The sequence below is a fragment of the Rhinolophus ferrumequinum genome, chromosome 10 (assembly GCF_004115265.2).
Source record: "Rhinolophus ferrumequinum isolate MPI-CBG mRhiFer1 chromosome 10, mRhiFer1_v1.p, whole genome shotgun sequence".
Classification (NCBI taxonomy): domain Eukaryota; kingdom Metazoa; phylum Chordata; class Mammalia; order Chiroptera; family Rhinolophidae; genus Rhinolophus; species Rhinolophus ferrumequinum.
The window spans coordinates 53254714-53541972 of record NC_046293.1 but is presented as its reverse complement, the minus strand read 5'-3'; the positions used below and the strand labels follow the sequence as shown (position 1 = coordinate 53541972).

At 42.3% G+C, this 287259-nt stretch overlaps 10 protein-coding genes across 39 annotated transcripts; 5 read left to right on the top strand and 5 right to left on the bottom strand.

Annotated features, from left to right (window-relative positions):
- The first annotated feature begins 6026 nt into the window (after positions 1-6026).
- Positions 6027-20789, top strand: CALCOCO1 (calcium binding and coiled-coil domain 1). Of its 2 annotated transcripts, none has more exons than XM_033117600.1 (15): positions 6027-6160; positions 8640-8822; positions 9161-9263; positions 10032-10222; positions 11692-11850; positions 12219-12367; positions 14043-14133; positions 15759-15914; positions 16115-16369; positions 16689-16814; positions 17278-17373; positions 17725-17833; positions 18056-18255; positions 18646-18752; positions 19763-20789. In XM_033117600.1, exons 2-15 carry the CDS (start codon positions 8664-8666, stop codon positions 19938-19940), a joined length of 2079 nt encoding a protein of 692 aa, XP_032973491.1. In that variant the 5' UTR covers positions 6027-6160; positions 8640-8663; the 3' UTR covers positions 19941-20789. The 2 variants fall into 2 exon arrangements, with proteins under 2 accessions (XP_032973491.1, XP_032973492.1); XM_033117601.1 differs by having other exon boundaries at positions 18649-18752; positions 19763-20124.
- A 26121-nt stretch (positions 20790-46910) lies between these two features.
- ATP5MC2 (ATP synthase membrane subunit c locus 2) lies at positions 46911-53660 on the top strand. 2 transcript variants are annotated; one of them, XM_033118530.1, is made up of 5 exons: positions 46911-47055; positions 49327-49396; positions 51086-51163; positions 51725-51918; positions 53394-53660. In XM_033118530.1, exons 2-5 carry the CDS (start codon positions 49358-49360, stop codon positions 53506-53508), a joined length of 426 nt encoding a protein of 141 aa, XP_032974421.1. In that variant the 5' UTR covers positions 46911-47055; positions 49327-49357; the 3' UTR covers positions 53509-53660. The 2 variants fall into 2 exon arrangements, with proteins under 2 accessions (XP_032974421.1, XP_032974422.1); XM_033118531.1 differs by lacking the exon at positions 46911-47055 and adding an exon at positions 47519-47668.
- Positions 53661-85764: 32104 nt separating this feature from the next.
- Positions 85765-165300, top strand: ATF7 (activating transcription factor 7). Of its 4 annotated transcripts, XR_004424094.1 has the most exons (13): positions 85926-86222; positions 102016-102084; positions 138301-138397; positions 142356-142474; positions 145932-146069; positions 148279-148436; positions 149481-149580; positions 150110-150223; positions 150857-151009; positions 153123-153320; positions 154516-154624; positions 158237-158574; positions 160438-165278. XR_004424094.1 is itself a non-coding variant. In XM_033116423.1 (12 exons), exons 2-12 carry the CDS (start codon positions 102037-102039, stop codon positions 158452-158454), a joined length of 1452 nt encoding a protein of 483 aa, XP_032972314.1. In that variant the 5' UTR covers positions 85765-85891; positions 102016-102036; the 3' UTR covers positions 158455-165278. The 4 variants fall into 4 exon arrangements, 3 of the variants coding, with proteins under 3 accessions (XP_032972314.1, XP_032972313.1, XP_032972315.1); XM_033116423.1 differs by lacking the exon at positions 85926-86222 and adding an exon at positions 85765-85891 and having other exon boundaries at positions 158237-165278; XM_033116422.1 differs by having other exon boundaries at positions 158237-165278.
- Positions 165301-165916: 616 nt separating this feature from the next.
- Positions 165917-167364, top strand: NPFF (neuropeptide FF-amide peptide precursor). The gene is made up of 3 exons (XM_033116426.1): positions 165917-166720; positions 166948-167069; positions 167173-167364. Exons 1-3 carry the CDS (start codon positions 166616-166618, stop codon positions 167288-167290), a joined length of 345 nt encoding a protein of 114 aa, XP_032972317.1. The 5' UTR covers positions 165917-166615; the 3' UTR covers positions 167291-167364.
- A 240-nt stretch (positions 167365-167604) lies between these two features.
- TARBP2 (TARBP2 subunit of RISC loading complex) lies at positions 167605-172914 on the bottom strand. The gene is made up of 9 exons (XM_033118605.1): positions 172509-172914; positions 171781-171950; positions 170896-170998; positions 170223-170318; positions 169581-169653; positions 169247-169364; positions 168807-168934; positions 168204-168405; positions 167605-168044 (listed from the first exon to the last, which is right to left on the bottom strand). Exons 1-9 carry the CDS (start codon positions 172559-172561, stop codon positions 167887-167889), a joined length of 1101 nt encoding a protein of 366 aa, XP_032974496.1. The 5' UTR covers positions 172562-172914; the 3' UTR covers positions 167605-167886.
- A 1490-nt stretch (positions 172915-174404) lies between these two features.
- Positions 174405-190146, top strand: MAP3K12 (mitogen-activated protein kinase kinase kinase 12). Of its 2 annotated transcripts, XM_033116022.1 has the most exons (15): positions 174405-174516; positions 183194-183364; positions 183464-183672; positions 184009-184192; positions 184364-184555; positions 184831-184989; positions 185149-185307; positions 186028-186136; positions 186404-186513; positions 186642-186758; positions 186881-187018; positions 187202-187814; positions 188006-188076; positions 188164-188437; positions 188857-190146. In XM_033116022.1, exons 2-15 carry the CDS (start codon positions 183228-183230, stop codon positions 188953-188955), a joined length of 2571 nt encoding a protein of 856 aa, XP_032971913.1. In that variant the 5' UTR covers positions 174405-174516; positions 183194-183227; the 3' UTR covers positions 188956-190146. The 2 variants fall into 2 exon arrangements, with proteins under 2 accessions (XP_032971913.1, XP_032971912.1); XM_033116021.1 differs by having other exon boundaries at positions 183194-183672.
- Positions 190147-190304: 158 nt separating this feature from the next.
- PCBP2 (poly(rC) binding protein 2) lies at positions 190305-211560 on the bottom strand. Of its 24 annotated transcripts, none has more exons than XM_033116039.1 (15): positions 211291-211418; positions 208883-209025; positions 208279-208302; positions 208155-208187; positions 207649-207765; positions 206099-206230; positions 204902-205030; positions 203793-203879; positions 201857-201949; positions 200786-200827; positions 199468-199540; positions 198916-198954; positions 197912-197967; positions 196876-197045; positions 190305-190756 (listed from the first exon to the last, which is right to left on the bottom strand). In XM_033116039.1, the coding sequence occupies exons 2-15, from the start codon at positions 208949-208951 to the stop codon at positions 190720-190722; spliced, it is 1101 nt and encodes a 366-aa protein (XP_032971930.1). In that variant the 5' UTR covers positions 208952-209025; positions 211291-211418; the 3' UTR covers positions 190305-190719. The 24 variants fall into 24 exon arrangements, with proteins under 24 accessions (XP_032971930.1, XP_032971931.1, XP_032971932.1 ...); XM_033116040.1 differs by having other exon boundaries at positions 197912-197964; XM_033116041.1 differs by having other exon boundaries at positions 203793-203867.
- Positions 211561-217368: 5808 nt separating this feature from the next.
- On the bottom strand, positions 217369-220818 carry PRR13 (proline rich 13). Its single transcript, XM_033118447.1, has 4 exons — positions 220707-220818; positions 220074-220112; positions 219366-219718; positions 217369-218031 (listed from the first exon to the last, which is right to left on the bottom strand). Exons 2-4 carry the CDS (start codon positions 220090-220092, stop codon positions 217993-217995), a joined length of 411 nt encoding a protein of 136 aa, XP_032974338.1. The 5' UTR covers positions 220093-220112; positions 220707-220818; the 3' UTR covers positions 217369-217992.
- Positions 220819-231139: 10321 nt separating this feature from the next.
- On the bottom strand, positions 231140-238697 carry AMHR2 (anti-Mullerian hormone receptor type 2). The gene is made up of 10 exons (XM_033116261.1): positions 238388-238697; positions 237959-238150; positions 237616-237690; positions 237306-237430; positions 236963-237193; positions 235505-235619; positions 235193-235365; positions 234838-234985; positions 234529-234665; positions 231140-233620 (listed from the first exon to the last, which is right to left on the bottom strand). Exons 1-10 carry the CDS (start codon positions 238689-238691, stop codon positions 233411-233413), a joined length of 1710 nt encoding a protein of 569 aa, XP_032972152.1. The 5' UTR covers positions 238692-238697; the 3' UTR covers positions 231140-233410.
- A 10760-nt stretch (positions 238698-249457) lies between these two features.
- SP1 (Sp1 transcription factor) lies at positions 249458-286481 on the bottom strand. The gene is made up of 6 exons (XM_033116794.1): positions 286377-286481; positions 285164-285318; positions 283353-284865; positions 252756-252924; positions 250934-251133; positions 249458-250169 (listed from the first exon to the last, which is right to left on the bottom strand). Exons 1-6 carry the CDS (start codon positions 286381-286383, stop codon positions 249856-249858), a joined length of 2358 nt encoding a protein of 785 aa, XP_032972685.1. The 5' UTR covers positions 286384-286481; the 3' UTR covers positions 249458-249855.
- Between the last annotated feature and the right edge of the window lie 778 nt (positions 286482-287259).

Here is a 287259-nt window from a genome sequence, read left to right as displayed (position 1 = left end):
CAGCACAGCTTTGTGATAGTGTAAAATTTTTCAAACTTTTCGATACAATATAAACTATAGGAATAACACGCTCTTTGAGGGAAAAAGACTGCTGGCATCATCAATCAGCCTGTGGCCTGATGACCTACCAACATTTTAGTTGTGTGGGCTCTAATCTGTTCTTCAGCCAGGAGATCTTTGACTATGAGTGGTTCACAAAGTTGGTGCTCTATGAATTCCAGTGGAATGAATGAGAAACAAATAGAGGTATGAATATGTGGGCAGATTAGAATCATTCTCTCCAGAGGCATCTTTTCTCCCAAGATAGCTCTATTAACGCTATTAACAACATTGACCCAATGCCACGTTGATAGAAAGTGGCAGGCATGGGCACACAGCTAAACATGATCTCCAGCTCCTTAGCAATGAGATGAAATCATATACCTTGTTCTCACCACTGGAGTATTAGCAGAAGTGATGAGTTACTTCCAGGCTGAGGAAGTTAAGAGTGGTTGTGCCTTCTCCACATGTTTGCACTTCCTCTCTCCTGGCGGGATGATATCTGGGCAACCTGAAGCCACATATTTAAGGCAGCAAATACACAGCATGTACAGATCTGGGTTCCTGTTTTACCTGACCACAAATATCCACATTGGACTATGTAATACATAAATCTTTACCTTGTTAAGACACAGATCTGGGGGTTGTCTGTGGCAGCTATTATACCTACCCTAACTAATACATGAATCAAGGTAACGAGGCCAAAATTGCAAGAAACCAGGCTTGAGGCACTGTAGAATTTGTACTGTGATGGACAGAGGGCAGAGGGGAGCACATGGGAATCAGAAATTTTTTTTTTAATTTTTTTTAAATTGGGGAATATATTGTGGAACAGTGTGTTTTTCCAGGGCCCATTAGCTCCAAGTCAAGTCATTGTCCTTCAATCTAGTTGTGGAGGGCGCAGTTCAGCTCCAAGTCCAGTCGCCATTTTCAATCTTAGTAGTTGCAGGGGGCGCAGCCCACCATCCCATGCAGGAATTGAACCAGCAACCTTGTTAAGAGCTCATGCTCTAACCAACTGAGCCATCCAGCCACCCCACTGGCAGCTCAGCAGCAGCTCTAACTAGGTGGAATACTAACTAGGTGGAAGTTGTCTTCCACCTAGTTGTGGAGGACACAGGTCACTGGCCCACCTGGGAATCAAACTGGCAACCCTGTTGTTCAGAGCTCTCGCTCTAACCAACTGAGCCATCTGGCCGCCCCAAGAGTCAGAAATTCTTGATTTGAATCCCATACTTGCTGTGTGACTCTAGTCAAGTTATTTAATATTTCTTAGCCTTGGTTTTTACACTGATAAAAATTACATAATAATAATATGACACACTTCACAGTGTTGGTTGTGAGGATTGAGTCCAAGAATGTAAAAGGCCTTTGAAACCAGAAAACTACAAGTATCATTGGCTATTATTTCAGCAGCTGACACATAATGCTTATTTAAAATCTTTTGAATCAATAAACATGAATGAATGAATGAATGAATGAATATGAATAAATGGGTGGGTGAGTTCTCAGAGCTGCATCTTGCTTTGCAGTGATAAAAGAAGGACTAAGGTAATCTGAACACTTTGAGATTAGAGTAAGTTTGTGGGTCTATGGCATAAAGCAAGAGCTGCAGGACCTGAGTGTTATTGAGAACTCTAAACCACCCTTCCACCCAGCCCAAGGACATTAGAACCAAAGAACTAAGAGGACAAAAGAAAATGGGATGGGGCCCTAAAGTGAAGTCCAAAAGAATCAGACTTTGCCCTAAAATTATGTTAATGTTTTTCCTCTTCTTCGGAATGAAAGTCTGTGTCCACCCAAATTTCTTATGTTGAAGCTCTAAACCATCGAATCAATGTGATGGTATTTGGAGATGGGGCCTTTGGGAGGTAATTAGGGTTAGATGAGGTCATGAGGGTAAGGCTCTCGTGATAGAATCAGTGCCCTATAAGAAGAGACCACAGATGTTGTTTTTTGTCACTCTCCTCCATGTGAGAGGACACAGAGAGAAGTCAGCTGTCTACAAGCCAGGAAGAGAGTCCTCATCAAGGAATTTAATCAGTCAGCACCTTGATCTTGAACTTCCCAGCCTCCAGAAATGTGAGAAATAAATTCCTGTTGTTTGTGCCACCCAGCCTATGGTATTTTATTAGGGCACCCAGCAGACTATGACACTTCCCACAGAGTCTGTGACTTGGAAACACTAATAACAGCCTACAATAACTGATACATTAGCAGCTTCTGTATGTTTGTAAAGCACCCAGCAGAGCACCTGGCACATGGCAGGCACTCAGTAAATACTAGCCATTATGATTTTCGGAGAAAGTATCTTACACTGGAAAAGATAGGGGTTTCAGAATAGGATTGCTCTGAGAGATCTTGGGTAAGTTACTCTTAGAATTTCAGTTTCTTCATCTGTGAAATATGATAGCACTATGTGTGGTTATTGTGATGATTTGATAGGTGAAAGAGCCCTCTCACATAGTAGGCACTCAACTAGTGGTAGCTCCTCAATGCATTCTAAGAGTCCAGGACCAGCTTTCACTCAATGTTTATTATGTATCAGGCACTGGGCTAGATGAAGAAATACCAGAGTTAGGACTTGTACAAAAGAGAAAAGAGACTTTAAACTTCAGGAAATAGGATTCATTTTGCAGCAGCTCCTTTCACAGCCTCTAGAGAGCCTTCCAAAGACCATGTCAATCTTACCCCAGCCCCAGTCAGGAGTTAGCCTGTATTCTGAAAACTCCAACAGGCTGAGATCTCTCAACCCCACTCAGAAGTATTTTTGATCCCTATAACTGTCACTCCACATTCTTCACAGTATTATTCCCCTTGTTAAAAAAAAAAAATATCATCAGTGACTAACTTCCCATTCCTGATGGGAATCAAGTCCAAACTTTTTAACCTGATGTATTTGTTAAGAAAACACTAGCTACTATAAAACACAAAGCCCAAAATTTTAGTAGTGTAACAAAGAGAAATTGATTTACTGGTCAAGTGAAATCCAAAACACATGTTCTTTATTAGCTGGCAGTTCTCTGTCAAGTGAGCCAGGTTCCTTCCAACCTGTGGCCCCACCATTTTTAACATTTGGCCTTCAAGGTCACTGTGCTTAAGGTCATATGCATCAAGCCAGAAAGGAAAGAGCATGAAGGATCTCCCTTGAAAGGTTTCATGAACAAAGCCTGGAAGTGGAACAAATCACTTAAAGGGAAACTGAAAAATGTGGTCCAGCTGTGTGTCTAAGAAAAGGAAGGAAAGAGATCTGATAAACACATACACATGGCAGGCTCTGCCTCACCTGGCCTTCAAGATTCTCCACACTCCGGCTTACACTTACCTTTCAAAGTTCATCTTTCAAGGTTACCTTTTCAAACCATTTACCTTTCAAACTTGATATCATTATCCGGGTGTGGTTATTAGTCAACTTTGTTGCAGTAACAACCAATCCCAAAATCTCAGTGGCTTGTAGCAGCAAAGGTTTATTTCTGACTTATGTATACATAGGCTGTGGGCAGGCTGCAGCTCTGCTCCATGAGTCTTCTGATTCCAGAACCCAGGTAGAAAGAACAACTCTCCTGTGGGTTATGCCCATTCTAGTGGCAGAGAAGAACAAGAAAATGAAAACTCAAATGCTCAAACATGGCATGAATCACATCTACGCACATCCCATTGGCCAAAATATGAAACACGATCAAGTTCAAAGTCAGTGAAATGAGACATATACTCCTTCTACAGGAAATACTGCAAGTCACATGGCAATGGGCAGGAAAGTAAATAATTTCAAACAATAAGTCAATCTATTACAACTGCCATCTTCCATCTGAAGTATATGACAGATATTACTAATTAATCCCAGAACTCTTTCCTCCCAACCCCTCTCAACACAACATTCTAAGCAGTCATTACCAACTTTCTGAGTTTGAAAAAAAAAGTTAAAATTGATGTGCTTTTCTTAAATGACTTCCTAGATTCCAGTAAACATTACACATTCCCACTTCTGTCTGAATCTTTGCCTTCAGCCTAGAATAAGCTTATCCTTCCTAGATCTTGTCCTTCCAAACAATCCAAATCCAATCCATCCTTCAAATATCTATATTTTATATTCATTCTTTCAACAAAATTTAATGAATACCTAATAAAATTCCAGACACACACATTTGTTGAATGAATCTGTTTCACATCACTTCATGCCTTGCACACGAGTATAAATGCTCAGTGAACATTGGTTCTCTGATTAATTAACAGTACTGTTCCTTAGAACAAGGAGAATTAATGGTATCACATACCAGGAGTTTCTGGTGTGACGGTACGGTGTACAGACTACTGACTACTATGGTGTACTGACTACTTGTGCTTCAATTCTGATTTCTGCCACTTACTAGTTGGGTGACTAGGAAGGTAAATCACTTAATTATCTGTGCCTCAGTCTTCATCATATGTAAAATAGTGATAATAATAGGGCCTACTATATAAGGCTGTTGTATGAAACAGAAAACTTTTTTGTTTAGTTTAAACACATCGTTAGAACCCACTAAATGCAAGTTATTATTTTTAGCTCCAGCTGAGACTGAGTTTTCCTCCAAGCCTTTATTCTGGGTGCTAAGACAAAAACCAAGAACACTTGAGACTTGGGTCCCTGAACAGGCCTCACTCTTTTTGTTTTGTTTTGTTTAGGGTTGGCCTCACTCTTAACTTACCCCAGGACCTTGAGCTCATCAAGCAGCTTGTTCCCTAACTCATAAATCCTGACTAATTTCACAGACATGTCACCTAATACTTGTGAAGCCCAGTGACTTATTGTTAAGTGCTTGGAGATCTTTCAGGTGTAAGGTACCCAAGGGCAGGCACCAAACACCCTATTCAGTCACAAAAGCAAAATACTACCAAAAAAACTTGGAAAAGGCAGAGACTCCATAACTTAGTGCAGCAGAGAATTAAAGCAGGCACCCAGGAAGAGCAAATCCATGCTTAGACTGTAATCCCCTAATGTAGAGACAGGGAAATAGATCATTTAAAATGCCTCAGACTATAGGGGACGGTGTGTGGGGGGGGGGGGCAGGATGCCCAAGGCTTTAATATAACTTGGGCTGTGGGAGGAGTGTGACTCTTTCACCTCTCCTAAATAAAAATAGGAGCAACAACATGTATTGTTATTCTAATTAAGCCAATTAAAAGGCTGGGGCAAACTGGCCCCTGTAAATGGCTTGTTTGTGAGTGGAGACTGGTCCTGAATTCTGCCATGCTTCCCTTCCAAATTCATTCTTCCACTTCATTTCCTCCCACCCTTCCCACCCCAACCTCAGGCAATGGATCCTCTTCCTAAACCTAGAGGTCACTCTAGGAGAGCCCAGTAGAAGAGTGTGAATATTGGCAGGGCCCTGTCACTGAAACCTGTTGGAAAAAAATAGTCAGCCGTGTACAACGCATAGTTTTCACAGGGGCTGTCCCTGAGGTTGAGGCAAAGAAGAAACTGCTAGCACAGCTATTCGTTTCCCATCCCCTAAATGGTAAATAGTTGTGATGTATTTGGAGTACTGCATTTGGAGTCGTGCAAACCTGGTGTTTTACCATCTCATAGCTTTGATCCTTTAAAATCGGCTCTTTAACCGTTCTGGGCTTTAGTTTCTTCCTCTGTAAATTACAGTGTGGATAACAATACCACCTAACTCACAGCTTGCTGTTGTTAAAAGTAAACGAGAGAGTATATCTGAACTCGTTCGGATCACTGTAAAGTATACACAGAGGGCGTTAAAACCGTAACTCCTCCCCACCCCCCAACCACGCACGTTACAAACTAGCAGCACTACTAACACAGCCTGCCCCCTCCTAAGGAATCATGGGCAGTGAAGTCCTTTGAAGGCCACACCCTCGTTTGCTGCCATGGAAGTGAGAACTACGCCTCCCAAGCTGCAGTGGTGAGGCCGCCGCCACGACCTCCGTCTACTCCGCCCTCCTTGAGCACAGCCTCCTGAGATATGTAGTCCCGTATCCGAGGAGGCCGGCCGACAAAAGGACGCGGAGGAACCACAAACCCCAGAAGCCCTCGCGCTCACTCTTCTCCCTCCCCTCTCCGTGTCGGAGTGCTGTTTTTGTTGTTGGTGAAAGGTGAGGGAACAGCTGATCCGTCTGTGGGGTAAGAAACTTGGCCTAATTTGGGGGCGATCTTATGGGGAGTCACCCCACTTTCCAGTCTGTGAAGGGATAAGCTTAGGGAACTGTAGGAGGGGGATGCAGGAGCGTTTGGGTTTTAACACTTTCCGTACCGGAGAAGCCACCCCCACAGTTTGGGCAGTTCTTGGTCTCAAGTGGGCCCTGATCGAGGGGGTGCTCACCACACTGTTCTCACCCTTCCTCTCAGGCCTTCTCTATAAAGTTTGATACGCTTAAGGGAGTTGGGGAGAGGCTGAAATCTTTGCTCATTCTCTCCTATGCAAGACTTGGCCCCCACAAACCTTCCTTTTCCCCTTATCACCCCCTCCCCCCTACCCCACCCCCGCCAATCCAAAGGCCTTTACTATGCTGACTCCCTGGGGATAAAACCTCCACGGTGTAGAATGTCAAGGAACTCTAGACCCTTATACAGTGGGGGGATGGGACCCTCCGCCTCCCCCCAGTACAAACATGTGTCTGGCTACACACACACACACCTTAGGTGCCCAGAGCTCTCTTTTGGGCCTGGGGAATGTTTCCAACTGTTGAGGATTTTATTTGTGGCGAGTATTTTGGATTCCCCAGGCTTAGATCTTTGGGACAATTCATCCCCCCCCCCCCCCCCAGAAAACCAGAGAACTGTATTTGGAGAAAACATGGACTAGTTTTAACTAAGGATTTTTCAAAGATGAAAATCCAAAGAAACCTCTTTTCCTCAATTCAGTCTGTTTTGGAGGTAAAAATTGCTCCCTTTTGTAGAACTGGCCCTTTCCTTCTCTTCTGAGTTTTTTGTCTGTTAAAGTTCCTACCCCCCTGACTTCAGATGGGTATGGGTTTGTGATATTTGGGATGTGCACATGACTAGTGGCTATGGCTGATTGGATGCCGTCAGCTGCGGCTGACACAGGATGAAGATTAGTGAGCTAGAAAGGAGAGATGACGATCTCGTGGCCACCTCGCAGCCTGGGCCGAGTTCTCTTGATTGTTATTGTTATCGTTCCTCACCCCACCCCCATATTTTCCAATTAACTCTCCCCACCTAACTTGGAACACCTCTTCCTCTCAATCTCATCCTATAGTATGTCTCCATCTACCAATCCAAACAGCTGGAGGGATGCAGGCACTTAGAATCAAGGCTGAGGAGAGCAGAGAGAAAAAGGAAAGGGAAATACTGGAGCTAGGTTAACATGTACCATGTTTTCTCGAAAATAAGACCTAGCCATACAATCAGCTCTAATGCATCTTTTGGAGCAAAAATTAATATAAGACCTGGTCTTATTTTACTATAATATAAAACTGGGTCTTATAATAATCATATAATATAATATAATACCAGGTCTTATATTAATTTTTGCTCCAAAAGACACATTAGAGCTGATTGTCTGGCTAGGTCTTATTTTTGGGGAAACAGGGTAGTCAAACCAGTAGGTTTCTAGTCCTGCTCCAGGCAAGACCTGAAGAGAAGAATGTTAGATTCTTTTGAACTATCTCTTCTTTCTGTCAACATTATATATACATTTTCCTTTCTTAGGACCCCTTACTTCCCACCTTCCAGTCTGTCCCTTGCCCAGGGGTGGGGCTTTCCTGACTCCAGTCCCCCACATTCCATCTCCCCACACCACCACGTTCCTGCTGAGTGTTTCACTCCACCCTTGTAACAGCCGCCTCCAGAATTCTTGACTTCCTGGAGTAATGGAGCTGAGGACAGAACCTGCCTTTCTTTATATCCTTCCTTTCCTTTTGTCTCTTGGATGAGAGTGGAAGTTTGTGTTTTTTTTTAATTCATGGGGGTAGATAGCTCAGAGAAGGGGAGAGAACTGAGGACTTGGGCCTGAGGATTGGCCTGTTGCCTCTCCCCCAGCCATAGTCCAGCTCTGAAGATACAATCATTACTTTCAGAAACTCGTTGCTGTTTTCAGGTGTCATAAGTCATTCCTATGTACAGTTGGATCAACAAGCTCAAGGGTGAACAAGGAGACATGCTCAGAATGAATGGGCCTTATGCTTCAGTTGGATTTTTGAATTCAAGAGCCAAAATATGTGGGGGGTGGGATGTGGCGATAGAGGCTGAAGAATTTGTCATACTCAAAAATGTTAAGAGGTGGAAAAGAAGGGACTGAGGGTGGCAGAGCCTAGGGTACTGAGACTTGACCAGTGGGGCAGTGAAAAGGGAGCAGAAATTAGAGAGACCTTAACTCTAAAAAGAGTCCGTGACTCAGAGTGGGTGCAGTGTGAGACAGGACAAGGTGGATTTGGAAGGCCAGACTTATGTCCTATACACTAAGATGACGCGTCGGAAAGGTTCCTATAACCCTAGGTTATAGGAATATAATATGTTCCTATAACCTATGGATATACCTTCATCTCCAGGTGTTGCGGCTGGGGCTGTGGGGAGGTGAGGAGGGAGTTGGGCGGGGTGGGATGGAGTAGAGACTCGAGGATATTAACCCTTTATTTCATAGGAGAGCAGATATCTCGAGGACAGGATGGATGAATCATCCTCAGTAAACCGGGCACCATCTCGGGGTGGAGTCAGCTTTCTGAATGTCGCCCGGACCTACATCCCCAACACCAAGGTGGAATGTCACTATACCCTTCCCCCAGGCACCGTGCCCAGTGCTAGTGACTGGATTGGCATCTTCAAGGTATCCCGGGAACCCGCTTTGGCTCAGGCTTATGGGCCATGGGTTGGTTGGAATAAGAGGAATGACTAGGTTCCTGGATTCTCAGGAACAGAGAAGGGAAAAAGATGTCACAGATGACAGAGGCTATCTGTATAAGCAAACCTCATCTCCCCGTCTTAGCCTTGCTGTCTCCAGACACATTAGTGTCCCTCCGCTTTCCCTGTCTCTCATCATCCTCGCCACTGTAACACCATCCTACCTGCCGCCCTCCCCCGCACTGTTTAATCTCTCAGCCTTTTCTCCCATCCATAGCTGGTAGTTCCATCACCGTACTCCTCTCCCATCCTGGGCTTTCACAGGTGGAGGCGGCCTGTGTTCGGGATTATCACACGTTTGTGTGGTCTTCGGTGCCTGAAAGTACAACTGATGGTTCCCTCATCCACGCCAGTGTCCAGTTCCAAGGTATAAGGGAAGATGGAAAACTGGGAGGGAGGAGCCAGAGGGATAGAGGTTTGGAAGAAGGACGTGGGCTCAGAAACATAAAAGTTAGGCAAGGCACAGAGAACAAGGAAAAATAAGTGTAAATAAATAAAATAAGAAATATATCCAACAGAGCTCAGCAGATATAGAATCATGGGATTATCATAGAATCAGTGACTTAGAGATGGAAGGAACTGCAGAGGACTGCTAATCCTGCCTCCTACCAAAAGAAGGAGGAACTAGGGGATAGGGAAGAGGGAAAGGTGGCATCATATGTTGAGAAGAAGGTGGTCATGAGATTCTAAAGACCTGGGTTCAAATCTCAGCTCTAATACAAGCTGTTTGACCTTGGGCAAATTACTTAACCTCTCTGTGGTTATCTTAACAGTAAAAGGGGATGACTAGCTTACAGGGACATTATAAGGATTTTAAATGATATATAGGTAAAACTGTTAGCACAGTGCCTGGTACATAGTGGGCACTCATTAAATAGTACTAACTAGTATTATGATTATTATTATTAAGGAGAGTAGGTTTGGGCAAGAGAGGAAAGAAAGGACTAGGCAGAATTGAGGGAGAAGATTATCCCAGGGAAGATTATCCCAGGGAAATAGCCTGTGGGAGATGGAGAGGAGAGAAAACAATACGGAACCGGGAGCAAGGGGCCAGAGCCAAAGACAGTGAATAATAAGATACACCAAGGGGACCTGGGATCATATTGGGGACCTGGGACCATTCTTTTTCCCACAGCCAGCTACCTGCCCAAACCAGGAGCCCAGCTCTACCAGTTCCGATATGTGAACCGCCAGGGCCGGGTGTGTGGGCAGAGCCCCCCTTTCCAGTTCCGAGAGCCAAGGCCCATGGATGAACTGGTGACTCTGGAAGAGACTGACAGTGGCTCTGACATCCTGCTGGTTGTCCCCAAGGCAACTGTGCTGCAGGTGAGAACAGAGCTGCTCCTGGGCAAAAGAATGGGAGGATAGCATTGCAAGGGGTCCCTTCACACTGTACCCTCCCCTCTACTTAGCTTCAGCTGGGGACCTCGTTGGGAGTGACACGAAGTCTTGCCTTCAAGAAAGTCTCAATCTAACATAGACAGTCCAAACATGTAGGGCAGGAAAGCAAGCCACCCACAGGCCAACGTCACTCAAGATTTCGTAAGAACTTTTGGAGCTTCTACAAGTGCTATATCCTGTCTTAGGCCCTAGAGGAAGATGCAGAGGATGGCGTGAGGCCACTCCAGAGAAGGACTGACCAGAGGAAGGGAAGGATAAGCCCCACTTCCAGGATAGTTGAGAGTGAGAGCAGATAGGTAGAGTCCCAGACCTGCTGTGTCCAATACCGGAGGTGCTACCCCCGTGTGGCTTGTAAGCACCTGAAACTGACTAGTCCAAATTGAGATGTGCTATATGAGTAAAATACATACTGGATTTCGAAGACTTAGTACTAAAAAAAAAGAGTGTGAACGATCTCCATAATTTTTTATATTGATTACATGTTGAAATGATAATATTTTGGATAGACTGGGTAAGTAAAATGGTGTTAAAATTTCACCTGTTTCTTATTAGTACTTTATTCAAGTGTCTACTAGAAAATTTTAATTACATATGTGGTGTATAGTATTTTTCTATTGGACCAAATAGAGAAGAATTCTGGAGTGGAGATAGATGCTAGCAAGGAAGTCTTCCGAAAGACGATGAGGGCCAGGGCTAAGTGGGGGAGAACTTCCCAGACAAGAGGACAGGCCTGATGAAGGCTCAAAGGGGTGGGATTAGCAGCTTGTCTGTGATTTAGACAAACTCCTACCCTCGAGAACCCTCTATACACATGGAATCAACACAAGAATCGCACGATGTTTATATCTTCTATGAGTCAAGAGGTATATGAGCTTCTACCCTATGTTCTGTTTTCACCTTTCTTATTCTCATTACAATTATCTTACAACAGCCAGGCTAAGGGATCGCTTTACAGATGAGGACACAGAGACTCAGAGAAGTTAAGTCACTTGTTCAGAGTCACATAGCTAATAAAAATTATATTGGCGATTTAAACCCACATCTGTCTGACTCCAGAACAGATAGGGTGAAATTAGGGGTGCCATGCCTTTTGTCTGTGTGGATTAAGAAAGACTTCTGCCAGATGAGGGTTTCCTGCAATTACTGAGCAAAAGGAGGGCCCAGGCGTTGAGTGGGAAGAGGTAAGACGGGGTGGGCGGTTACGAGTGCTGGGAGCTGGTGTGCCTGCTGGGTGGCAAGCAGGCTTCAGTAGCACACCAAGCCTTCCTTACTTGCCTCTTTCTAGCCTGTACTGATGGAACTTCCCAACCCTGAAATGCATCTGCAGAGTAACTGGGAAGGGACCTTGGAATGTCCGTTTTACAAGCAGTCCCCTTCTCATCCGGCCCCTGTAGAACCAGCTGGATGAGAGCCAGCAAGAGAGGAATGATCTGATGCAGCTCAAGCTACAGCTGGAGGGGCAGATCACAGAGCTGAAGAGCCGAGGACAGGAGCTCGAGATGGCTCTTGTAACCGCCAGGCAGGAGCATGCAGAGCTGCTGGAGCAGTACAAGGTGGGAGCTGGGCCAGGTGGGGGATGGGCGTGCCTGCTCACACAGGGTCCAAGATCTGAACACAGTGAAGATGGTAAAAGGGAGACGTTGGTGGGCTATTTCTGGCATCAAAAAAAATAGGTTCAAGTGGGATTAAACTTGATATGACAGGAGACACATCCCGAATTTGTAATTAGACTCAGTTCTTTGAACACAGGAATGCTGAGGTAGGGTGGAAGTGCCTTACCGTATTCACTGGTAAGGGAATCTTCCCTTACAGTTTCTTTTTCAAAGGTGACTGGGTAGGGATGTGGGAACAGTCAAACTCTAGTATGCTCCACTCTTTGAGATGAATCTCAACTTTCCTTGTGGGGGAACCTTAATTCCAGGGGCTTTCTCGGTCCCACGGGGAGCTCACAGAAGAGAGGGATATCCTGAGCCGACAACAGGGAGACCATGTGGCACGCATCCTGGAACTGGAAGATGACATCCAAACCATCAGTGAGAAAGTGCTGACAAAGGAGGTGGAACTGGACAGGTGAGGGAACCTCTTCTATTCCCTATATTTCCTGTCATTTCTTATGACCCCAGAACTCCATCCAGCTTTCTGTTTCAGGCAGGCAAGCCTATGCTCTGTCTCACATGGTTTCTCTTTCCCATGTCAACTTCACTCAGGGTAATCCATTTACTGGGGATCTTTTTCTGCCTAGCTGTTCTCCATCTTTCCCAACTTATTCTGTATTCCTCACCTTCAGAGGTAATTGTAGTTACCATTTATTGTGAAGCAAAGGCTAAGCAGGAGCTAGGAGTAGAGGATTTGGAAAAAGAGAATGGACAGAAGAGTCAACGCAAGATAAGAGAGGATGGACTTCAGATTTTACCACAGCAGAGAATAAGATTAGATTCTGTTCTCACTGTTAGGGAATGTTAGAACTGGTGATCCGTGAATATTATGGAATCTCTCCCCTGAAAAAAAGGTATAAATCATAGAATCTTGGCACTGGGAGCAATGTAAGGTATTTAAGGGGCATATAAGAGAAGATCACTACCTCAGAAGGCAGCCTCTTTCACTATCGGACAGGTGTCATTTTTATGTCTCTTGTATTGAGTCAAACTCTACCGTCCTATATCTTTCACCCATTGGTTCTGGTTTAGACGTCCGGAGCCATACAGAATAAATTTCTTTCTTCTGCCAGACAACATATAGCACAAACATTGACCACCTCCCCTGCCTGTTCGTCAGAGTTTCACCAAATGTCTTCAAATTTTCACCAAATTGTCACTCTAGTTCTTTCTTTCATCAAATGACATAATTAAGTTTCTTTCATTTAGTACTGGTAGATTTGAAAATTTTTAAAACTCTAAAGGAAAGGCATTCTGTCCAAGGCCCAGAGCGAAAAATGAGTTGATCCCTAAGTCTTCTCCAGTCCAGAATACATTAGCCTTGCCCTAGGGAGATACTAAATGTCTAGGTTCTAAATCATGGAACAGAAAAACTGGCATCAGACTGAGCACCTGGAAAACATTAGGGACTGTCTAGACTGGGGGTCAGCAAACTATGGCCCATGTGCCAAATCTCACCTGCTACCAGTTTTTATATAGCCCACAAGATAGAAATGCTTTTGGCGGTTTTTAGTGGTTGAAGTAGTATTTTTGACATGGAGAAAATATGTGAAATTCAAATTTCAGTGTTACAAATAAAGTTTTATTGGAACAGCCAGGCTCATTCATTTACTTATTGACTGTGGCTGCTTCTGCACTACAATGGCAGAGTTGAGTAGTTGCCACAGAAACCACATGGCCTGCCAAAAAACACTATTAGGCCTTTTACAGAAAAAGTCTGCCAACTTCTAACCTAGACCAAAAGTTTATAATTCATAATAACTGCCTCTTGTCTGGAGAAGTCTGGATTCTGGTCTCTTGACTGAGTGAAAACAGCCAGGGAGCCATCAACAGAACATTCCTTAAGTGATACATAAAGAGAAAGGAAAAGCTATTTATAGATTGTGCTCTAGAATCAGGAATCTCGGGTGCTCGGGGCTTAGAACGGGATTGTCTTGGTTTGGGGATTTGAGCATCCCAAAGAGAAGTAGAGGTCTGGGCCTAGAGGAGCACCAGTAGAAAAGCTCAAGACAGAAGTGCGAGTCCTTCATTCCTTCTCTGGTGACCAGTTGCTTATCTGACATTCCACCCGCTACCCCCCACACTCACAGGGTTAGAGACACAGTGAAGGCCCTGACTCGGGAACAGGAGAAGCTCCTTGGGCAACTGAAGGAGGTGCATGCAGACAAGGAGCAAAGCGAGGTAAGGGCTCAGGGTTGGTTTGCCTTCTCGGTTGTTCATCTACTTTTATTGAGTCCCTTCTGAGTGCTGGGCACCAAAGGGGATAAAAATGTAAAGAAAACATTGTGTACACTCTCCTAGGGAACATATATACACAAATCAGATGTAGTCAAAGGGGAATGTTAATATAGTAAGCGTCACAAGGCACATCTTGTTAGGGGCATTAGAAAGGACTTTTAAAAGAGGGGCATAAACTAGCCTAGTATTTCTAAACTTTTTTAGTAGCAGAACCCTTTCTGCCTCACCTTCCAATGAAGTTTACATCTTAAACCTCACTGAATAAATAAAAGCAATATTTTATGACTATAAATTTATTTTTATAAATTCAAATGTATAACATTTATTTATAAGGTAATTAAAACAATTAGGTAATTTTGATGGGTACCAAACTTTGAAATTGGAGGTTATGGATGACTGTTGTATCAGCCTCAGCAGCTAATGTATTTTTGTATTTTGTTTCGGTTACACAATATTGAGAACACCTTGAGTCACACACAGGTGGGTACAAATTGATAACAACTTTTAAAGTGTCTACTTGCAATCTCAGTTTGCTCTTCACTTCAATAGAAAATATAACCAAAACTTTATTCTGAGTTTTGCACAGAAATAAATTAACCTGGAAGCACATGTCAATGTATTGGTGTTCTCTAATATATTAACTTCTGAGTTTGTGCATTGTTTTTTTAATATAGTTTTTAATAATTTAGAAGAAGTTTAAGTCACATATTTTCAGAATCTCTAAATGGCTTCCTCAGAATCCGAGTCTTCTGTGGAAGATTGTTTGAAAACTGCTTGCTGAGCAGTGAAGAATAGGTAGAATTTGCGTAGACAGAGATGAAGGGAGGCAGAGATGAACAGAGGAAAACAGGAGCAAAGGCTTAGCATCCAGAATACTCAGGGCAGTTGAATATGTGGGTAAAAAGTTTGAAATAAGGCCTAGGTCAGACTGTAGATAATCTTTATTCTATAAGCAGTGAGCGGAATTGATGATTCTCAAGTGGGTGGCATGTACTTAAGGAACAGTCTTAAAGAAGATTAATCTGATTGCCTTGTGGAAAATGAACTCGTTACGAGGTTAGTAATCCAAGCAAGAAATGACCAGAGCCTGAGCTAATGTGGTCATGGCCGTAAGTAGAAAAGAGAAAGGATGGAGAAGCAATAGCCTTTCCTGTGGGTCACTAGGGAGAGAACAGCCAAGCAGGTATCCAGCCTGAGTGCCTTGAGAAGTAATTAGTACCATGGACAGAAATAAGAGTGTCAAAGCCTGGGGTGGAATGGGAGGTCGAATAGGCTGAGTTTTTATTTAAAAGGAAGAGTGGGGGAAACAGAAATGGGACATGGGATACCTAGATTCATGTAAGTCCCTCAGCTGTGACGCTGGATACCTCATTTCGGGAGCTGTAGACTAGATATTCGGGATTAAGTCACTTTCAGCTGAGAACCCAAGAAGGGCTGACAAGGGCTGAATGCTGGAGTTCATGTTAAATCTGAAAGGAGAAACCTTGACCTGTCATCACAGTGGTTCACCTCCCTGGCCACCCCAAACACATATACCCCTTTCCTTACCTACGCTACACCTCCATCAGGTGGAGCTCCAAATGGCACAACAGGAGAATCGTCGCTTGAATTTGGAGCTGCAAGAGGCCAAGAGCCGGCAGGAGGAGCAGGGTGCTCAGGCCCAACGACTGAAGGACAAGGTGGCCCAGATGAAGGACACCCTAAGCCAGGCCCAGCAGCGTGTGGTGAGTGAAGCCCCTCGGCACCAAAGAGTAGAGAAAGTTCCAAGGGCTAGTTGTAGGAAAGTCTGGGGAAGACATGGCTAAAGACTAAACAACCCAGTCCGGCGTCCTGATGCAGTGGGGGAAGGAGGGAGTCTAGTTACCTTCTTGGTTCACGATGACTCACTGGGAACCCTGATCTCCATCTCCTCCTTTCTTCTGAGGCTGAGCTGGAGCCCCTAAAGGAGCAGCTTCGAGGGGCCCAGGAGCTTGCAGCCTCAAGCCAGCAGAAAGCCGCCCTTCTTGGGGAGGAGTTGGCCAGCGCAGCCGGAGCCAGGGACCGCACCATAGCCGAGCTACACCGCAGCCGTCTGGAAGTGGCTGGAGTCAACGGCAGGCTGGCTGAACTCAGTCTGCACTTAAAGGAGGAAAAAAGCCAGTGGAGCAAGGAGCGGGCGGGGATGCTACAGAGTGTGGAGGTAGAGGGCTGGGGGGACCTGGCAGGTTCTCCTTAATGTGGTCAGATCTCCTGGGAGGAGAAAAGGGGGGGGGTACTTCAGAGGCCTTTGGGTGAGGCGGTGCTGTTAGGGGGGAACACCTCACTGCCCAGGTGTGACCCATCCCTAAACAGAGTGTCACAGCCCTTCATTCAGGGGGTAGAAGGAATGAGGAAGACTAGAAGGGGAAATTGCCCCCAAAAGATTCAATTAAATGAAGGGACACGGTGAGGGACGGTGCGATTGCCAGTGGCGTCCCTGTTCCTTCACCCTCCCATTTTCCTTTCTGGCTATCTCCCAGGCAGAGAAGGACAAGATCCTGAAACTGAGTGCAGAGATACTTCGGCTGGAAAAGGCAGTTCAGGAGGAGAGGACCCAGAACCAAGTGCTCAGAACTGAACTGACACGGGAAAAGGATTCTAGCCTGGTGAGGCACCCAGCCACCCAAGTCCTGGTCCTGTGGCGTCCTGAGGCCAGTGGCCCTCCTTCTGTCTTAGGTGTGGGCTCAGAAGTGCCATGTGCTCACTTATATATTGGGCAGCGTCTCACTTGCACACACCCCAGCCCTCATTGGTTTGAGACATGCAATGGCCCTTTCTGCTCTGAGGGCCCACATTCTGGGCCTAGTAGTGATGACTTAGAAGAATTATAGAGTGCCCCTGCTAAGACCATGGCTTCTGCACCCAGCCCAGAGGCAGAGACTAGGATTCTGGTGACTGAATCTCCCATGGCCAAGACAAGGGACTTGTGGAAAAAGTGTTGGGGCTTCCCCTGCATGTGTTGGGGCGAGAGAGGAACGAAGGCACGGAGAGACATGGTTCTAGATTGTTAATCCAGGTCCCAGAGCCCAGATTCTTGGAGGTACATTCTACCTGGCCTTTTTCCTGTAGGTGCAGTTGTCAGAGAGTAAGCGGGAGCTGACAGAGCTGCGGTCAGCGCTGCGTGTGCTCCAGAAGGAGAAGGAGCAGTTGCAGGAGGAGAAGCAGGTGAGAGAGGACCCATAACTCGGGCCTCTTGGATGCCAGAATTGAGGACTTGCAGGCTAGAAACTTGGTTTCTTCTTGGCTTAGAAACTGGTGTCTATATGAGGGCCCAGAGATTGAAATGGGACCATGGCTCCTCTTATTAGCTGTCTTGGCATGACAGGGGACGATTGCTGGGGGAAGGGAGGGATCCAGGGGGTGAAGGAGGGCTCTTGAGGGGGTGGGCGTGAGGATCTACCTTAAGCTGCCCCATCCTTGGAGGAGCTCCGAGTTCATGAACACAAAGAGGCCTCTGCAGGGCAGCAAGGGTGGCATCTTGCCAGCCTCTTGCACCGCTTTCTTCCCCAATTCCAGGAACTGCTCGAGTACATGAGAAAGCTGGAGGCCCGCCTGGAGAAGGTGGCAGATGAGAAGTGGAATGAGGACGCTGCCACAGAGGATGAAGAGGCAGCTGCAGGGCTGAGTGTGTACACCCCCAGTCTTGTGACAGCTCTCCCCTGCTCCACTTTTTCCTGTTGGGGAAACCCCTCTGGGAGCTGCCTCTGCCTTCTATGTTTTGCCTTTTTCCTTCCCAGACCCTGGCCCCTATCTAATTTAACTATATCCCTTATCCTAAGGAGCAGAGCTGATCCTACCCTCTAACCATGCATTCTTCTTTCTTCTCCACCTGCTCACTCACCTACAGGCTGCCCAGCGGCTCTGACAGACTCAGAGGATGAGTCTCCAGAAGACATGAGGCTCCCACCCTATGGCCTGTGTGAGCGTGGAGACCCAGGCTCATCTCCTGCTGGGCCACGAGAGGCTTCTCCCCTCGTTGTCATCAGCCAGCCAGCTCCCATTGCTCCCCACCTCTCCGGGCCAGCTGATGACAGTAGCTCTGACTCGGTGAGCAATGAGGAGAGATGGTGCAGGGGCAGGGAGGAGGGGTTAGGGCCAAACCCAAGTGCCCAGCCTCCAGAGCAGGAAGTCGTAGCCATACAAGGCTCTTATTTTTTCTGGGGGGGAGAGGAGGCAGGCCCAGCCTCTCTTCAAGGCCACCCAATGGACACCACCCCAAAACCCAGTCTGACCCAATAGCCTCACGACTACTAACCCGTGCTCCCCACATTCGTTCTCTTCTTATCCACCAGCCCCCATCAAAACACCTTTCCTACCCCACTCTTACTGTAGTCCTCTGTTCTCTGGCCTGGACTGCTCTTCCCTTACCTGTCCCAGTGTCTTGCTCCCCCATCCTGGGACACTACCCCAAAACCAACCTATCTCCTTGGTGCCCAGGAGGCTGAAGATGAGAAGTCAGTCCTGATGGCAGCTGTGCAGAGTGGGGGTGAGGAGGCCAACCTGCTGCTTCCTGAACTGGGCAGTGCCTTCTATGACATGGCCAGGTGAGCGCAAAAGGGAAGGACAGGATGGAGGAGGGAGGATGCAAGTGGAAAGGGCATCCAGGTGAACAATCCCCCTGCCTTTCCCCCAACCTCCCTCTTCTTGGCCCTAGCCAAGAAAAGGAGACATAGATGTGGTTACCGAGAAAGCTACCCACCACTCCCAATCCCTGGTGCCTTCAGGTAATCCCTCCCCTCAGCTTATCAACGAGCATGTACCCTCAGAGGCCGTGCCTTTAACTGGCTTCTATGTTATTCTAGTACCATCTTCCGTGGAGTCCAAATTGCCCTGCATCCCCTCTGTCCTGCCCCTATCCCTTCCCCTACCACCAGGTAGGTACCTGGCTCCATCGGGGGAGGACAGGAGGTAACCAAGCCCCACAGGTGCAGGAGCAGAGAGAAGACGGGGATCCAGCATCCATCTGGCCACCCCTGAGATGCTGTCCCTCTTCCCTGACCTCCCAGGGGTAACCTTTTGGGTGGTAAAGCTGCAGGGGTGTAAAGCTGCAGAGATTCAGGTATCAGATTGCCCCCTCTGCCTTCCTTTTCTTCCGCAGCTTAAGAGGGGAAGGCAGGGGAGAGAGATTTTATCACCTAGCCCCCAGCTTTGCCTGGATGTGAGAGGGGCTCAGGGCGGGGTGGGGGTGATGCTGTCATCCTTCTTGGCTAGAGCAGGAAGATGAAGGACGATGTCAGACTCATTTTCAGCCTCATTAGGCAACAGACGGAGATGGAGGGAGGAGAGCAGGAGCTGGGGGATGGGCTCTGTACTACAGGAACCATCATGGACTAAAGAAGGAGGGCATGGAGGCTCGGGTTGCCGGGTAAACTAAGACTTCCAGTATTGTGGGGAGAAAGATACTGTGGGAGAGGCTAGGAGAGAACCACCAGGCTGCTGCCTTAGGAACAGGAATCCGGGAGCCGAGGCGAATGGGTCTCTCTCCCTGAGGTCTGCAAGTCAAGAAAGCAACAGAGCACACTGACCCTCTCCTTTCCCCTCTGTCTCTCTTTAGTGGCTTTGCAGGGGGTCCCTTGTCGGAGGCCAGCACTGGGGGCCCTGCCACCCCCCCGTGGAAGGAGTGCCCTATTTGTAAGGAGCGCTTCCCGGCTGAGAGTGATAAAGATGCCCTGGAATACCACATGGATGGACACTTCTTTTTCAGCGCCCAGGATCCCTTCACCTTTGAGTGACCTCCCCCTTCCCTAACACAAGCACAGACACACACTTGCACACATACACACACTCATGCACAGACACACACTTAGGTCTCATGCCTCTTTTCCAACACAGTGGGCTCTACAATCTTCTGTTCACTAAGAGCCACTCCCGTGTGCTGTTTCCATCGCAAGCTCTCCAACTTCATCTGCTGCCTGGCTCTTTTGTCCAGGCAGGGGTCCTTCTTGCAAACAGTGGCTGCATTTACCCGCTGAAAGCGGTTTTGGAGGAACCAGGATGGAGGAGGCCTTCCCCAGAGGGAATAGAATCAGCCACTCCTAGCGCTGGTTGCTTCTGTTACTCACACCAGCCACCATACCACCACCACCACACACACTCGTACACACTCACACATACTCTCTGAGGCCCCAACGCCAATCTCGGGGGCACCCCACCTTCTCTTACTTGGGCTCTATGTTCCCTGAACTTCCCCGGGGGCCTGCATTGAGGCAGCAGCGTGGACACCATGACCTCTTCAGGTCTGGGTTCTGAGATTCATTGGTTCCTCTTACTGTACCCCTTTCATCGCCTTCCAGTCCCCACCCCAGCCTTTTCCATACCATTAGCTATTACGTTTGGAGGTTTTTTTGTATTTTGAGGTTCTCTGTACTCTGTCTCCAGCTCCTCGCCACACTCCTCAGTGTCCTCACAGGGAAAGAAATAATGCATTTGTGCCTTCTGTGAGGGATGGAGGAACAAATGGTCCCAGCTGCCCCCATTTCCCAGCCCTTCCTCCCTCTCCAGGTTTCCCCACAGCAATAAGAGCTTCCCCTCCAGTATCCCCCCGACCTGTAGTTTTGACAAATATATTTATATGGTATGTATAACTCTTCTAATAAAATGTGTTCTTATCATGAGGTGTGACTGGAGCAGAGAAGGTCCGGACAGTGGCTCTTAGACCTTGGTGAATGGACAAGGGAGGGAGGGGATTCCAGGTGGTTTTCTCCCATTGCGTCCCCTGCTGTGCTGGCCACCAATGGGAAGAGGGGGGAGGAACCTTTGTCTCGGGTGGGGGTCTGAGTTGGGGAATACTGCAGTCGGGGAGCGAGCACACTGGGTCTGAATTGGCTATGCTCAGGGTTTTGTCCCAGAGTGAGGCAGGTTGGGACCCAGGTTACCGGGCTAAGGTGCATCCCTCAGAAGTCGGGAGGTTTCCACTGCTCAGACCTTCATCCCCATAGCAGCCATCACTGTTAACTTGGGCCAAAGGACAGGCATTACTCCTGTCAAGAGTGCATACCTTTGAGTATCCACTTAATCAAAAATACCCAAAACCCCATACCTCTGAAGACTATTTGATATTCCTCCCATCCCTGCTTCCCTCTCCTCCTCTGTTGCCATCCTCACACAGCCACGCGCACACTCTGACTCCACAGTCATAAAAACAAATTCATCCACTAACCAGCTTCACAGGCCAGAAGACACACAGCGTGATAAAGCATTTATTAAGGACCTGTGTGCTCACCAAGGTTCTCAGCAGTACCCGCGTAAGCCATGCCTACGTACCCCCTTGTTCACTGTCCTAGATGCTCCCTTATCAGCCTCCCTCCATTCCCTTCAGGGCCCCTCGGTGGGCTGCTGCCACCCCACCATTCCCTCTCTCCATCCACCTGAAACCCTCCGGTCCACCCCCCTTCCAGCCCCACCTGGATGACATCTTACATCCTTCCTTCCTCCCTCACATGATTGTCTCCTAGCAACCCCATCTCGTTCCCTGAATCCCTTCCAAGGAAATTAGAGATAATGGATCTCTCCTCTCTCCATCTCAACTCCTCTTTATTGATCCTCCTTTAATGAAAGTTAATTATAACAATGATTTAATTAATAGAATCCCTCTCTTCCTTTATTGCTTCCCGTATTAAGACTATTAATAAATACGAGCTGGGCTGACAGAGGCATCCATCACCCGCATGGGATTCCCCCCAGCCCTCCTTTCCCTCCTTTCCCTCTACCCCTTCCCCCGCCCACTCTTGGCCTATAAACTTGCCGGGCTAGTGGGGGTTAATCAGAGAGGAATTATGAGCCAACATCCCCAGCAGGAGGTGCATTTAATGAAATCACTTGTGATTTATGTCTGGGGGAGGTTGGGGAGGGAAGAATCTGGAACCCAAATATTCTGGCTTCCAGAAGAGTGGCCCCCTAGTGCAAAAGAAGAGGAAGGGAGACAGAAATGGGGTCCCAGAGCCTGTGCTCCCACCCCACAGCCCCTGCCAAGCCACATAGCTCCCAGGAGCCATGGGGGTGGTTGCACAAGGCCATTGACACAGGCTGCCAGACTACAAGTGCTTATGGGGACTGCAGCATAGGGTTTGTTCTTTCCCGCCTCCAAAATCTGACGTGGGTCATCCTCACCCCCTCTGTTCTCTCCAGCCCAGTTCTGCTTCACCTCCCCAAAACTGCTCCATGCTCCCCTCCATGAAGCCCCTGAGTCCTTCATTAGATCCCTCCACCCGGATATATAGAGTCCCCAGCTGCTACTTTCTCTGCCCTTGGTATGTCTTCAGGTGTGTGATCTGCACCTTCAGGCTGCGAGTTCCCCAGAACTTTTGCCTACCGCAGGATCCAGCGCCTGGCCCTTGAGATCCATCACAGGGAGCTCAGGGAAGGGTAATTGACTGCATGGGCGGGGTGGGAAGACACCTGGGTTCCAATTCGAGTTCTTTATCTTACTTACTATGTGGCAAGCAGCAAATAGGAACTTGGTTGTCAGTATTTGGTGGAAGATGAATGAATCTAACCACTCCCCACTTACAGAACCACAGTGGCCACCTCTTACCTACGGGAGCATGAAGTGCAGGCCACTGAGTGTGCCAGTCAGTGACTGTGCCATCTGGTCCCACTTGCCTTTCATTTCCCCTCCTACCCTAAGGAGCCCTGGACTCTGGTTTTGCAGAACCGCTCCCCAGAAATAAGCACTACTTTTGCCTACCTCTGAGCACATGCTTTCCCTTCAGCGCAAAGGGCACCTCCTCCACGAAACCTAACTTGACTTCCGTCAGTTATCCTCTGAGATACCACATATAGCACTTTGTAAAAACACATTATGTCATGTTTACAAGTTTTTCTTTTCTCTTGACTACAAGCAGCTTGAGGGTAGGTTCTGTGTTTTTACATCACAGGTTCCTAAAGTCCAGTACAGAGACTGGCATATAGGGTCAGTCCTCCAAAAATAATTTTTTAAATTATTTTAATGAAACATTTTGTACATAAAAAAGAATATACGTGTCCGTATATAAGGGATAAAGAATAATAAAATACACATCATTAGACTTGCTAACTAGCTTAAAAAAATCACCAATACTGCTGAAGCGTCCTGTGTGGCCTGAAGAGACAAAATGTGATGTCAGTAGGATACAAATATTTCATGCATTAATTCAAAAAACTATATGAAGTGCTCTTTGTGGGTCAATTGTTGGGAACAGAGATGAAACAACGAAAAACCCTGCCTTTGAAAAGCTCACAGTCAATGTCAATCAGCAAATACAGGAAAGCAAGATAAGTGCTTTTTTTGAGTGTGTACTTCAGAGGTACACACAGAATGCTACGGAACCACAGAGAAGGGGGACTTAACCAAGACTGGAAGAGAGAAAGTTTCCCCTGGGTGACAATGTGGGGGCTAAGTCTTAGCAAATGAGCAGATGAGCCAAGCATGTGCAGGCAGAAAGAACAAAATGTGCAAAGACATAACTCACTCAGAAGTCTAAACACTAAAAGCTGCCAAGTGAGGATCATACATGGTGTGTGAAGTAAGGCTGGAAAGATGGACGGACTAAGAGACATTTACAACATTCACTCGACAAATATTCATTGAGTGCCCACTATGTGCCAGGTGCTGTTCTAGGCACTGGGAAACAGATAGGAATGACTGCCCTCATGAAGCTTACACTCTTTTGCCAGATCATGAAAGTCCAGAGAAACCAGTTAGGAACCCACTGTAATAACCCAGGAAAAATGATGAGCACCAAACTTAAGCGGTGTCAAAATGCAAAGAGGCAGAATTCTTTAGGATGCAGAATTAATGGGAGTCGGTGATAATTAGATGTCAGAAGTGAACAGAAGGGGTCAAGTTGATCTCAGGTTTCTGGTTTCAGTGACCAGATAAGTAGTGATGCCATTCACCAAAAAAATAATAATACAAATGGAGAAATACATTGAGGGAAAAGACGATTGGTATAATTCTGTCTTGTTGAATTCTCAATGTCTTTGGGAATCTTCCAAAGGAGAAAGAGATACAGTAGGCAGTTGGATACATATTTAAGTCCAGAGCTCAAGAGCATTTGGAACTGGAGATAGAGACTTAACACACTTGAAAGTAAAGGTGATGAGAGTGAAGAAAGATTACCCAGGTCTCTCTGTATCTAAAGTAAGAGGGTAAGAGGGCCAAGGGCAGCGCCCAGGAGACTGTCAACATGGAAGAATGCAGAGTCACGAAGAAGACAGAAGGATCAGAGAGGTAGGAAACAACTCAGGAGAGATGAGTCAAGGAGAGAGGCCAGCAGCAGCTGGTGCTGCAGAGAGGCCAGGAAAATGACACCCGGAACCCGCTGGATTAGCAGTCAGGGCGTCACTGGTGGCTTGGCAAGAGGAGCTTAAGGAGAATGTTGCAGGTGGAAGTTATTGTGCAGCTGGACTTCACAGAGCCTGCGATAGAAACGCAATTCTTCTGATCTGTGGGATTGGGAATATGTCTCCAGGCTCACATAAAAACAAGGACCCCTAAGTCAAGGTGTAAGAACAATCAAGGGCAGGAGTCAAGATGTATGGGTCCAACATCAAAGATCCTGCTGCCTCTGACAAGCCAGGTGTGAGGCACACTCTAAGCCTGCACTGTCCACTGTAGTAGCCGCCAGCCTCATGCGACTATCAAACACTTGAAATGTGACTGGAACAAAGTGAAATATTGTTAAGTGCAAATTGCATACCAGATTTCAAAGATTTAGTACTAAAACAAGATTTTTAAAATAATTTTATATTGATTGCATGTTGAAATGATAATATTTTGGATATATTAGGTTAAATAAAGTATATTACTAAGGCTAGTTTCACCTGGTCCTTTTTACTTTTTTAAATGTGGCTACTAGAAAATTGTAAATTACATATGTGACACGTGTTAAATTTCTACTGCACAGCACTAGCCTAAGTCCTGACACTGAATAGGACCCCCACAGGCTAGACATCCCTACGCTCCCAATGTCCCTTCTAGCAGGAAGATAAATGCCTGGAATTTCCGTGACTGCATTCTAGATACACCTCTATGCCCCGTGCTCCCAACGCCATAACCTATGGCAAGAGATTCCAGTGCTTTTTTCCCTTCATATTTTTTCTTTCTCTAGGTCTGTTGATAATCAGGCGAGAGCAGAAATGTCCTGTTCTGACTCTCACAAAAAGTGGATTTTTTTCCCCCAGCTTGGAGTCCAGAATCTCTCTCCCAACTCTAAATTTAGAAGCCATGTCTTCTCCCTACTCCCCATTCCTCCACTCCTTCTTTGCCTTTCTGAAACTGTGGAAATCTCCCAAATTGGTAGAAACATGATGTTGTGCAATCACACAGGCTTTAGTGTCTAGGCTTAATTTGTCATACTTCCTAACTACGTGACCTGGAGCAAAACACCTCATATCTCTAAGCCAGGGGTGTACAAAACTGTGGCCCGCGGGCCAACTGCGGCCCATGATCCATTGTTAATTGGCCCGCAGCAAATTCCAAAATATATTAGTTTACTTAAATAAACCAGGTGAGGCAATACGTACTTCACCTCGAGTGAGTGGCCCGGCTGTTTGTGTATTTTACCGCATATGGCCCTTGATAAAAAACGTTGAAAAATGTTTGGACACCCCTGCTCTAAGCCCTCATCTGAAAAATGTGGATAACTCCTTCCTGAAAAAGTGGTTGTGATGATTATATGAGCTCAGATGTATTAAATGCCTTGTACAGAGCCTGGCACACAGTAGGTACTTTGTTATTTGGGGGTTCCCATTTTTCATTTTACCCCTGCATATTTGGAGAACTAAGAAAAGAAACAACAAACACAGGTTCCTATATATGGACTGACAGAGAACCTCAAAACCAAAAGTGTGCTTAAAGCTATATTTCCAACTTCTCTTTCAGTGCAGCAATTCCCTGGACTACATCCCTCATTGGTAGTCATCCAACGTCTGCTTACACATCTCCAGAGGCCATTCATTGGTTCACTCAATAAACAAGGCACTGTGGGAGCTACAAAGAAGGGCAGACACAAATCTTGCTGTTAAGGAGCTGATATATTAGCAAAAAGGTAAACGTGGTATGTGCCAAATAGGTGCCACGACAGAGAGCCAACAACTTTACAAGTTAATTCATGTTCAACAAGAGATAGCTCTAACATGAAAATCCCTCCCAAATCTCAGGCCTCAGTTTTCCCATTCATTTCATGGAAAATGGAAGGAGATCCTTCTACATTACGTCATGGGTCATCCTTAAGGAGGACATTTCTGTAATAACTTTAAAATTCCAGGAGAGTGTGGACATGTAAAAGGCTAGAATGGTTGAATGAAAGCAGAAGGGTGGAGAGAGACTGAATTAGCTGCAAGGTCTTCCTGCCTCTTCTGTACTACGGAATTTGGGGGAGTCCCCTAGATGTCTACCCCACCCTCTACATACTACCAGCAATTCCTGCCCCTCTCCAAAGCCCTGCATATCTCATGATTTATCCAAATGTTTCTGTCTGTGCTTTTTCTCTCTCCTTTCTCCTCATTTCCTATCATTTTCCTTCATCTTTTATCAGCATCTCTATAATTTTCTTTGTGTCCATCTCTGCCTCAGTCTGTTCCTCTCATTGTTTAGATTTTGGTACCCGTTATTTTTGAGGTCTTTCTGCCTCTGTCTTGGTTTCCCTCTCTTTTATCCTTTCATTTTCTCCATTTCTTGGTCTGTTTCCATTTTTCTGTCTCTGGGCCTGGCTTTCTCCCCAGCTGCCGCAAGCCATAAACCCAGCCGGCCCTGCAGCAGGCAGCCGCCAATCACTGGGCTCCAGGAGTTGAGGGAGGGGAGGGGGCTGCAGAGAGATGGGGGCATGAAAAAGCTGGGGAGCTGTTGCTACAGCAGGGGAGGGAGAGAGGCAGAAAAGAGCAGAGAGATGTCACTCCTAGAAGGCGGCCACAGCTACCTCCACAGCCCAGGTCTGGAGTCTGGACCCCTTTCCTGCAGGGAGCAGACACCTGTCCTCTCTGTTGTGTTGCATGCCACCTGGGTCTCTCCCCTACACCCCCCTAACCATGATTTCTATTCAAAACCACTGGCCACAAATCACTCCGTGAGAGATTTGCCTCCCCCTTCATTCTTAGACCTCCCAAGATGAGGGAGCTAAAGGACCCTGGGGGTCTGAGGATGTCTGGGACAAATGCTTATGTGAACATTGGGACAATAAAAGGAAGGTCAGGACAGGGCAGAGTGAAGGATCCTGAGAAGCAATAGGTGTTAGAGAAGCAACAGGTAAGAGGAGGGAGAGCCCTAATAGGCCACGGGTGAACCAGAGTTTGGGCACTCCAGGCTTCTTACCAGCTCCTTGGTCATTCCCACAGCAGGGCTGACATCCAGAATCTAGGTTAGGATTGTGTAGTTTAGGGTGTTGTACAATGGGCAACTATCCACCTCATCGTCAGAAACCTCCAGGGTCTGGGGGGTGGAAGTGGGGGCTAGGAGGGAAAGCAAAGAAGGGGAGGGATTAGCTAGAGATTTTAGGAGAAGAGCAGAGGAAGAGGAACATTTTTCCCTCTGGTAGGGCCGGAGACAGGCCCCGCAAGTGGTAATTCCTGGTGTGCTGGCGACCCCCTGCTGGCTGTGCACACCCACTGCCTGGAGAAGAGAAGGTACAGCCAGCCTATGTGAGTCCTGGTGTGGGTTGCATGTGCGTGTGTCACTGTACCTGTAACGGTGCTGTAGCGCTGCCCATGATTATGTGTTGGCACCCCTGAGTGAAGGCAATAATGTGACCGAGCAAAAAGCTGCAAAGATCAGGCTCTGAAGTCTTGGTGCCCCTGTGGGGAGAGTAGGTATCTGGGGTGAGGTCTCTGAGCGCCGCATATCTCACCAGTGTGACGTCAGTAGTATAAATCCGCTTGGTGAGGCACTGCTGGCATCAAAGTAAAATTAAGCAATCCAGATTTAGGGGAGAAAGTGCAGGCTTTGGAATCAGACTTCCCTGTGTTAAATTCCTGATCGCCCTGTTACTAGCTGTACGGCCTCAGGCAAGTTGCTTCTTTGAGCCCAATTTCCTCACCTTAAGGGCATAATAATACCTAATTCACAGCGTTATTGTGTTTAGCACAGTGCCTGGCAATACTAAGCATTTAATAGATGTTCATTTTCTGCCTCCCTCTTCCTTTATTTACTCCCACCCCCAAGGTCAGACAGTGATTTCAAAAGGCAAATAAATGGAGAATGATGTTGACAACGATGATGGTGGTAGTTTATATTTACATCACTCGTGCAAATAATTTTAAACATATTTTTAATACATGGCTTTTCCCTTTTTATTAGCCAAGCACATCATGATCATGTTTTATTAGGATAGAAATATCCTGGTGTTATGGCAGATATCTAGAAGGATGGCCTTATGAAGTGATAACAAGGCATGACAAATCTTTCTTTATTGTGATACATTTCATACGCAGGTTAATCAGGAATTACCCATTAGAACAAGGGCTTAAGATAAGTACATGACAGTCATCTGTGGAGATCAGAATCTCCTGATTTTCCAATGAGTATCTAATTGTTATTGCTGTTGTGGGGGGACGATTAATGCTTTGATTGAACTGGTCTTAAAACATTAGAATAACTCAAGGCAATACGATGGTAGTTAGAAATCGTATATTCTGAAATTTCAAAGAAGACAGATTTCAGTTCCACGGAAGAATACGAGTGTTCTAACCCTACAATGGTCCAGTGACAGGGGCAAACCGCTTATAAAGAGCTCCGTTTCAGCGGAAGGATTGAAGCAGAAGCTGGCTGACTCCCGGGCAGGCTGACTGTGAAAGAAATTTGGGCCTGCAGGGGGAGATGGGATGAGAGACCCTCCCGAGGTCCCTCCACAGATACACTCCAGGGCATAATGAATGCTAAGCTAGGTAGAAGTGTTGTTCCGGACGGCATTACTACCATGTGCATAGTTGTTATCACCATAGAGTGGAGTGGGGAACAGATAGTAATAATAACTGCATTTTTGTCCTCTCTGAAACTTTGTTCTCCCCAAGAAAAGCAAGATTCCAGAATCTTTCCCTCTGTAATCATCTCCACATTCCTTTTGATTTCTTCTGCAATTCTTTTTTTTTCCCCTTGGCTTAATAGGATCATCTTCAAGTATCTTAAAGAAAATCTTAAAGGAAGGGCTTTTCTTATTCTTTCGTTTTCTGACTTAAGAGGTGGACTGGCAATGGGTAGGGGCAGAGGAGGGAACAAACATTTGTGGAAGTTATGTGTAGAGCAGATGTTGTAATTTTTGTATTTGATTAAGAGAAGTGTGTGTCTCCTTTCATGTAGATAAATGCGTATGTATATATGGTTTTTTAAATGTGATGTAAATGCAATGGGTCCGCAGGAATTCTCTGCCGTTCAGGCCTCTCGGAAGGATTCTGCTATCTACTTGCCTGTGGCGGAAATCTATTTGCAGCTCCTCCAAGGATTTCAATGCCTTCCATGTGTACTCAGACTAGCCAGGAGTTATTCTTCTAGATTTAGGATCTTTCTACATGATACCAGGTTTGTCTGTACCTGTCTTGGGCATAAGGGTGTTGTCACATCAGGACACATCTGCCTCCTAGCCTTCCATGTGTGCATCATTGTATTTCCCATCTCTATCACAGTACATGCAGATCCATGTGCCCAACCCGTCCCACGTGAAGCCATGTGTGTCCCCCAGCCCCTCCTCCCACCTCTGTGAAGAGTCCTTGGCACCCTCCCCTCCTGGCCACCCCCACTCCCCCACTTTCCATGCCAGGAGAGATCTAATTACACAGAAATTAGTACAGAGAAGGATCGTTTGCTTTTATGGCATCAGCGCCAGGGCAGCTATAAATCTGGGGCCGCTGCTGCAACCGCCTCTGGGCACTATGCGGCTATAGCGGGGCTCTCACCTCCACACCCCCCTTTGCTCCATCTCTGCCCAGATGCCTGGGCCTCTACCCCTGCTAGGACTGCAGAGACCTATTAGGTGCCCCATCTCAATGGATGGGTGAGCAGAAGCCTGGGCAAAGGGAGGATATGGTCAATCAAAAGATGACACATAATAGGTGCTCAGTAAATTTTCCCTGAATGATTAGAGAAGGGTTAATCCCAGCAAGGCTAACTACTACCCAACTACCCAGACCAGTGGCCAAGGGATAAATATCCTAGTAAGCACTTACTGGATAGTTCATTTTCTTATGAACCAGGTGAAGTATATGGGGCAATCATTCATCCTGGCTTCCACTTTAGAGACCCTGAACTCCTTCTCGTTAGAAATGAAGACAACTCAGGGTTCACATCTTGATTTTTCTGTTTACTAGCTAAGTGACCTTGGGTACCCACACATCTTCACCTGATCCTTGGTTTCCTCATCTGTGAAATAGTGGTCATGAAACATAGCTTTCAGATTGCTGTGAGATATGGATGAGAAAGTGGTTCAAGAGGAAAGTGGTCCACTAATCTGTGTTATTATCACTATTAATGTCTTGCTAGCTAACACTTCCATTTCCCCATTATTCCTTACTAGTCTTTATCCCAACCAACTCCCATTCAAGTGCTACCATACAATTTGGGGCAATATGATATGCAAGCAGCTTATACCCAACCAAGAATAAATGTTTCTTTAAGAATCTCCTCAGAAGCAAGGGTGAGCACAGATGATTCCAACAATCCTTGGACACGTGGAGACACTGTTTCACCCATAGCCAACTTTCTCCAAGCACCTACGTTGGCAGTGATTATTTTGATCTCCAATTGTCATGCAGAGACTCTGGTCCCGCTCCCCACACAAGAACGCAGGATATGGTGAGGCCGAAATAGGAACACCAATGGAGCCATGGATAGGGGGGTTCATACCACTATATTCTCGCTGGCGGCTGGGTTGGAGATACAAGAAGCAGGAGCTACGTGATCTGCAATCCGCTGTCTGCTTCTCCGCTAACCAACCAAACCAACCTGTCTGTCCATGTAGTCATGGCAATTATATTAGTGGCTAATGGCTAACCAGTAACAGCTGATGGCCAACTAGTCACAGCTGATGGCCATTTACTACCTGAGCCAGCACCTTTCCACGTGAGGCTGAGAGCCTGGAAACTGCTCTCTGGGACTCTGTCCCCACACCATTCTTTTCATGGAGAGTACCAATTTTTTTTCTTGGGATACTGGACAGTGTTGTATATGATTGGGTAAAACAATCAAGACTTAGGGAATTAGAGGGAGCAGGAACTGGGGAAACTGAAGTGGAGACAGGAGAATTAAACCCATCCGAGAGCAAGGTCAAAGCCCTTTAGGGAGTAGCAGAGACAGAAGCCAAAAGTCCAGGATCCCAACTTGAGGCCAACGCAGTCTCCAAATCAAGGGACTAGGGGTCTCTTCTTGTCCTCTCCTACTCTGATGTCTCCAGACCAGGGCACTCAGCCAGGATTTACGCTTATGTGGACAACTGTGGAGAGCTCTAAGTGGTGTGTGTAAGCCAGGAAGGCAAGAGCCAAAGAAAAGGAAGGGGTACTTCCCCTTTCCCAACCCCAGTCTTCCCAGATCTCCAAGAGGAGCCAGCAGGAGAAAGCTGAAGTATGTCTGTGTCTGGCTTCTCACCCCCTGATCTGAGTCCCAGGGAGGGTGAGGATTTGGCGTGAAGGGCAGAGCGACTGGGGGATCTCTGGCCCCCGCCTCCCCCCACCCCCAACCCAACTCAGGCTGCAGTCTCTCCTCGTTGTAGCCAGAGCGAGAGCAAAGGGACGGGCAGTAAAGATGAGTGATGGCACGGAGACAAGCAGAAATACACCATCATGAAAATGCTTAATGACTCCTTGCTCTCTTTCTTTTATGGTTGGAGTAATACAGACTTCAATCATAAAAACAATCTCCCAACATTTTAATGGGCTCCATCATGCCCGCACTTGTCGGTATATTTGAAGAATAAATCACCCTCCCCGCTCGGAATGAATTCGCTGTCAAACTCGGCTCCCTCGGAGAAATGGATGGGGAGAGAGGAGGGAGGGATTTTTTTTTTGGGGGGGGGTCCTCTTCCTCTCTAACTCCCTCCTAAACCGGGCTTTAGATTGTTGTGCGAGACGCCGGCATCCTGAGTGGGAGGAGGTGAGACCGAAGGGTTTGTGGCAACAAGGGGCAGGGACTGAGGGACTCCACACTCCGTTGGATGGATGTGGAAGAGAGAAAGGGGCAGGAAGTGTGGCGGCAACGGACGGAAGGGGCAAAATCTTGACACTGAACCGAGAGAATGCAAAGATGCAAAAAACATACAAATCCGCATCATTTCTGTTATTTAGCCGAGTTTCTTTCAGACTAGGCCTCAGGCAGAGGCGCCAGGGAGAAGGGGAAAGTTAGAGAGATCTCTTTGAGGGAAGAGGAGGCTGAGAGGGCAAGAAACAAGCCCAGGAGTTCCAGCTTTGAGCTTGCAGGTTTCAGCGCAAGAAGCCACAGGTCCACCACCGCTGAGAACCGGCTGACAGTCCCATGTAATTCTTATTTCCGTACAGGTGGCAGTAAGCCAATGAAAACTTGCGATGCGCATAACCGCGAGCAGCCAATCCCAGTTAAGGATGAGCCGAGTGGCCTGGCCTAGTTGCATCTTGATTGGTTGTGATGTTGCTAGGCAGAAATGGAGACCTGGAGATTGATACGGGCAAGATTGAAGGGACAGGTGGATATGAAAATATCTGGAAACCCAGGCTTCTGGATTGACATTTTTCTTCCCGAACTCCTTCATTCTTAAAGGATTAATGGAGTCAGCGGAATGACTCTCCCTTTTCTCCTCCACTTTAGTGGGATTGAGCCAAATCGTTATAACTTTCCCCCTAAACGCCTTCAGAGAAATCTAGCTACTTAAAGGGTCTTCTAATCCGAAAAATCCTGCCCCCACCCCGGGGGGGAGTGGTGGTATTTCAACCTCACGCTCGGTCTTCCCACTAAGGAAGTCCTTCTGAGGCCTATCTTCGCGCCTTCCGGCTGTGGTTTAGTGCCAACTTTCTCTAATATGCCCAGGAAACGAAGAAATCTTGCCTCACGTTCTTCCCTCAGAGAGCATGGTTCAAAGAGCAAGAGATTTCCCTACCTCCTGGCCACTCCACCACCAAGGGTGCCCCGCAGAGCCCTGGGAGGGTCAAGGCAGCCATAATCTTCCCCCAAAAGGCAGTGTAGTGGCATTCCCAAACTCGCCACTGCTGCGCCTTTATTTGCGTTCGTTTGCATAATCACGTTCCCCGCCCCCGGCAAACTCACCTACCTCTCCCTAACTGGGGCCCTTGTCCCCGCCACCCACTTCTGCAGTTCGTCTCCCTCACACCCTACCCCTCTCACCAGCCCGCTCGCCCCCACCCCGGCGCATCCACCGCCTGCAGCCTCCCCTGCTGGAGACAGGGCGTCGGATCCTCCCGCGGCTCCTCAGTCCCAACCTCCAGGAAGGCCGGAGGAGGGCAGGGGCGGTGGGGAGGGGAGAGGCGGGGGCTGTCGCCCGGAGCTACGAACTCGCTGTTTGTAACTAGATGGTCCGCGAACAATATGCCACCATTTAAATCTGAACGCGGGCCAGCCGCCGATTGTGATGTTAATTCGGGGATGATTTAGGGGGGCGGGACGGGGGGGTGCTGGCCGCCTCTCTGTCAAAGTGCTGTCCAGGGGTTTAATATTTGTAATTGAAGCTGATGAGGACTCCGTCTCTGTTTCCACTGATAAAAAAAAAAAAAGGCAGGGAGGGAAAAAGACCAACTAAATTATGGGGCCGGGAGAAAAAACATGATTAATCAAAGGTTTGAACTGTCGCCGTATTCAAGGCCCAGTAAATCTCTCCTGGTCGGGTCCTGTGGAGGCCGGGGGATAAATCTGAGCGGCCTGGTGTTTGCCGCCCTTTCTGTTTGCTTCTCGGTTAGCACGTCAATTAATTCGATAATTGGATTTGAAGAAATGTCAGGAGATTATCGAGGGGGGAGCCGGGAGGAGTGAGAATGGAGGAAGGGGCTCGCGGATGGCAAGGAAGAGGCCAAAGCCGGTGGAGGAACCCTGAGAGCCGGGCTGCTGCTCCTGGGAGCACCTCACCCAGCGGCCTCCGCCAGCGGCTTGCGGGGAGGAGACCCGGGGGAAAGTGGCTGGGCTGCGCTTTATCCTCAGCTACGATTCCCAGCCCACCTCTCCACACACGGCTCCCTCCAGGAAGCTTTCCAAAATTTTCTCTAAAATCTGCTGTTGTACTGTAGCCTCCTTTCCCAGGTCTGTTCTCGATTTGAAGCTGATGGATGTCCCTTCCTGAATTCATTTGCAATTGTTTCTATGTCGGTCTGTAAACAAATATTAACTGTTCCCTGGTCCCCTCCTCTGGTTCACCCCATCTGACCAGAGTTCTCCTCCCCCAAAGATTCCCAGAAAGACAGGGACCAAAACTTCTTTTTAAATCCCTACCCCTAGTGATCAGAACAGGACTTTTGTCCTCACTCTCCACCCCACTTCCTCTCCCACACACACTTAGAATTCTAACCTACAATCAAAGGTACCTTCTGCTTAAGAAAATACCTTTACAGATTACAAACACATGAAAACTGACCGAAAAACTGCCCTCAGCTGCAGCATGACACTGAAATAGATGCTTCAGAAATTCAGCTCTTCAGTAATCTCAGGTGGATCCCCCCAAAAGGTGAACTCATCTCCTAGAAGGGGAGTCATTTTTTTTTTTTAGTTTTTTTTCTTTCTTTTTTTTTGTTTTGTTTTGGAAGTGATCTTGACTTGATGTTTGGGATCATGGTCAAGTCAGAGGACAGATGAAGTTTGCCTGCCAGTGTGTGTGTGTGTGTGTGTGTGTGTGTGTGTGTGGTGTGTCAGAAGAGAGAGAGAGAGAGAGAGAGAGAGAGAGGGAGGAAGAGAGGAGAGGAGAGAGAGAGGGGAGAGAGAGAGAGGAGGTGAGAGAGAGAGAGAGAGAGAGAGAGAGAGACAGATTCCTCTTTGGTGGATTTTTTTGCCCTGGTCTCTGTATAATTTTATGGAGGAATGGAGAGGAAGGTTTGAAAAAAAGGCATACAGGAGAACCATGCAAATGATTCTACAAAATGAGAAGATGAATTGAAGGCTGGAGAAGGTGTTGAGGACATGGACATAAATGCCATCTGCAGTTTCCTGATGTTTAAAGAAGCCTTGGAAAGGACACTAGCAGTCACCCCAGCCAGAGGCAACCCTGGTGAGAACAGAACAACACAACTACCCCTGAAACACAGGCAAGGGAGGACTAAGGAGGGAGAGAAACTAAGGCCAAATAACATGAGGGGTACAGCCAAACCAATTTATTTATGCATATCAATTTAAACCACTGATGCCAGCCAACCGTGCACACTTGTTCAGATAATTATCATCCTTTGTCTGCATATGTGGGAGGCAAAATCCCATCAATGAAGGGACAAAATGGAGGATTGGGCAGCTTACAGTTTCTGTGTGGAGGCTTCTAAGAGAAGTCAAACTTTGCCTGCTCTTTCATGTTACCTAGGCTCAGTCTCTTGCCCGTGTTAATCAAGCTCCACACTCAAACATGAATTGGACCCATCACCCACCTGCCCTTTTGATCATAGCCTGGTTTTAGCTTTGTGCTCTCTGAATGAGCCTTTAATAATAAACATCCTGTATACTGAGAAATATTTTCATTTAAACCTAGGAATTGAAGGATGGGGGGTCATAGGAAGAAATCAGGTTCAGGGGTCCTTCTACAGCTTTATCTATACTCCCCATCAGCCAATCCTTTCATGAAGCCATCAAGGTCTTCATATATAACTCTCAAAAAAAAGGATATCCATCTTATGAATGACAATACCACAAGCTGCCCCTGAGACCACGAAAAGATGAAAGATAAGATTTAGGAGATCACTACCAGATTTAGGCAGCTGAGCCTGGTAGAAATAACACAGGACTTGAATTCAAAAGAATAGGCTTTATGACTGGCACTGTCATCCTTTAGTTATGTGATCACCAGGGGTTGAGACCAGAGAGGTTAAAATGACTTCTGCAGGTCAAACAGCAAGCAAATGGCAGAGTCGGCTCAAGAACTCAGTTCTCCACTATCCCATTGCGTACACAGCATAGTGTGGAATCATACTTCCTGGATTCAAGTTCCACCTTTTCTGCTTACTAGCCGTATCTGTTTCCTCTTCTGTAAAATGGGGATAACCGTACCTACTTCATAGAGTTGTTGTTAGGATTTAGATAACTCATGTAAAGAAATCAGCACAACATCTAGCACATAATAAGTATTCAATAATAGCTGTTTTTATTATGGTGATAAACATAGTTCTCATAACTCACCAACCTGAATGACACATTGGCAAAAGGTATTCACCAATGCTTTGTGATTTAATCACTAGGCCTTAAGGGAAGGAGTGAACAGTGCCTTGAAATTGCCTTAAAAAAACAGCAGCCCCTCTGTTTTGATGACTCTAAAGACCACTTCTCCCCTCAGACCAGACAATTTTAAGTCTTCTAGAACTAGGTTTATATAGGAGGGGTACACCTGAAACAATTGTATCAGGCTTATTCAGTTGTTTCATTCATTCATTCATTCATTGAATACCTAGTTGAAAAGCAGCATGGTTCATCAATCAATCAAACCTACATGGAAGGCCCATTATGTGTGCAACACTTTTATAGGCTTTTATCAAACCATGAGCCCATATTATTAGCTTCTCTGGTGAAGAGGAGATACAGATATATAAATATATGCATATCATGCATTTTTGTATCCACAGCACCTAACACAGTTCAGGCACATGGCACTCAATAAATGTATATTGAATGAATACATAGACATCATGAGAAATAGAAGAGAAGTAGAAACATAGCAAGCTTAAACTCTGTTTGGGAAAAGAAGACTTGTATATGTGAAAGAGTAAGAGAACAATACAAAACAGTAAACACATGAAGACCAGGAATAAATTCAAGGTGATATAGACGAGAAAGAGCTCAAGGGAAGTGTGGGGAGGTGGTGGGTCGGCTAGCTTAACTGGAGGGAGTGGACCTGAAGTAAAGAGTAGAATTTGGAATGGCAGAGGAGGAGGAGGAATGCATTCCAGGTGCAGAAATAGCAAAAGTGACAGCATGTGGTGACAATCTATACATGTTCAGGAACAAAACAAGATTAACTTAATAAGAGGGTCAGTCTCTGTGTTTGAAAGATAGAATCCATGTTTGCAACCATTGTGTTTCTCTAACAGTGTTTCTGGTCATAAAAAATGATGTTTGGATTTTCTATTGTTTTAGATTATTCATACCTTCTTCCCCTATTTTAACCTGAATACCAAGAACCAAAACAGTAACCAGCTGCAACTGTCAGCAAAACAAACAGATTGTAAAAGCAATTACTCCATTACCATTTCTCATTTATCTGCATACAAGACAACTTACTCTTCTTCTTTCTCCCACATGGTCCCAGACTGAGCTGGGATTATTACTGCCTAGATTATTACTGTCTGTCTTATAAACTCCTTTTTCCCAGATAGTCTTGCTTGATAAAAACTTAATATTCCACCCCCCACCCCTGCCTCCATAGTTACTGTGAGTGAAGCATGGTGGTGAATAGAAAGGAAAATAATGTGAATGAGTGGTGGTTATAAAATAGGAGGTGCTTTGCACATATTAGCTTATTTAATTCTCACGATAACCCTGTGAGGTACATATTATTTTGCAATTAAGAAAACAGGCTCAGAGAGTTTGGCCAGGTTCAAGGAAGAGTAAATGAATGTAACAGGGATTCAAACCCAGTCTATATGATTTCAGAGTCCATGCCCTTAGACCTGGCAAGAGGGACCTCTACCCCGGATGCCTGTTTTAGAGGCATCCTCAGTATCCTTCCAGAGTGAGGAAACATAAGGCCCAAGGGATGTGCCTACCCAGAGCTCACGCCTCCCTTCTCCCATACTATAATCCAGTGGCCAGAATCCCCTGTCAAGCAGCCGTAAGCCCACTTCCAGGGCCTCTTCCTGGAGCCCAGTCTCCTGAGAGCACAGAGGAGCTGCTGGAGGGCACACCACCGGCCTGGAGCATGGATGGAGTTTAGATGTGTGGCTGCCCTGAGCACACACTTTTGTGTGAGGCCCTCAGTAGTGGGAGAGCCAGGAATGGAAAGAGAACCTGAGGGTCAGAGTAGGGGTTGCAGGAGTCCCAGGACTCTAACTATAAATCTCCCAGTTGATATTACTATTTGTCAAAATAAGAGGGTAGAATATGTTTTATTTAACAGTTCGTTAGTTTTGATCTGTAACTTTTACATATTTAGATATTTGGTATGTAGGCCTATATTTTATCTTGCCCTGGGCTCCACAAATACTAGGAGTGGGCCCACTCATCTCACTATAATATGCTGACTCTTTTCCTCCTGTTCTTCTGTCCTTTCTGCCTAGAAAGCCCCCATACTAGCGTGCTAAGCAATTCACCCCTCTTCATTCTCACAGCTTCCTAAATCCACATTTCAACGGAAACGTTTTCAGCTTATTGCAAAAGGAGTTACTGATTTCCTCTCCCCTTGCCCTTTCAGAGCTGCCAAGACTTCTGCTATTCCTAGACTGAAGATGCCATAACTAACGTACAGTGCATACCTGTAGTCATTGTATTGTCGATCCTGCCATTCTTCTGTCTTTTATGTCTGGGAGTCTTCAGGCTGCATATAGCACTCATCAGTGCCTCCCAAGAGCGACAACCCTGTCTTAGCCTCTGTGGAATGATACTGGGGAAGATCCAATCTAATACACAAGGCAGGGGCTAATGACTTAGGCAGGAGGATCTATGGTGGTTTCAGTTTCATTTAGTAGGGAGAAAATGGAGGGAGTAGAGCCTAGAAAACAGGTTAGATTGAGGTTCATCAGGTACAGGACCAGGGCCGGCCTGGTGGCTCAGGCGGTTGGAGCTCCATGCTCCTAACTCCGAAGGCTGCCGTTTCGATTCCCACATGGGCCAGTGGGCTCTCAACCACAAGGTTGCCAGTTCAACTCCTCGAGTCCCACAAGGGATTGTGGGCTCCAGCCCCTGCAACTAAGATTGAACACAGCACCTTGAGTTGAGCTGCCACTGAGCTCCCAGATGGCTCAGTTGGTTGAAGTGTGGGCTCTCAACCACAAGGTTGCCAGTTCAACTCCCGCAAGGGATGGTGGGCTGCACCCCCTGCAACTAGCAACGGCAACTGGACCTGGAGCTGAGTTGCGCCCTCCACAACTAAGACTGAAAGGACAACAACTTGACTTGGAAAAAAGTCCTGGAAGTACACACTGTTCCCAATAAAGTCCTGGGGAACCTTAAAAAAAAAAAAAATACAGGACCAAGTTTAGAGGAAGATCAGCCTAGGGGGTAGGGCTAGGTTGTGTAGCCTATAGGGTGGTTCATAAGATGTGGAGTTGCCAAAGGACTGGGCTTGGGAGAGAGTCAGGGAATGGCATCACTCAGTGACCCAAGCCAGAACACTGAGCACAATCTTTATCTCTCCCCTCTTCATCTCCCACAACAATTGATCACTGAAGCCTATCACTTTTTTTTTTTAAGGAGGGCGCAGCTCACAGTGGCCCATGTGGGGATTGAACCGGCAACCTTGGTGTTATCAGCACCACGCTCTAACCAACTGAGCTAACCGGCCACCTCTTATCATTTCTTTATAAACCTCTTGAGCTCTGCTTACTTCTCTCTATCTGCACTATCACTTCAGAGTTCAGGCAACCACCATCTCCCACCTGGATTATGACAACAGCTCCCTATTGCACTTCATGCCCCAGTACCACCAGTTCTGCCCCTCCTCATCCATTCTTCACACTGCAGCTGTAATAATCTTTCTAAAATGCAAATCTGAGCTTCTCAACTCTTCTGTTGAAATGACTCGTTGCTGCTTTCTTGATAAAATCCAACTGCCTTAGTTTGATGCTGGAATCCTTCAGGTCTAGCCTCTAACAAGTCTCACTTCTCTGTACCCTGCTGCACCCCCAACTGTGCATTCAGCCTCACTGAATTACTTACCCTTTGTGGAAGAGACCACATAATCCTTCATTTCGAAGCCTTGGTACGTCCTGCTTCTTCTCTGTGTAACATCCTTCTATTACTACCCTATACAGGTCTTTCAAGTGTCTCGTAAACGGAAGTCTCCCTTGGCTACCACTTCTCAGGACTGGATGCTGTCGTTCCTATGTGCTCCCATAGCATCCAGTGCTTACCCCTCTTCAACACTACCACACCGTGTTGAAGCGATTTGCCTTTTAATTCTCTGTATTCCCTGCTTGACTATAAACATTTTAAGGGCAAGGACTCTGTCTTATTTACTGTTCAATCATTCATGAAATTTCTGTTGAGTGCCTAGTATGTGCTGTTTTAAATGCTGAGGATACAGTGGTGAACAAGTTCCCTGCCATAGTGGAGCTTATCTTCTAGTGGGAGGAGGGGGGGCAATAAAAAGTAAAAATAAAAATATGACAAATGCTACAAAGAAAAATAAAGGAGAATAAGTGGATAAAGAAGGGAAGGTGGCGGCTATTTAGATTAGATGGTCAGGAAAGACTTCTCTAAGGAGGTGATATTTGAGATGAGACCTAAATGACATGAGAGAATGAACTTGATTTGGGAGAAGAATGTTCCAGGCAGAGGAAATAGCAAAGGGCCTGAGTGGGAGCAAGTTTGGTATGTTTGAGTATCAGTAAAAGTCTACTGTAGCTGAATTTTTTCTGTGAGTACTGGAAAACTATTGGGAAGTTTTAAGTTGAATTATCTGATTTACATTTTACTTTTTTCATTATTATTAGTTTCAGGTGTCTGATCTACATTTTAAAAGATCAATTTAGCTACTTAGAACAGACTGTGGCAAAACCAGATAGGAATCAGGGAGACCAGTTAAGAGGCACTTGTAATGGTCCAGCAAGAGATGTCAGTGGCTTGGACCCAACTAGGTTTTGGAAGTGGTAAGGGGTAAACAAATGTGGGATTGTATTCTCAGCGTCTAGCATGATGTCTGGCTAGACATTCAATAAATATTTGATGAATTAATTAAGAATTAATTAATCCAACGAAATGAGGACTCTGAGCTGGAACTGAATCATCCATCCTTTAAGTCTCTACTAAAATCCCAACCCCTCTACAAACTGGAAGTAGATAGCTGCCACTAACAAAGGATCAGTACCAGGCAATATAGATATATTTGGTAATTTCTAAAAAAAAAAAAAATCAATAGGGAGATGACAAATAACCCAATAGGAAAATGGGCAAAGATATACACAAATAGGCATTTCACAGAAGAGGAAACATGAGTGGCCAATAAATACATGAAAGGATGCTAACCTCATTAATAATCAGGCAAATACAAATTCAAACTACTATGAAATACCATTTTATATTCAACAGATTGACTAAATACCAAAGTTGGTAAGGACGGGGTAGCAACTGAAACTCTTATATACTTTGATAGGCATAAATATTGGAAAACAATTTGACATTATCTAGAAAAGTTGAAGATATTCATATCCTACAATTGAGCCATTCCCTTTTATATATATCCTGAAGAAACTATTGCCCATGTATACCAGGAGACACGTGCAAAAATGTTCTCAGCAGCATTGTTTGTAATGGCAAAAAGCTGGAAACAAACCTAAATATTCGTCAACAGTGGAATTAATGAACATATTGGTGGACTATTAGATATCAATGAAAATGAATAAACTACAGCTACCTACATCAACATGGATGAATCTTAGAAACACGACGTTAAATGAAAGGAGCAAAGCAAAGAAGTTTACAAACAATATTATATCATTCTTAGAATGGTTTTAAAAAGGGGGAAAAGAGGGAAGGGGACCCAAAATAAACGATATATGGCAAAAATATCAAGAAAAACCTTGAAATGATAAAATTCAGGGACTGCTATAGGAGAGAAGCCCTGTGGGCCCCTCAGTGGTATTGGTAGTGTTTTCTTCTTTTCCTAAATTAGGGGTGGTTTAATGCTGCCCATTTTATTATTATGCTTCATGATTTATATAAAATGTCAGTTCTGGGAAGGAAAGGATTTTTGTCTTATTTTGTTCACATCTGTGTTTCCAGCACCTAGGACAGTGCCTGGCATGTAGGATCTCAATAAATATCTGTTAAACAAATAACATATATTATTTACATTATTTTATATGATTCAAATATTGCATTTTTTAAAAAGATTTTATTGGGGAAGGGGAACAGGACTTTATTGGGGAACAGTGTGTACTTCCAGGGCTTTTTTCCAAGTCAAGTTGTTGTCCTTTCAGTCTTAGTTGTGGAGGGCGCAGCTCAGCTCCAGGTCCAGCTCAGCTCCAGGTCCAGTTGCCATTGCTAGTTGCAGGGGGCGCAGCCCACCATCCCTTGCGGACTCGAAGAATTGAACTGGCAACCTTGTGGTTGAGAACCCACTGGCCCATGTGGGAATCGAACCAGCAGCCTTCGGAGTTAGGAGCACGGAGCTCTAACCGCCTGAGCCACCAGGCCGGCCCCTGCATATTTTCTTAAAAGAGAAAAAAACTACTTTAACCATAGTCCCCTTTGATTATTCTAGCTGGAAATCATACTGACTCCTCAACTCTTATTACCCATACAACCTATTAAATCCTGCTGCATAGTATAGTTATATATGTACATGTTTTTCTTACTGATTATAAATTTATGAAGAGAAGGGATTATGCTTCCCCCTTCTTTATTCCCACTCACAATTTGTAGCATAATACCTTGCACATAGTAGATGTTTAATAAATATTGGCTGATCACTTGAAGTCACAGGAGATAAGGGCAAACCAGGAAGAACAGATCTTTTGCTATTTATATTTAAAATTGAAAGAGGACTTAATAATCATCTAGTGTTTTCCTGTATTTTGCAGGTGAGAAAACTGAAGTCCAGAGAGGGGAAGTGATTTTCTCAAAGTCACATAATTAATTAGTAGTATTCTAAAATCTAGATTCAGATCTCTAGTTTGCTATCCTTAGCTCTTCACAGTATGTCACAATGACTTTTACTTTTATTTTCTGTTTTGTCTGTGTGTGTTCCTTGCTTGGGAGCCACCAAATGGCAGGGACCGAATTTGTTCACATACATATTTAATCATGGCCTCTAAATATGTAGGACCTGTACAAATCAGAGCACCTTAAGTTCTTCCCCAGCAAAAATTTTTTCTGCCACCAATTCTCCCACTAATCCCTCCTTTAGAAGCCTGGATACTAATGACCTTTTCCCTCCCTTCACTACCTATTTTCTTTCTCCCTAAGCAGGGAGGTTTGCTGATAGCTCACAGTCCTGCTAACCTGGGGAACTGATTTAGCAAGAGAAAGTAGAAAATCCGTAAGTCAGTGCCCACCAGGCCCAGGAGCTTGAAATCAACAATTACAAATAAAGGAGTTCAATGCCTAAGAATAGTCTTTATTAGTAGTGCAAAGATACTACTTCAACTTGTACAAAATTGCCTGTTTAGCAGAAAGAGAATCCTAGAAAGTTAACACTGGATGAAACCTTAGAGATCATCTACTTCTCTTCCCGATTTTTCCAAATGAGGAAACTGGAGCTTTGAGAGATGAAGTAACTTGCAGAGTTACTTAGCGAGTTACTAATAAGGCTGGGACTAGATTCCCAGTCTCCTGTCACCAGGACAGCTATTCTTTTCACACCACGTGCTGGCAACATGTGCATCTAGCAAAATGCATCATAAAGTAGCCTTATCTTAGACCATCAGGAGTGAAAAACATATTATTCAAACCCTTCCTCTTCTCTCTGGTAATTTTTTTGTGCATGTGTTTCCTTGTGTCTCTTTTTATCCCTCTTATGTTTCTCTCTGGTAAACCCCTCTCTCTGTTTGGTGTTTCAAATTGAACTGTGTGGCATACCTGCATGATTCTCTTGATTCTTCTTCACTAAGCTATTGTATTTCCCTCTAAAAGCAAACATGCATAAGCCAATCAAGACTCTTCCTTGGTGACCTTTGTGGAAAAGAACGCTCAGTATTTCTATATGAGAGGTGCTGGACCTCCCTCCTAGCCTATCCAGTCAATTAAAATGAGTCTCTGGCTCCCCTGAGAGTTGTTAACCAATCCTAAGGAAGAAAAGAGCAATCTCATTGCTTCGTCACCACTGTGCAGGGAGGCTGCTAACCAATCAGAATCTGCCACTAACAGTCATTAGAAAAGCTGGCCAATCAGGCCAACCTTGTTACATGGTCTGGTAGGAAAAGAAAGGAATTGATTGGAAAGGATAGGTCTGGCTCCACACCCTTTCCTTCCCGGACGGTTTTCCCTCAGTGAAGGAAGGACACTTTCCCAAGCTCTGGGTAAAGAAAATCCCTAGACTCTGTGCCACTGTTCTCTTGGATCATCTTTTGTTGTTCTCAAATTCCTCCCCCACATACCCACATCCTCTTTCTGTAGTCTCATTGTTCGTTCCCCTACTGATTTAATTTCTGGCTTCCAACCTAATAGCAATAGCCCACAGGATTCTCAGATCTCCACCCACCAACCTGTCAAACAACTTGTTTTGCATGATTTATATAGGTGAAAAAGTTCAGTAAGTGATAGTTGAGTCTCTTTCAAGAGATATCATTGAAAGGACCTTGTAATAATGTCTCTAGAGGTCAGTGCAGAATTGAGTTGCAATACCCCTAACTATAATGAGTTCAAGGAACCTTGCTAAAAGCTTCACCTATATTATCCCAATGTTTGTTGTGGGGTCAGCACTATCATTATTCCCAATTTACATGCGAGGAAATCGATTTAGGGAGGTTAAACAGCTTGTCCGAGGTCACACAGCAATTTGGAAACCCAGGTTGGTCTGAATCCAGTGAATCGGGGAGTGAAGGAGAATTATACATTGCAGGCTGTAACAACTTTTGGGAGGAGCCAGCTTTAGCTTCCTCATGCGCCCTTTCTCCAAATCTCGTTTGGGAGATTATCGTTATCGATACCGGAGAGGGGTCTAAATTGTCGCAACAAACAGCTGCAACAACCGTTTGGTGGTAGCAGAATTGTGGACTTTTTGACTCGGAGGACGTGAAGCTGAGAGTTAAAAGGAATTCAGTATGGGCGGGGTGGGGTGTCTGGAGACTTCAGAGGATATCCTTCCTTGCTAGTCTGTCTTCCCTTGCCCCTCACAGCATCTGACACAGTGCCTGGCACTGCTTGGTCCTTGGTAAATACCTGTTGATTGATTCGCAAGGATCCCAGCTCCATTCCTCACCTAACCTCCTCCCCCCAGACAACCACTGGAACTGAAGGGAGATTGGGAATTTCAGGGGAACCAGGGAGAGAATCCTCATCGAGCTGGAATCGTGAATTTAGGAAGGGTGGGAAGTCCCCCACCCTTTTCTCCTCGCCCGCTACTCCGGTTTCTCCCATTTCTCCGCACTGCTTCCCCTCCCTTTCAGGAGGAGCTCAGGGCCATAAAAATGCAGATGGAGGATCGGTGTGAAATAACGGGCCCATATAAATCCCTCTGCCGCCCGCCTGCAAGATGGATTGGCCGCATTGAAATTCCTCCGCGAGGATAATTAAACTCGGGGCCTCATCCGGGCAAAATTACATTCCTGTAATGGCGTCGCTCGGGGTCCCGGGAAATTGCTCCGTGGGCTTTCAGCGGCGGTTTTTATCGCCGGCCGGGGTGTGCCTGGCTGCGGCTCGCCTCTCCTCCGGGACCGTAAAGCTGCTGCTGTGATTTATCCTCCCCTTCTCCCAAATCCGATTAAATGGAGGAGCTCGGGGCCGGGGCGCCGCGGGGCCCGGGAACCGGAGGGGGCGGCGGGAAGGACGGGGCCAAGGAGGGGAGGACAAACGGCCCCTCAGAGGGTGGCGGATTTGGCTTTATTTACAGCCGCGGCTTTATTTTTATTTATTTTGATTTTTTTATGGGGGTTTGGTGAGCTTTCCCCGTCTTTCTCGTGCTGCTTTCAAGCACGATCCCTGGACGGCTGAAGTTTGGACATGAGGGGAACTAGGTAGGCCAGCCCTCAAAGTGGCTGGTCAAACCCTGTCTGGGAGACAAAGGCCTAGAAGAAGCGATGAAGGGCGGGAAGTCCCACACTTCCGTACATGGGGGAAGGATGAGTGAAAGGGCACGAGGGAGAAGCCTAGGGATTTCCATGGGACCACCTCAGAGGAGAGGGTCGGCTTATCTCAACTCGAGTAGATGAAGCTTGGGCAGAGGCACTAGCATGCCCGGGGTGACCTCGCAACCTCACGGCAGGTCAGTGGTGCCGTATTCCTTGGTAGTCTCAGGACTTAAGGTCAGTGTGCTTGAGTGCCAATCATCTTTAGCCCCCATCTTCTGGTTCACTGATGTTGGATTCCTCATGGCTGGTCACTGGAATGAATAAAGAGGGAGAGGGAAATAAAGGCCAAGCCACCAGAGGCAGCTGGAGCGTTTTGCTAACTATTGGCCCATTGAACGGGTTTCCCATCTATAAAGCCAGAGTTTCTGGGGGAACAGAAGGCAGGAATTCCATGTCTTAATTTCCCTCCTGCTACATTTCGGGCAATGAACCCCAATCCCAATTGTATGCTATTTAAAACTGACTTTCTGGGTAAATTTTTTTTTCCCAATGTGAGTGCGCATGCTCGGAAAGGGGTAGCTAGCCCAAGATCCCAAACGCTGTGCAAACCAAACAGCAGGCCAAGTTACGCGTTATGGATCGGCTTACACTGCGGAACTGTCCTCATTTCTGCACACGGTCGGCTCCGCCGGCAGTTTCTCCTCTTAAACGCCAGGTGGAGCGACTGGCCAGATGACGCCAGAGAGGTGGCAGGCGGCGCTGTGGCGCCTGGGCGGCCTCAACATTGCAAACACTCTATCCTTGGCGGAGCGACTCGTTGGTCCGGGCCGCGCATGCGCTGAGCCTTCCTTTCGCTATTTCCACCCCCCTCCCTCTCCGTCTTCTCTGCCCTGAGAGCAGGTAAGGCTTTGGGCCCTCGCGCCCGCTTTGCGCCGCGCAGGCGCGCGGGATACCCTACTTTGCGCGGATCCTTTGAGGCCCTTGCTTTGCATGCTCCCACCCGGGTCTTCACGTCCTCCCTCGCTCCGGGTATCCCCGCGCCTTAGATCGGCCCGTTGTGTGTGCCGGTGACCTCCAACCGCGCGGGCTTGGCGCCATCTTGGATGTCTCGTGTGGGGAGGGCGCCTGGGAGCTGGCGCAAGCCAAATCCCAGCGTGCTCATTTCACCTGTTCCGACCCAGCCCTTACACACGCTCCTTTTTTACCTTCTTGCCCTTTCAGAATTGTCACAACCCCCAGACTCTCCCCTCCTATCACCGCTTTTTCCTCTCATTCTGACTCCGTGCCTTCATTATCCTGAAACCTCCAGACTTCAGGACATCAGGTGCTGAGCAATGGAGATAGTGGATCATTTAAAGCCACCAACTCCTCTACTCAGCACCCCTCAATTTAAAAAAGTAAACTGTGAACGTGGTAGAAGAGCCGCCAAAACACCCTCTCCCTTCAGGCTGTGATCTACGAGAGCTATAGCAGAAAATAAGCCGGTTTCTTTGGAACTTTTGGTTGTCTCCCGGTACTGTTCTCTTCCTTCCACGCCTGTGAAGTTAGGAAAAACGCAAGTGGTGGGCTAATAGTGAGGTTTTCCGTTAGAGGCAGCTGCCCCAAAAGGGTGGGGTGGGACGTGCAGGGGATAGTCTGCACTCGCCAGGTCTACTGTCAAGGGTTTAGTTTACGGAGAGTCCCCAGACAATGCCCTCAAGAGGAAAAAGAAGGTTTAAGGAACAGAATGGGTAAGTCATCAGTCCTGTAACTGGCGGATCTATACCGAGGAAGAAACCCATGATGATTTAGGCCCTCTGATTCTGGATGGTGCCAGTTGCCAGGGATGTAAGCTAACAATTGCAGACTTAACCAAGGTTAAGTGACCACTTCTCTGCAGGCTCCTTTAATTGCCACCCTTTGTTTTGGGCTTATTATGTGCCAGTACCACATTAAGCTCTTTACATATGTTATTTTGATTAATCCCCCTAAGTACATTTTACAAATTATTTTGAGGTTGAATTCCTTGGAGAAAAAGTCCTCCCTTTTATAAAGCGATTTTGGATTTTGACCCAAGAAAACCTGACTAGTTCAGCAGCAAATATGGGTTAGAATTACATATGGGGCAGAAATTAGAGTTCTAGACAGGATAAGAGTTGAAGACATCCATTAATCTAAAAGTTACGATTCTGGATTCAGAAGTACAACCTGGGAAAATATGAGTCCAACTCATTTAAGGAAGTGTCACTTAACAGGCCTGAGTAATCACTGAGTATTTCAACCTGTAGCATCTTAGAAAGCATTCACTTGTTAAGTGAGAAGAGTTCAAATCCTTTCTCTACCACTACCATAGTTTCAAGACTGGTTTTTAGACCATGCTCTCAGTCTACCTAAGAATCATTTGGGAAGCTTTGTTGAAATACACGTACTTGGGCCTTACCCCCAGAGATCTTGACCAGGAAGGTCTATGGCATGAGCCGAGAATATGCATTTTTAATGCATGTACCATCTTTGCCCCCAGATAACTCAAGTTCAGTTCTACCAACTTAGGCACCTACGGGGTGACAGCGTTGTTTCAGATCTTGGGGATACAAATTGAATACCCCTTAGTGTAATGGTGGAAATGAGTACTTAACATTCGTTGCTAATTAGAATAATGGCAAAGTTCCTTGTTGATCGAAGTTCCTCACCTTGTTAATTAATGTAGGAAATTGAAATATTTGAGGAATCAAATACTTCCAGGTAATTAATCTTTTTAGATTGTTGGAGACCCTTTCAGTGTCTTGGCCTTCAACAAATATCTCACAAGAGTATTTTAAAGGGCAACTTTTTAAGGCCCAGACAATGAGGTCTTGAGAAGGGCGCTTTTTTGAATGGAAACTGAGGAAAATTTAGGCAAAGGACATTCTGGGGAAATGCCTCTGGCAACCCCAAGGCTATGGGAAATGAATAACAGGTCTTAAAGCTGGGACTAAGTGGCTACTTGTTCAACCCAGCGGAAGTCACTTGATTATAAGGAAATCTTGGATGCTGTGTAGAGGAAATCTTGACTTCAGAGTTGTAACTGCATCTCTTCTAAGACTTGAGGTCACTCTGCTCTCTGGGCCATTTAAATTTGCCAGAGCACTTTTTCATAAGGATGTCCTTTGGTGAACAAGGACAATGTTTACAATGCTGCTTCTGTAATTCCAGCTCTCCTGCCACAGCCCCATATCCCCTGAAAATGTACGCGTGCGCCAAGTTTGTTTCCACCCCCTCCTTGGTGAGTACCTGCTTTTTCTGGGAGAGTTTTTCAGGAGGGGCATCTGTTTTCTTCCTTGCCAAACCTTGTTCTTCACAGTTGGGCTTGAGGAAGACCCTTTGCTATGCTAGCCTGACAGGAGAAAGTGAATGCTTACCAGGCAACCCCCATGTCCCTTGGAGGCCAGTTCATTCCTTTCATCCAGCCATCTTAGAAGAAGAGTATAAGTGAGAATCTAGACCAAGATCAGGTTATTCCTATCCTGACATTTTCTGTAAAGTGGAACCCAGCCAGAAATGGTAAACATGAAGTGGATTGCCTGACTTGGAACTTGGACCGAGCTTGCACTGTGTACAGGATTTTGTCCTGAGTGTTGGAGAGCCATAGCTAAGACTTCCCTCTGGTAGCTTAAATTTGAGAGGGAAACTAAAATACACATAAATACTCATTGGAAAGATACTTGACTTAGAAGCAACAGCATGGAAGAAATGGAAGAAACTACAAATTATTAAATGGTGGAGGCAGTTGGTTTCTCCATCTGTAGTGAAAAACAGTGATGCCCTTAGTGGATACCATTTGTTGAGCATTTACTGTGCCTGGCACGGACTTTACCAGTGTGTGTACATAATCTAATTCACTCCTCAAATCAACCCTGAGACAATTCCTATTTCAAAGATGAGAAAACAGGCCTAGAAAGATTTGAGGGACTTGTCCTAAGATTGCACAGCTGATAGAGAGCAAAGATGAATCTATAATCGATCTGACTAAAGCTCTGGCTGTTAACCACCGGGTTGTCTGCCTTGGAGATACTGGCTTGGGGTTAGTAGAAAAATGCTACCCGGAAGGTGAACTTAGAGCATGGATCTGTGTGCCAGAAGGGATGTATTCAGGGAACAATGTCCCAATTATTGACTTCCTTCTTTTTTTAAAAGATTTTATTGGGGAAGGGGAACAGGACTTTATTGGGGAACAGTGTGTACTTTCAAGGCTTTTTTCCAAGTCAAGTTGTTGTCCTTTCAATTTTAGTTGTGGAGGGTGCCATTCAGCTTCAAGTTGTTGTCATTTCAGTTTTAGTTGTGGAGGGCGCAGCTCAGCTCCAAGTACAGTTGCCATTACTAGTTGCAGGGGGCGCAGCCCACCATCCCTTGTGGTTAAGAGCCCGCGCTCCAACCAACTGAGCCATCTGGGAGCTCAGTGGCAGCTCAGCTCAAGGTGCCATGTTCAATTTTAGTTGCAGGGGGTGGAGCCTACCATCCCTTGCGGGACTCGAACTGGCAACCTTGTGGTTGAGAGCCCACTGGCCCATGTGGGAATCGAACCGGCAGTCTTTGGATTTAGGAGCATGGAGCTCTAACCGCCTGAGCCACCAGGCCGGCCCTTGACTTCCTTCTTATGGGCTAGTCAAATGTCTCTAATTGAACGAAGCAAATGCTGCTGAGGCTTATATTTATTCCCATGCTCAAGGCTTGTGAAAGGGTACAGGGAGGGTAGTCCAAAAGGAAGTAGACTTTCTTCTCTTAAAGCAAAGGAGAAGCCTGGGAAACGAGAAATGGTGAATCTAGAATTTGCCAAAAGTAAAAGAATGATCCAAGATTCTGATTTAAGTTCAAGAGAATGAAAGGGGTATCTGAGCAACAACTTGGGCTGAATGGTTCCCAAACTCCTCTTCAATTTTCCTTGACCTTCTTGCCTTTGTGTGATTCCCACTAGGTCAGGAGCACCTCTCAGATGCTGAGCCGATCGCTTTCTGCAGTGGTGCTGAAACGACCAGAGACACTGACAGATGAGGTACCTTATAGGTGGAATTGGGCCTGTGGTTTGAAGGGTGAGGAGGCTTACCTGGCCGAACCAGTAGGGGGAGTGCTGGGGACAATCATCACAGACAAAAATTAGTGAAAATTAGTGAAGGATGGAAGCCATTGGCTTTAAGAGGAGATGGAGAACAGTTACCATATATGCTCTAGTGTTCCAGCTCTGGCACTGATAGCACATGCCCATGTGTGCTGCTAATAACTGCTATTATTTGGCCTAATTTACTGACTTCAGTTGGGAGCATTTAGTCCTAGGAAGATAATCTCTTCATGGCACTAAGTACAGGCTCGGGCTTCAGCTTTGGTCTTAACACTTGTAGAGCATACTTGAATCTTAAAGGTATTTGAAGTCCACGTCGTGCATTAAAAAGTTCTGCTTGGCAGCATTTTAGAAGGTTTTCCAGGGAGTAAAAAGATTTTCTGTTTGGAAGAGAAACCATGGGATTTGATAGCATAAAGCGTTTAAATAGTACAAAAGTTTCCAAAGTAAAAAGGGGTTTCCTAAAAACTTCACCTTCTCCCTGCCTTTTCTTCACAGAGCCTCAGCAGCGTGGCAGCCCCACAGACCATGACCTCATTTATTCCTAGCCGCAGCTTCCAAACCAGCACCATTTCAAGGGACATCGACACAGCAGCCAAGTTCATTGGGGCGGGGGCTGCCACAGTAGGGGTGGCTGGTTCTGGGGCTGGAATTGGGACTGTGTTTGGGAGCCTCATCATTGGTTATGCCAGGTAAGGTGGGCCCTCCTTTGGCTCTCTGATATGCTTTCCAAAGGTCTAGGCAGAAATATTTGGGGATCTAGAGCTGCATTACCCTAAGTGTGACTATTTGAATTTAAATTTTAGTTAAAAGTACACCAAGTTTAAGTTTCCAGTTCCTCAGTCACACCCACCATATTTCATGCTCAGTAGACACATATGACTATTGGCTACCATATTGGATGGTGCAGATATAGACCATTATTGAACAGCTTTGGTTTAGAGCAGGAGTCAGCAAACTAAGGTGGGTGGGCGGGCATGTCTGCGCCACAGCCCAGTTTTGCATAGCTAAACTAAAAATGGGTTTTTTATTTTTAAAATGTCATGGGGAAAAAAGGCAACAGACCATATGTGATCCACAAAGCTTAAAATATTTACTATCTGTCCCTTTACAGAAAAAGTTTGCTGCCCCTATTCTAGAGCCTCAGTTACATAGTGGCTTCACTGCTGTTTTCCCCATGCCCAGGAATTCCCCTCTGTCACTCCCGGGAAAATTGCCTTTGTAGCCAGCCCTGCTGCTCCCTGACACTTGGGACTATTTGGTCCCCACCATCTCTGGGCAACTCACTGTTAGAACTAAATTAATCCTCTAGAGTTCCGCAAGTTATCTTAATGTCTTTGAGGAAATAAGTTTATTTTCTAAGATTTATATGAAGCAAGAAGCCTAACTGCTTCTGTGTCCACAATTCTGTTAAAAGCTGGTGTTGCTTTACCTTATCCATGAAGGCTTCCAGAGGTGACAGAACAAGGGAAATAGAAATTTTTATATTGACTTTCAAAGTTGGGAATTCTTTATACCATTTTGATTCATATCATCTAAACCCCACAGACCATTTGAAAAACCCCTATTCTTTTGACTGTTGTGAAATGAGAGGAGGTAGTGTTTTTCCTCTGCCTCCTTTGTCCTCTAGAACAGTGTTTTTCTAATTGTGCTCCATAAAGCCCTAGGGTTCTGAGAGTATGTCCCAGAGACTGTCTTAGAGAATGAAAGGAAGACCAGTCAAACAAGCTTTTAACATACCCCACTTTTTTACCATTACAGTTTGGCTTTTATGTGTTTCATATTTGGGGGTTCTGCTGCTTAAAGTTCGAAAGCACTGCTGTGGTAGACCCTGTCACTCTGGCGGGTACCTCCTCCATCCTGGTTGGGCCCTGGATAGTTAAGTATCCAGGCCCAGAGATCTTACATTATGATGATGTGGGTGATCTATTCAAGGTGGTAATGTTTATATACGATTTTGTCATACAATTTTGGATTGTCCACTCCCCTCATTCAGTCTCTGTAGAGCCCTTGATGTGTCAGGGCAAGATTTAGGGCATGATGATGTTACCCTGAGAGATTCGTTACATAAGATGAGCTTGGGATGAATTCTCCCTGAGCCCACCTTTGATGTTCTTTTCTTTGTGTGGACTAGAAATTCAGTCTTTTTTTCTTCCCCTTCTCCCAGGAACCCTTCTCTGAAGCAACAGCTCTTCTCCTACGCCATTCTGGGCTTTGCCCTCTCAGAGGCCATGGGGCTCTTTTGCCTGATGGTGGCCTTTCTCATCCTCTTCGCCATGTGAAGGAGCCGTCTCCACCTCCCATAGTTCTTTCTCCCATGTCTTGTCTGCCCTGTATGTTCCTTTTCCTATACCTCCCCAGGCAGCCTGGGGAAAGTGGTTGGCTCAGGGTTTGACAGAAGGAAGACAAATAAATACTGTATTAATAAGATGTTTCTTGAGTCTCCTGTGTATATTTCTTTTCCACAGTTGGCTAAGTGCCGTGGTGAAAGTATAAGGCCTGGAGGGTGGTGATGGTTCTAAATTCAACATGGGTCTGGCCTCACTTGTTCTTCATTCTGTGTCAGGAAAACTTTATTCAAATTAGGGCTCCTTTTTAGTAATTTTTACCTGGGATGGCCTGTTTACTTACCTTAGATGATTGGGTCAGTAGCAACTTACAATGCTGGCTGAATATGATGACTAATGAGCTCTCTTTGTTTTCACTACTGCTACCCTGGCTCAGGCCCTCATTGCCACCTACCTGGTCTGTTGCAGTAACCTCTTAACTGGCCTTCTGTCTCTAGTCTGTTCCCTTTAGCATTTACTTCTACCCACCCCTGCCAAGTTAATCCTCCTGAACCAAAGGACTGGTTTTGCCATTTACCAATTCAGAAACAGTGACAGCTTTCTCAGCTTTGTGTTTTATTATTCCCGTACATGCTATCCAAAGTGCACTATTTGTCATTTCCCAAATATTTTCATTGTGTTCCTGTCCTTATATCTTCAGGCACTTACCCTTTGCCTGGCCATCTGTTCTTTCCCTGAATCTTTGTTCACTTTCTTCTTTTTCAAACTCCCAATTATCCTGAAAGTTTAAATGCTATTTCTTCCTCCATGAAGCTCTTACCTGGTTTCTACTGTCAGTTAAGTGACCATTAACTTCTATAAAGGACTGTAAGAGCACATATTCTTTATAATGCTTACATGGTCTGTGATATTGTGAGATTTGTGTACCATATCTTCCAAGTTAGATTGTCAGTTTCTTGAGGCAGGGACTGTCATATTCATCTTTGTATCTAGAAGTATGTAGCATGACGTAGCAATATCTTAGTCACATTTTTATTTAAACCAACCACCTCACCTCACAAGTGAAGACATAGGCTTTGAGAGGTCAGAGGATTCTCTCAAGAACTTGCACTAGCAGAGCTGCAGCTAGAGCAAGATCGTGTCTTGTAGCCAGGATGTAAGACGGCCACACTGTTGGTTTTGTGCCCACACTGTTGCTTCTCAAGCCCAGTGTTGCTGCCGACTGTTATTTTCCCAAGCAAAAATGAAAGGGTAGAATAAGCAAAGATAAACCTTCCCTTAAAAATACTTCAATGGGGACTTTGGACAGTGGGGTTAGTATAAAGGTAAAGAATTAACTTATATTTTCTAAAGGCTAGATAAACTTCAAGTAAGCCTTAACATCTGCTTGAAATAACTGGATATAAATTAAAGTTTCAGAAATGATCATGTAGACGACCACAATGGATCTTCTTTCGATTCAATGACTGAAAGCCCAGGGCAGAGACTTGACCCCAGCATAGAATGATGCTCAGGAAGCAGATCGCTCCAAATTCCACACACTTGCCCTTTTTGCTATTATAATTGGGGCTTAGAGAAATCCTGTCTACAGTTTGCTTCCTGATTGTTACACTGTCTCCAAATAACTATTTGGGCTGAGGGGCTCTGAAGTGGACCTCATCTCACAAAATCAGCTCTGCCGGCCAACAGTAGGTGAAAGGTATCTACATATTTGGAGATGAGGATTAGCCCTCCCTTCGTTTTGGTCACCTAGTTTGAAGCTCCGGTAATAGGAGCCTCCATTGCCCATCCCCTTCCTGAGTCATCAGATCAGTCAGCCATTGTTTGCTTTCACTCCTTGGCCCTTTCTTTGGGATTGAATCTAGCTAACCCCTTATCTACTTAGGTGCTTGAAGAGAGTACGGCTTCCTGGTCCACGTGTTTTTGTTCTCTGAGGTGAATGATGAGATGCTGCTGCAAGAAGCTTGAGAGCAAATGTCTTCAGGAGGAGTCAAGGCAACCTGGATCCTCTTAGTTTCAGGCCCGAAGAGATAGTTTCAGGCCCCGGGTTGCCAACAATTTGGGGTGGAGGACTGATATGTTTTAGTAGAGGGTCCAAGAGTAGATTTTCTGAAGGAAGATCTTTCCAAATTTGATAACATTACAAATGAAAGCTTTCTCCTTGTCCTTGTAATTTTAGAAAGAACATATGATTTGAAATCAAAAGTGTTAGTTCTAATGTCTTCTACCACTGGCCACTGTGACATCGGGCAGTTCAATAACCAATAACTTTGTAGGACCTCAGTTTATCCCCATCTACTTACTAAAGGGGTAATAATTCTCATCCCAGGAATTATGTGCATGCAACAGAGGTACCTTTGAGTATTTGGAAAGGATGGTGCCATCAAAGTTTAATGTATATTCGTTATAATTTGCTTTCTCATTTTCTGTGGACGTCAGAGCATACAGGCATTTTACAGACAGCTTCTCCCTCTTACAGTTGTCAGAAAAGGGAATTGACCAAATTGTAAAGTCTGGCTGTAAAGCTTCTGGAGAGAGAACCTGGAAATACTGGAGGCAGCAAGGCTTGCTTCCCTCTTCTTACTCCTCAGTTTCTTAAGGGTCAGTTGTGTTTCTTCAATACCAGTGGAGGAGTATCTATAGGTTTGTATCATCCTAATCAGAAAATAATGATGTCCTTTGAAAATCATCGAAATGCTAAACTAATGAACCCTGATCCAGCCTCCCTTTCAGGATGGGTTTATTAGTGTGAGGCCTTGTCAGGTCATCAGGATGAGAAAGCTGCTCAGGAAACAACACTTGATTTAGCGTAAGTTGGTGTCCAGGAACCTAGAGGCTGCTCTGTCTCCTTACCTCCATTCAAGAGAAATGAAATGAAGGAATATTTGAGTTGAATTCTGAAATAGAAAAAGGAAGAGGAGTTGCTTCACACCAGTAAATAGAGAATACCCTCCTCTTCCAAGTTTTGAGCAATGAAACTTTGTCTTGATAGAGCCATATCTAAAAATATGTGTTTTCCAATATGTATTCTTAGGATACACCTTGGACAGCTTGGTGTTCTCATTGTTTGATGAGAAAAACTAAGGCGGTAAGATTTTTCAGTCCCCAGGCATTCCTTGAAATGTCTTTTATTTTTGAGCATTTACCTCAAGGCGTCATGAGAGCTAGTGTGTTGTGATCAAAGCAGCCACTTTAGAAATGGCAGAAGACAGAATACCAAGGATCTCATCTCAAATGCATGGCTTCTCTTTCTGTGAGTGATTAGATAGAGATAGTTTATTACCATTCCTCCCCCTCCGACCCCAAAAGAGATCATTTTCTCTCATTTTTTGTTTTGTTTTCATTAATTTTTCCTTTTTTAGTTTTTGTTCGTTTATTTTCCTCTCACTTTCTGAATAAGTGCTATGGTAGGTAGAATTTTTTTAAATGACCCCCTACAATGTCTTGATCCGATCCCCAGAACCGATGAATTTGATGGGATATTGCACTCATGGTTATGCTGTATTACATGGCTTCAGTTGACTAAGAGGGAGATTATCTGTGTGGGCCTGATCTAGTCACGTGAGCCCTTAAAAAAGGAAAGAGCTTTCTTGGTGGCAGGAGAAATCAGAGAGATTTGAAGGAAGGAATTAATGCAACATTGCTGTCTTTCAAGATGGAGGGGACCATATGCAAGGACTGCAAAGCAGCCAGTAAGAGCTGCAATTGACCACCTAATCAACAGCCAGCAAGGAAATGGGGCCCTCAGTCCTCCAACTTCAAGGAACTGAATTCTGCCAACCACCTGAATGAGCTCAGAAGTGGATTCTCCCTCAACCCCTAGACACAAGCCTGGCCCAGTCAACAACCTTGACTTGGTCGCTTTGTGATAACCTGAGCGGAGAACCCAGTCAAGCCTGCCCGGATTTATGATCTACAGAACAGTAAGATAATAAGCGGAGGTTGTTTTAAACCACTAAGTTTGTGGTTATTTGTGATGTAGCAGTAGAAAGCTAATATAAGTGCAATCTTCCAATATACCAAAGGAATGAAGTTTCATCTGAATCTTGTATTAAAAGGAAACTCCAAAAGTTGCCTACTCTGATGCTTTTCCTCCTAACTTCATTAAATCTAATCTAGTTCAGAAAGGCTAAACATGGAAAGACCTTTAAACGAAAATTGTACGCCATGCTCTTTTACTATAACTTTCATTTGTGCGAAGTAGATATTTTTTTCTTATTTTAACAGATAAGAAAACTAAGACTCAGGTTCAAGAATCATGACTTAGTCCTCAAGGTTATCTAGGTATGAAGTGATAAAACAATAGAAACGGATGACCAAAGCTCCTTGCATTATACCACACCGCAGGGTATGGGGGCCAGGACATCATTGGAGGAGAAGGAAAGACAAATCTAGACAATTTTTTAGATTTCTCAGTAAAGGTGATTGACCTCTTTTTCTTATAATTACCATCCCTGTTGTTATCTTGCAGATAGGTGGTATTTTGTCTACCCCTGGGTTCATTTTATCCCACTGCTCATTTCCTGGGTTTCTGGGCAGGTTCAGCTTAGTTGGCTCAGCTCTGTTCCCAAGATGGGTATTTTAAACCATTGCGGATTAGAGCCTTCCAGGAACTGTGAAGCTGCTTTTACAGAAACAAACTCTGCACATCTTGCTGGGGGTGAAGGGTAGGGGGTTATTTGTATGTGTAGGGATGGTGTCTGAGCCTAAACAGACTTGCATCGCCTTTGTACCCCTAAGTCCTTTCCATCCACATCTCCCAACAGCTGGAACAGGAACTTTTAAGTTTCCAAAACACAGTAGCTGCAAAGGGTAACAAACAGATAGCCCATAACTCCCTTAGCAACAGGAGAATAATCAGTGGGGACTTAGCTCAAGGAAAGTTTCTGCAGTGCAAAATACCCATAAAATTTTCAGAAAGCAGCTTGGCCCTGTGGAGTTGACCAGATTGAAAGTCCCAGAATCCTGGGTTCAAGTCACTTTTGATTAACTCTTCTTATTCTTTAAGTTTGTTACTGTATGTAAAATGGGCACATTTCCTTGAGATGTGCCTCTTGGAAGTTAGAAGTAAGTGAAATTAGATTTTTAAACTTCCTGTTAGAGACGCAAATCTTGTAAATTCTCTCTATCTCTGCTGTTCTTAGTTACCAATTTACCAGGAGTAACTTAACACTAGGATTCTCTGCCAGTGCTAAAATTAGACTGCACCACTCTAGGGCTTCCTTTTCTCCTGGCTTTTGTTTTCAGAGCTTGAGGGAAACATGTGCTGCTGGCGTTAGTAAACTAAAAACTAAAGGAAAACTTTTCTCACTAGAACATGCTATTTTCATCCAACCCTCTATCATCCTTATAAAGAAGGAACCCAAATCTGCCCTGGATTTTGATTAGCTGATTCACTCATAGAAATCAACCTGGGAAAGTCTGGGAATCCCTTGGGAATGAGAGAGGGAGGAATAAACAAAATTGGAATGGAGACAAGCGAGGCCGCTGATCTCTCCAGCGAGTCTCCCTTTCCCAGCCAGACAGGCTTTCTGCCACTAAAACTTTGAGGTTCTCTGTCACATCAAAAAAGGGCCTGGAGTTACTCCTAAGTGTGCTGACATCTTTCCTGAGGGTGGGAGGTGCAGGTATTGGGCACTTTTCCCGACTAGGGGTCTGGGGAAAAGGAACAGGCAAGGAGGGAGTCAATCTTTTCCAGCTGCAACATAGAGGGAAAGGAACAAATTCTTCACCAGGGAAGATTGTGTAAACAGTGCCTTTGGCTGGAGCCATAGAGTTGGGGAAGCAAAGAAAGGGATCTTTGTTCTCCCCTACCCCAGCCAGAGCACAATCGTAGAGCTGGGATTGTTTGCTTTGGCAAGGGACTCCCTGCCTGAAAGGACTAGGCGTTCCAGAGACTGGTGAGGCCTCTGCTGGGTTTCCCTCATGGAGCTGAGGAGAGGACGACCCCCAGCCTCAATCCTTTTACCTAAGGAAGTGAGCTGGGAAGTCTGGAGGCCTAAGGCATCTGGCCCATTCTTCTCTAGCTTTGTTCCCCTCCCCTCCTTCCCTTCCCACCATTACCCACCACAGGATGTTAGCTGGCCTCAATCTTCCTGCCTTTGAGGGTACTTTGGGTTCTTGTACTAGTGTTCTATCCCACCAGGAGCTACATTTTCACAGGGAGCAAGACAATCCTGGGGCTCCTCTAAGGAATCCAACAGGAAAAAGGGGTCATCTCCAACCTGTTATTTTTAGGTTCTATTGCACAAGACCCTGATAGTTGTAGTCAGTCATTCCAAAAATCTTTAGAAATATCCCATTTTCCTTGGGTAGCATTAGTGTTCCACAAATATAAAATATTTATATAGTGCCTACTTATGCCAGGTGTTTTGCAAGTGCCATTTCATTTTAATCCTTGTGACCACCCTATTACATAGATACAATTACTTCCCTTTTACAGATTATGACACTAGGCATTAGCAAGATAAAATACTTCGTCCAAGGTCGCAGAGTATGTTAGTTTGCGGGGCTGCCATAACGAAGTACCGCGAACTGAGTGGATTAGAAACATTATCTCACGGTTTTGGAGGCTGAAAGTCTAAGATCAAGGTGTCGGCAGAGTTGGTTCCTTCTGAGGGCTGTGAGGCAGAATCTGTACGATGCCTTGCCCCTAGCTTCTAGTGGTTTGCTGGTAATCTTTGGCATTCCTTGACTTATAGATCTATGCCTTCATATTCAAATGGAGTCATCGCTATATGCATGTCTGTGACCAATTTCCCCCTTTACAAGGACCTTCCCTATTCCAATATGACCTTATCTTAACTAATTGCATCTGCAATGACTATTTCCAAGTAAGATCACATCTGAGGTACTGGAGGTTAGGACTTCAACATACAAATTTTGGTGGGGGGCACAATTCAATCCATAATACATGGTAACTTGCTATGTGAAGATTTGAATTTGGGTCCATTTGACTCCAAAGCCATTTATGTTCTTTCTACTCTACAGATGGTTCCCAACTTAGGATGGCTTGACGTACAATTTTTCAGCTTTACAATGGTGCTAAAGTGATGCACATTCAGTAGACATGGTATTTGAATTTTGATCTTTTCCCGGCCAGCAATATGTGGTACAATACTTCCTCGTGATGGTAACAAGTGACAGCGCAGCTCCCGGTCAGCCACGTGATCAGGAGGGTAAACAACAGGTACTCCACAGAGTACTGTGTTGTCAGCATTTTTTGGATATTGTGTTTTTGAATCCCATCATGTCTACAAAACACCTATCTGTGTCTCCTTTTTCTGGTGAGAAGAGAAAGGCAATTACTCTTGAGGTGAAACTCAGGATAATTACCCAGCTTGAAGGTGGCAAGCCATAATTACATAAATTACATGAGATAGTCAGCACTTTATTATAAAATAGGCTTTGTGTTAGATGGTTTTGCACCACTGTGGGCCGATGTAAGTGTTCTGAGCATGTTCAAAGTAGGCGAGGCTGAGCTGTGATGTTCAGTGGGTTAGGTGTAGGAAATGCATTTTTGACTTCGGATGTTTTGAACTTAGGATGAGTTTATTGGGACTTAACTCCACTGTAAGTCAAGAAGCATCAGTACTGTGCTACTTCCTAAAAATCAGAAAGTTATTCAGAATATCTCCTGGTTTCCAGTATCTCTCATCTTCAATCTGAACTCTACATTGCTGCTGTTAGTTGTCTTTCTAAATATGTGAATTTAATCAATCACTCTCCTACTTACAATCTTTTAGTGCCCTCAGGGGCTAACAGATTAAAGTCCAGAGACTTTATGGTAAACAGGGCCTTTCTTTCACGCCTCTTTTCAGCCAACTTTCTCACCATTCTCCTCCCATTAATCACCATAAACTCCAACCATACTGACTTATTTGCAGTATGGTCACATTATGCTTATCCACTCCTCCTTCAGGCCTTGCCTCCATCCGTCACTTCTCCCAATTTGTTCCTTTTACAGTTATCCTCATTTCATCTATTCAAACAAAAGTACCTCTAGGATTGTCATTGATTCCTCTTCTTCCTTCTCTCTACACATCCATCTCTACCGCCCTGGTCTAAGACACCATCATCTCTCACCTGTACTACTGAAATAGCTTCCTAACTGGTCTCCCTGCCTCCATTCTTGGCCACGCCATAGTGAAGTGATTACTTAAAGCAAATTTTGATTGTTATTCTTCTGAATAAAACCAATGGCTTACCATTAGACTTAGAGTTAAATCTGAAGCTCTCACAATGCCTGTAAGTCTTTACAAGATCTACTTCTCCAACTTCACTTCAGACCACACCCCCATTTCTCAGTATATTGGCTATCTATAATTGTGTAATGAATTACCCCAGACTTAGTGGCTTAAAACAACAAATATTTATTGTCTCACAGTTTCTGTGGGTTGGGAATTAGAGACTGGCTTAAACTAGTTAGTTTTGGCTCAGGATTTCTCATGAGGTTGCAGACATGATGCAGCCCCAGTTGACTCAAGGATTGGGGCTCAAAGATCCGATCCCAAGATGTTTCACTCCCATGGTGTTGGCAAGAGGTGTCAGTTGTTTATCACATGGGCCTGCCTCTCCATAAGGCTGATAAGTATTCTCACAATGTGGTGTCTTGTTTCCCCCAGAGTGAGTGATACAAGGGAAAGAAGAAAGCTGCAGTGCCTTTTATGACCTATTCTCAAAAGTCATACACCATCACTCCTGCCACATTCTGTTTATTAGAACTGTGTCACTAAGTCAGCACAGCCCACACTCAAGGGAAACAGAATTAGGCTCCACCTTTGAAGTAAGGAGTGCCAAAGATTTATGGACATATTTTAGAACCACACTTGTTACCAGTGATGATTCTTTTTCAATTCAGGTTCATTGAAGAATAATCTACATACAGTAAAATTCACCCTTTTTAAATGTACATGTGTTGACTTTGGAGATGTGTACAATAATGTAAGCATCACAATTGAGAGATAGGACATTTCTATCACCCTCCACAAATTCTCCTGTGCCCCTTGGTAGTCAGTCCCCTGCTCCACTACCACCAACACAGCCCCTAGCGACCACTGATTTGATTCCTATCTCTATAGTTTTGTCTTTTCCAGATTGTCATTAAGTAGTATACAGTATGTAAGTTTTGTGTCTGGCTTCTTTTACTTTGTATAATGCTTTTGAGATTCATCCATATTGTTGCATGTTATTGTTCTTTTTTATTTCTGAGTTGTATTTCATTGTATAAATGTACTATAATTTGTACATCTATTCATCTATTGATAGACCTTTAGGGAGTTTCCAGTTTGGGATTATTACAATAGAGCTGCTATGAACATACATGTACAGGTATTTGTGTGGGCATATGTTTTTCTTTCTCTTGGTAAATACCCAGGAGTGGGATCTCTGGGTTGTGTGTTAAGTTTATGTGTAACTTTATAAGAAACCACCAGATTGTTTTCCAAAGGAGGTATTTAATTTTGCATTCCTACCAGCAGTGTGTGAGAATTCTAGTTGCTCCTCATCCTCCCGAGCACTTTGTATTGTCCGTATTTTTAATTTTAGCCATTCTAATGGGTGTGTGGTAATATGGAATTGTGGTTTAATTTACATTTCCATAAGGACTAATGATGTTCAGCATCTCTTTATGTATTTGTCATCAGTATTTTTTAGTTGGTGAAGTGCCTGTTCAAATCTTTTGACCATTTTAAAAATTAGATTATTTGTTTTCTTATCATTGAATTGTGGGAGTTTTTTTTGTATTCCCAATACCAGTCCTTTATTAGATTTGTGTTTTGCATATATTTTCTCCCAGTCTGTGGCTATTTTTTTCATTTTTTAAAATAGAATCATTTGAAGAACAGAGTTATTAATTTTGATGAAGTCCAAATTTATCAATTTTTTATGGTTTGTGTTTTTGATCCTAGCTAAGAAATCTCTACTTAACCCAAGATTACAAAGGCTTTCAGTTATGTTTTCTTGTTTAGGTTTCATATTTAGGTCTATAACCCATTTCATGTTGACTCTTTCATGTGGTACAAGATATGAGTTGTGGTTCTTTTTTTACATACAGATGTCTAATTGTTTCAGCACCATTTTTTAAAAAGACTGTCATTTTTCCATTGAATTAACTTTGTTGAAATTCATCCATCATATGAGGTTTATTTTTGGAGTTTTTATTTTCTTGCATTGATATAAATATCCTTACACCAAAAACACACTGTCCTGATTTCTGTAACTTTATAGTTAAGTCTTAAAATTGGGGTGTGTGAGTCCTCCAACTTTGCTTTCTTTTTCAAATTTGTTTTGGCAATTCTAGGTCCTTTGCTACCAGTTCTTGCATTTAAATGCTCTCCGCTGTCCCCAGTCTTCTCCTGTCTTTCTCCTTCTTGTCATTTAAGCCTCACCTCAAATGTTTCCTCTGACCATTCATTTAAGAATAGACACACACTCATAAACTTATGTGACATTCTTATCATATGACCCTATCTAGTGCTCCCACTACTAGAATGTAAGCTCCATGAAAGCCCAGTGAGGCCTGACTTGTTTATTACCGTTTCCCCAGCACCCATAGTAGTACCTGACGTAATGTAGACCCTTGATAAATATTCAGTGAAGGAATTAAGGCCTTGAATATGTTGCTTCTACAAACTGAATAATCCTCCACCTTCCAAATCTCATATTTATCCATTAAAGCTCCTCAGTCAAAAGCCTAAGTTTATTAATTCCCTCTAGGGTCTGTTGTTTCTTCCTCTATGTGGCTGTAGATGCATTTATTACAGCACTTACTGTATCATATTGTAATTAATGTAGATGTCTGTCTTGGCCACAGGATTGTGAGCTCCTATGACATACATAGTAGCCACTCAATAAATTATTTTCCCCTACTTCTTCCGCCTCTCCCCCACCCCCACTCCGGTTCAAGCCATTGTTTCTCAGTCTAGTTGTATAGGACACAGTTCCCTGGCCCATGCTAGTATTATGAGCCTCCGGCTGCTCACACTGGCCACCGGCCACTCCTGGCAGCACCCATTAGCCATTCTAATGGGTGTGTGGTAATATGGCGTTGTGGTTTAATTTACATTTCCATAAGGACTAATGATGTTCGGCATCTCTTTATGTATTTGTCATCAGTATTTTTTAGTTGGTGAAGTACCTGTTCAAATCTCATGGCAGCACACGGCAGCTTACGCCAACCTCCCAGCCCAGCTCCAGGAAGAGCCGTTGTTCACAATCTTAGCTGTAGAGGGTGCAGCTAACTGGCCCATGTGGGAATCGAACCAGCGACCTCGGGGTTAGGAGCATGGCGCTCCACCCACCTGAGCCACAGGGCCAGCCCATTAAACAATTTTTAAATGGATGAATGAATGAAAGAAATGTCCTACATTATGGCTTATGTTATAGTTTTTCTATAAAATGGGACAACTTAAGAGCAAAAAGAAAAACAAAATACAAAATAAAAGCAAAAACACCTTAGAGGACCACTCTTAATATCAGATGTAAGTAATAAAAACTGACATTTACCAAACACTGTGTGCCAGACAGGGGTAGATCCAAGTTGGTTAGGGCCTGAATTTTATACAATTTGGAGGTTCTCTTTAAGAACAAGAATAAAAAATTACAAATACAAAATTAAGTACAGGGCCTTGGAGTAGTCTATGCAAGTGAGAGGGGTAAAATTTAAGTGTCTTTAGTTTCAAGGCAAGTCCACCTCTAATGTCAGGCACTGTTCTAAGGGTATTACTTAATCTGCTTAAAGAACCCTATGAAGTAGAATCTCCATTTTAGAGATAAAGATGTTGAGGCCCATTGAGGCTGAAAGTAATACCTAGTCTCTGGTAGCTCTCTTGGACACAGCTATTCTGTCTCCTAAATCTGTATAGTCAATAACCTCAAACATGGTTCCTTTTGGTGTAGCTATATGAGCCATTAAAAATATCATGGATTAGCCACACCCAATCTAGTAATGAAACCTGATTTTCTTCCTGCTACAAGTAAAAGAGTAGCCAACAAGACTCCTGTGAGTGACCATCAGGAATCAAAATGATTAGAGCATTTTTTTCTTAATTAAAAAATACTTATGAGCTTACCTGTGTTCTTCGTCCTTCCTTCCTGAATAATTCAATCTAAAAGCCATTAGTTGGGGAATGAAGGAGCCCAGAAAGATAAGCAGCAACTGTGGCCCATTGTGGGCTGTTGGAGCCTGAGGAGGGTAAAAAAGGTTCTGATTCTATGTGGGGGCACCAGTGTGGGAGCCTGGCATGGGATGTTGGAACTCAAACAGGTATCCATGGTTGGGGGGAGGGATAGGCAGCAACAGAAGACTCGTTATATATAAGGGAGTTTATTAATCAAATAAATAAACATATTAAGGATAAAGAGAGCCAGGTTTCTTATGCTAGACAAGGATCTCAATTGTGGAAAAGGAGAAAATCAGAAAGAATCCTGTAACGTTAGGTCAGAATTGAAGGTATCAGGGTGAAATACATATAGGGTGAGTGTGTGTGTGTGTGTGTGTGTGTGTGTGTGTGTGTCCCCTAATTCTATTCACTGAGAGGAACCTGGGAACAGTGACACCCCACAGAGTGGATCACATCTGGTATTGGTTTCTAAGTACCATTCTCCACTAAAAAGTACCATTGCTCCTTGGAGAAAGGGCTGATTTAAGGGTTTAGGATGGAAATTACAAGATGAACCTGAAATAGCTGGTTGTGCCAGGAAAGTGTGGAATGCTCAAATAATAATGGGGACATGTCAAAAGGATACAAGAGCCAACTTGAAGGGGCTCCCACTGCCCAAGTCTGGGACAATTTGAACATCAAATTAAATAACAGTAAAATATTAGAATCCACTGAATAGAACAGGAATCTATGAGTAATTCTGACAGTAATAAATTAATTAGTAAATAGAAAGAAGAAAAAGCTTTTCTCAGTAAAACAACAATTAATAAATGTTGAAGGAATGATGGAATAAGAAAATGCCAATTAGTAATGGTCATAGTAATAAATAAGCCACAAAGTATCAATGAATACTAAACCCAGTGGGTGAAAATTTGATGAGTAGGATATTTACACAGTCTCAAAGTACTTTATCACAAAATACTCATTAATTACAAAAGGCAAAAGATTAATTTTACAATGGAGATACGTGGCAGACATCACCACAATCAAGGAATCAAAGTTAACATTACTATTAATGGGACAAATCAAAATAATGTATAGGCTGATAGAATGCAAATAAAACATTACATTCCTGACAAAAACACATAACCTGAATCTATCTAATCATGAGGAAATATCAGACATACCCAAATGAGGAACATTCTACAAAGTAACGCCTATAATCTTTAAAAGTGTCAGTCATGAAAATCAAGAAAAGACCAAGAAACTTCCATGTTGAAGGAGAGTAAAGCTATATGACAACTAAATGTAACGTGTGACTCTGGGCTGGATCCTTGTGCTCTAAAGGATATTTTTGGGACAAATGGCAAAACTTGAACAGGGTCTGTGGATCGTGTGGTAGTAATATATCAAACACTAATTTGCTGATTCTGATAATTCTATTGCGGGTATCAAGAAGAACGCCCTACTTGGAAGGAATCATACACTAACGTATTCAGAGCTGAGGAGATATTGTGTCATCAACTTACTCTCAAACGGTTTAATGAAGGGAAAAGTTATTTGTAGTATTCTCGCACCTTTCCTTTAAGTTTGACATGCATTAAAAATTTTAAAATATGAATCATTTGAAGCATATAGAAATGTACTGAGAATTATAGAGATGTCTGCTTTCACCACTTATATTCAACATTATACTCGAGATTCTATTTGGTGCAATAAAAAAAGAAAAAATTAAAAGCATACATTTTAGAAACTAAGAAGTAAAACTGCTTTTTTCATAGATAACATGACTTTATATAGAAAATCCAATAGAAGCTACTCAAAAAACCCACTAGAACTAAAGTGAGTTTAGCAAGATATAACATTAACATGCAAAAAACAATTGTATTTGTATACATTAGCAAAAACAATCAGGTATTGCCACCTAGCAGATTCTGTAACTGAGTCTTCAAAAGGCCATTCCACTGTTCTACCAAACTAGCTGCATCAGGATGGTGGGGAACGTGGCAAAACCAATGAATTCAATAAGCATACGCCCACTGTTGCACTTCTTTTGCTGTGAAGTGAGTTCCTAGATTAGAAGCGATGCTGTGTGGAATAAACCATGATGGTGGGTAAGGCATTCTGTAAGTCCATTGATGGTAGTTTTGGCAGAAGTATCACATACAGGAAAGGAAAATCTGTATCCAGAGTAAGTGTCTATTCCAGTAAGAACAAAATGCTGCCCCTTCCATGATGGAAGTGGTCCAATGTAATCAACCTTCCCCCAGGTTGCTCGTGATCAACCCAGGGAATAGTGCTATATTGGGTACTCAGCCCAATGTGGCCATAGCCACATTGACTTTGGTGAATGGAAATCCAAGTTGCTGAGCATCCCTGCCACCATGGCCACTTCGTTAACGAGCCCATTGGGTGATAACAGGAGTGGCTATGGAAAGGGGCTGACTGGTATCCAGAGAGTGGGTCATCCTATCCACTTTATTAAAATCCTCCTCTGCTGAGGTCATCCTTTGGTGAGCATTCTTAAGGTACACAAATATCTTCATGGTTTTTGCCTGTTCAGAGAGGTCTGTATACATATTCTTCCCCCAAAATCCTTGCCATCAATTTTCTACTCATGTATCTTCTATGTCCCTGCCCATCCAGCCAAAATGTTGACCTTAAACAAATGGACAGCCAGCTATTTCTCCAACAAAATGGGTTTATTTAGAAACAACAAAGAATTGCAATTCAGGTCATACGGTCTAATAGCGAACCACATGCAAGTCCAGAGAAACAAAGGAGAGGAACGCTCTTTTATGGACTTGGGAGGAGCTGTTGTAGAAGAGTCCATTGGAGGAAATTTAATCTCATCCAGAAACACCCTCACAGACACACCCAGAATAATGAATAATCAAATATCTGGGTACCTTGTGTTCCAGTCAAGTTGACATATAAAGTTAACCAACAGAAATCAACAAATTGTATTTTATCAAAATTTAAAGCTTCTGTTCTTCAAAAGATACTGTTAAGAAAATAAAAAGGCAGGCCACAGAGTGGGGGGGTAATATTTGCCAAACACATATCTGACAAAGGATTTGTCTATAAGCTGTTGTAAATAACACTTTATAACTCAGTAACAAGAAGACAAACAATGCAATTTTTAAAAACTGGCAAAAGATTTGAACAGACAATTCATCAAGAAGATATGTGGACGGCAAAGAAACTCTTAAACAGATGACGAACATCATTAGTCATCAGGGAAATGCAAATGAAAACCACACACCAATCAGAGCCAGTGGACCTCTCAGACGCTCCTGGTGGGAATGCAAAATGATATATTCACTTTGGGAAACAGTTTGGCAGTTTCTTAAAAAAACAAATACAGGGCCAGCTGGTTAGCTCAGTTGATTAGAGCGCAGTACTCATAATACCAAGGTTGCTGGTTCAATCCCCACATGGGCCACTGTGAGCTGAACCCTCCACAACTAGATTGAAACAACTACTTGACTTGGAGGTGATGGGTCCTGGAAAAACACACTTGGAAAAATAAATAAAAATAAATAAGTAAATAAATACACTAGTTTCCGCCCCTCCCCCACCCCATTATCCACAGGGAATATGTTCCAAGATGCCCAGTGAATGCCTGAAACCGTGGATAGTACCAAACCATATATGTGTGTGTGTGTGTGTGTGTGTGTGTGTGTGTGTGTGTGTGTGTGTGTGTATACTAAGTTACTAATGTGCAGGTAGCATATATAGCATGGATGTACTGGACAAAGGGATAGTTTACGTCTTCCTGGGTGGGATGGAGTGGGACCTTGTGCGATTTCATCATGCTACTCAGAATGGTGCACAATTTAAAACTTATGAATTGCTTATTTCTGGAATTTTCCATTTAATATTTTTGGACCTCAGGTAACTGAAACCACAGAAAGTGAAACCGCAGATAAGGGGGGACTACTATACACATCAAACATATAACTCGGCAATTCCACTCCTAGGTATTTCCCAAAGAAAATGAAAGCATGAGTTCATAGAAAGACTTGTACACAAACTATGGTATAGCCAAACAATGGAATGCCACTCAGTAATAAAAAGCAATGAACTACTGATACATGTACCAGTATGGATGAATCTCAGAATAATCATGTTCAGTGAAAGAAGCCAGATTAAAAATAGAGTACATACTGTATCATTTCATTTATATAAAATTCTAGGAAATGAAGACTAATCTATAGTAATAGAAAAAAAGATCCATGGTGGCTCAGGGACAGATTGGGGAAGGGGGTGGGTGGAAGGGATAAATTACAAATGGACAGGAGGAAACTTTTGGGGGTGATATATATGTTTATTATCTTGATTGTGGTGGTGGCTTCAAGGGTGTATACGTACATAAAACTCTATGAAACTTTAAAAATGTGTAGTTTATTTTATGTTAATTATACCTCCATAGAGCTATAAAAAACAAAAATGTAAACTAATATAAAGTAAAAATATTAATAATAAACTGTTTCAGGTACAGACACAACTCTGCCTATCTGTCCTTCCTACTCCTTCTTACACAGACATAACCACATTACTGAAGTTGGTGTGTATCATTTCTGTGTTTTTATACTTTTATAACATATATAGATATTCATAAACTATATATACTATAAATTATACATAATATTGTTTAGCATATTTTATAATTATAAATAGCACCATGCTGTATGTATTCTTTTTCAACTTGCTTTTTTCACTCAAAATTGTATTTTTGAGACTTACCCATAAATGTAAATGTAATTCATTCCTTTTAACTGCTGTATGGTAGTCAATTTTTGCATTGAAGGAGAGTTTTCAACAAACAGTGCTGCAATGAACATTGTGTACATGTCTCCTTGTACACAAATGTAAATATTTCTCTAAGAAAGGCCTCTTCATGAAATTACTAGTAACAGAGTAGAGTTTGGCCTCCCTATGTATGGGTTGCGCACCCATGGATGGATTCAACCAATCGCAGATCAAAATTATTCAGAACAACAACAACAAATCCCAGAAGGTTCCAAAAAGCAAAACTTGAATTTGCCACATGCCATTCTGAACACTACACTGAATTCTCGCGAATGAAGCTATGTGTAAGTATACCCTGCTGTAGCCTATATGCAAGGACTGTAGCATTTTATATAAGGGACTTGAGCATCTGCATATTTTGGTATCTGCAGGGGCCCTGGAACCAATCCCTCTCAGATAATGAGGAATGGCTGCATATGTGTCTTCAGCTTTATGAGGTATTGTCATATTTTTCTCCAAAGTAGTTGTTCCTAACATTCACACTAGCTTTATCCTTGTCACCACTTACTGCACTTAGTTTTCATCTGCCAAATGGTATGAAATGGAATCTCATTATTTTAATTTCCACTTCCCTAATTACTAGAGACTGAGTATCTTTTATATGCTTATTATCCATTTGAGTTTCTTCCTCTATGACTTCCCCTTTTTATCCTCTGCCTAGCCCATTTTTTATTATGTTGTTTGTACTTTTCTTATTGATTTCTATGAGTTCTTTATATATCTATATACCAACCCTTTATGTGGGTTGCATATATTTTCTAGTCTGTGACTTGTCTCTTCACTTTGCTTATGATATCTTTTTTTTTTTTTTTTTTTTTTTTTTTTTATTGGGGAAGGGGAACAGGACTTTATTAGGGGAACAGTGTGTACTTCCAGGACTTTTTTCCAAGTCAAGTTGTTGTCCTTTCTATCTTAGTTGTGGAGGGTGCCGTTCAGCTTCAAGTTGTTGTCCTTTCAGTCTTAGTTGTGGAGGGCGCAGCTCAGCTCCAGATCCAGTTGCCATTGCTAGTTGCAGGGGGCTCAGCCCACCATCTCTTTTGGGAGTCGAGGAATCGAACCGACAACCTTGTGGTTGAGAGCCCGCGCTCCAACCGAGTCATCCGGGAGGCAGCTCAGCTCAAGGTGCCGTGTTCAATCTTAGTTGCAGAGGGTGCTGCCCACCATCCCTTGTGGGACTCCAGAAGTTGACTGAGGAGTTGAACTGGCAACCTTGTGGTTGAGAGCCCACTGGCTCATGTGGGAGTCGAACCGGCAGCCTTCGGGCATTAGGAGCATGGAGCTCCAACCACCTGAGCCACCGGGCCGACCCTGCTTATGGTATCTTTTGATACAGAGAATTTCAGGTTTTTTTCGGTCTTTTCCTTTGTGGGTATGCTTTATTAGTTTTGTTTAGGAATCCTTCCCTATACTGTTGTCCTAAAAGTATTCTCCCACATTTTTTTTCTTCTGTAAATTCTGGCTTTGTTACTAACTAGCTATGTAATTTTAGGCACGTTTCTTAATCCTTCTGGGCTTCAGATTCTCTGTAAAATGGGGATGGTAATAATGTCTAGTTCATCTAGCTGTCCTTAGGATTATTCATCAGTATCAGGCAGGGACCCAAAGGAAACAGATGTCATTCTTGAATTAGGACGATATGAGATGGGTTTATTTACAAAGGTATGGATAGATACAGGGGAATCATAACGGATAGTACAATATCCTGAGAGTAGTAACAGCAAAGAAGCTATTATAACACCAAAGCCAAAAGGGAGGAGGAGGGTAGGAAGTGGTTATTGGAAAGGCATATTCCACATACAGAGGCTCCCCTAAGATAGTGATCTTAGATCCAGGGACACAGTAAACCTGAGGCAATTTGGCAGGGAGGAATAAATACTCTGACTTCACTGTCCTTCCTTCCTCCAAACTCCTACTGGGGTTCTGCAGGGCAAAGGAGTCCACTGATGTTGTCCACGCTGGACACCGGGAAAAGGAGGGAGAGGAGCAAATGGAAGATATCTGCCATACATTCAGCTGGCATGTACTGAGTGCCACCTAGGAGCCAGGTACTGTTCCAGGCACCGAGGATGCAACAACGAACACAGTAGACAAAGTCCCTGACTTTATGAGTTTACGTTCTAAGGGGAGGAGTCAGACAATAAATACTAGTAAATACAACATGTCAGGTAGTGATAAGTGCTAGGAAAAAATGAAGCAAGGTTAAGATAGAGTGATGAGATGTGAGGTGTAGAGTGGTCAGGGGAGCATCTTGGAGGAGGTGTCATTTGAGCAATGAATTGAAGGAAGTAAGGGAATGAGTCATGTGTGTACCTGGTAGAAAAATGCAGAGGTTTTGAAACAGGACCATGCTTGGCAGTCTGAGGAAACGTGAGGAGGAGGTGTTGGAAAATAATAAGTGAGGGGAGAGGAGTTTCTTATATCAGGGTGGTAGCAATGAAGGTAGTGATGAATGGTAGGATCCTGGATATATTTTGAAGGTAGAGGATTTGCTGCCTCTACAGGATTTGCTGATGTGGTTTGGAATGTTTGAAAAAGACAGGCATCAAGGATGACTCTAAAGGATTTGGCTGAAAAACAATTGGAAGAAGTGACATCAGCAAAAAGAGTGGAGTAAGAAACCTCTCTCCCCCCTCCCCCCACCAAATCCACTTCCATAAAAGCAATGAGAACACTGGCAAAATTGTCAGGATCAACTTTTCAAAATATTTGGAAATTAACCAAAGGTTTGCAACAATGAAGGGAGTGTTTATGAAAGAAAAATGACTGAGTCTCAGTGAGAACAGTGAATTATGTGGTATCTTAATTTGCTCTGTTCCCATCTTCCCCTCTCCTCAGCTCCATGGTAACCTTGAAAACCAAAAGCCTGCAATCGTGGTGAAAGCCAGTAGCCTGACAGCCACTGGAGGGGGCAGAATGGGGTTGGAGCTCCTTCAAAGCTCCATTCTCAGAAAACTCATTACTTGACCTGTCTGGTGGTTCCCTGGAAGATCCCATCAAGGCTATCTTTATTTGACCTAACAGAGCTTGCCTCAAGCAAACAGCTGTTTCCCTGGGGGCATTTTTGAAAACAATGAGTAGCAATTTTTCAACCTTGTAGCTGCCTGTGGTGATGGATTGCAGTTGGGGTGAAAAGTAGGCTAATAAAAAAAATTTTAAAGAAAATCTGGGGGTTGTGATATCCATAGGGGCTTTGGAATATTCTGACATATTCCTGGGAATCGAGAAGGCCATGCACATTTATAAGGCTGTGTGCGTGGTCAAGAAAGACCTGAGAAGCCCTCTAACCATTGACTAACTCTGAAGCTCTGAGCAAGTAGGAAGTGAAGTCTAAAGCAGAGTTATAACCTTCCTGGCTTAGGGTTGAAGGCATGTCCCAATATGCATCCAGAGTCCCTTGGCAAGACTTACTCGTTTCAGGCGTTTAAGGAAATCTCTGTCCAATAATTAGCTGACCACTAGGCTAACTGAGCAGAGACTTCAGTGGACACACATGACAAAGAATACAGAATTATTTCAGAAAAGCCACTAAACAAACAACCATCACCAAAAATGAACAGCATCAAAATTAGTCCTTGAAGAAGGGAGAGAATCTGCTTTTCATTGTTGCCACATTACTGGTATATTATTTTAAATGTCCAGTTTCAACAAAAAAAATATGAGATTTTCAGTGAAACAAGAAAATATGGAACATACACAGGAAAAAAGTAGTCGGTAGAAACTGTCCCTGAGAAAGAGCAGATAATGGACTTACTAGACAAAGACTTTTTTTCCCCTGGTGATTGTATTTCTTTATTCCTTTTTTTACCCTCCTTCTTTTGCCTCCCCCCCCCCACCCCCGCACTCTAGTTCAAGCCGTTGTTTCTCAGTCTAGTTGTGTAGGACACAGCTCCCTGGCCCATGCTGGTATTACGAGCCTTGCGCTCCCCCCAGCTGAGGTAGTCGGTCTCTGGTCGTCAGTGGGCCACTCACAGCAGCCCACAGCAGCACACAGCAGCCCGTGGCAGCTCACACTGACCTCTGGCTGCTCATGGCAGCCAAGCTCCAGGGAGAGACGTTGTTCACAATCTTAGCTGAAGAGGGCACAGCTCACTGGCCCATGTGGGAATCGAACCGGCAACCTCTGCTTTAGGAGCATGGCAATCCAACCACCTGAGCCACCAGGCAGGCCCTCAAATAGGTTTTCAATTCTTCTCTCTCTCTTCTCCTTCTGGTATACCTATGATGTGAATGTTAGTACACTTGATGTCGTACCAGAGACCCCTTAATCTCTCCTCAATTTTTTGGATTCTTTTTTCTTTTTGCTGTTCTGATCGGGTGTTTTCCACTACATTGTCTTCCAAGTTGCTGGTTCGATCCTCTGCTTCATCTAATCTACTGTTGATTCCCTATAATGTATTCTTAATTTCTGTTATTGTATTCTTTATTTCTGACTGGTTCTTTCTCACGTTTTCCATCTCCATTTTTATGTTTCCTATCTCTCTCTCTCTCTCTCTCTTTTTTTGAAGTTCTCCCTGAGATCACTGACCAACCTTATAACTAGTGTTTGGAACTCTGCATCTGGTAGATTGCTTGTCTCCATTTTGTTTAGTTCTTTTTCTGAAGCTTTGTTCTGTTCTTTTATTTGGAACATGTTTGTCTCCTATTTTGCCTGCCTCTTTGTGTTTGTTTCTATGTATTAGGTAGGGCTGCTATGTTTTCTGGTCTTAGTAGAGTGGCCTTATGTAGTGGGTGTGCAGTGGGGCTCAGAGGCACAGTCTTCCTAGTTACTTGAGCCACACACTCCAGCTGTGTCCCTTGTGTAGGTTTCATGTGCCCTCCTCTTGTGGTTGAACCTTGGTTTCTATTTGTATACCAATGGGAGGTACTGACCCTCAGGTTCATTGGTTGTGTGGACTGTCCACAACTACAGTGGGGGAGTTGTGGTGCAAGGGCTGACCCTACAGAGCAGGCTCTGCTTCATCAGAGCTCTGGTGCCTTCCCAATTCTCCCCTTGCGTGTGTTGTTTTTCGAGGTGGCTGGGTGATGCTCAGTCATTTCAAAGCTGGTGACTTGGGGTGCCAGCCCCAGGACCGCGTTGGAGGGGATCTGCTGCAGCTCAAGTTCAGCTGTAGCCTATGCCCTTCCCGGGGCCACCCAACAGAAGCCACAAAGAAATCCACAGATGGCTGCCACCTGTGCTGTGCTTGAAAGTGCCTCGAGAGGCCAAGCTGTGAACCAAGGCTGACTGCCACTAGTGCTGGGCTTAGGGCTGCTCAGCCAGAGGTACAGGACACGTTCAAGCCAGATGCTGCTTGTCTGGGTTCTGCAGACCTTTGAGAGACCCTAGGAAAGTCTGCAGCATGAGCTAAGGCAGACAGTTTGTATGAAAAAGCCACTGGAAACAGCTTGGGTGTGCCTGAAAGTTGGGTGGGGCAGGGTCTCAAATCACGAGGGCATGGAGAATGAACAGCCTTAGCCAGCTTGATGGAGACTCAGATATGGCAGCCACCTGCTTCTGCAAGCAGGGAAGTGGGGAAAGTTCAACAAAGAAACAATGGCCTCAACCAGTTCCTCCGTCCAGGAGAAGGCTGTTCCTCCAGTCCCTGTCCCAAGCCAGAAAACTCTGTTCACCACCATGTGTCCCTGCCATCTTTCCAGCTGCTGCTCCAATGCTGGAGCTCAGAGCCAGTGATTCTGTCAGTGAGTAAGTCTGTGCACAATCCCTTTAAAAGGAGTGGCTGGAACTCCAGCCACCCTCTGTCTCACTCAGTCACAATCTCTGCTGGCTTTCAAAACCATAAATTATGGCGACTTCTCGGCACTGGAACCCTGGGCTGGGGTGGGGCTGGGACCTCTCACTCCTCCGGTGGGGGAGACCTCCACAGCAGAGATGTATCTCCCAATTTTTAATGGTCACACACAAGTTTGGGACAAGCCAGTTCTGCATCTCTGCCCTTCCTACCAGTCTCAAGGTGGCTTCTTCTGCATGTTCTTAGTTGTAGGGCTTTGGTTCACAAGATTTTAGTTGATTCTCAATGATGGTTGTTTTTTAGTTTAATTGTAATTTTGATGTGGTCATGAGAGAAGGTAAGTACAGCATTTACCTACTGTGCCATCTTGACCAGAACCTCTAGAGAAAGACTTCAAATCAGCCATTTAAAATATATTCAAAGAACTAAACAAAACCATTTCTAAAAAACTAAATGAAAAAGAACAATGTCTGACCAAATAGAGAATATTAATACAATATAGTAATTATTTTTAAAAGAACCAAATAGAAATTCTGGTGTTGAAAAGTGCACTAACTAAAATGCAAAATTCCTTAGAAGTGTTCAACAGCAGATTTGAGCAGACAGAAGAGAAAAACAATGAATTTGAAGGCAGGTCAATTGAGATTATCCAGTCTGAGGAACAAGGAAAAAGAATGAGGAAAAATTAACAGAGCTTCAGGGACCTGTGATATGCTATCAAGTGTACCACAGAAGGAGAATAGAGGAGAGAAAAGTACAGAATGAATATTTTAAGAAATATTTGATGCAACACATTAATGTACACATCTAAGAAGTTCAACAAACTCCAAGTAGGAAAAATTCAAACAGATCCACACCTACACACATTGTAACTACACTGTCAAATGACAAAGACAAAAAGTGAATCTTGAAAGCAACAAAAGATAAGTGATTCATCATATACAATATATCCTCAATACAATTTCTCATTAGAAACCATGGAGGCCAGAAGCAGTAGAGTGACATATTCAAAGTTCTGGAAGAAAAAGACTGTCAACCAAAAATTCTACACCCAGCAAAGCTACTCTTCAAAAATGAAAGCAAAATTAAGACAGGCCCAAATAAACAAAAATGGAAATTCATCACTAGCAAACTGGTCCTACAATAAATATTAAAGAGAATCCTTCAGGCTGAAATGAAAGGACACTAGACAGTAATTCTAATCCACATGAACAAATAAAGAGCACCAGTAAAGTTACCTACATAGGTAAATATAAAAGACAGTATAAATGTAATTTTTGTTTGTAACTCTCTTTTTCTCCTATTGTATGTATAAGACAATTGTATAAAACAATAATTATAAATCTATGTTGATGGGCATACAATGTAGAAAGATATAATTTCTATGACAACATCACAAGAGAGGATGGAAATAAATTTGTATAGGAGCAAAGCTTTTGTATGCTATGGAAATTAAGATGGTATTAATGTAAACTACATTGTTATAAATTAACATATTAATTGTAACCCTTAGGGAAAACACTAAGAAGATAACTCAAAAAATCTAAAAGGAAAAAAGGATTAAAATGGTATAGAATATGTCCACTTAACACAAAAGAGGGCAGTAATGGTGGAATAGACAGGGGAAATCACAAGACATAAAAAAATAAATAGCAAAATGGCAGATAAGTAATACTTTATTAGTAACTACATTAAATATAAATGGCATTTAAAAAGTCTAGAATGGGATAGATTAAAAAAAAACATGGTCCAACTACCGTGTTTCGCCGAAAATAAGACCTAGGTGGCCCATCAGCTCTAATGCGTCTTTTGGAGCAAAAATTAATATAAGACCCGGTCTTATTTTAATATAATATAAGACTGGGTTTTATGTAACATAATATAATACCGGGTCTTATATTAATTTTGGCTCCAAAAGACCCATTAGAGCTGATGGTCTGGCTATATTTTATTTTCGGGGAAACACGGTATATGCAGTCTACAAGAGACACACTTTACATCCAAAGACACAAATAAGCTGACAATAAAATTATGAAAAAAAGATATATGATACAAACAATAACCAAAAGAGACCTAGAATGTCTATATTATATAAGACAACATATACTTTAAGATAAAAATTGTTACTAGAAACAAAGAAGGACATTTAAAAATGATAAAAGAGTGATTAATCAAGCAGATACAGCAATTATAAACATAAACGCACCTAAAAACAGAGCCCCAAAATACATGAAGCAACAGTTGAAAGAATGGAGAAACAGTTCAATGTTAGAGATTTCCATACCCCACTTTCTTTTCTTTTCAGAATTAAAGTGTACTATTTCTTTGTATCAAGAGTAGTTAGAACAGTGCTTGCCTTCTTGTCATATAACTTACAATACAGAGTATCTTTCCTATGCCTTGGTAAATTGTTAGTCACCTTTCTAAATTTGGATCATCTTCCAACATTTTATCCCTTGTACTTTTGATGCTAGGAAATATCTGAGAGTTCCTTTAATATGATCCACCACCACCCCCACCCCCGCCCCCGGCGTCACTTCTTCTGGGATATCTTCATCTTTTTTGTCACTTCTCTAATTTATGGCAATAAACTCACCTTTGATAAGTTTCCTTGGTTTCATATCTTGAGTCTCTAGGATGGCCCCAGTGTCAACATTCCCTTGTTCAGCTATATTTTCTAAACTCCATTTATGTTCAATTTGAATTACACATCCTGCACTATCACTTTTTGTTTCTTTCTTCTATGCTATTTTTGATAGACAATTCCATGTATTTTTTTGTAAATGTCCATTTTTGTAAAATGTCATATGGGTTATCACTGAAAGACAAGAAGGTAACACAACTAAAAACTTTGCTGTCTGTGTATATAAACTGAAAAACAGGTGCACAATGACCAATCACTGACAGACTTTGAAAGAAGTGACATAATTGGTAACTGATTGTGGTGCACATATTTATAAAGTGATTTGTGTATTGATGATCTAGTAATGAAGTTTGTACTTCATGTAAGTACTCGCAGTTAATATACCATGGTAACTAAAATTTGAACCATGTTGTTGTAGGGGAATAACCCACTTTCAATAATGGACAGAACAACCAGAAGGTCAACCAGGAAAGAGAAGATTTGAACAACATTATAAACCAACTACTCAACAGATATCTATAAAACACTCTATCCACTAACAGCAGAATATACATTCTTTTAAAGTACATATGAAGCCTTCTCCAGTATAGACCATGTTAGGTCATAAAATCAATCTTAATAATTTTAAAAGTATTTTAATAATGCAAAGTATGTTCTTCAATCACAATGAAATGAAATTAGAAATTAATAACAGAAAATTGGAAAACTCAGAAATATGTGGAAATTAAACAACACTCTTCTACATAACCAATGGGTCAAAGAAGAAATTGCAAGGAAATTAGAAAATACTTGGAGGTGAATGAAAATGAAAACATGACATATCAAAACTTATGGAACACAGTGAAAGCAATGCTTAGAGGTAAATTTATAACTATGAGTATATTAAAAAAAGGTAAAATATCTCAAATCAATAACCTAAGTTAAAGAAAAAGAGGAGCAAGCAAGTAAAAGGAAGGAAATAAAAGAGATTAGAGTGGAAATAAACAAAATAGAGAATGGAAAAATAATAGAAAATAAATGAAACCCAAAGTTGATTTTTTTTTTAAATATCAACAAAATTGACAAAACTTTAGCTAGATAAAAATAAAAAGAGAGAAGATTCAAATTACTAAAATCAGGAATGAAAGGGAGGCACATTATCATCAGCCTCACAGAAATGAAAAGGATTATAAGAAAATATGAATAATCATATGGCAACAACTTAGAAAACCTAGATAAAATGGAAAAATTCCTAGAAAGATGCAAACGACAGAAACTGACTCAAGAAGCAATAGAAAATCTAAATAGACCCATAACAAGTAAAGAAGTTGAATCAGTAATAAAAAGACTTCCCATAAAGAAAATTCTAGGACCATATGGCTTCACTGGTGAATTCTACCAAATGTTTTTCCTTTCTTTTCCCTCCTTTCCTTTCCCTTCCCTTTCCTTCCCTTCCCTTCCCTTCCCTTTCCTTTATTGGGGAAGGGGAACAGGACTTTATTGGGGAACAGTGTGTACTTCCAGGATTCTTTCCAAGTCAAGATGTTGTCCTTTCAGTCTTAGTTGTGGAGGGCGCAGCTCAGCTCCAGGTCCAGATGCCGTTGTTAGTTGCAGGGGGCGCATCCACCATCCCTTGCGGGAGTCAAACTGGCAACTTTGTGGTTGAGAGGACGTGCTCCAACCAACTGAGCCATCCAGGAGGTCAGTGGCAGCTCAGCTCAAGGTGCCGTGTTCAATCTTAGTTGCAGGAGGCAGAGCCCACCATCCCTTGCGGGATTCGAGGAGTCGAACCGGCCACCTTGTGGTTGAGAGCCCACTGGCCCATGTGCGAATCGAACCCACAGCCTTCAGCATTAGGAGCATGTAACTCCAACCGACTGAGCCACCGGGCCAGCCCTCTACCAAATGTTGAAAGAATTACCACCAATTCTTAACAAACTTAAAAAAAAAAAAAAAGGCAACATTTCTCAATTCATTCTGAGGCCAGTATTATCCTGATACCCAAACTAGATAAAGACATCACAAGAAAACAAAACTACAGACCAATATCTCTTATAAATATAGACACAAAAATATTCAACAAAATAATTGGAAAAAAATACAGCAGCATAAAAAATTTATACACCATGACCAAGTGGGATTTATCCCCGAAATGCAACGTTGGTTTAAAACATAAAAATCAATCAATGTAATACACCATATTAATATAATAAAAGTCAAAAATCATACTATTGTCTCAATAGACAAAGCATTTGATAAAATCATGATAAAACCACTAAACAATCTAGGAATAAAAGGGAGTGTACTTAATCTGATAAAAGACATCTACAACTAATCCACAACTAATAGCATACTTAATAGTGAAAAACTAAAATCTTTCCCCTAAATCAGGAAAAAGACAACATTCACTCTCACCACTTCCATTCACATTTTATTGGAGGTTCTAGCTAGAGCAATTAAGTAAGAACAAGAAATAAAAGGCATCTAAATTGAAAAGGAAGAAGTAAAACTATCTCTGTTTGCAGATGACATGATCTCATATATAGAAAATTGCCAGGAATCCACAAGATAACTATTAGAACTCATAAAAAAGTATAAGATTGCAACATACAAGAACAGTATACAAACATTAATTGTATTTCTATATAGTAGCAATAAATAATCTGAAAATGAAATTGAAAAAAACAACTTCATTTCCAATAGCATCAAATAGAAAAAATATTTATGACTACACTTAACAAAGTGAAAGATTTGTACACTAAAAATTACAAAGTACACTGAAAATTCAAAGAAATTAGGAAGACCTAAATAAATAGAAAGACAAAGTACACTGAAGATTCAAAGAAATTAGGAAGACCTAAATAAATAGAAAGACATCCCATATTCATGGATTGAAAGGCAACATTATTAAGATGACAATACTCCCCAAATTGATATATAGATTCAATGCAATCCCTATCAAAATCCTAGCTGGCTCTTTTATTTTTTATTTTATTTTATTTTATTTTAATTTTAAGGAGGGCACAGCTCACAGTGGCCCATGCAGGTATCAAACCAGCAACCTTGGTGTTATTAGCACCACGCTCTAACCAACTGAGCTAACTGGCCACTCCCTAGCTGGCTCTTTTAAAGAAACTGACAAGCTGATTCTAAAATTCATATGGGAATGCAAGAGACCCAGAATATCCAAAGCAATTTTAAAAAAGAACAAAGTTGGAGTACTCACACCTCCTGATGTCAAAACTTATTATTTTAGCCTAGTGGAGGTGAAGTGGTGTCTTAGTGGTTCTAATTTATATTTCCCTCATGACTAACAATGCTGAACATCATTTCATGTGCTTATGGCCATTTATACATCTTCTTTGGAGAAATGTCTATTCAATCAATTTCTTTGCCCATTTTGTAATTGGGTTATTTGTCTTTATATTATTGAGTTGTAAGAGTACTTTATGTATTCTAGATACAGATACTGGACTCTTAATAGATAGGTGATTTGCATCTATTTTCTCCCATTCTGTGAGTTGTCTTTTCACTTTCTAGTAGTGTCTTTTGAAGCACAGATGATTTTAATTTTGGTGAGGTCCAATATATCTTTTCTTGTTTGTATTGTTGATGTCATATCTAAAAACCACTGCCTAATCCAAGGTCACAAAGATTTATATCTGTTTTCTTCTAAGATTTTTATAGTTTTAGCTTTTATATTTAGGTCTTTGATCCATTTTGAGATAATTAAAAAATTTTTTTCAATTACAGTTGACATTCAATATTATATTAGTTTCAGGTATACAACATAATGGTTAGACATTTATATAACTTACAAAGCAACCCCCCATAAGTCTAGTACCCACCAGACACCATAGTCATTACAATATTATTATTTTTTTTTACAATATTATTGACTATATTCCCCATACTGTACTTTACATCACTGTGACTATTTTGTAATTGCCAATTTGTACTTAATCTCTTCACCTTTTTCATCCAGTCCCCCAACCCTACTCCCATCTGGCAACCATCAATTTGTTCTGTTTCTACGAGTTTGTTTCCGTTTTGTTGTTCATTTATTTAAGTTTTCTGATTCCACATATAAGTGAAATCACATGGTATTTGTCTTTCCCTGTCTGACTTATTTCTCTTAGCATAATACCCTCTAGGTCCATCCATGTCACAAATGGTAAGATTTCATTCTTTTTTATGGCCGAGTAATATTCCATTGTATATATGTACCACATCTTCTTTATCCAGTCATCTATCAATGCTTCCATATCTTGGCTATTGTAAATAGCACTGCAGTGAATATAGGGATGCATATATCTTTTTGAATTAGTGTTTTGGATTTCTTCAGATAAACACCCAAAGTGGGACTGCTGGGTAATATGGTAGTTACATTTTCAATTTTTTGAGGAACCTCCATACTGTTTTCCATAGTATCTGCACCAATCTGCAATCCCACCAACAGTGTACAAGGATTCCCTTTTATCCACATCCTTGGCAACACTTATTTGTGAGATAATTTTTGCAAATGGTCTGAAGTAGGGGTCCAATTTCATTCTTTTGCAGGTAGATACCCAGTTGTCCCAACCCATTTGTTGAAAAGACTATTCTTTCCCCAACTGAATTGTCATGGCACTCTTAGAAAAAATTAGTTGACCTTAAATATTTGGACTTATTTCTGGAGTCTCAATTCTATTCTATTGTTCTACATGTCTGTCCTGATGCCAGCATCAAAACTAGCTTTCTATTAGGTTGGTGCAAAAGTAATTGCGGTTTTTGCAATTATTTTTAACCTTTTAAACCGTACTTTTGCACCAACCTAATATAAATGGCCATAAGCATATGAAGTGGTATTCAACATTATTAGTCATGAGGGAAATATAAATTAAAACCATTAAGATACCACTTTACCTCCACTAGGATGGCTAAAATTGAAAAGATGGACAATAAAAGTGTTGGTGTGAAGAAATGGAGAAACTGCGTTGAAAAATAGTTTGGCAGTTTCTCAAAAAGTTAAACATAGACTTACCATATGACTCAGCAATTCCATTCCTCAGTATATATCATGAGAATTGAAAACAATGTCTACATAAAAAATTGGACATGGATATTCAAAGCAACATTATTCATAATAACCTCAAAATGAGAACAGCCCAAATGTCCATGAACTGATGAATGGATACACAAAAACTGGTATATCCATTCAATGGAATATTATTTCGCCATGAGAGGAATAAATTACTGACACATGCTACAACATGAATGAATGTTGAAAACAGTATGCTAAGTGAAAGAAGCCAGACACAAAAAGCTACATATTACATGATTCCATTTATGTAAAATGTCTATACCAGACAAATCCACAGAGATGGAAAGCAAATTGGTGGGGGGTATATGGAGAGTGACTGCTAGTGAGTATGGCGTTTCTTTTGGGGGTGATAAAATGTTCTGGAATTAGATATTGGTGATACTTGCATAACTTTGTGAAATAATCACTGAGTTGTACACTTCTTAAAAAGGTGAATTTTACGTTATATGAATTGTATCTCAATTTTAAAAATACACCTGGAACATTGGAGGTTACTTTTACTAAGATAGGGAAGAAAAGGGAACTGCTACATGTGGGAGAGAAGGAAGAATTTGCACATGGTAAGTTTCAAATACTGGTTAGACATCCAAGTGGATTTTTCAGGTAGACAGTTGGAGATATTAGTCTGCTGCAGTTCAAGGGAGAGAGAATGGTTGGAGATATAAATTTGGAAAAAATGAATTAATACATATAAAACAGAATGCTGGCTGGAACATAGTAAGATCTATAAATGTTAACTATTATATTTATTTTGTAGGTATAGAGTAATAGCCAATTATTCCAGCACGATTTGTAGAACCCCTTCCTGTCTGATCTGTAATGCCACCTGTTATATACAAATCTCCCATTTAGATTGAGGGTCGATTTCTATAATTGTATTCTTTTAAGTAGGAATTGTTTTAAGGGAGAGTAGATTGGAAGCCAAGACACCTCTCAACTGTTCTCTATACACTTCACAAGAACATAAGTGATTCTATGCTTCTGTGTCACCATCGCTACCTAGGGAGAAGCCACCTGGATTCGTTCAGCCTTTCAGAGGGTGCTAGGATAGATAAGATCCTAGGCAGAAAGTTCAGAAAGTTGAATAACATAAAGCTGCAGAAAGAAGTTAGTTACCTTAGAGAAAAGAGATTTCATAGGACATATTTTGAGTCAACTCTCCTTATAATTATGATAAAACTTTTTTACAGTTTTTTTTAAGTTGTGGCAAAACAAACAAAAAACATAAAATTTACCATCTTGGTAACTATTAAGTTTTTAATAGTCTTTGCATTTGATCTTACCCAAAATCTTCCCAAGGCTGTCTCCTCATAGTTCAACTCCTGGTTCAAACATTATCTTCAAAGAGGACTTCTATCACATGTTTTTAAAAGTCGCCAGTTTCTGCAGTTGAATCCCTTCCTCCCACCTACTCCCTTATACAGTCACACACACAGCAGAGATTATGGTCAGAGTGATGCTACTCTACGTGCAAAAGAGAAAATGGAACTACTCGACTGTCTGGAACCCTGAATCCCTGGGTTCGGGTTTTTCCTCCACTTTTTTCTTTTTATCAGCTTTATTGAGGTATAATTTTGTCTCGTTTTTTAAAGTGCGCTTCTTTGAGATATTTTCATTCCCTATTTAGTTCACCTTTTGGATCTCCACTACTACAGGCACCTGTAAGGATTCTCTTTCCTTTTTTTTTCCTTTCTTTTTTTCTTTTTCGCCTACATTCCGTAGCCCAACGAACACGTGTGATCTGTGTGTCCCGAACTCCCTCAGCCTCGTTCGCCTGTCCTGCCCACCGAAAGTCTGGCCCCTTCTTTTTCCCGGAGCCCCGCCCCTCGGCCCCTTTCCAACTAAGGCCCTACGGATCTCGCCCTTCCTCCAACGTGCCCCCCCACCCCCCAATATCTCGCGAGAGGTGAGCGCGCCTGGCCGGACGAGAGGAAAGTGTCTGCTCCGCTGAGGGGGGAAAGAAGGAGCTGGAGACAGATTGTGGGACCGAGCGCGGGCGGGCGGGAGGCGACGGAGCTACCAGCGGGTGAGTCCTGTTAACATTAACTAGTCCATGATGTGACGGGAGTCTCCCCGTCAACTCTGGCCAGTCCCAGTGTCCCAGGCCGGGGTCTCCCCTCCCAGTCTGTGTTGGACGGGGGCGCTGAGGCGGTGGCCGGGCCCTGTCTGAGGAAGAGGGTGGGGCATGGACTAATGCTGACCAATAAGAGAGAAGGAAGCTACGATTGGCGGCGATGAGCACTAATAGGAGATCGTCTTTACCTTGCGGAGTGCCGCCCCTCTTCTCTCCCTCCTCCCGCCTCCTTCCTTTGGGGGGAAGGCGGGGCCAGAGGCCTGAAGTGTGGGGAGAACTTGGGGTAAGTAGCCCCGGGGGGCACAGGGCGTGGCAAGAAGAGGGGAGTTGAATCCTGAGGGAATGGAAGTCTAGTGTAGCCTAATGGAAGGATCAAGGAATGGGGTGGAATGGGAGAATGGGGAGGGGTACTAAACTGGCTGTAGATCCAGGGCTTCCCAAAGAGTGGTAACCCCAATCATTGGCACTGGAAGAAGCAGGGGTAATAGGTAGGAGGTAGGGATGAGTAGGTGAAAAACTCATGGCATTGGGTTTGACTGGAAAGATAGGTAGGGGTGGATCCTTGGAAATGAGAGCCATGGCATTTCGATTGAATTATAAAAAAAGAATGTCAGGGACATGATATCAGAAAAAGTAAGGATTTGGAAAAAAATTAAGTGAATTAAGTGAATGAGTTTAGGAAGACTTAACAGGGGTGTGCTTAGTAGCCAAAAGGCGTCACTTTGAAAAGGGTATGGGGAAATACAGTGGTGTAAGGGAGGTGTTTGGAAAGGAGATGGCTGATATATAGAGGTCTGGAGCCTAATCCGAAGAAACTTGGCATATTGATTTAGGGCTTTTTTGTGGATATGGCACCCAGTCTGGTGCCCAGCCTGCAAGAATGCTGGATAGGGGTAGAGAAGGAGAAAAGTAGAACACTTTCATCACGTCTACTCTGATTTCCTTTTTCCCTCTCTTCCTCTTGCCACACTTCATCTCCTCCTAACTCAGGGATGGGGTCTTGGGACTTAAGCAGTCCAAGTGAGAGCCCCATAGGGAGTTATACGCTGTTCTGAATTGCTTGTTATGTTCTCTTACTGGGGTGTTTACTACCCAGGGCACCTCCTACCCAGATTCCCGTGTTGCTACTTTCCTAACTTTAAAAGTTTGTTTTCTACTTAACAGGAGTGTTTTAGTATCTCAGAGGGTTGTGTCATAATAAGTGTAGGTTTGCGAGGTGTGCAGTTTTCTCAAGCTCACTTCATTCCTGTGTTTAAAGACTTTGCAATAGTGTAATTCTCGTAGAGACATCGGTCTTTATAGGTATTCTCAGCACAGAAGAAATATACTGAACTGAAGTTTATTTTGTTAAATGTGTGTTTACCCACTCATATTCTTGAAGAATTGTTAAATGGATGGTTGCAGTTAGTTTCAGTAGCATATGTTATATTTTTTAAATGATGTAAATAAAATGGACACGTATTTCAGGAAAGTGAACAATTTTCAGTTTCTTCCTCTGTGTCCAGACCCAGAAGCTAATGATATGTCATAATATCTTAGGGTTAGGGCTGGGGAAATCAAATATAATTCGTACTTAAACATGGAGGATGTAAGGTAAGTGCAGACTATTGCGAAATGTAACATGACTGTAAGAAAAGAAACTAAAGAAAAGTTTGGCAGCTATACTAAGTAGTCTTACCAGTTTGTTCTTAATTCTGTACAGAAAAATGACAAGCCTTTTGCCCTTGGATAGTTGTGTATTATTTAATAATGAATTAAACTAATACAGCAAATTAATGCATAACATCTTTGCTATTGCATAGGTTTGTCTTTTACATTTCTTCTCTTTTACTTTTGAGAAGCAAAATAATGTCTGAAATACTAGTAAAGCTGTTACATGAAGAGAGACCAGAATATGTTGCTTTGTATTAACCTTTAGTTTTCAGCAACCATTGCAGCTTTTTCTCCTTGCCAGGAAGTTGCCCCTGCAGCACACTGAGACCAATTAATTACTGGTCCTTTAGCATTACTTACTGAATTGGGTTGCAGTTTTTCACATTCACAGTATTCCTATTGGACATTCAGACATTTCACAGTTTGCCTGGCAGCAGCACACACACACACAAATCCAATGAGATAGCAAAGTCCCTTGTTTTATTCTTCCATCCTAGATAGAGTTCGTGATGGCTCTGACTTGGGCTTTATTAAATGAAGGATTATTTTTTTCTCATTAGTGTTAACACATAGCAGAAAGCCTAGAGAGTGCTCATCATTAAATGTGTGGGTCAGAGATTACATCCTGTGATAGTTTCAGTGTTGCAATTTTTAAGCATTTTTGTTTACCATTGATTTGAAATGTTAATGGATACCGTTACTGTATCTCTTTTCTTTTTCCTTTCCCCACTTCCAATCCAAAATGAAAGTAGTTTTTTCAACCAACTCTTAAGCTGCTACTTTGTCTCAAGTAAAGTCCCTGGCTCTGTCTGAACACAGCTGCCCTGAAGTTCTCACAAGTTATTGTTTTGTGCATGTCAAGACTGAGTTTTGCCTAGGCTGCAGTAGGAAGGAGTCAGTATTACTGCAGCCTCCTATCCACGTCTGACAAGGAGGAGCCTTCTCCGAGGAAGTTTTGGGTGGAGCAAATAACATTGCCATATAAATGTCTAATAAAGACAGTCCTCTTCTTGAGACTAGTTGGCAGGCTGACATATAATTGTCCCTTGATAAACTAAAGTTAAGGTGCAGATGTTTCTTTGAGAAAAACAAATACAGCATTCATTTAAAAAGAGAATGCATTAATTCCTTTTGTTGTTTTCTCTGAAAATGTTACTATTAGTTTAGAGTTCACGAAGTCTTCCATTTCTTTAGAAATATGTCAAAGAAAACAATTTTTAAGTTTCTCATTTTTGAACGTTGCCTTCCCCTAACAGGCTTCTTTTGGGATCAAGTATAGTCATGAAATGTGAAAAGGGATCATATTTGGAATTCCTGAGGGATGGTCTTTTAACTTCGAATGCTATAAGGAAAAGATCCTCACTTTACAGATACCTTGTCCCATTTTGGAGCTCTACTTTTAGAACATTCTTTACATTGTGCTGAAGCTCTTTAGTTCTGCTATCTAAAGCTATAATAAATAAACCTAATTCCTGTCAACATGGTAGCCTTTCAAATATTTGATGTCTTGTTAAGGCTTCTGTTACTGGAGTAAATATCCCAAGTTCTTTCAGCCATTCCTTAAATGACATTTTTAATGAAGTTCAGGCCCCTCATCAACTTAGCTGCTTAAGTTTTTAGGACTTCTTATCTAGAGCTGTATATAACATCTCAGATAGAATCTGATCGATACAAAATGTACAGGGGAAAGTGGCCTTTTTCTTTTTTTTTTCTCCTACCCTATACCTCTATTCTTAAAACCTAAGATCACACTAATTTATGTAATTGATTTTTTAAATGTAATTGAGGACTTTACATTTATCGTTGTAATTGTCATCTTGTTAGTTTGGGCTTGTTGTTTTAGCTTTATAATGTTATTTAGCCTCTTGGGCATTCCTCATATCTTTGTGTCACTGATAGATAAATTTGATAAACACAACATAATAAACATAACACCTATGTTTTTGTTTTAGGACTCTGATAAAAACATACAGGAGTGGAGCAATGTTATAATACCAACACACTATTATTAGGTTGATATTAATCCATTATTCAACCTTTTGGGTAAAATTCAGTTGTGAATTCACCTAGTGTTTTATTATCTAATCTATATTTCCTATAAAGTATTAAGAGGTACCTTGTTAAAATCTAAATATAATCTGTTTCTGACTTATTCCTGAGCTCCTAGGCTAGAGACCCTGTCAAAAAGAAAATGAAGTTAGATATTAGTTATTGTTTAGCTATCCTATGCTAGTGTTTATACATCACTACATTACTTGCCAGTTGTTCATAAGCCATCTATTTAATAATTCATTTTATAATCTTCTTGGGAAACAGTATTTCATCAGTCTGTAATTTCTGGACTCCGCCTCCTCTGCCTCCTATTTTTTTTTAAGGATGATTTTGCCCCCATTTCCAAGACTTCTGGTTCTGCTCGCCCCATTTTTTAAGTGGGTATAGAACAATTAACAGTGTGTCTTTATAGTTGCATGCTTTTTGTCATCAGATGAAATTCTGTTTTGAAAACTATTTTAGGAAGAAACGTTATTCCCTGAACATTTTAATTTACATATTAAAGAATTAAACTATTGTCCATATAACAGTTATATTGTAGTTTTCCGTAATATTGACATCTCCAATTTAGACCTAACTTCATTTTCTGTTTGGAATAAAAACCTACACCACCTGTTAAAAAAAATGCACACACAATTGTCGTTTATAATTATAGTTTATTGGTGTGGTGATCTAAGTTTGTCATGCTATGTGCTGTAGGTGAAATGGTGCTACAAATAAGAACGTCAGACACATCTCTAAGGACTAAGACTTTTTGTTGGCAGCCACAGCTTTTCTATGTTAATTTTAGACCTGATAGTTGAATTTATGTTTGAGCAATTTTAGCTGATAAATGCATTTTTTAAAGCACCTTCCTCTTTTGGGGTTTTAATTTTTACTTTCGTTTTTAGAAAATTGCAAATTGTGAATGTAAATGTTCGTGTGGAATAAAGTAGCATGCTTTTAGGGACAAGATACATTTTCTTTCTCATCCATCTGAGATTGTTTAATTATGAATTCTCCTGGAAAGCAGAAGGATGGACTTCATGACCCCTCAAGGTCCTTTCCATTCCCAACATTCATAAATAGAAGCTCAGATCAAGGAACTTACTATTGAAGAATCAGGAAGAAAAATAGACTGTAAATAAAATGAAATTGAAATGGTTCTACTGACCCACTGGGAATGGATAAACAAAAAGTAAGGAACATAAATGACTAGAAATAATAACTCTTTTGAGCCAAAAACAAAACAAAAATCATCAACAACAAATATTTTGCATTGAGTCATTTTTCATGTCTTAAAATATTTTATCATGACATTTTCTCTTCAGAATTTCCCTTGTGGACACTTTGTGTTGAAAGAATGTTGTTGTTGTTTTTCTGTTAAATCATAGTGTTTTGTTTGTTTTCCTTTGCTCGTTTGTCCTTTCGTTCAGAAACTTTTAAAATCTGAATAATATACTCCCTGCCTATAGCAAAATTCAGTTCAGTTTGAAAGTAAACAGATACTGTATGGCTTTCTTGGAGAGGAAGGATGAGTGTTACAATTCAGGAAGTTTTTATGAAAAGATAAATTTATCTAATTTAAAAGCTTTGTAGGCAGACGTCTAGGAAAGATTCACGATTAAGCCAAAGGTGAATTACTACATTAGTCTTGTGAGGGATATAAGGATTCTTAATAGAACAAAACTCATTACAAATTCATGACTTCACTTTGTTAGCTTTTTTCATCTTTGGGTAATTTTAATCCTTAATATTCGCATACGTTTGAAACCCAAGTGTGCAAAAAGTTTCTCTTTTCTATTCACTGCTGCATTTATCTTTAATAAATATCAACTTATGAAAGTCTAACAGGAGCCAAGATTTAGCTTAAAAAGTCACTTTGTGAGCTTGTGGCTCAGGCCTCTGTGGGGACAGGGTTGTTCTGCCGTAGCCCCACCTTCTCACAAAACCCAACTTGCTTTCTTTGAGTGGATTACTTATTATCTTCTTATCTGGTATAGTGCTTCTTTCTGACATAGTGGACAGAGGAGATATATGTGCTAAATTGGTCAAATTTTATTTGGGGCTCAAAATTTACTATGCAGTAGAAAAATTACATTTTTTTCAGATTAAAAAAATAAAGCCTGAGCATTTTTTTTTTTTGAAACAGGAATATGTCTGACTATAAAAACAGGAAGATTTATTGAATATAACATATTATTGCTGTAAATGATTTGTGTTGGCACCAAATTTCTTGCCAGTAATGTTTATTTAAGCTTTATCAAACTTGAGCAACACCATGTTGGTTTTATTTAACATGGTTTTTCTGGTATTTCTGGTACTAACGTCTCCTGTAGCACCATTTTCTTTAATTTATTTTTTAAAGTTTTAGTCAAGCAGTAGTTTGCTAATATTTTGTACATCTATGTTTGGGATTTGTTTTAGAAATCATACTTTATCTGAAAATGAGTAGGAAAAAACCCAAAACACAACATTAGATTTTGACAGCCCACAGTTTCCAGGAAATTTTCTACTTCTAAAATGTGTATTGAGACCAAACATAGATAGGTATAATGTTCTTTATATCTAACTCTGCTTCCTGCTGTCACTTTACAAGTTGTTGCTTCTTTGTTTTTACTTTATTAACCTTTCTAAGATAGCTCAAAATAGTTCCTTGAATCCTCCAAAAGCCTGGAGAGACTTAAAGCTCTAGTCAAGTAGTTGCCTATATGAAGCTGCTTCCAGATAGATTCTAAGCTTGGCCATGTGCTGCCTAACTTATGATTCAGTCTAATTCTCACTCCCATCTGTTTTCAGTCGTTTGCTACAAAACTATTTGGTCTATTTAAGCTGGCTCCTTTCTTTAAAACCTGTCTCTGCATGTCTGAGCCTGAAATCCAGAAATTATTTTTAACCTTCTCTTTGATTGATCAATCCACAGTACTCTACTTTTTTTGTATTTCTTAAAGCAGTGGGTCTCAAACTAGTTTTGGTCTCAGTACCCACGCCTTTATACTCTTAAAAATTGAGGACTCCAGAGAGCGTTTGTTTATCTTGGTTATATCTATTGGTATTTAGCATATTAGAAATTAAAATGGAGAAATTTTTAAAATATGTATTTATTTTAAAATAACAACTTAAATAGTTGTGTATATAGTTTCAAAAAAAATTAAGGGAAGAGCTTCAAATCGCTTTAATGTCTGGCTTAATGGAAAACAGCTGGATACTCATATCTGCTTCTGCATTCAATCTGTTACAATATGTTGTTTTAGTTGAAGTCTATGAGGAAAACCTGGGCTCACACATATATGTAATAGGATAAGGAAAGATTCTTTTTTCAGATAATTGTAGATAGTCTTTCTTCTTTGATACTACACCAAAACCCTAAAAGTGATAGTTTCTTAAAGGTTAGCTCTTATGTAGAATCTGAAACCACATCTGTAAACTTTTAATACTTTATTATATTAAAATGCATTGGCCTGTCTTGCCCTTTAATAGATCTTTTACCCCTGAGGATTTGAATATCCATGAACCCTCTGAAAGGGTCTCCGGGATGTACTTTGGGAGTCCACTTTGAGAACTGCTGTCTTATAGTACCAAACTTGAAAAATACAGCTGTTTATTATATAGAAGGAATAGATACGCTTTCCACCCATTTTGGTACTCAAAGGGTGGGCTTCTGACCATTTGTGTCAAAATAACCCCTTTTTTGATCTCAAAACCAAGAGAATCCAGGGGAGGCCTAGGAATCTGTATTTTTACAAGGTGCCCAGGTGAATATGCTAAAGACTGAGAACTCTGGGGTAACTTAATTAACCTTATTTTAAGAAAACCTAATTTCTAAAAATTGAAAACTCAAAAAGAAATTAGTACTTGAAGTCACATTATAAAAGTCCTTATTAACAATTAAAATATACACTGACAGTTGTCATAATTGGGATATCTGAATTAACCGTGTATTTTAATTAATAATATTATAAATACCAAGAGTTGGTAACTAAGACCAGATAGTAAATATGATAGGCTTTGCAGGCGTGAGGTCTTTGTTGTAACTACTCAAATCTGCCACTGTAGTGCAAAAGTAGCCATAGACAACATGAGAAAATAAGTGTGTGCCCGTAAAACTTTATTTATGGACACTAAAGTTTAAATTTCATACAATTTTCACGTGTCACAAAATATTGTTTTGATTTTTTCCAACCATTTAAAAATTGTAAAAACCATTCTTAGCTTGTGGACCATACAAAAACAGATGGCCAAAATAAACAAAACTCATAGATACAGACAGCAATATGGTGGTTACCAGAGGCGAAAGGTGATGGGGTGGGGGGTGGGGGTGGAAAGGGTAAAGGTGTCAAATATATGGTGACGGAAGGAGGCTAAATTTTGAGTGATGAGCACACGATGCAATCTACAGATGATATATTATAATATTGTATACTTGAAACTTATATAATCTTACTAACCAGTGTTACCCCAACAAATTTAATTATTAAAAAAACAGGTGGCCATCAGGATTTGACCCATGGGCTAAAGTTTGCCAATCCTTGATATAGATTATAACTGAATTATGAATTTTATAACTATAATAAAATATACCTAATTTTAAAACTATGAACATTATTTAATTTTCCTAGACAAAAATAATACTCCAAGAACCTGCGGTCCTTCAAATTGATGTTTCTGAACATTCATTTATATAATAAACATATAGGAAACACCTGTTGTGTGTAAACTTTTGGAAATACATGATTCAGTTAGAAGTAATTATATAATATGCAAGTTGTCATACAACTTTCAGGAGTTATAAAAACCACAGTTATGTGGTGTCCATTTCTATATCTTATTTAGGGTATGTGAGAATAGGTAACTAGCATTCAGGCCAGCCTCCACCTCTTGACTCATCCTTTGCCTATTTTTTTTTGTAACTCTCTACCATAGTTTCCAAGTCTGTTAGTTAGCAAAATGCTTTACAAAACCCCTGATACAAAACAATAAGGCTAATTAATATATAAGATTATAAGAGTATAGTAGTATATATGCTTTCTGTATAATCCTTTCGGGGCTACTGATTTACCTACGAATGAAATAGTATATGCTAAACTTTTTTAGGCTAAATAATACAGTGGAAAATGAACCCAGAACTTCGGAACAGAAATTTCAATTCTAAATAATTTACTACCTAGTAAAATGTGAGTCGTCTTTGTTTTCTGGGGTTCACACAACCTGCATTATAGTTTCACAGTTCATATGTTTATTGGAATCTTTTTTAAGTCAGTTTTCTAGATGTAATGCACATCACAGTGGCGTTGAGTATTCTATGGAGAATAAAATGTTGAAACTGCTGTGATGTAGAGCTTCAGTGTTTGTACTTTTTGCTTAGCAGCAGCTAAATTATCTTGGAGTCTAAAACTTGGTATCTAAAGTTGTGCTCTTGGAAGAGAGCTGTTTGTGTATAATTTCTTTTTTAATCATAAGATAATGTAGCCCATAGAGCTTTGTTTGGGTTCCTGTCTAAATTTTTTAGCTTATTTATAGGTGAGCTGAAAGGCATTTAGTACCTGCTGCGCTTGGTTTCAGTTCTCTTTATACCCTTTGCAATAGATGGTTGGGGCAATTTCTAAGTGTTTAATATAAGTAATACTCGTTGTTAGGGAGCATTCATGGGGTTCTGAAAATGGGTCCTTGAAGGCAACAAAGGAGGAACTATCTTGAACTGCTTGATTTACCTTGTGTATCGATATGTTTAAGTTTCCACCATGTCTATTTCTATATGAAATTATTAGATTATAATTTTAGAAAGTTTTTTTGGTAGTCCATTTAGAACTTTATTTGACAGTTGGTTCTGTTACTTTGTAGTAGAGAATGAACAACTTTGTATGATTTGTAAATATTCTGTTCAGTGCTTTAGAATAGTCTAACAGATATAGATAGGCCTTTTCAAAAACTCATAGATGTATTTTTTTTAAGTCATGCTGATTGACATTCTTTTTTATTATTATATTATATTATATATCCTTTGATTTATTAAAGGCAACCTGTGATCATTGTAGATACTTTGAAAAATACTGAAGTACAAAGAAGAAAATAAAATCACCTGGAATTCTGTTATCGAGAGATAATCACTATTAACATTTGATATTAATTTCCTCATCTTTTTCTATGCTTATTATTTTGTTTGCTTTTTTGTAATTTGGAATTATGGTACATATGCAATTTTATATCCTGTTTTTCCTCCCACTTAATGTATAGCATTTTCTCATGTCATTAGCTTTCAGAAACATTATTCTTAACAACTGAAATATAGTGTATTGTAAGGCAGTATCTCTTAATTTATATTTATCCGTTCTTAAACATTTAATTTAATTCCTGTTTTATTTTTGTTATAAAGATGACTATGATGAACATTTCAATATATAAATGGTCTATGTTCCTGGTTTTAGCCTCAGAATAAAGTCCTGGAAGAACGATTCGTTCCAAGAATGCAAAGCATTTTAAGACACTTAATATAAATATTGACAGGTTGCTTTCCAGAAAGATTGTCCTAATTTGTACTCCCAAAAGTCCTATATTAATTAAGGTGCCCTTTCTGCTGCATTCTTTTTTTTTTTTTTTTTAAGATATAGGAATCTTTTTTTTTTTTTTTTTTTAACAGGACTTTATTGGGGGAACAGTGTGTACTTCCAGGCTTTTTTCCAAGTCAAGTTGTTGTCCTATCAATTTTAGTTGTGAAGGGTGCCATTCAGCCAGCTTCAAGTTGTTGTCCTTTCAGTCTTAGTTGTGGAGGGCTCAGCTCAGCTCCAGGTCCAGTTGCCGTTGCTAGTTGCAGGGGGCACAGCCCACCATCCCTTGCAGGAGTTGAACCAGCAACCTTGTGGTTGAGAGGATGCGCTCCAACCAACTGAGCCCTCCGGGAGCTCAGCCGCAGCTCAGCTCAAGGTGCCGTGTTCAATCTTAGTTGCAGGGGGTGGAGCCCACCATCCCTTGAGGGAGTCGAGGAAGCGAACTGGCAACCTTGTGGTTGAGAGCCCACTGGCCCATGTGGGAATCGAACCGGCAGCCTTCGGAGTTAGGAGCATGGAGCTCTAACCGCCTGAGCCACCGGGCCGGCCCCTGCTGCATTCTTGATTAGCATTCTTTTATACTTGAAAATATAGCTTAACAGCGCTGGCCTAGGTTTTGTTTTCAAGGGTCAATTAAGAGTTAACTTGACAAATACCTCCCTCCTCCCCATTTTTAACAATATAACCAAAAACTATAGAGCTTCCTCTATGTTATTTGGATAAGAAAAGCATAGAATTGGTTTGCTGTAGTCACATAAAGTACTTTAGGTACAAAGTACGTAGTTGAAAATATGTATTTAAACTGCATCTTAACTATGTATAACTTCAAATACATAAATACCTGCATAGGGATTGTTTTGTGGTCCCAGCAGCTTTCTGCAAAAACTTGAAGATCAGTGTTAAATTTCAGCAAAGTATACTTGAATATCAACTTCAGATTAAATCACTAGATGTTTATTGAACATAAACTGTGTTGTGAGAGGAAAGGATTCCAGAAGTTTTAAGCTAGGTGTCTATATTCTACCCCGTTCCCCTTTGGCCACAGATAATATAGCCATTTCCTTTTTATTCATGAAACTAAAGGAGTCTACTCCTAGTCACTAACACATTGCTATTTCATTTCTTCCATAGGATTATTTGCTATTAATCTAAAATGATTTTGTTTGTTTACTTGCTTAGAATTTGTCTTTTCCTTTTAGACTATAAGCACTCTGAGGGTAGAAACCTTGCCTGTGTCATTCACTGTTGGATTCTGGGGCCTAGAGCATATCGTAGGCACTGAAGAAAATATTCAGTGAATTAATGAATTTTAAAACTGAGTAAATTTACTTTTTGGTCCATAAAGTAAATTGTGGTTATTAGTTTCAAACTTCTTCCCTGTCAAATCTTTTATCAAGATTGTTAACCCCTCTTTTTTGTGCTCTTGTCTATACTCTGGAATTGCTAGCAAAACAATTGGATAAAAGACTATAAAGAATAAACAAAATAGCAAGGGATCTAATATGAACACTCATCACCTCTGACTAATTGAATTTATAAATTAAGCCATCGTTCCTACCACTTGGCTGGCATCTTACATTCCAGATGACAAAGATTCTTTGCCTGTCCAAATTTTAGTCAGGCTCCTGAGCCTTTTTTTAGGTCCATCAGTGTACTTACTTCCTTGTAAAAATCCAATTTTAGCAAGAACCCCCACACCCCCATATCTGATCACCCTTATATCTGATCAGGTTCTTCATCCTCCACCATTCCCCAGGTGATAATCTGATCACCCTGGACTGTCTTCAGCAAGAATCCTGTTAGGTCGGTTTAGCCAGAATCCCCCTTTCCCTGATGTTTCTTCTTAGTAATTTTCCATCCACTGACCCCTCACTCTGGTGCTCGCCTATAAATTCCCACTTGCCCATGCTGTATTTGGATTTAAGCCGGTTCTATACGGAGGTCTCTTTTCCCCTATTGCAATAGTCCTGAATAAAATCGGTTTTTTACCACTTTATTGCCCAGCTCTGATTTGTCTTTGACACACGTGAGTTATACTGTTTTTTTTTGTTGTGTGTTTTTTTTTGTGTGCAAAGGCCTGTTTTCTTTTCTTTCTTCTTCTTTTCTTTAATGTCCACTTTTCCTGGCACTTAGTAGTCCCTTAGTAATGTTTTTTGAATGAATGAATGATAGCTAGTCTGAACCCCTACTAGATTTTTATGAAATCTTTGATATTTATGGTACATATGCCCTTCTCATTTTTTGTATCTAGCAATATTTTTTTTGTTATTAGTAACCTAAGAACAGACCCATGGGTGTGTTTGTACATGGCTTTTATTTCTTAACTGAAAGTTGGGCCATCTTATTAACATCAGTTGGTTGCTAAAGAAATATTCCCATCACAACCAGGTCCAGAGAATTGACTGTGGACCTCAGTGACAGACTCCATCTTCATCTTATTTAGAAAAAAAAAAAAAGGTGGGTAGATACACATACACATAGAGAATCAATCTTTTTATTTGTACATTGATTATTTTAGGTTATTCCTCTGGCTCTGACAAAACTAACAGATTTTGTGAAATTATCCCAGTTATTAAAAATCATTCTCTAAACCTTGGATTTTCTTCACTTGTCTCCCAGCATTTGGATAACTTTCTCTATTTTGAGTAGATACTAATTTTTATCATATATGCATTCTGGTGACTGTCCTGGAGCCTGTTCCTTGGCTGACTTGACCTCTAGGACAGCCTCTTCATGTGTCTTTGTTTTCCTGTTCTAAGATCTCCATTGAAGGGATCTCAGTTCCCCTTGGAAATGTCACTAAATGTGTTTCCATGGCCTGTCATGTACTGCTTAGTTCTATAAAATGCTTGAGTTTCATCCTGAAGATCACGAAGCAGACGACAGACTGAGTGGCTGCCCAGACGTGCGATCTGCTTGTCAAACAGTCCAGTTACAAATGGGCTGTGAGTTAAATTCCAGTGAATGGCAGCACCATTATTCAAGATTTCACCTTTTGTCTCAGTTTGTTTATGCTACAGATATGTGTTGCTTTTTTGTGTTTGAGAGGGCATCAATTTGACCTCTCATAATTAGAGATTTGTTTAAAGTACCAGATAGAAATAAGCAATGGCGTTCTTTATATGTAATGATGCAACAGACTGGGGATGAAGAATTTTTTTTAAAAAAATGTTAGCTGGAAATTTTTTAAAGTGGTAGGACAGATCATTATTTTTGTTGTTAAATATTTGATTTTTTAAAAATACAAATCACTTTAAAGTGAAAAGGCAAGAATGACGGAAAAGAAAAGGGGCAAGAAATTGAGGGAATGATTTAAGAATAATTGTGGGTATTTAAGAAAGAGGGCCTCCTTCCTCCCATTGTGATCTCTCCTTAGTGAAAATGGCAAACAAAAGCCAGCAATTGGGAAGGAAGCAGGAAATCCTAGTTAGTGACTGTCAGATTAGAATATTTAAGAGCCATAAAAATGCTTCTGTTAAATTTTAATGCTTTGCCTCCCCCCTTTAAATTGCTTTTAGAAAGTCATGATTTTTCATTTCTATTTCCCAGTAAGGATGCAATTAAATAAAATGTGGAAGGCTTATATTGTGACGTGATTGTACAAAACCTGGTTAAATTTTGAATTTTGTGATTTGAGGGAAACCATTCCAGAATTTATTTAACCTCTTCCTGTGCCAGTGATGCTACTCCACCCCATGGCCAGGACCCTTTCCCTCTTTTAGGTAGAAAACTGAGAAAAGTTAGTCACAAATAACAGAGCCAAGGTAAAAATAAGGAATGCCACGTGATCCTTGTATCTACTGTATTTTTTGCAGTTTACTTTTTGGTTGAAAATATGTTAGAGGACCTTGTTGAAATAAAGTTTTCGTTTCGTGATTATACTAGGAAAGCAGGTTCCGGGGATTAGGAAGTGAAATTATCTCCAGCACAGCATTTATTAGGATTTTTTCCAAAGATAAATTGCTTTCCAGAAATGCTTTGAGTTTTCAGCCATAATGGCATTGGTCTTTGCATTTATTTACTTCTATTTATTTTTTGCACTATGTCGTAGTTCCAGAAAGTGCTAAAAAATCATGTATTTAAACCAGAAAACCCCCTTGTCCTGGGGCTATGTGAAGAAGAATAAAGCTCTCATTTTCCCAGGACCCAATCATCAGTTCGAGCTGGCTCTCCTAGGAAGAGAATTTATTGAAGCAATTTATCCTGGCTAAATGTGATATAAATCTGTGTACACCTATGTACATACAGGCTCTCTTCCATTACAGCAATGCTGTAGCATCAGTTTCTTCATAGTTGGACCCTGAAAGATGACCAAAAGATGACTAAGAAGCCTTTTGTATTTTACAGGGCATCCCACAATTTTAAACACCGATAAGTTGTGGAATTACTGACCAGACTACCAGAAATACTGGTTTCCAACCCCAGAGTGAGTCTTACAAGAGTCAAAGAGATGTTGCCTAGCTATCCTCTGGATTTTAAGCATGGTTTTCTGATTACCACATCTAGTGTAGCACTTTAACATTTTATTTTAATGCAGGCCTGATTGAGTTTAACCTGATATTTTGGTTTATCTCCAGGATAAAAATATGAAATTTGGTTACAATTCTGAAGGCATTTCTAGGCATGTTCAAATTGTACTTTGTCCTCTTTTACCTTCTGTTGTTCATATTATTTCATATACCTTTCTCTCTTGTAGAAGGATGTTTGAAAATGTCCTTTAAGAGTGTATTTTACAAAGACTGTTTTTGTGTCCCCTTCCCCCTTTTTGTCTTCCACCCTTTCAAAATATCTTTTTAATCTTTTTTTTTTTGCATTTCCAATTTTTATCCATCTCCACCTCTATTTTTATTTCTCGGAGGGGTATGAGAAATTTCCCCAACACAATAATATTGGAATTATTATTTTTGACAAAGAATTTCGATCAGCATTTCAGGAGTTTAGCTTCAATAATTAAAACAACAGTATAAGTCCTGTTAAATTCTTCAGAGAAATAGAGAGGATGGATGGTGATGCCTTTTAGTGCCATTTCTTTATCCCCTGCAGCAGCACACATCTGTTGGCTGCAACAGAGCAGCCCAAGAACTCTGGCCGAGAGCAGCACAAACAGCCGGAACATATTCACCCAGTAAACCCCCAAAGAGTCGACATTTGTTTTATTGCTGCTTTTAAAAACCTAGCCATAAATAGAATCAGAGGGGGAAGGGCACCGATATTTCTCCATTTGCCACAGACGATTGGTAGGGGGAGAAGGAGGCTCCCAGTGGGGAGAGAAGGTTTTTATTTTTATTTTTTATTAATGAAAATCATTTCCCGTGTAGCCCAATAGGATGGGTGCTTTGTTTTCTTTGGCAATAATCTGGGATAAACGGCCCTTGCCAACCATCTTGTAGTTTATACACCAGGGAGCCAGATTATGGCCCTGTAAAATGGAGCACCCCTCCTATAATCCCTTAATTAATTAAATGACAAATTTTGGTCTTCTCTAGTTCAGAAATATGGCTTCCGCATCGAGCGTTCAGTGGATTTATTGACATAGGGAACTGCATTAGTTGTAATTCAGCAGATTGGAGAAGTGTGTTACATACTGTAGCAGAAAGGGAAAATCTAGCAAAAGGTTTGAAATTCCTTGACTATTTAGGTCTAAATTTTTCTAATTAAAAGTTTCAATTGAGGCACAGTAGATCATATGCCACCTGTCTAATGGGTCTCCCCAAAGCAGCCATTGTTTACAGCTTTGATAGATGGCATTCTTGGAACACCTGTTTCTAGGCTTGATATTTTTGAAGCACTTTTTTTTAAACTCCAGCATATTTAACATAACTTTTCCCCCTACCTCCTCCTCCTCAGCTCCGCTCTGCTATATGAAATATGGGAGACGACAGACCGTTTGTGTGCAATGCCCCGGGCTGTGGACAGGTACGTTTACAATATACTTTATTGTGAATGTCTCGTTGTGAATCAAAGTGGCTGTTTTATCACTAAGGCAAAGAGTTTAAAGCCGGTATTTTACGTGATCACTGGAGGTAATCAGATCAGAGGATTTGCAGTGTGTAAATCCAAGTTACGAGGAAGTGTAGGCACTCTACCGTAATGAAATCTGCCTTGCTCTCTTTCAGATTGTTATTCTACTAGTGTTTGTTTCCCAACACACAGTGTTGAGGAATACATGTGGCTCTCTCCTCCTTTCTAAACCTATCCATCTAAATACAAAGCAAGTTTAGAAATACCTTCTTTTCAACCTTCATGGATATAAAAGTCAGCTTAACATAGTTGGATAGGCAGCTGAGGGTGCACTCATTCATCATTAACCTTAATTTGCCTGTGTCTCTCTGGATTTTTTAAAAAAGAAAAAAAAATGTTTCTTTTGACTGTGATTGCAGAAAATAATTGTTAGCAGCTAAGGCAAATATCTGTCCAGGAAAGACAAATCCAACACAGAACCTGAGATCTCACGGCAGTATATAAACTATAAGACTTCTCAGCCAATTTCCTGGTCTGACACCATGAAATGCCTTGTTGTCTGTCAGCTGCCATGTTGCTGTTTGCATATGTGTACATTATGTGTCAGATATGTTTCATCACATACGTTTTTAATAAAGTAATTTTTTGAAATTGCCTTTTTTTTCCCGTTTTGCACCTTCTTAACTCTTCTTCCTAGATCCTCCTTTACGACCATGTTCCACAAAGGATGAAGAAAGGAACACAGTGAAAGTTTTATCTGCCTTCATGAATTGATTTTATGGAACCTGAAGGGTTGAATTTCTGTTGTTAGGAATATGTCACGTGACTGTCCAGTGACACTTACTGGTGGTATGTGAGATTGCAGACTAGTTCTATTAAACATTGTGAATACGTAGACAAAAAGAGAGAATTAAGTTTCAGAGATTCCTAAGAATTGGAATTTGAAAGGTGGATGAGACGGGTGGTGACAGGGAATGGGCAGAAGGATGATTTCAAATTCCAGTAAATGCTGAAAATTTCAGAAAAGACTAAAAAAGCCTTTGTATTCTGAAGGATTCATTATGTAGGGTGTATTTCCTTCCTTGTCATAGTTTTCAACTCTATTGTTCATTGCTTGTTTTCCGCATGTGGTTTATATTTTATTTTTTTACAATAGAAGCCACTTGGGAAATAGGGTAAATTTGTTTCACTTTTCAGACAGCTTTATTGGTATACATATCCGAACCTGATCCCTCCAAATTTTTGTTTGAATTTGTTGATAGAGTATTTTAATGTGACTCCCATAATCGATACCTGGTATCTTTTTCACTTCTCTCCTTTACTTTAAAAATCTGCATTTTTGGTGAATAGAGTTATTTTTCTCATACTTACATTTATTTTCTTCAGTCATTGTTTAAGCTGCTTAACGCCTGTACCCCCTTATATGCTATATGCTTACCACCACTCAGACGAGGATTTAAATAAAAATGGATGATAAAAATAAAGGAATACACACGAAAAGCATCTCTTATACTCTGTAAGGAAGAAAGATATAAATACGATTTCTTCAGGTTGTTTTATCAGAAAAGAGTAGTTTTCACTGAAATTTGAGAGTTCCTAGAAGGGTTTTGTGTCTTTGTTTTTGTTTTGCATTTTGGACTGGAGGTACGAAAACAGTAGGGACTTTTTACTTTGGTTCCTTCTTATACTGTTGGGATCTGTTTACCATAAGCCTTTTTCTTCCCCTACTTCTTCCTCCCATGTCTGAATTGTTTGTTGGTATTTTGGTTATTGGGATTCATTACAACCTTTGGCGTAGGTCCTGAAGACTTTTTTTTTCCCTCAGTGAATGTGGAACTTAGGGAGATTACAACCTTCTTTTGGATTCAAGTCACTTGTTTCATAGAAGAAGGGTAGAAAGCTACAACTTAAGGCTTTGAAGGTAGTCTTGAGGTTTTTTTTTACCTTCTTGCATGTTAAAACTTTATGGTAGTTCTTTAGTTCTATTTAGTCTCCTTCCAAGTTTCTCCCAATTATCTAGTAACAAATAACTATAGAGTGGGATCTCTACAATATTTACTGTGATTGCTTTGTGTTATATGAAATAGTGCAAATATGGCAAAGAAGATAAATTTGGAAAAATGAACTACCCTTGGCCTGTCGTCCAACTTCCTTATATCCCTTGAAAATGGTTTTATTCTGGAGCCACTGAGGCCTTTAACTATTAATAGTTGACTGTCATTGATTTAAATTCTTTATTCCAGAAATGGTAGAGTAATAAAAAGGGCTATATAAGTCCCAGGAGGGGTAATAAGGACCATGATAATTTTTGCAAGGCATCGTTTAGAACTTACTGCAATAAAAGTTTCAAAAATCAGTGGCTTCTACCAGTTAGAGGAAGAAAGAATGAAAGCAAATTATAATTCAAGAGACTGATCCTTAAAAACCAACCAACAAACGAAAACTATAGGACTCTTGCATTTTTTCAATATCTGTTCCCTGCCCAGGCTTTACCCCACATACCCCTAAACTCAGAAATCATCTATGCCTTAATATTAAGGGAAGGTGAAAGGAAAATTCACCTAAAATAGACTAGCGGATTATGCTCTCCACCATATAATCAAAACCACCAGGCTTTCAATGGATACGTAAACATGTTTTGGTTGCTAGGTCTTTAATGGCTGTTATTTTTGGATTCTGTTCATGATCCACTTCCCAACAGTTAAGTCTGATGTGACACAGCTGAGTTCTAAATATGCTGCATGTGCTTTTTTTAAATAAGATGGCTGCCGAAGGTTGTGTTCTCTACATTCTTATCTGAAAAGACAGGTGATAGGGTTTTTTGAGCCCTCTCCTCCCTGTTCTCCTGTGGAGACTGTTTCTCTTGAGGCCTCATCACCCTCATGAAGAGGAATTCAGGGAAAGTAGTATTCCTGCTAATGCCTCCCTGGACTGTGGCCGCAGGAGTAGTTTCATAGCACTGCCTCCAGAGAATGGGTTATTGTTGGTAAGGCAACAGTGTCCCAGATTCCCTATGGGAAAGGGCTGGTTGAATTGGAGTTATATGGGCTTTTGATGTTTATAAGATAGCATCGATTTAAAAACATTGTGACTGTAAAATGGCTTTGCCTATGTGTTATTGTTAAAATAATGGAAGTATAGTTTGGGGCTCAATCTAGGAAGTCTTAAGTTTTTAATGCTTTGGGGAACACTTTTACTTGAAGGGAATTATGAAGTTGTTCTATTGTATGTGGAAGCAGGAAAAATTACTACGTCTCTATCAGTAACCTTGAATTTGAGATGTTCTTTCATGTGGATGCAGTTAGATAACTTACGTTTTGGATGCTTTTTGTCTAATTTTTATTACCAGGAGTTGACCAATTCCATATTCCTATGCCTCCCTCTCAAGCATAGACACTGGTTTGCAATACAAATTATACATATTTAAGTAGTCCTTCTGGTCACTGTAATCAGGTCTTTGAGTAGAACGTGGTCATAGAAACTTATTACCTAGAACGTCTACTTCCTTAAGAACAGGAACACATCGCCTCTGAGGAGATACTACTTAATGGACAGTTAGTATCATCCAATTATTAGCCATTGAGAAAGGTTCCTGTCATAACTACTGTGTATCAGTTCTATCCTTTTAAGGAAAAAACCTTTGATTGTTTTTCTGCCCAGTGTGACCCTGAAGGGCTGTTACTCTTTTTTTCCCCCTGAGGATATCTACTACCAGATTTTTTCTTCTCCCAGAGGACATTTAGGTACAAGCTGGGGTTCTGTTCATACCTTTCTGAGACCTGAGCCATGTAACTAGCTCATAGACCTCCAGGGTCCGTTTTCCCTTTCGAAGGCCAAGAACAGCAGTAGAGCCCTAGTTGCGGTGGGATTGAGGGCAGCTTCTTATACCTCCTTATCTTGTCATATAGTAGGAATAATGTTTATGATGCTGGAGTCCTGGCTTCACTTGGCATTTAACCAACCTCCAGTGCTGTTTATTGCTTCGTGTCCTCTGCCTCCGTGAACATTATCCCTTAAATCTCTATTGCTTTGTAATATATGAGGCAACAAATAGCTTCTATGATTGGTTGAATGCTGGTATACTACAAAGGTATATGTTTTATTGCCTATATAACACAAATCTATAGGTTATTCCTGTTACCCCATCCCTCCCATTAAGGGGGCCGTACTGGTACTATGGGACTCTGGATTTTTCATTCTATCCCGTTGGCAAGTTTCCCTATTACCTGGCATTAGCACAAAAGAAAAGCAAGGAAGAATGGGTTGGTGCTGACTACTGATTCTTTATGTTAATGGAGTATCTTGAATTGGAGAATAGCAAGGGAAGAAATGGCCCTGGTAGGTAAATGCCATTTGTGGTGGTATATGCTATCTTTACATACTTCGACAGGTGAGGGCAATTTCAGGCAAACAAATAAGCCTTTTTTCCTCACCTCCTGCCAAGAGTTTAAAAAAATTCAGATTTTCATTTAATAATTCATATTTCATTCAATAATTCATCCGGTTCCCATCTGGTAAGAGTGCTGCCTGCATGCTGTCAGGCAGCTGAAAATACACTGCATTATACACAATTAGGCCAAATGCTAACCTGGTTTTTTGTAATAATATGTTGATTTTGCAATAACTTTCAGTCCACTCTGAGTGTGCTGCAGTTTATGTAACCTTGTGATAGAAGTAGACCCCTGTTATGCGTTGTGTAGATAAAATTGGGACTGGGATAAAAAATGTATAGGTGTTAAGCACAGGAATTAAATCCAAGTTTTTAAATGTCAGCTCTGGCACTCTTGACACTTGTCCTTAGAAACATATGGTTGATTATTTTAGTTTTTTATGTTATATTTATTATCATGTTACTAAAAGCATAGCAGATTAAAAGCATCCTTACTCCAGTCTGCCCCCCCCCAAAAAAAGGCTATGTGAACCTAATTAGAGCTATACCCAAAAATTAAGGTAAATTTTTTCAGTTATTCACTCTTGTTTTTCTTGACTTAATATTTGGATTGGGAGCCCAGAAACTGTTCTCAGAGCATTCCTGGTAAGAAAAAAAATCCTGTATGTTTGTGTCTCAGTTCTTCCTAAATTAGGAGAGGGACTCTTTCCTAATCTCTTATTTTACAGACCACCAGGTTTATAAAGTACCTTCTGGATCTGAGAGCCTGTCCTTCATTAATCCCTCATTTGCCACCCCTGCAAAACCACATATAGGTAGGTTGTTAACTTACAAGATATTGACATCATTATGTAGAATTCTTCATTCTTTTATCAAACATACTCTTGCAGCTAATGCGGCACATTGAAGAACAGCCAGTGAATGTGCTCCCTCTCTGGTTAGCGTGTTTCTTTAATGCAGATTGACTTGCTCAGCAGTCGCATTTTGTCTGAAGCCCTTGTTAGGGCCTACTCGGTATGTGGATTCATAACACATCTGTGTGTACATGTACAGCGCTGTATAAATAATAATAAGTAATCACCAGATGGCCTATAACTGCTCCTCTGGACCCTCTGGGTCTCTTGAAGCTGTTAGTAAAGTCTTCTGGCATTTTGCTGGGGAAAACTTGTCATAGATTTATTTCTCAAAAAATTCAAACCCACAACTGGGTGTTTAGGACTAGATATTGCTGTCTGTGTTGTAAATATTTAACAGGCTTTGTACAATGACAAGTAAAAGCGCCATTACTAACCACACACAGTGGCTGTGGAGCTCTTCTTCCCTCCCGGCCATTTAGAAAGGAGGCGAAATGCCGATAAATTGTGCATTATGAACAAGGTGCAAGAGGTGCTCTGTGGAAGCTTTTTCATAGAAGAAGAAAGAAAGCCTCCACATTCTGCTCGAAGGATGTAACTGGGCAACCTTAAGCTTTTTAACCATATGCCAGTGACTTAAATAAAATGCAATGCCCCTTTTAAATTGGACTTTATAATATAAGAAAAGTCCCTTGAGCTGGAGTTAGGTCAGAGCCAGGTTTTAATCTTAATTGAGGCTTTATAACCAAATGATAAAGCCCTTTGAAAGGGTTACAGTTGTGTTCGTAAAAACTTAGCTAAATTTTACTTAGCTAAATTTTTAGACTTTTGGTTATATGTAAAAATTTGACATAGTGTTGTTTGCCAATATTGTTTATAAAGCAAAACAATCTTTATTTTTGTCCTCTTTTTATTCATTTTTGTAAAAAGGGTTATGTATTTTGTTTTGGGGAGGGAATTTTTATTCTGGTTTTCTGCTTATAATTTTCTGTGCTGTATTTTGCTATTACTAATCCCCTTGCTTCAGTACCTATTCCAGGTACTTCTCAGTAGAGCAACGCATGTTTTTAAAAAATCAAAATAGAACTGATTACTTCTAAATTGTAGTGTTTTTTAGTCTTTGCTTTATTTATCATAACAACAACCAAAAAGGTTTTAAGCAGAAATTGGATATCTTAACTCTCAAGCCTAGTTATCTTTTGTTTGTTGAGGGTTGAATGTATTTAACCACGAGGGACTGTCCTATAAATTACAGCACATGGCTATTACTTTCCAGTTAAGATGAAAGAGCTTTTCTCTTTCAAAATCTCGTCTTGAAGAAATGACATACAAATGTGAGGGAGAAATGCTGCTGTTAATAGTTTGTTATAGCCAGATTTTGCTTTTTAAATTTTCTCTCACAAAATTATCAGGTTAAGGATAGGATTTCAAGAAGGAAAGCATCATGGAGAAAAGATGGAAGCTTTGGTTGGGGTTTATCTCTTTGTAGTAGTGCCTTTGTGTTTTTGCTTTGAAATTTCTTTGCGCAGTGAACTACACTGCCTAAGATTGTGCTTTGGTAAGAATCTGAACTATTTGCAGTTGTCATATTAAAGTACAGAGAGAATGAGAACGCATTTTGTGAAATTAGCCCATTCCCGTCTGGCACACCATGTGCCCTGTGTGGCTCCTGATTCTGCTGGCAGATTGAAGAGCTGAACCAACTTCTGCTCTAAAGACTAAAATTGCCAGCCGTCATTCCAGCTTTTAAATCTTGTTGTTCACATCGATGATGTCAGATTTTGAGCAAACATAGTTCTGTCTTTAAATCCCAGGTGGAATTTGCAATTCCCTGGGTTAGAAGGAAAGAGTTCTTCCTTTTTGCCTTTGAAAAACTTGAGTGGCTCTGCAGGGAAAGTCTGCAGAATAAATCTGCAGCCTTGCCGTGTCCTTCGAGTCATTGTAGAAAGCTTGAGTGCTCTGTTCGGCATTCAGCAGATTGGCTGTCAGAATTGCAGCTCTGCTTATCAAAGACAAGTCTCTCGAAGAGCCATTTATGTTATTCCAGAGAGAATCATCCTGTGGCAAAAGGAACGCCTCCTTTTTCTTTCCAAGGGTCAGATCTTCTTTTGATACCCGGCAATTATCCCTTGATTTTCCTGAAAAATACTGCAATCTACCATAAAGATTGGCACCAGCACAGGTTGCAGACTTGATTACAATGACAAACTGATTTCTTAGCCACAGGGAGAGGCATCGGGGTGACGCTTGTAACTATGCTAGAGGCTTAATAGTAGAGATTTTCCTGCTGAGGATCTCAGTGCCCCTTAGAAGCTTGGCTTCCCTTCTCCTCCCAGGGAGGTAACATTTGCTTTTAGTTTTTGCATACCAGTCAATATAAAACTGCTACAAGAGCTGTCTTTCTCTCTTTCCCTCACTTCCTTAAGCCTCTTGTCTTTCGTTTCCTCTCCAGTTTGAGATCAAGCCCTGTGGTCTAAATTTTTTACTTTTTGCTGTCCTTTTGTATAGTTTACCTTGTCTCTTATTAGCCATTGTACCTGCTGGGGATTATTGACCAGCGTTTCCTCTAATTCCTCTAATTTCCTCTAAAAATAGACTTTATTTTTTAAATTAGTTTTACATTTATGGAAAAAAATTAGTAAGTACAGAGTTCCCTATACCCTCTTTGTTCCACCCTACCACCACATCTTGTTTGTTACAGCTGATGAGCCAATATTGACACATTATTATTAACTAAAGTTTACATTAGGGTTCATTCTTTGTGTTGTATGTTCTGTGGGTTTTGAGAAATATGAGTATATTTGTGGGTATAATATGTATCCACCATTACAGTATGATACAAAATAGTTTCACTACTCTAAAAATCACTCATCCATCCCTCCCTTCCCTACCCGCAACCCCTTGGTAATCCCAGATCTTTTTACTGTCTCCATAGTTCTGCCTTTTCCAGAATATCATATAGTTAGAATCATGCAGTCGTCTAATTTTCAATGTTGTGAGCAGATAACTGTGATTGGGAATAGCTAGAGAAAGGGGGAGAGAAAATTAGACATGTGAAGTCACAGCTCCATGGTCCCTCTAAAAATCCAAGAATCTATCCAGAGATTTAGGTAGCCAGCCAGCCAGCCTTTCTTCTCTCTCTGATGTTAAACAGTTTGGCTTGTCTAGTGACAATTTTACTGGTTGTAGGTGTTCAGAGCAAGGACAGGATGAACATGGAATGGGCTATGTCTGGGGAGTCTAGGTGTTAGGACTGGGCAAAGCAAGAGGAAGTAGAGCCCTTTTCCTTTGTTGAGGTTGAGGACAGTAAAGTCTCGTCTCTCCCTGCCTCCCATGGGCAGCCTTATATGTGACTGAAAAAAATCAGTGCAATTTAAAGGTAAACAGGAAAGATTCCTTATCCAAAAATAAACCCGTGTACTTCTACATTAAGATTCATGTAAATTAATAAGTTATTTAAAAAGTATGTGATACTGGCTATATAAAGGAATGGAAGTTTTCATTTGGGATTAGGCGATAGTAGATGAGAATTGGCTTAGGTGGAATGGTCCCTAAGCAAAGGAGACATGGCGACTCGTGAGGATATCAAAAATAAATATTTACTTTTTAGTTTTATTTTGGGCTATCTCAGCTTCCTTCTACGACAAGCTAGTCGAGAAGTAGAAATCTTAAGACAGGCCCCAATAAACACGAGAAGCAACTTAATTCTCTGCATAGAAAGAGAAAGACATTTCCTCCTCTTTCTGCTCCTGGAAAATTTAGATTGATAAAATATGAGAGTGACCTCATTTCTCTAGTTTTAGGATTCATATTTTCTATCTACTTAGGATTCAAACTGCCTGGTATTGGGTAAGATCTCTTTTCATAGAGATACTGACTCTTTACCTCCTAGACTTGATTACAATCCTAATTTAATTTCCTTCCTTACTGGACCAAACCGATCTGTGGTAAAATGAGCATTAGCCTAGGGAAAGCTCTAGCATGAAGTGCAGGATTAGCATAATTAGTACAGATCAGTAGCTCACGTGTGCACACATACATACACATACAACTTAGAGGAATGTGTTTTTGTAAAGTGCAGGAAAATTATATTCCACCCAGGGATCATATGCGGGGAGTGGGAGAGAACAAATTACAAAGAAAATTGTGTAACTTTATCAATGTAATGATAACAACAACAGCAACAATAACATAAAGCTAACTGAGCTCTTATTATGAACTGCGGAAAAGTACTTTACAGGTGTCATTTACTCCTAGAAATTTCTTGAGGGAGGATATAACATTATCTCCATTTTATAGATGAGAAAACTGAGGCTCAGAGAGGTTAAATAACTTGTACAAGGTCATACAGCATTTTGTGATGGAGTTGCAGTACAAACTCAGACAGACTTCAGACCAGTATTCTTAACTGCTAGTCTAAACTGCTTCCTTATTCTTTTTCATATGCATGTAAATATGCACATCTAGCATAGGAAAAAAATGAATAAGCATGGTTTTTGGTAAATGGGCCAAATGCAATCAGTTAAGTAAGTCCTAGCTATGGTTCTAGGTATCTGAATGCCATACCAGAGAGAGCTGGATCGACTGCTGAGCTCTGCCAGTACAAAAAAATAAGAATTCGTACTAAATTGAAGAGACCTCTGTGCAACTGCCTCAGCCTTAATCTGTAATGTGTTTTTTTTTTAATCTGCCTGGGAATGCTGCTGAAGTGTGGCTAACTTTCTGTGAGATAACAACCACGTTTTGTAGCAGGGACTTGATTTTAAGATGGGAAAGAAAACTAATTCTTGATCAACCAGAAATGTAGACAGAGCTAGAAAACTGGGACCTGAAATCATAGCTTCTGCATTCTCTAGTAATAAGCCCAAAGAAGCATTCTGATGTCATCATTGTGAATTCTGGACTGGGTCACTTCCTGATTCATATTCCCTTCTTCCTATGTTATCTTTTATGCCTGTTAAGTTCCCAAATGCAAAGGATGGTATCTGGGTAACTTGATTTGTGTAGTGCCATGTAGTAAATGTGACTTTTGTTATAGTGGCTGCCATATTAATTGATAACAAGAGGAAATATGACTAAGGTGGAATTAGGGTATGATTTGAAGGATGTTAACAGTGTAGTGAGATGTACTCGTATATTCTGCTCAGTGATTGCTAGCGTGTTTATTCTCTAGCGTTTTTTGATATGTGACTACAGGGAGGGTCTTACCTGTTGAATAACAAAACTCTTCACTCACACCTCACATCCTCTCCTCCTTTGACTTCATAGCACTTCCATATATCTGCTCTTTCATTTTCCCTTATGCAAACTGTGGTTTCTTAATGCAGTGGATGTTTCATTTATCATTAGAAATGAAAATCTATGACCAAATAGATACATAGAAATATTTATGTGAAATAATTTGTGATACTAATACGTAGAAGTTCACAAAAAGGATTGAAAGAGATCGGAATCTCAAAAGAGAGAATCTCCTAGTTGATATTTATAGTAAAGGGATTCTTTGTTATGTTTTGTCTGAATGTCAGTGTTATTGGAAAGTTGCTTAAAAATATTTTTTTTCCTTCTTGCTTCTGATAATGATTCGTTGTATAACTGTGAACTATGTGAAACTAACTCTGCTTTCAACTGCAGGAAACATCTAACTGAAGTCCTGTCTTTTCTACCTCTGACCATGAAATCAAATTCTTGGCTTTAGAGCTGAGAATGCTTTATTGGGCAAGGTCACAAACTACTAAAATTATCACTCTAGGTGTCCGAAGATCTCATTTATTTGTTTTGCTGAGTGTCTCTGACACACCAGTTAGTTGTGTGTATGTATACACGTGTGTGTGCGCGCACGTGCACACAAAGGAAGTCATGCAAAGGAAAGGTGATTCAGGGCAGCAACCTACTGAACATAGACTCCAAACTTGGCTCCTATGAGGTTATCACAGACAGACAGTGACAGCTTAATAAGAGGGATGAATTTTCTTTTTCAAGGCCTACGTTTTAATGCTAAGCCTCAGTTACCTCCTTTTTATGTCTCTGTTCTCAAGTTTGCTGACCAAAAAAAAAATAAAAACAAAAAACCAAAACTTTAACTGGCACCAGTTATTTGAATCAAGTGAAAAGAGTTGCTAGGATAGTTTTAAAGATCTCAGTCATGGTGTATAGGTGGAGTTACCTGCGCACCACAATCGCCAGAGTGGCAGGTAGTATTACCGACATCCATCACGTTCGGGCACATCATTCTTTTACACAGTGGCAATCTGTGTGCATTCATTTTTTTCAAGGTATTATGTTAATAACTTTAGACATTTTACTTCAGTTTCAAGGTATTTCTTAGGACTAAGGAAGACACTGTAGTCCACTTATTCTGTATTGATTGGGGATAATAAAAGCAGTTACTCTAAAACGTTCAGGGGTGTAGGTGTCTAAATACGTGTTTATAAGACACCATAGTAGATTCAACAATTTAGCTGTTCTCTCTTCAGCGTTTCCTTTTCTTCCCTTCTACGTTTTACCCAGGTAATTGCACAAGTGGAAGGCGGAGACTTAATTCAGCATTCTCGCACTTTACATGCATTTGAAACCACGGCCAGACAGACCCTTGTGGAGGCTTGTCCTTTCTGTCATGCGCATGTGACTTCTCAGAGGAGAGAGTAGTATGCACATATGTAGCAGTTCTTGGCGGAGCAGTGGTTAAGGTTTAAACATATTGTACCTTATTGGCTATTCCCTTAGTCCTAAGGGAGGCATTTTGCTCCTCCACAGACAGTAATCAGCTTGTCAGAGTCAAATAGCTTTTTGTTTTTTCTTTATCTTGTAAAATGCAGTGGGCTAAGCCTTTCTGGGAAGCGATTTCTTCCTTACCGCATTAACAGAAGGTCGTAGATGCTGTCTCTAAAACAAAGGGGAAGTGGTGATAGAAAATTCAGCAGCTAGGGCATAATTGGATTGGAGTTCTGTCAAAGAGACAACAGTTCTTGATTGGAAGCTGGACTTTCTGCTATGCAGTGCTTTCCTATCTTAACATTAGATTAATAAGCAGTGAGTACTCCACTTCACGCTTAATTTTTCAGGCTGTTTTTCTGAGCACTCTATGAGAATAAACATGCAACAAACTATTTACTTTTACTTGGTGGTTGTCAATTTTTTTTTATTTATTTTTTTTAGAGCTGTTTTAGGTTCACAGCAAAATTGAGAGGAAGATACAGAGATTTCCCATATATATTTCTTGCCCCTACACATATGTAGGTTCCAATATCCCCCAGCAGAGTGGGACATTTGTTACAACTGATGAACCTGCATTGACATATAATAATCACCCAAAGTCCATAATTTACCTTAGGGTTTGCTCTTGGTGTTCTAAATTTGGTGGGTTTGGACAAATACTGTATAATGACATGTATCCATTATTATATTATCGTAGAGAGTATTTTAACTGCCCGAAAAATCCTCTGTGCTCCACATATTTATCCTTCCTCCCTCTACTCTCTCATCCTCTGGCAACCACTGATCTTTTTACTGTCTCCATAGTTTTGCCTTTTCCCGAAAGCCACATAGTTGGAATCATACAGTCCATTGTCTTCAGATTGGCATCTTTTACTTAGTACTGTGCATTTAAGTTTCTTCTGTGTCTTTTCATGGATTGATACCTCATTTCTTTTTAGCACTAAATAATATTCCATTGTCTGAACTTACCACAGTTTATCCATTCATGTACTGAAGGACATCTTGGTTGTTTCCAAGTTTTAGCGATTAGGGATAAAGCCGTTGTAAACATCCACGTGCAGGTTTTTGTGTGGACATAGTTCTCAACTCCTTGGATAAATACCAAAGAACATGATTGCTAGATTGTATGGTAGGAGTATGTTTAGTTTTGTAAGAAACCGCCAAACTGTCTTCCAAAGTGGCTGTACTATTTCCCTCCAGCCATGAATGAGCGTTCCTGTTGCTTCACACCCTCACAAGCATTTGATGTTGTCAGTGATCCTGATTTTGGCCATTTGAGTAAGTGTGTAGTGGTATGTCATTGTTGTTTTAATTTGCATTTCCCTGATGACATATGTGGAGCATCTTTTCATATGCTTAGCTGCCATCTGTCTGTCTTCTTTGGTGAGGTATCTGTTAAGGTCTTTGGCCTACTTTCTTACTGTTGAGTTTTAAGAGTTCTTTGTCTATTTTGGATAACAGTCTTTTATCAGATGTATATTTTGCAAGTATTTTCTCTCAGAATGTGACTTGCCTCCTCATTCTCTGGACATTATCCAGAGTTTCTAATTTTAATGAAGTCCAGCTTATCAATTATTCCTATCATAGAATCATGTATTTGGTGTTGTATCTAAAAAGTCATCACCAAACCCAGATTATGTAGGTTTTCTCCTATGTTATCTTCTAGGAGTTTTATACTTTTGCATTTTACATTTATGTCTGATTCACATTGAGTTAATTTTTGTAAAGGGTGTAAGGTCTGTCTACATTAATTTTTTGCATGTGGATATCCAGTTATCCTAGCACTATTTGTTGAAAAGATCATCTTTGCTCTTTTGTATTGCTTTCCCTCCTTTGTTAATGATATTTATGTGGGTCTATTTCTGGACTCTAGTCTCTTCCATTGACATTTTCGTCTATTCTTTCCCCAATACTACACTGTCTTGATTACTGTAGCTTTATAGTATATCTAAAAGTTGGGTAGTGTCAGTCCATCAACATTGTTCTCCTTAAATATTGTGTTAGCTATTCTGGATCTTTTTCCTCTCCAAATAAAGTTTAGAATCAGTATGTTGACACCCACAAAATAACTTACTGGGATAGTTATTGGGATTGCATTGAATCTAGATCAAGGTGAGGAAGAACTGATATCTTGACAATACATATCCATATATTTGGTTCTTTAATTATTCAATTCTTCTTTGTATTTTGTTTATCAGAGTTTTGTAATTTTCTGCATATAGATCTTATACATATTTTGTTAGATTTATACCTGAGTATTTCATTTTTGGGGTGCTAATGTGAGTGGCATATTGTCTTTAATTTCGAATTTCACTTGGTCATTGCTGGTATATACCGTGTTTCCCAAAAAATAAGACCTAGCCAGACAATCAACTCTAATGCGTCTTTTGGAGCAAAAATTAATATAAGACCAGGTATTATGTTATATTATATTATATTATATTAATTATATTATATTATATTATATAAGACCGGGTCTTATAGTAAAATAAGACCGGGTCTTATATTAATTTTTGCTCCAGAAGACGCATTAGAGCTGATTGTCCAGGTAGATCTTATTTTTGGGGAAACATGGTAGGAAAACAATTGACTTTTGTTTATTAACCTTGTATTCTGCAACTTTGCTATAATTGCTTATTAATTCCAGGAGTTTTTTGTCAATTTTTCTGGATTTTCTACATAGACAATCATGTCTTCAGTGAATAAAGACAAGCTTTATTTCTTCCTTCCCAATCTATATGCCGTTTACTTCCTTTTTTGTCTTACTACATTAGCTAGGATATCCAGTATGTTGTTGAAAAGGAGTGGTGAGAGTGGGAATCACCCCTACGTTGTTCCTTGTTCTTGATCTTAGCAGGAAAACTTTAAGTTTCTCACCGTTAAGTATGTATGATGTTAGCCTAGGTTTTTTGTAGATGTTCTTTATCAAATTGAGGAAATTCCCCTCTATTCTTAGTTTGCTGAGAGTTTTTTTTAATTGTTGTTTTTTTATTGGGGAATGTTGGGGAACAGAGTGTTTTTTTCCAGGGCCCATCAGCTCCAAGTCAAGTCATTGTCCTTCAGTCAAGCTGTGCATGGCACAGATTAGCTCCCAGTCCAGTCGCTGTTTTCATTGTTTAGTTGCAGGGGGCGCAGCCCACCATCCCATGCGCAATTTGAACCAGCAATCTTTTTGTTAAGAGCACGTACTCTAACCAACTGAGCCATTCAGCTGCCCCTGCTGTAGTTTTTATCATGAATAAATGTAGGATTTTGTCATATGCTTTTTATGCATCTATTGATACGATCGTGTGATTTTCCTTCTTTTGCCTGCTGATGTAAATTACATTAATTTAATTTTCAAATGTTGAACCAGCCTTGCATACCGGGGATAAATCCCATTTGGTTGTGGTGTATAATTCTTTTTATACATTGTTGGATTTGATTTACTAAAATTTTGTTAAAGATTTTCACATCTATGTTCATGACAGATAACTGGTCTATAGTTTTCTTTTCTTGTAATGTCTTCCTCTGGTTTTGGTTTTAGGGTAATACTAGTCTCATAGAATAAATTAGAAAGTATTCCTCTGTTTCTATCCTCTGGAGGAGATTGTAGAGAATTGGTATAATTTTTTCCTTAAAAGTTTGGTAGAATTCACCAGTGAACTGGACCTGGTGCTTTCTGTTTTGGAAGGTTGTTTGTTGATTCAATAAATTTAATAGATATAGGCCTATTCAGATTGTCCATTTTATTATGAGTTTTAAAGGATTGTATCTTTAAAGGAATTCATTCATCTAGGTTATCAAGTTGGTGGGTGTAGAGTTCATAATATTTCTTTATTATCCTTTCAGTGTCAATGCAATCTGTAGTGATGTCCCCTCTTTTATTTCTGATGTTAGTAATTTGTGTCTTCTGCCTTTCTTAGTTAGCTTAGCTTATTATTTTATTGATCCTTTCAAAGAACCAGGTTTTTGTTTTACTGATTTTCTTTATTGATTTCTTGTTTTTAATTGCATTGATTTCTGCTCTAGTGTTTATTTATTTTCTTCTGCTTACTTTGGATTTAATTTGCTCTTCATTTTTTTTAGTTTCTTAAGGTGGAATCTTAGGCTATTGATTTTAGATCATTTTCCTTTTCTAATAGAGTCATTCATGTTATAAATTTCCCCGTTTTTGTGCATCTCTTAAATTTTGATAAGTTGTAGTTTTATTTTCACTTAGTTCCAAATATTTTTAAATTTTTCTTGAGATTTCTATGTCTTCTTTGACTAATGTGTTATTTAATCTCCAAGTGTTTGGGGGTTTTTCCAGCTATCTTTCTGCTATTGATTTCTAGTTTAATTCCATTGTTGTGTAAGAGCAGACATTGTATGATTTGTAGTCTTTTAAATTTGTGAAGGTGTGTTATATGGCTCAGAATGTGGTCTATCTTGGTGGATATTCCTTCCATATGAACTTGAGAAGAATGTGTAATCTGCTATTCTTGGTTGAAGTATTATATAGCTGTCAGTTATATCCAGTTGATTAATGGTGCTGTTGATTTCAACTATGTCCTTACTGATTTTCTGCCTGTTGGATCTGTGTATTTCTGATAGAAGAGTGCTAATGTCTCCCAATTGTAATGGTGGATTCATCTATTTCTTCTTGCAGTTCTAACAGTTTGGCCTCATATATTTTGATACTCTGTTGTTAGGCACATATACATTAAAGATTATTTTGTCTTCTTGAAGTATTGGCTCCTTTATCATTATAATGCTTCTCTTTATCCCTGGTAATATTCCTTGCTCTGAAGTCTGCTCTGTCTGAAATTAATATAGCTACTCCTACTTTCTTTTGATTGCTGTTACTATGATATATCTTTCTCCATCCCATAACTTTTTAGCTACATTATATTTAAAGCAAGGGTATTGTACAATACATAGTTGGGTCTTATTTTTTGATCCACCGGACAATCTCTGTCTTTTAATTGGTATATTTAGACCATTGACATTGAAAGTGATTACTGATACAGTTAGATTACTGTCTACCATATTTGTTACAGTCACAGTTCAGGAGGCCATAAGTCTGAATTCAAGGTGTGGGCAGAGCCACACTCCCTCTGGAGGCTCTTGAAGAATCCTTTCCTTACTTCTTCCAGCTTCCGGTGGTAGCCAGCATTTTTCCGCTTATAGACACAACACTCCAATTCCTGCTTGTCATTTTTTTTTTTTTTTTTTTGCTTCTGTCTTTACATCACCTTCTCGTCTTTGTGTGTGCCTCCCTTTGCCTCTCTCTTACAAGGATACTTGTGATGGCATAGAGGGCCCAACTGAATAATCCAGGATAACCTCTTCATCTCAGAATCCTTAATTTAATCATCATATAAGGTAATATTCACAGGCTGTAGGAATTAGGACATGGACATATCTTTCGGAGCTGTTATGGGTAGAATTGTGTCCCCAAAATTTACATGTTGAAGTCCTAGGCCCAAGTACCTCAAAATTTGGAAATAGGATTGTTACAAATGTAATTAGTTAATATGAGGTCAAACTGGAATAGGGTGGGCCCTATCTAATATAACCAGTATCCTTATAAGAAGAGGAAACTGGACACAGTTGTGCACCCAGGGAGAGCACCATGCAAAGGTTGGAGTTATGTTGCTACACCCAAGGAACACCAAAGATTGCCAGCAAACTAGCAGAAACCAGGAGAAAGATTCTCCCTCACATCCTTCAGAAGGAACCAGTCCTGCTTGTTTTCAGACTTCTGGCCTCCAGAATTGTGAGACAATAAAGTTCTGTTGATTAAGCCACCAGGTTTGTAGTCCTTTGTCAGGGCAGCTGTAGCAAACTAATATAGGCGCTGTTATCAGCCTACCACGTTGTGGTTGAAATCTGCAATTTGTTGTGAGTTGTTACCAAGAAGTGAGGACTAGGAGTGCCAGAGACTTAGCTCCTTCCTCCCTGACACCTATCGGTACATTTAATGGCCTTTATAGTCATCCTTACTCCTCTCTTTCCCTTATTAACAGATGAGGCTGTTGTAATGTGATATGAAGGTTAATGGGATCCCATTAGGACCTCCTGGTTTGTCTATATTCTGATGTAAGACAGTGGGAGGTTATACATAATGAGAACAATTTGTTATCATTTTAGACCACAATCAAAAACCAAATATGGGTTTTCACAAATGTCTCTAGTGAGAGACTTAGTGCACACAAAGGATCCATTGAAAGAGTAAAATCAAGGCATTTCCCTTCATGTCTTTTGCCAACTATCTCCAACCTTGAGTAAGCCTGGAACCAGTTTCCAGAAACTAGCCCATGAATAATTTTCTCAATTCAGTTAGACCCTTATTCGCCTTTGTGGGTTCAATTTAATAAAAAAATATTTGAATATCTGCAATGTGCTAGACACCATGCTAGATACTAGTGACAGAAAGATGTATAAGACATCAACGTATTCACTGTCTCATAGGGGAGTTGGGCACATAAAAATGTAATTACATTGTAATATGATAAATGTAATAATATAAATACAGCATTTGCAAGTACTGAGAGGTCTGGTAGACAGTAGGGCAAGTTTGAAAATGATGCTTTTACTGGTTTGGAAAGATAAAGAGAAATTTGCCAGACAGAGAAGGTGGAGAACATTCCACACATACGAGAACACAAAAAAACAAAACAACATGTTATATTCAGAGAAACTGCAGTAGCTTGATGTTGATGGAGGACAAATTGCGATGGAGAGCAACAGGAGATGAAGCTGCAGAGATTAGCAGGAACAGTTTCTGGGGAAACTGATGTATTGCTGCTATATTAGATCACTATGACAGTCAAGAAGCATGTGGATAAGTGTTACTGTTAGGCAGGTATAGATTCTGTTCTTTTCCCCTGCCTGCCTCTGTTCTTTTAGCCCTCTATTCACTAGCCAGGCTTCTAAAAAAGATCTCTTATGGCTAAAAAGCAGATATCCAAAATTTAAAGAATTGTCCCGTTTGCCTGGTTTTATGTCAAAATTTTCCAAGTTAGACACAAAGATAATCTATCAGCTGAACATGTCAACAAATCAGGGTAAAAAAAATTTTCCCTATTAAGGTGGCAAGGCAGAATCAATATACCCTACAAGCTTCTGGTTTATTCAAGTGATCTGCCAAACCATTTGAGTCTTTGTCTATTTCTTTACTAGCCTGTAACCTCTTGCTAAGGCTCTGGACACTTAAGCTTTGATAGCTTCTTGAAAACAAAAATGTATTATTGTATTTTGGAATTACTTGTAGGTGGGTGGGTGGGTGGGGGAGTGAGTGAGTGAGTTTGGAACCTGAAATCTCGATCTCCCTCTCCTTCTCCCTCTTCCTTTACCCTCCTCCCTCCCTCTCTCTCTCCTCTCTATCTTCAATTTTTCTTTAGGCTTAATTGTTACAGTACTAAATTGTTTAACCCCTTAAAGGGCAGGGTTTTAGTTATTGTAAGCTCTGTACTATGACTTGTATGTGCTCTGCTCAGCTCATTGTAAGCATTCAGAGTCTTTTGTATTATCAAGAATTGTTTAGAGTATTCTTTTTCCATAATGAAACTTTCAGCACCCCAAGAGAAAAAACAGTGGAGTAGATTTTCCTAAATTTAATGTTTAAGGTCCATACTGTATCTTTGTCCTTCCCACCCATATGTGAGATCGAGCGATGGCAACATTTAACTGCAAATTAGAAGATAAAAGTGTTTGATGTATTTTTCAAAAGCTCTATAGCTCATAATACCCTAATAAGAATTTGGTGAGAGAGATTAGATTGAAAAATATAAATGGGTTATGTCAATAAGAACTTAATAGGACTGAGTGGTAGTCATTTTGACCCAAACAGAAGCCTTCCTTGCTTTGTTAAGAACTAAAGTTATCCCTTTGGGAACTTTAATGGTACCCCAACTAAGTTGCTACATCTGGAAAGTAGAATATTAAAAGGTCTACCATTAGGCAAAAGCTATGGAGAAAGCAATTAGCCATGTAACTGACACAGAACCAAGCCCTGCTGAATTGCTACTGGGATCTCCCTGCTCCTATGCACTGGTCCTTTAAAGTTCCTTAAGCATTTAATCCATCCAAGTAAGTAGCTGCCATCTAAAGAAAGGCAATGGATATTGTTGTTAATTCTTAAGCATAGTTCCCAAGAGTGCCCTGGAGTTTAATAAAGAGCCAGCTATTAGGTATTGAGGGAGAGGGGCAGACAGGAATAAGAAAAGATGTGGCTCAACCTAAAATCTCAAGAGTGATCTTTTCAAGAGCAGCATCCTAAGGTTTCCCTCTCTTACCATTCTGCCCTTCCCAAAAAGCCCAATCAGTATATAACCATTGTTTTTAAGGAACCCTGGGGCAATAGGTAATGATGAGATCATTTATTTGGTGTACTATGTGAAAGTGAAAATGGAATTCTGCATAGGGTACAACTGGTAAATATTCATGAAGATGTAGAATAAGATACTTTCTTGCATGTTTCACTTTTGAAGTTCCTTAAATAGAAAAAGAGGAAAAATCTATATATCCTGAAAAATCATCATTTATTGGTTAGTAGTGATTTCAGCCCCAAGTACCTAACAGTAGCTTAGAACTTTGTGAATCCCTGTAACACAAGCAGTCTAGAATTAGGACTGTATGAGCAGCTAAGTAAGAGAACCGAGGTTCTTTCTACCTCTCTGCTTCGCTATTTTTAGATTTTACTTTTTAGTTTCAAGTTTGTTGTCTCACAGTCAGAGGATGAGGTAGATAAGAGAAAGAGAGGCACTTTCCTTTTCTAGCTTTCCCTTTTATAAGGAAACAAAAGCTTTCCCAGAAGTACAGTCTTCTACCCCAAACGCCGGTGGATTTCTGTGTCTCATTGGCCTGAACTGTGTGACAGGTTTAATCTTAGCTGTGTGGGAGGCTGGGAAAGTGAGTATCTGGCTTTTGGGCCTTTATAAAAGTAGGAGGCAAGCAAGGGGGAAGGGTTGGAAGAGGGTTTGGATTAAGAAACTGATAGTGCCTTCATCAAACCTATTGCCTCTTCCCTTTCTCTGCCCCACTACCATCCCCACCTCTAAGCAATCCAGCATGCAAGGCATTAATTGACAATAGTCTTTTTAGGACCAGAGAGGCCTGATAAGCCATGCAGATTTCCAGTTTTAAAATCACTGGACACAGAATATAGTTTGTGGCCTTACTGAAAAAGGTCACAAGAGAATATTATTAAAAAGAGAGAAGGATTCTGGGAAGGTAGCAGAGTAGAAAGCACCAGGAGTCTGTCTCCTCACCTAGACAACAACTGCACTGGCAGAATCTCTCTGATGTAACGATTTTGGAACTCTGGAATCTGTTGAAATCTTGCAACATTCAGGGAAAGCGTTGGAGGATAAATTGTGGTTAATTTCAGTCAATCTTAGCTCAGGGCAGGAGCAGTTTATTCATCCCCAATCTCCAGTCCATGCCAGGTAGCTGGGTATATATTCCTGGAACAGCTTGCACACAGTGGGTGGGAGCTAGGATGGGCAAAAAGGACCTTGCCCTCCAAATATCAGATCTGTGCTCTGATTGCTGATTGTTGCATCTGATCACAGGTGTAGACAAAGAGGTGGGTAGCCATTTTGTGGGGAGCCAATGCACCTCCCAGCATTGTTACAAGCCCTTCCCCCTCTGACTGATGTGACTTCAAGGGGATTTAAAGGGTCTGCACCTTTTTTCTCCCCTTTACTTTTCACTTTTTCCCTTTTCAGGAGCTAGACTTAAAGACTAGGTCATTCAAAAACAATTGTATATATGGGGAAAATTAGAAAGTGACCATACATGCCCAGGGAAAAGCTCAGTAAAGATCTGAGAAGACATTGCATGTACACCTCTAGCTGAACCTTGGCACAGAAAAACCCTAAAACAATCAAAAACAATAACAAAAAATCAGCAAACCCTGGAGAAGGGGGAGAATCTGATTTTCAGAGTTATGACTTTATTAGATTTAAATGCCTACTGTTCAACCAAAAAATCACAAGGCAAACAAAGAAATATCAAAGTATAACCCATTCAAAGGAAAACAGTAAACTGTCATGAAAAAGACCTGATGGCAGATATAATAGACAAAGACTTTAAAACAACTGTCTTAAAGATGCTCAAAGAACTAAAAGAAGATCTGGACAAAGTCAAGAAAACAATGTGTGAACAAAATGGAAATATCAAAAAGGAGATAGAAAACCAAAAAAGAAATTCTGGAGCTGAAAAGTACAATAATTGAAATGAAAAATTCACTAGAGGGATTGAGAGGCAGATTTGAGTAGGCAGAAGAAAGAATCAGTGAACTTGAAGATAGGAGAATGGAAATTATTGAGTGTGAGGAACAGAAAATAAAAATCTTTGGAGGCCAGAAGACAGTGGGCCAATGTATGCAAAGTGCTAAAAAGAAAAAACTGTCAGCCAAGAATCCTATATCCAGCAAAACTGCCCTTCAAATGTGAGGGGAAAATTAAGACATTCCCAGATAAACAAAAGCTGAGAGAGTTCATGACCACTAGACTTGCCCTGCAAGAAATGCTCAAGGGAGTCCTGAAAGGTGAAATGAAAGGTTACTAGACAGCAGTTCAACACTATAGAGAAATAAAAATTTCAAAAAAGTAAATACATGGGAAATTATAAAGCTAGTGTTATTGTAAGAATGGTTTGTAACTGCACTTTTTGCTTTCTACATGATTTAAGAGACTAATACACTTAAAGAAAAAAAAAATATTAGTGTAAAAGCTAGTATTATTGTGACTTTGGTTTGTAACTCCAAATCCTGTTTTCTTCATAATTTAAGAGATTAATGTATTTTAAATAAGTATTATGTTTTGGGTCCTACATTGTATAAAGGTATAATTTTGTGACATCAACAACTGAAAGGGGAGGGCAGAGAACTATAAAGGAGCAGAATTCTTATATGTTATTGAAGTTAAACTAGTATAAATTCAAATTAGAGTATTGTAACTTTAGGTTGTTAAATGCAATCCCCATGGTAACTACAAAGAAAATAGCTATAGAATATACACACAAAAAGAATGAGAACGAAATTTAAACATTTCACTACAAAAAGTCAACTAAACACAAGAAGACAGTAATGCAGGAAATGAGGGACAAAAGAGCTACAGAGCATATAGAAGACAAATAGTACAATGACAGAAGTAGGCCCTCCTTATCAGTAATTAGTTTAAATGTCAATGGATTGAACTCTTCAATCAAAAGACAGAGATTGGCAGAATGGATAAAAACAGGTGATCCAACTATATGCTGTCTCCAAGAGACTCACTTGAGATCCAAAGACAAAGAGGTTGAAAATGAATTGATGAGAAAAGATGTTCCATGCATAGTAACCAAAAGAGAGCAGTAGTGGCTATACTAATGTCAAAATAAATAGATCTTAGCTCAAAATAGGTTACAAGAGACAAAGATCATTACATGTTAATGAAAGTTTTCATACAGCAAAAAGATACAACAATATAAACATTTATACACCTAATGACAAAATATGTGAAGGAAAAACTGACAGAGTTGAAGAGAGAAATTGTCCTACAATAATGGTTGGAGACTTTACTACCCCACTCACAATAATGGATAGAAAGACCAGACAGAAAATAAGTAAGAAAATAGAGGACTTAACGCAATAAACGAAGTGCATCTAACAGACATACAGAGGGTGCCAAAAATATGTATATACATTTTAAGAAAGGAAAAAACTGTACTAAAATTGTAATACTCAATATATACTGATTAAAAAAAGATGAATTCAAGTCATGTGTATACATTTTTTTTGGCACCCCCAGTATATAGAACACTCTGACCAACAACAGTAGCATGCACATTCTTCTCAAGTGCACTGAGGACATTTTCCAGGATACACCATATATTAGGCTACAAATTAAGTCTTAATAGGTTTTAAAAGATATGTGATACAAAGTGTCTTCTCTGACCACAGTGGGATGAAATTAGAAATCAACAGAAGTAAAATTGAAGAATTCACACAATGTGAAAATTAAACAATACACTCTTAAACAACCAATGGATCAAAGAAGAAATCACAAGGGAAATTAGAAAATACTTATTAATGAAAACAGAAATACAACATACCAAAACCTGTGGGATGCAGTGAAAGCAGTGCTAAGTGCTAAGGGAGAAATTTATAGCTATAAGTGCTTACATTAAAAAAGAAACCCTCAAATGAACAACCTAACTTTCCAATGTAAGGAACTAGAAAAAGAAGAAACTAAACCCTAAGCTAGAAGAAGGAAGAAATAAAGGTTAGAGCAGAAATAAATTAAACAGAGACTAAAAACAAAATAAACTCAATGAAACTAAAAGTTGGTTTTTGAAAAGATCAACAAAATTGACAAAACTTTTAGCTAGATGGACTAAAGAAAAAAAAGAGAAGACTAATTACTAAAATCAGAAATTAAAGTGGAGACATTACTACTGATTACTACTGAAATAAAAAGGATCATAAGAGACTACTACGAACAATTGTACACCAACAAATTGGATAACATAGATGAAATGGACAAATTCCTGGAAACATAAAACCTACCAAGACTAAATCATGAAGAAATAGAAAATCTGAATACACCTATAACTAAGAAGATTGAATCAGTAATCAAAAATCTCCCAACAAAGAAAACACCTGGACCTGATGGCTTCATTGATGAATTCTACCACACATTTAAATAATTAATACCAATCCTTCTCAAACCTTTTCAAACTTTCCCCCAAAAAATTGAAATGGAACACTTCCTAACTCAATATGAGGCCAAAGCCAGATAAAGACACTACAAGAAAACGACAGACCAATATCCCTTATGAACACTGATAGAAGAATCCTCAAAAAAGTAGCATATTACTAGCAAACAGAATTTAGCAGCATATTAAAAAAATTACACACCATGACCAAGTGGTATTTATTCCTGAAATGCAAGGATGGTTCAACATATGAAAATTGATCGATGTGATACACCACATCATCAAAATGAAGGAAAAAACACATGATTACCTCAATTGATGCAGAAAAAGCATTTGACAAAATTCAATACCCTTTCATGATAAAAACACTCAACAAAATAGGAATAGAAGGAAACTACCTCAACATTATAAAAGCCTTATATGACAAACCTGTAGCATACATCATCCTCAAAGATGAAAGACTGAAAGCTTTTATTCTAAGATCAGGAACAAGGCAAGAATGCCTGCTTTCACCATTCATATTCAGCATAGTCCTGGAAGTTCTCGTCAGAGTGATTAGGCAAGAAAAAGAAATAAAAGGCATCCAATTTGAAAAAGGAGAGCTAAAATTATCTCTGTTCACAGATGATATGAACTTATATGTAGAAAACTCTAAAGGTGAATTAAGCAAAGTAGCAGGATAAAGTCAACACACACACACAAAAAATCAGTTGTATTTCTACACATGAACAATGAACAATCTGAAAATGAAATTAAAAAACAATTCCACTTACAATAGTATCAAAAAGAATAAAATACTTAGGAATTAACATAGGAGGTAAAAGATTTGTACAATGAAAACATTGCTGAAAGAAATTTAAAAAGACATAAATGACACATTCATGTTTATGGATTGGAAGACTTAAATATCAATACTACAGATTAATTGAATCCCTATCAAAATCCCAATGACATTTTTTGCACTAATAGAAAAATCCATCCTAAAATTCATAAGGAATCTCAAGGGACCCCAAATAGCCAAAACAATCTTGAAAAAGAACAAAACTGGAGGATTCACTACCTGATTTCAAAACTTAGTACAGGGTCAACCGGTTAGCTCAGTTTAGATTAGAGCAGGGTGCTCTTAACAACAAGGTTGTCGGTTCGATCTCCACAGAGTAAAAAGGTAACCCACAGAATAGGAGAAAATATTTGCAAATCATGTATCTGACAAGGGACTCATATCCAGAATATATAGAGAACTTCTAAAACTCAGCAACAACAACAAAAAACCTGATTGAAAAATGGGCAAAGTAGACATTTTTCTCCAAAGAAGATATACAAATGGCCAATGAGCACATGAAAAGATGCTCAACATCACTAATCATCAGGGAAACACAAATCAAAACTACAATGAGATACCACTTTACACCCATTAGGATGGCCACTATCAAAAGAAAGAGAGAGAGGGAGAGAGGAAGAAAGAGAAAGGAAGGTAGGAATGGAGGGAGGGAAGGAGGGAGGGGAAAAGGAAAGAACAAGCGTTATTGAAGATGTGGAAAACACTATAGGAGTTCCTCAAAAAATTAAGAATAGAATTATCATATGATCCAGCAGTTCCTCTTCTGGGTATATTCCCAAAATAATTGAAAGCATGGTCTCGAAGAAATATTTGTATACCCATATTCATAACAGCATTATTCACAATACTTAAAACATGGAAGCAACCAAGGTGTCCGTTGACTGTTGAATGGATAAACAAAGGGTAGTATACACATACAGTGGGACATGGTTCATCCTTAAAAAGTTTTGAAATTTTGTAGTATGCTACAAAATGGATGACCCTTGAAGACATGCTAAGTGAAATAAGTCACAAAAGACAAATACTGTATGATTTCATTTATATGAGGTACTTAGAGTAGTTAGAATCATTAAGATAGAAAATATGATAGTGGTTGCCAGGGGTGGTGAGGAGGGGAGTATAGGGAATTACTGTTTAATGGCTACAGAGTTTTAGTTCTACAAAATGAAAAGAGTTATGGGTAGGGATGGTGGTCATGGTTGCTCCACAGTGTAAATGTATTTAATACTACTGACCTGTACACTTAAAAATGGTTATGATGCCAAATTCTGTTATGTGTATTTTACCACAATAAAAAAATAGAGAAATGACAGAGAAAAAATTATGCTTACTATTTTATTATGATACTAGAGAATCCCATGGAAGAAGTTGAGGTGACCAGGACTTTGGCTACTTAACATTGAAACCTGAAATATGATTATATTTCTAAATCCCATCAAATAGTAAGCAAGATTTAAAAACACAATACCTAACCTTTCCCAACTTAAACTGATAAGAAATTATATTTTCCACCTTCTTTCCTATACTACCCACTCACTTGGGAGTTGGCCTATATCACCTTTGGAGCTCAGTTTCCTTTTTGCTGTGATTTATTGGGCACCTGCAACTTACTTGGCATAAGACATCACCCACGGGGCTCGTGATTTTTCATATTTGTCAAAAAAACAGGAGGGGGGAAACAAAGAACCAAAATAAAAATGAGTGATCATATGTGACTGTTTAAAACTTCTGCTGCTTAGAGGAATAGTTGTATCATTGGCCTAAATTATGTAAAATAATGAGTGCATTGATATTTGTTCCAGATCATGATGAAGATCCATCAATTCAGTGTTGACTATGGTTTTAATATTCTTTTTCCACACACCCCTCTGGTATGTTGACTTGATTGTAATATACCTTTTCCTCTTATCAAATACTATAGGGTAACCTTTATAAAAGGAGGAATCAGGTTCTTGACACAGCTTGACTCCTGTGGGATGCTGATATTCTGCCCTATAAAATTCAAGTAATTGGGATCCTAAAAGAAAATGCTTAAAAGGATGTGGTTAAAATGGCAGCTGGTGGTTTGGGGAGTGAAGAAAGAAAAGGTTGCTGTTTATGAATTGACATTTTTTGCATGGAACATTTTAGTTGGTAATAAAATAAAGTTCATTGATGAAATCAGATACCCGAAGAAAGTAAATTGACCCACAAGACATGGCACCATTATCCTTTCATACAACAGCAGTATAACTCCAGCATACTGAAATTGTCGTAGGTGCCTCTGTGTAATAAAATGGGGGAGGAAACACTAATTCTCACTTATTTGCATAATGAAATATACTTTGGAAATGGAGCTGGAAAGGCATCAGATCATTCAGAAAGTGTGCCCTATTATGGTCTTAGAATCCAAAGGTGTGAATGTTTTTTAATAGTTATTCTCATACCACTATACAAAACTTCACCCAATCACTGAAATAGGAATTTATTGAGCACCTACTGTGTGCTCACCACTGTGCCAAGTCTCAAGATGGGGAAGGTGGGGGGAATAAAGAATAAGTGTAGGTTACATTTTTAACTCTCTAGTGATTTACAGTCTACTTTAAAGGATAAAACTATGAGACCATACAGACTAAAACTCTAAATAATGTGGTGCAAATCTTTCAAGTACCATACAAGTTCAGGAAGGATAGACTACTAAAGATTAGAGTCATTAGAGAGCTTTCAAAAAACTATTGGATTTCACCTGGGCCTTGGAAAAATGGTAGGATTTGAATGAACTGAAGGGAGAAGGGAAGACACGTCTGAGAATAAGGGGATTGTGTGGAGGCACAAAATTGAAAACAAGTAGACTTTGCAGATCACTAGAGAGGCTTACCTGGATAGAAACTGTTAGTGGAGAAATAGGAGAAAATAAAGTCACAAAAATATAAGAGGACCAGGAAACTATGCATTTTACGTTCTTTTAACGTCTTTGGGAATGATTTCAACCCCCTCCCCACAGAGTCAAACTCTTCCCAGTGACTTAAATACTGTGCTGCCATTTTGACCTTTTCCTGTTGTCTTAAGTTTTGAAGGTCTATTTGTCTCTTATTCTTAGCTCCTGCGTTTAGAGTATTCTTGGTCCTGACTGGGCCCAGCCTCTAGTTCCATAGGAAAGAGCTGGTATTTAAAAAATCCACTCTCCTTTGGGATATGAATGATGAAAATTCTCCCACCATTGTATACATGGGCAAGAGTTTTGTAAGTTGGGGATAGTTTGTAGAACTTTAGTGAGATAAACTAATTGGAATGTATTCAGCAAATATTTGTTAAGCACCTACTATGTGCAGGTAGTGTTCTAGGTACTTGGGATACTTCCACAAACAAACAGTTGAGGATACTTGCTCTTGAGGAGCTTCCATCCTACCAGATGACTTCGCCTTTAGACCAACTCTCAGATAATGTCTGCTTTCAAAATTCCTTCTTTTTACAATGGACTAATTTAGTCAGCTGCCAGAGTCTTCTCTTTAAGACACTCCAACAGCCTTCCCAAAACAGATAACCTATAGACAAAGGAATTGACCTTGGGTACAGTTTGGTGGGTTTCCCTGCTCCCTTTAGTTTGTCCTCCATTCCCCTGACAACATTTTCTCTAGGGTATTTTGGGAAGAAGTTTCCTGTTCTTATTTTGCCTCTATAAATTACCTTGCTCACACATGCAGCCTATGAGCTGCGGCTCCTGTGGTTGTATTTATTTGTTGAACAATTCCGTACTTTGAAATGATTCATTCAAGAGCCATGAAGCATTCAAAGCAGGATGTGTGACTCACTTAGTAAACAGCAGCGTCTTGAAGTAGAGAGCAGGAGCCGAGGACTGACTAAGGTACAGATGAAAGTTACATTGGCTTTGAGGTTGTATGTATGTAGTCCCTTCCCTTCTGCCCTTCCCTACTTTCCTAAGCATAAATGACACCATACCTCGCATTGGGAATAGAAGCTTTGCAGTGAGGGTGAGAAAGAAGCCTTATCAAGACTGTTGCAGACCTCCCGTTTCTTTCAGAATATGTGATCAATTGAAGTGATTAAATAGTGTTCAAGAAAAGGTCAGTTATTCTTTCCATCCTGCTCAGCACCAATATCACTATATGCTAGAGCTTGCTCCCCATAGTTTCTCGGGTTTTCTCTGGCTTTTTCATCAAAATATGCCCAAAGTACTTGGTACTGTAATAAAAAAAAAAAAGCTATTCTGTCCATGAAGCCCTGCCAAACCCAGAAACTTTGGAGAAGGGGATAGTTAGGTTTCCGCATAAATGACTTTTCAGATGATCACAAACAAACTCAATTCCTTGTATTGTTCCCTGATAGCGTAGGCCTTCAGACCTCCTTTCTCAATAACTGGAGTCCTGATTTGTCTCCTTCCCCCAGTCTACTCTTCTACAACAAGGAAAGGGACGTGAATTAATCATAGGTCAGGATATAAGAGCATTTTTAAATGTGAGGCAAATCCACATGGAAACTGGAGCTGTGTGGCCAAAAATAACATTTCAGGAATGAATTTGGCTAGGGGTTGAGTGCATATTGCACAGAAATTTCACTGGTCACAATACTTTACTAAGGATTTAGCTTGAAACTGTTAACATTTCTAATGCCCATATGCTTGTGCCTGGCTTAGAGTCAACAGACAAAAATTTATGTTTAGTTTGACCTGAGCTCTCATTTGCCCTGAGCCTTCTCTTTAGTTCTCTTTAGTGCTGCTATTTAAAAAAGCTTCTGGGAGACTAGTATTAACGGGATTAGAAAAAGAACTCTCCCTAAACATTAACTTGTTTAGAATTATTTTGCAAAGAAAAACAAATTTTTACTACAATACCTGCCGACTTTGATATTAAAAAAGGGAAAGAGGAAGACTAGCTAAGTACTTGCTGTATGCCAGGTACTATATTGTTTCAAATAATTATTTAATTTAAAAGCTTAAGAAAAGTGTTTGAGGGAGCCTTCTAGGGTGTCTGAAATGTTTCATATCTTTTTTTTTCCTTGAAGAGGCCAATAATTATTTTATTCACTTATTTTTCATATTTATAAAACCTTGGGTTTCTCAAATACAATGAAAAGTACTGTGATTCCTAGTACAAATCTGAGGATATGAAAAAATTGATTATTAAAGTATGGTTGGCATACAGTATTATACTAATTTCAGATATAGAACATACTGATGTGATATCTATATATACCTTACAAAGTGATCACCATGACAATTTTAGTAACCTTCTGTCACCATACAAAGTTATTACAACTGTATTCCCTATGCTGTACATTAGATCCCCATGACTTGTTTATTTTATAACTGGAAATTTGTACCTCTTAATCACCTTCACCTTTGTTGCCCATCCCCCCACTCGTCTTGATGTGGGTTGTGATTACTCAGGCATATACTTATATAAAAATGTATTGAGCTGTACACTTAAGATTTGTGGAAAAAAAGATTTGTGTGTTTTGTGTATGTTACACATTAATTTTTAACGATTAAAAAATCTTAAGATTTCATTCATTGAGATGTATTCATGATTTACAGTTCCCACCATCTTTGTTCCGCAAGCCATTCCTAACTATTTATTTAGCTGTGGTCATTTAGCCAGTTTGCTAGCAGGTAGGAGTCCAGATTCTCCTATCACAGAGGGTGGGTATAAAGGAAACTTCCTGGAAATGGAAAGCGTTTTAACCAGAGATCTCCAATGGAAAATTTTTCATAAGAAACTCCTTCCCCTGCCCATTCTGCAGCTAATATCAGTTTTCAGGTTGACTTCCTGATAGTCCTGATATTCCATTTTCTACTTCTTAACATTTCTTAAACTAAGAAAATCTCCTTTCACACTATTCTTTTCTCTATTGGGGAGTGAAAATCAGATGTAACCAAAATTGTTTTGATTTACTTGTTCTGTATTATCTCATTGTTACTAACAAGGCAATGCATGAAAATTCCATTTAATCAGTTCTCCCAATTACAGTGCCTTCTGTCTCCATCTTCCTAATTTCCCTAAATATTTGCAGATCTGTAGTACATCAGCCATTTTATAAAGTAAGGTTGGGAGTTTTTTGCCTGGATTTTTCCTTCCAACTTTCAAATCCAAAAACATGTGTTGGCAGTCTGGCAAGGAGAATTTAAAAACAGCCTTTTTTTCTTGTTTCTTTCTCTCTTTCCCAGTTACCCCTGTAGCAAGGTTTCTCAACAGAGACACAATTGACATTTGAGTCAGATAATTCTTTGATTTGGGGAGCTGTCCTGTGCCTTACGGGATATTTATCAGCATCCCAAGCCTATACCCTCTAGAGGTCAGTAGCATCCCTCCACTTGCAACATGCAAAAATGTCCCCAAACATTGCCAAATGTCCCCTGGGGGGTGGAGTTGCCCCTGGTTGAGAGCCATTGCCGTATAGTGTAAACTGCATTTAGAGAAAATGGGTTTGGGGGAAAGATTCCAGATTGGCACATGATTAAAATTCCTATTAGATCTTTGGGTATATTATCTAGATCACAGCTGTTCAAAAGAAATATAATGCAAACCACAAATGCAAGCCACATATGTAATTTCACATTTTCTAGAAGCCACATTAAAAAGTAAAAGTAAACAATTGAGGTTAATTTTAATATTTTATTTAACCCAATATATCCAAACCATTCTCATTTCAATACGTAATCAACATACAATTAATGAGATATTTTACATCTCTTTTTTTTTTTGTATGAAGTCATCGAAATCCAGTGTGTATTTTGACTTACAGTACATCTTAATTTGGACTAGCCACATTTCAAGTACTCAATAGCCACTTGTGACAAGTGGCTACCATAATGGATAGGGCAGATCTAAATTATTGTGGTCTCTAACTAGGGTGCAAATTAGCACTAATACTTTCCCTCCCCCATTTACACTGTCATGATTCCTTTACTTGAGCAAATAAGACTCTAAACCTGTGTTACCATGCAAATCCTCTCCAAGGTATATAAACGGCCTTCCTGATCCAGTATGACTAAATTCTTCAGCCCCCATTTTGAATGATATCAGACCTCTGTCTCCTGGAGATGGTTTATATCTACACATTTATTTAAAATTATCATTATTTGCCCTATAACCAGAGTGAGTGTTCTCTGAGTGCCTCTTTGCTAAAACCTTAGCCATAGGTAAAACAAAACAAAAGAAAGACCCATTAAGGATATTAACAGACAGCTAGATTTTTTTAATGGGCAATAATTCAAAAAGGAAATCCTTTGGGGAGCCCCTCCACCCATTTTAACTCAATAGAATAATCTATATTTTTGAAAACAAAAATTTTTATCACTTAATAATTTTAGATATATTAATTGAGAATTTGCTTTCAAAGGTATAATTTCCTAAGCATATAGTTTGAGGTTTATCTGGAGAATTACTAAGAGTTAACTCTTAATAAATGAAAAACTATAAGGAATAATGAAATAATAGCCAGATTGATATTCATTCACTTTGATAAAAAGCTCCAGTAAATTTCTTCTCCCCCCTCCTACTCTAGCTATACAAGAATTGTGTTAGAACTAGCGGGAGAGATGACTAGAGCCCAAACCAGGCCTCGCTTCTTAAAATTCTGCCCGCTTGGCTCCTCCTCTGCAGTACATGACCTGATTTAGTCAGGTATTCTTAACTTTTGTGGTGTCGTGACTTCCACTGGTAGTTTGGTGAAGCCTATGACTCCCTTCTCAGAATAATGTTTTTAAGTTAATAAAATACATAGAATAGCAAAGGAAACTATTTTGAAATGCAGTTACCAAAAAAGTTTTTAAAATATTTGGTAATGTAATATATCCTGTCTCCCCGAAATATAAGACCTAGCCAGACCATCAGCTCTAATGCATCTTTTGGAGCAAAAATTACTATAAGACCCGGTATTATATTATATTATATTATATTATATTATATTATATTATATTATATTATATTATAAGACCCGGTCTTATAGTACAATAAGACCGGGTCTTATAGTAATTATTTCTCCAAAAGACGCATTAGAGCTGATGGTCCGGCTAGGTCTTATTTTCGGGGACACATGGTATGTGCTTTTTTACTAGTGTATGAAGTAACAAGTTCTAACGGTAGGTCTGGTGACTACCATAATTTCAAAGTAGTGATGAGTATAAAGGATATTTTGAGATATCTAATAGCTATATTGTGATATCTGTGATTTCTATTATGAATTAGGAATGTTAAATTTGAGTTAGAGTTAATGAAAATAAAGGTGTAATTTTTTTTCCTATCCATGTTCACAGTTATCAAATCCTCTGAGATGCTGATAGGTGGAAGATCCCTTCAGCCACCCTCAGTTGTCTTCAAACCCCAATTTTTGATTTGGAAAAAATAAATAACGCAAAGGGGAGCAGGGTGGTGTGGAAGGAAGAGGAACAAGAACTAGAGGACAAATAAAACAAGTCAGAACTCTGCTCAAAAGTTGTAACAGAAGGGGAGTTACCTTTTAAAATATTAAACAACCCTAACTAGAGCAAAACATGTTGGAGGTTTAAAATCTTTCTCCCAGCTCAGTTTTAAGCAAACTAGATTTCTGATAATAGAAAAGGATGTTTTGTCATTCTTCTAGATTCTAGAACATTGTGCAAAAATTTCTAAGCTAACTACATGAAATTTCCTTGAAGAATTTATAAAAGTAGTTTTGGAAAGATTGTTACAACATTTCCAATGCATTTTGACAATTTATACCCCTGCGTACTCCACTATTCTTCTTATTCCTCTAAAATGATGTGTTTTTTTCCTTCATTGTAGACTAGGTTCTGCCCATTTCTCTTTACCGAATACTTGGCAGTCCCAGACCCACTACAGCAACTTGTTCAGCCTACAGATACCATATCCCTGGTTAACAGATTAGTTCCTCTTTCCCTCACCCCCACCCTTTTTCTCTTAGGGAAAAATCTGTGATGGAAAAAGTTGATGCCTTGGATTAACCAATAGTAGAGAACACTTAAGTTCTTGATTAAATTTCCCCACACTTTATTCAGTTTTGTCCCGGATACATTGGAAACCACTAAGGCATTTGCTTCTGGGTTCTTTATACTTTGAGTGTGTGTGTGTTTTTCCAGGACCCATGAGCTCCAAGTCAAGTAGTTTCAATCTAGTAGTGGAGGGCACGGCTCACAGTGGCCCATGTGGTGATCGAACAGGCAACCTTGTTGTTAAGAGCACCGCGCTCTAACCAGCTGAGCGATCTGGCACCAGTTCTTTATACTTTTAACTGAAAATTCCCTTTGCCCTTCAGACGTGTAGGCCTAGCTTAGAAAGATTTTAGATCTTAAGCTGGCTGTAGTTGTGATAGGTCTCAGAGCAGATTTGGGGGAAGCCACTCTTATTTCAAGTAAAATAAAGGAACTGAAACTGTTCAATGTTGCTTTCTTGACTAGATAGGAGCTGGGATAGGGCCAACTCTGGTCTATTTAGTTTGCAGTCAAGGCGAGCTGTGGAAAAGAGGGCTAAAGGTAGTGTTCGGTGGGAAATGTGTATCTAATGAGGAGAGTAAAAAGAAGGGGCTAACCAGTCATTTTTTAGAAACAAAACTACAAATAGAACCATATTTCAGAGCCTGGCTGGTAAAGGAACTGTGAAAAACTGCAGCATCCAAGCTGTTACTGTGTTTCAGGCATGTTTTAATGAAGGAACATGGGCAGCTAGCCTCAAAGCGAATTTTGAGTGTATCATTCTTTGGAATTACTGCTGTTCATCTGTTCCCTTCACCTCTCCCTCTAGAGAAGGGGTTGGAGCATACATTATTGTCCAGTAACCCTGTCTTAAATTAGTCATAAACGGAGGCACACCTAGCCTCACCTTGTCATTGTCCTTTCATCCAAACCCCTAAATAAATAAAATCTCTGTACAATCTCCCTTTCCTTTCCTCTTATCCTGCCTGCAGGTTTCTCCCTACCCTAACAAAAAAATTTTTTTGCTTGCGTTTTTGTTCTACCATTCTATAGCCAGCAGCATTGCACTGGCCCCTTTATGGCTGCTGGAGCCCAGGCGGGCTGCCCGAGACAGCATTTGGCCAATGGGGCTGGTGTGTGCCATTACTACTAGCCATTGGGCCTCAGTCCTCTACAGCTCCATCCTGACTCATTAAAAGCCAGAGCCAAATAGCTGGGCAGGCGCCTGCTGTAGCACTGGGGGGCCAGGAAGTTAAATGGTTCTCCTAATCCTGCATAATTTATCTTCCTGTTAGCCCCCTCATAAATAGTCCAGTTCAGCCCCACCATGGAGAACTTCATTCTGAATTTCCTATTTTTGTGATGACCAATGAGTACCCAGCCTTTCCCTTCTTCTCTCTTTATTATTATTATTAAAAATTATGTCCCCCTGGTTCACTATGAATTGGCCTTAATGTTTTTTTCATTTGGAGCCTTCTGCATGGACCCCACTTCACCAACAAGCTGTCTATTTCTCCCATTTGGACCTAATATTACAGAGCAGTTGCTGCTGTGGTCTTCCTCTTCCTCTCTCCCCGCAGCTTTCTAGTGCCTTTTTTTCTCCTTCCCCATTTTATCTTTTTAAATCCATCGCCACTCATTTTTCTTCACTTTCAGTTTTTCCTCCTTTCCATTCCCGGTCCAGTCCCTCCTTCCAGAGACCAACCTTATTGCAGGATGTTTGGTAGGACATTGTAAAAGGGCACTGCGTTGCCTTTTTTTTTTTTTTCACATCTCCGTTTCTGTTTCGTTTCAGAGATTTACAAACGAGGACCACCTGGCAGTTCATAAACACAAGCATGAGATGACATTGAAATTTGGCCCAGCCCGAACTGACTCAGTCATCATTGCAGGTATTTGCTACCCCAGAAGCCACGTGCCTTGATATCACCAGACAGTTAAGATTAATACCAGGGAACAGATGTACTGGGAGCCATACTCCCCTTCTCCCATTAAGAGCCCTTCTGTGATCTGCATTTAATCAGGAAAAAGGAATACTAAAAGCTCCCAAGTTTCTATTGTGCCCTCCATTCTCTGTTAATACAAGCTTGGGCTCTGCAGTTTTTGAGGGTAGGTATGTTGAAGTTTTGTCTTAGCTTTTTTCAGTCTGTTCCCTCCTTGCCTTCTTTTTATTAAGACTTTGGAAGATTTACAGACAAAAGACGCCTTTGACATTTCTCCCTACCCACAGTGAAGGGGTGAACAAAAGGAAGCAAAGAAGCCGATCTAGTCTGGCTGTTTCTCTTCCATGGGGTGTCAGTTTTCCCCAAGCAGGCAGATTGTCAGTTCGTAAATTCAGCTTCCCTTGTGAACCCAGACACCATTGAGGGCACATTTCCAAAGCTCAAACAAGACATTTAGTCAATGGGACTTTTCTAAGCCAATTTGGGTAACCTGGAACCTCTCAGCGGTTTCTTTAGATATTGTCTTGCTTACATTATGCCATCTCAAGGGACCATTCTCAGCAACCTCTCTCAAACCGTGTAGCAGTTCTTTTTGTGCCATTTTTAGCTAGACAGACAGACAAACCAAAGTGGGCTTTTTCTTTTGATACCATGAGAGGTTCTGAGTTAGCCTGAGTCAAGCAAGCTTACCTCAATATTTAACCAATTGGGGATTTAGTTGGTGGTTAATAACTCAGGTAAGGCACAATTTATTTAAGTACTCCTGGCCAAAATACTATTAATACTTAAGATGTAGAGAAGGAGAGAGAGAGCCTTCTCTCCATACTTCTGTACATGAAGAAAGGGACCTTACTGATCTCCTATTCCTTATTAATTAAGCAAATATTTATTGAATATCTACTGTGTACACCAGGTACTTTGCTAGTAGATTGTAATTCCTGATAAAAGTAAGGACACTGTCATTAATGATCCATAAGAAAGCCTGGAGGAGGTCTTAGTCAAAAGTGGATAGGGTATAAATGGATATGTAGGTAACACATATTTAAATTTATTAAGTTGGCATTTATACATGAAAAAAAAAGTTAGTATTTACAGTCTAGTACAAGTGAATAACACAAACAATAAAAATACTAACAGAATTAATATTAAGTGGAATTAATCAGAGACATTTTGTGAACGAGGTAAATTTGAGGCAAGGTTTTCAAGTTGGAGAGGTTATTACAAATGAGTGGAAAGGCCTATGTCAGGTCTCCAGGAGTGATGAGAGAAATTGATACAGGACCGGTCCCAAGGAGAGAAAGTGTTTTCCTGTTATTCTTTGCATGCTGTTCTGGAGTTCTCATCTCGTTGCACATGACTTTACCTCTCCTATCTAGGCTGGCAATTCTTGTATCAAGTAAGACCTGGTGTCTCACATGTATTTCAACCCCTAATTGAGCACTTAACTTGGCTGTCTTTCTGTCATTCAAATCTTCATGTTGATGACCGAGTTTATTTCTTTGTCCCCTAACTCAGCTCCTTACCAGTGATATCAGTATTCTCAAAATCTTGAGTTGTTTTACTCTTTCTTCAAATTTTCTCTGTTCTGTTCCATCCAGCTCTTCCTCCACTATCCTCATTATGCTTGGATTTCTCCATAGTCTCCTAGATAGTCTCTCATTATATGTATGTATATTATGTATATTACTTTAGCTATCTGTGTATATTAGTTTTATTTCCTCAAATAGAAAACATTCTCTTATTCTCTAGAGCAAGAACCATGTCTTATATTTGGGCAAAATTCCTATATTCCTGTTTCACTCCTCCTCCATCTTGCATTCTTTTGAAAAGCTAGTCTTCCTTAAATTCTTCTCCTCTGCTCAAAATCTGCCATTATCTTCCTTTTTTCTCTTACTTAAGACTATTTACACTTGGATTTTCAGGCTTTTCATAACCTAGCCCCATGGTACCTATCCAACTTTATATACAACTTATATACCTAACATGATTCTCTTTTGACCTAGGCATATCTTTTTGTCCTCGTCTGTAGATGGTGCCGCTACCCTGCCTCGGTCTCTGCCTTCACCTCTCTTATTCCTCTTATTTTCCAAATCTTCTCTTTGTACCGTCTAAAGCTATTCTTTAAGGCGCAGCTCAACTCCCACTTCTTGAAACCTCGTAACTACTCTGTCATTAATTTGTCTTTACTTAATTTCTACAACAATTTTATTTTCTACTACACAATGCATCTATTTTTTTAATATACTATCATGGCAGCTATTTTTTGTGTACTATGATGCTATCTATGTGTATTAGTTTTATTTCCTCAAATAGAAAACATTCTCTTATTCTGTAGGGCAAGAACTATGTTTTATATTTGGGCAAAATTCCTATACTCCCGTTTCTTCTCCTCCTCCACATTTATGCACAAAAGTATGCATGTAACACCAAAACACATAGAAAGTATTGAGTGAACACTTGTTGATTGCTTCAGAATCATCAGAGCAGGCTAAGGATTTTCTTACACATTTTCAGGCTGCTTGGCTGTTTGTTCAGGAATGGGAGAAGTTTGTCTGAGCCTCAGATCAGAGATCCAAAGGCCCTCTTCTGCCATAGCCATGCCCTTAGCTGCCCCATCCTGTTTCACTTGAGTTGTAAATTTTTGTGTGCCCTTGCTGAAATTCTCTCTAAGCATAAAGGATATTACTTCCACTCACCCAGGGATGGAGGGAAAGTGGCTTTATCGTTGGCCAACCAAAGCTGCCAGAGAAGCTTTTAAAACTATTTTGGGAGGTAGTGGTAACTTTTCCAAACACTCTGATTCAGAAGAGGTTTTGTTTAAATTAAAAAAAAAAAAAATTAATGTTGTTTACATGGAAAATCCCACTGGACTATTCCCAATTGATCATGCTAGAAGGAGCGATTTTAACTTCAGGTCTCCTTAAAATATTATTTAAACGGTTCTGTTTCTGTCATTCAGTCTAGTGGTTTGGGATGTGTGAGATGGATTCGTGAGGTGACGACCATGTCAAGCGAAAACCATCACAATAGAGTTCGGATCAGGGAACAAGATTCAAGTGACCTAAGAGAAAAAGTAGAAAAGGAGAATGGGAAGAGAGAAGTTCAAATCTAAAATTCAAGTTGCTTGAAAAGTTCCCATGGGTTACTGAGAGCCTTCCTCTTCCCAATGGCAGAGGCACTGTGTTGAGGAAAGATTTGTGGAGCCCCTGAGAGGATATTTTGGCTAGGAAATCTAAATCCAAATATCCTGGTTTCCGGAATTTGCTCTGGGCCCAGGTCTCTGAGCTCTATTGTTTGCAGTTTCCTTTTCTAGCTCATGATCTTGCTGTCTTGTTCCCCAGCCCCTAGATTTGCCTGGAATGCCTTCAGAAGGTAACAGACCCTTACCTCAGTGGCCACTGAAAGACAAGGCACCATTTCTAATTTGGTAGCTTTAGCAAGCAAACTCAACCATCTGATCCTCAGTTTCTTCTCATCAGATTTTAACGTCCATCTGCTTTTACCTGCTCACGTCAGACCTAGCAGGGAGTAAGTTTAAAGAGAAAATGTCGCTTAACTGTATTTGATTTTCAATTCTGGAGGTTTCACAAACTCCTCCTGGGTGGGTGGTTTTGTTTTGTTTGGGGGTGAGGGAGGTGAAACCAGCCTCTGGAAGAAAGGTGGTTACATGGATAGTCACACAACAAAACATTGTTCTGTCTTCCCTCTGCTGGCCTTGAGGCAACACAGCACAGACACCCTCTGGTGGCCTAGCACCAGCCTTCACTACAAGAGCTCCATAAAAGCAAATTTGCCCTAACAGAGACTCTCTCCAAATAGAAGAATAAAAAGATGTTCTCTGTGTACGCTAAGTTTTAATTTCAGGTCAAAACTAAAATAGAATTTCCTTTTCTTTTCATGTCTACAGATCAAACTCCTACTCCAACTAGATTCCTAAAGAACTGTGAGGAGGTGGGGCTCTTCAATGAACTAGCTAGCTCCTTTGAACATGAATTCAAGAAAGCTACAGATGAGGATGAAAAAAAGGTAAGAGGCTGGAATTTTGATGAAAAACTGATGATGTCCAGGTCTATTCTATTCTCATTGTGCCCCAGGATAATTTGCTTAATTGGTAGTACCCACTAGCCCTAGTCAGCCATCCAAGTCTTTAGGGGTCCAGAGGATGGATCAGCACAAGTCTACCCTCACTAAAAATCAGTCTTCTTGCACTTCCAGTAGAGCATTAGTTCAGTAATCTGTTTGTTTAAGTTATTTGTCTTGACTATTTTGGAGATGTTAAAAGGTTACAAAGTACTCATATTTTGTTAGATAACTTTTTCCCCCCCCAAATCCCACTCTTTTCTGAGCTCACTTCTCACCTGGGCTCTTTTTATTCAATCAGCCAGTCAACAAACATTTATTGAATTTCGACTGTTCTTTGTTTCAGTGTATGTGGCTCTTACCTTCAAGTAGCTTTCTAGTAATATTCAAGACACTAAACTTAAAGAAGTATGTTCGTTGTGCCTTCCAAAGGAGATCAACCAGGATGGTGAAAGAAATTATGTCACTTTGAGAATATTTAGCGAAATTGAGGAAGTTTTGCTTGGAAAAGAGAAGATTTAATGTGAACAAAAGTTCAGTCTTCAAATATTTGAAGAGCTTTCATGTAAAAGAAGGGTTAAATTTATTCTATCTGGCCCAGAGATAGAAGTAGGACCAGCAGGTGGAAGTTATCATAAAGTGTGTTCAATTATATGTAGGCCACTTGCTATAGACATTGTAGAGAACATTAAAATGTTGGAATCCCTCCTAATCCTGAGGTGCTGTGGTTCTGATTCTAACCTTTATATTTCAGATCCCTAGAGAATCCTTTAGTTTGGAAGACCAGAGGAAATAGTTCAAGACGCAGTCAAAGAAAAATAGTTCCCATGGTATAAGGGGTTTTGATGAAAAAGAAAAGTTTACTTTAGAATTAGAATTCTAGGACCGCACGGTGGCTCAGGTGGTTGGAGCTCCATGCTCCTAACGCCGAGGTCTCCGGTTCCATTCCCACATGGGACCGTGAGCTGCTCCCTCTACAGCTAAAATTGTGAACAAAAGCTCTCCCTGGAGCTGGGCTGCCGTGAGGTTGGCGTGAGCTGCCGTGGGCTGCAACCAACCAACTGACAACCAGTGACCGACTGCCTCAGCCAGGAGGAGCACAAGGCTCATAACACCAGCATGGGCCAGGGAGCTGTGTCCTACACAAGTAGACTGAGAAACAACGGCTTGAACCGGAGTGGGGAGGGGAGGCGGAAAAAAGGGGGGGAAAAAAGAATTAGAATCCTAGGATATTAGTCACCATTTAAAATCAGGTGTGTGTTCCATAATAATTCAGAAACATTCCAATATATCTCTCAAAATATGTACATTAACACATGTACTTCCCATAATTGCATGGTGCAGTGAGGCATGGAATTCCATCAGAATATAGAAAAGCCAGGATGTAAGAAAAAACATCCACAGGAGTTCTTTCATTCTAAGAGGAACACAGCAGGTAAATCAAGAGAGTTGTGCATGACTTTTTCCATTCAACTTAAATTTTAAGAATGCAAGATGAAGTCTCCTTATCACTGGAGATCTTTCCAAATGCTCTAGCTTTCAGGGAGCTTCTTTTCATGTTATGTCCCTCCAAGTAAAAAAGTAGGGCAACTTAGTGGCATATATTTGTAGTTCTACTTTCGAAAGGCAGAACTAACCACAGTCTTCTCATCATGCTTTTTCTTTGGAGACCCAGGTCTCTTATCTCTCAGTTGCTTCAACCTATATAGTACAATTTTATTTTACAGCTTCCCTACCTCATCCCTCCTGTCATTTCTTCCTCCCCCAAAACAAAGAAATCAGTCAAATTGTTTTCACCTGGATGTGAAGTATTTTGAACCAAACTCATTATAGGTAAATTTAAGAAAATTAGCCTCCCTTTAAAAGCTTCAGGTCTTTTCCACTGCAGTTTTAGCTCAGTTGGCACTTCTGGGAGGCCATTCATACCGTGTTTCCCCAAAAATAAGCCCTAACCGGAAAATAAGCCCTATGATTTTCAGGATGACATCCCCTGAACATAAGCCCTAATGCGTCTTTTGGAGCAAAAATTAATATAAGACCCAGTCTTATTTTTGGGGAAACACGATAGCTGGTCAGACCTTTATCTCTCGATATTTCTTCCTGTATACACGGGGGGGGTCTTCACCTCACCTTGACAGGAAGCACAGACTCCGTGGAAGACTATCTCCAGGAGTGTTTTATGAGCCCAAAACTTTCCTGAACCACAGCTTTTGTAGGAGGTGCCCCAAGGGGACTTTAAACTTGTGGTTGTATTTATGGAGAGGCCTCTCCTACCCACCACCGTCTGACTTCAGGGATCCCAGAATTAGCTCAATGGGCCTGACATTTTAGCAGTGTAGAGAAAATGAGGGCAGAAATGAAGACATCTTTGCTGTTGCTTACCCCCATCAGATTGGAGAAAAGGAACCATTGCCACCTTCTCTAATGTGGTAGACACCAGATTATCTTCAGTTTGCACAACTACCAAGAAGGTTTTTAGGGATTAAGGTAGCAAGGGAAAAGTTAGAAACAAGCTCCTCTTTCACCAAGAAGCCTAGGATATGAAAAGAATAGAACAAAGGATCTACTTTGTCATGAAACTGAACTGCAATGCCAGCCCCCCGTCATGGTGCAGTGTCAGGGCCCTCGTCTCAGATAGTTTATTGTTCCTGCAAAGCCATTTATGGCTCCACAGTTCTGTGAGGTGATCGCACCACTGCTGGAAAAGTACTCTTTTCTTTCTGGTTTTCTCCAGTCCTGCTCCTAGGACCAAGTTCTAATTTCTTTCACTAATCAAGTAATCAGCCTTTCCTTTCTTTGTTACCTCAAAACCGTATCTTCCTAATTCCTAGCCTGTAGCACCAGATTTTGGGGTGAGATCACCATCGAGCATTGCGAGTTCCCTAGAAAAGATCTTTCTTATCTTGTTTGCCGTACTTTAATAGCCGATTTGTCTTTATGTGCTATTGGTAATTGGGTAATCTAGTCATTCTGGTTGGCAAAAAAGTGTTGGCCACAGCTCTCCAGTGGCCAACAGAGCTGGTTGGGAAAAGGCAGGCACTGAATTCAGTAATCATTTTACTTTCCTGAAAAATAATAGCATAATAGTTGCATGGATTTAAATGACATCTTTTTTCCCCCTTTCAGGGTCTTTATAAGAGTTATAACAATTTTTTTCCTTTGAGAATCTTTGTACATATTCATCCATGATGAAGCAGGTGTTATCTCCATTTTATAGTTAAAATGACTTGGCCAGAGTTGTACATAAAACCTAGGCTCCACATTTCTTTGACTTGCGGTTTGGTGTTCTGAATAAGTACTGAACTTCTTAGAAGTATATTCCCTCATCTTTTAACTGGAAAGCTACAGATTCATCCTGAAGGGCATCATGGGGTTAAAGTATGTTCATTACTATCTTTAACAGGCTGCTGCCGGGCCCCTCGACATGTCTTTGCCTTCCACACCAGACATCAAAATCAAAGAAGAGGAGCCAGTGGAGGTAGACTCATCCCCACCTGACAGCCCTGCCTCCAGCCCCTGCTCCCCGCCACTCAAGGACAAGGTAAAATTCTCTACCGAGAGTCACCCACATGTTCATTAATAGATTACATTTTGATTCATTAGTTTCATAAATAGTGTGTGATACAGCAGGATTTTTTATATTTAAATAAATGTTGTTTAGAAGATTTATGTAAATTATACCTATTCTCTATTCAACCAGCAATTCCACTTCTAAGTCTATGTGGAAATGAAATTAGTGTGTATGTCCACCGAAAGAAGTATATGAGAATATATTGTATTGATAATAATCAAAAAACTGGAAGTAGTCCATCAACAAGAAAATGAATAAACAAATTGTGGTATATTTCTAAAATGGAATATTACATGGCATTTAAAACGAACTAATGATACACAGCAATGTGGATGTATCTCAAATATGTTATATTGAACAACAGAATTCAGACACAAAAGTACATTCTATATAATTCCGTTTACATCAGGTTCAAAAAGAGGCAAAATTATTTGATGATGGTAGAACTCAGAATAATGTTTACCTCTTGTGAGGAAAGGTATGGATTGGGAAGGGATACGGGTGCTGGAAATGGTCTCTGTCTTGATTTTACATATGGAAAAAGTCATTTATTTGTATCCTTTAGATTAATGCACTTTACTATATATGTTGTACTTCAATTAATAAGTGAAAAAAATCACATAATTTATAAACTGGACATTAAACAATTTAGGTGGAAAAAAAGGTCTTCCCAGAGGGACATCTTCTAGTTGACTTAAAGGCAATATCTACCAGGATTCCGAATATTATTTTTTTGAAGGAATTTTACAAAATAGTATTTCTTATAAATTTATTGAAATACAGCACATGTACAGAAAAGTACATAAATTGTAAGTATACAGCTCAGTGACTTTTCACAAAGTCTATAGTGGGTGTAACCAGCACCCAGATATTATCAGAACCTCAGAAGCCTCCTCATGCCTCTTTCCTGTCTCTGCTGCTCTGCCAGTAGTTATTAATTTTAATATCCACTTTGGATAGAGCATCTACACCTCATTTTACCCTTCTCCAAATTTTACTTCCCAAGACTACCCCCTCCATAAACATTACAACACTCCCCCCTCTTTCTCCTTTTCATCAGCAACCAGGTCCTACCGTGTTTCCCTGAAAATAAGACCTAGCCGGACAATCAGCTCTAATGGGTCTTTTTGCTCCAAAAGACGCATTAGAGCTGATTGTCCGGCTAGGTCTTATTTTCGGGGAAATATGTTAAAGGCCATCTGGAGATGTTTTCAGGGCCAGGGTGGCCACTGACAATCTAAGATCCTAACAAGTTAACAGTGGAAAGCAGTTTGTTTTATTACAATATGATCATTATTTAAACTTCTACAGCCCTTTTTGAAAGGGGTCTGGAGCTGGCCCGGTGGCTCAGGCGGTTAGAGCTCCATGCTCCTAACTCCGAAGGCTGCCAGTTCGATTCCCACATGGGCCAGTGGGCTCTCTACCACAAGGTTGCCAGTTCAATTCCTCAAGTCCAGCGAGGGATGGTGGGCAGCGCCCCCTGCAATTAAGATTGAACACGGCACCTTGAGCTGAGCTGCCGCTGAGCTCCTGGATGGCTCAGTTGGTTGGAATGCGTCCTCTCAACCACAAGGTTGCCGGTTCGACTCCCGCAAGGGATGGTGGGCTGTGCCCCCTGCAACTAGAAAACGGCAACTGGACCTGGAGCTGAGCTGTGCCCTCCACAACTAAGACTAAAAGGACAACAACTTGACTTGGGAAAAAGGCCTGGAAGTACACACTGTTCCCCAATAAAGTCCTGTTCCCCTTCCCCAATAAAATCTTTAAAAAAAAAAGAAAGGAGATAATGTAGGAGATAATGTGTTGCCTATCCCCAGTCTTAGGCCTGCCTTTTCCCATTAGAGATCAGAGGACACTCAGGCCTCAAGTTTAGAATGATTGTGAAAAATTATAGCAGTCCTTAGAATTTGTATGATAACTGCAGTGCTTCTGCAAAGATTTCAAGTGAGTTTTCAACTGTCATTCATATAGCCATTATCCCTGAAAGGGAGATCGCAAAAAGTCTTAACTCAGCATTCCTACTGAATGGGTGAATGAGGTATATAGTCCATAACCGTGGCGTGACATGAGTCACGCTCGTGCTCTTTCCAATAAATTTGTAGTAGATTTTACTAGCTACGTATTTCCCTATAAGTAGCCACTTACAGCATTTTGTGATTTGTTGGTCTCTTCTCCCCAGGAGGTTGCCCCAAAGCCTGTTGTGATCTCTACCCCGACGCCCACCATCGTACGTCCTGGCTCTCTGCCTCTCCATTTGGGCTATGATCCACTTCACCCAACCCTTCCCTCTCCAACCTCTGTCATCACACAGGCTCCACCGTCCAACAGGCAGCTGGGGTAAGTAAAGAGAGCAGGGAAAAATAGTGAAGCCTGAATCTTTTTCCACTTTGTGAAATTATTTGATGAAACAAGGACTGTTTTTGAATACTCAGGAAAACTGAGTCACTGATATTATCTCTCAAAATAAATTTTCCCTGGATAAACAGAATCTCCTTTACTTTTTGAGTAGAGAAGCAAGTATTTATTTCAGGGTAATACTTCCTTAATTTGGATGCTTAATATTTCTTCGATCTAAAAGAAGAATCCTTAAAACAGGAATTTCACCGTAATGGTGGAGGCCGCATAGGAAACTATATTTAGTTCTTGATCTCAAACAGTAGAAGTTTATTGGGGTACTACTGAATGAGGGGATGAAACCCATTAAGTCATCTTTTTTTGAGTGTTTCCTTCCATCTCAGTTAGGATTCTTAGTCTTTGTTACCCCTCATTTTGTTTGTCTATTTGTCTTCACTCCTGGCATGGCCCGTACACATTTCCTAATGAGATGACTTGAGAACTTGTCCCCAGGTACCCACAAGTTAAGAGGTTATTGTCAGGATTCAGCCTCTTGAAGCTTATTGTTCTCTGGACCCACTAGGAGAAATACAAAGGGACATCTTTTATGGGCAGGGTAGAGCAAAATGTGGAAAGGAGCAAGAGAAATTTATTCCTCTTTGGCTATCATATGACATAATTCAGCTTTGCAAAATGACAACTTTGGTCCAAGTCTCCCTTGCCTAAGGCAAGATGGAATTTATACATGGCAGTGGTAGGGATGTTTATTTAATTGTTCAAAACTCTTAATAGGATTAGCTTCCCACCCATTTGAGTTCACCCATTTGTTTAATTTGCACAATGTAAAGATCTTGCCATTTCTCTATCTGTAAGGTAAGATAAGTAGCATTCCTTGCTCTTTCCACCTTCATGAGGGTATCAAGATTTTACAATGCTGCCCTTTCACTTCCCTAACTAGAGAATACTGGAAAATCTGCTGTATTATAGGAGGCAGATCCATAGGCAAAAGGGTCTGTATTGTGACATTTCACTTCATGTCTCCTCTAGGTCTCCCACTGGCTCCCTGCCTCTCGTCATGCATCTTGCTAATGGACAGACCATGCCTGTGCTGCCAGGGCCTCCGGTACAGATGCCTTCTGTTATATCGGTGAGCTCTGTAGTTGGGGCAGCCAAGCCTACCACCACACTAATCCCTCCCTTCCACCAGAATGCTCATAAACACACATGAGCCCCAGGGAAACATGGACTGTGGTCTGTATTAGTTGAGCGTGGCAGCCTGCCCAAACACTTCACTAACCTCTGCCAATCCAGCACTATGGAACACTAGATAAAGACTCATCTGGACAGTTGGCTCCTGGTCTAGGAATTGATCTTGCCAGCCTGCTGATTGGTTGATTTCACTTGGCACTTAGCACCTCCCAAAGTGCCCACCGCTTTCCTCAATACACAGCCCAGCCTTTCCCATAGAAATTGTCACAGCACTGAAGAATTGGATTCCCTATGCTGTGGTGTTCCCTGGGGGAAGGTATTTCCCAGGCTGTCCCTGCACACCCTATGGGAAGGTCGCACAGAACAGACCCTGACATGCCAATCTCAAAGGCATTTCATTTTGGGAAGCTGTTGCCCACCAATAGTATTATGTTCCCTTCTGGTTCTTCTTCCTTCTCTTGACCCAGCTGGCCAGGCCTGTGTCTATGGTACCCAACATTCCTGGTATCCCTGGCCCACCAGTTAACAGCAGTGGTTCCATTTCTCCCTCTGGCCACCCGATGCCATCAGAAGCCAAGATGGTGAGTACATCCCAGCCTGGGGCAACAGTGGCCCTTCTAAAAGAAGTGGTTTTATCAGCCTAGGTTGCTCAAGCGAGCCAAACAAAGGAACCTTCTGAGACTTGCAAAGTTACAGACACCTTGTTGTGAGGTCTGTAGGAGACAAGACCCTGATTCCGGACTCCTGTCTCCTCTCCTCTACCTTTAAAGTCTGGTACATAGACCATGGCAGTGAAGAGGCAGCACAGATTGTTTGGAGTGGAACACTCGCTGTTTCAGTTCCAGGGTGACAGATGGAGGGTGGATGAGTGGGCAGAAGAGCTGGCCAAGAGGTGTATAGCTGCGTAACCAGCAGCTGGCCCGGTTCCAGGAGAGAGCTTTCATCTGGACTCTATTGCTTCAGCAACCCCCACCCTCCAACTGTGCCCAGGATGATAGCCAGGGAACAGAGTAGGCATTTTAGGGATCCAGGTGCACATTCTCTCTCCCTGTCGTTTTCTTTTAATTCCTCCGTTAAGGGAAAATTGGTGTGGAAATTTTAGCTATCTGTAAGGTCAGTAATAAAATCTAAGCCCACTCTTCCCACGCTTGAGAGAATCACTCTTAACAAGCTTTTGTTTTTTTGTTTTTTGTTTTTTAAATCTTTCCCCACAGAGACTAAAAGCCACCCTAACCCACCAAGTCTCCTCAATCAATGGTGGTTGTGGAATGGTGGTGGGTACTGCCAGCACCATGGTGACGGCCCGTCCTGAGCAGAGCCAGATCCTCATCCAACACCCTGATGCCCCGTCCCCTGCCCAGCCACAGGTCAGTTGGGTGGGCCCTTGGATGGGGGAACTAGCTGTGTCACCCTTATTCTTTATGTCCTATGTTTTTCAAGGAGCAGAAAAGTTAAAGAATGGATTTCAGTTTTCTAGGCATCTTCCTGAGCTTTGGTTCTTGTTGACAATTTGACTGTAGCAAAATGCACCATTCTTTATCCACCATTGTGTTATATTTACATGCAAATAGACTGGATAATGCAGAACTGTCACAGAGGAAGTCTCAATTTTGGTTTTTTTAAATCTATATGTAATTAATGTATCTACAGAACCCTCTAAAATGTGACAAAACCTCACTTCAAACTGCTTTGTGCACCAAAGGAGGCTCCCCTTGTCTCTTTCCCATCTATTAAATCTTACAACAACAGAAAAACCTTAATCAGTTTAATCTCTTTTTATCATGGAGAAATTAGATGCCCAATTCTTTTCTCAAGGAGCCCTCTAGTAAATTTCTTTGAAGACTGAATAGGTCTCAGCTCTTGTATTGTCTGTGCTGGACAGGTGACAACAGCCTGAGATCGGTTTCTAGAGTTGCATTCTTTGCCCAGCCTCTTTCACTGATGTCACCATGTGCTTCATCAGTTACCACCACAGGTCCTAACATTTAATGGCCATAGGCTACCTTAAAGCTTGACCAACAGCAAAGCCTTCATTTGAGTTTTCTTGTTGGAAGCTAGGCCTTCCCAGCCTTGTGGAGCCCCTTCTAATGCCAGTCCCTCGAGATGGTAAAGCAGTACCAGCTGTGCTGCTTTGCCTGTTGAGGAAATGGCATGACTTCCTTTTTAGTCCCCACTGATTCCTTTTCTCCTCATTCTTCCCTTCTGTCTCTCAGCCTGTTCTTTCACCTCCATTCTAATCTGCATGAGTTACTGAGTTGCCGATGAGAGAATTAGAATCTATCATTTCCTTTTCCCCACCCTCCTACTGCACCAACCTTTACATGTGCTTCAGTGAGCTCAGGACAAAGAGGAAATTTAAAACGGCAAGAGAATTTGTGTAAACCTCCCTTACTATAGTGAGAAGCAATGACCCACTGCCTCTAACTCATTAAATTAAATTTAAAATTTCCTACCCCATTTTTCTTTTGGGAGAGATAATATTAGTTTGAATAAATAAAATTATCTCTTGATTATTTATATAAATGGAGAACATGATTCAGTGGGGTCTGAATTGGAGAATAAGATTCTATTTTTTATAAGCTCATGCTTATTCTCATGCAACTGATAGGAGCTCAGGCATTTGGGAACTACCAATATAGATGTTCCCTGGTAGCAACAGATCCAGGACAAATTTATTTTTGGCGTTGTTTTACAGTATATAGTTTCTTTTATACACATGGCTTACCTCCCCGCACTTTAATTTTTGCTATTATTATAAAATTGGTCTGCCTTTTTGAACATATATGAGCTAACATAAAGGGAAGATGACCCAAAAGTGCCTTAGTGACAAGGGACACTATAAAGTTTAAAGACAAAGACAGTCTTCTATCACCAATTTATAAAGAAATTAAAAATGCTTTTCTGTTTAAAAATAGAATAGAACAAACAAGATGAGGGAGGGGTTGCTGAGGACGATTAATAACTGATTATGCGTATAAAGAATATGCTAATCCTTATCTCTCCGTATTAGCCTATCTCACTGGTAGTAAAATATTTTCTGAAATTTATTGTAGCACCCAATTGTTTGTATATATTGCGTGCCCAAATCAGTGATTCTTGAACTTTTTTATTCCACAGTCTCACTTAAAGTTCCCAACACCCTTCTTTACAATTTCTCTGTCTACAAGATTCCCTATTGCTGTTAAGAAACAAAAAGTGATCCTACTTTCATTTTGTCTCAGAAGTGATCAGTTTCCAATTGAACTGTGGTTTGTCTAAGTGTGGGACTGAGAAGACTGGGAGGAAATAGGAGGCAGAATGAGGAACTAACACAAAATGAGAAGCTAAGGGACATAGTGATGAGACTTGCTGTGGTTACAGAGACGGGTACATCGTTTTACCAGATCTTTACCAGATCTTACTAATATACCTAACATCAGGTTATATTTGGAAAGGATTGCTGTTCCTTTCACATAACTCCGCTTCCTTCCTGGGCTACAGGTCTCACCGGCCCAGCCCACCCCTAGCACAGGAGGGCGCCGGCGGCGCACAGTGGATGAAGATCCAGACGAGCGGAGGCAGCGCTTCCTGGAGCGCAACCGGGCTGCAGCCTCTCGCTGCCGTCAAAAGCGGAAGTTATGGGTGTCCTCCCTAGAGAAGAAGGCAGAGGAACTCACTTCTCAGAACATTCAGCTGAGTGTGAGTGGGTCCTGGATGACTGTTGGGATTGTTGAATCTGGAAAGTGGAAATGAATCAGAAAAAAGTGGGACAACTTAGTAGAAGATGGTAATTCTTTAAATTGGGACAGATCCAGAAGACATTCCAGGAAGAAGGCAGAAAAAAATCCCTTGACAGAGCTGAAATCTCTTCCCCAGGGATTGGAAAAGACCATCTACTCCAAAATCTGCTACTAGAATGAGTCATCGATAGACCCATTTGGATGAAGAGAGATTAAGCACCTAGGGTGCTCTTTTAAGTCAGAGTAGACTCTGGCAGGGGTCATGGAACCCCCAAAGGGAAGTGTCTTTGCCCCAGATAATGCAGCTTAATATAAGAAAGAAAAAGCCACACAGCACAAATAGAACAATTATTATCCTTATATTTTCTTGAATATTATTTTCCCTTCTGATTATTTACTAAAATATTTCATTACAAAGGTAATATTTAAATATGTTTATATATATAACATATTTGTAATATACACATACAAACACAGACACAGATGTAGAATAAAAAACAAAGTCCCTCTTCAGTATGCCTTTCCCAGACTCATTCTCTTCCCTGTAGGTAAGTTTGTTGTGCATCTGCCAAACAAATATGTATTTATAAATGTTACTTTCATTTGTAAGTAGAGTCAGGAAGGTACTGTGTGCTTGTTTTAACATAACGAGGTTAACAGTATCTCCTAGAGAGCTAATCATGTATATAGAAGAGCTACCTCATTTTTTTAATAGCTGTATAGTTGTACATTCTATAGTGTGGTTATATTATAAGGTATGGATATGTATAATGTTTCTGATTTTTTGCTAGAACAGCAATGCTGCAGTGAACATTGTATGCTCTTGAGTAGATCGTTCTGTTAAATAGATTCCTGGAAGCAGTCTTTCTTAGAGGACATAACGCATTATTAATTTTGGTATAATCATATTTATCCTAAATAGGAGTAATTTTTCTATTGTAGATTCCTACTTTATACTGTAAGCAGCTCCTGTCATTAAATGAATGATTTTACTGATCCTGGGCTGTCTGAAACCTTGCTGGATCAGAAGTCTTTCCCAGATTTGGGAGAGGAAATCCAGGCAGCATTCTGTCCTCACTTTGAGGGATAGTCACTGGGGGTTTGAGAGTGGAGGATGAATTTTCTTGATACTCTTTTCTTCCCTCCCTCCTCAGAATGAAGTCACGTTACTACGCAATGAAGTGGCTCAGTTGAAACAGCTGCTGTTAGCTCATAAAGACTGCCCAGTCACTGCACTACAGAAAAAGACCCAAGGCTATTTAGGTGAGTGGCTCACAACCCAAGCAAGGTCAGTCATCAGTTATCTGCATGTTCTGAGTGTCTCCGCTGCTTATAATTTCATAACTCCATGCTGAATGTTCTGGAGGGCTCCAAACTGATAAGTGAGCAGCCTTTGTGGAGCAACCAGTCATAAAAAAAATTTTTTTTGAGAATATAAAGTTATGCTAATTATCACAGTTGGAGATAAAGGGTGGCAGTATTTATTGGGTTCCTTCTTCGTGTTAGGCACTCTGCCATCTTCCCAATTTTCTTACAAAATAGATATTTATCTCCATTTATACACAAGAAAACTGCACTCAGATTAGTGACTTACCTGAAGTTACACAGCTGGTGAAGCAGCAGAGCCAAGATTCACATTCAGGTCTTTCTTATTCCAAAGACACCGCCTTGGCCTCAAGAGGATATAAACAGCAGGTGATACATTAGGGTTTATTAAGAATTGGGATTTGGGGAGGGTGTGTTTTACCTTTCTAATGATGGGTTGATGTTGGTTTCCATTTGTAATCTATGAGCACATATAATATAGTACCAGGAAGAGATAGTCACAGTTGTGCTATCACAGTTGTGATAATTTCACAATCCTGAAATTTAAATGATTGTGAATAATTTGCTTATGGATGGTAAAAGTCAATAAATCAAATTTCCCATACAAATTAAATAAATTTGTAGAAATATTAGCTATCGAATTATGATATATTGTAATATTTTTCCACTGTCTTTATCATTTCACAGATGTGTTCCCATAGAAAAAGAGTAACCACATCACTAATTTTAAACATCTCTATTTTAATTTTAGTTTGTTCATTCATTTATTAAGCAGATATTGATTGAGCTGTTCTGTGCCAGGGACTATTTTATGTGCTGAGGATATAATAGGGAGCCAAATAGGTTAGATTAAATTCCCTGCCCTGGAGGGGCTTATACCGTTTCCCCGAAAATATGACCTAGCCAGACAATCAGCTCTAATGCATCTTTTGGAGCAAAAATTAATATAAGACCAGTCTTATAGTAAAATAAGACCAGGTATTATATTATATTATATTATATTATATTATATTATATTATATCATATTATCAGGTCTTACAGTAAAATAAGACCGGGTCTTATATTAATTTTTGTTCCAAAAGACCGGCTCAGTCTTATTTTCAGGGAAACACAGTATTTAATAAGTGAAACAGACAGTAAATGAGATAAATAAGTAGAGATATATGGTATGTTAAATAGATGAGTAAAAGCTTGGAAGAAAAAATAACACAGGGAAGAGAAATAGGAAATGTTGGCAGCAGGGTTGAAAGTTCAGATGAGGTGGCTTTTGAATGAATAAGGAAGTGAGGGGGCTAGCCATTCATTTATATGGGAGAAAAGTACTACAAGCAGGAGGAAGGGCGAATGCAAAGACCCAAAATGGGAGCGTGCCTGGCACATTCTAGGAATATCAAGGAGGCTGGCACAGCTGGACTGGGGAGAATGGGACTGGACAGTGGTTGGAGATGAGGTAAGGAAGGTAATGGGCGTGTCTGTGTGTGGGACCTCATCTGTCACCGTGAGGACCTCAGCTTTGACTCTGCATTGACCAATAGACAGTTTTCAGCAAAGCTGTGACATGACTGATCAGACTTGTTTGAACAGGATCACTCTGTTGGAGAGTACAGGAATGCACAGGCAGAGAAGCAGGCAGTCCATTTAGGAGGCTATTGCAATCATATGTGCAGAGATGATGCAGCCTGGGGCCAGGATGGTGGTAGTGAAAGTGGTGAAAAGGGGCTGAATTCAGGATATTTTGAAGTTAGAGTGACAGGGTTTCATGATGGGCCAAATGGGGCAGTATATGAGAAAAAGAAGAATCAGAAATTACACCAACGTTTTTGGCCTGAGCAACTAAAAGAATGGATTTGCCATTAATTGAGATAGGGGAAAGTGGAGGAAGACATGGACTGGGAGGTATATTTGGTGCTAAGTTTTGGATGATCTGAGTTTAAGAAGCCTATTAGGCTCGCAGGTGGGGTCAACCAGTCAGCCAGCAGACAGCTGGTTATATGGGTCTGCAGTTCTGAAGGAAGGCTAGGAGATACAAATATAGGAGTCAGCAGCATACAGTTCGTTTTTAAAGCCATGAAACAGGATGAAATGTATTGTCAAGGGAGAGAGCATAAATAGAAAAAGAGAAGTCCCAGGACTGAGCCCTGGGGTACTGCAACATTTAGAGGTCAGAGAGATGGGAAGGAACTCACAAAGCAGAATGAGAATGAGCAGCCAAGAAGGTAGGAGGAAAATCAGCTGAGTGTGATAACCAAGTGTAAACCAAGATAAGAACGTGTTTCAAGATGTTTAGTGATCAACTATTTTAAATACTTTTCATGGGCTAAAGGAAGAAAAGGACTGAGTATTTATCAGTATAAAGTCTAGTTTTCTACTCAGTCCCTACAAGAACTCTGACAATTTGTTACAGCAAAGATATATTTACTTCTTGCTGTGTGGTGTAAACATTATAGTAGGTACTCAACAGAAGACAAATTAGACACTGTCCCTACCTCTCAGAGACTCAGGATTGCGAGGAGATAAACCTGTCAACCTGTGAATAAGATAAGCATAGGTCCCAGTCAAAGAGCCCCTAGACTGGGAGCTTCCCGGAAAAAGGGCCCGTTTTATTCTTTATATACCCCAGTGCTTGGCACACAGGTGATGCTCAGAAGACAAATGAATGTGTATTCTGAAAATACAAACAATTAAATAGTTAATTTCCTGAGCACAACAAAGAAGGCTTCACAGAGGAGGTAATATTTGAACCCTAACAGAAGACTCAGGCATTCATTAGGTTAAAAATACAACCAACTGTTGGAAGTTTGCCTTTATTCCACACATCTGTTTAAGTAGTCTTCTGTTTAATAAAACTCCTTGACTCATGAGCAACAGGGAGTTATCTTTGTATGCAGCTCAGATATTTGTGTTTAGTAAAATGTTATTGTCACTTCAGGCAGAGTGGCATAACTCATAATAAATGTTTTAAATCATTAATGGCTAGCTAATTGATAGTCAGGAGGGTCTAACAGACCTCTTTGGGGTTTGTTGTGTTAAGTGAACCTTCGCCCAAAGACTGACCATTCATGACATCATTTGATTGTAGCTTGATACTTACCAGGATTACCTGTGGTGCAACAATGTGCTAAAGGAAGATAAAAAGAATGGAATGATTCCCTTCCTGTGGGAATTAATCAGAGAGGATAGCTAAAAAGAAATCTATTTTAAATCCCCTTTAAAAACATTAATACGAGGAAGAACATTCCAATACGGGTCATGAACTACGTACAAAGACCTAAAAGCCAGACAGTATAATTAACATGTTGGGGATTCACTTTATTGGGAAAGGTAGGTTAATTTGGACCTAATTCTTGCTTCATTTCTCACACCTCACTGTTTCCTAGCTCATTCATGGTTTAGAAGTCAAATATCTGAGAAGTTTCTTCTCCAAAAAGAAGATGGGCTTCCTTTAGCTTTGGTCTTCCTTAGAATTACGGCAAAAGTTCGTCCCTCCTGTTTCCCCATTCTGTTTTCTAACCACTTACTCTCTGCTCTTTGCCCTCCTTCCTCGGTAGAAAGCCCCAAGGAAAGCTCCGAGCCGACGGGTTCTCCAGCCCCTGTGATTCAGCACAGCTCAGCAACAGCACCTAGCAATGGCCTCAGCGTTCGCTCTGCAGCGGAAGCCGTGGCCACCTCAGTCCTCACTCAGATGGCCAGCCAAAGGACAGAACTGAGCATGCCCATACAGTCGCATGTGATCATGACCCCACAGTCCCAGTCTGCGGGCAGATGATGCCTCCCCCGGTGGAGAGGTCCCCAGCCAGAGCTCGCCCGTCCGAGAGCCAAGAGAGATGTCATCTTATCCCCTCCCATCTGCTTTGGACATGGCAGCATGGGGGAAAAATTGTGTGTTGTGAGTAATGGACAGATGCGGGGCTTTTCTCTTCAGCCACATGGTTGTGTACGTTGACACCTGTACTAGGAGCCTCCCAACCCGAGCCACATAGATCATCCCCCAAGGGGGGTTTCTGATGTCCCCACAGCCAAAGGCCTTTCCACATGGTCCGAACAATCACCCCTGCCCATGCACGTATACCTGTCTCTTTTAACACTAACCCTTGCACCTTTAGGTTTTGGGTTTCTCAGTTCCCTCTCTTCCCACTAAGCCGTAACTGTTCCCTTCTTGTTCCTCAGCAGCATGTGCCACTTCCTGCTCAGTAGAGGGAGCAAGAATTGATGGCATATCACCTGCTGACCCATCCCCAGCTCCCCCACCCCCCATGGACTCAGGACTTTGTCTCCCAGTAGCTGCTTATTTATCTCTTTTTCTCCTTCCAAAATCCTAGTCAAAACATTGCCTTACAGTGAATGTAAGGTTACCTTTGATGTGTGAAATAGCAATATGTTCCAGCTCTTCCATAAACTTTAGTCCTTCTCCCTACCTTCCACCAGAAAAACCAAAACAACAAAAAAAGTAAAAAGAAACAAAACCCCAAGACTTCCAGTCCTTTTTCATCTATTTCCAGAGGGTACCTCATTTTGTCTCTTGAGTGTCCCCAGTCTAGTGGTGGGGTCTTTTCCGCCTCCTACTAAGCCTTGGCGACCTCATCTTGTGTGTGGCCTTATTAGGTATCGCTTGGTAGTGAAAAGGGAAAGAGCCTGGGATCTGACTGGCTGACCCCTCCCTTCCCCACTCCATCCTTCAGCCTAACCATCAAGGCAGGCGGAACAATGTAGTTTATAAACTCATTCCATCACGTTACTGGATTGATTCTTTTAAGTTTTATAAGAGTTTACTGACCAAAGCATACATATTCCTTTTGGTCACCTGTCCGCTCTTGCCTCTCCCTCTTCATTCCCGTCTCCATCACTGCCCCTCTCTCTCTCATCCATAACTAGTTCAGATGCAGCTCTCTGGAAGCTGTCATGTAGGGGACTCCTGTGCTCCGTCACTCTAACCCCCATCTCTCAGCCTCACACATCTGTCTTTTCCGAGCTAGGGTTTTATATTCACAAATGTCACACACCTTCTGTATCTACCTTCTCTTTCATCAGGCCCCCAGCCTAGCCACGAGGTCTCTGGTTCTGCAGCATTTCTTCAGCTTTTTTCTGCTCTCTGCCCCCTAGATGCAGTGCTTCTTCATAGTCCAAACCCCAGGACTCTGAGGCATCAGAGCAATTTTCTGAGTGGGTTTTCTTGAGTATAAGGTTCGATGGAGGGAGGCTGGAGAGGGAGAGGCACTAATCTCAGCAGAAGAGCCCTGCTACGTGGGAAGGGTCTGGCCTACATGGGAAATTGGTGCCTATTGCTCTCAGCCATTTTTACTTTGAAGAGTCAGGTTACAGTGGGAGAAATTCATCCCTCTTGTCCCTCTTTCTTCCCCATGAAGACTTCTCATCTTCCTTTGGCTCTGACCTATGCAATTTCTAACAGGGCCATAGGAAGCAATCCAAAGCCAGGGACCTGTGGCTAGATATGTCAGCTTTAATATCCCTTCAAGTATGAAACCTTTCCAATTGTCCCAGAGCCACCTTCTGCCATCTGCCGAATCCACGAATGTCCTTTCCTCCATCTCTCCTACCTCCATCTTAAATATACATACAGAATAACTCCCAGCTTCCTTTCTTATTTTGTCTTCCAAAATTGACTGTCATAGAGGAATAAGGAAATGTTCTAAGCTACAAGATTCCCGTCTTCTCAGAGTGATAAACTGGTAAGCCAGTCAGATAACATGTTCTACTGCATTTGTTTTTAATTTCCCCTCCTGCTTTTCAGAGCCGGTGCTGAACAAGCCACACCTGGTGAAGAGAAAGGAGAGAAAACATGGTTTTCTCATCCTCTGCCACCCGGGAGCCAACAGGAACAGCCCCTGAGGTGACTCAGACTAGCAAATGGCATGGCAGATGGTCAGGATGCAGGTTACCACCTCCAGGGACTCCACTTGCCTTTAAAAATTCACAGCCATAACTTGTGCTCAGGACTTTTTCTTTAGACGGCCGCTCCCTGGGCTTTTCTCCTGCTTTAGTTTTATTTCATTTTTTATTATCTTGATTTCCCACTAGCAGCCTTGCCCTTAAGCTTGACTGAGTTTATGGCTCCTAAGGAGCCTTCATAAGACCCTTCACTATTTTTCTTCCCCCTTCAGTCAAGTGTTTTTCAAGTTAAGAATCAGTGGTCACTACACACATGCCCTGCCTAACTGCTTGCTTTGGAGGAGGTTTGAGTCCTGCCAGTCTGTCCTGTGTAGAATGGCTCATTTATGTAGAAGGTCTTATTTAGCTTCTGAGCCCCCGGGTCTAATTCTTGAGTCCTTGTTTCATTTTCATCAGTGGGAAGTTAGTACTGGGGGCCTAATGAGGGACATTGGCAGAACCTTCATAGTAAAGCAGCAGTCACATGAGGAAAGGGCAGGACAGAACCCCACAGACAGCTTTTTAGTTGATCCTCAATCTCACTAAGAAGGCAGAGCAACTGCTGACCCTGAAGCCTCTCTCATGGTCAAGGAGGATTTCACTCACCTTGTTATTGCTGCCAGCTGTGTGGCCGCTCTCCCTTGTTCTTTGCTTCCAGACTCATCTGGACCAGAACCAGACATCATGGAGGGTGTCACTCAGCCCTTTGTAAGGACCATGGCCTTTCTAGGGACTTAAGGGAAGACACTTTCTGAAAGGAGCTGGGAGTGTGGAACCTTGGGGCTTTTCCAAGTGAACACAGGACTCAGGCCTCTCACCTCACTCCAAAGACACAGCTGCTAGATACCCAAAGCCGTAGAGAACGGGGCCAGGAGCACCAGGTCATCGGATCTGTGGACTCTCTGCCCCAGTCCCTTAAAAGAAAGCTTGCTGAGAGTTCAAAAATCTGAGAAAGCCTCCCCCACTACTAAGGGAGACTAAAAAGAGTAGGACTTCCTTTACTTTTTCTTCTAAATCTGGCTTCCTTCAGCCTCCACTCCTCTGCTCGGCCCTAAGCACTAGACCATATACTCATGATGGTGGTAAAGAGGAGATGACCTAACCGAGCCTCACTTTGCTGCTTTCCCTCTGCCTATCGTTTTTGGCTCCTTTCCTAATTCACTGCCCTCCAGCACCGCGCATCCTGGTAGATGGGGTGCTTAATCATAACCGTCTACAGCCTGAACTACCGCCACGCAGACATCAGGATATTCCTCCTGTGGTTTCTGAGGCTCCCCTGCTCCACACTGAGAGGCTCCTTTAAAGGTGCTAGCCCTAAGACAGCTCCCTCCCAAAAAAAAAGTTCTCCCTTTCTTTCATAACTTCCTTCCCATCCCGAAATCATTATTTTTCATTAATATTGTACATTGTATACACAGGAAGGAAATGTATTTTTTTTATTTCATAACCAGTCTGTTTAGAATCCAATCCTCCTAGCTGTATCACATATGCCTTTGTTGATATGCTCTTTCTGCTTTCTTTAGACTATTGTTTGATGGGCGGAGGGAGGAACAAGACAGGTCAACCTCCCACGACCCTAAACATCCACTCAGAGGACAGAACTTATTTCTCAGTTTCTGTTTACAACACACAGATGTGCACACAGACGTAAATCCCCGCCTCCCCCACCCCCCAGGGTGCTGACCCAGCAGGAATGAGCATCATTCCCACCCTCTGTACCGGTTCACTCATCGCTCTGTGGGGTAAAATCCTACTCCAGAATGAGAAAAGGCTGGGGAGAGTAGGGAAGGTTAAGGCAGCTTATGTATGTCTTTTGTAGACGCAGTTTTTATTGTAGTTGCTGGGGGGGTGGGTTGTTTGTTTTTTACTGATGGCTGGTAGCACAGATATCTGACCAGCACTAGCTGCTGGTGAGTGACATTTTAGCTGTAAAACATGGCTACGAGCACTAGTTTCATTGACTCTCCCTTGGGCAGTGGTTCTCAGAACGGGGTCCAGCAGCAGCAGCATCTGGGAACTTGTTAGAAATGCACATTTAGGCCCCTCCCCTGACCTATTGAATCGGACACTCGGGATGGGCTCTGACAAGCACTCCAGGTGATTCTAATGCACACTAAAGTTTAAGAACCATCACCTTAGGGGCAGCTGGGAAATTGCAGGGTGTCGAGGATATTTTAAGTACCATCCTCTGCCTTCGCACTAACATATTTTTCCATTTCCTCCAGCCCCTCCCTCTACTCCCATTAAAACAACAACCACATCATTCATCTCAAAATCTAGGTTTGTCTTTGTCCTACTTCTCCCTACAACTTGTCCTGCATCTGTCTGGACAAGAGTTGTCCCATATTCCCTTGCAGACTGGTCACTCCATGTTTTGTTACAGGAAGGACCAGCTGGAGTCTTAGCTGCCCTGTGTACACACACACACACACACACACACACCCCTACCTTTCAGGCAGGGAGATGAGCCTCCAGCCCCAACAGTGGAGGCTGCAGCCTCCTGACATAGTATCTGTTGAAAAGAAAGCAGTGTGTATCTATGGTTATATCTCTGCTCATCTGTATATCTTTGACATGTAGCAAAACCCCTCCATCTCATGAAGGAACTCCATTGTGGTCTGGGTTTCCCCAGCCCCCAGCGGTAGCCTTTGACAGGTGGGAGGCTGCAGTGCTACAGGCTATTTTGTTACAAAACCATCTTCTCCTTTCCCCTCCATCCAAGTCAGCATGACCCCTGTGAGCAGGCTCTCACAAACCCCCGGGACGGGGCTGAGGCAGAGGCTTCGCTCTATTCTCCCTAACCGTCCCTTCTGCCTTCCCCCTCGCCACTTAGCAGTTATCCCCCAGCCATGCCTTCTCCCTCTCCCTTGCCATGACATATATTGTGCCTTATTTATGCTGCAAATATAACATTAAACTATCAAGAGAACCACTGTTATGTCTGATGCTTCAGTCCTCTGATCTACAAGTCCCATTGTCCACTCTTTCTGGGAACTCATTGAGTTTTCATGTCTATGATCTTCCCACGCTCCCATTTCCTAGGACAGAAGGAGCCAGGATTCTTATCCCTCCTTTTTATGCAGTGAAGACATAGTCTAGAGGAGGCGGGTGGTTTATATAAATTACATAACACAACAGAAGGCACAGGGACCAAGGCTCAGATGTGTGTACTGCCCTCGGGACAGGGCCCTCGGCATCATGGGAGCACTCACTGGAGGACTTGTGTGCTTTGTGTGGATGGGACGGTGTTTGAAGGCAAGTGGCCTCTTACCTTTCAGTGTTTTCTTCCCAACCCCTCCCAACAATTAAAAAAAAAACAACCATAAGCCCAACCCTCAGGAAGTTTCCAACATGACTGGGGAATGCACACAGGCTGAAAGAGAAGCTTTCTCTGATTCTATGAGATCTATGGGTATGGGGGGAAGTTGGTTAGAAGCAGGTAAGAGAGTTCCCAAGATACACAGGTAATGCTTAGGAACCATATGGAGTAAGGAGGTGCAGGACAGTCACTAGTAATTTCTCGCATCTGCGGATTCCTGATAATTACAAGTGAGGAGAGTGAGCCAGGCTGAAGGACTTGACCAGGCACTAGCAGGTTTCCCAGTAGGTGAGAAATGATCTAAGAAGCTGTTTGTGGCTGATGTTCGGTATAATTGACACAAATAGGGAGACTGAATCTCCCTAGGAGAGTGGGAAAGGCAGTGGTGATCTTCATTGTGTTGTGGTCAGGAGCACATGGAGACCCAGAGAAGGGGAAGAAAGGAAGTTACTGGAAGCCAAATATTAAAGCCAAGATGAAGAGGTTTGAGACTCTGAAGGCAGGGCAGTTTCCCATGTTAGCAGAACTCATTCATTCCAACTACCAACCAAAGGAGAGACCACTCACCTCCATCCTGAACAAAGGAAGCCCTTTCTCAGTGCAGCCTCAGCTCAGATACAGTTGTAATTGGTGATTAGAGAAATAGTAGGGAGGGAAGCATCCGGGTGGTAAACATTAAGTGCCTACTCTATGCTAGATGGAATGCTAGATGCTGTGGATCACTTGCTATTTCCAACAACCTTTTGATAACAGGAGCAGTTGCCTCATTTTATTGAAGATGAACTGAGGTTTAGGTTAAGACACTTGCCCGAGGCACACAGTGTAGTGCAAGAGCTGGGATTAAAACTGAGTTCTGTCTGACCCGAGCCCCTCTCCACAGTGCCCCACCCCCTGCTCCTCTGGACTTCTGTCAGGTGAGAACAGACAAGGACCTCACTGTGAGGCAGGATCCATTTGCCACAGAAGAACCATCTATCTATGGTCTTGATGCTTCCTTTTAAGAAATGGTGAAACTATAAGATGCAATGAGTGTCAGGTCTGTGCTTGAGACCAGCCACGAGACATAGCGTACAGAGGGTTCCTGCTAGCTTACGCTGCACTAATAGAAACGTGGTATCTAGAACATCCAAATCAAAACCTGCTCTAATCTCCCTACCCAGAGAACGAATTGGTTTGTAGATGCCTTACTTTAAAGGGAGGGGACACGCTTCCTCTTGAACAAAAAAAGAGAGTGGAAGAATGTAATCTGCCTTCACACCCGCGAAAGGCTTGCACGAATGAAAGAAACGAGATGTTCTGTGAGACTTAATGAAGCAAACTAAGACCCCTGGGTGGAGGCCACAAGGAGACAGAAAGCAGCGTGGCGCAAGGATAAATCTGTGTGAAGACTCTCAGGAGATGGTAAGTTCCCCGGAACTCGGGTGTGTAAGGCTCATCACGGCTAACGTTTTTGAGGACACTTGCTCTGTCAGGTCCTGTACTTAATGGATGACAAAAAGTATCTCAAATAATGCTCACCCTAGAAAGTAGTTCCTTTTAATGTTGTCATGTTTTAGGTGAAGAAACTGCAGTTTGAGAGAGGGACAACTTGCCCAAGGCTGATTCACAGGCTCTTTACATCATGGCACCGCTCCAGCATAGGCTAGAGAACCACTGAGGTGGGGATGCTGAGGAAGGGACCCTAGGCTCAGCAGGGGAAGGGCACCAGCTGACTGAACGACCACTTCCTGAGAGGCAGCTCTTTCCTAAGGCAAGATTCTAGTCTCTTGCCCCAACAGGTCAGAGCCAGAGCCAGGCAGAGGTGGGGCTGACGAGCGGGAAGTGGACAAAATGATAGTCCAACCTCAGCATCCTGCCCTGCCTTTCCAGGGCTCCTGAGAGTCGGGCCTTAGGAACCTCCATCCACCGGATCCTTCAAAGAGCTCTAGTCCAGAAAAAGGAAATGGCCAGACCTGACAGTGTGGAGCTGTGACCACAGGGTGGCAGCAGTGCTTCAGCTATGGAGGACAGCTCCGTAGGCTAAGGTGATAGGTCCTAAACTCTTTAGTGAAGATGGAGTCCGTTTACAAAGATTGGAAGCAATCCCCACTTTCTTTGGGCTCTGAAACCTTTTAGCCTCCTTTTGTAGCTCACTTTTTACCCACAGGCAAATCTCATAGAGTAGTGCTTGCATTTGTAAACCCTCCCAGGGGCATATATACATGGGGTGTGAGTGGTCTAGGTGACCTTAACTGCAGCACCAGTCGGGAGGGACCAGGCTGGGTCTTCCTGGCCAACTGTGTCCCTGGCTCCCCCGCACCCAGTTCCAGGACACAGTGCCTGTCTCTTCCTGACAGGACTTGCTTTATGCTTTTATTCTACAATCAGGAAAGAGAGGAGGTGATCAATTGGAGCTCTCCAACCTGTTGAGGGATTGGGGGTTCTTGAAGGCCCCCCAGGGCATGGCTCTGACAAAGCATCTGCAATTAATGATGCTTCTTGAGCTCTGGAGACAGGATTTATGCATCTAATAAAGTCTGTAACTCCAGGCTTAGGGGCTGGGGCCGGAGGCTGAGAGCAGGAAGTCCCGGGGGGGCCATGGGAGGGGGTCCCAGGGGCTCTTAATGGAGTCATGTATTTCCATTGCCTGTTCTAGATTCTCCCGCAGGCTGTTGTGGGGGTGGGGGACAGGGGGGCAGCAGGTATAAGAGGCAGACGTGGCCTTAGGAAGGCAGATGACAGCATGGATTCCAGGCAGGCGACAGTGCTGCTGCTGGTGCTGCTGTTAGTCACAGACTGGGGCCTCGCTGAAGGACCAGGGGACTGGGATGGAGCTCAGCTCGTCATGGTAGGTCAGCACCCCCATCCCATGGCACCATTTCCCTCTACCTCAGCGTGAGACTTGCTCTAGGTGCAAACACTCTAGCGGCCAGGGTCTTCACTGGGTTCTCACATCTGAGCAAATGGCTCCTCAGCCTCCTACAACTTGACCCTGAAAGCCACATCCTTCTCCCTTATGATCTAAATGCCAAAGGCCTTTGCCCATCTCCCCTCCTGGATGTCCCTGTACCACAGGAGGAAGATACCGGACCCCGCCCCTCGCAGGATGCTCAGACCCCTGGGTCACTCTTGCGCTCCCTGCTCCAGGCCATGAAGAGACCTGACCGGAGCCCAGCCTTCCTGTTTCAGCCCCAGAGGTGAGTCTGAGAGGGACACGGGTGGGGGCAGGAGAGGAGAGGGAGGGGGCTAGAGAACGGGGGGACTGGACTGACCTACAGCTGAAGATGGCTCTCTCCTAAGGTTTGGCAGAAACACCGGGGGTTCCTGGAACAACAAACGGCTGAGTCCCCGAGCTGGGGAGGGCCTGAGCTCCCCGTTCTGGAGCCTGGCTGCTCCTCAGCGCTTTGGGAAGAAATGACATGTCACCCCTTAATGTGTCTGCATGTAAGGTCCATACCCAAGTGTCATGTGTCTTCCCAAATAAAGCTGCCTGGCTTCTGAATCCAGGTGTCTGTGTCTGAGACTTGAAAGGGCTGGGAGGGAGCCCCTCCATCTCCACCAGACTCTCCAGGAATGCAGGTGATAGACCGGGTTCCTGGAGCTCACTGTGGCCGGCCTCCTGCCACCAGAAAGGCAGACGTGGGGACATGGGACAATGAAGGGAGGTACAACAGGGATGGTGACCTGGCACTCACCTGTGCCGTCAACCACTCAGGGAAACAAAGAGCAGAGTTTAAAAATCCAACGAGCAGCATGTTTATTCTGGGCTCTAGAAGACAGCTCTCCATTTCATTCCCCCTCATCCTCACTAGTAACGTGAGGATGGATCTTGGGCCAGCTGAGGCCCCGTGGCCCCTGGCTCCTGGTCCCGTGTCCTCCTCAGCCTGCAGGGAGGCAGTCTGTGTCAGAGGTAGAGATAGTACCTCCAGGGGGTACCAGAGCTGGGCAGACACCTGGGCCAGGGGCAGGACGAGCAGGGAGCGCGGGTGTCCGTCCGGGAGTCCAGCCGGAGCTTTACTTGCTGCCCGCCATGATCTTAAGGTACTGCAGGGCACGGCGAGCAGCCTCCCCACGAGCTGCCTCCCGCGTGGCTGCAGAGCCATGACACACGGTAGCTGGCTGCGTGGACAGCTCCACCAGGCACTGGCAGAGCCCGCTCAGGCTCAACTCCTCTGGAGACCAAGAGAGAGGAGGGAGGCCGTGTTGGGCGGGAAGGCAGCGCCAACAGGGTTGCATCCACGTCATCGTCATGCCTCCCCGACTCCTTATACCCATCTGTACTTGTTCTGCTCCAGTCCCCCACCATCCCCCGGCCCCGCAACTAGCCATACCAATATCCAGGTAGCTGACATGGAAGGCCTGCTCCTCAGACAGCTCACTGAGGACAGTGCAGCAGGCAGGGCCCAGAGCACCTAAGGAGCCCAGGGAACAGCTGCGGAGAGACAGGATCTTCTCTCCCACTGAATTTCGCAGAGAATCCCAGGTGCAGCCCGGGCCCCGGTTCCGAAGTCCATCCAGGCGGGAGCCCACACCCTGATGAGATGGAAACAGTGAGAAAGATGCGGCCACAGGCTGTGAGACCCAGGCGTTTAATAGATATTCAGTGTCCAAGGAGAGAAAAGCCCAAAGAATGCTTCCTCCAGCTTGCCGCCTCAGTCAATCCCTGTGCAGCCCTCTTACTAGACCCTGGGCCAGATGGCCAGGCAGCCTTCCTCCTCCCAGGAACAAAAGCCAGAGGGTCCCTGCCCTGCGCCCGCTCTCCCACCGCACTCACCAGGCCGGCCTACAGCTGAGGCTGAGAGGGGGCCCCAGGAACCCCGGGTCTGGTAAGACAATGGACAAGCCAGCCTGGGACCCAGCAAGGCTCACTCCCTAGTCACAGGCCCACGTCCCTCGTGCCCTGGCCTGAGGGAGGATGGCCCCCAACCACTCACAATGGAGAAGTGATCATCGTCCGGCTCCGCCTCGTTCCCGTCCCGCGCATCCAGAGGCACCGTGTGCACTCGAAGCAGCATTTTGGCCGCAGCATTACGCTTTGCCAGCTTCTTGGAAGTGCCACTGCCTGCGTGTGGGGATAGCGTTACTGAATCATGACTCCCAACAGACCCAGTGCTTTCCACCCAGTTCAAACGTGGGTTGAGGGTCCCCTCGGAAGGTATCAATTGGGAAGGGAAGTTCAGAGCCTGCTATGCACCTGAGAACCTGGTTGTCGAAAAGGGGGGAAGGACAGGGTGCAAGGAAGGAGCTGGGAGGAAGGAGCCACGCTAGAGGTCTTAGCCAGGAAAGCTGGGCTGTAACAGAGAGCCTGGGGGCTGCCTGTGGCCCTGGGGTGCTGGAGGATAGGAGCTGCAAGAACTCCCCTCTGCCCAGTTACCAATCTCAATGAAACGCTCCACTCGGCAGGTCATGGTAAATTCTTTGCGGTGCGCTGGCCCAGACTCCTGGGTCACCGTGTACTCGGGTAACCGCCAGCCCTTCTGCACCACCAGCTCCTTGGAAGGGAGAAACAAGGGTACACAAGGACAAGTGAGAAAAGAATCCAAACATCCTCTCCCTCCTACCCTAGGAGCCTCAGATTCCAGGTTAAAGGAGGAATAAAGGTGTGGAAAAAGCCTTCAGAACAGGGTAACCAACCCCATAACCTTCCCTCATGGCCCCTGGTTCAAGGGAAGACAGGCATGCACAGGAAATGAGGACAGGGGGCACACCTGCAGAGCACCAACAGGGTTGCACTCAGACTGCTGAGGGGAGACGGGGGGCTGCACCTCCATGGGGGTGCTCCTAAGGGAAAAAGGGCCCGGAGCCAAAGCTGAGGGAGCTCGTTCCTTCTGAGGCTGCCCATGAGTCCTAAGCCTTGTTTTGCTTTTCCCCACTACCATCTCCCTACTTCCCGCCAGGCAGTCAGCTGTTTGTCCAAACATCCAGACTGCTTCCTTCCCCCTCCCCCACAACTGAGGTCTCCTCCAGGTCCCAGGCCCATTTCGATTTTCTAGAACACTTGATCGTCACCTCGCCAGGACAGTGGGAGTGGGGCTGTATATCCAGTCCCTGGAAGCACCTGATGGGACTCAAACACAGGACTATCATGGGGCCAACTCAGAAGAAAATGGTACCTGCAAGACCCTTAAACATAGTCAAACATCATCCATATGGCTATTTAAAAATCATTAATTACATCCTCTCCCAAGAGCTTACCAGCTAGTGCAACTTCTTCCATGTCTGGTCCCCAATTACTCCAGACTCTGTTTATTCTCAAACTTCCTCATGCCTGGCCAGCCTGGGTCCAAGGGCTGAGGACCAACAGCCAGGACCCTTTCCTCCCCCCTTCAGGCAGTCAGGAGACAAGATACCTGGTTGGGACAGCAGATGGAACAGGAGTAGCAGCCACTGCAGCAGTAAAAACTGGAACGTCCTCAGGCAGTGAAGAGTCTAGGGGAGAAAAAGAACTTCCCGAGGGGAAGGGGGCCTTTGATTCACACCCATGTGGGGTGGGGGGAGTAAAGGAAGGGTGGGAGACCCAGGTCCTTCTGATCTGCCCATCCCCTAAGAAAAGTCCTTCCCACTTGAGCCAAAGACTCAGAGAAGCTCAACCACCAGCTCTTCCTCCTGGGATCCATTGCTGCCAAATTACCAGATCAAAAAGATAGAGAAAAGGAAAAGGAGGGTCTTTTTGTACCCAAGAACCATGGGAGCAACAATCTCTGACCTGAGTGCAGAAGAGGGAAGGACACCTTGATAGAGAGAGGAGGTATGTTGGGGAGCAACTCCCTCAGCCTCCACCCCTCTCCCTCCCTAGCCTGAGCCCCAAACCACAGTCCCTCAGTGGGGCTGGCCATTCCCCCCAGAATCCTTCACGGCAGCAGGAGCCCTGGAAGCTTCCTGCTCGAGTCCAGAGGAGTCTTAGGAAGAGGCCAGGTCAAGGTGGCTAAGTATCACCAGGCCAGGCCTAGTGGGCAGAGGGCTAGTGCAGGGGCCTGGGCTCTTGGCAGGGCCTCTAGGATGCCGCAGCTGTTCCTCCCTCACCTGCTGTCCTCCAGGGCCGGCTCCAGCATGCTCCCCCCTTTGAGGTGTTTGAGGGCCACCTCAGCTGCCTTGTGCTTGGCTGCCTTCTTGCTGGGGCCCTGACCTGAGAGAGGGGGTGTGGGCAATACTGGAGATCACTGGAAGGACAGAAGAGAAACCAGCATCCCACAGCCTCTCTCCCCACAACCACAGGAAGTCAACCAAATCCCTTCTCACCAACCTCCCCCCTGCCCAAGACTGGAAGTGTTACACTAATTGCTGGAAGGAAGGGCCCTTATCTTTCCATGAGCTCCCCAAATCAAGAACTGCTCCTGAGCTCAGACACCTTAGGTGGAGATTCTTTCTCTGCCTTACTTTCCTCTGGGAAGCACTTTCTTTTCTCTCAATAAATAGATGGCTGAAAAAATAGAGAGAGGGTAGGCTCTAGAGTCAAAGCCTGGCTCTGCCACTAACTAAGCATGTGAAGAAGTCATTGGATCTCTCTGAGCCTCCATCTCCTCAAATTCAACATGAGGATACCACCCCCTACATTACTGGATTAGACTGAGGCTTATGATTAAGTAGGAATTTGGTTAAGCACCTAGAACACAGCAGGCACTCCCCAATACTTCACTGCGATTTCCATTTATCTCCTCTTACTTTTTCCTCTAGGATGATGATGACCTACCAGGTCACGGTGGCAGTCCTGCTTGTTCCTCTAATTCTCCCAAGCCCTACCCACCTCCTCACAGACCTGTTCTCCCAATCCAGTCAGTGGCCTTTCCCCCTGAAAATTCTTTCCCTTACTGGCCTTTGAAGAAAAGTACTGTGAAGAGATTCCAAAAAATAAAGCCAATGGGGCCCTGTGAACGCACACCCCAGCTAGGCTGCCCAAGCCTTCCTCACCAGTGCAGCTGGTGTCGCCAACGGTGACCCGAAAGGTGAAATTAGGCTGGTGGGCTTGGCCCTCGGCTTTGAGAAGGTCGTACACGGGCGTCTTCCCTATTCTGGTCCCATACTCCTGCAGAAGGCTGATCGGGGTCTTGCCCGGGTTGGCTGCCAGCATTTGCTCTATACTGGGGTAGGGGCACAGACCCTCATCACACCTCCCCTCTCTGCACCCACCTGGCCAAGCACTGTTTTATCAGACCCAAGCACACTATGGGGAACACAGGGTCCACGGGACCCCAGGCAGTACAGCAGCCATTGGCTGGGTTCAATTTGGAGTAGAGATGCAGGCTGGGAAAGCAGGGTCCACTGCCCCGGGGCAAGCGGGGAATGCACTGTTCCTGTCTCAGTTAAGGCGGGGGATCCTGTACCAGAGTGCAGCTTGGAAGTGCACGTACCCTGACACAGTGCAGGCCAGGAACCCAGTACCCACCAAGTGTACTGAACGTCGGGGGGCATACAGCCCAGTGCCCTAGTGCAATCTGGGAGACTCGGCCAGCCCCAAATTGTTTCAAGCTAGAGACACTGGCCACTGCTCGGTGCATGCTGGGAACCACGGCCCACTACCCCAGTGCTTGCCGGGAAGAACCCCCAGGCCAGATGCATGCTGGGGCGGGGCCGCGCCGCTACCCCCCCAAATCGCACCACGCTCTTCGCCCTGCAGCGATCGGCACGAGGCGGCTCACCTGGGCAGCCCGCAGCCCGTGGTAGTGCCGGAGCCCTGCTCCTCTTCACTCATTCCCTCCTCCGTCCCCGCGGGCGCCACCGTGACTGCTGCCTCCACGCGCCCCAATACACCGCCAACGAGCTAGGGCCGGGGCCAAGCCCGGAGTCGCGGCCGGTCGGGCCCGCCGCGGGGCATGCTGGGATATGGAGTCCCCCGCCCACCCGATTCCTTGAGTCTCCATCAGGAGCTCTCCGCCCCACAACGCTCCGCGTGGTTCGCCCTCGCGGCCAGCACCTCCTTCTGGGAGGAGCGAATCTTTCTGCAGTCGCTTCCAGAGCTGAGAAGTGGTTTTTTTGTTTTGTTTTTTTAATATCGTTCCCGCCACCTTCCTTCCGCGTCTCCTCTCTCTTGGGCGGGCGCTGTGGGCATGCGCACTAGCTGAGTGGAAGCGACTGGGGGCGGGGTGGTAAGGGCTAACGAGTAGTGGGGGAAAGGGGCCTTCGACTCCTGAGAAAACTACAGAACCCAGGAGTTCGCGCGCCATCTTTGCCGCAGCTGGAGGGGCAGGGTCAGGCATGCACGAGAAGCTGCCCGGCGTAATTGGTTATTTCCGATTGCGATTACTTGCTCTAGGTGGATTGCGATTGGTTACTTCACCTAGAGGGCAGGGACAAGGAAAGTCATCTCCCTTGATCCTGCCTCTTTCTTGAGAAAAGGTTGTGATTGGTCTAGGGGCGAAACTGCTATCGGATCCTTCCTCTTTACAGGGTGGAAGGGTGGGCCTTACTAGGACGCGGGAGGGGACTGTTCTTAGCCCTCCTCAGAGCGCGGGGGCAGTTGTTCGTCCAGGTCCATCTCAGTTTCCGCCTCAGCCCTCGGCATAAGCCCCTGGCCCTCGGGCATTCGTGTCACAGAACCTGCTTTCTTTTCCTAAGTTGTCCTTCACTTCTCTTCCCCTTAACTGTGCCCCGCAGCCTGTCGGATTTACGCTTCTTTTTTAAAGCCTTTTTAGAATGGCCGTAGTGAACCTTTCTGTCGCTGGCCGGGAGACGTCCTCTGAAGCCTGAGGATGAGACTGTAGTGGGACGACAGAATTGGAAGGACTAATGGTGGTTCTGTTCTCTCTGCCGTGGGTCTTGGGGTTCTCTGGGCAAGAGAAGGTTTTTGGCCTCCTAAAACTAACCGACTAATCTGGCTGTCAGAGCATTCCCTCCTCCCCAAAGTCTCACAACCACTGGGCTGAAAGATAGGGGGAAATCTTGTGACCTTGGAGAGAAAGAAATCACGAAAAATGTGATTCTAATGAGTGTTCTGAGAATGGGTCAGGGACGACACGGCTTGGTCTGAGGTGGATATCCAAAGGAATTTTGGAATGATAATGAGGGGTCATCCAGGAACACGGGATGGGGACAGAGCACTGAGCTGAGTGGATTCCCATTGGGTGGAACTGGAGTGGTGACAATTAGGTGATGGAGAGCTAGCAAAATTAGTATGACAAGGAGAGCAACTCTAGAGCGGGGGGTAGGAGGGTGTCCCATCTGAGGGGCTACTGTCTCAGGGTATAGGAGGGAGTTTATAAGACCGGCCATAGGAGGCTCCTACGGAATCACCATAATGCCTAAGGTGGGACCGCCAGCAGGGAGGTGAGGGGTCCAGACGGGCCGCATCCAGCCTGGAGCACACCGGACGGCTGCAGCGGGCTCCTTTAAGAGGCCGACGGCTCCAGCGCAGCATCCCCGCTCAGGGCGTGTCCGTCCCGGGGGGCTAGAGGCAGGGGCCTAGGAAGGAGCGGGAGTTCAAGCCGAGTGGGGACGGGGCTAGGGGTCGGGGGGTGGGGGGAGAAATCTGGGGCGTACACCCGGACACTGCACGAGCATCGCCTGTGACAGCGCCCCGGGTCCAGTCGAGGGCAGCGGGGGGGAGGAGAGAAGGAGGAGGAGAAGGAGGTGGAGGAGGAGGCGGGAGCAGCATCCGGAGCCGAGCTGCAGCAGCGCCGCCTTTTGTGCTGCGGCCGCGGAGCCCCTGAGGTGAGAGCCGGGCCGAGTTGTGGGGGGTGGGTGGCAGGGATGGGTCCGGGTCCTGTGATCCCGGTGCCGAGGGAGGGTCGGGATGCAGATGTGGCGGGGTGGGGGAAGGTGGAACGGGGATGCTGAGGCTGTGGGGATGGAGGAACTGGGGACCTGGACCCGACGCCTGTGGGGGTGTAAAGGAGGGGAACGGAGCGGAGGGACACCGCGGCCCAGCTTGGAGATGAAGGGCCTGAAGAGCTGGAAAGGACTGCATGGGGTGGGGAGATGACTGGGGAACAGACTTAAAGGACAGCGGGAAAGAGACCATCCTCTTCTCCTCCCACTCATCCGCAAGAAGGGCGAGGGAAGGAGGAGGAAGAGTTTTGGTCCCTGAGAGGGAAGGAAAGGAAGGACAAGGCCTTATGTGCCCACTGAGCCCCTCACCCTCCTCCCACACACACTTATCGGGCTGCACCTGAAGATTATAGGCAAAAAGCACCTGTTCCTGGATGCCCAGGGATGGTCCTCCTCCCCTTCCCACTGTGAAGCCCCTAATCCCCTCCAGCTGTGGCATTCACCTCCATCCAGCTGTTGCATCCTCCCCTCCCCCATTCAGATGTGGCTTTCTCCTTCCTCCTCCTCTCCATCTCCTCTGGCGCCCCTAACCCATTTCCCCAGCCCAGGCCTTTCAGAACCTCCTCCCTTTTCCCCACACACTCCTTCCTCAAACTCCTTGGCTTAAAAATACGCAAGAATCCTTTCCACAGAGTTAAGACTCCTGATACCACGGCCTTGGCTGAGGGGAGGTAAGAGAAGGGGCCAGAGGCTCCACAGACAGTGGAAGGAAATAGTGGGGTGTCCTGCTCTCTTGGGGAGTGGGTGACTTACCCTCAACCAGGAGAGAGTGCACATGAGGTCTCTCCCCCACCCAGAGTCCTCTCAAGCCAGTCAGTGCCTCCCTCTAAACAACTCACAGCTCCCTTCCAACTTGCAGGGTGGACCCCGTGGTGCTGGGAGCTCTGATTTTCGGCCAGAGGGTTATACTAAGGGAAGAGGGTCATACCACGGGTAGGCGAGCAGAAAGAATTGAGGAAGGAAAGGGCCCAAGTGCGCCCTGGGCCTTCCTATCCAGACACTGAAGTTCCTCTGAGCTTTAGGGCCTGCTCTCTCCTACCTCACACTTAAGGTTGGAGAAAAGCAGCTGTCCTTTCAACCCTGCCACTCACCCACTCACAGTGGGGATGAGGTGATGCTAAGAAGACCAACGGTGTGATGCCTAAACTCCAGCACACATAAAAACACACAACTAAATATCCATCCCCTAATTAAACCCAGATATGGGCAGAGGAGGCAAGAAATTTAAGTAAGGAAGTGGCTCAGGATTTCCTGAGTGTCCTTACTGCTGAGGATGGAAGAACCCCTCCAAACACCAACTGCTGTCTCCCACTCCTTCCCCTAGAGGTGACATATGGTAGTCTGGCTTTGCTAGTACCCACCATCCTAGACTCACCTAGTGGCAAAATGGCTCACGTGTGCTCAACTATGTCTCCCCTGCCTGGGCTGGGGAGAAAGAAGGGATGAGGGAATCAACCCCTGCAGGAGTCCCTGCTGGGGCAGAAGGAGTAAAATGTGGAGCTGATGGAGTAGGGGACGCAGGGGCTGTGTCATGAGGGATTGGCCACAGAGACTGGTCTGTCGGCTTCATTTGCTCCCAGAAGGACTAGGGTCGTGTGTGTTGGAGGAGGTGATGAGGCAGGGACGCCATTGCAGATGAGACCCAGGCTCACCCAGGATAAAGAGCCCTCGTCCTTTGCCGTCTTCTTTCTTTGCTCTTTTTTCCCCTCTCGTGTTTGTCCACTTCCCTTTCCACTTGTACCCTCCCTACTGCCTCTTGCTCTGCAGAGGAGGAAAAGGGAAAGAAGGAATAGGAATCACATGTATAAAACCCCCACGAGTGCTTGTCAGGCACTTTCCACACGGCTAATGCTTAGAGAGGGCTTCCTGGGTGCCAAGTCCTGGGCCCAGAACTTTATTTGAATTATCTCAGTAATGCGCATAGCAGGACTAAGCATTAGGTAGTGTTATCATTGTCTCTATTTTAGCGATGAGGAAACTAAACTTAAGTAATCTGTTCAAAGTGAAAAAATCAGTATATAGTTAGAGCTTAGGGTCTGTTGGACCTAGAGCCTGTGTTCTTACCACATTAGACAGAGGGTGCCAAAACAATGTATATATATTTTAAGAAAGGGAAAAACTATTAAAATTGTAATATTCAATATATACCAATAACAAAAGATGAATCCAAGTCGTGTATATATTATATATTTTTTGGCCCCCCAGGTATATTGCATTACCACTGTGTGTCATAGGCATCACTGTCCCCACTGAGAGATGAAGGACCTGTGAGGTTTGTTAAGAAGTCTCATACTCCAGGTTGCCCAAATGGTCAGGAGCAGAGACAGGATGTCAACCAAGCCTCTGATTCTCAGGTTATCCACCCTCTCTCTATAGCACACTGTCGTCCCAAGCTATATTTTACTCTAAGACCCGGTATAATATAATAATATAATAATAATATTATTATATAATACTGGGTATAATCTAATAATAAAATAATATTATTATATAATACCGGGTATAATATAATATAATACCGGGTCTTATATTAATTTTTGCTCCAAAAGGCGCATTAGAGCTGATTGTCCGGCTAGGTCTTATTTTCAGGGAAACACGGGAGGTGATAGGGATGGATGGACACTCTTATTTTGACGTCCTCTTTTTCGATTTAAAATAGATTTTTAAATTTCTCATTTTAAAACAATTCAAAGTCATTACTGAAATAGTAGAAAATATAGATAAGCCGCAAGAAGATAAACAACCACCATTCTACCAACCTAGAAAATGTTACACTTTGGTATCTATCCTTCAAGATCTTTTTTTTTTTTAAGGAGGGCGCAGCTTACCATGGCCCATGCAGGGATCGATGGCAACCTTGGCGCTACCAGCACCATGCCCTAACCAACTGAGCTAACTGGCTGTCCCTCCAGATCTTTTAAAATGCACGTTCAGCTCAGGAACTATTTGTTCAAGTGCACTAAACTTCTTCAGGTTCTCCTGAGGTCCTGAGCAGGAGAGACCCTTCATGAGCCTATTGGCCCATCATATCTTGCTCCTACTTTCTCCTTCCCCTCAGAACTTAAAGGGTATGGCTGAGGGGTGGTCCTGGACCATGTTGGCAGGGGATGGGCTACAGAGAATTAGGCCTTCCCCCTCCGTCCAGAAGAGGTCCAGAAGAGGTGAGACTGCAGGATTTGCTGGGGAAAGAAGGATCCGGTAGCGGAATGACCAGGTGCTCTAACATTACTGCTGTTTAGGACGTGGTTACCCTGGAACCTGAAATCAAGATTTGTCTTGGGAAAGTAGAAGGTCAGAGACCAAGTCTCTTTTTCTGGTCAGACAGAAGACATAGCTTCTCCCAGAACCCACAAAGAAAGACCTGGAAGGCCAAGTGTTCAGGGCATTCCCTAGTCTTACTTAACCCTCACCACCCCAGGAGGTAGGATTGGGAGTCTCATAGAGGTTATATTCCTTAAGCTAATTTGTGGCAAAACTGAGGTTGTAGTTCTCATCTCCCCAAATTCAAACCTGACTTTTTTCTTTCCTAAGCAGTACTTCCCTCCTCTCCCCCAGCCCCTTCACTGCCCACCCTTCTGGAAGAAGATGTGGTGGCCACTGGGGGTCTCAGGGCTTGACCTGTGTGAAGCTGGGGACCTGGATTTAGGGATGATCTCCAGTTTTCCCCAGGTTCTCAGGAGAAGGCATTTCCCCCTCATGAGGGTGGTGAGAAAAGCTGTAGTTCTTTCTGAGAAGAACCCCGGGGCCAGGACCATGGATTTGGTAAGAAGCAAAACAAAAACAAGCTGCAGCCAAGTGGCCAGGAGTGGTCAGAGCCCTTCATCCTCTCAGCATCTCAAAGCCTGCAGAGGTGGAACTAGCATTCCAAAGTCCTGGGTCTCCTTTCCCGTTAGACCTCCCTCCCCACCCTACTCAAGAGAGAAAGGGAATCTTCCTCCTTTTCCTGAGTGCCAAATGAGGTCCTGGACAGTGGCTAGTGCTGTGTGAGAGCCCAAGATTTAGACAGATGGCCTCGCCTCTCAACTGAGCCCCCAAGACAGCCAAACAGCTTGGCATTGAGATTCTGCTGTTAGGACAGGAGGGAGAAAGAATTCAAAAGGTTCCCTTGCCACAGGCCTCCAGCATCTCAGACAGGAGAACTTAGGAGGAGAAAATAAAGGGGTAGGGTGTACTCCCTGCCCCCACTCCACTTTTAGTCTCCTGAGGGGCACTCTGGAGGGGCCTCCCAGGGTGTCCAAAAAGCCTCTTCCCTGGAAGATGTATAGCTTAGGGACCACTCTGTCCCCTCACCCAATCAGAAGCCGAGTTCTACACAGTAAGCACTTAGTAAATATGGTGGACAGAATGACTGACTGACGGAGATATCCACTCCCTCCTGTCACATCCCGGCCCTTCCCCCATGCTCTGCATAATTGATGGCCAGGGATATAGCTCCCCTCCCCCAGGCTGACCGAACGTCTGGGTTAGGGGCTCCTAGCCATGCTATCCCTCCTAAAGCCCTGGCGCCAAGGCCCAGCTGGGGGACAATGGGACACAGCTGGCAAGTCAAGAGAGAAAGGACACAGAGAAGGGGTCTGTGCTGGGAGAGAGTAATCTCCAGTTTACTATAGCTCCCTGGGGCCTCAGCTTTCTCCCCATTCCTTCAGGTCAATTTGGAAGAGTTGTCATTAGCCTAAGAGCAGGGTGAGAGTGGATTGAGCCTGGCTAGATTCCCTTCTTTTCCCTCAGTCCTAACTCTCTTCAGTTGCTCCCATTGCCCTAAAGGACAAACAGGTGAAATGGCTTCTCCCTCTCTCCCCAGCTGCTGGCCCTGGATACCAGAGGGCCCTCTGGGGAAGCCTGGTGAACTGAAGGGAGGCTCGGCTTCATGTCGCCCTCTCTATGCCTGAACCACCTACCTAGTTGCCAAACACCAGATGTAGGCTAAAAATTCCTTTAAAAAGCCAAGTGTGGTGCCTACTCAAGGTTCAGCTCCTAAACAACACGAACTGAGGTCATAGGTGATCTCCGTGTTTTTCAGTCCCTTCTTTTTCTCAGTGTTCTTCCTCTTTGCTTTTCAAAATCAGTTTTTCAATCCATCCTTCTCAGGTTTGACTCTCCCTGGCTTCACGTTGTTTCGGTCTCTCTGTATCGCTCAGCTCGTCCCTCCCTCTCTGGCTGTGCCTGCCGTCCTTTCTATGTTTATTCTCCCAATCTCCCGATTTCCTGCTTTCTCTGTGGTACTGCACCCCCAATGCCAACCTAAGTCCGCTCTCCAGCATCAATCGCTCTGCCTCCACTCGCGCCCCAACCGAAGATCTGCTTGCGGGGTCGAGGGAGTTATAGGCAGGAAGAGAGCACAGGTGCGGCTGGGGACCCGGGTCCACGCCTACGATCCCCGCAGCCATCCCGGGAACCAGCACGTGGGCCAGCCCGGGTCAGGGGCGGGACCCAAACGCAGCCCCACCCCCGCCGCCGCTGCTCACGTGACCATGGGCTAATCTTGTCCTGGTGACTTCACGCGCCGCCTCGGGCCCAGTCGTCATGGTTACGCCGCAGCGCCCAGCGCTTCCCCCAACCCGCTGTGTCGCCTCCCCTTACCCACCCGGACCCCCTCCTCCCGGCCCCCGCCCCCAGCCACGCGCCCTGCGCCACGTGACCGCCGGGAAGGAGGTCGGGAAGGGGGAGGGGGCGCTGGGACCGTAACCCCTTCCTCTCCTCGAATGGTCCTCACTTAGGTTTCTAGCAGGTCAACAAGCAGCTCTGACTCGTGCTCGAGCGCCGATCCCACCGTCCCGCCCTGCTGGCCTACCCCGGGAGCGCCCGAGAGCTCGGCCTGTGTTTTCAGTGGTCCGGAAGGGAAGTCCCGCTTGGGAGGCTCAGGAGACAGCCCTGCGGTCCTCCAGAACAAACTATTTCTCCAGCTTATTGGCACGTTGCTTGGCCTGTGTTTGTCATTTGCATACAGTGTACATCTAACCTCTTGAGCCACTGATATCTCGTGGCATATGCTGGGGATTCGGAGGCTGGACATGAATGACTTCAGCTTTCCAAGCCTCAGTTTTCTCAAGAATATAAAGGGAAATGATAATATCTCTTTCTGAAGAATGGTGGTTCTGAAGAATGAGGGAACTAATGCATAGGTAGTGTGGGTGCCATCCTTTACGACGATCCTCTGGATTGGGGAGAGCATTGGTCCCACCTTACTAAGCACCTACGTCTGTGCCAGATTGCTGTTAGAAGCCCTGGAGTCCCATGCGAAATCACAGCTCTCCAAGGAGCCAAACGCCTGACCACTGTGCGTCCAGGATAAGGGCAGTCATGCTAGGAAGCACAGGGGACTGTGCCAGGCCAGAAGGGACAGTAACTCGAGCAGCTGGGCCAGGGAGGAAGACTTCAGAATGAAGTGAGATTGGAGGACTAGAGATTGGACTGAGCAGCGCCGTCCAGGCACAGCACAGCTGGGGGCTATGCTTGAGCCTCTTCTGGCTAAGGATTCCTGGTCAGGTTATTTAATACAGCATCAGAGAAATACCTCTGGAATACCTCTGTCACCTGGGCAAAGGATGCCTACCTTAGAGTTTTGTTTTGAGGGTTAAATAAGCTAGCTAATAAAGTGTCTATAACAAAGGCTAACTAACATTCATAGTAAGCCTTCCATGAGAGTTAGCCGTTCTCATTAGGCGCCCTGGCACAAAAATCTGATGTCACTTGGTGTCAGGTTTAGTTCTGTGTGGCCTGGGTACCAACAGCAGCGGGAGATGAGGCTGGGAAGGGGACAGAGCATGGATGTGAGGCGGCTGGCTGGCTGGACCAAGAGCACTCGGGGCTACTAAAGGGCTTGAAGCAGAAGAGGGGCAATGGCCAGTTTGTGTTTTAGAAAGATCATTCTAAAGGCTGGTGGAGAATGGGGTGGGGGCCTCGGAAGAACTTGAAAACTGTTTAAGAGAGAGTTGTCCTGGACCAAGTGACACAGCTAATGAGTCCTGAATTAAGGCACTAATGAGGGACTAGAGAAGAGAGACTAGAACAGTGGGTCAGAGCTTTTCAAATGTGCCAGACATAATAAGAATCACCTGAGGTGCTCATTCTATGTGCGGATTCCAGGCCCACTCCACACCCACTGAAAAAGTCTTTGAGAGGCCTGGACATGAAGTGTTACAAGAGCTGAGACCGGCAGAGGTGGCAGACCTCCCTGTGGGTCTGTGTGCTCACCCGCCCTTTCGATGTGTAGATTCCTACCAAGCGTATCCTGATGGACTCAGAGGCTCTGACGCAGGTGGTTGCGGAAGGACCCTACTCTGAGGAACTGTTTGAGGACTGCTGTCCTCAGGTACCCTCATGTCTCAGGATTTGGAAACTGACTAGATATGGAAGGAGATGGGAGAATAGAGTAACCCCCGGTGTCAAGCTCTGGCTAAGTTTGGAGTAGGTTGAAGAATTGTCTCTTGCCTGATAGCTACTTTATCCCTTTGTACAGCTGGGGAAATTGAGGCTTAAAGACAGCTGGCCTGAAGTCACGCAGCCACTAAGTGGCAGTGGCAAGGCAGGATTCAGATTTTTTCATGGTTGCTTTTTAAATAACATCCAGCTATGAATCAGGACAAATCTTCACTGTCTGGAGAGCCGGGTCTTAGTTTGGGGAGCTGGGGAGGGGGAAATGGAGAAAGAAGAGACAGGGTCTTCTCTAACTGACCCCTGAAGGAGCAGCCGGCCTGATGGGGGTGAGGCTAAGCTGGCTTCAGTTTGTCCTGACACAGCTTCTGCATCCCCATTGGATGGTTCTGCCTTGTTCCTCAGCTGTGCTAGGGGGGTAGTGGCGCTGACTGGTTACAGCCTTCACTTACCTTGGAGAGGCCCAGATGTGTACCTGTGAGCACCCTCACAGGAGACCAGGTGTGAGCCCGGAGTGTGCCTCAGGATGACTCCCCCGAGTTTAATATTCCTGCTATGGTCTTAATTGTATCCTGTGTAAGTACATGCCCAGGTGCACCACCTGTATGTAGGAGGTGTCATCTGAGAGTGCCTGAGCATCACCGAGTGTTCCCAGTGTCACCTGTGTGTGCTTCAGTGTGAGGGAGCACTAGGTGTGTTACTTTTGTGTACCTAGGCTTGAGATTCAAAAGGTGTGTATCTGAGACCCTTATATCACGTGTGTGCACGTGAGTCTCAAGTGAAAGCAATATGTGCTCCCGAGGCAAATCACAGTAATCTTACAGGGAGAAGGGACTTTTCTGTTACCATAATATTTGAATTTGAGACATATTTTACCAGCATGTACCTGAGCAGGGCTATTACCTGTGTCTACCTGAGAATGATACTCGGGTATGTTACCTGTACACCTGAGTAAGGAAGACTTGTGTTACTAATAGATGTTTGAGAGGAAGCCTATGTATCAGGTGCCCTAAGATGGGTCCCAGGTGAAACTTGGAGGGGATGGGTACCTACGGGTGAGGCTCAAGTGTTATTTCCAGTAGGGAGCCCAGCTCCCCAACCCATGCCATGCCTCTGCCGCTAGGGTGAGCTTTCTGAGCTGGCATCCCTGTGGCTTTCACTGTGTCTCCCTCCATTCTTCCCACAGGGCCCACCGCTCACCACACTGGGGCCCAGAGGCCATGGCCTGCCTCCATGAGACCCGCACACCCTCCCCTTCCTTTGGGGGTTTCGTGTCCACCCTAAGCGAGGCGTCCATGCGCAAGCTGGACCCAGACACTTCTGACTGCACCCCTGAGAAGGACCTGACGCCTACCCAGTGTGTACTTCGAGACGTAGTGCCGCTGGGTGGACAGGGCGGGGGTGGGCCCAGCCCCTCCCCAGGTGGAGAGCCGCCCCCTGAGCCTTTTGCCAACAGTGTCCTACAGCTACATGAACAGGATGCAGGAGGCCCCGGGGGAGCCACTGGGTCCCCTGAGAGTCGGGCGTCCAGGGTTCGAGCAGATGAGGTACGGCTGCAGTGCCAGAGTGGCAGCGGCTTCCTGGAAGGCCTCTTCGGCTGTCTGCGCCCTGTCTGGACGATGATTGGCAAAGCCTACTCCACAGAGCACAAGCAGCAGCAAGAAGGTAGGCTTTGGCCTCGTGGGGCTCTCTCCCTGTCTCCCTGAGCCCGAGATCTGGTGGGCAATCCCACCCAAGTCACCTGATGACCCTCTCTCCCCAGAGCCTGGCCCAAGCCCCTTATCCATCCGTTAGCCACTGATGTCCCAGCTTTTTAGGCCACTTTTTCACTAGACCTTTCCTGCCCCCTCAGACCTAGTCGTCTTGGCCTATTTTGGCTACGTGTCTGCCTCACCCTGCTTGAGGTTTTTCAGCCAACCCAGGGCTTTCCCCGCGCCCGCCCACCGCAAGGCCCTGAGCGTGGCTCCTCTAAGCTTGCGGCCCTGTACCTGCTCTCCACAGACCTGTGGGAGGTCCCCTTTGAGGAAATCCTGGACTTGCAGTGGGTGGGCTCAGGGGCCCAGGGTGCTGTCTTCCTGGGGCGCTTCCATGGGGAGGAGGTGGCTGTGAAGAAGGTACGAGACCTGAAGGAGACTGACATCAAGCACCTACGAAAGCTGAAGCATCCCAACATCATCACCTTCAAGTAAGGGCCGGGGCGGGCTGGGGACACTGCTGAGGGCGGGGACCTACTTGGGCAGCAGGGATCTAGCCCCACCCTTTTTAAAGGAGACGTCCAAATGGGGAGGAATGGGACTTCCAGGTGTGAAGCACGTGAATGCTGGGCTGGCTTCATTCCACTGTGTTTGCCCCCCAGAGGTGTGTGCACCCAGGCTCCTTGCTACTGCATCCTCATGGAGTTCTGCGCCCAGGGCCAGCTGTACGAAGTCCTGCGGGCTGGCCGCCCTGTCACCCCCTCCTTGCTGGTTGACTGGTCCATGGGCATCGCCGGTGGCATGAACTACCTGCACCTGCACAAGATTATCCATAGAGACCTCAAGTCCCCCAAGTGAGTAAGCCAGCCAGCAGGGAGAAGCTGATGTGCATGGTGTCTGCAGGTGACCCCACCCGAGTCTGTGTGGCCATCTACCTTCTTCCAGACCCTGGCCTAAGTCCACGTGGCCATCTCAGAAACCCCTCCCAGTGACAGTCCTATCTCGGGAGGGCTGTGGTGAGCCCCCTGCCTCTGAGTGTCCCAAGTGATTTAAAAGTGAAAGGTAGAGCTGCAGCAGCTAGATGGTGTGTGGAGGGGCCTGGACCCCAGCTGACTACACTCTTTACCAGCATGCTAATCACGTACGACGATGTGGTGAAGATCTCCGATTTTGGCACTTCCAAGGAGCTGAGTGACAAGAGCACCAAGATGTCCTTTGCAGGGACTGTAGCCTGGATGGCCCCTGAAGTGATTCGCAACGAGCCTGTGTCTGAGAAGGTCGACATCTGGTGAGGGCCAGGCTCAGGACTGAGAATAGCAGGTGGCCAACACAGGGAGGGAGGCAGGGAGGGAGGCGGCTCCCAGGCTTGGAGTACAAGCGAGGTGAGTCTGTAGCAGCAGGTTCTCTGGAGGGAGCACCTCCCAAGCAATGTTTCCCTCATCCCCAGGTCTTTTGGTGTGGTGCTCTGGGAACTGCTGACTGGTGAGATCCCCTACAAAGATGTAGATTCCTCGGCCATCATCTGGGGTGTGGGAAGCAACAGTCTCCATCTGCCTGTGCCCTCCAGCTGCCCAGATGGCTTCAAAATCCTGCTTCGCCAGTGCTGGTAAGGGTGGCCTGGTAAAGCTGGGAAGCAAAGGGGTGTTGCTGAAGGTTAACCAGCACCTAAAATCTAGGCATCCAGGCCCAAAATCCTGAACAGGGAGACAGAGCTCCCAGATATGGCTCTCAAAGACCCCAGGATTGAGTGTGAATCCAGACTACAATGTAAGAACAAGAGGTGGACTGACCAGTAATCTGCAGGGGTGCATTAGATTCAAACACAGACTGTGTGTGACCTTAGGCAAACACGATCCCCATCTCCTTACGTGTAAAAGAGGGATGAGTATCTGCTCCACAGGGCTGCGGTGGAGCACCCGAGGGGCTGGCAGCGTCACTGAGCATGTCGGTCGAGCCACAAGTAGACTGCTTTCCAGGGAGGGAAGAGCCCTGGACCCTTGGTTCCAAACCAACCCTGAAGGAAGGGTGGAGATTTCTAATCGTTGGTTAAACATTTCCCAAAGTGTTTCTTTTCATGGAGTCACTCAGAAAAAAGGTTTTGTCTTGGCAAACAAGTTTGAAAATAGGATTAAACAGGTTTCCTTACTGCAGGATTCTGAAATGCTAACACAGTATAACATTTCCTAGAGATAGTTGATCAGGGAATTCTTTTGTCACCGAGTACATTCTGGATTGGATTCTCCAGAACACCCTTTGGGAAAGGATGCTCTAGTTCCTTTCTGGTCCTCCTGGAAATTCCTTTCTCCCCCAACTCCATTCCCTCCAGGAACAGCAAACCACGAAACCGCCCGTCATTCCGACAGATCCTGCTGCATCTGGACATCGCCTCAGCAGATGTCCTCTCCACACCCCAGGAGACTTACTTTAAGTCCCAGGTGTGTTGTGGGTGGGAAAATGTAGCTCCCACGGTTTGAGGAGATGCCCTTTGAGGGGAGGCTGGGAAGGGGTGATTGGGATAGAAAAGATGAGCTCTTGGAGGGCTGAGACCCAGTCTCGGGCAACTGTGTGCCTGCTCACTAGCGGAGTGACTAGCCAGCGCCTGGCTACACACAGTTTGCAGCAGTGCAGACACCGGCAGGGGCTTCTGCAGGTCTGCTGGGTGAAGGCATGACCCTTACCTCTTGTTGTCTCTCCACCCCCAGGCAGAGTGGCGTGAAGAGGTAAAGCTGCACTTTGAAAAAATTAAGTCAGAAGGGACGTGTCTGCACCGCCTAGAAGAGGAGCTGGTGATGCGGAGGAGGGAGGAGCTCAGGTGTGTGCCTGTGTTTAGAAAGGTGATTTCACCAACAGCAGGGACGAGGGACCAGTTCCCAGAGACTGGCATACATTATGGCACCAGGTGAAGCTGGCTCACCTGGGGGACCCTTCTGCCCGTTACAGACATGCCTTGGACATCAGGGAACACTATGAACGGAAGCTGGAGAGAGCCAACAACCTGTATATGGAACTCAATGCCCTTATGTTACAGCTGGAGCTCAAGGAGCGGGAGCTCCTCAGGTAACTGACCATAGGCCCCTGTGTACCCAATCCTGTCTTGATGGAGCTGCCTAACTCAGATCCTACTGAGCCTGGTGCCCCTTCCTGGTCTCATGCCCAACTGAGAGGGTGTCTGTCTTTAGGCGAGAGCAAGCTTTAGAGCGGAGGTGCCCGGGTCTGCTCAAGTCACACCCTTCCCGAGGCCTCCTGCATGGGAACACAATGGAGAAGCTCATCAAGAAGAGGAATGTCCCACAGAAGCTGTCACCCCACAGCAAAAGGTGGGACCAGAGTGAAGTGCCAAGGTTAGAGAACGGCAAGGGGGATGGAGAAGCAGGGGTAGGAGTCAGTGATGTCAGAAGCCTAGTATTTACAGGGGGAGACATGCTTTGTACTACCCAAGATCAGGGACTGCTTTCACTTGATAATTTAACCTCCAACTTGTCCTTTCCCTCCCTCCCCAGGCCAGATATACTCAAGACGGAGTCTTTGCTACCTAAACTAGATGCAGCCCTGAGCGGGGTGGGTCTTCCTGGGTGTCCTAAGGGTCCCCCCTCACCAGGACGGAGCCGTCGTGGCAAGACCCGTCATCGAAAGGCCAACGCCAAGGGCAGCTGTGGGGACCTGCCTGGGCTTCGTGCAGCTGTGCCACCCCATGAACCTGGGGGACCAGGAAGCCCAGGGGTGCTAGGAGGGGGACCCTCAGCCTGGGAGGCCTGCCCTCCAGCCCTCCGGGGGCTCCACCATGATCTTCTCTTACGAAAGATGTCCTCATCGTCCCCAGATCTGCTGTCAGCAGCACTGGGAGCTCGGGGCCCAGGGGGAGCTGGGGATCCTGGCTCACCACCTCCAGCCCGGGGTGACACCCCGCCAAGTGAGGGCTCAGCGCCTGGCTCCACCAGTCCGGATTCACCTGGGGGAGCCAAAGGGGAGCCACCTCCACCAGTAGGGCCTGGTGACGGTGTTGGGCTGCTGGGAACTGGAAGGGACGGGACTGCGGGACGGGGAAGCCGGGCTGGGTCCCAGCACTTGACCCCAGCTGCGCTGCTGTACAGGGCTGCTGTCACCCGAAGTCAGGTAACATCTGGGACAGTTCTGAGCTATTCCCTTTTCTTCTCCCCGGTTATCAAGTCCTTAACTCACCTCCCATTATTAAGTTCTTGATCTTAAGCCATTCCCTCCACAACCCTTTGTAACTCTGTTCCCTTCTCCTGGGCCCCATCTTGATACCCTTTCCCACTTTTGACCAGTGCACTCCTCTCCTGCAGAAACGTGGCATCTCCTCAGAAGAAGAGGAAGGAGAGGTGGACAGCGAAGTGGAGCTGACGTCAAGCCAGAGGTGAGCGATGGAAACAGGAGATGACGGCATTCTTCTGCTGCCCGGGCTGCAAGGCGCAGTCAAGCTGTGGCTGTCTCTCCCGTCTAGGTGGCCTCAGGGCCTGAACATGCGCCAGTCACTATCTACCTTCAGTTCAGAGAATCCATCCGACGGGGAGGAAGGCACAGCTAGTGAGCCATCCCCCAGTGGCACACCTGAAGTTGGCAGTACCAACACCGACGAGCGGCCAGATGAGCGGTCTGACGACATGTGCTCCCAGGGCTCAGAAATCCCACTGGACCCACCTGCTTCAGAGGTGGTTCCTGGCCCTGAACCCAGCTCCTTGCCCATCCAGCACCAGAAACTACTCAGGGGGGAGCAGGTGAGTCACAGAAACAGGCTGGCATCAGACGGAGCAGATACCTGGTCATTTTGAACTACTGGGGAGATAGATGCTGAGGCCAGAAAGATAGGCTTTAGCCTTCAAGTCACTCAGTGTCTGAGCCCGTTCCCACCAGTTGTAAAGAGCAAATGCCCACATGGAATGAGGCCTGCAGTATAGAACTAGCGTGGAAAGTAGTTTAGTAGGATTGCTTACAGGGTAGCTGTACATTGCAGCCCGGGAGGAATGCTGAAATGAAATCTCGTGACTTTGAGAATGACCTGAGCTACAAAATCTGGAGGCAGAAAAATCAATAAGCCGCTGGCTCTTAAAAAGAGCTCAGTGAAGGATCGTGAAGGAATCTAGTAGTACTGCCAAGAAATGCTGAGCCTCACATCCCATGCGTCTCTTCTTCACAGGGCCCTCCCAATTCCGAGGACTCAGACTGTGACAGCACGGAACTGGACAACTGCCACAGCGGTGAAGCCTTGCAACCCCCCGCCTCCCTCCCTCCATGAAAGCCACTCTGCTTCCTGTACATAGAGAAATATTTATATAAATAATATATATGCGCCACATAATCAGCAAAGACAGGGCTGTCCCAGCCGTAAGTTAGGCTCAAGGGAGACCGACCCCTGCCCAATTCACCTGATACACTCTAGGGACACTGGCAGCTGTGGAAACGAAGGACAAGGGCGGCCCTAGAGCTGTGGTAAGGGCAAACGCCCCTTCCTGCTTCACCCCATTAAGTTCAGCAAGTGGTCAGGCAATAGGAAAGCCAGACTTGGTTTCCTATGCTCCTCCATACCCTTTCCCCCAAAAACCCTGGGGAGAAGGAAAGGGAGCCACTTAACTGCACTTTTTGTTTTCCGTTTACTGTTTACACATTTTGCACTTGGGAGGAGGGAGACTAAGGCTGGGTCCTCCCCTCTGAGGTTTCTCAGGTGGCAATGTAACTTTATTTCTTTGTCCCTCCATTTCTCTGCCCAAGCCCTGGCTTAGGGTCTGGGGGGAGGTTAGGAGCTTGTGAAAGCATGTGATGGCTCAGGCTAAAGAACTGGGGTGTTGTTTAAGTCCCTGCTTTTATCTTGGTGCTTGATTGGGGTGGGGACTGTCATATTGTAACCCCTGTGAAAAACCGTGAAATATAACCAACTCCATGCAGGCCCAGCTGTTGAGGGTTTTCTTGGTGAAAATATGGGGCAGCACACATGGTTTGAAATAGGAGCCTTGGACTCCAGACATGATCTGAAGGCTCTAGACAAGTTACTTCTTTTATGCTTCTCTAACTAAATGAACATCATTTCACACCATCATCACTCCAACCTTCTAAATTTATCTGCATAAATAGGAGCAGGTAACTCATTCTGAAGGACTTTAGGACAGAAGATCTTAAAACACCCACTCCTAATATGGAGAGGTCTGTAAATGAGCAGCTACTAAAAACCAGACACTGAAGTTTTTAGCTTGGACAAGGAGATAGACATTCCCAGCGCCCTGAATCCGTTAGACACACATCCACCTGCCTCCATGTGTGTGCATGTGTGTCCTTCACCCCCCCTCCACCACCAGTGGATGTGCTTGCCGACTCTTTGCAGATCAGTCCTAGGAAAATGTATAACCCTCGATCTTTGGAACCAAGGACACAGCCAGCTTGCTATAACTATTAGGTCATTTTGCAATGCAGGCTCAAGGGAAAATAGGATCAAGGGCTACAAAAAAAGATGGAGTGGTAAAACAGAAGAAAACATCTTAATTGGAATAAAGGCTTATATTCAAAACCCACGCAGGGTCCTTGTCCTTTGAGGGATAAAAGGTGCAAAAAACAACAGCAAGACAACAGGAATAAAACCCACATGAATCACTGTGGCATCCAGTTTCTATTCACAAAGAAAAAGCTCCAGTCCATCTTTTAATTTTTTTGAAAAATTCCTGACATTACAGAACTAAACTGAAATGTATTAATATTCCACTCTTACATTTCCATGACAAACAGAAAAAAAAAAATTCATGAGCCAAAAAAACAAAAACAAAACAAAACAAAAAAAAAACAGGGAGAAGCTTATAAAACTAAATATGGATCTCAGCATTAACAGCTGAACAAAGAAAGGAATTAAAACGCTTTAATTAAAAAATCACGAGTGGATGATAAAGTGTGTGTAGAAACTGAAAATTTACAAACTATTTAAAACCTGGAATCGCTGACTGTTCAGAAACTACACAGATGGATCATGGGTGGTGGTGAACAGCAGAAAGGGATTATGGATGAAATCTGCATTGTTCTAGCTGCTCCCCATGCCACCCGTCTCCGAAGAAAGCCTGTAACACAAAACAAGAACTCCAAGTTAGTTTTCCGAGTGCCCAGCTGAACCTCACCTCCGAAACTTTCAACCTGGATAGTGAACCTTAAGAAGAGTATACAATCAGTGTTTCCATATCAAGAGTGACATTAGATTAACCAGTACCATGAGCCTGTAACCCCTGCAATCCAAGCTTCCTGAGGGCAAATTACGTCAGAACGAAAGAAAACTGAAGACACCTTGGTTACCAATTGTGGGCATCCCTCAAACTATGCTCTTTGGAATCTTTGTGGGAGATGTTAAACACTTCATGAAAATATACCACTTACTTAAGTCTCCTGTTAGTCACAATACACAAAAGCATCGTTCCTTTACTGCTGAGCTTATTTTTGCTCCTAAGATACTAACTGAATAGTTTAGGAAACATTTATCTAAAAATAGCCTCATAAGGGTAATATTGATAGCTCAAAAAACAAAAAAAACCCCTTTATTCTAGAACAGTCCTGGGTTCCTCTATCAATGTGAAGGCTATTACTATTAAGAGATAATGTAGTTTTAAGTGCTAAGGGATATCAAAGAGGGAGCAGCAAGTACAGTAAGTAGAGGTCAAGAATTACACTAAACCTTATAGTCTGTAGACCTAATTTTCAGGACTTAAAATTCTCCGTCTAAACATACCTGGCTACAATGCCTTTGTTTCAAATAGAGCATTTCAAGCCATGGAATCCAATTCTGGACTTTTTAGGAAGGGTAGTAGGCATTTGGCTTGCTTCGCTGATACTAGGTAGCCAGCAGGACTTAGCTTCCATTTTGAATAGAACTAAACGTTACAAGTTTCAGTTCATAAATTTATTTCTTAAAGATTTTATATTGACTAGCATAACCTATTGTGGTAACTAGTTAAGGGAGCATGAATGACCCCCCCCCCCATATGTATCTCTTCGACAACAATGAAAGCCAAAAGCTGGTCAGGAGGGGGAAGAAAAACAAGGGCCAGGAAATAAATTAGTCCCTTCAGTTACAAACTAATTTTCAGTCAGAAACGGTGTTTTTACCGTGGCATAAAGGGGAATATTTTATTCTTAAAGAGGGTAATTCCTGCCAACCCCAAAATGGGACAATTTGGGGTAATATAAAACAACAGCCCGAGTTTGGTGGAAACGGAAGGTTCAAGAAGGGAACTGCTAGAAAGGTTAGATCGACGACCTCAAAAAATTAAGTTCATGCAAGACGGTGCACCAAAAAGAGCTCAGAAATAACTGCCCAGAATTTATACACAGCCTGAGCAGGAATTGGAAGGGGGGTATGGATGTGGAGAGGACAAGAGGAAAAACTTAACCAGAAATATGTTAAGGACTCTTGGATAGGACCACAACGGGGGCTGTTAACCTTTGAAAAAAATTAACACCAAGTATCTTAGGAGGCGGTGGTGGTAAGTCAGCCCCTTAAACATCTGGATTCTTCCCAGCAATCCTTTTAAGGAGAACTCATTAGGTAAACAGACCTTCTAATCAAGAATTAGATCAAATAAACCCAGGTCTGTTGGGGGGAGATGATATCAGCAAGAGTAAGTCCCAACTACAAAAAGAGCTTGCCTTACTAAGGGAGAGCTGGGCCTCATGATGAAGGGGCAACTAACAAGAAAAAGCCTATGTGGACAATGAACTCAAGTTTGCTCCTCTTAGTCCCTAATGCAGTTTTGGGACATGTTAACACTAATTCATTGGCCAAATCTGGGGCAGAGGGGCCACAACACTGTGAGATAACTACTCATGAGCAAGTTTTGGGTTTTTTTTTTTTTTTTGGTTTCTAACACTATAAACCAAAGGGTATGTGGGACAGGTCAAGAGGACAAAAAAACTCGGCTGGTTCTCGAATGCTCTAGGAAGAGCGTTAATACTATCATTACCCTGGCAATAGAATATGCAGTCACACTGAATGGAAGACCACAGAGGCCTTTTGCCATTATACCTACAGCATTTCTACTATTTTATGGAGAACTATGGTCTTGAGATAAGAAAAATATGAAAAAATAAGTCTTCAGGGAGATTACACTTGAGTAAAAGTAAAGCACAAGTTGTTAGTCCTCACTAGTAACCCATATGATCTTTTCCTTAGGGCCTCTATTTTTTTAATCTGATAAATGAGTGGATCGTTTGTGAAGGTTCCTCCCAAATCCAATTCTCTACTCATGATAGAGGGTTGGTGGGGAGACAGATGGGTAACAAGGGAATAGAAGGAAAGGTAAAGGGACTTGGTCCTAGTAAACCAGGGTTGGTTTAAGATGACTGGACAGAATCCAATCAAATTTTTAGGCAATGTCACAGGTTGGTTGTTCAAGATTCACCCAATGTCATTGGAAGAGGGGTAATGCTAGTTCAGAGGAATACAAACTGGCAAATGTTGAGACTTTTCCCAACTTGCCTCCCATGCTGGGTAAAGAAGTAACTTCTTTGTATGTGTGCCCTGTCAAAGACCCTTAGAGTAACCAGTCAGCAGGTAACAAGCCTGGGATAGACACCCGTTACCTGTTGCTGTCGGCAAGCTAAGAGATCTAAGAAGTCAGAGAACACTGCTCTTCACTAAAGAAGCTTCTTGCCAATTATGGAAGAGCCTCAGGATTTACTCTGCCACAGGCCCATCTCCCTTTGTGGGGAATAACAAAGGACTACAAAATTAACCAGGGATACAAAAAGGCCCGGTCTCATAGACTCACTAGTCCAGAAGCCACAGGTCACAATCCCACCCATTCACCCTTCACAGCACATGGTCCACTAAGGTTCTTACTGTGGCAACTTTATTACAGCTAGAAACACAAATCTGGCCAAGAAGGCCCACTGATAACTTAAGCATTAAATAAATTAAAAAAAAAAAAAAAGGTTAACGGAGAAGCTTTTATTCATCAACATAGAACCTAACACATTGTTATAATGCAAGGCAGAATAAAGCTACAAAATAGTAACAATAAGAAGAGCAAGAACTGTGGCTCTAGATAAAGTATTCAACAGGTCAGACTTGGAAACAGGCACTCGGCTGATTATGGCCTAAACCTAAACACGGGTTACCATTGCCCCCACCCCCACCCTGTTATCCCCCCCAATAGTAAAAAGGAAATGTCACAAGCTCACAATTGTTTGGTTCTCACCAATGTTAACAAAGGAAAACAAAAGGAACCAAGAATTACTTGAGGGGGTGCCTCAAGCTATGCCATCAGTAGGGGGAGAATCTCTGTTTCTCGCCTTTCAGTTTGTTAGTTCCACACGGCACGGCAGAGGTGCTGGTGGCGGTGGTGGCTGAAGCCCCGGTACCCTTAGCAGCAGACACAACATTTAGAGCCAGGAGAGGGATGGGTTTCATGCCAAGCAGACTGGAGACACAAGGGGCGGTCGGAAGAGGGTTGGGGAGGCTGGAGGGTGCGTCGGAGGCCCCCGCTGTGACGAGCGAGGGGGTGGTGGTGGAGGAGGAAGAAGAAGAAGAAGGGGTGGAGGGTTGAGAGAGGTTGATGCTGAGGTGATCGGGGGTCGTGACCGAGGCTGCCTGGGAGGAGGGTTTAGCGTTTTCTAAACTGTAACAGAGGAAAAAAGGAACAAAAAAAAAAGGGTGGGTGGAAGGGAAGACCACAAAAGGGACAAAGTACAGGACAAAAACCGCTTCAGTTATCAGTAAGTGCCTCTGGTTGCCAATTAGGAAGACCTCATACCAACTTGTGCCAAGCTGTCTCTCTTTCAGTCTGTAACCCACCCTCTAAAAATGTGTCTTTTGCCAAATTCCACTCCACAGTGCTATTTAAAACTGCTACAGTGAAGAAAAAGCTGACAGAGAAAAGAAATCACATAGCGCACGCTTCCATGTATCTGACACACTGATCCAACCCAGAGGTCAGAAAGGAATGGTTTCAAGTAGAAAATGAAAGCACTCATCAATCCCCAAACAAGGAACAAATGTTTCAACCACCTATCACTTGTTTAGCTTTGGGATGTTAACCCACAGAACTATTTAAATTGGTTTTTCTTTTCTGTAATTAATATGAAAGTTTGCTTCCATCTCCACAGTAAACTAACCAACACATTAGGCTGGACAGGGGAAAGAGACCAAAGTAGGTCAACTGGCTAATTTCAAACTTCAAAGAATGTAGCATTTTCAAAGAAAAATGCTGAGAACAGAAGTGTAGATAAGAACTAGAGAAGCTCCATTTCTGATGAGGTTGTGGTGAGGGAAAAATGGCTCTTTGTTTTCTGACTGATTGTAATATAGGCCTTACAGACCTGGAAGAGAGAAACTCACGCACTGCCAAAACAATTCATGTTCAAAAAGCAAACTACTGCTTTTACTCCTAAAATAAACTCCAACTAACAGTGATAATGACCTGCAGCTCCCCAATAGGCAAGGAGGCTCCTCTTAGACTCCATTTTATTTTCCTAAGTCCAGGACAGTTGCAATCCATAAAGGAGAGGTTAAAGAAAAAACTCAAGATTGCCAGAATCAGAGCAGAAATGCTCAGAATCCATTACTGAAATCAGAGAAATCTTTCTTGCCTAGTATTAATAATAACACCAGTTTGTTTTTTGCATTCCAACTGGGCCAAAATGAGAAAGTGAAGAGTAAGCTTTGTGCAACGTGCAGAGCATTGCTTTGGTGTTAAAATGAAGCTTCAAGAAGTTTTGACCCAAATCCATAGCTTGGACAGACAGTTTCATTAAATAGGATGATCCTGGAAAGAGTGACTAAACCAGGAAACTAACGTGGAGAAGATGTTTCCTTACAATAGAGCCATTGGCCTAGTACAGGGGTCAGGCAAGAATACGTTTAAACATTACCTGACAATATTCAGGGCAAGCCTACCCAAGAAGAACACCATTTCCAGCTTTCAAGAACATGATTCCTATCACGTAACAATCCCCTCCACCCTCACCAAGTAGAAACAAGAGGACAAAACCTTTGTAAACAGCCTCTGTGAAACACTACTATTTCACTCTGAACATTAGGAATTCGATGTGTGTGGCAGATAAAAAAGCAGACTCAAACATTGAAAAAGGCTTTTCCACACTAAGATTAGTAAATACCTAAGACATAAAAAGACTTAAGGCAAAAAGCCAGAACCACTACTGGGGAATTGATAAATCCTTAACCAGGGGATATAAAGACCACGAAATAAATACCTGGTCAGTCAGTGTAAGCATGACAACAATACAGACTTCATACTTATGAATTTCTTTCCCTTGTACCAGAATTCAGGAACTCAAAACTTTTATGCACAACGAAGACCAAATAATTATGATAGAGGAAATAACTAAAGTTTACACAAATGGGATAGCTAAGCAAGCCCCTTGGGATGTGGGCTAACACTGGTTTAAAATGTTAGTAAGCAATAAAGAATGTGACTTAAGTACACGTGCTGATAAAGCAAGAACTGTAAAATGCCACGTAGGATGCTCACTGGACTGTGAATAGTCCTGCTACAATTGTGTGTGTAGTAGTATTAGATGGCTTTGGATAAGGAAAATAAAAGTTAGAAAGGAAGTCATTAAGGGATGAGATCGTGGGGAAAAAAGCGAAAACCCACCAGGGATTTCTGAAATATTCTAATACCTGTGCCTCCCCTTTCCCACAAGCTCTGAACAATGGAACACATTTGCAATTTGAGAAAAATGGATGTTTTCAGAATAAATGCTAATGGCTGCCTCCGAGAAACTGCCTTGCTGTCACATTATTTCATTATCCTTATTTCAATTAAGGATGCTTTGGAGTCTAAACCCAACCGGTGAAAGAAATACTCGTCTACAAGACATGTATAGCAAGAGACCCACATTTGTTTCTAAGTCAATATGGGTGCTCCAACCAGAGCACGTCCTACCACTGAAGACATGCTCCAACCTTTCTACTCCCCAAACCATCAAGAGTCAAATTCAAGCATTCTATTCCCCCTGCCCAACCCCATGCAAACTTACTACAATCTGGTTACTTTTTTGCTACACTAAGGATGGATGAAAATAGGGCTAGATTTATACTCTTTTTTTCTGCCATCTCCACTTAGCTCCCTCCCATTCCCCCAATAACCCCACATTTAATACACTGTAGCTTTCCCCAACACATACATTACTTGTGTTGGCATCTGGAGAACGGAAAGGTGCCCCTTACCTGACATTGATTAGGTACTGAGCCAGGCTGATGCTGGCAGCAGATCCAGTGATGGTAACCTGCCTGTCAGTAGAGCCTTCCACTGGGTTCGCAATTTTGATCTGCGCCCCAGACATCTGACGGATCTCATTGATTTTGGCGCCCTGACGCCCGATTATGCAGCCAATCAACTTGAGGGAGAAAAATAACAAGGCAAACCGAATTCAGAAGCTTTCATGGCTAGGTTCAAGAATTCCATTCCACCCCACCCTATAGCCTGGGTCCACGAACCAGGCAACGGAAACTATGACCTGCAGCCTACACACACTACTCAAATACTCCTGACTAAACACTTAAGTTACGGATTGCTGTCCACTCTTGCTGCAGGCTTCTGTCTGACCAGTGCAGGTCAGAGCCAACTGAGCTGACCGACTCTAAGAGCACTGTCTCATTTCCTCAGAGCACTAAAACCAAAGAGGAAACGAAGCCGAGCCAAGAAAATAATAAAGGTACCTTTGGTTTTTACCGGCAACAAAGACACCTAAACTCATCCTATCATGATTACCACTTTACTACACAGATAAGAATTCTGGCTAAATTCTAATGCCCTTGCCTTGAGAAAAAAGGAAAAAAATCAGTTATATATATGCACTGTCTAATACTGTAGACATTAATAAGATGTGGTTATTGAACACATGAAGTGTGGCTAGTGAGACTGAGCAATTGAATTGATTTGATTATTCTCAATTTAAACAGCCACCTGTGGTTAGTGACTAACTGCCATGCTGATCATTGCTTTAAGGATAAGCTTCAGATTCTACAAAAAAACAAAAGCAAATGGGAATTTCTAATTTGAGAAAAAAAGATTCTTTCTGCCTCATGATACCTCAACAATTGTTCTATCAATTTTCTCCATTGATTTTTAGTCAGGGTTCTATATACTTACAAAAATTGCAATTTGGTATCTAACCGCATTTTCTTTCCCTAGGCCTTAAAAGTGGCACGACACTGCTATGACTTCTGTTCTCTAAAACCCACGCAACCCGACTATACTTACATCATTTGGAATGGTGAGTTCATGAGAAGTAGTCTGAGCAGATGCATCCAAACCTGCTAAAAGACAGAAGAGAGCAAGAAAGTTCAATGCACAGCATAGAAACCCCCACTGATTTGCACATTAATTAACCTAACAGAAGGAAACAAACTGGAAACCCAGCATTGGCTGTTGGGATTCATCACTAACTTGGAAGCCTCCAAGGAGGAAAGAGGGGTTGAGGGGTGCAGAAATAATGCTGGAAAGGTTCCTCTGTACACTCAGAAGAGCTGATTTCATGCCATTTCCTGCAAAGCCCAGCCTATTAGGGTGTAAGGGGATAGAAGCAAGGGGGAAGGGAGTGTGGTATCCTCAAACAGGACCAAAGTCTAACCAAGTCCTTCGGCACTTCTCCCCCTTTCTGCTTAGGATTTCCTGCTGTTGTGTTCCAATTTTATGTCACCTGATGCTTACTCGCACCAGTGCCAATATCATGCCTGTTGGCCTGTTATTGGGCACCGTGGACTTTTGGCACACATGCAGAGTTGCTTTAAATATACCTGTATCAGATTAATAGCACTCCCCACCCCCAACTATCCTAACCTATACTTGAAGGTCAGAGAATGAAATGGCAGGTGAGGGAAGTTCATTTCTCCAGATTTATTCTGTCTTTTGCTCAATTACTCATTAATTTGTCCTGTTTTTTATCATTTTCCAAAGAAAAAGAAAAAAAATCCGATCAGCAAACACCCATACCCATCTATAATGACAACTGGACTGGACCAAGCCAGCTGGCTAACTCTTAAGGCTAGTTCTGCTCAGCTGTGGCTGCTGAACTCCACACTTTTAGAAGGGGGCTGGCCAGATCCATCAAGCGACCCTCAGGGGCACCAGGCCCACCCTTCTGCTCTCTCAGCTTCTTTCTGCCATGTGCATGTTGCTGGTATGTCATGGGCAGTGAAACAAGACTCCCACCAGTTTATTAATATAACAGTAGAATACTACAGATTTTTTTTTTTAATCATTACCCCAATAGCCTTTCACCTCTGGAGAGCTGGATTCAATGCCTGTTAAGATACAAGTGAAAATGAGTTTGGTGGTCTCATCCTAACCCTATCGGACAAGTTATTCCTTATACAGAAAAAAAAAAAGCCCAAAACAAAACAAAAACAAAAAAACAAAAACAAAAAACACTACACAATTTGGCACAAATGGATTGTCTCTACCCAGGTCTGTGAATAGCTGGTGGAGAGAAAGGGGGTGCCAATCAGATCAAAGGGGCAGCAGTTAAGGATGGCTTAGAAGAAATATCAGCCTACCCTTTGCCTGACAAGCATCCCCAGACCTCACCCCAAACCTTCCAGGGCCTTTTTTTTTTTTTTTTTTAGAATAACTCACCCCAAATGAAAACCAAGTTAAACACATTACCTCCTTTGATTTAGCCACAGAAGATAGGCAAGTTTAAATCAGCAGGATGCTGGGTAACGAAGTTTGTTTTAAACAGATGTCAAACCGAGACCTTGGGGCTGGCCTCTCTCTGGCACTACACCTTACAGAAATAAACACTGAGGTGTCCATACCACTGAATCCGGTGTTGCCATGCGTCATGGGAAAATGAGACTGTTGCATTGCCAACTGGTGCAGCTTGGTCAACTGCAGGGAGGAAACAGGAGAGGTTGGCATTAGAAGAGTAACAGAGCCAGGGCTCAAGCACATTCAAATTTGAAAATGCAGAGCTCCTGATCCCTAAAGTTGACTACTACTCAAACTACAACAGAGCATAAGGATGGGGTTTATATATCAAAATCCTGGGGATGGGCAGAATATGAAGGGTTAGAACAGGAACCAGTACAAGAGAATGAATGCATTTTGGGTGTGTGGAAAAAAAAGCAGCAGCACCTGCCCGACAACCATCCCCTTGTGGGCTATTTAATGAAGGTGTTTGCAGCCATTGCAACAGTTGCCCCAGGGACAAGCACAGACAGGCTAGGTAAACAAACTGTGCAGTGGTGCTAGGGAAAAAAAAAACCATGCAGGGTTCTGTCAGTACTGGGAGGAGGGAAGGAGATGAGGGGGCAGGGAGACTTCGAGGAGGAGAGAGATTAAGATGAAACCAAACAGGGTTTAGCCCCTCCCCCACCACTAGCTTCCACAGCTATTTTTCTTCATTTCTGTAAATTATTTTGGCTGTTGTAAAACAATTCCTCTTCAAGTATACTTCCCTTCCTGGGGCCTACCACTAACCAAGAGCCAAACTCAACTTCCCCAGTCTAATGCTCAGCACCTGAAAGGATTAGTAAGGATAGAGGAAAAGTACAGAAAGAAATGCCCTTAAAAGTCTGAAAAGCAGCACTTTTTAAATGAGTTTTTAGTGGCAAGGAAGGTTTTATTGAATTGAATTCCCAAATATTCAGCTTCCTATCCCTCCCTGTATAAATAAGCCCCTTTCCCACCCCTCCAGATGCTTTTTAAATTGTCACCTCAAATTGAGGAATAGTATACCCAAGGGCAAACCCACCTCCCACTCCCCCAATGAAAGGATTCCATGCAGAGATGCACAGTCCACTGTCAACTTAAACTGTGCAAGATAACAAACGACAGAATACCATGAAACACTTTTCTTTTAGAGTAATCTGGAACATGGGGGAAAAACAGAACCTAATAATCTGCCCAATAATAATTTCCAGGGATTAAATATCAAAAGGCAAATAAAGTGTTTCTATGCCCTGGTTGAAGATATATTTAAGGGCTGAAATATGGGATTCACCTTGTCAGGAAAACAATTTAATATTGCAAATGTTTAAGACCCAACTCACTTCTGCCTAAATGGAAGAAAAGAGAGACAATTTTGGATGGGAGAGGGAGCTTTTCAAAACAAGAAGCGAAAACAAAACTTACATCTGGCTGTGGAATGGCATACTGTCCTTGAATGGTATAGGCCTACAAAAGGAGGAAAACAGTTCCTATTAAAAACCAATCACGGACAGCCACCCAGTGGGGGAAAAAGACAGATTTCAACTAGCCAGGAAGCCAGAGTTGAACTAAAGAATGGTGAGGCCAGGGATTAAATGGTATCTCACAGATACAGTCAGACCCAAGTTGGCCGCCTTTGAACCTTAAATATGGGGAAGCCTATTAAAGGGAGCCACGTTCCCTGCAATCAGAGCAAAATACACATCGGTTTCTTAATAAAAATGTGGGAAGGGGGATTAAGCAACGCTTCGATTGACCAAGCCCCCTTTTTACTCCCTGTGTACAAGATAGCCTAGGAGGAAAACGGTCTCTTCCCTCAACCACCCCAACCCTTTTACTAATCGCGGTGATGTGAGTGATTTGTATTTGCACAAACCTACATGGCACATTTCAAAACACTTCCCTTTCCCTGTCTCATTTTTCTCTACATCTGCCTAAAGACTTGAAGTGCACTGGAAGCTGGCTGAGTCCCTAATACTAGGGAGCTGACCACAGGAACGCACTCTAAATCCTGCCTTCTCCCACCTCCCCTCCATAAAAGGCACTTGCAGCTCCCACTACGCCCTCCTCCCCCCACACCATAACCTCCCGAAATGGGAGTCGGGTCTTCAGGGCAATGGGGTGGGGGACGAGGAGGAGCAGGAAGGGCAGGGTAGGAAGGAGTGGCTGGTTAAAAGGATGTGAGGCTGCTCACATCAGTGGCCAGTACCCCCAAAAGTGCACCCAGGTAGGGGTGGGAAGGTGAAAATGGGGGAGGAGTGGGAGACGGGGAAGAGGGGTTGAACAAAAAGAAAAAAAAAAAGAGAGTTGGTGTTACCATCTGGTGGGCTACGCGGCCTGTGTGAAATGAGGTGTGGGGGGGTCAGTCCAGGTCCCCGTGGACAGGTGGTGTCCACAGCACAAAAATCACCAGCGCCACTGGCCCCCCGCGTGTTGGCAGTCTCGGCTGAGGCGGAAGGATTGAGTGAGCCTTGGAGACTGAACATCCCCTCTCACCTCTAGAGGTGGTCCCTCCAGGTCAGGGTTGAGGCACATGGACGGGGTGGTGTGGGGAAAGCTCGCACTGTCGCTGCCTGTGCTGTACCTGTCCTGTGGATAAATAGAGGATTTCAGTCTCCAGGGCTGTCAATCCGGCACCTTGTCACCAGCATGAAATTCACACAAAAAAAGTTGTTTAATTTTTTCTTTTCCTTTAAAAAGTAGCTCACAACACAATTTGAAACGAGCTGCAATCAGTCAATTAAAAAAAAAAGTTACCTAGTGGCAGATTTTACACTGCACAATTGGGCTATTTTCAATAAGAATAAAGGGGTAGGGCAATAGAGCTGATGCCAGCTCCTGGTCAGTTGTGGAATTAAGATGAACCCCTATGGAGCCCACTTTGTCACAAAGGACACAGGTCAATCTGTGGACATAGTATGAACTGGACCATTTAAAAAGGCTCACGGGAATAATCCATGACAGGGCCATTCATGGGAAAAAGCTGTAAGCTTTTAGAGGGTGGTCAACTGAATAAAGGGGAGGGAGGAAGGAAAGGGAAGCAAAGAGGTAAGAAGGGGGTGGTGGGTAGGGGAGGGAAGGAAAGGGAAATGAAGGAAGAACTGTAAATAGAAAAGGATTGCTGCTGCGTAGCATGGGACTCTATAATCCCAAAGGGGAGTGGAAGGATCCACAAGAGCGAGAACCTGGAATCCCTGGGGAGGAGGGAAAACTCCTAAAGCTAAGCCTTGCTACACTGACTCTGGGCCTTTGCTTACCCTGCCCCTATCCAGACTGAAAGCTCTTTGACCAAACCAGTTTGTACAAGGCTAGTGTTAAAAGCAAGGCACTAAACTAACTGTCCCAAGGTAACACTGTGACATGATTAACTCCTTGTGAAAGCTCTCAGAACTATATGACAAACTAAGTTCCCAAAAACTTGTTCAGTTTTATGCCAACTCAACAGAATGTGAATGAAATAGACTTCCAGTTTATGCCTTCCCAGTTTAAATACAAGATGGGAATAAAAACAGGCCAGCCCCACATGGCAAAAGGAATTTTGAGCAACGAATTTGTTTAGGCAGCTACCAAATTGAAGGTCACTACTCCAACCTGAACACCAGTATTTTAAAAACTGACTACCTAATCCCCAAGTACTAACCAACAAAACGTAACACTACCATGGTGCTGGGTCAATGCTCATCATAAAAATCTAACTTCATAATAAACCACGTGCCAAGGATAAGAGTTTAGGTGGGTGAAGGAGGAGCAGAGGCCACGGGGTGCTTTGGTGTTCTTACTCTAACACCCAAGGTCAGAAGCACCACATCCCAACATGCTCTCCCCCTTCCATTCTTGCACACTGAACCCTTACCCCAGCTGATTTGTTATGCCATGTGGGTTCAAACCAGTGTTTATGAGGTTAAGAGCCTGGGGGACATCACACTGGAGTTTGGGAGTGAAGGGGTAGGAGTAGGGGAGGTGAGGTGGGGGGAAGGGGAAGTTTGTAGGACACTCAATTTCTGGACCCCCAATTTTGAGACCACCATCCAGAATATCCTTCAGAGGTCCAACTTTTTGCTACCTTTATTCAGACCTCTAAAGACTATCTATCCCCCACAAAAAAAGCATGGATGGGGTAGGGGTAGGGAGAGTAGTGACACCAAGGCAATTTAACCCTTTCTTCTAATCCAACCCAACTTAAATTACCAAATAAATTACCTCTTCGAGTGCCTACAAAACTCCCATTGCCTGCTAAAATTAAATAAGGGCTTGGCATTCATAGTTTTCTCCAGTATAAAAAAATAAATGAAACTAAAAGCAGGTCAAATTATGGCCAGAGTACAGGTTTCAGCAAGCATGCAGAGTGGCCTGATGTGCTGCTGACAAAGTCGACATTTCAAATATAATCAATCCTCCTTCATTTCCAGCCCAGCAATAAGAATTTTCTTACCTGACCACCTGCAAAGATGACCGGAGAACTGGACGGCTTGGGCCGGTACGGGATGGTCACGCCCTTCGGAGGGGACTGGGAGAGAGTCAGAGGGGAAAAAAACAAAAAGAGATAAGGTTTCAAAGCTGCTTCAGCTGTGTGGCTTAAGCTCACACAGGTCAGTTAAAAACTATTATTTCCATCCCCTCACCTACCAATGTCTCTGGCTAAATCTAATCTGAAATCATCTGCAGTTATTTGCCTTTAAATCAGTAAAATAGTCCGTGGACTACACAGCTCACAACAATTCTCATCAAAGCAGATTCCTCTGTAATAATTTAAGTATCATTTCCACGTTTTCAAATAAATCTAACAAACACGAAAAACCTCTAGTACATATGTACATTTTAGTTGGTTATTTTTAGGATCTTACATTTTGGCCTGAATAAGATATTAATCCAAACCAAGAAATAAAGTACCCAAATGTTACATCTAGGAAAATGCAGACACTGTCTATAAATAGTTCAAAGGCTCAATCAATATTTTCCTAAACTTTACTTGGAAATTCTACTTTCCTTTGCCACCAATATGCGACCAACTCCGTATGACAATTCTAAAAAAAATGTAATTTCCTTTTGCTATTCTTGTTTTAATTAAACAGCATATACCAGGACCTCAGAAGGCATTCATAAACACCATTATGGATCCATTTTTTCCCTATATAACTACCATTTTGAATATGATCCTGCCTCAAAACACAGAAATTTAAAGAATGTGTCAAAGTTGAATATAGCCAAAATATTATAATCCAAAAGGCAATTTAACTTCTCAGGAACCCAGATACATACATCTTGTGTCCATGCAGTCCAAGTAGAGAATCTTCCCCTACCAACTCCACTAGAACTGCTATAGCCCAAAAGATCACCGCTGCTTACCAGTTTCTATTTTTGCACAAACTCTAAGACAAGTCAAAGCTGGGGGAAGGAAAATATGAACTCAGGAAACCTCTTCCCCACCCCCATTGGAGGCTTCTAACAGGGCCACCTAATTCCAGTCCTACTAAATATAGATCAGTCTGTCTCCCCTAGACTCCCCCTCCCCCCATTCTCAGCATGAGCCTGAGGGCTTACCTCCAACATGACCACGCAGATCTGTTTCACACACTCAATGATGGATTGCGGAATGCCAGCAATAGTGATGGCCCGCTCAGTTGAGTTGGGGAGCATATCCCCTGCCACCTGGACCTGAGCCCCTGTACTCTTTGGGGTAAAAAGAAATTTAAAAATCAGAGAAAAACAGCTCATACTTACTCTTCCCATTCCTCCCAGCAGCAACTTTAGAGTCTACAGCTCAATAGACACTTACCCCACAGCCTACCTTACCCTTTTTATCCTGCTTTCCTTTATTCCAGATAGGACTGTTTAATCAGTTATAAATTAGCCTTAGAAAGCCAAGAATAAGCCTGAATAACAGCCTAAATTTATTCTGCTCTCAAGAAAAGGGTACTTCTAGATAGTTTGCACTCAACTACTGTTTGCTTTATGAGCCATCAAACAAAATCCCCACAAATATCACCCATCTTTCATTCTCTTATTCAGCATTTATATTAAGCCCATTCTATGTGCCAGGTACCATCCCAGGTACTTGGAATACATCGATGAACAAAACCAAAATCCCTGCTCTCATGGCATGTACAATAAATCTCCAACTCATTTTCCTGTAGGAGTCATTCAAATTTCATTCCAACATCCAATTCAGGAACTCCCAGATTGTCAAAAGCTTCCATATTCAATGCAACTTCCACAATTTGAATGAGGGCAGGATTACAACTACATCCCAATATACCTCCCCATTTCCCCCTTGCTATTTAGGAATTTGGCCAAGGGAAATATTTGCTACTTTATATATCAAATTGCGATCTCTTTAGACGTGAAAAATTATGTAGCCTCATGGAAAAGTTGTCCAATTAATAAAAAAAAAAATAATGAAATAGGTCATATACAATTCTGGTTAACTTTCTCAGTCTGATTTATTGTTGTTAAAATTTATGAATTGTAAAGGAAAAAATATATATCAATTCTGCAATACTTTCTATCAATACAAACTGTAACCTTCTAGGACTGTTACTTTAATAAAAATCTTCACCTCAACAAATACTAACTTTTCATAGCTATACCAAGAGCTAATAGAGGAAGGCACATTTATTAGGTTGGTGCAAAAGTAACTGCAGTTTTTACAATTATTTTTAACCTTTTAAACAGCAACTACTTTTGCACCAACCTAATAGAACAATTAACATTTCAAAAAGGATCACAAAAGTTACTAACCTCTCTTATTTCCTTGATCTTGCAACCACCTTTCCCAATGAGAGAGCCACACTGACTAGCAGGGACCACCAGCCTTAGAGTGACTGGGGGTCTACTGGCAGCTGTGCTATTGGTCATAGAGCTGCTGATGTCCTACAAAAAGAAATTCGTCACACCACCAGAACGCACAGTTTTAAGCAAATCCCTGGGAACCAATAACTGCCATAAAAGAACCACTTACCCTTAATAGAGACATACTATTATCACGATCCACCATCAACAAATGCCCCCAAGTGCCCCTCCCACCCCAACTATTTCTGAAAAGATAAAAATGCCTACAAACTTCCTCAAAATTAGTCCTATATATTTTTTTATTCACCCTGGGGGGAATGTTCTTGGTAGAGGGAGAAAAACAATCATTAGTTTGGAAATTAAGAGTTGAATGGGCAAAATAAAACACTGAGGTAAAAATTAAATAAACTGAGAAAGATGAAACAATGCAACCCCAAATTCAAATAACCAATTCTATGCTCTTAGAAAGCTAGAAAGACTACGTATTACACTTCTATATATCACTGTTTTAATTTCTTGGTAGTATTACCATTGTATAGATAACGAAATTGAGGTTGAGTACTTGCCCCAACATTTAAAAAGCTGTAGATTGGAGAATGTAAAACTATATTGGCTGCAAAGCCCATAATCTTTCCCATCAACAATACGCCACATCCAAAAAAGTCATGCTTTCAACCAAAATTTAGCCGTCTAAGATTAATGGTTTAAATGATCACTTCTTAGCCTAATCTCTACAGAGGAGCGAGATATCTGGGAACCATTTACACATAAACCCTAAAGTGAAGGACATGTTTCTCATGTGGCTGAAGTATGAAACATTTCTGAATGTTTTTTAAGCCACAAATTTGGGATAAGCAGGGTCTTGTAGGTCAAAAGGTAACATTTCTGATCTTGGCAAGGATAGATTTCAGGGACCATTTAGTATCCAACCACCGACCAAGCAGCAGCCAGAAGCTATCCTCTGCTGTGGTGTCAATTGCATGATGAGCGATTAGCACCACTGCAGAAGGGAGAGGAGGAGGAAGCCAAGACCTAGGGCAGTGGTTGTTCAGCATCTGAAAACACAGGTGGCCTAGTGAACAGCAAAAACTTCCTTCTGCCAAAAAGCCTAAAATTGATGTTTTGCTTCTGATAACCTTTAAAACATATTCCCTCCTTGTATGTATAGCTCCGAAAGAAAATTATCAGATTGATTTTTTAAAAAATATAACTGCACGCAAATTGAAAATATCTGTATTTATGGGGTATATTAGGGTTCAGCAGGGCCCCTAACAAAAACACATTAATTTAGTTCACTAACTATGAATTGAGGCCATAAAGTTTACCAATGCAATGGTGACATACCTTTCAAAACTGTTGATCAAGAAATAAAAATAAAAGATACTGGTTTTTCACACAAATTTTTTACATTGAGTCCCTGGTATTGTCAAAATACGTTTTAATAGTCAAGTGACTTATTTTGTAACTACAAATATGATGAGGGAGGAGGGAGAACAAACCTCTTCCAGTTTGTCAATGATCATAGCAAAGGCTTTGAAGATGGCATTAGTGGGTCCAGCCAAAGTGATAATTCTCTCAGGACAATTCCCTTCTGAGATGTTGATACGTGCACCACTCTGGATAGGAAACAGAACCAAGAGGTTAAACAGACAAAAGATCTGAGCATATGCAGAATATATAGACCCTGTTAAATAAAGATGGGCCAGGAGCTGCCTCCATATATGATCCTGACACAAGGCAATGTCACAAGGCATCATTTCATGTACTGCTCCATGTTTATGCTCAAACACAAACTATAAGAAGTTGCCTGAAGTCTTGAATGGAGACTTGCTAGGACTACATTTCCCAGCATACTGTTACTACTCAAATAATCAAGCCAGAAAAATAACAGCTTCTATTGAGACCTCTCCCTTTCTAATCCCTCATTAAATAAGAATTTTTGCTTGTTTTAAGTTTCTAACTTCCCAAGGTAACAGTCCCTAAAATCCCCCCCCCCGTAACTCACCTCCTCGCGCATCTTCTTAACTGATTCTCCTTTCTGTAAGAGGAAAAGTCAAGAGTGAGTTCCAACTACTATTTCAACCCAGACTGACTAACTAGTAATTAGAGTTGAAGTGAAACTGTCTTACCTTTCCGATGATACTGCCAACTTCCTGCGATGGAGAAAACTAGTGTCAAATAATAGGAAACTCGAAGTGTTCACTATCATGAAAAGGAATTTTTAACTGTCCAAAGCAATGGAAAACCTAAGATTTATTGGGAAAGGGAGTGGGCAGACTTATTCTTTTCTTTGCTTAAAATGTAAGAGAACCTCTCACAGAATTTTGAAGGAATCCAATCAATGCAGGAGTGATTTAAGTGTTATCTTTGTGTTAAATGTAAATTATTTTTAAAAATATCAAAAATATCATTCCCCCTTAAAGTTTCCCAAAATTGTCTGGGCAGGGGAAATTTACCTATCACAAGCTATAGCAACCACTATGAGAAAAATCTTATCATCCAGGTATGAGACAGTTTTTGGCTCTAGCCTCTAGTAAAGCCTTTCCTGCTCAGTGGAGCTTCCCAGTAAAGTCTGTCCATTTTCCCACTACACTCTCATCTACTCAGCTAGAGAGGAGTGCTAAAGCCAGACACCCCACAGTGCTAATCTGATGAGCTCCAAGATCCATGCCCTCTCTTCCTGGCCCCTCCCCTAGCAGTTACTATGACCCAATTTACCAAGCTGGTGCATACCTTTCCATGCATAAGTAGCCGGATGGTGAGAGTGACGTTTAATCCACCTTCAATCACACCGGTGTCCATGTCGAGCAGTGTTCTGGAGAGCTGGACTTTGAGTGGTCAAGTCTTTGGTCACTGGTGGGGGTGAAAGCCAAAAACTGAAATACAAGCATGACCAAAATCAGAGGGGTAAAACAATAGGAGAAATAAAATGTTATTTTCACCATTATCAATGTTTTTTGACTCTTCCTTAAGTGATAGCCTATTAGTTGGCAGGCTTGTATACATCCAGCACAACTGCATTAACGACAACCATTAACAGCTCAGGTTCTGTTAAAAGAATATGGAAGGTGACAGTCTGCTCTCATTAATGGTCGGGTTTCTGCTGACTCTCAGGATAAGGAAGATTCCTTCAGTTGGCAACAGTTCTAAGGGGAACTGCTGAACGTGCACCAGTTGTCCTTCAGGAGAATTAAGCTTCAACACCATACAGAAACACCTGGAAATCATAAGGACAAACCTCAAACTGACCAACTACACTGAGGGCAAATGACCTCTTGATTCCGTTAGGTAGCAGCTCAGGCTGAAACCTAGAGAGGACACATGTAATTTTCTTACTGGTAACAATTTCTAGGTAAAGAAATTGAGATGTATCTCACATTAAAATTTTATATGTTGATAAGATGACACCAAATAATTTTTAAAAGATTTAAATCAACCTCATTGAAAAAGGCATTATCTGAAATGCCTTCCATGGAGGCTGGGGTTCCATATTCCCCTTTAAGAAATAACTCAATACATTAAGCACAACTTGAGTCCTTTCTCCTACCCCTTCTCCCAACCCAACTTAATAGTCACTCATATTTGAACATTTTCTTTGCTTCTGTGTTATTAATTAACCTTTGTTACCAGTCTTTATTCAAGTCTCTTAAATCTTCTTCCAAAGAAAACAATCAGAATAAAACTGGTACTGCTAAAAACTTATTGTGTAGTTCTTTTAAGCAACAACAGTAATGAGCCTTTCCTAGGAAGGAGGCACTTTCCCCACTTCTGAAACAATTTCAGATTTCTGCTTTAGAACACTGATTATGTGAAGAGAATTTGCTTTTGGATATACCTTTGCCTACAATACCTTTTTAGGACTTAACAGAGGTAGTCTTTTAAAAAGATCTCTCCAAAGTGGTTAAATTTCTTGGCATTTTTAGTTAGCATCCATCCCTTCAAAACTCAACAATGATCTCTCTCTTACAGCTAGTTTTCCCCCTTCACAAAACAAGCCACCGTTTTAACTTTGCTCTAACACAAAGCCTTACCCTAAATATTTAAAGTGTTTTAAGTGGCTGCCAGACCATTCTGTATATGGCAAACTGCTCCCTCACTACCTTAAGAGTGTGATTTTTTAAAACATGAGCTCTGCACCCCAAAGCGTCCCTCTGCCCCATTTTCAAAATAATAAATTGCTGACAAAATCCCAGAATTCAACACTTTTCAATCATGGAAAAACAATAGTGCTTGGGGGAGGGGTGAAGATGGGACAGAGTTAGGTCTGTAAGAATAACTTTTTTTTTAACACGGTGACAAACTGGCAGTTTAATTCCTCATCCCTACTCAAATACCACAATAACTAAAGTTTGAAATGGCAAGAAAACAGAAAACCTATTTGAGGCTATTTCTAACTCAAAATCATTCAAGAGATCCCTGTCCTATTTCTCTCCTGACTTGTCAATGTACCCAATCCCAGGAATCCAGCTGTTAATCCTGCAGTCCATTACCCCTTCTCCTATAAATAGCTCTGAGTCTATATCGGCAGGCATTTTGTAATTTCAAAATTCGTTACCCCGAGAGAACGTTCTGAATAACTCTAACCGGGAGCCCGTCTACCCTTTAACTCCGCAGCTCTCCTCCCCTCGGTCATCCTAGCATTTTCCACTTAAAAAATTCCCCCCCCCCATCCCTCGACTATTAAAGAAAAAATAAACGGTTCGGACGGGGGGGGGCGCTGCGATCCAGGGGGAGGGGCCGGACTAGTAGCGCCTCCTCGAGTGGCTGCGCCAGCGCCTGACCCCCGCGGGGAGCCGCGCTCACCCTCCCGGCCAACAAGCCGGCCATCGCCTCCCCCAACCCCCCTCAACCAACAAATCCACCGCTGCCCCCCCCACACCGCGCGCGCGCCCTCTTTAACTCCTGCGCAGCCGCCACCGGGAAAGGGCGGGGGGAGGGGGGAGGCCTTGCGCGAGGCCTACTAGGCCGCTCTAGAGCCAGGGCCTCGCGTGAATGGCCGTCCAGGCAGAGTGAGGGGGTAGACGCTCACGCGAGACTACGCGAGGCCGGGGCTCGTGACGAGGACCGGAGCCCGCTAAGAAAGATGGCAAGAGTGGAGATAGAGCTATAACCAAGGGCGGAGGGAGAATTTTGAAGCTTACCTGCAGGCGCGAGGCGACTGAGGGGAAAAGGGGAGCGGGCGGGAAGGGGAAGGGCGGGAGGCCGGGGGCGGAACAATAGGGGCGGGCGGGAAGGCGAGGGGGGCCCCGCGGGCGGGCGGAGGAGGAAGGGGGGGTGGAGGAGGAGGAGGAGGAAGGGGGAAAGAGACCCCGGGGCGGGTGGAGGGCGGCGGAGGGCGGGCGGGCGGGCGGAGGGCGGGCGGGCGGGAGAGGGCGCAGGCTGCGGCTGCTCCGGCTGCTGCCTCTGCTGGTCTGGGAGGGGGACGGGGCGGAGCGGCCTGCTTTCAACCCCGCGCACCCTCCGACCCCGGAAGCGCTAAACGCCCCGGGGGCCGGCGAGGCGACTGCGTCGTCCAAACCTTCCTCACGCTAAGCGGACGGCCTCCCAATAGCCTAGAGCGGCCCCACGGACAGCGCCGGCACCAGCGAGACAACAGCTGGTGGCAGATGGCGAAGTCTATGATAGAGCGGCAGCACGGGGGCAGGGAGGAAACTAGTGGCCCCTAGTGGGCTGGTTGGAAAGCCCAGGCGTAAGTGCAGAGAGAGTTGGCAGTCGCCATGGATAAAGGAGACGAGGGATAAAGGAGACAAGAGGGAAAAAGGGATGAGTGAGGACAGAGTGAGAAGAGACAGGAGAAACCCAGTAATCTGTAGTGATACTCAAAAAAAAAAAGAAACAGCAAAATCTAATTTGCCACATTGGAGGTAACTTTTACACCAACTCCTTACTCTGAAAATTGGTAATTAAAAGGAAAGAATTAAGCATTCACCCTCTTTTTAGGAAGAACTGCAGTTCATTGGTAGTCGATAAGGGAAATCTCTTAAGAGTTCTATCTAATAAATGTAAAAGGAATGAAAGGTTTAGAAAATCACCATTAATTCTGCGACTCAAAATGAAATAATTGATTCAGGCAAGTGTCGTAAATCATCAAACTTTTAAGCAAAAGTTTGTTAGGGAATAGGATATTATTATACTGCCAAATGTCACCATACAGATTATTTGCAAATTGCACAGAAAAAAAAAAAAGATCACTTAAAATGGAGAGATCTGGTAGTCAACATCTTACCCAATGATCAATCTTTGCATCACCAATAGAAGGACAACTTTGAGGTTACGTGGGCTTTGATGAGATGCAATAAGAAGTATGTAGTATTGTCTTAAATTTCTTGTCAAAGTGTTTAACCTTGATCTAATCAAGCCTTTAGACCTAATTTACACTTTATAGGAAATTTACAAGGGATAAAGTAACAAGTGAAACATCACAATACAAGGAGATAGGCAATCAGCAAATCCAGAATGTGAGACATTCTATAAGAGCTGCTCTCTTCAAAAAGGCAATGTAATGAAAGAGGAGGACAAATTTAAAAGGCAATAATAATCAAATGCAATGTGTGGATCTTGTTTCAATCCTGTTTTTTTTTTTTAATTGCTATGTAAGATATTTGGGGGACCATTAGGAAATTCAGACATGAACTGAATATTAGCTAACATTAGGAAGTATTATTAATTTCCTTAAGTGTAGTAATGGAATTGTGGTTATGTAGGAGAAATACTATTTAAGAGGTGCATGATGAAATATTTAAGGGTGAAGGGTCATGATGTATGCAACAGACTTTCAAATGGTTCACATAGGTATATTAATAAAGCAAATATGGTAAAGCATTAGCAATTGTTGAGTATAAGTGGTAGGTTTATGGGTGATCATCGTACTGTTCTTTAAACTTTTAAAAAGTAATTTTCAGGGCCGGCCTGGTGGCTCAGGCGGATGGAGTTCTGTGTTCCTAACGCTGAAGGCTGCTGGTTCGATTCCCACATGGGCAGTGGGCTCTCAACCACAAGGTTGCCAGTTCAATTCCTCAACTCCCTCAAGGGATGGTGGGCTGTGCCCCCTGCAACTAGCAACGGCAACTGGACCTGGAGCTGAGTTGTGCCCTCCACAACTAAGACTGAAAGGACAACAACTTGAAGCTGAACGGCACCCTCCACAACTAAGATTGAAAGGACAACAACTTGACTGGAAAAAGTCCTGGAAATCCCCAATAAAGTCCTGTTCCTCTTCCCACCCCACCCTACCCCCCCAAAAAAAGTAACTTTCATAATAAAAATTGGAAAAACTATGTGGAACGAGATTGGCAATCTTGCTAATTATTGAAGCTAGGTGATGGGGATATGGGAGTTCATTAAGCTGCTCTCTGTCGTCTTGTGTATATATGTAAATTCCCACATTAAAAGTTGAAGGAAAAAACAACAACAACAAAACACAACAGAAGAGCCCTGGAAGGGAGAAAGACAAAATAAGGAGAAAGAAATTGAAAGAGATAGCACATACAGGGTTATTATTGAACCTTGTTCAAATTCTTTGAGTGTTAGTTCTGGTCTTAGTATTAGCCAAGCTTTATTGGGCAACCCCAATTCAGTGGAGTCGTCTGAAGAGTGATAGCTTCATTAAGTAGAAAATAAGGCTTGGGGACACCAAAGCCTTTGCTCCCACCCCTCATACCCAAATGAGGAAGTAGACATTAGGAACAATGTGAGACAGAAATAAGAAGAAATCTGTCACTTGGCAAAGGCAGGGGTAGAACAAATACTGAAAGAGGGAATGAAGACAATGTTAGGACTCCCAGGAAAAAGCCAACTAAGGCTTACTGTGAGGCTTGGGCTGAAGGGCAGATTAATCTCAAGGTTTTACAGTGGGGTCATTTATACCTCAGGGATTCTGAGAGCTGGGGTGAAAGTGAGTGGCTATCCATGAAATCTGCTCTAGTGTAGGGTGACAAAACAAAGCTCAAATCAAAAGTGGATAAAATATCATCATCGACTAACAATAACATGGCTTCTATTTGGCCTGGCCTTCGATTGCAGCCAGCTTTGAAAGAAAAAGATTGGATGCACCTCATAGCAATAGCTGATAATTTTATTAACAAATTCTTTCTCAGAAGGGGAATGAAGCTCAAGTGAGTGAACTTACCTAGGGCCACAAAGCAACCTGATATAGGGAGATGATTCTAAGGACTCATCCCATGACTAGCAGTCCCCAAACCTAAAGTGTCAAATTGTATTTTAGATGCCCTGGGTTTCCTATCCTTTCCCAGTCTCAATTGTGTTGAAATCTTGCTATACTTAGTTTCTAGTTAAGAATAGCAGAATCCCAGATCCTCTCATGAACACAGGGTGGTAAATGCATAAGGTAAAAACATTTGAGAACCATCATCTTTACAGTCTTAAACTGATGCACCAAACAGGTGGAACAAACCCAATGCTCTCAGGGGTGCTCTCAGGGGCCAGGCAAGTAATGCAATTGGGAGCAGCTGGCCTAAAGAAAAGGCAACAAGAAGTTCAAAGGACAACGAGAGGGCTGGAAAGTACAGAACCCATCTATAAGGAACGACCATTACTTAGGGCCATATTTCTACCTTCAGAAATGTGGGTCCACTGTTGCTAGTTTCCAGCTTGAAATCTGAAATGTTAGTGAAAATGTCTGACATTAAACAGAGAGTGGTCCCTTCAAAAAAAAAAAAAAGTCTCATAGCCAGATACAGCGTGGGCATCCAATTTTCGACCTCTGGCAGATACACGTAGAAAAATGTTCACTGTGGCAGTTAAGTGTATAGTAAGACCAGAAACAATCTAAAATTCCAGCAATAAGAGATTGAATAAATTGAATGCTGTTAAAACAATGTTATACACACACACACACACACACACACACACACACACACAGAGATATGGAATCAACTCCAAGATAGATAAATGAGAAAAATTTACGTCCAAAAAAGGGCATGTACTATGCTCCCATTTGATATAAAATGGGAGTGGAGTGGGGCAACAGGAACAATGTGAGATAGAAATAAAAAGGGCAGGGTGGGGGTAGGACTTAACTATGCAGAATAGCTCTGAAAGTTTACAGAAGAATCTGGTAGTTGTGGTTGCCTTTGGGGAGTAACCTGGGAATCTGAGATGAGAACCTTACCTTTTACTGGACAGCCTATTAAAAATGTTATAATTTCCCCCCAAGTACTTGTATTACTTTCAGCTTTTAAGGAGTTAATAAACTTTTAAGAAACAACAATAACAAAACAACAGTAAGGTGTTCTGTATATAACTTAGAAATGCCAGAAAGGGGATATGTGCTCTCCATGTTTAGGAGTAGAAAAAAAATCAGTGGATTTTCTCCCTCATTTGTTTTCCTTCTAGCCCCTTCTCATTGTCCCTCCTTATTTATTTGTTTGTCAACATCTGTTTCTCTTCACCTCACAATCCCATGCCCATTATCTCCCTTCTCCTCAAAAAGGAAGAGCTGGGGGTGGCCGCTTAGCTCAGTCGGTTAGGGCGCGGTGCTAATAACACCAAGGTTGCAGGTATGATCCCCGCATGGGCCACCGTGAGCTGTGCCCTCCTTAAAAAAAAAAAAAAAAAGGAAGAGATGAATAAATTAAAACAGAGTGATTGCAATGAAACATCAGAATGGTCCCAAAATCCAGGACACAGGAAAAACAGGCCTTAGCCTAGAATTTCCTAATAAAATTTGAAGCCAGCTCTAAAATAAGTGCAGACCTCAAGCACTTATTTCATATAACTTTCATATAACCTGTCCCAGGGATAAGTCATAGACGTAATACAGCCAACTAAATACACTCCTTCCCAGTTCCTCAAGCCCCACACTCAATCCCCAAGTCCTATGGATCCCACCTCAGAAACATTTCTCAAGTCCACTCCTTTCCACTCCCTCCTCTAGCCCCATCTCCCCCACTTCAGCCTCTGCTTTCAGGCTTCTGAACCAGAACTTGGGCTCAGGAACTCCAGAACTTTCATCTGACACTTTTTACAACTCTGTCAAACTGCTTCTTCTCCCTGGAATCCATTGGGTTAAGAGCACAGACATGAGCTACATTGCCTGAGTTCAAATCCTGACTGAAGTTTTCTTCAGCTACAAAATGAGAAAAATCGTATCTATCTCATAGAGTTGCTGTAAAGATTACACTAGTTATTAAATGTAAAGCACTCAGTGCCTGGCGCATAATAAACTCGGTGTTAGGTGCTGTTATTTACCAACTGGGAAACTCCTATCATCCTGCGGCTCATTTTCCCAGAAGCACTGCCACTGCTTCCTTTGCTCCCCCACCGCTTGATCCATGTCTCTATTGTGGTCCTTCTTACTGTACTATAATAACATATTCACATATCTGTCTGTAGATCTTGCAGGTTATGAAGGGCAGGGACTGTCTTATTCATCTTTGCAGCTTCTGTACCCAGAATACAGTATTTCTTCAATAATCCATTCTCCAGGAAATCATTCTAGCCCAACTGGGATACCTATGATTCCCAAACATGCTATAGAGGTTTCTGACTCAGAACCTAAGCACATGCCCTTCCCAGATCCTCTCTGCCATCCACTTGGTAAACCTTTTTTCATTTTTTTTCCACTTATATTTTTCACACTCAAGGCTCAAGAGATAGTTGAAATGTCACTTTTCCTGTGAAGTCACCTTTGACTCATCCTTTCCTTCCCAGTTATTTCTAGGTTTATATCCCTCTGGGATTTTATAGCATCTGTCTTTATTAATTAGTTCTCTTAGATGTCTTTTTCCTCTACTCAACTGGCCTTTGAGAACCTGATGTGTAGCAGTGTACATGGTACATAATGAACCAGTGGCCCTCAATTTTAGCAGTGCATCAGAATCACCCAGTTTCTTTAAAAAATACTGATATGTAGGACCCCAGCCTTAAACAGTCTTGTTCAATAGATTTGGGGTAAAGTCCTAAATTATTCTCCAATAGCTGATGGGTAGGATTGAGAACCTCTGTAGCAGATATGAAAGCTTATGCTAAAGACCTATATTCACTCATTGAAGTAAAGATAGTGAAGACTCATTCCACTAAGCCTGAACCAGTTCTGAAGTTTCTTCCCACTTAAGAAACACAGGGACAGTATGGTGTCCTCCTTGCTGATGCTCTGGTCCCTTATTATAAAGCTGATACACTTTAAAGCATCTGTGGAAGGGCAACAAAAGTAGTAGAACGTACTGGGCCCAACCAAGGTAATGGCACAGGTAAACAGAGACCAGGCGGAACAGCTTTATTTGGACTGAAAGTTGGAGAATGAAGGGAGGACCTGAGATAGCATACTCAGCTAAGGAGTGGAGATTAGATTCCAAAACAGCAGTCAAAATTCATCAACAAATGGACTCCACTTCCCATCGGCTTCCAGTTAGTGCAATCAATAAGAGGCCTGCTGGGAAATGTGTTTGCCACTAAATCACCCAAGTGTGCCACAGTTACAAAAAAGGTACAGGGTTTTTTTGTTGTTGTTTTTCCCATAATTAAGTTTCCACAACACCTTCCCAACCACAAGTGTTATAAAAGAAAATTTAAAAAGTCACATTTGATAGCTTTTAGACTTGTCTTCAGCATTTAGCTCAAGGTTGGTGAGCCATCTTCAAAAAATAGTTCTCCTGAAAAACTCATCAGCTAAAAGTTCTATCCAAAATGACCCTTGCTAGCCCATGGCAATTCTTTTCCCCTTTTCCCTAGCCAGTTAGGGCTGAACAGCAGAGTAAGGCTCAGATTAGGGGAGGGTGGGTAGAGGGACACAAGCGCTAATTTCCCCCAGTGCAAGATGGCATCTGAAGCTTGATGGGAGAGCAGAACTGGAGAGACTTGAGGGAGGGGTCCAGGCCCTGTATTCAGTCAGAGTCACTGCTGGAAGAGGAGGAGGAGGAATGCTGCAAGGGGAAAGGGGAAAGGAGACAGCATCAGATCCAAATGACCTTTGATCACTCTATGGGACATTCTTTGGAGCACTACCCCTCCACCCAAGACCTAAGAAGGTCAGGAGTCTTGAACCAGACTGTCCCTTAAACAGCAAAGGCAAGGATTTCCTTCAGCAGTGAACATACAGGAATGGATTAAACCATCCTAACTCATTGTACTGCATTTGGAGTAAGTTTCCAACTTTCTTCACCAGAGACAACGCATAGGCAAGGAATAAATTATAGGCACAAGCATAGTATAGTGCTAGAAAACAGCTGCTACCTTATAAACCTTTATTGATCAGCTGTATGGAAAGTTCCTAGTTGCTCTGAATCTAAGAAAAGTGAGTAGAAACAGCAGTTGTGTGTGCATCTATCTCTACTCTTTCCTAAGTTCCATTTGGGAGAAAGTGGGGAAGGTGGGAGAGAAGGCTGGGAGACCTCTAGTCAAGGTTCTTTACCTGCATACTCCCATCAACACTGTCATTAAAAACATTTTTTAATCTCTCCAGCGTAATTTCTCCATTCAATTCTCACCTTTTCTTCTCCTCAGACTTCTACCAAAGATCTGGCACCAGGAATTAGAGCCCAAAGCCATAAGGCAAATAAATAGGCAGGAAAATTTAGATTAAGTCCTCCTCAGATCCTGGTTTGTTCAATCCTGCAGAGCTGTCCTGGGAGCTACTGTTACCCCTCCTAATGGACACTCCTCTAGAATGAGGCCTGGGGCTGAGCTCATATGAAAGAAACAGCTTTTGTTTGAGGCTGAGAATCACTGACTGCTCTTGTCCTCCATTTCCCTACTGGGTGGTAGGACAAAAAGGTCCATGTAATTAACACATCACCCTGAAGGAGAGAAAGGAAGTCCAGGAATTAGGGCCAGATTATTGTCTGTTAATTATTATGTAAGACTTTGTTTTGTCAAAGGACTGACCCTATGAATGGACATTTTGACCACCTCGGGGGGGTATGTCCAACTTGCTAAAATATGCATCTGGGAGTGGGGTAGGAGGACAAAAATTCTGGGAGACAGAAAAGCAAACAAGAATAGTTTTTGATTCTGATAGCCATCCTAAAGCTCAGCCTAATCCCTCCCAGATAGAAGGCCCAATTAGCCTAATACGTGTTGCTCTTCAAGATCATCAGATTCTTCCCAATGGGAATTCTTTTCAAAGAGGAAAAACTGTCTATTGGAGCAACACAATTGCTGCCCCATGTCCTCAGATTGTGAATCCCCCTTGCCTACCCCCTGCCTGCCTAGTCTCTGAGGGGCACCCCTTCCTAGCCAGGATCCAGAGGGCACTGACCTTGCCATGCTTGTGATGTTTGTGCATCTTTTTATGAGCTTTCTTCATTTTCTTCCGCATCTTCTTGTCCGTCACCATTCCTGGTCCTACCATGCCAGGAGCCAAGGGATTCACAGGAGGCATGCCTGGGGCAGGTGGTGGGTATGGTGGTGGGTAGGGACCTAGTGGCTGGTATCCTGGATACCCTGGTTGTGGCACAGGATGAGGGGGCCCGACCTGGGGGAAAGCTGGATTCCCCTGAGGAGTGGGAAAGGTGCCTGGAGGAAAGGCAGGATTGACAGGTGGTGGATAGGCAGGATTGGAACCTCCAGGGTATCCAGTGTTAGGGGGATATGGATTTGGCCCTGGCTGCCCTGTTGGAAGAAGCAAAGAACAAATTAAGATTAAAACTGCCCAGAGCCTCAATCAACAAGAAAAAGGTGATTCAGTTTCTCGCTCAATACTTAAAGAGAAATGGAAAGGTGAGGAAGGAGAATGGAGGGTAGGGGAGACAAACCCACACAGGAAAGAAAAAATGTCACATCCCTCTCAGGCTGGGGAGAGACAGTGAACTCTAAGGAAAGAGGAGAGTATTGGTCATCTATGGTCTAAGGACTTGGCTTTTGAGGGTGGGGAGAGAGAAAGGTGAAGGAAAAACACAGAAACTTCCTGTTGTGGGGCCCATTTGAAAAGGGGTTGGGTGGGAGAAGAGTGCACCCAAACACCTACCAGCATTGGGATTCCACATGGTCAGGTGTTTTCTCCAGCCTGAGGAGAAAGAAATGAAGGCAAAAAGCTGACGGCCCAGAGGTGAGACGGGGATTTAGTGACCAAGCCCCACCCTCCTGCCCTACAATAGGCTCTGAGAACTACATGACCTCCACATAAATGTTTCTTTCCACTCGTTCCTTCGCCCTCAATACTTATTCCTAGTTCCCTAAACACAGGAATGCAGCTCCTAGGGCCGCTCCACCTGCCACTACCTCTGGCCGCAGCTGGACGATTCTTAACCCCTCGGGAGAGGGGCAGAGTCAGCGAATCTCTCTCCCGGTCACTCATCTCTCCCTTTCCGGGACTGAGTACGTGACTTTAACCAGCCACAGGTTAAGGAAGGATTTTAAACAACTTTACCGCTCCTCGGGGAGGAAGACAGGACCCCCACCCTAGGCTAAGAGAAGGACCCTCCCCTCGAGCTGAAACCAGGAAGGTGGCTCAGGAAAGATCCTCAAATGCTTACATACAGAGACACGCCCCCTTGCACATTAAAAAGGGTATAGAGAGATCCTGGCTCCCAGCTGCGAAGGGACCCCTGACCCAGGAACGGGGAAAGGAGGAAATTGGGGGACCCAGATGCCCCATCACCTTTACACCACCGCCGGGGTTCGACTCGTCCTTCCCAATCTCCGCTCTCACTTCCTGGTCACCCCCACCTTAGGCTTCGGCACCCGGTCTGCTACCGCCTAATTGGTGAGTATGTGTGGTCATTCGGCGTTATGATTGGAGGATATGTTCGTCAATTACTCTAGTCCCTACTACAGTAGGGGTGGATCCGCACCCTTTAGGGCGAGGCGAGTGCGGAGGAGCTGGCTGGCCGGAAATACCTGGGGGCGGGACTACGAGAGAGAGGCTTGCAGAGGGCGGAATCAGTTTCTAAGCAGAGTCCGGCGGAAAGGAAACTCAGCTTCTGAGCTTGTCCAGTGGGTGCAACACCTTGTAATGTGAACACAATACACCGTGATAAGTGTTGTAACACAGATATATACAGTGTGCTTAGGGAAGATCGGGGAGCTGCAGAGTGTCAGCTCTAAGCCTCAATATTGCCACCTCCCTCCTAGCCCCCGAGGGAAGTAAAGAAACATTCTTGGGGGAAATACAGACATTTCTTAAATCTCCCAGGATGCCCTATCTCAATTGCGTAAACCAGAAACCACCCCAGGCAAAGAGAAGTACCCTCCGCGTGGCGAAATCTGGAAGGTGGCTCAGGAAAGGTCCGCTAATGTTTACATATGTAAACAGCCACTTGCCCATTAAAAAGGTCAAATGGAAATCCTGGCTCCCAGATGTCGAATTGCATAAACCAGAAACCAAGGAGGTCATCCTTGATGGCTCTCTCCTTCGCCTCTCTGGCCCCCATTTCAATACCGATGTGGAATCCCTGTACTTCTCTCCATCTTCCCTGCTCCCAACCTACCATGAGCTCTCAACTGGATTGCTGCAATGGTTTTTTTTTTTTTTTTTTAATAACAAGCTTGACTTAATAAACATATATCGAACCATGCACCCAAAACTTTAAAAATACTCATTTTTCTTAAGCATATTTAGAACATTTTATAAAAAGTGGTCTCAATATAATTCAAATTTCAAAGAATTGTATAATACATACCATATTCTCTGACCACAATCTAAAATATAAAAACGAACATACATCTAGAAATTAAAACAAACAAACAGTCTTCCAAATAACTTTGGGTCAAAGAATAAACCATGATGAAAGTTAAACACTTTGAGCTAAGCCATAATGAAAATAGTACATCCCAAATTTGTGGGATAAAAAAATATAAAAAAAATAAATTTTATACTGAGTTTGTCATCTTGAACTAAAAACTTTGATAGGTTTATTAAATACTTTTTATTTTGAAATATTTTTAGACTCACAAGAAATTGCAAAAATAGTAGAAGTTCTCAAGGGGAAGATCCCTTAATGTAACCCTCCTAAACGTGACCAAAATATTAAAAGTTTCCAAATTATTTTTTTTAATAGTAAATCCCCATGTCCACTTTACTTAGCTCCCCTCAATGATGTATAACCATAGTACATTTTGGTATGTTTTTATCAGGTTTGTGCTAAATATTTGAGATGAATTGCAACATTTCCTATTTTTTTAAGTTCTATGGTAATTTATATCTACATTATTTCTTTCTTGGAAGATTTTGAATTTGAAATTATTGATGAGGGCATGATGTCTTTTAGAAGTTAAGAATTTAAACTATTTCTTTTTTAAAACAGCTTTATTGAGATATAGTTCATATACCATACAATTCACCCATTTAAAGTGTACAATTCAATGATTTTTAGCATCTTCAGAGCATTGTACAACCATTACCATTATTTAATTTTAGAACATTTTTTGTCCCCCCTAAAAAAATGCCACACCCATTAGCAGTCAATCCTCACTCCTCTCTTTACCTCTCTCCTACCCCACCCAAGCCCTAATCAACCAGTAATCACGTTCTGTCTATAAATTTGCCTATTACAGACATTTTGTATGAATGAAGAATTGGATAATATGTGGCCTTTTGTGACTTTCACTTAGCGTAATATTTTCAAGTTTCATCCGTTTTGTAGCATGTATCAGTACTTCATTCCTTTTTATGAAGGAAATAATATGCCACTGAACAGATTTACCATGTGTTGTTTATTCATTCATCAGTTGATGGACTTTTAACTTGTTTTTACTTTTTTGCCTATTATGAATATTGCTACTATGAACATTCATATACAAGTTTTTGTGTGACCATATGTTTTCAGTTCTGTTGGGTATGTACGTATGAGAGGAATTGCTGGATCATATGGTAACTCTAAATTTTTGAGGAACTGCAAGACTATTTTCCAAAATAGCCACACTGTTTTACATTGCCACCAGCAATGTATAAGCATTTAAATTTCTCCACATCTCAAATATATGGTGATGGAAGGAGAACTGACTCCGGGGGGTGAACACACAATGGGATTTACAGATGATGTAATGCAGAATTGTACACCTGAAATCTATGTAATTTTACTAACAATTGTCACCCCAATAAGTTAAAAAAAAAAATTTCTCCACATCTGTGTCAACACTTGTTATTGTCTGTCTTTATTAGTACAATGTAGCCATTCTAGTGGGTGTAAAATGGGGTCTCATTGTAGCGTTCCTATCAGCATCCTCTCTGGCCCTCTTCCAATTCATTCTCCACATTGCAACCTGGGAAATTTTTTTTCGAAAGCCAAATCTGATGTCACCCTACTGCTTAAAATTCTTCGGTGGTTTTGCATTATCCTTAAGACAAAGATCAAAACTACTTTTATGTATGTGTATTAATTTTTGTTGGATAACATGAATTGAAAACCAAAAAGGATAAAGAGGTATAAAGTGAAAACTCTCCCCCTGACTCTTGTTCTTCATCTACTCAGCCTCCTTTAACCTACATAACCCCTGTAATTAGTTTCTTCTACCTACCTCCAGTTTTTTCATTATGATCAAGCAAATGCTAATGTATGCCCCCCTTTAAATATAAAAATAGCAAATTATGTAGAGTTTATTTTCAGTTCCCCCCCCCACTTAACATGTCTTGGAGATGTTTCCATATCAGTACGTAGATATTGTCCTCAGTCATTTTCACAACTGTATTTTATTCTTCTGTATCATGTACCACGGTCAATGAATAGTCAGATTATTTTCAATCTTCTGCTATTAAAAATTATGTTGCAATAAATAATCTTGTGTATATGACATTTTACATATTTTTACTTTTTAGAGATATTGATGTACTACCCTCCACAGAGGTTGTATTTATTTACATTCTCACCACCAATATATGAGTGGCTGTTTTCCCCAACACCTCCAACAAAGAAATACTCAAAATCTTACTCCTGTCATGTCTGCAGTGGTCTGACTCTGCTACCTTTCTGGTCTCTTTTCATACTGCTCAGCCCTGGCTTTCTGTCCTCCCACCTCTAGGCTTCCTATTGTCCCTCCAGAAGATCTTGCTTCCTTTTGCCAGGAATGCTCTCCCTATCTCTCTCCACTTTGCCTAGGTAACTCCTGCTCATTCATCAACTCTCAGCTCCAGGATCACTTCTTCAGGGAAGCCTCCTTGACATCGTAGTCAGGGGACATCCCTTTGTTGTAGCCTCTGACAGAATCTTTCATTCCCTTTAGCAGCTATCTCAGTTTATAATTATACACGAATCAGTACTTACTTGATTAATGTCAGCTTCCCACATTAGACTGTAAGCTTCTTGAAAACAAGGAGTATGTTCATTAAACATTCAACATTTCACATAGTGCCTGGTACGTAGGAGGGTGTCAATGAATACACTGTTAAATGAAAAACTATGTGAATGAATGAATAAATGAACAAAGAGAAATAGAGCATTGCAGCTCTAGAGTCAGTCAGACAGACCTGGATTAAAATCCTGGCTTTGCCACTCATTGTGGAACCTTAAACAAGTTATTTAATCTCTTGGGCCATCAGTTCCCTCATCTATAAAATAGTCAGCCCGCTGTATCCACAGGTTTCACTTCTGCAGATTCAACCAACAGCAGATTGAAAATATTTGGGGGGAAAACTCCCAGAAAGTTCCAAAAAGCAAAACTTCAACTTGCCATGTGCCAAGCACTATACTAAATTCATGTGAATGAAGTGATGTGTAGGAATATCCTACTGTAGCCTATATGCAAATATGTGCTATCTGCAAATGCTATACCATGTCATACATACTTGAGCTTCAGAGGATTGTGGTATCTGTGGGGGTCCTGGAACCAATCTCCCACAGGTATCAAAGGATGACTGCAGTGTCAATGTTACCTACCTCATAGGATGATTGTGATAAGATAATCATGTATCTCTCACATAATAAACATTTATTATATGCTAGTATGTATTACTAATATTCTCATTAATATTAACAATTGTTACTATTAGACTAGGATGATTTTAACCTCTGTGCAGGGCCCTCATAGTTTGCCAATATCCTCCATATTTCTCTTCACCCACCTGCTAGTTAGAAAATTCTGTCTCAGATTTAAACTCAGAATATTTGAAAGCCCTTATGCTCATTCATTAAATTGCTAATTATTTATCATGCTTCTGTCATTCATTCATTCAACAAATATTTCTCAAGCTAGCCAAGTATTGTTCTAAGCATTGGGGATAGAGTGAAAAGACAATAGAAAAAAATCCTTGTCTTCATGGGGATAATATCCTGGTGGGAGAGGCAGAATATGAATAAATATATAATCAAATGTCAGATAATGATGTACACTATATAGAAAAATTAATGAAGCAAGGGGAAGAGCTGTGGTACAAGTATTTATAGATCCTTGTAAGCAGTAGAAAAAAGTTCAGATTTTATTCTAAATGTGAATGGAAGCCTCTGGAGGATTTTGAGCCCAAAAATGACATTATCTGATTTTCATTTTTTTTAAAAAAAAGTCTTTCTGTAAATCAGTGTTCATAGAAGCATTATTCATAATAGCCCAAAGCCAGAAACAACCCAAATGTCCATGAACAGATGAATGGAAAAACAAAATGTGGTACATACATACAGCGGAAGAGTATTCAGCCTTAAAAAGAAAGGGAAAATGGGGCGGCCGGGTGGCTCAGTTGGTTAGAGCGTGAGCTCTCAACAAGGTTGCGGGTTCAATTCCCAAATGGGATGGTGGGCTGCGCCCCCTGCAGCTAAAGATTGAAAACGGCGACTGGACTTGGAGCTGAGCTGTGCCCTCCACTAGATTGAAGGACAATGACTTGGAGCTGATGGACCCTGGAGAAACACACTGTTCCCCAATATTCCCCCCCAAAAAAAAAAATTAAAAATAAAAGAGTGTTATGTGGGAAAAGTAAAACAATTAGACCTATTAAAAAAAGGGGGGGGGCCAGCCCGGTGGCTCAGGCAGTTATTGCTCCATGCTCCTAACTCCGAAGGCTGCCGGTTCGATTCCCACATGGGCCAGTGGGCTCTCAACCACAAGGTTGCCAGTTCAACTCCTTGCGTCCTACAGGGGATGGTGAGCTGTGCCCCCTACAACTAGCAACGGCAACCGGACCTGGAGCTGAGCTGCACCCTCCACAACTAAGATTGAAAGGACAACAACTTGACTTGGAAAAAGTCCTGGAAGTACACACTGTTCCCCAATAAAGTCCTGTTCGCCTTCTCCAATGAAATCTTAAAAAAAACAACAACAACAACAACAAAACGGAAATGCTACAACATGGATGAACTTTAAAGACATCATGCTAAGTGAAATAAGCCAGGCACAAAAGGACAAATACTGTACGATTTCTTACATGAAGTACCTAGAGTAAGTAGTCAGATTCATAGAAACAGAAAGTAACTGCCAAGGTCTGGAGGCAGCAGAGACTGAGGGTTATTGTTTAATGGGCACAGAGTTTCTGCTTGGAAAGGTAGAAAAGTTCTGGAGATGGATGGTGGTCATAGTTGGTTGCACAACAATGTGAAAGTACTCAATGCCACTGGAGGGTTAAAATGGTTTTTAAAAATCATTCTGGTTATTGTGTGGTGAAAGAACAAGATAGAGAGAGGGGTTAAAGTGGAAGCAGGGAGCCCAGTTAGGAGACTACTGTTGTAGTCCAGGGAAGAGATGGTGGTGGTTGGAGGAAATTTGTGGAAACGATCAGGTGTGGTCAGACTCTGAGTATTTTTTTAAGGTAGAGTTTAGCAGGTCTGGACTGGATGTCAAGGATGAAAGAAATAGAGAAATCAAGGATGAACCCAAGGATGCTGAGCAACTGGGAAATAACAGTGCCATTTACAAAATAAAGAAGATGGGGGAGGAGCAGCTGTGAGCACGTTTGGACCAATTAAGTTTAGGATGCCTATCAGATATCCAAGTGGAGAGGTTGAGAAGGCAGTTGGATTTGGCAGTCTAGAGCTCAGGGAGCGTTCTCGTCTGAAGAGAAAAAAACAATCAAGAGTTATCAAGGTATGTAAAGCCAAAACGTTAGATGAAGTCAGCTGTGGGGCAACGGCGGCCAGAATAGACAAGAGAGCCAGCACTTGGCTTTGGGACTGCCAATGTTTGGAGATTGAGAAGAGAAGAGGAACGAGCACAGGATACAGAATGAGTGGCCGGTGAGGAAGAGGAAAGTCAGAAGAGAGTATAAAGAAAGGAGTCAAGGAGGAAACTATCAAATATGTCAAATGCTGCTGATAAATTATGTAGAATGCAGACTAAGAATTGGCCATTGGATTTGGGCAAGGACAGTGAATTTTTAAGAGCAGTTTTAATTACGTATTAGAGATGCAATTTTGCCCGAAACAAATTGAAGCAAGAATGAGAAGTAAAGTGGAGACAACAAATAAAAACAATTCTTCCAGTGAGTATTGGTAAATAAGGAAGCAGCGAAAGGGAGCGGTAATCGTAACAGGATGGGCAGCCTAGGAAGGGCTTTTTAAGACGGGAGTGTTTAAAGCATGTTTGTAAACTGATGCAAATAATCCAGCAAAGAGCGAGAGAAAAAAAAAATGCCGTTGCTGGAGAAAGAAAGGATCATTGAAGGAGCAAAGTGCCTAAGTGACTAGCAAGGAAAGGGTTCCAGTTTACAAGTGGAGGCACTGACCTCAGATAGGACAGTTCATTTAGTAGAGGGAAGTGGTTGAGAGTGAGCTCGGAAGCCAGATTCCTTCCTTTGTAACCTTAGACAAGGTACTTCACAAAAACTCCCATGTCTCATTTCCCCATCTGTAAAATAAAGGATAACAATAATACCTAACTCATTAATAAATGTAAAGGACCCAGACCACTGCTGCAAATATAGTCCTATATATGCTATTATTATTGTAGTAGGAAGGAAATCAGAGTCTTCAGGTCCAAATGCAAATACATTAGTAGATTTAGGGGTGGGAAGATGTGACTGTTCTTTGCTGATTGCTCTTGATTTTTTTTTTCTTTTCTTCAAGGAAAAAAGAAGCAAGGTTATCAGTTGAGAGTGAGGTAAAGGGAGATTAGAAATAGTCATCTCAGAAAGTGGGCAAAGAAATTGACCAAGGAACTGTAGTGGGATTGCTGGGCAGTATAGAGGGTTCACTTGAGGTTTGTGGGCCATACATGTAAAGTTAGACCAGTCAGTACCGGTGGTGGTTTACTCCAGTTAAATTCAGTGCTTTTGGGTACAGGTGTGGAATAGGAGAAGAACTGGATTTAACTTGGGTTAGGGTTTGATTGGAAAAATACAAGAAAGGGAAAAGGAAAGACGGGCAAGGCTATCAAGAGTGTATGAGTGGTAGTGATTATGGTGACAGGCCATGGAAAAATAAATTGAGTAAGGAGAAAAAGACTTAAAGAGTGTGATGGATAGTGAAAAAGTGGCAGGGTCAATGGATTGAATGTCCCAGTGAGATTCTCTAGAGTAAATGAGGTGAAAAGGTAGGAGTTGACATCCAGAAGATGGAATATTTGAAACATTTTGGTAGCTGAGGTAGTAGAGGAAACACTTGTTAGAAATAAAAAGGTCAAGATCAAAGACTTAAAGATTATCTACACAGTGACTAAAGTCACCAAGAATGATGACAAAAGTTGTGATTAAAGAAAAAGACTTTGGGGGCCGACCCGGTGGCTCAGGCGGTTAGAGCTCCATGCTCCTAACTCCTAAGGCTGCAAGTTCGATTCCCACATGGGCCAGTGGGCTCTCAACCACAAGGTTGCCAGTTCAATTCCTCAAGTCCCGCAAGGGATGGTGGGCTGCGCCCCCTGCAACTAGCAACGGCAACTGGACCTGGAGCTGAGCTGCGCCCTCCACAACTAAGATTGAAAGGACAACAACTTGACTTGGAAAACAGGCCTGGAAGTACACACTGTTCCCCAATAAAGTCCTGTTCTCCTTCCCCAATAAAATCTTCAAAAAAAAAAAAATCAATCTTAAAAAAAAAAGAAAGAAAAAAAAGAAAAAGACTTTGAGCAAGATATTAAAATCTTCAATACAAAAGAGTGACCAGGAAGATCACAAGAAGATGAAAAAGCTAGTGGTGTGGTCTGATAGCATGCATTTCAGAGAATCTTGGGATTTGTCTGTTTATTTATTTATTTGGAAAGAAAAGCAGGTTTATTCAAAATGCCAGCATTCTGGGAGAATCAAAGCTTGGGTTTTTGAAGGAGACAGATGGAGAAATGCATAAGAAGCGGTAACAGACAGAAAGGAAAATATGGACCCCTCCTCCAGGGTATATGTAAAGGAAAAAAACAGCTACTACTCCAGGAAAAGCAAGTTCATTTTAATGCATGGAGGAAGGTGAAGGGGACATTCAGAGAAGAGGTTGCAGCTATAGAAGATTTTGTAAATATTTCCTGAGACCTGAGGTAAATACTATAGATATGCAAAGTAGTATAAGACACATGTCTCTTACTTTCTAAGAACGTTAGGTAGTCCTATGGGAGGTAAGTAAAGGCATAAAACTATGGCACAGGACAAAATATGTGTCACTTTGTAAGCTCTTCGGCCTTTTCCTATCACATCTATGGGTCAATAAACATTTACTGAAAATATCATGCACGTCAAAAGTGAGTGGCACTCTTCTTGAACAGATGAGAAGAACGAGGCTCAGAAAGAAGTAGCTTATTGCAGCTTCCACCCTCGTTAGTGGTAGATTGAAATCAGGAACTCACAACTCTATTCCATCCACCAGGCTGTAGTCCTGAACTGGGAACGAGAAGGAATATAAACTATGTTTCTCAACACCCTCCATGCTTTCAGCTAGTCTAGGTGAGAATATGATGCTCACGAATGAAATAATTTTAGCAAACAACATATCAATATGCACAAAATATGCTACAAATTGCCAAAGGGAGGCAGTGTAAAGTCACATGTGGTTTTTCAAGGAATATTTCCGGGTGATGGGAAATTTCTTTACACGCTTTTCCTAAATTCTTTAAGTAATTCATGAGAATTACAGAAAAGGAGAAGTAAAAAGCAAACTACTTTTGAGGTCCCATCACCCAAATAGAATCACTATTGTTAATATTTTGGTGTTTTTCCATCTAATCTTTCTTTCTAGGTATAGACTTCTAAAATGAATAGAATACAGTCGATCCTTGCACGACACGGGTTTAAACTGTGCAGGTCTACTTATACACAGGTTTGTTTCAACAAATACCTATACTGTTCTCCATCCACAGCTGGGAGTGTGCAGATGCAAAGGACCCAAAGTATGCATTGATCTACATTTTATATAAGGGACTTAAGCATCAGAGAATTTGGGTATCTGAAGGGAGTCCTGGAACCAATCATCCACAAATACAAAGGGACAGCTTCAACTGGGAGGGAGTCAAACGTTATAAGACATTTTCAACTAGGTGGGGGTTGGTGCCCTGAACCCCCATGTTGTTCAACGGTCAATTGTATTTAATTTTAATAGACAAAACACGCAAAAAGTTCAAAATTCAAGAGGTAAAAATAAAGGTAGTAAAAAGATCAGTCTTCTTCCCATCATCCGCCACATCTGTCGTCAGCCACAGTGTTCCTCCCAGGGTTCCACCTCTATTCATAGATTCATGTTTCCAAGTTTCTAGAAAGCTTGTTTGCATGCATGTTGCCTCTCCGTGAGCGTGGAGTCACACTCGTCATGGCAATATCATACTAGCCAAACACTGCATTTGTGACGTAACCTTCACAACTGGGACTTTAATATTTTATCATAGAATCATGGAATTACAGGGTTGGAAATCACTTAGAGAATCATTCATTCAACTTCCTGAGAAGAATAAATAAATAAACTTTTGTAAGAGTTCACAGTTAGGAGAGCCAAGATGGTAATCTAGGTTTTCTGGCTTGTACATCAGCGATCCCTTCAATACAACATTTTATAATACACTCACTCAAGAATACTATCAGAAAATGTGTTATTTCCCACAACCCTCCCTTTGTTCCTTACATTTATGGCCTCTCTGAAGTTTTGGAGCTGGTCATAGTCATTGTTTTTTTAATGTTTTATTTTTTTTAAGAACTGTTATAGATTTACAGAAAAATTGAGGTGATACTTTTCATATTCCCCACACCCAGTTCCCGTTATAAACATCGTAACATTAACAGCATGTTTGTTACCTAATGAACCAATATTTATTCATGATTATTAACTAAACTCCATACTTTATTCAGATTATTTTAGTTTTTACCCAACGTCCTTTTTCTATTCCAGGATCTTATCCAGGCTATCGCATTCCATTTTGTCGTCATCATCATGTTTCCTTAGGTTCCTCTTGGTTGTGACAGTTTCTCAGACTTTGTTTTTGGTGATCTTAACAGTTGTGAGGAGGACTGGATGGGTATTTTGTAAAATGTGCCTCTCCTGGGATTTGTGTGTTTTTCTTGTGATTATAGGTTTATTTTTGATTTAACATAACATAACACTAGGCTTGCAGCATAGGTTTGTACGCATACATTATTTTCATGTGACATTATCCATTTCTAAAAATTTATGACATTTTCATAAACATCGTTTTTAATGATGAAAACTCCTGCTCTGTTACTTAAGATCTATGTGGGCTTGGACACATTCCTGAACTTCGCTGAGCCCTTGGTTTCCTCCTCTACAATGGTGTTCAAAAGATTGTCATGAAACAGTAGACTTGAGCAGAGGCAAAACACAATGCAAAGTTATATTTAAAGATTATTCAGAGTGGTATTTAACCTAGATTGGGGGAACATAGGCAGCCCAGAGGCAACGGCAGTAGTTTAGGGTCCCAGATCCAGGAGGAAGGAAAGGGAGGATGGTGCTCAGAGGCAGGTCCTGCCGCTGCAACCTCCGTGGGGCCTGAGAACTAACTGGATATGGACAGGACGAACTGGGGCCGCTGGAGCGGAAGAGAACACCTTTGCTGGGATCCTCCAAGACCAAGAGAAATTTGGTCTCCTTCGGGGTCAGGAAAGAGGGCGATGGCAGACCTGCTGGTGAGGGGGGAGGCAGGAGCTTGGATTTGAATGTGTTAAGTTTCAGGTGATGGCTGCCCATTCGAGTGATGGTGTCTTGTAGAGAATTAGAGATGTGAGTCTGAAGAAAGGTGAAGTCTCAGGGCTTGGGAGTGGATGGGCTCTCCAGAGGCTAATCCTGGAACTCTAGAACAACTAAGCTAGAAAGGGGCTAGAGATCATCTCAACTACTCCCGTTTACGAAGTCTCCCCTAAGGCCAGGTGCTGTATGTACAAGATCTGTCACTTTCTTTTTCACCCTGAATTGACCCTACGAGCAGGGTAAGTGTTTTTATCCACACTTTACACACGATAAAATTAAGATTCCAAAGGTTGAGTAACTTGCCCCATCACATAGAGCTAGTTGGTCACTGAGCAGGAAGCAAACCTGTTGTGATAAAGCCAGAACTCCCCCATGGTTCTTCTGCTATTAGACCAGAAGGCCTCTGACCCCTATTTGGCAAATGAGGAACATGAGCCCCAGAAAGAGGAAGTAACTGGCCCAAGGGCACTCAGGTAGTTAGAAACTGAGTTAGGGCTACAAACCAGGCACCTGTAATTGGACTGACCCTGAGGGGCAACCAGTGTTAAAGGGACTTGGGGCAGGAAAGAAAAGCCAATAGAGAAAACACACAAAAAGAAATGAAGGAAGAACTTCTCTGCAGGGCTCACGAGGCCTTGCCTACAGTTCTCCAGTCACCTCTTCTCTCCCCACCACACCTCCCACACTTTTACTCCCCAGGCTACTTACTGTTTCTTGCTGTACCTCATGATAACACACTTCACTGGGCCAGGAAGGCCCTACTGCCCCCAACACTCCTGGAAAACTGCTCATTCAAGACCCCGCTTATGCATCCTGTGCTGTGTGAGGCCTTCCCACTCACACCTCAGGAGAGGATACTCCCTCCAAGGACACAGTACAGGACCCCAACAAAGTGAACTGTGGGTCTCTGAGCACCTTCAGAGCAGCAATTCATCGTTTCCATCCTTCTTTCGCCAGTGCCTTGCATGAGATCCCACAAAATAAAGGCTTGTGAAGGAGAAGGAAGAGAGGCAGAGCCCAGGATCACAGGAAGGGAGGAAGACCCGAAAACGTGGAGTCAGGAAAGCTGGCTTTATCTCTTTCCTGTGCACACCTCCCCTCAGTCACTGGTCAGAACTGCAGTGGACGGATACCCGCAGAAGCATCCAGGCATTTGGCGAGTAGGAAAGCAGTGGTGAAGCAGGATACACAAACATATGATCAGCGTAGTTATGTTTGCACGTACATAGATTACACATAAACTGCATATTTACACCTGAGAAATAGGACCCACAGGTTGAGAATTCCTGGAACAAAGGCCTTGCTGAATGTGAAATGGCAGGCTCTCAGCTGAAGCCTACAAGGAAGAGTGGCAATGGGGAGGAGTTGAGAGACAGTCTTCTGGGCAGAGAGGTGGGCAGCTCTGTGAAGAGCCCTCGGGGAAGGAGTGGGCCTCCTGAGGACGTGCCAGGGAAGCCAGGCGCTGCTGTACACACTCAGCTGTCAGCCGAGCTTCCGGGTCTGCATCCCAGCAGTCCTCCAGGAGCTCTCTCAGGCCAGCAGGGTCCTGGGAAGAATGAGGAGGCAAGCTTCACTCCAGGATCCTGAGTAGCCCCAAGTGGCCCCCAAGATTAAAAGGTGTCTACCAGTGCAGTTTTCAACACTCTTCTGATCTTTCTTGGAGCAAGACTCCTCTCCCCCCTCACTGAAATCCAGCCCTCTGGATCTTGCTCCCTGAACAGGTTCTCTGGGTGCCTTTTCCTCTGAGGTCCACCTTTTCCTCTGAGGAGTTCATTCCAGTTAATGGCTTAACATGTCGATGGGAAATTGTTCTCCTTCCTTTCAGGCAAACAAGGTCTTCCGAAAATAATGTCTGGGCCACTGTTATCTAACCCAGCAGATACTTGTGCAGTGAAAACTTCAGACCAGGTATTTCAGACCAGGTAGTAGGAGAAGGGGCTTCCTGTTAGGAAACTATTTGTACAGACCTCTGAAATTTCACTTTTAGGCAACTGCTTTAACCCTTTATACCTAGAACTGGATGTTATTGAGTCATGGCAGAAACACCAATGTGTAGGACAGAACAAGGCATTATTGGATTGAATGGTGTGCACCAGTGTACTAGGAAAGGAGCCATCTTGGGGGCAAAGCTCAGGGCAGAAATAAAGCCAAGGAGGGCTTCCTAGAGCAGGGGACTGAGGAATAGAGCTAACTGATGGTGGAGAGAGAGAAGAGAGACAGACTGGGCAAGACTGAGCAGCAGGAAGGTGTGAGTGTCAGGAATGAGCTGTGTGAGACTTACGGTGGAAGAGGATGAACCGAGGTACTGAGAGTTTGCTCAGCTCAGCGGAACATGAGCAAGGAGTGGTGGGAGATGAGCACGTAGGAGTAGAGGGACTAGTCCTGGCAGATAAGACCTGGAAGCCCATGCCCAGTCTTTCCAGGTCCCCAGCCCACCAGCCTCTGGCCTCTTACTGTGGCGAAGCAACGCCAAGTGGGTGGGATGTATGGGCGCCTCCTCTCCTCCACTGCCAAGGTCCACAGCTCACAGGTGGTGGGAGTGCTTCCCAGTTCTGCCTCGTAGGCCAGTTGGAAGGGTGGTGGTCTGCTGTCTGGGAAAAGCACATGGGGCTAGGTGTCAGCTAGCACTAAGGGTGCCTTCCTTGTGGAAAGACCAAGGCAGAGAAGAGCAGAGCTTCCTGGATCAGGAGGTGGGTGGGTCTGAAATCGATGGGTGAGGCATTGGGGAAGAAGGAGCAGGTGGACTGTCGCACCCATCCTTACCAGGTCGCAAATCTGGGCAGCGGCTCAGGATTTCCCACAAGAGCAGAGCCAGAGAATAAACGTCGGCTCGCCGGAGGGCCGTGCCCCAGTCCTGTAGGTCCAGAGTCTTGTCCAAGAGCTCTGGCGCCATGTACCTCTGGGTGCCAGCCTGAAGAGCGAGGCATGAAGGGCCAAGAATCACCTCCTTGGCAAGTCTCACCGTAACACTGGTCCATGCAACATCCCCCAACTACAGACTCAGCAATGTCCCAAACACTGTAGGCACTGCTGCACGGTTGCTACAGCAACGGGTGCTACAGCATCAGCACCACCACGATCCTCCTGGGCCTCGTCCTTATCCAGAGTACTTACTTACCTCCATGATGGCAGCTGGGCCTTGGGGTTGAGTGGGGGCCCAGGCAGGGGGCTGAGTGAGGCCAGGGAGCACCAAGGCAAGGCCCAGGTCTCCAATGGCACATGACCCATCCTCCCGAATGAGCACATTTTGGCTGCTCAGATCTCGGTGGGCTATACCTGGTTTATATTGGCCTGTGGGAGAAGCCAAGGTTAAAGGGGCATGGATCTTCTTCCTTTCTCTTTTGACCCAATCCTTCCCCTCCAAGCTAAGGGAGAATCAGAAATAGTGTGGCTCTGGACTCCCACGGCTTCCTGATCCCAGCTCACCCACCATCCTGCCAGCGCTCCTCATGGAGAAACGCCAGGCCCTGCGCCAGGGACAGTGCCATCCTCAGGGAACGTCCCCAATCACTGGTGTGCTGGGTCAAGTAGTGGCACAGGGAGCCCTGGTGAGAAATAGAGAGAACAGGGGGACACACAAAACTGGAGGTGGCTGCTCCACCCCAGGGATGCCGAGATCAACTGCATCTCCCAGCAGACTGACTCACGGACACATCCCGGCCAAGACAGCAGGCAGTAGAGGAGTGAGAACGAGCATCAGTCATATTGACAGGAAAAATAGTAACTCTAGCTCAAGTGTCCTGTGCACTTACTGGGGGCCAAGCCTCTTGTAATCCTCACAACCACCCTAGGAGTTATGTACTCCTGTCACTCCCATTTTACAGGTGAGGAGTTTGAGAGAGAGAGAAGTAAGCTTGCTGGAAGTCACTTGGTGAGAGAGAAGTGGAGCTTGAACCGAAGCGGTCTGATGCTAGCGTCACTTACTATTAAGCACCTTATACTGGCTCGGAGGACTTGGGACAAAGACAGAAACAGAAGAGGCAGGGCGAGCTAGGCTGGGGCACCTCTCATGAACCACCTGGCCTGAGGTGTTAGGCCTGCATGGTAGAGCTGACCGATGGGTAGAACCTTTGGGTAGGAGAGTGGTAGGTGGGGAGCAAGTAGGAATTGGAGGGAAAGGAGCAACAGAGTCCCTCATTTGACAAACACTGAGCACCTTCAGTGTGCCAAGCAAGTGAAACAAACAAACAAAACCACAGAAGCAATGATTTTTGAGCTGAGCATTGAGGCATTTTTGAGCTGATCAAAGAGGGGACTTTCCAGAATTCAAGATAAGGAAAGTGGAGCTATAGGTCTGATAAGTCCCAAGTCCTTAGTAGGTCCACAACATGGGGTATGGTTTGGCCCCTGCCTTCCTCTTCTTCTTCATCCTCCCCTCGAGTCACATGTCCTTCCTCTTCTCTTGTAGTACCATGGTGCTCTTTTGGCACCTAACACACTTGACAGTTTACACTCATTTTTGTGTTTACTTGACACTTCTTTCTCCCCCACTACTCCATAAAATCTGTAAAGGCAGGGAGGGCCTGGGTGTGTTTTCTCTAGCACTCAGCACAGTGCCTGACACACAATTCATAAATGTTTGTTGAATGAATATGTGAATGAGTTTGGAGGGCTATGTCTGGAGGTGTTTCTTTAACAATGATTTTATTTAAGGTATGGAATATGAATTGTTTTGATTTCTCCTTTTCTTTATCTATTTTATGAGTTAAAAATATTAGCCAGTGTAATAAAACAGAAAAAAAACAATACAAATCAGTTTTACTGTTTTAGAGAAGAGGAAATCTAAAGCGGAAGAACAAGCATGGTCAGGGCACAGCGGCCATGCAGCCCCCACCCACCTGCATTCACATACAGGCAAACCCACACGTAGGCATTCCTTGATCCTCACCTTGGGGTGTAGTTCCAACACCAGCAGGGGCCCAGAGGGCAGGGGGCCAGGGCCTCCCCTGCTGGCAGTGATAAAGCGGACAACGTAGTCATGCCGCAGGCCTGGCAGCTCATACAATGCTCTCTCAGCTCGGAACTGGGCCACAGCCCTCAGGGGGAAGGCCTTGATGGCTACCAGCTTGCCTTGCAGCTGCCCAGCCCACACAATGGCGTGACCTCCTTCCCGGATGACCTGGTGGGGACACGGCGCTGGGTGCAGGCTGCAGCCGGTACCAGGGCCAGGCTTCCTCCCCAGCACACCCTCTGGGAGGGACTAGTGGGCCCTTCTCTCCCTCCCTGGGCACCTGGGAGAAGCACAGCTCAGGCAGCTCAGGCAGCTCTGCACTCCAATCCCTGTTGGAGTCTGGTTCTGGCTCTGGCTCTGGCTCTGGCCCACCTTGCACTCTGCAGGCCTTTCGCTGCAGCAGAGCTGGGTAGAGAAGAGCCCTAGGGTCAGGATGCACAGGACGGAGACTGGGAAGGGGGCTTTGTGGGAAGTAATAGGGGTCAGGCTGTAAAGACCTCAGAACTAGGGGGACAGGGTAGTCTGGAAAGAGGCCAGCGCTTCGGGGCTGTGTCTTGGGGTCACAAGGGAGGGATGAGGCAGATTAGTACCCAGGATGATGCTGCCCAGCAGCAGCAGGACGAGGAACAGCCCCAGCAGCACCACCGCCATCCAGATGGACTCGCCTGGGCGTTAAGACAAGAATGCAGGCGGGATGTGGCCTGCCCCAAATCCACTCTCTGCTCCTCTCCCCCTCCTCAGAGATCTTGCTTCTGGACCCACCCCCACCCTGGTCACAAGCCCCCTTATCTACCAGTCACCAGGGCAACCAACTTCTCAAGGCCAGGAGGAGGGAAGCTTGGACGGGGGTAGGGTGAGAACTGGCCCTAGTTCTACCTCTCATCCTAACCTGGTCCCCAGCCCCCATCCAACTTCAGCACCCCCGGGGGCTACCTGGGATAGCCTGGGGACCCTGGGAGCCAGGAGTCCCAGGGCTCCCCAGAGGAGGCAGTTGGCTGTAGTTGGCATTGCAGAAGTCAGTGCCACAGGAGCAGGTGAAGAGAGTGGAGCTGGGGCTGGGCTGGGCTCGGGGGCTCGGGTCACAGTGGGGGGACTCACAGCCTGGCTCATCACTGTCTCGGCAGCCTGATAGGGTAGGATTAGAAGAGGAGAGAGAAAGAGACAGAGAGAGAGCGTGCACACATAGTGGGGTCTGAGAACAGAGAGGAGAAATCCCTTCTCAGAGGCATCCCTTCCATTAGAGGGGCTTTTCTTTCCCTCCACACATCCCGTTTCTCCTCCTCTCCCTCAGCTGCCACCCCCACCCCAGGATGGACCTATCTCCCACCCCAGCTATCACCTGCCGGGTGCTTTGACATTCACCTTGCATCTCCACCTGTGCCTGGTCTTGGGTCAGGTTCCAGATCCCAAAGCAGCAGCGGCTGTAGAGGCAGCGGATAACCCTGGGGGGCCCTGGCCCTGCATCTAGCAGCCTCCCCAGTGTCTTTGTGCTTCCTCGCACTCGGGGGGCCTCAAAGAACACACAGGTCCGTCTGCTTGGGGGTGCTGTGGCCCAGGGTGGGGAGAGGGGAGGATTCAACACAGGAGTGAATACAGGGGCAAAAACAGCAGGCAAAAGGAGAGACAAAATATGTTTCATATTCCAGGCCCAGCACGGTAAAGCCATGGGAGGAAACAGGGCCATCAGAGTCCTAGAACCTGACCCCCCACCAGGGGGACACATGGCTCTACCCTTCACCCTCACATACCAACCCCACTCACCACTCTTCCAAAGGGGTGGCTGTGGCTTCAAGTGCCTCTTTCCCTCAGTGGGTGAGTGGAAAGACCCTGGCCCTCCTGTAGACACTTACCTTGCACAGCTGCAGGAAGCAGCGCCCCAAGCCCCAGAGTACCCAGCATCATTTTGAAGGAGGCAGAAGCAGGAGGGGAGCAGGAGCCAGCACAGCTGCCCCTGGCCAGAGCTTCCTTCACATACAGGGCACTGTGGGGCTTCTGATCCCTCAGTCCCCAACTCCGCCCCCCCTCCCTCTTCCCAGTCTCTGTGGGGGAGACGGCTGCTGTGGGGGAGAGGATGGTTGTGGGGAAAAGCAAGGAGAGAGAGGAGGAGCAGAGAACCAATCTCATATCCTCCTCTCCTCAGCCACCTCCTCTTTTCTCTGCAAAGTGGGAGGCGGGCGCCTTGGAGGCCCAGCTAAGAACCCAGTGATGCCTAACTGACCCTGGAATCAAGTCCTGGATCCTGCCAGCCAGGAAACCAAAGTGAGGTCAAGTGCTCAGAGCCATTCATCTGTGCCCAAGAACCTTTCTAACCCTTGTTTTCAGGGCTCAGATCCACAGTTCCATGGGGAGAGAGGCTTCACAGCCCATACTAGATAGAGTTGACCTCATTTTCCAAACTCAAGAATTAGAGAGCAGTTATATAAAATTTCTCAGAGTTAGGGCCAGCCCTGTGGCTCAGGCGGTTAGAGCTCCATGCTCCTAACTCCGAAGGCTGCAGGTTCGATTCCCACATGGGCCAGTGAGCTCTCAACCACAAGGTTGCCAGTTCAATTCCTTCAGTCCCGCAAGGGATGGTGTGCTCCGCCCCCTGCAACTAAGATTGAACACAGCACCTTGAGCTGAGCTGCCGCTGAGCTCCCGGATGGCTCAGTTGGTTGGAGCGCGTCCTCTCAACCACAAGGTTGCCGGTTCAACTCCCGCAAGGGATTGTGGGCTGCACCCCCTGCAACTAGTAACGGCAACTGGACCTGGAGCTGAGCTGCGCCCTCCACAACTAAAGACTGAAAGGACAACTTGAAGCTGAACGGCACCCTTCACAACTAAGATTGAAAGGACAACAACTTGACTTGGAAAAAAGGCCTGGAAGTACACACACTGTTCCCCAATAAAGTCCTGTTCCCTTTCCCCAATAAAAAAAAAAAAATTCTCAGAGTTAAAAATACAAAACACATTGAAAATGGTATAATGGTAAGTTTTATGTTACCAAATTTTTAAAAATCACTTTGAGTCACACACTGAACAAATTACCATTGTTGAAAACAAACTTTTATTGAGCACCTATGTGCTAGGGCACAGCTATGCGTTTTGCAATCACCTCATCTAATTCTCCTATTGAATTACTTATTATCTTCACTTTATCAGTAAGAAAGCTGAGCTTCTGTAACTAGCCCAAGGTGATTGGAACCTAGGTTAAATCACCTAACCTAAACTGGAGTTAGGTTAAGTCTAACTCCAAAGCCCAGGCCCTGTTCTTTGCATTATGCCATGATGCCCGAAAACAAATACAAAACTCAGCAATAAAAAATATTTCCATTTAGTACAGTATTTGAATATTTGAATTTGGATTGTTGTGAAAAGATGCACCATTACCTGCCAGCAGGCCGTTAACTAGAAAGGGATGGTGCAGTTCAAACTATCACCACTAGAGGTCAGCAGACGTAGGAGAAACTCGAGGGCAGAGAGGGGGCCTCTTCTGATGGCTGACTAATATCCGTACTAGCACACCTCTATCTATTAAGCTGCAGGGACTGTAGAATGTGAAGGGAGGCACAGAGCGTACAGCGGGAATGTCAGCACGGCGATGGAAGGAGAGGCGATAGAGAGTCAGGAGTCCAATTCCACCAGACTCAGAAAACTAATAGATTATTTCCACCTGTGAGCAGCTGGCTCCCATGAGAATGAGAGTCAGAGGGGACCCGTTTCCTGTTTTCCTAGCCTGTCACCCTTGTGGCTACCTAGAAACCCTTTCTGGGAATGGTCTAGCTTTGACAAGGGATGATAGTCTGAGTATTAATTCTTTGATTCTGGAGCCTTTCTCCTGGGGAGCCTGAGTGAGTACAACTCCAGCAGTTGTGAAGCCAAAGCTGTAGGAATGATGAGGGCTAGAGGCAGATGGACAGCTGCCCATCCCTCCATGGGCCCTTCTGGGAGTCTGTAGGACCCGGCCAGTAAGATGACTGGAATGTACTTAGTTACAGCTATCTTCCTTCACCAGCTCTCAGATCAGATATGAGGTGGGAGTGGGGGATAGGGGGAGTACTTGAAGGTCAAATAACTTCTTGTGTCTGGAGTGTCTCAAGAGACTATCTCCTCCAGAGGAGAGCGAGGTACGGATCAGGCAGAAAGCAGAGGCTCCTCACCCAAAGGTTTGGATAACCACTCCTCTCAAAGATAGAAACGTTCCAGCCAGGTTTATAGAAAGTATACCAGCTCTGGGCATTCAGTTTAGAGCTGAGATGGTGATAAAAGGGGTAAAAATCTGGGAGCTGAGAGATTAGGTAGGTCCTGAGAAAGGACCTGAGCATAGGAAATAAAGGCTTCCTGGATTCCACATACACAATGATCTTCATCAGACTCCTGACTAAAAGTCTGTAGTGGCTCAATAATTGATCTTTGACTACAAGGCTAAAGTGAGTTGTTTATTCATTCAACTCAGAAAATATCTATTAGGTCCCAGCCTTAAAAAGGTATTTCATTAGGTTCTGAGCCCGTAAAGATATGAGATTCCTGCCCTCCAGGAACTCAGTCTAGAAAGGCCGGAAAATAAATCAACAAGCAACCAGAAAATTATGTATTAGACCACAGGTATGAACAAGCAGCTACACATGCAGAAAGATCAAATAAGTTAATTTTGTCCAGGGCATAAAGGACAAGGGAAGAAAGGTGCCCAGAGGGTTTCACAGAGAAACGGACCTTTAAATTGTCTCAAAGGTAAACATACTAAAAACAAGTAAAAGGAGGGTGTTATAGGCAAAAGGAACAGCAAAAATACACACACAGAGGTATGAAGCAGAAAATCACCCTCGAGATAGACTGAGACCAGATTGGAAAGGTTTTCAATTCTATATCAAGGAGCTTAGACTTTTCCTAAAAGGAAAGGATTTTAGGCAGCGGTCTGGTGACAATGTGGAAGATGGATGACCGGGATTCAGGGAGACTAGAAGCAAGATCAGTTACAAGACCTAAGCAGTCGCCAAGGTGAGTACTAGGGCAGTAGAAATTTAAAAAAAAAAAACTGAGATACATTGTATTGGTAATGTTAACAGGACTGGTAATCAAATGAATGTTGGGAGATGAAAGGGAAAATTAAAAGATGATTTTTCAAAAATAAATGCTCATAGGGTAGTAAATACTATTGAGTGAGACGAGGAACACAAAGGTCATTTCCCTTTCTTACATGTTGAGTTTATCTGTGGGACATCCACATGAAAATGTTCAGTACGCAGACTGCCAGATTGGGAGAAAAGGTAGGGCTTAAGATTTGGGAGTCACTAACGTGTTTAAAAACTGAAAAGTACATGCGACTTGTTTAAGGGGGTGAAAGGGAGAGTAAGGACAGGACACAAGACAGCGAAACATCAACATTCAAGGGACAGAGGAAGAATGGCTATGAAGGAGACTAAAAAAATTAGAAAGGTTGAAGGAAAACCAAGAGAGTATCCGTTTCCACTCCATGGGAAGAAAGCTCAAGGTGCATGTTATTGCAGAGAGGTCTGAGGCAAAGGACTGAAAGACTACTGGAGCTGGCAACAAGCCTGCCAATGTTTCTAAGAAACAATTTGGGAAAAGAAAGGTGCTGAACAAAGTGGCCTGAGGGTGAATAAAAGAGGAAAATTGAGGGTAAACTATTTTCACTAACTTTGGAAATGGAAAGAACTAAGTCAATAGCTTAAAGAAGAAGCAGAGATTTTCAAAATGGAGAGAAGGAATTTTAACATGCTGATAGGCTGACAAAAGAGAACCCAGGCCGACTAAAGATAAAACGAGGAAATACCATCAAAACAAAGAACAAAAAGTCAAAGAAAATGAGCACAAGTGGCAGGGTTGGCTTTGCAAAGGAAAAGAAGTATTTTCTTCTAAGAAATTGGTGAATACATAGATGTTTGTAAGAATAGGACAAGGAAATTTGAGAAAATTCATGTTTCCATTTTCTCCATGAAATAGGAGGCAAATCATGTGCTGAAAAATTGGGTCAGGATTGGGAAACTTGTAATTAATGGCATCTGTCTCTATCGCCAGATTTGAAGTACTTGGTGGCAGGACCTGTCTTGATCATTTTTCATCCTCAACCTAGCTTAGTACCCAGCATACAGGAAGGGCTCAACAAATGTTTGCTGAATGAATAGATGGCACCACTATTAAATGCCCATTCAAGGCTGCAAAACCAAAAAACCCCCAAAAACAAAAAAATCCAAACAAAGTCCCCCAGTAAAGTCAAATGTTAACATGCTACATTGCAGCTGGCTACGTAAGAAAATCAAATGGCTGAATTTACCCAAGGGTGAGTCATTGACAAAGCAGACATCAGGAATCAGATGAGCAAAATAATCAAGAATGTTGGTAACCACGGTATAAACAATCAAGGATTTTTAGGTAGGAAGGGAAGCTGTAGGGAGACTGGAAAGATTGTCAGAATTTCAATTTCAGTTTCTGAAGGGCTCACAATCTAGATTCAATCATGTTAGACACAGGCTGATATTAACTGAATGTAAAATATTTTGGGGCTAGACCTTGGTTCCCAAACACAATTCTCCCACGAAAAGAACCAATGCTCCTTGGATAAATGCCTGATTCTAGGATTGGGGCAGGAAAAGTACAAGATGAGTGTGAAACATCTTGTTTATCAGAAGGTAAGAAGTGCTCAAAAAAAATAAAAGGATGTAGTCATATCAAAGGGACACAGGAGTCAACTTGAAAGAGCTCACCATGGTCAAAGCTGGGACAATCTGAACAAAACTAATGTAGTACGGGATTGTAACAAAATATAAATACACCCAACATTTAAATATAAAAAATGAGTGCACACTAATAAAAATTAACGGGGAAGAGTTTCCTCACAGAATTCCAAATACTCTGTATAGATATTACCCCACCGAAAGAGGAAGCTTCATTCCCATTAAAGGTGGTACACTTACTGACTTGCTTCCAAAGAACAGGGAAAGAGAACCTGGAGAAACCTGGCAAACACTACCTTATACAAGTGATGGTTACCTTCAGTATGTGGCTAGCACATACCCCGCGATAGGATGTGATGAGACGGGCATTTCTCCTGAGTGGTATTTTTTCCAAAAACCACTAAGCTCAATCTAATAATGAGAAAAACATCAGACAAACCTCAGATTTGGGGATATTCTATGGGACATCTGGCCAATACTCCCAAAGATTGGCAATGCCATGAAGAGAGATAAAAACTGTCATAGACCAGAGGAGACTGGGGAGACACATCAACTAAATGCAATGTGGTATCCTGGAATGGATCCTAGAACACAGAGAGGACATAACGGGAAAGCTGGTGAAACCCATTAAGCCTGGGGTTTAGATAATGTAATGTGAGAAGGTCGGTTTTTTAGTTTTGACAAAAGTACTATGATAATATGCTAACAATGGGGAAAACTGGATAAGGGGTATATGGAAACTCTCTGTACTATCTTCACAACTTTCCTTTAAAAATATTCCAAAATAAAAAGCTTAATTAAAAAACTGTTGGGGCTGACCCTATTCCTCTTGGTCCTCCACATTTCTATGTAGTCATGGCACACTGATCCGGGTCAGGACAGTTTACCTGGGAGTTACGTGGAGGGCAATCACACTGATGAATATGTATGGGAGCACAACGATGCAGTGGGAACCTTTGCTGGGTTCAGTATAGTAAGTTATATCCATATTCTCCACATTCCCAACCCTCTCAACACACCAGAGACATGCTTTTTTATTAAAAAAAAAAACATTTTTTAATTGGTTTACAAAGGAGCTACAGACTACATTGAAACTATCTTTGTACAAAAAGGCAAAAAAAAAAAAAAAAAAAAAAAAAAAAAAAGCCCCAAAACACCCAGAGACAAAGGTCGGAGGAGACGCAAGAAAGGAAGATACAAAAGAGCAGGAAGTTACTGAAAGACAAGAGATTAGCATCATACATACAGGGGGAAAAAGAACGAGAGATGAAGAGAGCATTTAAAAGTATTTCCCCACATAGCCCTGGTGATAATTGGATTGGAACCAACAACAAACACAGCATGAGATTATTAAGAGATTTAAAAAGGCAACAGTGGTATGAAGACTGGTTATTGCCAGTGTTAAGAGAGAAATAAACTTGTTTTAGGCACCAGAGATTGAAGCACCGCCCAGCAGGCCCTAGGGCAGCTGCCATCGGTGTGTGTAGAAGGGGACTCCTCAGGTCAATCTCAGCATATTTTTCCCATCTTTCCCCAAAGTCTTTGTGCCCTAGATTACAGGTGAGGGCTAGGGCTATGGGATGCCACTGGGAGAAAAGGGTGATCAGAAATATGAAGACCTGCCCTTGTCCACAGCGTTCAAGAGCAGTTGCTGGGAAAGTGGAGGGCTGAGCAGACAAAGCCCATTCCCCTGTGAAGGCACAGTGTCATTCCCGAAGGTGAGACAAAGGAACACACACACCCCAGGAGAGGTATCAACCGTCCTCAATACCTGCAGCCCAGCTTAACGCCATTTGTCATGCTTTTTCCTAATACTGAAGGGAGTTGAGGGACAGACCACCACACCTCTTCTCGCTTAGCAGGAACAAGGCAGGCGGGGGTTGTTTGATAATGAAGGGGGAAAATGGGACAAAATACTCACTTCTCTCAAATGAGCATTGTGGAGGAAATCTTTTTGGGTTTGGGAAGTCAAACTGGAGAAGACCTACGGGAGGAATGAATCCAGGGATGCCCCCTTTTTATTCCTTTCCCAGCCTTCAGTCTAAGGCAAACAAGCCAAATCTGGGAGAGGGAGTAGGATGTTTAAGGCTGCTTATTGTCCTCCTGGGGGCTGGTGTTTAGGGAAGGCAGACAAAGAAAAGAAACAGGTCAACCTCAAAGCTGGTCTGCTCATCCTCATAGAAAAAGTCTGCACCCCAGGAGTAGAGCCAAATGAGGCACCAGTTAGAGTACAGGCTCCAAAACAAAAGTAAAGCAACCTGCCCATGTTTTATCAGCAGTTTTCAAAAGCAATGTTTTCCGGGGTTGGAGAAGTGCCATGTCCTCCTCCTTTCCCCAAAGCTACTGCTGCCACCTTTCATCCTTGCACATAAGTTACTGGCTCTCTTCTAAGGGAGATGAAACTCTGAGATTTCACATTTCTCCTCCCTACCCCAAGAGGCTACCCAGCTTTGAATTAGGGGGAAGGAGAGCTATGCAAAGGGCCCTCCACTTGAGGCAGCTAGACTAACCTCATTTCCTTCATACCTGGATCTCCAAAACTCTTGATCTGATCCCAAGGTCCAGAAGGCATCAGGGTACTTACAACTGAATGAAAACTTTAAGCAAGTAGCACCAGGGCTCCCCCAAAGCATAACAGGGGCCTGATTAATACCCCCAAAGAACCCCTCAAAAAGTATATAAATTTATTGCGTCCTAGCAAAGATCTGCAGCTTCCAGTATTCACACAATGTGAAGATATTAACAATACAAAATATATTCTGAAAGTCAAACATCTGCAGTTCATAGTGCTTTCTCAGATTTGTTAAAAAAATACAATGCTTAGTTTCCTATATAGGATATACAAAAGCAAAAAATATATATATGTATATAGTAGAAATCAATCAATCAGCCATAGTAATTTACAGCTTTTGTCTCTAACCCTCCCCCAATCATAAACTTTACCCCCCACTGCAGTCTATACTTTCTGGGATCAAGGGTTCTATTTATCCTGAACCAAGCTGAAATATCCATTACATTTCATTCTGCATAGCACTCACGAACAGGGCCAGCTGGGAGGTCCCTGAAGGAACATGTGGGTTGTTACTGCTCTGGGTACAACTGAGACAGTCAAATGATAGCAGATGAGTGTGAATGGGCAGCCCAAAAGGACAAGGGAATGAGTGCTTTAATGTAACCACTCCTCTGGGGTGCCCTGCCCCATAAGACTTGGTCATTTAAGAAAAATTAAAAAAAAAAAAAAAAAAAAGAAACTCATGAAAAACAAATTTAGAATCAATATGCTTGTCAGTTACATTAATTTCTGCTGGCCAAAAGTTCAGGGAAAGGGATTTTCAGCAATAAGCTCCTGACTCAAGGAATGTAGGCTCCTAACTTCCTGTGGAAAAGACTGAGTGGCTCACTGCTGCTAGGAGACAAAAGCAGAAGCTGCGTCAGTTGCGGGGCCAAACAAGATGCGATAAGGATCTGGAGCTTACTTGGTGAGAAGAAAATAGGGCAAGAGGAAAGAACTGGATATAAATTCACTCAAAGTAATGCTAATGAACGGGGTCGAGGGTAAACCAGCATTCCATCCCAGAGAGAAACAATATCAAAATAACCTAAAAGCTTGCTGTCCTCGGCTTCGTTAAGCTAGGTCATATTAATAATTTCACACTGGGGATGATCCCATTCCTTGAAATGCTCTAGCAAAGTACTGCACGTTCCATCCAGTGAGTTATCTGCCCCTTTCTTCCAAAAAGTGTCTATGTACATGATTACAGACATAAAATAACAGGTTCTGACTTGTGCCTTTCAGTGGGAATAAGGGTATGATAAGTGGCTGGGCACGGGGGTGACTTTTTTTTCAGTATTAACAGAATATGATCTGGGGAAAGTTCCTTGCAGTGGTTCCTGAGTGTTAAAAACAGTATTAAGTCTGCAGAGAAAGAACCAACTGGAGTGAATTATTGTTTAGAGTATTAACAGCTATTGTATTTCAGGTTAAACAACACAAACTTACCTAAACCCTAATCTGGATAGATTTTATATAAAATATATAGTAGAATCATAACATCATCTATTTGTAGTCAAGGTAAAAAGATTTATGAAAGGAACTAGGACTCTGCTATACATCTGAATGTTGGTTTCACTTTCAAACACAAAAATAGTTTTTTCTTTTAAAAGTGCAGTAGAATATCCCCCATTCATAATTGTAACTAATTTAGCATAAGCAAAGAAATAACCTCAGGAACATACCCAGGTTTTAAGATAAGATTTCTAGGTAATAAGCCTGAAAGGCATTTTGATCTGAATTTGATTTATTTTCCAACAATTTTAAATATAATTTCTCATCTGTGTGTAGATATATACAGGCACAAACACACATTCACAGTCATACACAAACACTTAACTTTCTATCAGATCAGGGTAATTTTTATTGCAGGTCTCTTTTAGTATTGGCTAACAGAAAACCTATCCCCAACCTAACAGATTACACACATACACACAGCCATTTTCACACTTCCTCACAGTGAAAAGCCCTCTGACAAGATACCAGAAGGTCAAGAGAGACGATGTTTTAATGGCTGGGCCTTGAGGACAACTCTGGTTGCATTTAAATCTCAGTGCCAAATGCACTAAGAGTTCCCTGCCGCTATAATTTTTGGATCAGTCTCTTCAGGAATCAGGCCATGGAAAAAGCAAGATGGTTTCTCCCGATCTCTCCTATAAACCACAGTGTGGTAAGACAAGATTTCTTTTTGTTCTGGGCTATCATTCCCATGATCATGTGCTTCCTTTTCCCTTAGGAACCACCCAAGGAAGAGTTAAGGGAAAAGATCAAATAACCACTGCCTTGCCACTAGTATATGTTCTGGAGTTCTGCAGAATGGAAACCCGGAACAGATTCATTGGCTGATGCTCCTTAATAACATAATGGAAAAGAAACTACTGGGGATGTTCAGAAGAGGAAGTGTATTTCCTCTCAGAACTCAGAAACTTATGTGAAATCAAAATTTAGAACTACCTTGGAAGACAGCCGTACAAAAGTCCAAATACTCCACTAACTCCTGAACTGGACCACTTCTGCTTCTTACCACATCATTTCCTACTAAAGCCCCTATCTAATATTTGACCATCTTTTCATAGTTTTATATAAACTGATCCCAGATTATAACCTTCAAAAGGTCTCTTGTACAATTCCATAGAAAGACTTCTGATTCTTGATGCTTAGAGCAGCTAATGAAGAGAAGTGCCTTTGACTCTCCAGCGCCAAGAGGGTGCCTGCGTCAGTAGTATTTTGAACACTCTCTCCACAGCCACCTCAAGCATCAGCCTGAGATTCATGGTTTCTCCATTCTGCTGCTGGGACTAAGGACTTTAAAAGATTCACAGAAGTGCCTCATCCAGGGATCACTACCAAAAACATGAAACGATGAGGTGAGAGAAAGGGAGACAAAAAGGGTTGAGTCAGGAAAAGGAGTGCAAGAAGCTGATCCCAAATAAAAAGACAAAATTAAGAAAAGAAAAACATTATGTATGTATATATAAACTAAAAGCAGAGCATATGAATGCTTAATCTGGTGGGAAGCCAAGACAACATCTATAGAACTTGGATGTTGTCACAACAAGGCTCAGCCATAAGGAAATAAGGCAATATAAAAAAATGACCAAGGTATTTTGGTCACAGAATGGTCTCTTTCCTCCTCCCAGCCAACCCCTGCAAATGCATCTCTATATATCTTTTACATATATATATATATATATAATATAGAATCTGTTTTTGTTAAAAAGTATTTCAATGATCATATATATTTAACAAGGCATGATGGCTTTAGGAAAGGGGGGGATCCATCATGAGGGAGCTGAGAAAGGAAATGCAGGACAGGGAGGCTGGGGTAAGAAATGTAAGAAACTCGCTGGGGTCAAACAAATGCTCATCAAAGGGTGGCACCAACAGAATTTTCACTCCTGTTCACCACTTCAAGGAGGTACTGATGATATAGGTGGGTGCCAGGACCCCATCTCTTCTCTTATATCCCTCCCCCAATTCTTCCCACCACCATGCATTTTAATGCCTCGTGGCTCTCTCTCCCACATGTCTCTTGGACCCATGCTACCTTGCATCCCGGGGTTGATGGGTATGGCCCATATGTCTCTGGCCCCGTGTGCCTGATCTCAGAAGCCATTGCCACTGATATTAATGGACTGCAGATCTGCCACCTGCATGACGTTGATGCCACTGTTGGCGAGACGGGCAATACCCTCTGGACAGATGGCCTCCATGGCTACCATATTGGTGGCAATGAGGGCCGAAGAAGTGGCAGCGCCACTGCCTTCTGAACCTGCCCCACTATCCAGGGGCAAAGTGCCCACACTCAGGGCTACACCGGGGCCTCCCTTCTTATTCTGGTGGGTCTTGATATGCTTTGACAGGTGGTCACTCCTCATGAAGCGCTTGGGACACTCAGGGCAGGCAAATTTCTTCTCACCTAAGTGAAAAAAGAGAAAGAAGATAAGAAACTGACATAATAGGAATTAGGGGTGCCTTGTCCAATTACTGTTTTCAAATTATATTAGGCAGAATAAGGCCAGGTTTAGAAGATGATAAAAGCAAGAAAAATTTAGTTGAGTATCTTTTGCTTTTGGGGGAAGAAAAACAGGTAAAGGTTGAGCATAGCAGTTCCTGGCCATACATCTTCACACCACAAATTCAAGGAGTAGAAAGTGTCTGTAGCCCTGCATTCCTACCTTAAGGCCCAAGTTCTCTCTTCTTGGACAAGCTTAACTGCCCACCCCTCGAACCAAACATCCTGTGGGGAAGGGATGGTTTGAGCCAATCACAGCCCATTCCTGGAGCTGGAGGTAGGGTCGATCCCACCCAAACCACATACTAAAAATAGAAACAAAGGGATCATTTTCAAAGGAAACTTGGCATGCTAGTACCAAGAGGAGGGGAATAAATTTTAAAAAAAAGAAAAAAAAGGTTGGGGAGTATTCAGAAAGGAAGGAATCCAGCAGCAAAGTAAGGCAGGACCAGGACTAAGCAGAGCAACGGGTCCTCCTTCAAAATTCCATTCAAAACCCAGCTCCTTCCTTCTTAAAGGTTTTCCAGATCAACTCCAATTCCATTTATGATCCATACATTCAGTTTCAAACATAAATTGCTCAGAAATTGTAGTTATTTCATAGGTAAGTTTTGTGTCTTTCCATTCTTCTCTATTACTATTTCTTTCTTTTCCAGGCTGCGGCTCACCTGTATGTGTGCGTTTGTGCCTCTGCAGCTCATCTGAACGTGTGAAGCGTTTCCCACAGTACGACCAGGTACACATGAACGGCCTCTCGCCTGTATGCCAGCGCAAGTGTGCCCGTAAGTGTGAGGTCTTGCCATATACTTTGCCACAGCCTTGAATGTGGCAAATATGCTGTTTCTTTTTGCCAGGATCCCCAGAGCCCCTGAAAGTGAGAACACAACTATTCATTATTCTAGAGATAAAAATTAAAGAATCACAAAGAGTCAACAGTAATTACCTGACCCACTCAAAAATAGCCCAAACTTTCATTTTTAAAAATGGTTTCTCTTTAGTATCAAAAGATAAATCTTTAGTTGATTCTGGTTTTGATATCCAAAATTCAAGGTGTAGGTTTCCTCTCTCTGAGATATTTGCTCTTTTCTGCTTTCCTGTTCCTTAATCAATTGTGATGTTTGAAGAAATAAACACTCTGGAGGTGACTTGGGAAGTCCATGGGGCATTTTCTTAGAAGTTTTAGTCTCAATACAAGCATTTTTTACGGGAATTACTGTAAATATAGTGATCTTTTTGGGCTGGAAACTTACTTAAGGGTCTCTCCATTTAGGCACCTAGTGGAGAACTTTAAGGAAAATATTTTACAACTATAGAACTTTTTTCTAGAATAAAGGTCAAGACCCAAATGGTGACAATTAAAAGCTGAAAAGCTGGAGCAGTATCAGGGACTTCAGTGAAAGAGGAACATGGGCTGAATAAACTTTAAAAGGCAAATAAGGACCCTCACACTTATTCAAGGTATGTAAAACACAAAAATATTCCCTCTATGGAGCAGATCCTAAGCTCCTCTCAGGAATCAGTTCTGAAATGTTTTTGCCAAACCAATTTGTTCCATGTGTGATCCATTAGTGGGCATTGGGGAGATTTCCAAGAGGGACTTTTTTTGGGTTTTAACAGCACATATTCGCAAAGGGAAAAAACTTAACGGAAATGAAATCACACTTCGATGGAAATCAGAATTTCCTTCAAAAATTTAAATCCACTTTAAGCTTTGTTAAAGGGAAACACAATTGTACTCAGTACTTTTGATTCAGGTTTTTCCTATAATGTAGGGTAACCTACAAATAAATTATTTTTTGTTTTGATACTCTTATTTCTGTGCTTATTTTTATTGGGACAAAACTTTAATAGACTTTTTTCAAAGGCATTTGAACAACTATGTGACTTTCTGTTTTCTTTCAAAAGCAGTGGCTTGCAGGAAAAGAATGGAACTTGGAATTCTCCAGAGATAATACTGAATAGCAGGTACTACTGAGAAAATCATCAGAACTTTGTTCTGCAGGACACGTTACAGTCCCTGATCGAAGAATTTTCTACATAGACTAAGCATTTTTGTCTATTTTGAGAGAAAATAAGATGCTGGAAAACTTATCCTCATACAACCACTGTAAAAACACACTACAATAGGTATGGTTTTTTCCTTTGCAAGCCTGTTTTACAAGCAACCTTGTTAAAAGCATCTCAAAACAGACATATGGTAATAATCATTAAACCAGCTGGCTCCGTCTGATTTCTTTAGGAGCAAGCAGGCACCTATTATGGCCCAAGGTCTTAGAGTCAATGAAAAGATCCAAGGAACCAAGAATCCACAGGATCAAAGCAACCAACGGCCTATAATATAACCTAATCAAATGTATTATACTATCTCTGATCCCTCTGCACCACTGCCAAGTCTTAAATGTTAAAAACATAACCCTCTCCTCACCACCAAATCCATTCACTTTTTTTTATTTTTATATTACTCTTAAGATAATAGCTGGGTCAACTTACCTTCCTTCACTGTCTTTACAGTAGGGGCAGGTGCATGCTTCCCGCCGGGTCCTCCGACCAGCTTGGGGTTGGGGATCTGGGCTGTTTTCTCCTTCCTCTCCACCTGCAGTGTCATCATGGATGCCATCACCACCGGCCCCATGGAGGCCAAGCTGAGCTCCATGATCACCTGAAATTCAGAGTAAAGGGTCAAGATGGGCAGTAGGGAGGGGAGGCCGTCGTAGCTGCAAGCACCTCAGGGACACTGCATTTACAGCACCATTTCTTCAAAGCTTTGAAGTTACCTTCATTGATATCACCCATACTTGAAATCTCAAGAATCGTCATTGAAAATACAAAGAGCCAATAAGTAGATGAAAAAAACATGGTCAATCTCACTCAATTTTAAAAGTACAACTCGATTTATAATGGACTTTTGTAATTTTTCACCTATCAGATTATAAAAAGTTAAAACTCTAATAATACACAGCATCAGCAAGGATATGGGGAAAATAGGTGTGTGTGTGTGTGTGTGTGTGTGTATTGATAAATTAGATACAACCTTTTTGAAGGTCAATTTGGCATTATTATTAAAAATTTTAATGTGTATCTTCATTTGTCCAGTCATTCAAATACAGTTCAAAGTAATTCCATTTTGAAACCAGCAATGTCCTATGGATATACTCATGAGAACATAAAGATATGTGACAACAGTGTTTTCTGTAACAACAAAAAATTGGAAACAATAAAAATGTAAGCCACTGAGATCCTATAGTTAAATAAATGACAATAAACTTATGCAATGGACTACTATACATCCATCAAAAAGAATGAGACAAAGATGTCCAACAAAACTCTTACTCATTCCCAGAACTATAGAAGCAACCAAATGGAAATGACTAAAGATAAGACTTTAAGAGATTCCAAACTAGAAATTATACAAAACCGGAGAGGGGAAACTTCCTGAAACGAGCAAAAATTGTGCTGAATACTCAACAGAGGACAGTACATGTGTATTATTAGGTTGATGCAAAAGTAATTACGGTTTAAAAGGTTAAAAATTCCAAAAACCGCAATTACTTTTGCACCAACCTATTATATAAATTTTGACACAATGAGGAAAGAGCTAGCTATACATGCAACGTTTTGATTTGGGACTAGATGCTTTTCAGAATTCTAGAAAAAGGAAGAAAATGTAAAGCATACATTCTGCCATTTGATGTCATTTGCTTTTAAAGATAAAATTTGTATAAAATCACTAATTTCTGTCCCGGATAAATTAAAACAGATAAATGTTACCAAGTTCTAGGCCAATGTTTTTCAAACTTTTAAAACCTACAACCCAAACTAAAAAATATATTTGACATTATATTTTACCTAGTAGGTAACGCATATAACAGAAACAAAAGTTTCACAAACAATGCTGACCCTTATTATAAGCAATGTATTCTTAAATTTTCTGGACTCTACTTAAATTTTTTTTTTCCTTAACGCTGGTCATGACCCAGTATATTGATTGCATGAACCACTAATGGGTTGGTTACACTGGACATTTTCAAACATTGCTATAGGCCAGTGGACAAAAGTAATGTTTCAAAGGAATAGATAACATTCTTGTCAGGTTTTCAAAGCATCTACTATCAATAAGTATTTACCTATGAAAGCACCGTATAAATAAGTTAATGACTCTATCCATATTTAAGATTTCTATAAATGGAGTATTGAATTGGTCTGCTTTGTTTTATCTACCTATAAAGAAGGAAAATAAGTAAATAGGATCGATCAGACTTACCATCTAAAATCTAGGCTCTTGATTTTACTTTTGTACCTAACCTCCACTCTTTTCAGCTCATTAACCTAATTTTGAGTTACTATGCCTAATAATAATTTCTTCTTGTGCGTTCCTACACACTCTACCACTTCTAAGCACCAGCCTCTGGCATTAAAATAAATTTAATCTGAATGTTTTGAGACTTTCATGATACTGGCAGAGCTGAAACTGAGAATTACTGGAGTACAGGGTTAAGAACAGCTTCTGGAGTAAAAGAGATCTAGATATGAGTTCCTGCACCGCCATTTGATTAGCTTCTAACAGTGAGCAAGTAACTTTCTCCATCAGTAAAATTGGAATGAAATATTATCAATCTTATAAAGTTATTGTGAAAAACAAATGAAATAATACATGTAAGGTGCTTAGCATAGTATGTCACATAGCAAGCATTCAACACATTGTAGCTAATATTATTAGGAAAACATCTTATGGGAAAACCATAGTGAGACATCATGGAATAAGATACACACCAATATTTTGTTTAATCAATCTGCCTTAAAAACTATGTTAATAGGGGCAGCCGGTTAGCTCAGTTGGTTAGAATGCGATGCTCATAGCACCAAGGTTGCCAGTTCGATCCCTACATGGGCCAGTGTGAGCTGCGCCCTCCACAACTAGATTGAAACAACTACTTGACTTGGAGCTGATGGGTCCTGGAGAAACACACCCAAAGTAAATAAAAGTTTAAAACAAACAAACAAACAAAACACTATGTTACTAAGTGGAAACTCCCCCTAGTGGGGATGGAGAATTTATACTCTGAAATAAGCCCAAATAGTTCAAGGCTAATTAGGATGCTAGTATCACCAATGGTTACCAACCAAAAATTACATTCAGGAGAGAAATTTATGAAACTGTAGATCCAGCTATCTACAATAGGTCGTTAGAATCAAGATTAAGACAAAACCATGGTACTCATAAACAAATCATCTTCTCTGACCTACTTTCCAAGCTAACCTAACTCTATTAAAATTTGAGACGCAATTCATTTACCCCCAAAGTCCTCCCCTGTCCCAGTCAATTGGAAAGTGGCAAACCTTTCTCCATTTTATTAAAACATAAGAATAATATTCAGGACAGGGCATAATTCAGTAAAGAGGGAAACAGAAATACTCAGATATTAGGCCTCTCTAAAACCTCATGTCTAACTCTATTTCATTACAAAATAGATAGTCAAAACTAGTATCTTCCTGGACCCCCACTATGATTTCAAAGAAATTTTTTTTAAAGTGAAAACTGGGAATGAGGTTAGATAAAATTAACAATTTTGAATTTCATTTAACAAAAAGAAGGGATGAAATGTCAACAAAGCATCAGACCAGAATCTGTTTCCAGCCTCTTTTAGTAACAGTTTTAGAAAAAGAATAGTTTTATCTTAAAATGTGGCACTGGTTAAGCAATGAATAAATTAAAGGTTCTCCTTTCCATGATGAAAATAACTAGTACACCAAAGGCGCAGTTTAATGACAGTCTTGCCCAGCCCACTGGTTGCCTCTAGCATTAGTTTCTGAAATAGCTATGGCAGTTACACACTTTTTACAGTTACACACTTTTTCAGTTTCCTCAAACTGAAGTGTATTGAAATTATGAACTTTCAAGAAGACCACTCTGATAAGTCAAACAGCCTATTATTCTTCTCTGAGAAACTTGGACAATACTAAAATAAGATGAAATATGAACCTCCTCAGAAATTTTCAAAAGGGTGGTTCCCATATGCTTTCTGGAATGATTTTGGGAACATTATGTTTTTTAAATTCAGTATTAATACAGTAAGACTGAATTTTAAAACTGCACCTGTATTAAGCATACACTGGGTTTTCTGAACATGTTTCATTTTACACAACAGATTTAATCCAAAGAAGTATATCTCAGACCACGAAGTGTTTGTATATTCAGCCATGTTGAAACAGAATACTGGTAACATATCACTTATGTGTGAGGAACATCAGGTATCCAGAATATGACCCCAAATCAAGAAAAACATCTCTAGTAACAGAGATAGCAAAGTAGAGAAAAATAGAAGAATTGTATTTTTAATGACAGAAAAACTGATAACTGGGAGTGGTAAGATGTAATACCAAAACATACAAATAATATAGATGGACCCTAATTTCATGCCTCTATTGACTACTTGGTTATTCTTGAGATAGTTTAATGTGGGAAAGACAGGATAAATGCTTGATTTTATCAATTACTAGTCTTCAAAATATCAAGTTGGTTTCCTAGAATCCTTGAAAAGTGACCAATGAATTTTTTTCTTTTTTTTTTAAATTTTTTATTGGGGATTATTGGGGAACAGTGTACTTTTCCAGGGCCCATCAGCTCCAAGTCAAGTCGTTGTCCTTCAATCTAGTTGTGGAGGGCGTAGCTCAGCTCCAAGTCCAGTTGCCGTTTTCAATCTTAGTTGCAGGGGGCACAGCCCACCATCCCATGCGGGAATTGAACCACATTAAGAGCTTGCATGCTAACCATCTGAGCCATCTGGCTGCCCTGAATTTCTTTTCTTAAAAATCAAGTTTATTGGGACAGCCAGATGGCTTAGTTGTTTAGAGCATGAGCTCTTAACAACAAGGTTGCCGGTTCAATTCCCGCATGGGATGGTCTGCGTCCCCGGCAACAGCGACTGGACTTGGAGCCAAGCTACGCCCTCCACAACTAGACTGAAGGACAACGACTTGACTTGGAGCTGATGCACTCTGGAAAAACACAGTTCCCCAATATTCGCTAATAAAGGGGAAAAAATCAAGTTCACTGAGATATAACTTACAAACAATGAAAATTCACCCTTTTAATCAGTTTAGACCAGGGTTCCCAACTGGGGCCATTTTGCTCCCCAGGAGACATGACACTGTATGGAGACGTTTTTGATTGTCAGGTCTGGTATCCAGTGCTACTAAACATTCTACAAGGCACAGGACAGCCTGCTCCTCTTCCAAAATGAAGAATTATTCATTTCAAAACGTCAATAGTGCCGACGTTAAGAAACATGGTTTAGACAAATGTATACAGTATAGTATAACTGTATACAGTATAACTAGTATACAGTATAACTACTATTACATGCAAGATATAGAATATTTCCACCAACTCAAATAGTGCCCTCACTCCCCCTACCCCCTGCAATCAGTCTTCTTTGCATCAATATGAACTCATGGATTTAAACATTTGATGCTTCGATCCAGTGCAGTTTTTTATCCTTACTGATGCTCAAACTGTCCACTTAGCCATAGAAAAATACCAAATTGGCTCCTGTGTCCTTTGACAAGATATCCCACGTTTGACATTAATTTCCTGCTCTAGATCTAGAATCAGCTTTCTTCAAGTATTCCTAGTATTTCCTAGTTTCTTTTAATGGGGAATTAGTGTTTAGAAACCACAATCATTTTAGTCATTTGAAGCTCTGGTGGATTCCACAGAAAGTAATCATTTGAACACTATTTCCTGAATTCTTACATGCTGGTATTTAATTGTCCGTGGTCTTTATACTTGGAGGTCTGTTTGTCTGGCTATAACATTCTTGGTTCATGTTTACTTCCTTGATTCTCTTAAATGTTAATTCGTTGAATTCTGACATGCTGCCAAAAAAGTCTAGTGATAATCTATTTTCCTTCCTTTGTAAGTGATTAGGTCTTTTTTACTTTTTTTTTAATTAGGATGCCCAAATTTTTTCCCTTAAAACCTATCAGTTTTACTAGACTATGTCTCATTGTTGACCATTCTGGGTCCATTTCCCCAGATACACTTTGGGAAAGTTTGCTCACGGGTTTTCATTGTTTTCTTCTTTGAGGACTTTGTTTATATAAATGTTGGTTCTTCTTCGGCTATATTTTATATTTTTTTCTCACTCCTTTGTACCCCCCCTTTTTGGGTTTCTTTTATTTTAAAAGCTTCCCTTTTTATAATACATATAAAAAATTAGCTTTGTTTTACTTAGTCTTTTTATTTTATTGAGTCATTATCTGTTGTGCTTACTTATGTTCTTTTTAGTTTCGTTTTTATTTCTCAAGTAATTTTTTCTCTTATTTCCAATTTTTTCCTGAGGTCTGTCACTTCTCTTTTCAAATTCTCCTTTCCTCCAATCACTTCATTTCTGACATTTTTCTAATTTGAATTTGTACTTTCAAAACTTCTATCACTTCCTTAAATTCTTTTAGTTTATTTTGAATTTTCACCTATTTTGTGGCATGTCTCCAGGGTCCTTTCATTGTCTGAGGGGGTGTTTTTCTGCTTCTTTCTGTTGTTGTTATTAGTATCTTTTACTAGTAGTAACTTTATATGGATTCAAACTCTTTTTCAAGTAAAATGAAGTTTTCCTGAAATTTCTGGAGCAAGGGGTAGGAGCCAGGACAGCTTTTCTAAGTTTCAAGGCTTTAGAGATTCCTTTTCTCTTATTTTTGCAAAGTGATTAAAACAAAAATAACACACAACTTTTCATTCTTTCTGTTATCTACCCCTCTGCTCTTTCTCTTACTTTTATCTTGTCCCTTTCTTTGTTCCTGTCTAGCTCAGTGTGAGTTCTACTCCTAGAAGTTTCTCCTCGGTTCCAAGCTTTACGTTAGAACTTCAGTTAAATTTCAAAAGTTGTCAGATTCTCACCCTTCCCTTGTACACACCATCTAACTGAATCCTGCAGAACCCCTTCCAAGTTTCAGTTCCTGTTCTAGATGTTCTTCAGTGAGTACCTGTTGGTAATTTAGAGGTTCTCCTATTCTCAAGGCCATAGAAGCCCTGTTGCCTTCCCTCTGCTACCTCTCCTTCACAAACGCCAGTAATCGATAGATCTGATAGTTTGTTCTCACCTGCTGGTTCACTGCAGATATAAGGCTTCATTGCAAAGTTTTTGGGTTTGCTATCCTAGTTTCTTCAGCTAATATATTTGTTTTGTAACAATTTTAAATTTATAGAATCATTACAAAGACAGTTCAGAAAGTTCTTATATAGTCTACACCCAGCTTCCCTTAATGTTAACATACGTAATCAAGGTACATTAGTCAAAACCAATAAATTAACATTGGTACAATACTAGTAACTATAGACATTGTTTGGATTTCACCAGTGTTTCCACTAATGTCCTTCCTCTCTTCCAGGATCCCATCCAGGGTACCACATTTCATTTAGTTGTCATGTCTCCTTAGGCTCCTTTGATCTATGAAAGTGTCTTAGTTTCTCATGACCTTGATAGTTTTGAAGAATACTGGTTGGTATTTTGTAGAACGTCCCTCAATTTGAACTGGTCTGATGTTTTCTCATTAGACTGGAGTTATGGGTTTTGGAAAAGAATACCACACAAGTGAAGTACCCTTCTCATCACATCATATTAGCAGGTACATGATATCAATATACTCTGTTTTTAGGAGGGAGCTACAGAAAGATTAAAGTAACTGGCTGCCACCATTATGTTCCCACAATTTTCACTAAATTATCTTTTAAAAGTTTAAAATAAAAAAAGATGGAGTCTGGGTGGCCGGTTAGCTCAGTTGATTAGAGCGTGGTGCTAATACCACCAAGGTTGCCAGTTCAATCCCCACATGGAACACTGTGGGCTAAGCCCTCCTTTAAAAAACAAAAAATGCAGTCATCTAAACTAATTATTTAGGCGGACTCCTCAGTGCCTGTCTGCGGTTGTGTCAGTGGGACGTGTATGTACATGTATGAGCACTCGGCTACGGGGCGCCACAGCAGATGACACTACATGGTCCCCAGTTTTCATTCTCCCTTTCTTCCTGCCTAAAAGGTGCCTGATTTTGCTCAGGGTAACAATATTCCAGGTTAAAAATATTCTCGTTCCCACATTCCCTTGCAGATAAGGAGCTCGATCAATCAGATGTAAAACAAAATTGCTGAGTAAGACTTTCAGGAAAGCTCTTTAAATGGTAACTAGGCTTGTTTCCTCTCTTATCAAACTTTACCCATCCCTCCCTTTATCCTGTCTGCAAAGAGGTCACAATGACCAAAAGTGGAGTACCTGCCTTGCAAGCACGGCCACTGTCCCATTCTAAGGCAAAACTCAACATGGCTGGGTTCCTACTGCTATCTGAAGCTGCAATACCAACCTTGAACTCACTAGCTCCAAACTTCATGTTCTATGAGAACAATAAACCCCTATCTGGTTAAGCCACTGGAATATAGCTAAATGCATTCCCTAACCACAAAAAAATAAAGTAAAATAAAGAAACTTTTGTTTAAAAAGTAAGTCATGACAATGTTGGGCGTATCAATTTTGACTGACTGTAGTACAGCTCAGTATGTCCTACCAGTATGTTGTGTCCCTGTTTTTTGTGTGTCAAATTGATAAGAGCCTTTAATTTTCTTGGTCCAATTTCTAGAACTATGCTGTAAGCATCTAACAAAATTCTGATAATTTTATATTAGACCACATAAGAATAGAGAACATGCATCAGAAACTTACTTCTTTCTGCTCCAGAATGCAAGCCCTTGCTAATTCATTAGTAACTTGTGTTCTACACACACCCATATACCTTGCTTCTAAACTTATTTCTTCTACATTAAATCTTTCCTAATTATACAATTACTACATCTTATTTTACACACACATACATATGAGTGACAATTTATAGGCTTGGCTATATATAAACTACATAAACTTCCTTTGGGGCGTATCCCTCTACTGCCTTATACCATGTGGGCTCCCTAAGGGCAGGTTGTAGAAATGTTTATCAATTATTTACCATGCTAAGCTCTGAATATTCAAAGAGTTAGTTCTTGCTGTTGAAGAGCTTATAGTTCACTACAGAAGAAACAGATAATTTCAAAACAATCAGATAAATATTATAGTAAAAGCCATTCAAAGGATCTTCTAGTACTGAAAAGGGTCATTTCCCTAGCTTGGAATTTCAGAGAAGGCTTGCTTCCTAGACGAGCTGACATTTGGGCCAAACTTTAAAGAATGCCTAGGAGTTAGCCAGGTCAAGAATGTTGACAAGCGAAGAGTGTCGCAGGCAGAGAAGGAACATTATGAGCAAAGGAATGTGGTGGAATAGAACATGGGATGTGGAACAATGGTGGAGGAGAGGGAGAAGATGGAGGCGGAGAGATGAACTTCAAAGCACGTGATACTATTAGATACAAGACAGATATTTAAAAGACTTAAAAAAAAAAATGAGAGAGTATGGAGAGATACACATTTTCGCACAAAAGCATACAAGGTCTGACAATTAAGTTCGCGACCTTGTTGTAAGGATGTTGCTAATCTTTTTTGGTTATCAGAGGGATTATTCATATGAATTTGTACCAACTGGACAAACAGTTAACCAAGCTTACTATTTGGAAGTGCTGAGAAGCCTGCGTGAAAGTTAGATGAAAACTTTTCGCCAACAATCCATGGCTCTTGCATCATGACAATGCACCAGCTCACATGGCACTGTCTGTGAGGGAGTTTTTAGCCAGTAAACAAATAACTGTATTGGTTATTTGTACTCACCTGATCTGGCCCCCAATGACTTCTTTCTTTACCAGAAGATAAAGGAAACATTGAAAGGAAGACACTTGGATGACATTCAGCACATCAAGGGTAATACGATGACAGCTCTTAATGGCCATTCCAGAAAAAGAGTTCCAAAATTGCTTTGAAGGGTGGACTGAGCACTGGCGTCAGTACATGACTTCCCAAGGGGAGCACTTCAAAGGTGACTGTAGTGATATTCAGCAATGAGGTACGTAGCACTTTTCCTATGATGAGTTCGCAAACTTAATTGTCAAGTTCGTATGGCAAGGAAACAGTTTGGTACGTGTATGGTGTTTTGGCAATATGGATCAAGTCTTTAAGATGTGACTAATCTTTAACACTGCAAGAATACTTCTAGGAATAAGGACATGAGCCAGACTCTGTATTATGCTCTGGGAATAGAAACATATAATCCTGGCCATGACCGAGCTTCTCTCTCACTGAGAAGACACAAAATGAAATCAACAAGTATAATACCTGTCCTATAACTTGTATAATAAAGTACTAATAAAATACTCTGATAAAAGAAGGTTAAAAGTTGGGAGGGAAAGTATTAGAAGAAAGAAATGTGAAATGTTTGGGGCTATGCCATCAGATAATGGTGAGATATAATAAAGGTCTAAAGTAAGGCTGTGGGGGCCGGCCCCGTGGCTCAGGCGGTTGGAGCTCCGTGCTCCTAACTCCGAAGGCTGCCGGTTCGATTCCCACATGGGCCAGTGGCAACCACAAGGTTGCCAGTTCGATTCCTCAAGTCCCGCAAGGGATGATGGGCAGCGCCCCCTGCAACTAAGATTGAACACGGCACCTTGAACTGAGCTGCCACTGAGCTCCCGGATGGCTCAGGTGGTTGGAGCACGTCCTCTCAACCACAAGGTTGCCGGTTCGACTCCCACCAAGGGATGGTGGGCTGCGCCCCCTGCAACTAGCAACAGCAACTGGACCTGGAGCTGAGCTGCGCCCTCCACAGCTAAGAGATTGAAAGGACAACAACTTGACTTGGAAAAAAGTCCTGGAAGTACACGCTGTTCCCAAATAAAGTCCTGTTCGCCTTCCCCAATACAATCTTTTTAAAAAAATTAAAAATAAAGTAGGGCAGTGGTTCCAGTGAAGAAAAAGGCATGGATAAAAAAATATTTAGGGGGAAAAAAAGGCAGGGTTTAGTGGTTGAATATCGAGGGTGTCAAAAAAATGTATACAAGTAGACACTTTGGTTAACGTTGTTCAAGCAGTAGTTCGCCGTAATCAAGTGTCTGGACGCTGATGGTAACCACCTGTTGTAATTGCAGAAGTCAAATGTGACTTGTATTCATCTTTTGTTATTGGTATATATTGAGTATTACAATTTTAATACAGTTTTCCTTTCTCAAAATGTGTATACATCTTTTTGGCATCCTCTGCACATGGAACTTCAAAGTTTCTGGGATATAAGTGAATCAGCAAGACTGAACAAAAGAGAGGCAACAAACATGTTTAAGATCTTTCAAAGATTCAGAATAAGGAATTCATTAAAGCTGAATCTAATCCAGTAACTCTACTCCTAAGTATATAACCAAGATAAATAAAAACATGTCAACACAAAAACTTGTACATGAATGTTCACAGAATCATTATTCACAATAGCCAAAAGTAGAAATAACCCAAATGTGTATCAACTCATGACTGGATAAACAAAATGTAGTATATTCACACAATTAAATACTGTTTGGCAATAAAAAAGAACTGACACATGCTACAACATGGATGAACCTTGAAATAATTGAGCTAAGTGAAAGAAGCCAGTCACAAAAGATCACATATTGTACGATCCCATTTATATGCAATACCCAGAATTGGCAAATCCATAGAGATGGCAAGTACATTAGGGTTGTCTTAGACTGGAGACGAGGGGTGAGAATGGGGAATGACAGCTAATGAGCCCTGTAGTATTTCTTTTGGGGGTGATGAAAACGTTCTTAGACCATAGTGGTAGTTGTACAACTCTGTGAATATACTAAATTTCACTGAAGTGTATATTTTAAATGGGTGGATTACATGGTATTAGGTTGGTGCAAAAGTAATTGCGGTTTAGAAGGTTAAAAATTGCAAAAACCGCAATTACTTCTGCACCAACCTAATACATGAATTACAGTTCAATAAAGCTGTTTTAAAAAACAAACTATAGTTTAACAATTCTTTCCAAAAAAAGGAAGGAAAAATGAAAAAAGGTTCAAAGGGGAAAATTATAAAGGAAAACGAAACAACCTACATTGCGGGGGAAGGGCACCACCATGGGAGTAGGGAAAAGGAAAATATTTTATTTTTTATTTATTTTGATTCAACAAATCTTTACTGCACTTTTGCTGTGTGCCACACACTAATTGTAGGTGCTACAGTCAAGGAGCCAAAATCTAGTGAGATGACACACAAGAGAAAACGAGGTATCTCTAGTTGCCCTTTTTGCTCTAGATGTCAGGAGGCTCAGAGACAAATCTTATATTCAAAATAACTTCAGCTACTTCCGCCCTTGTCATATTTCAAAAATCATTCTGGGCAAATAAAGCTCAATGTTTACCAAAAAGTCTGGAAGGGAAGACTGGCAAGAAATTAAAAAACACTACCACTGGTTTCTTTAAGTGATAGGTGGCCTTCTTTATGTTTTTCCAAATGAAATATAATGAAAAATAGAGGAGAGTTAAATATATACACACATGTGTTTAAATATGAAAACAATATCAAACTTTTGAAAGGCATCTCTGTTATGTTTTTAATTCATTAAAGATATCACACACAAAGAAACATCATTTCACATGAAAAGTCTCTGTATTAAAAAAAGCAAGCAAGAGTTTGAGAAAGTTATTGTTGGCAAATTTTAAAAACAATGAATTTCTTTATTTAAAAAAAGAGCCCAGGTAAGTTCCTAAGAATATTATCATACCAGTAGATGAATCAACTGATATAACTTGTAGATAACCAGAAGAAAAAATACTCAACCTCCGTAGTAAGCAAAAACATAAAAACTTAACTATTAGGGAAAGGTCTGAGTCCATAAAAATGTTCATCATTGGAAAAAGCCATTTAAACAGATAGTCATCAATAAATTATTTACAATAGCAATACAAGAAATGGGTTAAAATGTAAACAATAAGAAAATTGTTAAATAACTTGATGGAATATTAGGCAGTCAACAAAAGTTAAATATAAAAATTTGGGGAAGTGCTTATGCCATATTACTGAACAAACCAAGGAACAAATTACATGTGTTATTAGACTAAAGCTATGCTAAAGAAATACAAACATTAAAATTTAAATAAAGTAGAAGAAAACACACCAAACTGGTGACTGTGATGAGGAGTGCTATTGGTTGTTTTTCTCCTTCCTATTTCTCATATTCTTATAACGTAATTAGATAACTTTCATCATTAAAACCACCTATATAGTAAAAAAAAAAAATTCAACCTGCGCATCTCTCTCCTTTCTGGTACATTAACAGTTTTTATAGATTTAAACACTGGTTCTTCACATTTCAGAAAATGGGTAGTTTTTCCTAAGTACAGGCAATGAGCACAATGATGGCAAAGCAAGGCTCTCACCAGTAGGTGTCACTGTAATTAAGTGATAGATCCGTGTTTTTAAAGTCCACCCTCCCAGCCAAGATTTAAGAAAGAAAAAAGGGCGGGCGGGGGGGAGGGAGAAGACAAATTTTAAATGGGAGACCATTTGAGGAAGTATAATTCAGAAGTCTCTCCATCAAAACAAGAATTTTTTCCAGTTTTGGTCATGTTTCCCTACTAAATACACTCTAGTTTTTTGTTCTCCATTACAAATCCAAAGGTACAGATTTCCCTATTTCTTTTCCCTATTTCCAAAAAAACTGAAGATTTCAAAATTTGATCATTAGTGACATGCTGAAATTCTTCTAAATTCTAAGACTTTCACCTACTTCCTACCTCTGTCAACATCATTCTATAGTGAAAACTGTTTTTCAAAACAGAGAAATAAATTAGAATTGTCTTCCCCCCCCCCCCCAACTATCAACAGTGATGATTTCCTGGGGAAAGGGACTCACTTTAACATCCCTCCCAAACTAGCTATAATTACTATTATTTTTCCGACAGGTATGATTTAAAATTCATTTATATATATATTACCAGGAAAGACGTGAGGGAGGGACATAAAAGTTAAGAGAACAGTCGTTTCGTTTAGTAAGAGCAGGAAAGTGATAAAATAAAATAAAGAGAAGAATAATAAAATTAACTTTGGGCTTATTTCATATCTCCATCATGTCCCTAATTAAAGGAAAGATGAACACCATCTCCTCCCTCATTGAGTTTTAAATCAGGTTTTTTTGACTGACTTTTGGACTGTTCACATTCATCAACTCACATGTTAAATTACTCGAGAGCCTCTGATGATCAAAATGATTAAGGGCCATCACACACACACTGCAATGAACTATAATGGTGCCGCTGGACAAACCTAGGTTTGAATCCTGGTTTTACCATTTACTGACTGGGTAACCTCTCTGAGCCTTACCTTCGTCATAAGCAAAAAGGATATAATTATATTGGACTAATAAATTAATATAAAGCATAACTAGCATTGTTCCCGGCACACAGGAGATACACTCAATAAATCACTGTACATTAGGAAAATAAAAGGAGGGCTAAATATGACTTTTAATGTTTTTTCTCCCATCTACACAAGCACCCTTGCTACCCACAATATGTCATTTTGAATTTATCTAGGGGAGTTATAATATCAAATTCAATCAACATCTCTAAAATAGGAGCAATAAAATAATACTGTAAAAGAAACAAAAAATAAAATACAGCCATCTAATATTTTGTTTCTAACCACTGGATTTACCAACGAAAAAGGATAATCATACTGGAACCTTCAAATAATATGTAATTCCCATTAAAAATACCTTGGGTTTGATTAGTAATGCAGAAATAATAACTGTTCTGAATGCAGTGTTGTCTCGAAAGAAGAAACAGTGTGAATTAAATTTCATGTTTTCAGAAAAATTTTTGGATAAAATACAGTAATGAGATGCTGTGTGATGATAAAAGCATGAAAGAATGCTGAAACAAAGTAGAGATGAACATGGAAAAGATAAGTACCTAAAACTCGGGTATCCTAGAGACTGTCTCCCACTAACAAGACCAAATTAATTCTCTAGTAGGGCCTGAAGAAAAATGAATAATAGTAGCCATCTATCATGTTCTGTGAATAAGGTTCTAAAAAAATATTTAGGAGCGGCCGGATGGCTCAGTTGGTTAGAGCGCGAGCTCTTAACAACAGGGTTGCCAGTTCGAGTCCCACATGGGCCAGTGAGCTGCACCCTCCACAACTAGATTGAAGGATAACTTGACTTGGAGCTGATGGGTGCTGGCAAAACACACTGTTCCCCAATATTCCCCAATAAAAATTTAAAAAAGAAAGTCTAAATTTATTTAAAAGAAATATTTATAGTACTATTATATTAACAGTAATAATGGAAACCAAAAAGAGGGTGAAGACATCTAAAATCTTGCTACCCCAACAAATTACTTATTATCACTTCAACTTCTCCTCAATTACTATTTGTATGCACAAATAAACTTTACGTATTTGTAATTATAATAGTTACATTATGAATAAAAATCTGAATTAATATTAAAGAAGTAACTCTTCAGATCCACACCATCCTGAGATCCCTGAAGTGACCATGTAAATATAAATAAGCACTTACATGTTAGGTATCTTTTAATGACAGGTTCTCTTAAGTTTATGAACAAATAATGCCCCAGCACAATTATATAATCTGACATACTACAGCTGACATTTCAACCCCTCCCCTAAGCATAAACTCTTAAGGTAACTTTTCAATGTTAAGAACTAGACTTCATCTTGGCTTAATTTGTCCAGATTACTAGATAAGTACTAAAAGCAGATACCTCTCATTTATATCCAGTGTCGCAAAAACACATCACAGCTTTAAACTGCCAGTGACAGTATGACGAAAGGACAGAAAGTTACTCTATGAAAATATACAGATGCTCATCTATGCATTGATGTACCTCTTTTCCTATACTGGTTTCCTTAAACTTTTGCTTAATATGGCAATGAATAATTCAGATGTATTTTATTTAATATATTTGGAGTTTTATGTTCTCTGTTCTTTTAATATTGATTATGTAATGAATGAATCAGCAAACCAACTCCTAAGGACTTATTTTAATGATTCAAAATGAGAAAACTGTATGCTATTATATTCTGGATTTAAAATACAGGAAAATTTGAAGGTACCTGAATATTTGACAAGAGAAATAATAAATTGTGGCAAACAACTTGATAGAATATTACATAGTAATTTAAAATCACCCATTTAGAATGGGTTCTTGCCATCTGTGGGGGCAAGGATGGACCTGGAGGGTGCCGTGCTGAATGGAATTATGTCAGACAGAGAAAGACAGATGCAATATGATTTTGCTTATATGTGGAATCTAAAGAACAAAATAAACAAAACTGAAATAAACTCATCGATACAAAGAACATTTTGATGGCTGCCAGATGGGAGGGGAGTTGGACGGGGTGGAAAAGAGTAAGAAATTAAGAAGTACCAACTGGTTGTTACCAAGTAGTCATAGCGATGTAGGGTATATCATAAGGACTATAGTCGATAATAACTATGTACAGTGCCAGATGGGTACTAGATTTCTCTGGGTGATAGATGGGACGGGGAGTTGGGGGCCAGGGTGAAAAGGGTAAAGGGATTAAGAAGTACAAATTGGTAGTTATAAAACAGTCATGTGGATGTAAAGTAAAACATGGGGAATATAGTCAATAATATGGTAATAACTATTATAGTGCCAGGTGGGCTATTCAAGGGGATCACTTCTTAAATTATACACATGTCTAACTACTATGCTATACACCTGAAAAATCACCCCTTTAAAAGTGAGATATAAAACAAGGATTCCCACTATTAACAAGAATGAAATGATAGACACGTGTGCTCCAATGTTCATTGCAGCTTTGTTTACGGTGGCCAAGACGTGGAAACAACCAAAATGTCCTTCGATAGACGAATGGATAAAGAAGTTGTGGTATATATACACAATGGAATACTATTTGGCGGTGAGAAAAGATGAAATAGGACCATTTGTGACAATACGGATGGATCTTGAGATTATAATGCTGAGCGAAATAAGTCAGAAAAAGCAGAGAAGCATATGATTTCATTGATATGTGGGATATAAACTGAAAACAAGAACAAACAAATGGACAAGAACAAACAAATGAAGGAACAAAAACTCATAGACAATAGTTTAGGGGTTACCAGAGGGTAAGGGAGAGGGGGACTCTAGAAGAGGGTAAATGGGGTCTAATATATGGTGACAGAAAGAGAACTGACTCTGGGTGGTGAACACACTATGTGAGATATAGATAATGTATTACAGAATTTTACACCCGAAATCTATGTAACTTTATTAACAATTGTTACCCCTAAACTTTAATTTAAAAAAAAATGCTAAGGCTACTTAGAAAATATGAAATACTAAAGAAAATATTATGTGAATTTAGATTGTATGGGATCTTCAATTTTTCATATTAAAAAAATTAAAGCTAAAAAAATGAAATGAGGTATAAATAGTGGAAAGGAGTAGATAAAATTATTTGTAGATGACCTGGAAACATTAAGAATATCACTAAAAACTATTGAAAGTGCTAAGATTACAGTAAGATAGCCATTATAAAATTAACACACATAAGTTAATAGGTTTCCTATATACAAATAAGAACCAGTTAGAAATAAAATGGAAGAAAAGTCCTATTTGCAATAGCAACAAAACCTACAAAATACTAAGCTTAAACTTAGCAAGCAATGTGTTGGACCATAGGAAATAATGAAAGCATAATATGAGGCAATAAAAATCCCAGGAGGACTTATTGGGGAAATCTGACAAATATGTGTCAAATTCATCTTGAAAAATAAGAGATTCATCAGGAAAAAATTTTTAAATAGTAACAAGGGAAAATATTAAAACTTTTATAAAGTTATTAAAACAAAGTACCAGAAAAACAATAAAAACAAGCAACTCACAAGAGAAAACAAAATGCAAATAAATGAAAATATATTTAATTCCCCAGTGATCAAATAATGCTAATTAAAGCAAGAATATTTTTTTCCCCACATCATATTGACAAAAGATTGATATCTATGGGAACATAAATTGCTAGATTTCTGAAATTCAGTTTGGCTGTAAATAAAACATTTGACCCACAAAATTTCTAAAAAAATGTTTTATTGAGATGAAATCCAGATAACATACAATTAACTATTATTAACTATTTTAAACTGTACAATTCAGTGGCATTTAATGCATCCACAATGTTAGGGAACTACCACCTCTCTTTCAAAACTCTCATCATCCCAGAAAAATATCCATAGCCATTAAGTAATCACTCCCCAGACTCCCCTCACCCCATCCCCTGGAAACCACTGTCTCTATGGATTTTCCTATTCTAGATATTTCATATAAATTGAATCGTAATATATGCCGCCTTTTTTATCTGGCTTCTTTCACTTAGCATCATGTTTTCCAGGTTCACTAGCACTGGAGCATGTATCAACACATTCCTTTTATGGCTAAATAATATTCCATCATATGGATATACCACATTTTTCAACCCATTGGACATTTAGGTTGTTTCCCCCTTTTGGCTATTATGAGTACTACTATTGTAAACATTTGTGTACAATTTTCTGTGTGAACATGTTTTCATTTCTGTCCCTAGGAGAATTGCTCACTTACAGAATTTTAACCTAAAAAGTGTGAACAAGCATGTTCATCACAGCACTGCTTGTAACTGAAATTTTGGAAACTAATTAGCATATAAAACAAAGGAATGAACAAACAAACAAACTCACAGATACAGACAAAACAATGGTGGTTAGCAGGGGGGAAGGGGGCTAGAGGGAGGCCAAAGAGGGTAAAAAGGGGTCAAATATATGGTGACAGAAGGAGACTAGACTTTCAGTGGTGACACACAATAGAGTATACAGATGTATTATAAAGATGTACACCCGAAACATAATATTAATCAACGTCACCCCAATAAATGTTTTAAGTATATCAATAGGGTTAAGCAAATCCTAGTACAAATATACTGTGGAAATACCATACCACCATTTAAAAATGATGATACAGTTCTACATTTATTATTACTTATGGAAAAGATGTTCTTCATATACCGTTCAGTGAAAACAGCCTGGAGCACTGTGGATAGTACAATCCTATTTAAATATTAATAAAACTATATATAGATTCCTTTGTAAATTGTACACAAATGTACAAAAAGATGGCTGGAAGAATATTCACCAAAATTTCAACAGAGGGTATCTTTGGATAGTTAAATTTCAATTAATTTTTACTTCAGTCTCTGTTATTGTTTTATGTTTTTACCAATATCAAACAAAATTTATTTTTTAACATTTTTTTTTTATTTTTCCTGTCCTCAAAGGTTAAGTTTTCCAATTTCTTCTCTATCGATCTTTATAAAGTGAATGCCTTGGATCTTCCCATTTCCCACACTGAAACTGTGATTTATATCAGCAGTCTTTTATGGGCAATGGGCAACCAGTTTTCTCCCTTCAGATGAAATATTCCGTACCCATATATGTTTATGGTAGCAAACATGCTCTGCATAAAGAAAAACAAGAATGGTTCCTGAACTATAGACATTTAAGATCAAAAACACTGACATATCTAGAACTGCACAAAAGTATGTCAGTGAACTGCATTGTTAAACAAATGTCTTAAATATTTGTTTGTATGTATTTGTACATCAATGAATCTACACCACCACAAAGAATTGAGCAGGTATAATCATTCTTGTTCTGTAACAAGTCAAGAAGTCAAGAAATTCCAAAAATCACCAAATTAACAGTCAGTTCAGACCAAACTAGATTCTGCTTTCATTTTGCAATAGATTAAAGCAAACAAGTGCATACATACGCATAACCAAAATAATCATTAAATGATAAAAACCACATAGTTCAGCAGCAAGTTTTAAAAGTGTTAGGGAGGGCAGACATATTTTGTCACCTTTAATATATATGTAACTATACTGTTTTGTGAACTGGGATATGCGCAAAATAATACCTACTGTATTATCTATTATAATTGCCTAGATGTCTTAAATTATTTCATAATCATTTCTGAAGTGTTGGGTTTTTTGGGGGAAAGGTTATAGGTGACAGGAATTAGCTGAGAGAGGAAAAGTAAAATAGTGCTTAAATGAAACCAAGTTCTAGAAAGGTAAGAGGAAAACATTTCTTCAAGTCTTTTTCATTATTTTTTAGATAAAATATTTTTTATTTACAGAAAACAAGTCTTAGGAAAATAGGGACAGAAAAATAATTCACTGAACTAGGACACTGAAAAACCCAATTATAATTAGATAGGGTGTCAACAAAAGGTTCATCGAGGAGGATGTTTTTCTGGCAGTCCACAGAGAAAACACAGACATATGCTCTGCACCAAGTTGATAACAAGGCCAACAAGCAATAAAGAAACAAAATCCACAAGTAATTCTAACCTTTTCTGCTGTCAACTACCATTTTTACCAGAATGGCTTATCCAAGAACAAGCCTACTGGCTGGAATTTACTTCCTTTGATAGCGGTGGTAGTTTGACTACACTGATGGACAAAGAATATAATGGACCAGAAAGAATGTAAAGGCTTGGACACTTCAATTACTTCAAGAGGAGCCTTGAACTAAGTGATTAAAATCTTACTTTAATTGGATGGGAAGACTACAAGGAATGGAACTTTTATTGAGATGAGCCCAAATATGTGTTGAGCACCTACTATGTGCTCTCCTGTTATTTATCTTATTTAATTCTAATAATCCCAGGGGGGGTAAATATTAGTATTAACCCTCTTTTACAGATAAAGAAACCTCAGCTCAGAGAGGATGAAAAACCTCCCCTATGTAACATAGCCAGTAAGAAGCAAAGTTATGATTTGGACCCTAGTGGCTCTGCCTACAAATTCCATGTTGTCACTCTCCTAGTCATACTAAACGTCTCATTCAGGACAAGCTTTCCTTTTTCTTTCACAAAGGATTTTCAATTAATTACTGCTAGTTTCACACCTGGAGTTATTTCATCCATCAGATGAAATAAAGAGTATACTCATAGCTAAACCATCCAACTATACCAAACAGGATGCGAGACATTCATCTACAAAAACAGTACATAAAAAAGAAAAAAACAAACAAAAACAGTATTTCGGGCTTAAGATCTCACAGTCATCTGTAACTTCTTCCCGTCAGAATACTAACACCAAGTGGAAAAACTCATCCCAAATAATTTCCTAACTACTTTTGTGGATTTTTATATTGTACTTTCAAAGAGTCATCACTTCATTTCCTCTCATAACAGCCTCATAATAAGTGGGAAGAAAAACAGTACTCTTTAGCAAGCTCCTGAGTCTGTTCATAGTACCAAAGTCTCATGGGAGGTTGAAAAAAGCAATGGGGGTAGGGTGGAGAGGGGATATAGGAAAACAGGCGACATGACACAAATATGATTCATTTATAAATAGAACCATTCATGTGCAGTAGGTTTCATTATCCGTCTCCATTTCAGCTTGGGCCTCACGGTGGTTTTGAACCAGAACTAGACAAGCCTCTGAAACTTGACTTTCTAACTGAACAGAAAGCTTATGTTTTCCAGGTATAACCTTTATATTTTTTTTCCCTCTAGGTACAATCTTGTAGAGCATGCAGAGCACAATGCCAGGTATCTCCAAACAATCCTCTACTGGGGTCCTGGGATACCTTGTTTGGATGAGGGGTCTTCATATGATGCAACATTAGTACTCTTTCAGTGACATTCTAATTAAGGGAATCATTCTGGACAATGTTACCTGTAGTACTGAGGCTGTAAGGGAGCTAAACAAAATGAAAACTTTGCTGTAAGTTTGATGCTTGGCATTTTGGAGAGGGACAAACTTCTTGGCTGGTAACACTTTTAAACAGCATCAAATTCTTTTCAAGGAAAGCAATGACTGAAACCAAACAGTCCATGGAGTAAAAATTTTCAGAAAGATGGGCCGGCCTGATGGCTCAGGCAGTTAGAGCTCCATGCTCCTAACTCCGAAGGCTGCCGGTTCCTTTCCCACATGGGCCAGTGGGCTCTCAACCACAAGGCTACCGGTTCAACTACTCGAGTCCCACAAGGGATGGTGGGCTGTGCCCCCTGCAACTAGCAACGGCAACTGGACCCGGAGCTGAGCTGCGCCCTCCACAACTAAGACTGAAAGGACAACTTGACTTGGAAAAAAGTCCTAGAAGTGCACACTGTTCCCCAATAAAGTCCTGTTCCCCTTCCCAATAAAAATCTTAAACAAAAAAAAAAAAAAATGTTCAGAAAGAAGTGCAAGAAATGAAGATGCCCATTTCCTATAACCCCTATTACATGTACCTATTTTTAAATTTAAATGCCTATTTCTTAAATTTTTATTGTAAGGCACATCTAGATTATGTGATATAATATTTTATAATGTCTCCATTTTGGTTATTGCAATACAAATTTTAAGACTTCAGCCAATTAGCTGTCAGAATGGTTTCAGGAATAAATCAAAGAACCATCAGTAATTTAAGCCTAGCTGCACCTGAATTTGCTTCACAGCTGTTAAAAAGAATACAAGGTAATGAGATGTTAGGCTTCTACTAAGACAGCTCTGACCAGACATTTGACTAAAAGATTAATTACCACTACACCAAGATGCTGGCCAGGCCTAAGCATCTACATAAGCTAGAGATGAGAATATCCATTGTCTGCGATGACAAAACAATTCTAACTTTCTGGGACTCAGAGGGGTCATTTAATTAATTCCAAAAAAGGGAATGCCAACGACAAGCCATCTTTGCTTTCTGTGTTTTTTTATGTATAAGTAAAAGAGGTAAGCAATTACCAGTTACTAAGAATGATTTATCTTTAAAAGCATGTTCAAACACATTGTTTATCATGACAATTTTTCTTGTGCAATCGTAAGCAGCAATAATTCCTGTTTCAAGTCTCAACCTTTGAGCTCTATTTTAAGCATCTTACTTTAACAAATATCCAAGATTTAAATAATGTAAAAGCAGCTGGATATCAGCTAAATGTATTAACTGATTTTGCTCCATCCACTACGTTTGGAAACTTCAAAATAATCTTATAAGAAAGCTACTCAGATAGAAAAACTTAAAATGTAGTTCTGACTAAAAACATAGTATGAAAATGTTGTTTTTTTAAAAATGTTTGTTTATAGAAGCTAAAAGCAAAGTTATAAAAAATTACTATACTTCCTCAAAAATTAAAGATATGCAGCAGCTGGTTAGCTCAGTTAGTCAGAGCATGGTGCTCTTATTAACAATGTCGTCGGTTCGATCCCCACACGGGCCACTGTGAGCTGCGCCCTCCACAACTAGACTGAAACAACTACTTGTCTTGGAGCTGATGGGTCCTGGAAAAACACACTTAAAATAAATAATTTTTTTTAAAAAATTAAAGATACAATTACCATATGATCCAGCAAGCCTATTTCTGGTTATATATCTAAAAGAACTGAAAGCAGAATCTGGAAGAGATATTTTCACATCCAAGTTCACAGGAGCATTATTCATAATAGCCAAGAGATAGAAGTAGCCCAAATGTCCATCACAGATGAATGGATAAAGAAATGAGGTAAATACATACAATGGAATATTATTCAGCCTTAAAAAGAAGGAATTCCTGTCACATGCTACAATATGGATGTACTTTGAGAACATTATAGTAAGTTTAAAAAGTCAGTCACAAAAAGACAAATACTCGGGGCCGGCCTGGTGGCTCAGGCGGTTACAGCTCCATGCTCCTAACTCCGTAGGCTGCCAGTTCGATTCCTCGAGTCCCGCAAGGGATGGTGGGCAGTGCCCCCTGCAACTAAGATTGAACACGGCACCTTGAGCTGAGCTGCCTCCCGGATGGCTCAGTTGGTTGGAGCGCATCCTCTCAACCACAAGGTTGCCGGTTCGACTCCCGCAAGGGATGGTGGGCTGCGCCCCCTGCAACTAGAAAAAATGGCAACTGGACCTGGAGCTGAGCTGCGCCCTCCACAACTAAGACTGAAAGGACAACAACTTGAAGCTGAACGGCACCCTCCACAACTAAAACTGAAAGGACAACAACTTGACTTGGAAAAAAGGCCTGGAAGTACACACTGTTCCCCAATAAAGTCCTGTTCCCCTTCCCCAATAAAATATTAAAAAAAAAAAAAAAAAACAAATATTCTACTTATATGACATATCTAAAGTAGTCAAATTTACATAAATACAAAGTAGAATAACAGTTGCAAGAGGCTGGGGGGAGGTGGAAATAGTTTAAGTATAGATTAAATTAAGAATAGATTAAATTAAAAATAATTATTTTAAAAATAACTTTTTCATATGATTTCATTTTAAATAATTTTTCTCTAAAAATATGTAAATGCTAGGGATACAACAGCGAACAAAAATACCATTAAAGTAAATCACAATATTTATGCAATTCCCTTCCCTCTTTTCCATGCATCTGCTTTTGCAACTTGAGCCAAAATTATAAGTAAAAGGATAAAGAGTTAAAATATTAAAGGACATAACAGCATTTTAAATTAAAAATAAACAAATAGGGGGCGACCGGTTAGCTCAATTGGTTAGAGGGCGATGCTCCTAACACCAGGATTGTCCGTTTGATCCCCACATGGGCCAGTGTGAGCTGCACCCTCCACAACTAAATCGAAACAACTACTTACTTGACTTGGAACTAATGGGTTCTAGAAAAACACACTTAAAATAATAAAAGTTTAAATAAATAACCTGACAATATATAATGCACTACCAGGAGACTATAATATAAATTCAAAATACTAGTGACTGTATTATTTCATATACAGAAGGTGCCAAAAAATGTATACACATTTTAAGAAAGGAAAACTATATTAAAATTGTAATAATATATATCCATAGCAAAAGATGAATACAAGTCACGTTTGACTTTTGCAATTACAAGAGGTGCTCAAAGTGGTTACCATCAGCGTCCAGACACTTCTGATTAGGGAGAACTGCTGCTTGAGCAACATTGACCAAAGTGTCCACTTGTATACACTTGTTTTGGCACTCCCAGTATTTTGCTGTAACTCTGGTCCTTTCTGAAGTGTACTAAGTATAGGTAACTACAGCACAACAGCAACTGGTGCTCTGTGAAGGCAGAGACCTTATCTGTATGAGTTCCAAGAGCCAAGCACATTTGACATGATAAATGCTCAATGTATTTTGCTATGAATGAAGTATCAAAAATTGGAACCCATTTTGACGTTTACACTTTGTATCTAATTCTTAAGCCTGCTGGGGGCAATTATATTACTGAGTATACTGGTGTTCAGTAAATGCCTATGTAAGTTAATTGAACTATGAGTATTACTGAATTTCCTAACAGAATTTAAGGTTAAACAAGGAAGCCACTCATATTGTGATTAATGCCAATTTTAAAATTTTTAAAGATAATTTTTTTAAAAGAACACCAAACCAAAAAATTTCTTGGTAAGATGGAAAATTTCCAAATATGGTTTACAGGGTAATGCGCTTTTTACCTTCTTTAAAACAAATGGTCTGTATAAAATACATTTTTTCACGATGGTGCAAAAAACTGCCAAAGAATTCTAAGCAGAGTTCTTTCAGATATACCACCAGTAACCACGTAGGGCCTGGACAAAATTAGGCCCTTTAAAAGGGTTGGTAGTTAAACCATATCCCCAACAAGTACATTGGGATAATTTTTTTTTTTAATCAGAAATAAAGGGCGTAAGGGAAGGAAGGCCCTGAAAGGGAAGTTCCAGAATAACATAAAAAATAATAGATGGAGAGGAATAAGGAAATAAAGTTTGCTATAAAAATGTCTCAAACATATCAGAGAAAAAATTAGAACAGTCAGGAAAACAAATCACATCTTCCTAACTGTAAAAAAAAAAAAGGGGGGGGGGAGGTAATACCCCACACACACCCTAATATGACACAGGTGACCTTCATGTGTTCAAAGACTGATTAATTATCTAAGTCTTTGATTTCTCTTTTGCCATCTTATTCCTCCCTTTCCTAGTGTTTTCATCATCATTGATTATTTATACTTCATTTAAAGACTCAATAAATTCAAATTAATTTTCTGGTTACAACAAATTCTCATTCACAACAAACTTTATAAAGTTGTTGTTGATTAACCATGCCTTTCGCTTCTTTTTTTCCTATTATCTGTCTTAGGCTACAAACGTTAGTTAACACTTCAAAATAATTGAACTGGGTAAAAAAAAAAACCACAAATCCATTCTTCTACTTGAGAGAAGTAAAAGATGAGAAAGGAGTGGAGTGGAAAGGATATTGATCTTAAATCAAAAGACCTGTCACTGTAAATTTTGTCAGTGACCTTTGGCAAATCACTGAAACTTTCTACACCTTACAGCCTAAAGTGTAGTGGAGGGGATGAAGGTTTCCAGCTCTAGCAACCTTCAGTTTAATTGCTATTACCATGGAGAGTCTGGTTTAATTATATTATGTTTGCAAAGAGCTGTAACTTTTAAGCTATCAAAATAGGGTCAATTCAATGAAGAACATAATTGAATAATTTTTTAAAATCATCTCAATAGCATTTAACCTTAGATTAGCAACAAACATTAGTTCTCTTGTATTTTAAAATCTTTGTCTTGACCTAGATATTTTATATTTTAACTCCTTTGATATTGTTATTGTTTATTTCGTACATAGAAACAGCATGAGAAGGATTCTAAATAAATTAGATCAGCACATTCAAACCTGTCAAACAAGTAATACCACCCAGTTTCCATCAGCCATTCAGTTTAAAAAACACTGGAGCAAAAGTATAAATTATAGCCCAGATTTGCAACCAACTCTGACAAATATTCTTTCTACAGAATATAGTTTTCTAAAGAGAACAGTTCTTAAAACCTAGCATAGTATTAACAATACAGTCAGGGTGGGCAAATAAATTTTTAAATAATCTCCTATACACCAGGTTCTGTATTAATAATATTAAATGTTAGAGAAAGGGACAGTACTATTGTGACACACCTTCTGTAAAAAATTCGAAAAACAGTATGTTTTTCAATTAAACAGCAAAGTGAAAATTTTCAACTAATTATGATATAGTTTACAGATACCCAATAAGAAACTTAAACAAAGCATTACATGTATAAAGTTTTGCTACAGATGTTCATCTTACATTCTAAAACATTTTCAAGGAGGGAAAACAAAGCAATTAAGCAAGGAATGAGCAGAACTAAATTATCAGTGCAGATATTTACATGCTACTTTACAAAGTGAAACAATGAAACAGAAAGGAAGATAGCAGAACAGAACAGATAACTAAACTTTTCTGAAACACTAGGCACCCTGTGCTCTTGTTATTTAATTAAGAACTAAAATGGCCACATTACACAATGCAACGTGATTTAACAATGACGTCATTTACGGAAAGCACTGGAATGAATAAATAGGAGCAACTGAAAAAGTCTGAAGGCTGTCTCCTCAGTCTTTTCAGATAAATCAAGGCACCTAAGTCTTAAAGAACTTTTCTACTTAAACTAAAATCATTTAAAAAGCACTAACATGACCCTAAGAAATAAGTCTATTTGATAAAGAAGGCAAATGATGCAGAAACATTTGACATTGTATTTGATAAAGAATTATTATTTTAAAATACAAAATTCTCTCGTGTGACCTCTTGCATAAGAATAATTCTGAACATATTCAAATCATCTCAACCTTATCGCTAATGTTCAAACGCACTAGTCTAAAATACAACTTTTTAACAAATTAGGTCTCAGCAATCTGACCCCAAGTTTAGTGACACTGTTGGCAAACCAACTCTAGTATCACATTCAACTTAACTTCTAAGAGAAGACATTTTCCTGACCCCAATAAAACTGAACAGATGTGAAATTTTTATTTTTAGTGCCTGAAATTTGTTTCTTGAGTGAATTATAGCCATCAAGGAAATATGTTCTATTCTCCTGCCAAAGCCCTGCCCCACACTCTTTATTAGGCAGAACTCCCACGAAGTCATCCAAACTCAGTCTTTCAAAACCACCACCCTCCCCCCCATCATGGGGTAAGAGTTTTCAGGACTTAGCAGATACTGAGGAAAAAAACCTAAAGCTTTAAACTGAGAACAAAAAATAAAATAAAATAACGATCTATTAGAGTGTGAATACAAAATAAGGGGAAGTGTGTTGATTAGGGGGAAAAAAAAGAAAAAAAGCTTCTGATAACTTTAAAAAGAGCCCATAGATCATTTCACTGTCTGGAAACTAAATTTAGTTTACTGGGTGGTCCCTTCCTCACTACCACCCACCAGGGGCAGAGCCATGAAAAACACAAGAATACAGAGGTGGTTGGTTTATTTTGTTTCTACGTTTATGCCTTTGGCTGTGTATTCAGCAAACAGAAATAAACAAGAGTAAAAGTGAACAGGAGAGCTAAGAAGATTTTTTAAAGACGATTTTTAAAAATTATGATAAAAAGACTAAACGAACACCTTGGAAGCTGCAGTCTTTCACAATCGTGTCTCACTTTGTAGAGGGCTACCTCCCTAACTATATCTTACAAAACGATTTCACATCCAGGACTCTTTCTACTATCATACATCATACGGCAACGAGGTTGAGTTTTTCCAGTAAAATAACTATATACCAGAAAAGGGGGTAAAATGAGATACTTTGCAGCAGCCAAGCAATAGCTGAACAGCACTAAGCTTCAGGAAATAGTTTTATTATCTTTCATTAAGGATGAAGTCAGATCAAATGAAAGGAAAGAAATGTTGCAAAAGTATGACTAACCAGAAAGGAGGAAACTTCTATCTTCAGAAACCATAACTAATGAAGCAACCAATCTCAACTCTCACAAAATGGCCTTTCAGTACTTCATTCTCTCATTAGGGAACGTCAAGCTGCTGCTACCTTACAGAAAGGCATACATTTTCTTGAGCTCAGAGACCATCAATAACAGCTAGGTCGCCCTATCCTATGACATATTAAATGGCAGACTTCCCCAGAGCATGATTTAGCAATGAGCGTGCCTCATAACTGTTCTCTAGTGCTTAAGTTATAAACCTTTTAGAAATTGCAAGGATCCAAATTATTATTAATGGAAACAATCCCACAGCTTTGCTTTCCTTTAAAGAAGAGCAAAACTGCTGGATACAACTTCATAGCAAAGAGAAAACAAACATGCTAATACAGATTACCCAGAAAGTGTCTAATTTTCCAGGCTAAGTTCAGTTTTTATTAAATTTTTCCCACTTCTCCCATAATTTTTAGCCTATAAGACATTTGCCAGTTCTAGGGCATTAAATTTCAAAGAAGATACATATTTTTAACAATCTAAAGGATTTCTCACATCCGGAGTTAAAACTAACAGGTAATGAAATGCCCTAGATTAGGAAAATTAACCACAAGCCTCAAGTCCTTTTTAATATCTCAAAGTCCTCGTCTAGAAAATAAAGCAGTTGTACTAGATGATTTCTTAGGTCCTTTCCAGTTCTAACTTTCTATACCAAGTACTCCAGTTCACTAAGAAAATTACTGCCTTGTTAAAGCTCAAAATGTAGTCATTTAAAATACACCACAAGAATGTAAGAAAGTTAGGGAACTTGAACAGACTTTCCCACACTGATTTTCCAAAATTGCAGAAGGCAGGAAATATGGCTGTCTATCTGTTATCCTCACTTACATAAAAACCAGTATTATAAAAAAAAAAACGTAGACAATTCATAAGCCTACATATATTCCAACAGGACTAGTAGGTCAGTGATATTAAACAATTTCCCATCATAATTTTTTTCATGCCAAAATATAAAAATGTGTATATACCCTTTTATCATGCTTTATTAAAGGTCAGCTCCATCATGATAGAATTTAAAATGATAAAATCTAAATAAACTAATTTTCACCTTTTTAAATGGATATGGTTCAAATTTCAAAATAACCAATAGTGAAACATAGTTCAAAATGAGTGACTATTGCAGTCAACTGAGACATTCCAATATATATACCTCTTCCCTTAGACTCTTTCCCTTCAATGCTTTCCTTATTCCTAACTCCACTCCACCTCTCCATTCCATTCTGTCCCACTCCTTCTCTCCCCTCCCTTCTCAACTAAGCACTACTTTCAAAGCAGTCTAGGAAGTAGTTCTCTTATGCTGTTTCCCCGAAAATAAGGCCTAGCCGGACCGTCAGCTCTAATGCATCTTTTGGAGCAAAAATTAATATAAGACCCGGTCTTATTTTACTGTAAGACCGGGTCTCATATAATATCAGACCAGGTCTTATATTAATTTTTGCTCCAAAAGACGCATTAAAGCTGACGTTCCGGTTAGATCTTATTTTCTAGGAAACAGGGTATCTAGGAAGTATCAGAATCACCTGGGAAGCTTATTAAACATATACACTAGTGTAAGGGGAGGTGGATGGATTCTACTTTTAACTAGGAGTTTAAAAAAATTAAACCTTGATTAACCAGCTTGCTCAGAGAGTAGGATAGGATATTCTGGTTAACTAAAGATTAACCAAGGAACTTGTTTTATTGAAGAAAAAAAAAATCCTGGGGTGGTCGGTTAGCTCAGTTGGTTACAGCATGGTGCTAGTAGCACCTAGGTTGCCGGTTCGATCCCCGCATGGGCCACTGTGAGCTGCAACCTCCTTAAAAAAAAAAAAATCCTTCTAGGATCCACTATATCACTTTTCCCCTTGCTCGGAAATTAATAGTTCTTCATGAGAAATATAACTTGATAACTGTCCTACAAATAGGTCAAGTTTATAATCAATTCTTATCCTATGCAGGGGTGAGTCCAAATAACAGGCCAAATAGAGCCCTCCAGCTAAAAATGGTTTTACATCTTTAAAGGGTTGCTAAAATGTAACTGAGACCATATGTGGCCCACAAACCTAAAATATATGCTATCTGGCCCTTTACAGAAAAAGTTTGCCAACCCTTGCTTGTTCTATTGCACTGAAGGCACTGGAAGTACAGAGACCCCAGGGACACTGCCCAGAAGTGCTCCTTTCTCATCAGATTAACTGGAAAAAAAAAAGTTTCCGTTAAATCGGTTCCAAATGATTTAAATAGAATCGTTGCTACTTCTCTAATGAACTTGTCTACATGACTAGCCCTCAAGAAAGTGTTACTCCCAAAAGGCTTTATTCCCTCCTTTACACCCAACAGTTTCACCTGAGGTGCTACTTAGCTCTGGAAATAAATTCAAAAAATGAGAAGCCTTACCTGGGGCATTCGCTATAGCCAACGGCAGGCTCGGAAGCTGGTGCACCTGGATTCCTGAAGCACCCAATGCGCTGAGGTTAATGGTCTGGAGGCCAGGCATAGAGGAGAGCTGAGCAGCATTCACAGTGACGGTGCCGGCAGGGATAGAGGCAGCTGAGGCAATGGGTGTAAGGGTGGTATTGCTGCTGCTGGTCTGCCCCAGGGAAACACCCTGCATTGGGGCCAGCGTGATTGTCTGGGCCTGTGGGTTCTGAACTTGGAGGTTTTGCAGCTGAAGAGTCTGCCAACTGACCTGTCCATTGGGCCCCACTGTTGGTGTCCGGATGATGATGGGGCCAGAGTTTGGAACAGCCTGCAGCTGTAGGTTCTGGAGGGTTTCCTGGGAGATAGCTTGAGTCGTAAAGGTCTGCCCTGACAATGGTGCTGCTTGAAGAGCCTGGAGGGTCTGTCCTCCTTGAACTAGCTGAGGCTGGATAAGAATTTGTTGTTGCTGTGACTGCTGGTTTTGCTCTCCCTCTTTTTGCTGACTTGCTTGCATTGAGCCTCCGGATGTCTGGTTCTGCTGGATGTTTAGAGTATCAGACCCCTGTAGCCCACTGACTCTCTGGGGTGTCTGGCCTTGAGAGTTGGTCCCTGCTGATCCGCTGGTGGTAAAGTTCATAATTCCCATGTTGCTGGTGGTAGTAGTTGTTGAATAGCTATTGGCATTGGTGAAAAAGGAGCTGGAACTGGCTTGTGATGATACCAAAGTGGCAGAACTGATGGCAGTCCCTGAGGTGACGGGCTGGGAGCCACTCTCCTGGGACCCAGAGCTGCTGATAGTGACTGCCTGAGAGCTAGGAGTCAAGGTAGCTGCAGAAACGCTATTAACAGGTAGCAAAGTGATATTCCCATTCAGGGCCACTGGTACATTGGTCACATACTGAGTTTGTCCTGAGAGTACATTATTAGCCAGGCCTTGCAGGGGGACAGCCTGTTGGAGTAGATTTGGCATAGCAGCAATGATGTTGCCTCCACTTCCTCGATTTGTGATGATCTGTTGGTTTGCACCTGGTATGATCTGTATTTGACCAGAACCATCCTGCTGCACTTGGGCCCCAGTGGCAGCGAATTGCAGCTGTTGCCCATCAACGGTCTGGAACTGTGGGATTACTTGATACTGAATGTTAGGCATCACTCCAGGTAGTCCTGTCAAGACTTGCTGGTTCTGTAAGTTGGAGGTGGCAGCCACAACATACTGCCCACCAGAGACCGTGCGATTCTTGGAAGACTCACTGCCATTGCTGCCATTGGTACTGCTGCCACTCTGTTCCTTTGAGGTAGGGGTAGCCCCAGAGGAGGAAGAGATGATCTGCCAGCCATTGGCACCCTGTGAGAGTTGTGTGGCCGTGAGGTCAAGCTCACTGGTGCCCCCTGACTGGCCTGGGCCCTGCGAGTTGTTGCTGTTTTCATTGGGTGATTCAATTCTGCTGCAAGTTGCTGCCAGCAGAGCCAAAGGGGATGGCTGGGATTCCTGGCCAAAAAATAAGACAGAGGAAAGGAATCAGTTCAGTGACACCCAGCTGCGGGGGGAGGGGGGGGGGCAGTATACTATAAACAAACAGCAACACAGTGCAAACAAATAAAGAGAAAATGAACAAAACGCTGAAATTGACATTTTTGGGGCTCTCCCAATCACTTGTCTCTCTGTACTTACTTCCCTATCTCTAAAAGGGTGAACCCCTTCCTAAATTCTTTTCTGTGGAGATAATCACCTAAAGATGGGTACATCCTCTCAACACCTTGGCCGCTCTGTCCTGATCAGCACTTACCTGTCCTCCTCCTCCACTGCTGCTGCTACTGCCTGTGCTGCTGCTTCGAGCCTGGGAAAAGGCACCACCACCATTACCATTGCCCCCATTATTGCCACCAACTCCTTTTTCAATCTTCACCACGGCTGTCATTTCATCCATGGAGTGATCTTGGTCTAAAAAGAATGAAAGGATAGACAACTTAAAGTTGAGGGAAGGAAAAGGGTAAAGTGAGGAAGAATAGAAGAGGCTATGATGAAACAGGCATGACTAACAGGAAGGTGAAACATGCCAGCGTAAAAAAAAAAAAAAAGGATTGGGGGAGAAGGAACAGTTGTAGAATGTGTAGCACATGAGCTAGGCTTATTGGTGCCAAAACTGGGCCTCAACTCTCCTTTGCACTAAGTTAAACTCAGAAAATATTGAAAAGGTGCTTTTGGCATAGGAAGTGTGAAGGACAGTGGGCATGTTGAAAGAGTTTCAAAACAAGAAAAAGTATCCTGGGGGAAAAAAATAAGGATAAAACAAAAAACAACATGTGGGTGGATGGAAAGCTTGCTAAAATTAGGGTCAAAAGAGATGGAGAAAGAGAAAAATTCAAGTGTAAAAAGTAACAAGAGAGGAGGGCAAAGGGAAAAAAAGTTGAGAAGTGTGAGTGGGGAAACATTTGTGAATACTGGTGGTAAGGGGCTAAACGGGTCCAGGACACAGAAATCAGGTTTCCTGGCGGACTGAGGGCGGACCCTAGAGGGAAAGGGCGGTTTCGGGGTGAGGGGCGTGGAAAGGGCGGGACAGTGGGGGGGAGGGGAAATCTACGGAAGGTGGGGAGGGCCCTGGGGCAGGCGGCGACCAGAGGGCGGACCAGGGAGGCGGTTGGCCCGGGCGGGGCCTGCACTGCTCGGGCCGCCCCCGCGGCTCCAGCCCCCGGCAGGAGGAGCCTTAGGCAGGCGGCCGAGTAGTGGGGGGTAAGGCCCGTCCCCCCCGTGGCCGGGGCGGGCAGGGGGCGGGCGAGGCCACTCTGCCCCCTCCCCCGGGGCGGGCGGCCCATCCCCCTCCTCCTCGGAGGCCCCGCCACTGCCCCTTCTCCCTCCCTTCCCTCCGCCCCGGGCGGGACCAAGGCCGCCGCCGCCGCCTCCCGCCCGCCCCCCCTCATGGCGGGGACCGCCTGGTCGGCCCTCGCGCGCGCCCCCTCATTCCCCTACCACCCCTAAGCTTGGAGTGGACTCATCCTTACCGCTCATGGTGGCAGCTGAGGGACGAGCTCAAGGGGGTCCTGTCCGGGGGGGTTGGGGGGGGCCGGGAAAAACGCGGACGCTGACGAGGCAAACGAACCCGTACCGGACAGGGAGGGGGGGGTAAGGAGGAGGGAGCAGCGCGCCACAAGCCCGGCCTAGGCCCCTCCCCTTCACTGCTGCCCCGCCCAATGAGGGAGGGAGGAAGGAGGGACTTGCAGAAGAAAGGCGGGCAGGTTACCCAATGGTAAGACTCGCTTACTCTCTAAGGCGTGTAAGACAAAGTTGCGTGCCCGGTGTCCGCCCTAAAAGGCCGCCCTCTCAATTTTCAAAACCAATGAAAGACGCAGGAAGTGAATGTGGGCGGGAGCTAGAAATGATAGGCTTGGAAAGGAACCAGTCAACTGCCAGGCGGGCTCCTTGAGAGGTAGAGATAGGAAGAGCTTTGGTTGGAGTGACAAAACAACGACCAACCAGAACCCTGGACGTGCCTGAGCAAAGTCCCAGTGGGAGGAGCGATAAGAAGTAGGCAGGAATGGGAGAGGATGAAGTTGATCAAAACCAATCAGAAATCAGGCGGGCAGCCAGGAAAGTTGTGATTGGATTAACGCTGAAAAGAGACAAGATAAGACGCAAATTGACGGGAACTAAAAGCCAATTAAACACCGAATGAACTCTAAGGGTGGGAACTCGGAGTAGTCAGAGGAGAATTGGCGTCTCACTCAGTCACTCAGTCCAATGAGGCGGCGAAGGAAGCCAGACACCGCCTCCATCTTGGCTGATGGGCGTTACTAGAGCCGCCTCTCATGGGGGAGGGAACAGGGCTGTGCCAAGAGGAGTCCGTCGCCATATTGGCCCTCCTCAGGGGACGTCTTTACAGTGACT

Coding starts and splice junctions, on each gene's coding strand:
- TARBP2 (XM_033118605.1), bottom strand. CDS start 172,561: ATGAGTGAAGAGGAGCAGGGCTCCGGCACTACCACGGGCTGCGGGCTG. Junction 170,999..171,780: donor TGGCGACACCAGCTGCACTG/GTGAGGAAGGCT, acceptor CCCCTCTCTCAG/GTCAGGGCCCCAGCAAGAAG. Junction 169,654..170,222: donor CCATCTGCTGTCCCAACCAG/GTATCTTGTCTC, acceptor TTTTTCCCTTAG/GAGCACCCCCATGGAGGTGC.
- PRR13 (XM_033118447.1), bottom strand. Junction 218,032..219,365: donor AACATCACAAGCATGGCAAG/GTCAGTGCCCTC, acceptor TTCCCCTTGCAG/CATTCCTCCTCCTCCTCTTC.
- SP1 (XM_033116794.1), bottom strand. Junction 252,925..283,352: donor GGCTATAGCGAATGCCCCAG/GTAAGGCTTCTC, acceptor TCTGAATTTCAG/GTGATCATGGAGCTCAGCTT. Junction 250,170..250,933: donor GCACAAACGCACACATACAG/GTGAGCCGCAGC, acceptor TTTTTCACTTAG/GTGAGAAGAAATTTGCCTGC.
- PCBP2 (XM_033116024.1), bottom strand. CDS start 208,951: ATGGACACCGGTGTGATTGAAGGTGGATTAAACGTCACTCTCACCATC. Junction 208,303..208,882: donor GGCTACTTATGCATGGAAAG/GTATGCACCAGC, acceptor TCTCCATCGCAG/GAAGTTGGCAGTATCATCGG. Junction 197,968..198,915: donor AGAGGTGAAAGGCTATTGGG/GTAATGATTAAA, acceptor TCTGTCTTTTAG/CAGGTTTGGATGCATCTGCT.
- CALCOCO1 (XM_033117600.1), top strand. CDS start 8,664: ATGGATGAATCATCCTCAGTAAACCGGGCACCATCTCGGGGTGGAGTC. Junction 16,815..17,277: donor GGGAAAAGGATTCTAGCCTG/GTGAGGCACCCA, acceptor TTTTTCCTGTAG/GTGCAGTTGTCAGAGAGTAA. Junction 17,374..17,724: donor AGTTGCAGGAGGAGAAGCAG/GTGAGAGAGGAC, acceptor CCCCAATTCCAG/GAACTGCTCGAGTACATGAG.
- ATF7 (XM_033116423.1), top strand. CDS start 102,037: ATGGGAGACGACAGACCGTTTGTGTGCAATGCCCCGGGCTGTGGACAG. Junction 146,070..148,278: donor CCCCGCCACTCAAGGACAAG/GTAAAATTCTCT, acceptor TCTTCTCCCCAG/GAGGTTGCCCCAAAGCCTGT. Junction 150,224..150,856: donor TGCCATCAGAAGCCAAGATG/GTGAGTACATCC, acceptor CTTTCCCCACAG/AGACTAAAAGCCACCCTAAC.
- ATP5MC2 (XM_033118530.1), top strand. CDS start 49,358: ATGTACGCGTGCGCCAAGTTTGTTTCCACCCCCTCCTTG. Junction 49,397..51,085: donor TTGTTTCCACCCCCTCCTTG/GTGAGTACCTGC, acceptor GATTCCCACTAG/GTCAGGAGCACCTCTCAGAT. Junction 51,164..51,724: donor CAGAGACACTGACAGATGAG/GTACCTTATAGG, acceptor TTTTCTTCACAG/AGCCTCAGCAGCGTGGCAGC.
- AMHR2 (XM_033116261.1), bottom strand. CDS start 238,691: ATGGCTTTACCGTGCTGGGCCTGGAATATGAAACATATTTTGTCTCTC. Junction 237,691..237,958: donor GGGTCCCCAGGCTATCCCAG/GTAGCCCCCGGG, acceptor CTTAACGCCCAG/GCGAGTCCATCTGGATGGCG. Junction 234,986..235,192: donor GCCCAGCTGCCATCATGGAG/GTAAGTAAGTAC, acceptor CTCGCTCTTCAG/GCTGGCACCCAGAGGTACAT.
- MAP3K12 (XM_033116021.1), top strand. CDS start 183,228: ATGGCCTGCCTCCATGAGACCCGCACACCCTCCCCTTCCTTTGGGGGT. Junction 186,137..186,403: donor AGACTTACTTTAAGTCCCAG/GTGTGTTGTGGG, acceptor CTCCACCCCCAG/GCAGAGTGGCGTGAAGAGGT. Junction 186,514..186,641: donor CGGAGGAGGGAGGAGCTCAG/GTGTGTGCCTGT, acceptor TGCCCGTTACAG/ACATGCCTTGGACATCAGGG.
- NPFF (XM_033116426.1), top strand. CDS start 166,616: ATGGATTCCAGGCAGGCGACAGTGCTGCTGCTGGTGCTGCTGTTAGTC. Junction 166,721..166,947: donor ATGGAGCTCAGCTCGTCATG/GTAGGTCAGCAC, acceptor CCTGTACCACAG/GAGGAAGATACCGGACCCCG. Junction 167,070..167,172: donor TTCCTGTTTCAGCCCCAGAG/GTGAGTCTGAGA, acceptor CTCTCTCCTAAG/GTTTGGCAGAAACACCGGGG.